The 260,194-nt window shown below is 40.6% G+C and overlaps 4 protein-coding genes, 2 long non-coding RNA genes and 3 other non-coding genes across 15 annotated transcripts; 5 read left to right on the top strand and 4 right to left on the bottom strand.

Annotated features, from left to right (window-relative positions):
* Positions 1-11,215: 11,215 nt before the first annotated feature.
* LOC129058823 (uncharacterized) lies at positions 11,216-14,482 on the bottom strand. The gene is made up of 3 exons (XR_008524234.1): positions 14,251-14,482; positions 13,317-13,460; positions 11,216-11,555 (listed from the first exon to the last, which is right to left on the bottom strand). It is a non-coding gene; the product is annotated as an uncharacterized LOC129058823 (long non-coding RNA).
* Positions 14,483-30,006: 15,524 nt separating this feature from the next.
* RAB33B (RAB33B, member RAS oncogene family) lies at positions 30,007-53,599 on the bottom strand (the record flags this gene model as incomplete). Its single annotated transcript, NM_001133162.1, is given in 2 exon segments — positions 30,007-33,231; positions 53,332-53,599. Coding segments are annotated over 2 exon segments (690 nt in total). The 3' UTR covers positions 30,007-32,790.
* Positions 53,600-56,398: 2,799 nt separating this feature from the next.
* Positions 56,399-72,369, top strand: LOC129058822 (uncharacterized). The gene is made up of 2 exons (XR_008524233.2): positions 56,399-68,574; positions 69,026-72,369. It is a non-coding gene; the product is annotated as an uncharacterized LOC129058822 (long non-coding RNA).
* Positions 70,898-71,023, top strand: LOC112133315 (small nucleolar RNA ACA64). Its single transcript, XR_002914979.2, has one exon. It is a non-coding gene; the product is annotated as a small nucleolar RNA ACA64 (small nucleolar RNA).
* A 45,949-nt stretch (positions 72,370-118,318) lies between the features above and the next one.
* NAA15 (N-alpha-acetyltransferase 15, NatA auxiliary subunit) lies at positions 118,319-203,673 on the bottom strand. 2 transcript variants are annotated; one of them, XM_054553310.2, is made up of 20 exons: positions 203,352-203,491; positions 174,192-174,276; positions 171,495-171,599; positions 167,396-167,553; positions 165,500-165,634; positions 164,126-164,279; positions 159,216-159,335; positions 157,500-157,595; positions 157,175-157,281; positions 154,701-154,773; positions 151,242-151,411; positions 148,890-149,042; positions 148,224-148,352; positions 146,912-147,125; positions 138,480-138,673; positions 132,445-132,553; positions 129,750-129,848; positions 123,628-123,771; positions 122,390-122,487; positions 118,319-120,733 (listed from the first exon to the last, which is right to left on the bottom strand). In XM_054553310.2, the coding sequence occupies exons 1-20, from the start codon at positions 203,403-203,405 to the stop codon at positions 120,533-120,535; spliced, it is 2,598 nt and encodes an 865-aa protein (XP_054409285.1). In that variant the 5' UTR covers positions 203,406-203,491; the 3' UTR covers positions 118,319-120,532.
* On the bottom strand, positions 186,500-186,605 carry LOC112133176 (U6 spliceosomal RNA). The gene has a single exon (XR_002914863.1). It is a non-coding gene; the product is annotated as a U6 spliceosomal RNA (small nuclear RNA).
* NDUFC1 (NADH:ubiquinone oxidoreductase subunit C1) lies at positions 202,633-215,235 on the top strand. Of its 6 annotated transcripts, none has more exons than XM_009240326.4 (5): positions 202,633-202,767; positions 209,234-209,465; positions 210,052-210,155; positions 212,568-212,647; positions 215,076-215,235. In XM_009240326.4, exons 2-4 carry the CDS (start codon positions 209,396-209,398, stop codon positions 212,625-212,627), a joined length of 234 nt encoding a protein of 77 aa, XP_009238601.1. In that variant the 5' UTR covers positions 202,633-202,767; positions 209,234-209,395; the 3' UTR covers positions 212,628-212,647; positions 215,076-215,235.
* An 11,335-nt stretch (positions 215,236-226,570) lies between these two features.
* Positions 226,571-240,888, top strand: MGARP (mitochondria localized glutamic acid rich protein). Its single transcript, XM_002815155.6, has 4 exons — positions 226,571-226,959; positions 231,633-231,736; positions 238,275-238,368; positions 240,004-240,888. Exons 1-4 carry the CDS (start codon positions 226,878-226,880, stop codon positions 240,444-240,446), a joined length of 723 nt encoding a protein of 240 aa, XP_002815201.2. The 5' UTR covers positions 226,571-226,877; the 3' UTR covers positions 240,447-240,888.
* Positions 240,889-250,202: 9,314 nt separating this feature from the next.
* On the top strand, positions 250,203-250,307 carry LOC112133201 (U6 spliceosomal RNA). Its single transcript, XR_002914887.2, has one exon. It is a non-coding gene; the product is annotated as a U6 spliceosomal RNA (small nuclear RNA).
* Positions 250,308-260,194: the final 9,887 nt, after the last annotated feature.

Here is a 260,194-nt window from a genome sequence, read left to right as displayed (position 1 = left end):
TGGAATGCAAATGAGATGATCAGGGCAAATAGCTGAAAGACAGGAAACTTCAATTCACGATTTAAAGAAAATATAGAAATTTTGTTAGACGTTGTGGTAGATTTTGGCAGTCTGAGGATGAGTCTGAGCTGAGAACCCTGGCAATCCCTTATTCTTGCCCTAATCACAGTCAACATTTCCTTTTTTTTTTTTTTTTTTCTTGATCTGAGATGAAGTCTCACTCTGTCACCCAGGCTGGAGTGCAGTGGTGTAATCTTGGCTTACTGCAACCTCCACCTCCGGGATTCAAGCGATTCTCCTGCCTCAGCCTCCCAAGTAGCTGGGATTACAGGCGCTTACCACCACACTCAGCTCATTTTTGTATTTTTAGTAAAGACGGGGTTTCACCATGTTGGCCAGGCTGGTCTTGAACTCCTGACCTCAAGTTATCTGCCTGCCTTGCCCTCCCAAAGTGCTGGGATTACAGGCATGAGTCACCGTGCCCAGCCAGTCAACATTTCTAAAGCACAAAAGCCAGTGACAAAGGGAGTCAACATAGTACCTCATTATTAGCTGGGCCTTTTGCCCAGGATCCCAAAGAAATGAATTCTAGGAAGTTTGGTAGGGCTACACGAGGCACAGTTAGGCCTCAAACTGAAGCAGGCCATGAGATCTCCTGCTTTATTTTACCTCCCTCAGTTGCCCAATCCTTGATTTTATCACACGTCCTTCCACGGAAGGAAGGAAACAGAAACGAGTGAGATGACTGGGTCCAAACTGATGTTGGATCAGCTTTTCCACCTGCACCGACACATTCACATGCTAGATCTTTCAGGCAGGGCTTCACCCTCCAACACACATGGGTCAAATCACAATACTAATATTCTTCCTCCTTGTGGGAAAGGGGAATACAGGATTAAAAATTTAATACAAACTGAGGTAAGCTTAAGAAGCTAACCTTGAAAGTGAAAGATTGGGCAACTTTCATGGGTTAAGATGATTGATTTGGGCCCAAGTGTTGTAGAAGGAGGTAATGTGAAAATTAAGACAAAATTATGTTAGACCAAATTAGTAACCATCCCAGCTATACTAATGGGATGGTTACCAATATCTGCCTTTGGGTTTAAATGTTTGGAATCATTCAGACTGCTAGTTTATATTAAATGCGAAATTATTTCAGCAGTCATCTCTAGAACTAGGTAACAGCTATCGAAGGACTTTATGCTGTAGTTTCATTTAGTTTCAATTCAGCATCTCACTGATTTGGGATTGTTCAATAAGAAGGCTCTAGCTGAAAAATAAGAGGAAGAAGAAGAAATTCTGTTCCTCTTCTTGAAGCTGAAAAGAAAAGAAAAAACAGAAAAGGGGTTTCTGCTCCAAAAGTATTTCAGAAAATGACTGTTACCTTGCAGATAGACAGATGATAGATGATAGATAGATAGATAGATAGATAGATCGATAGATTGATAGATCATGGTAATTCCCTCACAACATAGTGGTATGCTGGGTAAATGTGTTTTTCCTTAAGTTTTGTTTACTTACAAAAACCAAAAGCCAGGGTTTTGAATTTAGAGCTTCACTTCTTATAATGTACACAGAAAAAGATTAATGGATCCATCTAGATTGCTACCAAATTTTTACTTCTGTAAGTATCAGAATGCTTCCAGCTTCAAGAAACATCAAAGCCCAACTCAATATGGCCTAAGTAATAAAGAAGGTTTACTATCTCACATAACAAGAAGTCCTGAGTGGCCCTACAGTTAATTCAGCAGCTCCACCAAGTTCTTCCCATCTTTCCACTCTGCCATTCTCAGCTTGTCTGCTTTGCCTTCAGGGGCTAGCTCACCTCACAGCCACAACATGGCTGCCCGGGTTCCAGCCATCACAGCCAATTTGGCCCCATCCAATAGATGAAAAGGAAAGTCTCTTCTATGGCCTCTATCACTGGGGAAACCTAAGCCAATCACTGGCAATGGCTACAGGGGCACTATGATTATCTGAGTGAAGCATGTGGCTGTGTGGCCTGAACCAGTCTGGGGCTCTCCCAGCAAGTAAGAAAGGGAAATGATAATTGGGTTGACCACTCACAGTGTCTGCCTCATCTGCATCATGAGTTTTGTTTTCTTATTTTCCTCAGAGAAGAAGGGAGGTTAGTCTCTTCAAATAAATTAAATAAATGGATTTTTAAAAATAATTCAAATCAATTTAGAGAATTTATCAGGGGGTCTGTAGAGGGGTGTTTACAAAGATATATTTATCTAGAGTTTATCAGGCAGTTTTAAGTGTTTTAGATTATTCATTTAATCTTTTCAACAGCCATATGATATAGGTACTGTTACCACACCATTTTACAGAAAGAAAAACTGAGGCATAGAGAGGTTAAGGTACATGGTCACGGAACTAGAAAGCCGTAGAGGCAGAGTCTGAAGCCGGGCAGCTGGGCTCCTGGCTGCTCTCCTAACCATACTTATGGGAGCTCTCTCTCCTGCCGTTCTCTCCGCTTGCTCTCCATGGGTTAAGGCCAACCTTTAGTATCCCGTGTCTTCCTTTCCCTTGATCATCATCCACTTAGCCTACCAATCAACTGATCTCTCTGACTTGGTCCCTCTTTGATCCAATCCATGCAACACACAGACCAGTTTCTTTTTTTTTTTTTTTTTTTTCTGAGACAGAGTCTCACTCTGTCGCCCAGACTGGAGTGCAGTGGCACAATCTCAGCTCACTGCAACGTCCACCTCCCAGGTTCAAGCAATTCTCCTGCCTCAGGCTCCCAAGTAGCTGGGACTACAGGAGCATGCCGCCACGCCCAGCTAATTTTTTGTATTTTGGTAGAGACGGGGTTTCACCACAGTGCCCAGGCTGGTCTCGAACTCCTGAGCTCAGGCAATCCGCCCGCCTCAGTCTCCCAAAATGTTAGGATTACAGGCGTGAGCCACCACCCCCGGCAAGACCAGCTTCTTATAATTTTATTCTCAGCCAATTTCTATCCTGATCCCTAACTTCTACCTCCTCTGCCTGGGTTTCCAGCATAGCTTCTCCATCCCATCTTATTTCTCATTCTTTGCCTCCACCATGTGAAGCATCCTCCATGATGGGGTTTCCCTCTTCCCACCTCTGCTTCTCTCTTCCTGCCTCTCTGCTGTGGCAGAGGGAGGGTTGTGTGGTGGAAAGGACTTGGGATCTGGAGTCAGACTGGTTTCACCCGGCTTTGCCACTGTCTATGTGACCCTGGGCTTTCGACTACTCTCTGGCAAATAAGGATTTGCTGTGGGGTTCAGAAGACTGTTTACATGTCCTCTCTCCCTCTTCCTTTCTGCGCTCCACCCACATCCACCCCCTTGCAGTCCAGGAGAGCCAGGCTTGCCCCGCTCTTGGGCATGTCTTTCTCCCAGAGAGCCACAGCCTCTGCCCTTGTGCCTTTCAAGTCTTTGCTGCATGAGGACTTCATTGACCACCCCACTTAAACTGCAACATTCTCCTCCCGCAGCATTCTGAGGCCACTTTACCCTCCTTTATTTTTCACCATGCTTCTCATTACCTTCCAGCATACCGTAGAACTTAGTTATATTCTGTTGATTGTTTATTGTCTTTCTCCTCCCTCTAGAATAGACAAGCATTTTAGTTTGTTTTATTCACTAACATATCCTTAACATTTGATACACAGTAGGCACTCAATAAATACTTGTAGAGTGAATGCATGAATGAGATTGTAATGATTAGGAGAATTGGGTAATCGTCTTAGGTTGAAATCCCAGCCTTGCAATTTCTAGCTATGTGACATAACTTCTTTGTGCCTCAGTTTTTTCTATTTGTAAAATTAAACTATAATGATAACTGGGGGAAAAAAGATTGAGTTTTGACCCATGGATTGAGCTCACTAGCTTTGCTCTGCCTGCTCTGGGATGCCACCTTTCCAGGCGTAGCCACAGCCTGCCTCCTTCCAAGCAGTCCCCCCGCCGTGAAGAGCCCCCTGCCTCAGGAAGCCTGGCCTGAATCTTCGGGACCTGCCCTGTCTCTGCTGCCCTGCCACACGTGGATGGACACTGCCAGACCATTATTGTGTGTTCTCGATTGTTTAATGAGTGAAGCACCTAGCTGGCCTCTCCCTTAGATGACAGGCTTTGTGGGGATCACTAGGCATATCTTCCTGGGTGTGCACAAAGCACTTTCTAGGCATGTGATGTGGGAATGACTGAGCTAGAGTACTTTTATTTATTTATTTATTTATTTGGGTTTTTTTTTTTTTGAGTACCTTTTTAAAAAAATATTTCAATAGCTTTTGGGGTACAAGTGGTTTTTTGTTACATGGAGGAATTATCCAGTGGTGAATTCTGAAATTTTAGTGCACCTATCACCTGAGTAATGTACATTGTACCTAATATGTAGATTTTTATCCCTAGCTCCCTCCTACCCTCCCCCTTCTGAGTCTCTGAAGTCCATTATGTCACTCTGAATGCTTCTGTGTACTCACAGCTTAGCTCCCACTTACAAGTGAAAACATAACGGGTTTTGGTTTTTCATTCCTTGGTTACTTCACTTAGAATAATGGCCTCCAGCTTTACCCAAGTTCAGCATGAATTTCTTAAGCTTTACCACATAGCAGTCCTCTTCTGGGCCATTAGCAAATCAGCAGTGAATAAAAACAAAATCCTTGCCTTTGTGGAGCTTGCATTTTAGTGAGGGAAACTGATAAGAAGCAAGTAAATGACTGTGTGTGCCTGGGTAAGTGGTATGGGACAAAGAGAGGAGAATAAAGAGGGTAAGGAGGTGTGCAGGGCCAAGAGGGGTGCCATTTTTTTGTGGGGGAAGGTCAGGGAAGACCTCATTTCCTGAGGGAGAGAACAAATTATGGAGATTCCAGGGGAAACATTTCAGGCTGAGGGGGCCGCAGAGAGCCACGACCTGAGGTGGGAATGCTCAGGGAAGCTCAGGAGGCCAGGGGACCGGCCAGTGGGGAGAGAAGAGAATCAAATTCTACAGGGGCCCCGAAAACTATTTCAAGGACTTTGTTTTAAACTCAGAGTGTGAGGTGCAGTGGTGCAGCCAGGCACGGTGGCTCATGCCTGTAATCCCAGCACTTTGGGAGGCTGAGGTGGGCAGATCACCTGAGGTCAGGAGTTTGAGACCAGCCTTGCCAACATGGCGAAACCGCGTCTCTACTGAAAATACAAAAATTAGCCGGGCGTGGTGGTGCGTGCCTGTAATCCCATCTACTCAGGAGGCTGAGGCCGGAGAATCGCTTGAACCCGGGAGGCGGAGGTTGCAGTGAGCCGAGATGGCACCACGGCACTCCAGCCTGGACAACAGAGCAAGACTCCGTCTCAACAAAACAAAACAAACAAACAAAAACCACCAGCTTTCTTAAACTTAGTTTACTACAGGTTCTGAAAATGCTTTTGAAATTGTAATTGCTGTTAGCCCTTTCATTGGAGGGATCTCAACAGAAGAATGACAAGATCTTCCTCCCACGTGTAAAAGGATCACTCAGGCTGTTGTACTGAGAATAGGCTGGAGTGGCAGTAGGGACCAGTGGAGTAGGGACCAGGGAGTAGTGGAGTGGGAGCTGGAACTAGGGGGTTCATGATGATGATGGGCAGGACAGAGGGGCCATGGTGAGGAGAAGCGGTTGAATTGGGGTGCATCATAGGAAGAAACAGTAGAATGTGCTGAGATATGGCATTAGGCATTTCACTGATTACTCAGGAATGGTGAGGCCAACAGAACAGGAGACAAACGCTGCTCTCAAAAATTTGCTGAAAAATCAACTCAAAATCAAAAGGCAGATTAACTGGAGAAAAAGCACATACATTTATTTAATGTGTATACACAAGAGCTTTTAGAATGATGATCCAAAGATATAGGGGAAATTGACCATTTTTATACTTAGGTTCAATGAAGTATGAAATATGTTTGGACAAAAAGGGCATGATCTAATGCTAACAGGCTGAGTGGGAAAACCTAGCAAAACCTCTCTGTCTAGATTCTTCCTGGCCTCTCTGAGCATGCATTCTTTTCTTCTGGGTATGGGGCAGGGTTGTCAGAACCCAGTGGATTCTTCTTGCCCACTGCCCTGAAAAAAAAGAAAAACAAAACAGTGCACTGAGAGCAGCAGATGTCGCAGCGAAGAAAGAATTTAATGATCACAGGGCCAGCCAAGCAGGAGGACAAGAGAAATTTCTCAAATCTGCCTTCCCAAGAATTTAGAGGCTGGGGTTTTTAAGGGTACTTTGGTGGGAAGAGGGCTGGGAAACTGAAAGGATTGATTGGCTGTGGATAAAATCACAGGAGTGTCTAAACTGTCTTCATGCAGCTGAATCAGTTCCTGAGAGGGGGGGTCTTGGGACCAGGTGGCATCTCTGGGTCTGCTGAAATGCTAAATCTAAAAAATATCTCAAAGACTGATTCTTCAGGTTTCACAGTAGTAATGTTATCTACAGGAGTAGTTGGGGAAGTTATAAATCTTGTGACTCTGGGGCAGTAAGCAACTTACAGAAAAACAAGCTCGGCAATGGCAGGTCATTGTTTAACTCAGCCTATTCTTTAGCAAAGTTCAAGCCTCTACCATAATTCTAACCTCGTGTCCTCTTGTTAGTCTTTACAAATTCGATTTCCATTTTTGAACAAGGAGGGGACCAGTTCAAGGAAAGGACTATTATGGCCTCCACACAAGAATGAGGAAAAGCAAGTTAGCCTGGTAGAAGCAAGATAGTCAGTTATGTCAGATTTCCCTGACTATAATTTTGCAAAGGCACCTTTAGGGCCCTTTCTGGAATGGGGGTCTTCTGACTATAGTCAAATAAGGTAGGTCAGAAAATTTCTTTTTCTTTTTGAGACAGAGTCTTGCTTTGTTGCTCAGGCGGGAGTGCAGTGGTGCAATCTCGGCTCACTGCAACCTCTGCCTCCTGGGTTCAAGCAATTCTCATGCCTAATTTTTCTATTTGTAGTAGAGACAGGATTTCACCATGTTGGCCAGGCTGGTCTCCAACTCCTGGCCTCAAGAGATCCACCCACCTTGGCCTCCCAAAGTGCTGGGATTACAGGCATGAGATAATTTCTTTATGGTCAGTTTTTACACAGAAAGGCAGAGGGAAAGTTAGAATGATATTTTTAGGTTTTATGGCTAGCTTTAGGGAAAAATGGTTCTGGTTGCCAGGATCTGCCTTGGGGTCTATAGGCAGCCTCTGGGAAGGATGGGACTCAGAGACAGAAGGGCAGGAGAAAGTCAGAGAAAAATCTTTGCTCCTGAAGCTGTCTCTGAGGCCTTCATTTTCGGATATTGTTTTCTGAACCCCAACAATAGTTTGTTATTCACAGTTCCCAAGAGGAGGGGGCACACCATGTTACAGGGGCCACATGGGGAAGCACCAGGATCAAGTAGGAGGTAGACGGAGTGAAGAGAAAATGTGGGCAAGAGCCTGTATTGTGGTGTCTGCGGGAAGAAATGGAGAGGCAATCAGCAGGCCTGGGATTGGCTAGCTTGAATAACTTCAGTAGATTCTGGGGTGTACCGGCTGTCTTTAGTTGTCTGGTACCTGACCCTGGGGTGATGGTGGCTTGGAGTGGAAGAGGCCTAGGAAGAAAGTAGTTGCAGGCACAGAGGCTAATTTGGTTGGGTTGCATGTGAAAGGTGCCAGGCCTTTGCTATCTCTAGGAATCAGCTAGCCCTGGGAGGGGCAGTCCCTCCAGAGCCTGCAAGGCCCTAGATGTCAAAGCATCAGCATTAAAAGACATGCTTTAATATAATAGGAAGTAAGGAATCAGGGATGAACTCCGCAGTTTTTTATCTGAGCAACTGAAAGAATGAAGTAATCACTTAGTGCAAATAACGGTCACCACTGATGATACTGATGGTCTTACTGTAAGTCTCCTGCACTTTCCCAGTTTTTATTTCTATTTCCAAAACAACCCATTAATTTCTTCATGGTCCAGCTCCCTCTTGTGGTGAGGATTTATTCTCATACTGTTTCTGACATGCTGTAAAACAAGCATCTCTAGGGAAAGGATGATTTAACACATTTTAAAAATCCCAGCACTTTGAGGGGCCGAGGCGGGTGGGTCACCTGAGCTCAGCAGTTCAAGACCAGCCTGGCCAACATGCTGAAACCCCGTCTTTACTAAAAATACAAAAATTAGCCGAGTGTGGTGGCAGGTTCCGCCTGTAATCCCAGCTACTCGGGAGGCTGAGGCAGGAGAATCGCTTGAACCCGGGAGGCGGTTGCAGTGAGCCAAGATTGCGCCACTGCACTCCAGCCTGGGGGACAAGAGAGAAACTTCTTCTAAAAAAAAACATAACATGAAAACTCAGTTGATGTTCTTTCCTATCATCAGGTTGATCAGGTTGAACTTTGATTAGCTAAATTAAGACACCACTTCCAGGGCTTCTTAAATTTTTTTATTTTTTATTTTTTATTTTATTTTTTTTGAGATGGAGTTTCGCTCTTGTTGCCCAGGCTGGAGTTTAGTAATGGCGCAGTCTCGGCTCACTGCAACCTCCGCCTCCGGTGTTTAAGCGATTCTCCTACCTCAGCCTCCCGAGTAGCTGGGATTACAGGTGCCTGCCACCATGCCCGTCTAATTTTTGTATTTTTAGTAGAGACAGGGTTTCACCATGTTAGTCAGGCTGGTCTGGAACTCCCAACCTTGGGCGATTCGCCCACCTCGGCCTCCCAAAGTGCTGGGATTAGAGGCATGAGCCACCACACCCGGACTTTATTTTTAAATGAGCCCAAATTTCAAGAGGGCTAATAGCACTTCTGGCGCCTACAGTAAACAAAGTTGAACAAAACTGGTTTATCTTTTAAAACAAACAGAAGCATTTCTGTGTCATACAGCTATTTAAAATCTCTCTCTGCCTAGAGCACAGTTATCTGTAAAACATGGGTTATAAGATCATAAGTACTGGCTGGGCATTATAGGCGTAAGCCACTGTGCTTGGCCTCTGAAATTTCTTTACGTATCAGAATTAGCATAGCACTTGGACTCTGTGTGTGTGTGTGTGTGTGTGTGTGTACAGGAACACAACTTATCTAGGTAAGATTTACAGAACCTACAGCTATGTGGAACACAGCCAGAAACCTGAGACTGAGTGACTTCTGAGCAGTCAATAGCTATTTCAGTTCATGCACTTTACTCTGTAGAAGAACAACCATAACACAGTCCCCGTGGAACATCAGGTTCCAGCCTTAGAGCCTCTGACCCAGTGAAAAGTCAGAGCCAGAAAAAGAGAGAGGATGGAGAAGATTTAGAAAAATGCAGCTGGGTTTCTAAAAGTCTCCTTTCTGGCTTTTCAACACCATGGCTTGAGATCTATGTACCTTAATAATCTCTGAAAACGTTCTCAGACAGTTGCTTCTCCAATTTCAGTGGCCAGAAGAATCACCTGGGAATGTGTAAAAGATGCAGATTTGGGGCTCCACTCCCAAAGATCCCACATCTGGATCAAGCTCCCTGGGTAGAACACGGAAAAGCTGGCATTCCTCTTTACAGTGCAGCCCAAGGGCTGATGCTCATAATGATGTTCCTGAGTAATTAAGAAAAGATAAAAGCGAATGGAATGTACTCTGCCTAATGATAATGGCAATTGTCAAAACATAGGCTTCCCTCAAGAACTCAAAATCGCACTCTGGGAGCCATTTTAAGATCTGAAAAGAGATACCTAATAAGTTGCATCAGAGAAATCAATAAATAAAGTCACCAGAGAGGGGAAAAAGACCCTCAAACCAGCAGGACTTGATTAGATAAAATATCTTTTAAAACAATCAGGATATTTGGAATTTTCTTCAGGCTAATATGGGAGATAAGGGAAGTGAAGTGTGGGTGTAGATAAAACCAGACTGGCCACATGTGGATAAGGATTTCAGCTGGGTAATGAGTACGAGTTCACGATCTTATATGTGTGTTTTTATATGTTTTTGAAATCTCCACAATAAAAAATTACAAAAAAATTTTAAACCCATGTTATTAGGTATAAATGTACCAAAAAAACAGTGTCACAGAGACAAACATTACCTAACTCTGCCCAAGCAATCACCCTCCTTGAATTTTCTGGCCCCACTGGCAACTAATCCCTATTATAAAGTGAATATATCAGAGATCGTTAAAAATTACATTTATGTAACTGAAAACTCCCTGATATGGTTTGGATCTGTGTCCCCACCCAAATCTCATTTTGAATTGTAATCCCCATATGTGGTGGGAGGGATCTGATGGGAGGTAACTGGATGATGGGGGCGTTTTCCCCCATGCTGTTCTCATGATACTGAGAGAGTTCTCATGAGACCTGATAGTTTAAAAGTGGCAGTTTCCCCTGCTCTCTTTCTCCTGTCGCCTTGTGAAGAAGGTGCCTGCTTCATCTTTGCCTTTTGCCATGATTGTAAGTTTCCTGAGGCCTCCCCAGCCATGCAGAACTGTGAGTTAATTAAGCCTCTTTCCTTTATAAATTACCCAGTCTCTGGTAGTATCTTTAAGGCAGTGTGGAAATGGACTAACATACTGCCCCTGGTTCTGATTTCCTACTTACTAAGCAATCCTCTGATTGCTGAGGAAAATTTTCCAAGGTAATGAATGTGTCCTGATATAACCTCTAAAAGGAGACAGCCAGGTGAATAAACACCCCATCAGCTTGTGGTTGTCTTCCTTGAATTTCTGGAGAAACAATAGCTGTAATTTACTGAATGACTTACTCTGCAGCAAGCACTGAACTGGGTACTTTTCATTAGTTAATTCATTTAATTTTCACAGTAGAAATGATATTACTTGGAGAGATTTCCATCCAAACTAGTTAAAGGAAAAACATACAAAAGAATGAACAACAGAGATTGTGCATTAATCTGGAAAAATATGTCCATTTTAAATACTTACTGCTTATAATCTATAATGTCATATTCTGGCTATAGTGCCATTATATATAACATTTACATATATATCTCACACAATTAAACATTGTTTTTCTAAGTAGAATTTCATGTGCATTCCCCAGCTCATTAAAAAGAATTATAGTTTCCCATTTAAGATAATATTATAGTAAATCCACTTAACCAAGCCCTTTATAAACTCATATTGTCATAATCCATGAAAGTGAGTGAACTGCGAGGATGCTGCTGTTAACCACTCCATGCTATAGAATCAGAATTCCTGAATTCCATAGGCATAAGGCATGTGCCTGTCCAACATCCAATATCAATTTAGGTATGAGACATTAATAATACTGAACTTCTGTGTCTGTGTTGATATCATCTCTAGCCTTACAAACACAGAATTCTAATACTTTTCCCATACTCCACTGGAATGTCTTTCATATCCCCTGGGGTACATACTCTACAATTTATCATTCTGCTTGGTGGAACAATATTTCCTAGTGTAACAAAAGACACTGTTTATTGATTTATTTTTTCTTCCCATATTTTAGAAGGCTCCTGTCCATTCTAAAGTTAGGTTCAATAACCTAGCATCCTCCCAGTGCCTGTTTAGTCATAATAATTGCTCAGGTATGCTGGATATTGAAGACGGAGTTGAAAGAATGGTTCACTAGTAGACACAGCAGGACATGTATGACCAGGATCAGTTCATTGCAGGGCCTAGAGTAATGAAAGGTAGTGAGAGAGTACTTTCAATTTGAGATGAAAAGATCTGGACTCAAGCCCTTGCTCTGTTACCTATGATCTTTGTGCTCTTTAACCATCTTCCCCCTTTATAGATTAATCAAATAAGAATGCCTCATCTATTTCACAGGCTTGTTTCAGATACAGTGCACATGACCCTAGTGACAGATACTATGGATTGCCTACCCAAAAGACATTCACAAGCCATTTTCCCCTTGTCTTCCTGTGCCTAAACTAGTTACATTCCAAGGATCTCTTGCAGCTAAGACTGGCCACCAGATTGAGTTTTGGTCAACAAGAGGTCAGGCAAGGGAGGCAGGCAGTCACTGAGTGAGCCTCCAGAAAAGGTATGTACAAGAAATAGAGTCCATTGGCATGCTGCCTTCATTGCTTACCCTCCAACCCACTTTTCACAAAGCAACCAAAGTAATGTAAAACAGTAAAGCAGCCAACCGCAGTGGCTACACCTGTAATTTCAGCACTCTGGGAGGCCAAGGTGGGGGGATCACTTGAGCCCAGGAGTTCGAGACCAGCCTGGGCAACATAGCAAAACCCCATCTCTACAAAAAATACAAAAAGTAGCCAGGCCTGGTGGCGCATTCCCGTAGTCCCAGCTACTCAAGAGGCTAAGGTGAGAGGATCACTTAAGCACAGGAAGGCAAGGCTGCAGTGAGCCGTGATTGTGCCACTGCACTCCAGCCTTAGGCAACAGAGTGAGACCCTGTCTCAAAAAAAAAAAAAAAATAGTAAAGCACATCTTGCCATCACCCTGCTGAAACACTTCAATGGCTTTCCATTGCAGCTAGAATAAAATCCAAGCTATTTACAATGGACTGGCTCCTGCTCCCTCTCCAGTATCATTCAGTCCATTCTCCTCCACCCACTGTACTCCAGCCAGACCTTCTGTTCCTCAAACTTGCCAAGCATTTTCCTGGCTCCAGGCCTTTATACCTGCTGATTACTCTGCCTGTTTGCCTCTAGCTCTTTGCATAGCTTCTCTCTGTCACCCTTCAGCCCTTGACTCACACCACCCTCATCAGTGGTGCCCTCCTCAACCCTCATGTCTCAGAAGGCCTCCTCAACTTACCCGCTGTCTTACCACCCAGATTGTTTCATTGTTATCCCTAATCCACAGTTATTTTGTGTATTTGTTATTCGTCTGTCTTCTAGCACTGTAATATAAGTATCACTGGGGAACAGCCTTTGCCTGTCTTGTTTATTGCTACATCCTTAGTCCCTTACACAGTGCCTGAAACATAAGGGATGCTTGTTTAATATTTATAAAATAAAAGAATGAACTTTCCCTATGAATCTCCATCTCCTATTTATTCCTCTTCATCAAAGGAAATGCAAGGCTAAACACGAGTGCATAATGGGAATAACAAGTGTTAACACAGGATTTGCGTGATGGGTGGATGACTTCCAAGAAAAAGCAATCAGAGGAGCCAATTTGGTGGTAAAAAAGGAAAGAAAGAAAAAGAAAGGAAGGAAGAAAGGAAGGAAAAGAAAGAAAGAGAGAAAAAGAAAAGAAGGAAAGAAAGAAAGGAAAGAGAGAGGGAGAGAAGGAGGGAGGGAGAGAAGGGGGCAATTGTGATTGGATGAGAGCAGAAAGTAGCGGAAAATGCTGTGTCTGCATTATCAACCAATAGCAATTTGGATTGCCACAGCTACAGACACCTCAGGAGGTCTTGGAATAAGGCATTTGGAGGAGAAGGCGGCCTAGTCAAGGTGACTTACCTGCTTCCTGCAAATTCAAAATAACATGCCGGGGCGAGGTGGCTCTCACTGTCCATATGAATTTCCATTTCTTTTCACTTCCTTTCTTTACCCACCTTCTCTATCCTACCTCCGCCTGCTATGATTCATCTCCTTTAAGGTTCCCTGTATTGGATAAATTTTAACCCAAGCATTAGGCGGCAAAGATTTCTGAGAGGAGCAGAGGCTGCAGAATCAGACAAGCCTGGCTTTAAATTCTTGCTGTATTCCATTGCTCTATTCCTTCTAGCAATATTATTTTAGTAAAGTTAACTTCTCTAAGAGAAGCAATAATACCTGTCTCATAAGGTTATTGTGAAGATTAAATGAGATACTATATTAAGCACCTGCCCCAGTATGGAGCAGAGTAATAAAGTTATATAACTTCAAAACAAGCAGGGTGAGGCTGGGGAGGAGATGGGTGGTTAATAAGAAAAAGAAAAAAAAAACAGTATTTGTTAAAAATCTACAGGAGACATCATATTTAATGGTGAAATGTCAAAAGCATTCTACTTTAGATAAAGAACAAGACATGGATGTCAGCTGTCACCTCTCCTGTTTAATAACATGCTGGACATCTTGCCCAGTGCAATAAAACAAGAGAAATGTAAAAAATTTATAGGAGGTGGAAAGAATGAAAAAAACCATTTTTATTTGAAGGTGATATAATTTTTGTAGAACACCAAAAAGAATCTCCAACAATTAGGATTAATAAATGTTTCACTTGGTTCTTCAATACAAAATTAATATATAAAAATTGGCCATGCACAGTGGCTCACACCTGTAATCCCAGCACTTTGGGAAGACAAGACAAGAGAATTGCTTGAGGCCAGGAGTTCCAGACCAGCCTGGCCAACATGGTGAAACCCTGTCTCTACTAAAAACACAAAAATTAGCCGGGCATGGTGGCACACACCTGTAATCTCAGCTACTCAGGAGGCTGAAGCACAAGAATCGCTTGAACACTGCAGAGGTTGTAGTGAGACGAGGTAAGATCACACCACTGTACTCCAGCCTGGGCGACAGAGCGAGACTGTCTCAAAAAAGAAAGAATTCAATCAATCAAACCCTTTAAGAAGAAAATTATAAAACTTCACTGAAAGACATTAAAGAGGCAGGGGATGGTGGCTCACACCTCTAACCCCAACACTTTGGGAGGCAGAGGTGGGAGGATTGTTTGAGCCCAGGAGTTTGCAACCAGCCTGGGCAATATAGCAAGACCCTGTTTCTACAAAAAGTAAAAAAAAAAATTAGCCAGTCATGGTGGGGTGCACCGATAGTCCCAGCTACTTGGAATGCTAAGCCAGGAAGATTACTTGAGCCCAGGAGTTCAAGTCTGCAATAAGCTATGATTAGGCCACTGCACTCGACAGAGTGAGACCCTGTCTCAAAAAGAAAGACTTAAAGAAAACCTAAATAAATGGAAAGATTTACCATATTCTTGGCCAGGAAAACTCAACATTGTTAAGATATTGATTCTCCTAAGTGGACTGATAAATTAAAGGCATTCCAATCAAAATCCCAACATTGTTTTTTATTTGATGAGTTAAATCCAAAATTTAGGTAAAAAACAAAGGCCCAAGAATTACCAAAACTGTGGATGAAGAGCAAGATGTGGGACTTGACCTACCAAATATCAAGATAGAAAGCTTTAGGAATTAAGGACATGTAGTACTGGCCCAGAAACAGATAAATAGGCCAATTAAATGAAATAGCCCAGAAACAGACCCAGGCATATATGGAGCCTTCGTTGATGACAGAGTGGTCACTATCGTTCAATAGGGAAAGAGTGGGTGACTTAATAAATGGTGTCAGGGCAATTAGACATTCATGTAAAAAAATACAAAATTAGATCCTCAATTCATACTATATAAAAATCAATTATAGGTGGATTAAAGTCTTCATTTTTTTAATGTAAAAAATACAGCCAGAGAACATTTAGAATAATGTATAGATGGAACAGTTTTTTTACTTCAGAGTAAGAAAAATGTTATTAAACAAGACACAAAAGCACACACCATAAATAAAATTATCAACAAATTCAGTTGTATTAAAATTAAGAACATCTGTTCTGGCCAGTTGTGGTGGCTCACACCTGTAATCCCAGCACTTTGGGAGGCCGAGGCAGGTGGATCACCTGAGGTCAGAAGTTCGACACCAGCCTGGCCAACATGGAGAAACCCCATCTCTCTAAAAATACAAAAACTATCTAGGTATGGTGGCAGGCATCTGTAATCCCAGCTACTTGGGAGGCTGAGGCAGGAGAATCGCTTGAATCCAGGAGGCGGAGGTTGCAGTGAGCCAAGATCGCACCACTGCACTCCAGCCTGAGCAACAGAGTGAGACTCCATCTCAAAAAAAAAAAAAAAAAAAAAAAATCTGTTCTTTGAAAGACACTGTAAAAAGAGTGAAGAGACAATCTATAAACAGAGAGAAGATATTTGCCTCACATGTGATCGGCAAAGGAATCATATCCAGAACATATAGAACTTTTACAAATCAGTAAGAAAAAGACAAAGAACCCAACAGAAAAATAAAAGACCTGACAAGAAATTCAAGAAAACAAAGACATTACCAGAATTTAACAAATAAATGAAAAGTTGCTCATTAGTAAACAGAAAAATACAAACTAAAATCATTAGAATCCATTTTACTCTCACCAGATTAACAAAACATCATTTAGTTGGATAATATCAAGTGTTGTGAAGTCCTGCCTCGGGACTTTTGCACATGCTCCCTCCCTGAGCTGGAATACTCTACCTTTAAATCTTAGTGGGGCTTGTTCCTTCACTTCATTCAGATCTGGTTCAGCTGTTACCCTACTAACAGGCTTTTTCTGACCATAATATCCAAATAATGCCCTTCAGCCTCCAACATTCTGTAGCCTGTTACCTGCTTTATTATTGTTTTCAAAGCACTTGTTAACATTTTGCTACATTTATTCTCTGTGTGTGTGTGTGTGTGTGTGTAGTATAGTATATGTACACATAAGGATTCACACACATTTGTTATTATTATTTTGCAGAACCTTTTGAAAGTAGGTAGCTGACATACTAAGTGATTTTCAGATGGTGAACTCTTTGGGGAAAAGGATGATTATGTAGAAAACAAATAACATTCAAATAGAGCATACTGACTGTGAAGAGGTGGAGATTATTATAAATATTCAAGGCTACTGTAAGCAGAATTAAGGAAATTAGTTCCCCCTCACTGTATAGTTATTGTTATTTTGCAGAACATTCTAAAAGCAGATTGTTGACATCAGGACACTTCACCCCTAAATACTTCCATATGTATCTCCTAAGATTCTCCCACTTAGCCTCAATACTATTATCACAAGTAAGACAATTGACAATCATTCCCTAATACCATCTAACATGCAGCCAGTATTCAAATTTCCAAGTACTCCTTCTTTTAGAGGTCATAATCATATCAATTATATTGAAATGCACCCATGGTACCCTAAGGTTTTTCTGAAAATTTTTTAAAAGATAATTTTGCTTCTGAAATGATTTAGCTACAATCAAACCACTTAATTTGCAATCAGTTATAGTTTCTTAGCAAGCATAGTACATGCTTTGGAACTCTTTTGAAGGAAAATAATCTAATCCACTAATTGTTTTCAAATATAATTACAGTATATTTTTATGAATACTAACATTTTATCAACTACTAATGTCAGCATTAATTTTTAGTTTGCAGACATTTAATTAAATGCTCTTTAATTGTTTTATTCATTTTTATTTTCGTATTTTGGGGTCAATTCTTTTTTTTTTTCAGGTCTCAAAAATTTTTATAGGCCATCTGAAAGCTCCTTGGTCCTAGGCATGGTACAGAAACTGCCTGTAGAGGCCTTGCCGAGGACAGGAGATAGCTTTCAGTGCATGGCGTCTGAAATAGAAACTGACTTAAGCCCAGCAGTTTCCCCCCACTAAGGCAGCTTCTGTGGTTCAAGTTCTAAAAACTGGACGGCGATGAGAAGTCCTGAGGCTCAGACGGGAAGAAAGAGAGAAAGCTGAAAGCGGTTTCTGGGAGACATCGCTTTTCTGCCTGTGTAGCTTTTTAATGTGTCACTCATGGTGGAAATCGTCTTTGAGAAGGTAACAGGACATCTTCTGAGCAAAACTGGTCAGAAACTCCAGATTGAGGCACATCGTTTGGAGAATCTGCTGACTTTTGTTTTGTTTTGTTTTGTTTTGTTTCTGCTAAGGAGTATATCTGAAATTGAGGGTATTTAATTAGAAATCATTCAAGGCCATATAAGGTTCTGGCTGCAGTAAATTGGGGATAATGAGAGATAATACAAAATACAATAGGAAGTATAGAAGTTTGTATTAGAAACTAGTTTCTCAGCTGCAGAATGAAGTCCTCCTTATGTTTCTAAAAGGATTTAATTGGTATAAGTCAATCTGACAATGAGTAAGTGTCTTAAGGCTTAAAAGGGAGCAGGTATTGTTACCATCCCCACTTTGCAGGTGAAAAACTGAGGCTGAGAGTTTCAGCTGTTTGTAGGAGTCTTGGCTGAGATGCAGCTGGCAGAACTGGATCTTGTTTGCTATCATGATACAAGAGAAGAGATGAGGAATTCAGTATTTTAAGTTCATTGTATTTTTAAAATTCAGAAATGCAGATTTGTTTTCTTTTTCTTTCTTTCTTTTTTTTTTTTTTTTTTTTTTGAGACAGAGTCTCGCTCTCTCACCCAGGCTGGAATGCAGAGGCACGATCTTGGCTCACTGCAACCTCTGACTCCCTGGTTCAAGCTATTCTCCTGCCTCAGCCTCCCGAGCAGCTGGGATTACAGGCACGCACCACCACACCCAGCTAATTTTTGTATTTTTAGTAGAGATGAGGTTTCACCATGTTTGCCAGGATGGTCTCAATCTCTTGACCTCGTGATCCGTCTGCCTCAGCCTCCCAAATGCAGCTTTGTTTTCTTAAGCATAGCAGAGACATTACAAGCAAAGTGACTTTTAATTTTTTACTATCATGTAACAAAACTCTCAGAAGACATATATTCTAGGCAAAGTCTTAGTGCAATTTGGCCATAGCACCATGCTAGGCATAAATTGCTCATTTTCACAAACCATGACTCACCCATCATGTCAGGAACATTTTCCTCTTGTAAAGCTCTTGGAGCCAAATTGTTAAAGAATCAAGAGGAACACTTCAGGATATGAGTGATTTTCAAATGGCAAACACTTTGGGGAAGAGAATTATTTTGTAGGAAACAAGTGACATTCGGTTGCAAGATACTGACCACAAAGATGTGGAGACTATTCAACCTAATGAAGGCTACTATAAGCAGAATTAACAAGGCTAGGTGCTCCTTTTCCCCACAAGAATACTCTAGGGGGACTGGAGCAAAGGGAAGATGCTTAGTTTAATATAAATCTTCAAGCAGTGGCTCCTGTCTCTGCCTCTTCCCACGCAGCAAAGAGACCATGAAGCCATGGAGCCACAAAGCTGAAGAAGACACAACTGTCCCTCTGTACAGGGCTGTTGTACAGACCACTGACCCTCTTTAGATCACACCCTTGTCAGAAAAAGTGTTTCAGCAAGCACTTCCAATGCAAGTTCATTGGTTCACCTAAAATTATCATCACAAACCGTACTAGCTAGTAGATTAAGAAACATTTACAAACTAGAAATTTAAAAGGATGAGGATGAAATAAATAATTTTTAAAATAATTTGTATTTCTTTTCACTTACCAGTCAAAAAAAAAAAAAAAACTGGTTTATTCACAGATACACCAGCCTATTTTGTTGATAATATTTTCTTTTTCTTTTCCTTTTTTTTTTTGAGTGTTGCCCAGGCTGGAGTGCAGTGGCACTATCTCAGCTCACTGCAACCTCTGCTTCCCGGGTTCAAGCGATTCTCCTGCCTCAGCCTCCCGAGTAGCTGGGATTACAGGTGTGCGCCATCATGCCTGGCTAATTTTTGTATTTTTAGTAGAGACAGGGTTTCACCATGTTGGCCAGGCTGGTCTTGAACTCCAGACCTCAGGTGATCCTCCCACCTCAGCCTCCCAAAGTGCTGGGATGACAGGCGTGAGCCACTGCACCCCTGCATCCATCCAATAATATTTTTCAAAGTCATTTTTTGAAATTAAATATGCTTCATTATTTTGAAAGTTTTGATTTACTACTTCATGATGAAGCAAGATGAAGGTTGTTTCTAAATGCAGTTTATGTTGCTGCTTGCATTTAAAAACTATCAATGGTGAAAACAAATGACCTTACAAAGATCCTCAGATCCAAAACGAACAAAAGCATCATCAGCCAGACTTGTTAAACCCTGATCTAGAGTTTTCAATTCCACCTACCAGCTATGCAGAAGGTGGTATGTTTATACTGAAGTTTAACTTCAGTATAAAGTTACGCAGAAGTTTATACTGGAATTCATTTGCGAGATTGCCATCTCCCCAAATTGCTCTTGCAAACCAATTAAGTATTATATTTATATTTTTAACAAAAAGATCCAAAGCCTAGTCTTAGTTTGGAAGAATTTTAAACAGGATGGAAAATTCTAACTCTTAAAATGCTTGAGTAGGAGAATTTTTATAGGTGTCACAGACTAGAAAAAAAACACACATCAGATGGAAACATTTCCAAACATCCACTAGGAAGAGATAGATTGTTTATCTAAAATAACTATTAAGGTAGCATATTCCTTAGCATGAAATATATTTCAAACACTAGCCATCCTGGCTTACACGGTGAAACCCCGTCTCTACTAAAAATACAAAAAAAATTAGCCGGGCGTGGTGGTGGGCGCCTGTAGTCCCAGCTGCTCGGGAGGCTGAGGCAGGAGAATGGTGTGAACCCGGGATGCAGAGCTTGCAGTGAGCAGAGATTGCGCCACTGCACTCCAGCCTGGGCGACAGAGCGAGACTCTGCCTCAAAAAAGAAAGAAAGAAAGAAAGAAAGAAAGAAAGAAAGAAAGAAAGAAAGAAAGAAAGAAAGAAAGAAAGAAATGGTCAACAATTTGGATCGGTTATCTGTGGGAAAAAAAAAATGTGTAGCACATTTTTTCAGTTTAATAAGTCTTTTAATTACTCCGTCATGAGATAAAGAGTGGACCATCCAAATAGTACAAAACATCTTCATGGTCACCTCTGATAGTTTGTAGAAAGGTCCACAGGTTTTCTGACGGGCTTCTCATTCACAGAATTTACATCTCCTCCCCTTAAAACCAAGCAAGATTTTGCTATTGCTGTTCTACATGGAGACAGAGTGATCTTCGAGCTAAGTTAGAAAACGCCCCAGGGCTTTTGCAGGTCTATCTTGGGCCACTTACTCTGGATCCTTGCAGCCACCATGTAAGAAGTCCTGCTACCTTGAGGCTGCCATACGGAGCAGCACAGAGAAAGAGAGAGAGAGAGAGATGCCCGAGGAGTGCCCGCTGCTCTGCCCCAGCTGCTGCATCTTCACCTGGCCTTCAGATGACTGCAGCCTCGGGAAAGACCTCCAGCCTGCACTGCCTGCACACTCCCGCCTTGCCACAGCGGCGAGACAACCAATAATTGTGGTCTTATCTACTCAGTTTTGGGGAAGCTTGTTACACAACACTAGATACTACACATATATTATTTCATTCTCACAATAACCCGTGGGTTAGTGTCAGCCCTTTTTAAAAATGAGGAAATTGAAGCATGGAGAGGTTTGACTGTTAGAACATCTAGGATTCAGGCTGGGCACAGTGATTCATGCCTGTAATCCCAGCACTTTGGGAGGCTGAGACAGGCGGATCACATCAAATCAGTAGTTCGAGACCAACCTGGCCAACATGGCAAAAACCCATCTCTACTAAAAATACAAAAATCAGCCGGGTGTGGTGGTACACTCCTGTAATCCCAGCTACTGGGGAGGCTGAGGCAGAATTGCTTGAACCCGGGAGGCAGAGGTTGCAGCGAGCCGATATCATGCCACTGCATTCAAGCCTGGGCAACAGAGCAAGACTGTCTCTTAAAAAATAAAAAATAAAATAATTTGTTTAAAAAAGAACATCTGGGCCAGGCACAGTGGCTCACGCCTGTAATCCCTGCACTTTGGGAGGCCAAGGAGGGCGGATCACCTAAGGTCAGGAGTTCAAGACCAGCCTGGCCAACATGATGAAACCCCCGTCTCTACTAAAAATACAAAAAATTAGCTGGACGTGTTGGCACACGCCTGTAATCCCAGCTACTCAGGAGGCTGAGGCAGGAGAATCACTTGAACCCAGGAGGTGGAGGTTGCAGTGACCCAAGATCGCACCACTGCACTCCAGCCTGGGCAAAATTCCGTTTCAAAAAAAAAAAAAAAGAACATCTGGGATTCAGCTTCTTGGTGGTCTCACTCCACAGTTTAAGCGCGGCGTCCTCTGCCTCTCAGCAAGAGAGGACAGAAGCAAGGGTCAAAGGCAGCAGAAGTGATAGATCCAGGTAGGAGACTAGATGTGGGCGTTGGGGGAAGGGAAGCCTCAACAGAAGCTGGAGGTTTTGAGGAAACATAGGAAGAAAAATAAATTTAAGGAGGAAGATTGAGTTTATACATTTTATTTTATTTTTTATTTTTATTTTTTGAGACTGAGTCTCACTGTTGCCCAGGCTGGATTACAGTGGTATGATCATGGCTCACTGCAGCCTCAATCTCCTGGGCTTAAGTGTTCCTCCCACCTCAGCCTCCTGAGTAGCTGGGACCACAGGTACAGACCACCACAGTCAGCTAATTTTTAAATTTTTTGTAGAGATGGTGTCTCTCTTTATTGCCTGGGCTGGTCTCAAACTCCTGCGCTCAAGTGATCCTCCCACCTCAGCCTCCCAAAGTGCTGGGATTACAGGTGTGAGCCACTGTGCCCCACCGTTTATACATGTTAAATTACATGTTTGAGTGGTCCACAGATACTGCAAAAGAAAGATGGCCCACATGCAGCAGCCAATTCAGGAATTCAGAGGTAAAGTTGAGGCTCTAAACATGGGTTCAGGAATCAAGTGCCTCTGAAGGTGAGATCGTAAAGGAAAGGGTGTTCAGCCAGAAGAGGATGGAAGAAAAAGGCTCAGGGAGTGCCTGCCTGTCTAGCTGGTCATACACCTTATCCTACGTGATTAAGTTCCCAATGTTTTCAGAATTAAAAAATGTGTGCTCCATAGCGCCTTTGGATGTACAATGGAAGAATACACTCTCAGAAGCAGGCAACATTTACTAATCTTACATTTGCATAAGGAGTGTATGAAAATATAACAAATCACCAAATTAGCAAGGATTTTTTAGTTCACACTTTAGAAGTACTTCAGAAATGCATGAAAATAGCAGTATGCTGTGTTTCCCAGGGAAGAGCTTCAGAGGCGTAGTATCACTTTCTGCAGCAGATGCTGACTGGCTTACTCGACGCCTCTCCATCCTCTTCTAGTGTGCTTTCCTGCTGCAGAGCCTGGGATGATAAAACCTGTCATTCCCAAGATATATTTGCAGCTTGAGTTCTAGGAAGTGAGTAGGGAGAGGGTCACAGGGAGAATGGCCTTTCTTTCCAGTGTGATGTTGGAAGATTTCAGTACTTCTGGGACAGCTTTGGGGACATTTTGTGGCCAGTCCTGAGTGTCATAAGTGCTGAGGAGAGATAGTGGTGACAGTGAACTTTCTACTACAACATCTGGGCATTTATCTTGGCTATTATTGTTCCTGTCTTTGTAGCATCCATATTTTGGGCCCAGGTCCTCCTAAAGATAACACAAGCTACCCCAAATTCTCTAAGTCCCTTTCTTCTTCTCTTTTTTTTTTGAGACAGTCTCGCTCTGTCACCCAGGCTGGAGTACAGTGGTGGGGTCTTGGCTCACTGCAACCTCCACCTCCCAGGTTCAAGTGATTCTTCTGCCTCAGCCTCCCGAGTAGCTAAGACTACGGGTGTGCACCACCACTAATTAGCCCAGCTAATTTTTGTATTTTTAGTAGAGACGGAGTTTCACCATATTGGCCAGGCTGGTCTCGAACTCCTGACCTCGTGATCCGCCCGCCTCAGCCTCCCAAAGTGCTGGAATTACAGGCGTGAGCCACTGCGCCCGGCCAGTCCCTTTCTTCTTAAATGAGCTAGACGAGATCCCTAACGTATACCAGTTCCATAATAGACTTTACACATATATTTTCATACAGTAGTAAAATTGCATACCATCAATTTTATCACAGACTGACAAATTTTAACAATTTGAAGCTAGATGCACTTTTCTAGGATAACTTAGATGAGGTATTAGTTAAGCCCAAATAACATTGGCTCAAACAAGATGGAAGTCTTCTACTTGACTCTCACTTACTGGTCCAAGCATAACTGTCTGGGGCTGTGATGGTAGCAGCACAGCATACCCCGGTTCCTTCTCTTTGGTTGCTCTGCCACTCCTAGGGTGTTGCCTAGGAATGACATCTGCATGGCGCACCCATTTTTCACTAAGTCCCTAAAAGGGTGTTTTCCCCTGGCGCAGGTTTAAAGGCTGGTAGAAAGGCACTAACTCAGGCTTTCCCAGCAAGTTCCTCTCCTTGAAGGACTGATGCGCCAGGGCAGTGAGTGGGCCTCAAATTGCTCCCTGACCACACGGGCAGTCCCTAAACAGGGATAGTGCAATCGTTGTCCAAAAGTTTTAGTCCCAATGTCCCCAGGTCTCTTCCACATTTCACCTCAAGTGTTCTTCCAGTTAGAATTGCATTCATCTACAGGTACCCAAATCCCCTGAACAGTGGGGATTATTTTTCTCAGCAAAGTCATGAGGTAAGTAGCCTGAGCTGGTGTGGTAGCTGCAGGACACTGTTCTCCAGAGCATTTTGTAATGCCAAGGCATCCATGACAGTGCTATAGCCTCCCTCCCACGTGCCAGTCATGGACAGAGGAGGAGGAAGCAACCAGAGGAAAGGGCAGGCCTCTTTACAAGAAAGCAGTTTCCCTGGAAATCCCTGGCAAGCACCTGTTCATATCTCTTCGGCCAGAACTGTGACATGTGGCCATACCTAGCTGCAAAGGAGGCTGGGAACTGGTTATCTAGTGGGCTATGTGGCCAGGCCAAAAGAAACCAGGGTTCTGTTAGTAAGAAAAGAGGGAGATGTGTTATGAGCTGAATTGTGCCCCTGCCCCCCCGCCAAAAGATATTGCAGTTCTAATCCCTGGTACCTCAGAATGTGACTTTGTTTGGAGATAGGGCCCTTAACAGAGGTAATCAAGTTAAAGTGAGGTCATCAGGATGGGCCCTAATCCAGTATGACTGGCGTCCCTATGAGAAGAGGAAATCTGGGCTGGGTGGTGTGGTTCATGTCTATAATCCCAGCACCTTGGGAGGCTGAGGCCGGCGGATCACCTGAGGTCAGGAGTTTGAGAACAGCATGGCCAACATGGTGAAAACTTGTGTCTACTTAAAATACAAAAATTAGCCAGGCGTGGTGGTGCACGCCTTTATTCCCAGCTACTCAGGAGGCTGAGGCAGGAGAATCACTGGAACCCAGGAGGCAGAGGTTGAAGTGAGCCGAGATCACACCACTGCACTGCAGCCTGGGCAACAGAGCGAGACTCCATCACGCACACACAAAAAAGAGGAAAAAATCTGGCCAGGCATGGTGGCTCACGCCTGTAATCACAGCACTTTGGGAGGCTGAGGCTGGAGGATCACTTGAGCCCAGGAGTTTGGGATGAGCCTGGGCAACCTAGGGAGACCTCATCTCTACCAAAAAAAAATTTAAAAATTGGCCAGGCGCAGTGGCTCACGCCTGTAACCCCAGCACTTTGGGAGGCCGAGGTGGGCGGATCACGAGGTCAGGAGATCGAGACCATCCTGGCTAACATGGTGAAACCCCGTCTCTACTAAAAAAAATACAAAAAAATTAGCCGGGCATGGTGGCAGGTGCCTGTAGTCCCAGCTACTCGGGAGGCTGAGGCAGGAGAATGGCGTGAACCTGGGAGGCGGAGTGAGCTGAGATGGCGCCACTGCACACCACTGCACTCAGTGAGCTGAGATGGTGCCACTGTACTCCAGCCTGGGCGACAGAGCAAGACTCCGTCTCAAAAAAAAAAAAAAAAAAAAAAAAAAAATTTAAATTAGCTGGGCATGGTGGTATGCACCTGTGTTCCCAGCTGCTCAGGGGGCTGAGCTTGGCAGATCGCTTGAGCCCAGGAGGTCGAGGCTGCAGTGAGCCAGGAGAGAAATGGAACATATTCTCTCTCACAGGCCTCACAAGAAATCAACACTGCTGATACTTCCAGCCTCCAGAACTGTGAGACAATACATTTCTGTTTTTTATGCCACCCAATTTATGGTACTTTGTTCCTGTAGCCTAGGAAATTAATACAAGAGGGAAGACAAAAATTGGGTAGGCAACCTGCAGTCTCTGACACATCTATTTAAAAAAAATAGGGTTTATAATCATTCTGAGCAAACTATCGCAAGGACAGAAAACCAAACACCGCATGTTCTCACTCATAGGTGGGAATTGAGCAATGAGAACACTTGGACACAGGGTGGGGAACACCACACACCGGGGCCTGTCGTGGGGTGGGGAGAGGGGGGAGGGATAGCATTAGGAGATACACCTAATGTAAATGACGAGTTAATGGGTGCAGCACACCAACATGGCACATGTATACATATGCAACAAACCTGAACATTGTGCATGTGTACCCTAGAACTTAAAGTATAATAAAAAATAATAATGTTTATATTTAGAACAGATTTAGGGTCACAGAAAAACGGAACAGAAACCATCGAGTTCCCACAGAGCCCCTGCCCATCCACACACACACACGGCCTCCCTCACTATGTACATTTATTACATTTGATAAACCTACATTGAGACATCATAATTATCCAGTCCATAGCTAACATTCACTTGTGTGTGTGTGTGTGTGTGAGAGAGAGAGAGAGAGGGAGAGATTGACAGGGTCTCACTATGTCCCACAGGCCGGAGTGCAGTGGAACAATCTCAGCTCACTGCAACCTCTGCCTCCCGGGTTCAAGTGATTTTGCTGCCTCAGCCACCCAAGTAGCTGGGATTACAGGTGCCTGCCACCACGCCCGGCTATTTTTGTATTTTTAGCAGAGACGGGGTTTCACCACGTAGGCCAGGCTGGTCTCAAACTCCCAACCTCAAGTGATCTGCCCGCCTGGGCCTCCCAAAGTGCTGGGATTACAGGCGTGAGCCACCGCATCTGGCCGAGAATTCTTATCTCAGGCAAGGTTAGTCTAATTATGACACAAAATGAGAGTCATGGAAAAGACTGCTAAGTTTCACTACATTAAAATTATTTTCATGCCAAAAACCATTAGGAGCAATGCCATTTGGCAAAAAACAAACTAGGAAAAAAAAATAAAACTCTTATCACTAACTTACCCAAAATATTCAGTATCCCTACAAAAGGCAAAAAACAAAACCTGACAGAATATGAACAGACAATTCAACAGAAAATGAAATGTAAACATTAAATATAAAAAGATGCTCAACCCTACTCATAAGATAAATGCCAGTTAAAACCACAGTGAGATATCATTTTTCACCTATTAATGTTCCAAATGTCAAAACCTTTGATAATAGACTGTGTTGTGAGTGTGTGAGGAATCAGGCATGCTTTTTATTACTAGTGCAACCTCTGAGGAGGGTGATTAGAAATCCAAATTGCAAACGCAGATACCTTTCATCTAGCAATGTCACTTCTAGGAATTTTCCCTTTGTATATACTCACACATTTGAGAAATGACTTATGTAAAATGACATCCATTTCGGTAATGCTTGTAATAGCAAGATTGGAAACAACCTAAATGTTCTTCAACACAGGGCTATCTAAATAATGGCCAACTAAAGGAATTCCATGAGGCCTAAAAGAGAATGATGAAGTTTACATATTTTAACATGAATTCATCTCCAGGGTATACTGTTATGTGAAGAAACAGCAAATTCAGGGGCCAGGTGTGGTGGCTCGCACCTATAATCCCAGCGTGGGAACTGGGGTGGGAGGCCAAGGTGAATGGATCACTTGAGCCCAGGAGTTCCAGAACAGCCTGGGTAAGATGGCAAAACCGTGGCTCAACAAAAAGTACAAAAAATCAGCTGGGTGTTGTGGCGTGCAACTGTAGTCCCAGCTACTTGGTAGGCTAAGGTAGGAAGATTGCTTTAGCACAGGAGGTGGAGGTTGCAGTGAGCTGAGATCACACCACTGCACTCCAGCCTAGGTAACAGATTGAGACCCTGTCTCAAAACAAAAACAAAAACAAAAAAAATTCATGGTACTGGTTCCTTGTGATAAGAACTGAGGACCTGGGAGAAAGAGTGGGAAGGAGAATTCACCATTTACTCTTTTGTGAATGGTCGAAGTATTGAACCATGTGAATGTATTTCCTATACAAAAATTTAACTTAAAAAAAGAAGTCCCATTACTGATCACATTTTATTGAAACATGGAACTCTCCATTTCTAGCAAGAAAAGATTAATAATGAGGAGCTGAGAAGTAATAAAATGGCTCCATATACTCTGTTAAGTTTACGGAATGAATAACCAAAACAAAAGGTGAATTGTTTTTGTAATTTAAAGAATGTTCTGGGACTCAAAGAAAAATATACAGAATCTTCTATAATTAAACTACTCAGAACAAGAAAAATACCAAAAAGCATTAGGATATACAACTTAAATTATTTTAAATGACAAGTTTCATCTGACTCAAAACACTTTGAAAAACATATATGTAAATAAATCACAAGAATCAAACTTTTGATAAAGGCAAATTAAAGCAATGTAATAATCTAAAAAATAAAACCAAAGCCTGACATTTTAAAAAAACATTTGGCCACATACATGAGTGCAACTAGCAGCCCTAGAAAAGAATACTGACAGGTTCATGCAATGAAATTCCTGACCTTGGTCTTTAACTCCTGGGGATTTTAGTTCTGAAATATCTCAAATGTGTATTTTTCTGCCAGTGCACCAGTTAAAGCTGTTTCTTCTAGGCTATTTCAGTAAGCTGACTGTTACCATGACTTCATCCCCTCCTCACCCTTCCCATTGCCGTTGGAATTTATGGCATAAATCTAATGGTCTCACTACCTTGCAAAATGCTTTCATTAGTTACCCATTGCCTAAATAGTAAAGTTCAAATGTTTTTGTGTGGCTATCTTCTTTTTTTTGCTCCCCTTCCCCCAAAATACCTTCTCCCCTAAATGTAGAAATTGCTTATTTTATCTTTTTTAGCTATTGGTCTTGGGTGGACACCTGGCTCTTGCCAGGCCAATTAACAGTCTATGCTGGAAATTTCAACTTGAGACTGAGAGTTCATTTCTCTTTGAATGACTGCAGCATCCAAAAGTTCAGAAGTACTCAGTGGCCATGTTTTCTGCTAATTAAACCTAAAAAATGGAAAAATCTAGTTATAAAAGAAAGAGAAAATGAAGATGTACAGAGAAGCTGGACCCAGAGTTAGGAAATTGTGTGCTCAATCCCAGCTCTTCTTTGAGTCCAGTCACATCCTTGTCTTCAAGTCCAGTGAGATAAGTCAGACTCCTTACGTTAAAATCCCCCTTATAGGCTGGTTCAGACTGAGTTTCAGATACTGCACCCAAGTCAGTCCTAATCCCACTGCATACGGCAACTTGGCAGTTTAACCACAATCTACCTTGCTAGCTTCATTTCCGTGTTCTGACCATACCTCCATTCTATCACATACTCACACTGACCTAGCAGTCATTCCCCCCAAATTCAACTCCACTCTTGAGCCCTGCAGTGCATTCACCTGGGATGACTTTCTTCCCTCTCCTTTACATGGAGAATGCCTCACATTTACCCTGAGATGCTGCATAAATGCTTCCACTCATTGTGAAGCTTTTTGATTGTCTACTACTCCCATATACAAGTCAAAAGACCACTCCATTTTCTGTGCTCATTGTCCTTTGTATATGCTTCTTTGATTACACTAATCACATTATATTGTAGAATTCCTATTTGTTCACATACTATTTTGTAAGTTCTTCAAGGACAGTGTCTATGTAGCTCCACTAACACAAATAGAGAACACAAGACCCATACTTGATAAATGTTTGATAAATCAGGTTATTCCAACAAACCAAGTGCATTCGCCCTTGCCACACAGGCTGTAGCAAATGTGCTCCCAAAATACATGACCAACTTCTTGTCTTAATATCTGATTAAGAAAGCAGTCTTTCATGAATAATGTCAATTTTGTGTTTGAACACAACAAGGGTAACTTATACGTAAAATAAACTGACCAGGGGAAGCAGAACCAATATCAGAGGCCCCCACATCCCTAATCCTATGGGGTCTAAATCAGTAACTGCAATCTTATACCTGAGACGTAGTTCGTTCTCTTTTCTCATACTTTCTATAGTTATTCATTCTGTTGAATGCTTTTACGTCTAAATACACATCAACCCCTCTTGCACCATTTGCTTTTTGCACTGAAGTATTCTAAAACAAGTTGGATTATTAAACCACACAAATACAAAAGCTATGCTATCAGCTAATTTTAATACTTTGTTGAGTTTTTTTCCTGAAGTGTTCTTTAACCTCAAATGTATACAAGAAAATAAATTTCCAATGGGTTGGGGGATTTTGTTGTTTTTAAAAGTGTATCATATATATAATATTATCTGGAAACCAGGAGGAGAAAAAGATTGTTTTATTTTATACTCTACCCAGTAACCAAACAAAGAAAATAAAACACAATTTCTTTGTGGCTAAGCTGGTTTATTGAACTTCATGGGGGAAATGTACCAGTGACACTATTCCACAACAAAATTATTTAGATTTCATGAGGAAACATGTATTTGCAATATACTTCCAATAATGCATTGTTATTAATAGCTAACTACATTAGATTCTGGGGTAGTTTCCTTTGATGTTCTCAAATTAAGACTTTTCCAAAACATGTCTGATATTTTAATTATTTATTTTCAATTAAATGTCATAGTTAAAATAAATTCTACAGATTTTTAAAATGTGTGATTTGTTCTTTAAAAATTAGTAATTAGTTGTTAGGTAGCTATCATTTTGGAAGTGATTTTGCAACAGTGAAAATGTTTTATAAATATTTTAAGATATTGAAAGCTTTAACCCCATTCAACTGGTATGTTTTTTAAAAATAAAAACATACATATAAAAAATTAAAACAAATTGTTACAAATGAGATACAAATATTTTAAAACTAATAAATATTAAAGTTAAAAAATAAGTCCTTTCACAGAACTGTAAATGATACTACTAATTCCTTACAAAAAGAAATAAAGTTACTCTTTTTAAAACCATAATAACAGTAATAAAAAACCATAAATGTGCTTGGAAAGTCTATAAACTTTCTTCCCCCACTTTAGAAAATATTTTGAAAAGCGATAAACAGATTCCCTTCTTTAAAAAAAAGTTGTTACACCCATCATAGTTACTACAGCTGTCATTGTTTTATTACAAAAATAGTTATAAATCAAGGTTAATTTCGATACAAGTAAAACAATTTTTAGTTTTTAATTCCAGCATGATTAAGAAAAATGATCTCCCTAAATGCAAATAAAGCCAATTTGAGCTCTAATACTTAAAATGGAATAATCACTTCCTATAATTATTATTTTCAGTTAGTTCATTTAATAGAATTACTTTGTCTTTAAATTATCCAGTTAGGACCACCATGATGATTAAACAAAAATCTTAAACTAGATTAGATTACATTTTTAATTGATTTCCCACATTCTGAAAATATTGTAAGTACAATAATCATTTGGCTTAATTTCCTCCAAAATTAATAAGGACAGCAATCTATCAAAATTAGTGAATGTGAACACTTCAGTTAAAGTCATGGCTTACATTCCATTTACGTAAATAGTTTAATATGTAAGCTTGCTATATTTTATGTGCAAAGACTTAAATTCAAAATAAAAGTATTTAGGTTAAAAAACTTCTTGAAATATTCTTTCCATCACTGAAGGATAGACATTTTTCAATATCTAATTTATTTTTCATACTGAGGAGGGATAACTTGTTGTGACCATAAAATTTAGACATCTTAAAAACTGATACGACACAATACTATTATAGAAATACATGTGGACTAATAGCAATTAGAGTTGTGCCTTCACAGCTACAATCCAAATGGAAGTTGATTTGTTAACTTGGCATTTAGTCATTAAATTTATTGGAGTTGAAGGGAGAGCAAGAGATACCATACCAGATACACTGCTTGAAATTAGTAAAGGCTAAGAATAGGTCTCCTGTGTTAGCTAGAAGCTATGTTTACCTATTTTCCCCCAAGTTACAACTCTTCATATGCTTTCAGTTAGTTTTTCACTGTTTAAATACACTAAAATAAAAATAAAGCACCTTATGTCACTTTATTTGCCTTAAAATCTGACTTATTTGTGCATATTTTAATAGGATTTAGTAAGAAAGCAACTCTGCTGGGTGCAGTGGCTCACACCCGTAATCCCAGCACTTTGGGAAGCTGAGGTGGGTGGATCATGAGGTCAAGAGATCGAGACCATCCTGGCCAACATGGTGAAACCCCATCTATACTAAAAATACAAAAATCAGCTGGGCGTGGTAGTGCACGCCTGTAATCCCAGCTACTCGGGAGGCTGAGGCAGGACAATCACTTCAACCTGAGAGGCGGAGGTTGCAGTGAGCCAAGATCGTGCCACTGCACTCCAGCCTGGAGACAGAGCGAGACTCCATCTCAAAAAAAAAAAAAAAGAAAGAAACTCAAATAACTCTTTTAAAAATAATAATGATTTTTGTAGATCTGATAAGTATTAAGTAGAAAATCAAACATCTAGAACTCTTGGAAAAGTCATTCTTTATGGACTGGGAACCAGAAAACATTCTATGCCTTCTTATCCCACTGGAACTAAAGTCTTGGCTCTAAAACATACCAATAATAACAAAACTAAATATGTTAATAAAACAAAGAAAGGCCAGATGCAGTGGTGAGTACCTAGAGTCCCGGTACTGGGGAGGCTGAGGTGGGAGGATTGCTTGAGTCCAGGAGCTCAAGGCCAGCCTGGGCAACATAGCAAGACCCCGTCTCTACCAAAAAACAAAGTACTCTGGGGAGAGGCAAATACCAGTTTTTATCCTATTAAGAACACTTCCCATTGAAAGGACATACTATTAGGTGTGTCCTAAACCTTTAACATTTTTTTTCCAATCCTAGGACAAAAGATTGAATGGTTACTGATTCTTTTAATTCCATCATGTTCTCACTTGAAGCTTCCTTCATTGGGCTCTAGATGGAGAGATGTTCAGATTCATCCTATCTTTGCTTCATTTTCAATCTCACCTGAAAACCAACTTTTCCTGTGTTGTCACAGTGACAAACTTAAGTAGATACAAAATACAAAAGCGTGACAATGACAAACAGCAAAGTGTCAAGATGACCCATTATAGTTGAGATTAAATCTTATTACTTATTACTGTCATACTTCAAAAGTATTTCTTTAGTCAAAATTAGATAATATAGACTGTTATTTAGCACCAGCAAGTCATTGCAGGCTTTGGTTCAGGCTTCAGGATAATTCCATTATCAGGGGGTTGACTAAGCATTAATGGTTTGTGGCTCTTAAGCTTATGAGCCAAGGTCATAAATATAGCTTCCACGTGGTCATTATCATTGGGGTTTTTAGCAGACGTTTCAAACAAAGGCATACTGTGTGTGTCAGCAAATTTTTGTGCCAAGTCTGTGGGTACCTGAATGGCACTTCTCAAGTCACATTTATTTCCAACAAGAATCCGTGGTATATCACTGGCTAACAAATGTTGTTTGCATTCTTCTATCCAAGATGGTAGGCTATGAAAACTAGCCATGTTGGTCATATCATACACGAAGACAACAGCATGTACATTTCTGTAGTAGTGCTGAACCATGCTCTTTCTGAATCGTTCTTGTCCTGCTGTGTCCCACAGCTGGATCTAAAAATGGGAAGAAAAAGAGGAAAACTGAAAATCTCATTCCAATTATACATATCGAGAAATGTAATCATCTTGCATTGTCTTTATTATCTCTTCTCTTAAAATATTTTTATTTCTCCCTTCCATAATGTCTTTTCAGTGTTACCTATAGGATCCAGACTTCATGATACCAGTTACCTCACAATTAAATTATAATACAAGTGTTGGAACAAATATTTCATACAGGATTTTCTAAATTTCAGTAAATCCAATTTGTTTAAATAAAATTTACCTCAAAAATTTATTTTAAAATGTTAAGAAAAAAATATATCAGGTGTTAACATGTTAAGCATTTAATTCCTGTAAATTTGGTTACTATACACCCCTCTTTACCTTTCACTAGTCTAATTTAAAATATTAAACCTAGGAAAGATGTTGTTAAGAAATCCAGCCTCCAAACAAACATATACATGTATGTGTATGTCTATGAAATCCAGGCCCCCTTGAAAACTTAAGAAGGCTAGAAAAAAAGCATGAATAAAAACACTCAACATACAATTAAAATGCTTAAAACTATAGATGTCAAAACTTACTACAAAGCTACAGTAATCAAGACTGTGTGAAACTGGCCTAAGATCAGACACAGAAATCAATGGAACAGAACTGTGGATCCAGAAATGAACCCATGTATCTATGGTCAACTGATTTTTAACAAGATTACCAAGACAATTCAACAGCAGGAAAGATTAGTCATTTCAATAAATGGGCTGGACAACATGCAAAAAATGAGGCTGGATCCCTACCTCACACCATATATAAAAACTTACTCAAAATGGATCAAAGACCTAAATTTAAGAGCCAAAATTTTAACTCTTTGTAACCTTGGATTAGGCAATGGTTTCTTAGATATGATACCTAAAGCAAAAGCAATCAAAGAAAAAAATAAACTGAACTTCATCAAAATTAAAAATATTTGTGCAGCCAGATGCAGTAGCTCAGCACTCTGGGAGTCCAAGGCATCAGGGTCACTTGAACCCAGGAGTTTAAGACCAGCCTGAACAAATAAAATTGGAGGGTGGAGCAAGATGGCAGAATAGAAAGCTCCACCTATCATGCCCCCAACTGCCCTGCAAGGACACCAAGTTAATAACTATCTACACAGAAAAAAAAAAAAAAAAAAAAAAACTTCATAAGAACCAAAAATCAGGTGAGCACTCATAGTACCTAGTTTTAACTTCATATTACTGAAAGAGAAACTGAAGAGATAGAAAAAACAGTCCTGAATTGCCAACACCCACCCCCCGCACCCCCAGCAGCAGCAGTGTGGTACAGAGAGCTTCTCTGGGCACTGGGAAAAGGAGAACACAGCAATTGAGAGGCACTGAACTCAGTTCTGCCCTGTTAGAGCAAAAAGGAAAACCAGACCAAACTCAGCTGATGTCTACCCACAGAGGGAACACTTAACCCAGCCCCAGCCAGAGGGGAACCACCAATCCCAGCAGTCCAAACATGAGTTCCCACAAACCTTGCCCTCTGTGTCTCCAAGTAAACTTGAAAGGCAGTCTAGGCCACAAGCATTGCAACTCTGAGGCAACTCCGAGTGCTAAACTAGGCCCAGAGACAGTGGGCTGGGGCAGACAGGAGACATACTAAGACTCCAGCTGGGGCAGCCAAGGGAGTGCTGCCATCACCCCTCCCCTAACCCCAGGCTGCACAGCTCACAGCTCCAAAAAAGACCACTTCCTTCCATTTGAGGAGAGGAGAGGACAGGAGAGGGAATAGTGGGGAGGACACTGTCCTGATCTTAGATACCAGCTCAGCCACAGCAGGATAGGACACTGGTCAGAGTTGTGAGGCCCTCATTCCAGGACTTACCTCCCAGATGACATTTCTAGATATACCTTGGGAAGAAGGGAACCTGCTGCCTTGAAGGAAAAAACCCAGTCCTGGCAGCATTCATCACTGCTAACTGAAGAGCCCTTGGGCCCTGAAAAACCAGCTGGCATACCCAGGCACTACACTGACAGCCTTGGGTGAACCTCTGAGACTTGCTGACTGCAAATGAGACTCAGCACATAATTAGCTGTGGCGGCTATAGGGCAAAACTCCTGCTTGAGAAAAGCAGAGGCAAAAGTAAAGGGGACTTTGTCTTGTACCTTAGGTACCAGCATGGCCACAGGGGGGCCCTTGGGGGTCCCAGATTTCAGGACTTGACTTTTGGACAGCATTTTTGGACCTGCCCTGGGCCAGAGGGTACCCCACTACTCTGAAGGGTGAAGCCCAGGCCTGGCAGCATTCATGACAAGGGGACTTAAGAGCCCTTGGGCCTTAAGGGAACATTGGTGGTAGTCTGGTAGTACTCCTCATGGCCTGGAGTGGCAGTGGCTATAAGTGGGAAGCTCCTCTGTCTTTGGAAAGGGGAGGGAAGAGTGGGAAGGACTGTGTCATGCAGTTTGAGTGCCAGCTCAGCCACAGTACAACAGAACACCAAGTAGACTTCTAAGATTTTTAACTCTAGTCCCTGACTCCTGGAAGGCACTTCTGGACCAACCCAAGGCTTAGGGAAACTTGCCACCCTGAAGAGAAGGACACAGGCCTGGCTGGCTTTGCCACCTGCTGATTGTAGAGTCCTAGGGCCTTGAGTGAACATAGGCAGTAGCCAGGGAGTGGTTACAGCAGGCCTTGGGTGAGAAACAGTGCTATGCTGGCTTCAGGTCTAATGCAGTCTAGACCTAGTGCAGAGGCAAAAGTAAAGGGGACTTTGACCTAGTGAGTCATAGTGGTAGTGGTCACAGGGGTGCTTGTGTCACTCCACTCTCAGTATTAGGTGGCTCAGAACAGAGAGAGAGAAAGAGAGACTCTGTATGTTTGGAAGACAGTAAGGGAAGGAAGCACGCATCTCTGCCTGGTAATACAGAGAATTCTCCTGGATCTTGTCTAAGACCATCAAGGTGGTACCTCTACAAGTCTGCAAGAACCACAGTGTTACTGGGCTTAGGGTAATCCCTAAGGCAGATACAGCTTAGATCACAACACTCAAGTCCTTTCAAATGTCTGAAAAGCCTTCCCAAGAAGGACAGCTACAAATAAGCCCAGACAGTGAAGACCACAATAAACACCTAATCCTTCAATGTCCATACACAGAAGAATATCTACTAACATCAGCACCATCCAGGAAAACATGACCTCACCAAATGAATGAACTAAATAAGGCAACAGGGACCAATCCTGGAGAAACACATATGTGACCTTTCAGAAGAGAATTCAAAATAGCTGTTTTAAAGAAACTCAAGATAACACAGAGAAGGAATTCAGAATACTACCAGATAAATTCAACAAAGAGATTCTTGAAGAATGCATCAGAGTCCTTTAACAGCAGAATTGATCAAGCAGAAGAAAGAATACGCAAGCTTGAAGACAGGCTAACTGAAAATACACAGAGGAGATAAAAGAAAAAAGAATAAAAAACAAGGAAGCATGCCTACAGGATCTAGAAAATAGCCTCAAAAGGACAAATCTAAGAGCTACTGGCTTTAAAGAGAAGGTAGAGAAAGAGACAGAGATAGAAAGTTTATTTAAAGGGATAATACAGAAAACTTCCCAAACCTAGAAGAAGGTATCAATATTCAAGTATAAGAAAGTTATAGAACACCAAACAGATTTAACCCAAAGAAGACTACCTGAAGGCATTTAATAATCAAACTCCCAAAGGTCAAGAATAAAGAAAGGATTCTAAAAGCAGCAAGAGAAAAGAAACAAATAACATACAATGGAGCTCCAACAGGTCTGGCAGCAGATGTTTCAGTGGAAACCTTACAGGCCAGGAGAGAGTGGCATGATATATTTCCAAGTGCTGAAGAAAAAAACCTTTTATCCTAGAATGGTATATCTGGCAAAAATATCATTCAAACATGAAGGAGAAATAAAGACTTTCCCAAACAAAAGCTGAAGGGTTTGATCAATACCATACTTCTGCTACAAGAAATGCTAAAGGCAGCACTTCAATCAGAAAGAAAAGGACATTAACGAGCAATACATAATCACCCAAAGATACAAAATTCACTGGTAATAATAAGTACACAGAAAAATACAGAATATTATAACACTGCAACTGTGGTGTATAAACTACTCTTATTCTAAGTAGAAAGACTAAATGATGAACCAATCAAAAATAATAACTACGATGACTTTTCAAGACATAATCAATACAATAAGATATAAATAGAAACAAGAAAAAGTTAAAAAGTGGGGAGAATGAAGTTAAGGCATACAGTTTCTATTAGTTTTTTGTTTGTTTATGTAAAGAGTGTTAACTTGTTATCAGGTGATATGGTTTGGCTATGTCCCCACCCAAATCTCATCTTGAATTCCCACGAGTTGTGGGAGGGACCCTGTGAGAGGTAACTGAATCATGGGGGCAGGTATTTCCCATGCTGTTCTCATGACAGTAAGTCTCAAGAGATCTGACGGTTTTAAAAAGGGGAGTTTCCCTGCACAAGCTCTCTTCTCTTGTCTGCTGCCATGTGAGACATGCCTTTCACCTTCTGCCTTGATTGTAAGGCCTCCCCAGCCACATGGAACTGTAAGTCCAGTAAACTTCTTTCTTTTTTAAATTGCCCAGTCTCAGGTCTAATATAATGTGTATTATATAGTGTATTATATAGTGTATTATAGTGTATTTATAGTGCATTATATAATACACTATATTATATATGTATTATATAAAATATAGTGTATTATATAGTGTATATTACACATTATAGTGTAATATAATGTGTAATATATAGTGTAAAAATGGACTAATATATCAGGTTAAAATAATGGGTTACAAGATAGTATTTGCAAGCATCATGGTAACCTCAAGCCAAAAAAATATACAATGGACACACAAACAATAAAAAGCAAGAAACTAAATCATATCACAGGAGAAAATTACCTTCACTCGAAGAAGACAGGAAGGAAAGAAAGAAGAGAAGACCACAAACAACCAGAAAACAAATAACAAAATAACAGAAGTAAAATTAAATATCTAGGGATTAACCAAAGAAGTTAAAGATCTCTACAATGAAAACTATAAAACACCGATGAAAGAAATTAAAACGTACACAAACAAAAATGGAAAAATATTCCATGTCAATGACTGCAAAAATCAATATTGCTAAAAAATGTCCATAGTACAAAATTAATTTACAGATTCAATGCAATCTCTATTAAAATACCAGTGACATTCTTCACAGAAAGAGAAAAAACAATCCCAAAATTTATATGGAACCACAAAAGACCCAGAATAACTCAAGCTCTCCTAAGCAAAAGGAACAAAACTGTAGGAATCACATTACCTAACTTCAAATTGTATTTCAGATCTGTAGTAACCAAAACAGCATGGTACTGGCATAAAAACAGACATACAGACCAATGCAACAGAATAGAGAATGCACACACAAATCCACACACCTACAGTGAACTCATTTTTGACAAAGCTGCCAAGAACATACACTGGGGAAAAGACAGTCTCTTCAATAAACAGTGCTGGCAAACTGGGTATCCACATGTAAAAGAATGAAACTAGACCCCCATCTCTTGCCATATACAAAAATCAAATCAAAATGCATTAAAGGCTTAAATCTAAGACCTCAAACTATGAACTACAAGAAAATATTGGGGAAAATCTTCAGGACACTGGTCTGGGCAAAGAGTTCTTAAGCATTACCCCCCAAGTACAGACAACCAAAGCAAACATGGACAATGGAATCACATCAAGTTAAAAAGCTGCTGCGCAGCAAAGGAAACAAAAAAGTGAAGAGACAACCCACAGAATGGAAGAAAATATTTGCAAACTACCCCTCTGATAAGGGATTAATAACCAGAATATAGTAGAAGCTCAAATACTACAGCAAAAAATCTAATAATCTAATAAAAAATGGGCAAAAGATTTGAATAGACATTTCTCAAAAGAAGACATACAAATGGCAAACAAGTATATGAGAAGGTGCTCAACATCAACAATCATCAGAGAGATGCAAATCAAAACTATCATGAGATATCATCTCATCCCAGTCACAATGGCTTGTATCTAAAAGACAGGCAATGACAAATGCTGGGGAGGATGTAGAGAAAAGGGAACCCTCATACACTGTTGGTGGGAATGTAAATTAGTACAACCACCATGAAGAACAGTTTGGAGGTTCCTCAAAAAATTCAAAATGGAGCTACCATATGATCCAGCAATCCCACTGCTGGGTAGATACCCCAAAGAAAGGAAATTAGTATATCAAAGAGATATCTGGACTCTTATGTTTTTTGCAGCACTATTTATAATAGCTAAGATCTGGAAGCAACCTAAATGTCCATCAACAGATGAATGTATAAAGAAAATGTGGTACATATGCACAATGGAGTACTATTCATTCATAACAAACAACGAGATCCAGTCATTTCCAACAACATAGATGGAACTGGAGATCATTATGTTAAATGAAATAAGCCAGACACAGAGAGACAAACATCACATGTTCTCACTTATTTGTGGGATCCAAAAATCAAATCAATTGACCTCATGGACAGAGAGAGTTGAAGGATGGTTACCAGAGGCTGGGGAAGGGTAGTGGGGCTTCGGGGTAGGGGAGATGGGGATGGTTAGCGGGTACAAAAAAAACCAGAAAGAATGAATAAGACCTACTATTTGATAGGCAATAGGGTGACTATAGTCAATAATAATTGTATATTTTTAAATAACTTAAATAATGTAATTGGCTTTTTTTTTTTGAGACAGGACATTGCTCTGTTGCCCAGGCTGGAGTGCAGCAGCACGATCTCAGCTCACTGCTGCCTCAACCTCCTGGGCTCAAGGAATCCTCCTGCCTCAGCCACCTGAGTAGCTGGGACTACAGGTGCAAGCCAACATACCCGGCTAATTTTTTTATTTTTTTGTAGAGATGGGTTTTCGCCGTGTTGGCCAGGCTGCTCTGAACTCCTCAGCTCAAGGGACCTGCCTGCTTCAGCCTCCCAAAGTGCTGAGATTACAGGCATGACCCACTGCACCTGGCCTGAATTGTTTGTAACTCAAAGGATAAATAGTTGAGGGGATGAATACCCCATTCTCCATGACGTGCTTATTTCACATTGCATGCCTGCATCAAAACATATAATGTACCCCATAAATATATACACCTACTATGTATCCACAAAAACTTCTAAAAATTAAAAAAAAAAGAAATCAAAATTTTGTTCCATTAAAAAAAAAAAAAAAAAAAAAGACCAGTCGGAACAACATAGGAAGACCCTGTCTCTTAAAAAAAAAAAAAAAAAAAAAAGCGCCGGTTGGGGGAAGAGGCGTGCGGCAGAGGGCCAGGCACAGTGGCTCATCCCTGTAATTCCAGAACTTTGGGAGGCCAAAGCAGGTGGATCACGTGAGTCCAGGAGTTCATGACCAGCCTGGCCAACATGGTGAAACCGCATCTCTACTAATAATACAAAAATTAGCCAGGTGTGGTGGCAGGTGCCCATAGTCCCAGCTACTTGGGGGGGTTGAGGTGGGAGGATCATTTGAGCCTGGGAGACTGAGGCTGCAGTGAGCTGAGATCATGCCACTGCACTCCAGTCTGGGTGACAGATCAAGACCCTGCCTCAAAAAAAAAAAAAAAGAAAAAAGTTTGTGCTTCTAAGGACACTATCAAAGTGAAGAGACAACTCACAGAATGGGAGAAAATATCTGCAAATAAAATATATCTGAGGCCAGGCATGGTGGCTCACGCCTGTAATCCCAGCACTTTGGGAGGCCGAGGTGGGCAGATTATCTGAGCTCAGGAGTTCAAGACCAGCCTGGCCAACAGGGCAAAACCCCGTCTCTACCAAAAATACAAAAAATTAGCAGGGCATGGTGGCATGCACCTGTAGTCCCAGCTACTTGGGAGTCTGAGGCATGAGAATCGCTTGAACCCAGGAGGCAGAGGTTGCAGTGAGCTGAGATCGCGCCACTGCACTCCAGCCTGGGTGACAGAACAAGACTATGTCTCAAAAAAAAGAAAGGAAAAGACCCTTGAAATTCTATCTTTAGCATTTAGAAAGATATTTTGGTAATAAATTGGATGACCTATATAAAAGCTATCCAAGGGAACTAGAGCTGATTTTTTTCTTCTAATAACATTTTCTGTAACTTAGATGTTCAAGCATCACTTCATCAGTGAAAAATGACTTATAATGTTTTAAGCAAATTATATTCACAAGATAAAAAATAAAAAGCACACAAAAAGGAAATATACTAAAATATTAACAATGGTTGTCTCCAAGGTAATTTCTCCCTTTATTTCTACTTTTCTATTTTCCTTAACAAACATGTATGTCATTTATAAAAACAAACTAAAAAAAAAACGATTACGCAGAATTTAGACCTGCCTCAAAGAACTGTGGATGTCCTCAACAAATGTAAGCGGTAATGATAAATGTTAACCCCAGGCCGGGTGCAATGACTCACACCTGTAATCCCAACACTTAGGGAGCCTGAGGTGGGAGGATTACTTGAGCTCAGGAGTTTGAAACCAGCTTGGGCAACACAGTGAGACCCTGTCTCTACCAGCTTGGGCAACACAATGAGACCTTGTCTCTACCTTGTTTCTACCAGTGAGACCTTGCCTCCTAAAAAAAAAAAAAAAAAGTGAGCTGGGAGTGGTGGCATGCACCTGTGCTTCCAGTTACTTGGGAGGCTGAGGCGGGAGGATTGCTTGAGCTCAGGAGATCAAGGCTGCAGTGAGCCATAATCATGCCACTGCACTCCAGCCTGGGCAACAGAGTGAATCCTTGTCTCCAAAAAAAAAAAAAAAAAGAAGAAGTTTAATCCTAAGAAAACCCTTTGTTTTTAGATGAGACTGACTAAACAATATTCCTCTTCCCATTCCCTATTTAATAAATGGTGCTGGGAAAACTGGCTAGCCATATGTAGAAAGCTGAAACTGGATCCCTTCCTTACACCTTATACAAAAATTAATTCAAGATGGATTAAAGACTTAAATGTTAGACCTAAAACCATAAAAACGCTAGAAGAAAACCTAGGCAATACCATTCAGGACATAGGCATGGGCAAGGACTTCATGTCTAAAACACCAAAAGCAATGGCAACAAAAGCCAAAATAGACAAATGGGATCTAATTAAACTAAAGAGCTTCTGCACAGCAAAAGAAACTACCATCAGAGTGAACAGGCAACTTACAAAATGAGGGAAAATTTTTGCAATCTACCCATCTGGCAAAGGGCTAATATCCAGAATCTACAAAGAACTTAAACAAATTTACAAGAAAAAATCAAACAACCCCATCAAAAAGTGGGCAAAGGATATGAACAGACACTTTTCAAAAGAAGATATTTATGCAGCCAACAGACACATGAAAAAATGCTCATCATCACTGGCCATCAGAGAAATGCAAATCAAAACCACAATGAGATACCATCTCACACCAGTTAGAATGGTGATCACTAAAAAGTCAGGAAACAACAGGTGCTGGAGAAGATGTGGAGAAATAGAACACTTTTATACCGTTGGTGGGACTGTAAACTACTTCAACCATTGTAGAAGACAGTGTGGCAATTCCTCAAGGATCTAGAACTAGAAATACCATTTGACCCAGTGATCTCATTACTGGGTATATACCCAAAGGATTATAAATCATGCTACTATAAAGACACATGCACACATATGTTTATTGCAGCACTATTCACAATAGCAAAGACTTGGAACCAACCCGAATGTACACCAATGGTAGACTGGATTAAGAAAATGTGGCACATATACACCATGGAATACTATGCAGCCATAAAAAAGGATGAGTTCATGTCCTTTGTAGGGACACAGATGAAGCTGGAAACCATCATTCTGAGCAAACTATCACAAGGACAGAAAACCAAACACCGCATGTTCTCACTCATAGGTGGGAATTGAACAATGAGAACACTTGGACACAGGGCGGAGAACATCACACACCAGGGCCTGTCATGGGGTTGGGGGAGGAGGGAGGGACAGCATTAGAAGAAATACCTAATGTAAATGACGAGTTAATGGGTGCAGCACACCAACATGGCACATGTATACATATGTAACAAACCTGCACATTGAGTACCCTAGAACTTAAAGTATAATAAAAAAAACAAAAAACAAAAAACAGTATTCCTCTTCCCATCAATCCTGTTCAAAATTTTATGCTTTCTAATCATATCAAGTCTTCCAGAACACAGGGGTACGAAATTACTCCTTTTTTATTTTTATTTTTTGAGACGGGGTCTCACTCAGCCCCTCCAGGCTGGAATGCAGTGGCACAATCATGGATCATTGCAGCCTCCACCTACCAGGCTCAATCTTCCTGCCTCAGCCTCCTGAGTAGCTGGGACCACAGGCACGTGTCACCAGACCCAGCTAAGTTTTTAATATTTTGTAGAGATGGTGTGTGTGTGGGGGGGGGGGGGGGGGGTCACACTATGTTGCCCAGGCTGGTCTCAAACTCCTGGGCTCAAGTGATCCTCCCACCTTGGCCTTCCAAAGCTTTGGGATTATAGGCATGAGCCATCAGGCCCAGCCTGAAATAACTCTACACTTTACTGTAAAGCCACAAACGTAACTAATAATTAATGAGGCATTTACAAAGGAATATTTAAAAAGAAGCTTCAAAATTTCTCTCATGGAATAACTAAATGATGGGAAGGCTTAGAGCTACTGCTGCCTGCTGCCTTCCAGGCCTGCACACTGAGATGAGAAGGCAAGGAGACAGGAAAGGAGCAGCGAGAGACCCAGCCAATACACGACAAGACAACTGATTAAAAACTGTTGGCCATAAAAGGCTACAGAAAACTTTGAAGGAGACAGACAGACACACACTAGGTGAAAAGCAAAGCCTAGAAAACTCTTGAGGCTTAGCTATGAGTGGAATGGTTCATGATGTTTAAAAAAGAAGAGAAAATGACACTTTTGGACCCAAGGAAGTGAGATGCTTTCATCTGGTAAATGTTAAATTAGGAAATATTTTCAGATAAATTTTTCCCAATTTAATACTCAAATATCTTAGGAAAAATGGCTAATATGTGCTCACATCAATCTTATTGCCATTTTAAACATTATAAAGATAACATAATATATACTTGGCCAGGCGTGGTGGCTCACTTTGGGAGGCCACCACTTTGGGAGGCCAGCACTTTGGGAGGCCAAGGTGGGTGGATCCCAGCACTTTGGGAGGCCAAGGTGGGTGGATCACTTGAGGTCAGGAGTTCAAGACCAGCCTGGCCAACATGGTGAAACCCCGTCTCTACTAAGAATACAAAAAAATTAGCCAGGCGTGGTGGCACACGCCTTTAATAGGCTTGAACCTGGGAGGCAGAGGTTGCGGTGAACTGACATTGCACCACTGCACTCCAGCCTGGGCGACAGAGACTCCATCTCAAAAAAAATTATTATTATTTTTTATGACAGGTCTCACTCTCGCCAGGCTGGAGTACAGTGGCACAATCTTGGCTCACTGCAACCTCCATCTCCCATGCTCAAGTAATCCTCCCACTTCAGCCTCCTGAGTAGCTGCGACTACAGGAGTGTGTCATCATACCCAGTTAATTTTTGTGTTTTTTGCAGAGATGGGATTTCTCCATGTTACCCAGGCTGGTCTTGAATTCCTTGACTCAACTGATCAGCCTCCCAAAGTGCTGAGATTACATGCATGAGCCATGGTGCCCGGCCCAAATTCTTCATTTTAAAGGCAGTATTCCTTTCAAATAGTCACAAAAATTTGTTACTTGTCTTCTTAGGAAGCTAAAATTTATTTATTTTAAAATTTTAACAGGGTTTAAGTGAACACAGACCAATATATGAATTGGCAGCACTCAAAAGCAGTAGAGGTTGAGAGAGACTCCAGAAAGCTAAAATTTATTTCGAAGATTTGCCATTTGATTGTGTACACCAGACGCACACATTTCTACTCCACATACAAAAAGCAAAGAGTTCTCTTGAGATGTTACTAATACCAGTTATGACGTTGTTTTACAACTTAAATTGTTAACAGAAGCTCTTATGTAGTTCTTATATAGATGGTCTTTTACATGAAATAATAAAAATGTGTTCTTTGAAAGAATAGGGGAAAAGGAAATTTGATAGCTAATCAGGGATGGAAAATTTGGATTAAAACCTTTAACATTTTAGGTCAAGCAAAAAGAGTATTAAATCAATTTAAAGTCAGATCATTTCTCATTTTGGATAATAAAACTACCAAAAGAGCTGTCATGGCCGGGTGCGGTGGCTCACGCCTGTAATTCCACAACTTTGGGAGGCCGAGGCAGGCAGATCATGAGGTCAGGAGATCGAGACCATCCTGGCTAACACAGTGAAACCCCGTCTCTACTAAAAATACAAAAAGTTAGCCGGGCGTGGTGGCAGGCACCTGTAGTCCCAGCTACTCGGTAGGCTGAGGCAGGAGAATGGCGTGAACCCGGGAGGCGGAGCTTGCAGTGAGCCCAGATTGCACCACTGCACTCCAGCCTGGGCGACAGAGTAAGACTCCGTCAAAAAAAAAAAAAAAAAAAAAAAGAGCTGTCATCAACAACAAGAATCTACTATTAGTATTTAGCAGTAGCTAGGTTGCCATTTTTGTTAAAACTTGATATTGGAATTTAAAGTAGAGATTCATGAAGTATTATATAAAGGAATTATACGTATATATGAAATTATTTTGTTTGAGATGGAGTCTTGCTCTGTCACCCAGGCTGGAGTGCAGTGGCACGATGTCAGCTCATTGCAACCTCTGCCTCCCAGGTTCAAGCGATGACAGGCGTGAGCCACCATGCCTGGTCAAAATTTTTTTTAAAGAAAGGATTTAATTACAGAATAATAATGGTGATAAGGAAGAGAGCAAGCAGTGAGAGAAAGCATTAGTTATCACCTTAGAGGAAAAAATACACACAATTTGGAACGGTAATCTTAGTTATCCATCCTCTCTCCCTATTCTTTCACTGCCTTTTTTTCCTCCCATTACCATCTCTCTCCTGAAGGAATAAGCATTTACTCTTAAACTATTAATATTGATTTGGGGCTTAGCACATTCCACGTACACTCCAGGAACTCTGCTAAGTCCTTTACATGCCCTTATTTAATATATGCAACCCTATGTAATAATTACCCAATCTTCAGATGAGGAACCTGAGGTTTAAGTAATTCACCCAAGGCCACAAAACGAGTAAGTCTGAAGGCCAGAATTTAAACCCGGACTACCTGATTCTGTAGAGAATGCATGTTGTTTTCTCCAGCCTAACCCTCATTCTCCCTTCTATTAATAGCACCCTATTTTCCTTGGGAATTGGCCCTCCCCTGCTTTCCATTCACATGAACCATTGGCTCCCAGGGAGGGCGTGTGACCTACGTCTGACCAATCAGAGCATCGCACCCCCACACTCCGTTTCCTACCATAGTTTAGGAATGGGCATGTAGGGCTGTAGTTGGAACTGGCAGAGAAATTTACTTCTAGGCTTTTTAGTTATATGAAACAATAAATTCCCTTTCTGCTTAAACTAATTTTCTTAGAGTCCTCACACAGTCTCCAAAGCAAGAGATCTTGACCACTGATTACAGAGAAGTAAGTAATTCTCTTCTCACCACCTCTGAATATACACACCAATGCTGCCATCTTCGTAAGAAGTGACAGAAGAGAATCATAGGCTTCTGAAATCAGACTGGAAGAACAACAGGAATTCTGACCTGGTTCCTGGGATCCTTCAGATAGTAGGAAAGCTTGGGTCTGTGAAAATGTATATTACTTACACCATGCCAGCCTCAGGACCAAACCCCAGCAATTCAAAGTCTTTTTCAGACCAGAAACTGCCCAAAAGTTTCTGAGCTAAGGGATCACAAGATTCTTGAGCATTCTTAGGATACCTTAACTGCGCATATTCTCATTCACTGAATTTCAATGCAAATCAAATCAAATCAAGAGAACCAGTTTGGTATCTCTCCAACCACCAACACCACATTTTAAGAAATAAAGTATCAATTTGATTCTGTTTTAAGGTAGGGTATAAGGTGACTTCATATAAAATATTTTTTGACTTATAAACATTAATTTACTTTTAATGAAGATCAACACAGAACAATAATTAGTAACCCAATTTATATTTTATATTTATACAGCATTCACTGAATGTCATCTTCATCATGCTATAAAAAAATTTAACAAAATTTCTACTATTCTCTCTAGGCACGTTAGCTACATTTTGTTCTATCTGTGCTTCCAAACTTCAACTTCATGTGCATAATTATTTCTCCTGTGTGCCAATCCGGTATTTGTAGCTGCCAATCAGATATTTCCATTTGAATATAGGATCATCTCAATAAACACATGACTAAATCATAATGTTACAGAGCCTGTCCAAATTCAATCTTCCATGTAGTCTCCCTTAGCTCCACTACCTACCTCCTGTCACCCAGACTCACAGCCTCACTCATCTAGTCCTCTTCTTTCTCATCACCAAAAGCCAGTTATTGAAGCCTTTGGCTTTATCTTCAAAATACCTCTTTTATCACCCCTTTATTTTCCCTTATCACCTCAATTCTGGATTTCCAGAGCACCCTACCAACTGATCTCTCTGCCTCTATATATTCAACACTTTTCCCTGAGTACTTACTATGTGGTTTAAGAACTAGGCCGGACGCGGTGGCTTACGCCTGTAATCCCAGTGCTTTGGGAGGCCGAGGCAGGCAGATCACAAGGTCAGGAGTTCGAGACCACCCTGGCCAACATGGTGAAACCCCGTCTCTACTAAAATACAAAAAATTAGCTGGGTGTGGTGGCAGGCGCCTGTAATCCCAGCTACTTGGGAGGCTGAGGCAGGAGAATTGCTTGAAACCTGAAGGCGGAGGTTGCAGTGAGCTGAGACCATGCCACTGCACTCCAGCCTGGGCAACAGAGCAACACTTTGTCTCAAAAGAAAAAAAAAAAGAACCGAACTAGACACTGGAAGAAGTCTATGGAATTACCAGACATGGATCCTGCCCTGAATAAAACTTAGTAAGGGAGGTAAGACAGGTATGTATGCAATGAGATAGACATCATCTAAAGGTTCAGGTAAGGCGCTAAAAGAGTTCATAGAAGGAAGCTGACTGAAGGTGTGAGGAGACTCTTTTTTTGTTTTTAAGAGACAGGGTCTCATTCTCTTGCCCAGGCTGGAGAGCAATGGTGTGATCATGGCTTACTACAACCTCCAACTCCTGGGCTCAAGCAATCCTCCTGCCTCACCTCCTGAGCAGCGGGGACTACAGGTACATGCCACCGTACTTGGCTAATTGTTTTAAATTTTTGGTAAAGATGGGGCTTCACTATGTTGCCCAGGCTGGTCTTGAATTCCTGGGCTCAAGTGATCTTTGGCCTCCCAAAGTGCTGGGATTACAGGTGTGAGTCACTGGAATCTGGCTGGCTGGAAGTTTTTTTTTTTTTTTCTTTTTTTTTTGAGATGGGATTTGTTCCTAATAGAAACAACCCCATTAAGAAGAGGGCAAAGGACATTAATATGCACATTTCAAAAGAAGACATATCTGTGGCCAAAAAGTATATGAAAAAATGCTCAACATCACTAATCATTAGAGAAATGTAAATCAAAAATCACAATGAGATACTATCTCACACCAGTCAGAAGGGCTATTATTAAAAAGTCAAAAAATAACATATGCTGGCAAAGTTGCAGAGAAAAGACAACACTTATACACTGCTGGTGGGAGTGTAAATTAGTTCATCCCTTGTGGAAAGTGGTGTGATTCCTCAAAGAGCTAAAAACAGAATTATCATTTGCTCCAGCAATCCCATTATTGGGTATACACTCGAAGGAACATAAATCATTCTGTCATAAAGACATCTACACATATATGTTCACTACAGCACTATTTACCATAGCAAAGACATGGAATCAGCTTAAATGCCCATCAATGGTAGACAGGATAAAGACAATGTGGTATACACATACCATGGAACACTATGCAGCCATAAAAAGAACAAGATCATGTCCTTTGCAGGAACATGGAGCCGGAGGCTATTATCCTAAGCAAACTAATGCAGGAACAGAAAACCAAATACCACACGGACACAAAGACAGGAACACACACTGGAGCCTCCTGAAGGGTGGAAGGTGGGAGGAGGAAGATCAGAAAAAATACCTATTGGGTACTATGCTTAATACGTGGGTTACAAAATATGTGGGTGACTAAATAATCTGTACACTAAACCCCTGTGACACGTTTAACTATACAACAAACCTGCACATGTACCCCCAAACCTAAAATAAACGCGTTTAAAAAAAAGAGAGAGACAGAGACAGGGTCTGGCTCTGCTGGAGTGGCTCGATCATTACCCTTGAGCTCCTGGCCTCAAGCAATGCTCCCACCTCAGCCTCAGGAGTAGCTGGGACTACAGGCACAAGCCACAACACCCAGGTGGAACTTTATAATATAATGGAGAACCACCCAGGGCACTTGAGTTAGGGGAGATAAATCTTTAAGTACAACATTAACCTGGCATTTTGGCAACAATGTACAAAATAGATTAATTGAGGACTGGGAGATTAGTTGAGCTGCTGTAACTGTTAAGCTGCTGCAACAGTTCAAAGAGAGGTTAAAAAAAGGACTTGAACTAGAATTTTGAAGACAAGACAGTTAACAGAATGTGTGCAGGTGGAAAACCAATTGGACTCAGAGAGCAAAGGAGAGGGGTGAGAGTAAGAAGGATTAAAGTAGTACAACCTAGGTGAATTTTGAATTTCATATGATTTTCATGTGTCATGAAATCTTGATATTTTCCCTAAACATTAAAAAATGTAAAAAATCATTCTTAGATTGTGGCCATGTAAAAACAGGCAAAAGACCATTTTTGGCCCTCAAGCATAGTTTGCTGACCCTTGTGCCGTATCATAATTCTCTGTGCTTATCAAAATGTCTTCTTTCCAGCAATTACTCATTAAATATTTGTTTTACCAGTGTGGGGAGAGGTCCTGATTATTTCCTTTAGTTAATATTAACATTTTGCACTTAACATGGGAACATTTCATTTCTACCGCTACAAAAAAGTAAGCTACTAAAATGTTCAAGTAGGAACTGCTGACCTCTAATGGGAGGCCGGATTAAATACAACACCAAGCTTTAATGGGTTGGTGTGTCTGCCACTGGAAAATGACTGTGCTAAAGGAATACAATTAGTCATGAAGGGAACACACACACGAGGAAGGAGCATAAGGATTAGAGTTAGGAGTCTCAATTTAAAAGCCGAATGTATTTTTATTTAAGGAATTTAATTTTATAATTTTATTCGACTTCCAAAATTTTGCAAACAAGATTTTCCTCTTTCAATTACCTGCACATACTGCTTAGGAATGGATTAGCAGACACAGGCTTTCTTATATTTCATAAAACATTTTAACGGATTCTGAAAGGGCACTGTTGTTAAGTCATGCTTTCTGAAAATTTTCTAGTCCACAATTATCAAAACATTTAACACAATATCTCATTTTTATCAAAGAAATAATGTCTAGAATGGCATTTTACTAGTAAAGTAACATAGAGCTTTCCAGCTTTAAGATGAAAAATTAGGAAAAATGTCACTTTAGATCAGGCTACAATTTTCCAAAGACATAATATGAACATTTCAGCAGCACTCAAGATGTATTACAGGTTAACCAAAAAGCAGCAGAAGCAGCACATAGAATAAAGCTCTTTATATCACTTTTCAGTTTTAGAAAAAAAGGGCACTTTTTTTTTTAAGCTCTGTGGTTTTAAAAAAATGCCCAACATAGCTATATCTTTTCCCACTATAGAAACCTCTGAACACGTCTGTAGTCATTTCAACCACAATAAAAATCTCTCTCAAGTCTCACCATTGGTGGCACAAATCAACGGCTAGGGCCTTAGAAGAAAAATATTCTCAATATCCAAGTCCACATCAATATAACAAGTTAGGCTAAAGTTCAGTAGCAATAATCTCCCCAAAAAATATTTTCTCCTTGCTCTTCCCAACCAGAATTATCAACTCTGTGCTCCCAGATTGGTCATACCTGTGGTTCTGTCTTATTTATCACTGCCAGCACTCACCTCAGTAGTTAGGTAATTGACTTTATACGCTGCATATGCTTTATATTTTTTCAATACTATTATCTCTTAAATTTGCACCTGATTCATGTTATCTTTAAGTATAAACGGCAACCCAGGAAGAGATAAAGGGCCCTCAAATCCCAACTCCTCCTCCACACTCATTCTCTCCACTTTTGAAAGAATTTCCTACTTCGTTTTTGTTTTTGTTTTGTTTTTTAAATTTCTCTCCCCTTAGCCCTATGCCCTCCACTATCTCTGCTTTCAACTTTGGGTGTACAACTGCAGAACTAATGGTGGCAAACAGGAAAAATAATGTTAAGCCACCAGGAAAAACAAAGAATCTTTTTAAAGGCACCAACTATGAACCAGGTGCTTCATATATGTCCTCATCTGATCCTCACAGCAGCCTGATAAGGTATTATGATCCCAGTTTTTCGGAAGAAAAAAACAGACTCTGAGAGGTTAAAGAATCTGCCTAAGGTCCAGGGTGACCAACTATTTTGGTGTGCCCAAAACAGGGGGTCCCCGGGATGTGAGACCCAGTTTTAAAACCTGGACAGTCTTGGGCAAAGTTGGTCACCCTAGTAAGGACACACAGCCTATCCCTATCCTTTCGTAGGTTCAGATTTGAATCCAGGTTAGTTGGGCTCCAAACCCCACGTACTTCCCAGATTCCTGCTTCTCCCAAACTTAACTCCCTTGGAACTTCAGAAGCTCCATTATTTTTCACCCCAAAGGCTTCTGGGCCAAACCTAACTCTGGTGGAAAATGTTTAGTCTTTTATTCTATCTTTTCTTCTGCAAGTATACGAATCTTTCTAAACTCCCTAATACAAAGCACCCCCAAAACCACCACTGAGAGCTCATATGGGACATGAAATACTAATGTGAAAAATTAAAAGACAAAAGCACCAAAGAAAGGTTAATTTCTTTTAACCCAGCTTACTTCACCTCTACCATCACTAGCAGTATAACCCGTTGGGGTAGGGGGCGATGATTAGGGAACTGAAAAATAAATTGTTCTTGCCTCTAAGATACGAGGGTAGGAATGTCTGAAGCAAACCTGTTCTCCCACCACTCCCCATCCCCACCAAGAGACTGAGATAAAGACGACCGCTGATTTAAAGCAGTAGTATAAGGCAAGGTAGTTCCACCTATGTTTTAAGGAGTGGCATCAACAGGTGGCATTTAGTGGTGACTTGCTATGAAGGTGTGTCTAAGGTTTATACCATCAAGAGGCCTAAGCCTTGTCATTGATCCTCATTCCACTGTTAGATTGCAACCCCTCAGAATCTCAAACCTGCCCTGGGGCCTATACTACCTTCTCCACTATTACTGTCACTCAGCGTCCCCAGTCCCAGGGACCAAAAATAACGACTTAAAGGGAATAAAGAATTGGGAGTGTGTCTGAGGTGGCATCATGAGAAATGCTTTTGGCAACCTGAGTAGGAACTATCACATATAGAATGTTTCTGCAGGAAAATAGATTTTTCTAAAATCAGTATCATACAGAAACCACTACAGCAAAACTGTATGCAAGAGAATACCTAAGTGCTTCCTCAAAGGCAATGGGCTTTACTTCCACAAACACCTAAGGCACTGCTCGAATGAATGTTTCATAACTATTACTGATTAAATGAATTTTCCATTCTCGCGCAATTTCACTGTTTTTCCTCCGTTCATATTTGACTGACTCCCAGCACACGACACACGGTCAATGGGTCGGTAGATAAGTCCTACACTCCTGAACTCAAAGTGTGGTCCACGGACTAGCTGCACCTGCATCAGCGAGATTATTAAATCATAACCTGCATTTTCAAAAACAAGATCCCCAGGTAAATCGCATGCACACCATTTCTGAGAAACAGTGCCTTAGAAGTTTGCAGTATATGAATCCTTCCAATCCCCAACTCCAATCTCATCAGCGTAAGAAAAAAATGGAGCGCACACACACCGTGCACAGGGCCAGCGACCAGCCCAAGGTGGGGTTGGGACACCTGTCATCCTGTCCTCCCCAACAGTCCCCCATCCGCTCACCTTGATGCGCTCCCCATCAATCTCCACCGCTCGTTCTCGGAAATCCACCCCTATCGTGGCCTCGGTGCGGTCGGGGAAGCGGCCAGCGCAGAAGCGGTAGGTCAGGCATGTCTTGCCCACATTGGAGTCGCCGATCACGATTATCTTGAAGATGCGGGAGCGGGCAGGAGGCAAAAACCCTGAGGCCCCTGACACTGCCCCGCTGGACGAAAAGCTTGCCTCGAGCGACGACTCCATCTCCTCAGCCATTCCCCCGACCCGCCCCAAACTGAAGCGGAGGAAAGCAGACACAGAAAGGCTGAGAGATTACGCCACCGCAAGCGCGCGCGCCTAGCCGGCCAGTTCGGTTGCGCAACTTCCCAGGAGCCACCGCCCACCAGCCCCGAGCGCGCCTGCGCACCTTCCCGCCCCGCCCCCGCCCGCACAGGTGTGGCACCCGCCCGCCCCGCCGCACTGAGCCGCCTACCCGCGGCCACACGCCAGGCGTCACTCGGGCTGGCGCCGGTGTACCTGGGCAGGCGTGGGGCCTGTCGGGGGCTTCACTGCAGCGCGGAAGGCCAGCCTGCAGAGAGGCTGAGCCGAGCGTCCCAGGCCCAGCGCCCTGGCTGACCCAGCCCCGCCACGTCCAAGGTTCCCGCCCTCTGGAGGAAGCCGCGCAATCACTCCGGAGGCGGGGAGAGACAGACAACTGAGAGGAAGGAGGTACCACGGGCGCTCTCTCGCGAGAGGGCCGCAGAGCCGCCTTTGACGGGGGCGTGTACCTGGAGAGCGACGGTAAGGACGTCGCCGGGCTCCGGCGTCGGGTCGGTTCCGGCATCGACGTATCGTTTGGTCGCCCCAGAGAGGAGACAGGTTCCCTCAGCTTGCCGCTGGGGATGTGGCATCGGCTGCGCTCACCGCCGCCGCCTCTGTGAACTGCGGGAGTTGGGACAGCGGGCAGGGCTAGATGGGTGGGACGCGAGTCATCGCCAAAAGCCTGCCCTGTGCGCGGCGCACTTGGAGGCGAGCTCTGGGCCGCGCTGAGTTTTGCAGCCTAAGGTCTTGGCAGGCGCATTGCTGTGGGCTGCCGGAGAGCAGGCTGGAGTTCGAGGCTGCCCACCGGAGAGCAGGGGAGAGTTCGAGGCCTAGGCACAGCTCATTTCGCTGGGCATCCCCAAGTCCCCAAGAATATCCGCGTGATCCTTGTGGCCAGAGTTTGTTGGGCTAATATCCCCAGCCCAAACAGTAGAGCACAACACATGTCGGCCACCTGGGAGCGTGGAACCTGGTAGTTACTAGGCGCGTCTGGTGGAAATAAAACTCATTATGCCCTAGTTATGTCTTAGTGCCTGGGTGACGATGATGTAGTGGTTAAAGATTAACGGAGCGCGCTTAGAGGTTGTCTTTGTCTACCTAAGGAAAATATCAATAGATTAAACCCCCAACCTTAAAGAATCTCCGTGAATTCTTCTGAGGAAACGTGCAATATTGTCATACAAAAAGCCCCAAATATGCAAACATTGCTTTTTGTTAAAAGCTTGTTTTGTTTTGCAGTGACATCTGTTTGAGCAGATGAATATGCCATTGGGAAAGTCAAGGACTGTCGGAGAGGAGGACATGGCAGACCTTAACTAAAGTGAGGGGGACAGTAGAGCACTAAAAGTTCTAGGAAAGGAGATGAACTGCTTATTCCATCAGATGAAATGAAAATGTAGTCAGAACAGATGAGTAGTAGAACTTAAACATTCCCGGAGTTGCCAGGAATTTGCAAAAGCCTTGATATAATTCCTGCTGCTGTAGAAAGACTTTCTACAGTCACTAATATACCAAGTTATGTTCACTAGAAAAAAAGTTTACTTACCTAGTTTATAGAAATGGGCTGAAAAATCGTAATTACTTATCTGTGAGGTTATTTTCATGAAGGGTAATCATCCAGAAACTATTAGAGAGCCTCGGAATATATTTCTTCCAATCTACTCTACCTATCCCATTCAAAGGAGGGAATCTGAAGATTTAAGGACAAAGAGCAGTTGAAAACTCAAAGCTGTGGTTAATGGGAGAATTTCAAGGATGGTGAAAAAAACCAACATCATTGCATCCCTGTTTTTTGTATTCTGGACTTTTTAGTTTAGCTCTTGGTAAACTACATCAGAAATTCTTTATGCTAACTCTAACACACATTTTGGGGTATTGCTAATTTAATCTTTGAATACTGTTTTTGCTGTTTCATGATTATATGTTATGTCCTACCAGCTAGATTGCCAACTCTTGACTACTGACTGGAAGTTTATTGTTTATTCAGCAAATAATGAACTAAGTCAGTGAAGTTAGAGATTTCGTGTGTAAGGATTGTTAACTTGAACATTTCACCAGTTACACACAGTTCAGCCCTACTTAAATTTTAAAAATCATTGTTGGCACTTGACATTGTTATGAGGAGTTTTGTATTTTCAGCTTGTATTTTGAGAGTGTCCTCATCTGACTGAAGTATGCGCTACTCTTCTTAACTGAATAACCCCAGAATCTCCAGAACTGATGATTGGAGGAGATTCTACTGTTGGAAAGAATGAATGGATTATACAGCCCTGTTTTTTGACAGTTCATTTTGTCCTTGGAGTCACTACCACTTGGCCTCAAAGTGTGAACATGTAACCCTTTCATTAATACTTTGCTACACAGCTGAGCAGAAACTGTAAATTTGGATCCTTTATCAGTACAACTTAAAATGGAACAATTTCAATGGCTTAGGGTAAGATAAGTATATAAAGATACTTTTGTAATAGAAGAAAAAACATTGGATATTAAAATCACACAGTAGTACCTGGGTGTGGTGGCCCATGCCTATAATCCCAACGCTTTGGGAGGCCAAGGCAGGAGCACTGCTTGAGGCCAGTAATTTGAGACCAGCCTGGCCAACATGGTGAAACCTCGTCTCTACCAAAAAATACAAAAATCAGCCAGGTGTGGTGGCACACGCCTGTAATCCCAGATACTCGGGAGGCTGAGGTGGGAGAATCGCTTGAACCAGGGAGGTGGAGGTTGCAGTGAGCCAAAATCGCAAAACTGCACTCCAACCTGGGCAACAGAGTGTCTCCAAAAAAAAAAAAAAAAAAAAGTGGGTGTGGTTGTGTACACCTCTACTTCCTGCTACTCAGGAGGCTGAGGCTGGAGGATCTCTTGAGCCCAGGAGTTCAAGTCTCCAGTGAGCTATAGTTGCACCGCTGCACTACAGCCTGGGTAGCACAGCGAGACCCCCATCTCTAAAACATAAAAGTAAACAGACTGGGTGCAGTGGCTTACGCCTGTAATCCCAGCACTTTGGGAGGCCGAGGAGGGTGGATCATGAGGTCAAGAGTTCGAGACCAGCCTGGCCAACATGGCGAAACCCCATCTGTACTAAAAATACAAAAATTAGCCAGGCGTGGTGCCGGGTGCCTTTAATCCCAGCTACTCAGGAGGCTGAGACAGGAGAATCGCTTGAACCTGGGAGACAGAGGTTGCAGTGAGCCAAGATCGTGCCATTGCACTTCAGCCTGGGCGACAGGAGCAAGACTCTGTCTCAAAAAAAAAAAAAAAAAAACAGAATAGCATAAGGATATATACAAAATAAGACTACTCAATTTCTGAATTTTTTTTTAACTAGAGATGCCACCTCCTGATGGCAGTGCCCATTTTGTAACTTGTCTTACTCAGAAACAGCTCTTAGATAATTTTACTCTTTTAAGTTCAGGTCTGAGCACAGAGGACAAAGAATTCCCTTGATTGCCTACGAAAGAAAAGGTTCTCATCCTTGGCACTATTGACATTTTAAGTCAGATAATTCTTTGTTGTGGAAGGTTGTCCTGTGCATTGTAGGATGTTTATTTTATCAGCATCCCTGGCTTCTACCCAGTAAATCCCAGTAGCACCCCACCACCAACCAAAACTGTCTCAAAATGTTGCTAGATGCCCCTTGGGGACAAAAATCCTCTCTCCCTCCCTCCTCCTTGAATGCCACTGGCACTCCTTGAGCCTACAAAAGGGCTCTTCTCACAAGTCTGATACCCTGTGCATCCCAGTTGATAGTGGGAATTACCTCTCCTTTGAAGACACAATTCCAGTTACCCTGAGAAGTAATGGCATTGGCCTTGCTGGCCTCCACCAAATTACCATATCACTGTGTTTAGTAACCCCAGACATCATACTAGGGCTTTAATTTCAGTATATAAATAGTAAATTAGTATCCTTGTATAGGTTAGCTTAGTGAGTTTCAGAATTCTTCAAGTCATATCTTCATAGGTAGGATCATTGTGGAGTTAATGGCATTTGAACTATGTACTCAGTACTATGCTAGTGGTTGGTGCAAGGGGAAGATACAAAATAAGGTGTGATTTTAGCCCATGAAGAATTTATACTTTATCTGCAGAAACAAGTTAGTATGGAACCGTTAGTGAACACCTGGATAAAATAGAATGCTAAATTTTACCCTAGAGGTGCTTGGCCTGGACTTCAAGAATTCTAAGTGAATTGAAGTATGTTCATGGTAAGAAAGGTTAAAAATGGCTCTGTCCACTTGTAGGCAGATGGGAAGCTAGGATGGCAGACTTACCAATATTTTATATATGTAAAAAGTGCAGTCATGGCCTCTGTTGTTTCCTCCTCTATCTCGTTCTCTTTATTAGTCCGGGTTCTCTAGAGGGACAGAACTAATAGGAGATATATATGGAGTTTATTAAGTAGTATTAACTCACATGATCACAAGGTCCCAGAATAGGCCATATGCAAGCTGAGGAGAAAGGAAGCCAGTCGAGTTTCAAAGCTGAAGAACTTGGAGTCCAATGTTTAAGGACAGGAAGCATCCAACATGGGAGAAAGCTGTAGGCTGGGAGGCTAAGCCAGTCTAGTCTTTTCACGTTTTTCTGCCTGCTTTATATTCTGGTCATGATGGCAGCTGATTAGATGGTGCCCACCCAGATTAAGGGTGGGTCTGCTTTTCCCAGCCCACTGACTCAAATGTTAATCTCCTTTGGTAACACTCTTACAGACACACTCAGGATCAATACTTTGCATCCTTTAATCCAATCAAGTTGACTGTATTAACCATCACAAGTCCACCACTTGTCAACTTGAACACATACATATCTCCTGAGATCATTCATAATCTTCAAATAAAGACAATTATGAGGTCATAATTACACCTAATACAACTATCCTTTGTACAACTGGAAACACACCAATCCCCAACCCAAATGGTATTACATAAAGTTAACAATACTTAAATGCTGATATGAAGTAAATCTTACGTCACATGATAAAAGGCTGGGCGCAGTGGCTCACGCCTGTAATCCCAGCACTTTGGGAGGCCGAGGTGAGTAATGGCTTTTGACAGTAGTAGAGGGTCTCAACCTGAGTTTTCTTAAGTTTGCATAAGGCTTAGGAGAGGATGAAATAAAGCAGGATATAGAGATTGGTGAGGAGAAATGGAAGTCTTCATTCTTGACAGCTCTCAGCACATGCAGCCCTCCCCACACACACAGTCACACTCAGACACACTCACAACCAGATTCACATTCCTACACACGCGCACACACACACTCGTACACTTAAACTCATGCACTTACACATTCACATTCATATACTCACATGCACACATTCAAAACACACACATACTCTACAAACACTAAGGGGATTTGTAAGCTGAATGTTTAGACCTCAGAACACATATTTTCACAAAAATATTATGGCCGGGCGCTGTGGCTTACGCCTGTAATCCTAGCACTTTGGGAGGCCCAGCTGGGCGGATCACTTGAGATCAGGAGTTCAGGACCAGCCTGGCCAACATGGTAAAACCCCGTCTCTACTAAAAATACAAAAATTAGCCAGGCATGGTGGCGCATGCCTGTAATCCCAGCTACTCGGGAGGCTGAGGCAGGAGAATCGCTTGAACCCAGGAGGCAGAGGTTGCAGCGAGCCGAGATCCTGCTACTGCACTCCAGACTGGGCAACAAGAGCGAGGCTCCATCTCAAAAAAAAAGGAAATAAAATGAAGATATTTTCTTAGTACAAGTGTATATATGCACAAACATGTTTTTAACAAAAGAAGGAGGAAATACTCAGGACAATTACAATCCTCATTTCTGCAACTGTTCACTTGGTTGTAGCTGGTATGGAAGACTAGCCTTCTACTACCCATTCTGTATTCCCTTTGCATTCAGCAAGCACCTCAGCAGGTCGTGGTTTTTTTTCCTGGTAGAGTGACCCAAACCTTCATTCCTGAAGGGTCTGGACCATTTGTAGTCCTGTCTGGACTGGGCTTTTATAGTTTCCCATTGACTTCAACCACAGGGCATGGTAATACTAAGAGACACCGTAATAGATCTCTGTATTCCATACATACTCTTCCTTACCTCCGTTGTGGAATAGTAGACTGATTTCATCTTGATGGTCCGGGTCAATCACCCCAGCCAACACTGTAACTCCCTTCTTAGACTGTTGACTTAAAGGTAGGAGGAGTCTCAAGTGTCCAGGTGACAATCTTAACTTCCTGTTTAATGGAATCGCTGTTGTGTCTCCTGGTGGCAGCATTCCTCCCTTTGAAACTAAGACCTCTAAGCCAGCAGAACATGATGTCATGGGAACAGGAAGCAAAAATTTTGCTAATGACTCTCTAAGGGTGATGAAGAGTGGTGCCACTTCCACCCCTTGATTCCTGGACCTGTGAATCCTGGCTATGAGAGAAATAGTATCATATATTGGATGCTGATTCAGGGCATACATGGCCTTCTGGAGAACTTTGCCCCAGCCCTGCAAAGTGTTGTCACCTGGTTGATGTTGTAATTGTGACTTCAGAAGGCCATTCCGTTCTATCAGTCCAGCTGCTTCAGGATGATGGGGAACATGGTAAGACCAGTGAATTCCATGAGCATGAGCCCACTGTCACACTTCTTTAGCTGTAAAGTGAGTGCCTTGGTCAGAGTCAATGCTGTGTGGAATACCATGACAGTGGATAAGACATTCTGTGAGTCCACAGATAGTATTGGCAGAAACATTGCATGCAGGATAGGCAAACCCATATCTGGAATAAGTGTTTATTCCAGTGAGGACAAACCTCTACCCTTTCCATGATAAAAGAGATCCAGTATCATCAACATGCCATCGGGTAGCTGGTTGGTTACCCCAAGGAATGGTGCCATTTCAAGGGCTCAGTGTTGGTCTCTGCTACTGGCAAATTGGGCACTCTGCAGTGGAAGTAGCCAGGTCAGCCTTGGTGAGTGGAAGTCCATGTTCCCGAGCCCATATGTAACCTCCATCCCTGCCACCATGGCCACTTTGTTCATGGGCCCATTGGGCAATGACAGGGGTAACTGGGGAAAGAGGCTGAGTATGCACAGAAGGGCTCATTCTATTCACTTGATTATTAAAATCCTTCTCTGCTGAGATCACCCATTGGTAAGCACTCACATGGGATACAAATATCTTCACAGTTTTTGACCACTCAGAGAGATAATCCACGTACCTGTTTCCCAGATTTCTTTGTCACCAATTTTCGAATTATGCTTCTTCCATTTCCCTGACCATCCAGCCAAACCATTAGCTACAGCCCATGAATAAGTATATAATCGCACATCTGGCCATATCTCCTTCCGTGCAAAGTGCACAACTAAGTGTACTGCTTAAAGTTCTGCCCACTGGGAAGATTTCCTTTCACTGCTGTCCTTCAGGGATGTCCTAGAAAGGGGCTGTAGTGCTGCAGCTGTCCACTTTTGGGTAGTGCCTACATATCGTGCAGAACCATCCATGAACCAGGCCCTAGTCTTTTCTTCCTCTGTCAGCTGATCACAGGGAACTCCCATGAGGCCATCGGTGCAGGCTCGGGAGAGAAGGCAGGGTGGCAGGAGTGGAGACCATGGGCATTTGAGCCACTTCCTCATGTAACTTATTTGTGCCTTCAGGACCTGCTCGAGCCCGATCATGTATATACCACTTCCATTTGGTGATGGAATGCTGCTGTGCATGACCCACTTTATGGCTAGATGGGTCAGAAAGCACCCAGTTCATGATAATCAGTTCGGGTTGCATGGTGACTTGATGACACATAGTCAAACGTTCCGTTTCCGCCAAAGCCCAGTAACAGGCCAAGAGCTGTCTCTCAAAAGGAGAATAGTTATCTGAAGAAGATGGCAGGGCCTTGCTCCAAAATCCTAGAGGCCTCTACTGCGATTCATCTATGGGGGACTGCCAAAGGCTCCAAACAGCATCCCTTGAGGTGTCACTGACACCTCAAGCACCATTGGATCTGCTGGGTCATATGGCCCAAGTGGCAGAGCAGCTTGCACAGCAGTCTGGACATGTTGTAGAGCCTTCTCCTGGACCCCAGTCAAAACTGGCAGCCTTTTGGGTCACTCAGTAAATGGGCCAGAGTAACACACCGAAATGAGGAATATGTTGCCTCCAAAATCCAAATGGGCCCAGTAGGTGTTGTTCCTCTTTCTTGGTATAGGAGAGGCCAAATGCAGCAACTTATCCTTCACTTTATAAGGAACATCTCGACAGGACCCACACTACTGGACCCCTAAAAATTTTACTGAGGTAGAAGGTCCCTGAATTTTAGTCAGATTTATTTTCCATCTTCTGTGTCACCAGTAAGTCCAGTGTGTTTGCTACTACTTGCTCACTGCATCCGATCAGCATAATGTCATCAATGTAATGGACCAGTGTGATATCTTGTGGAAGCAAAAAGAGATCAAGGTCTCTCCACATAAGATTATGACACAGCCAGAGAGTTGATATACCACAGAGGTAGTACAGTAAAGGTATATTGCTGGCCTGCCAGCTGAAGGCAGGTTGCTTCTGGTGGGCCTTATGGACAGGAATGGAGAAAATGGGATTTGCCAAGTCAATGGCTGCATACCACATACCAGGAGATGTGTTAATTTGCTCAAGCAGTGAAACCACATCTGATACAGCAGCCACAATTGGAGTCACCACTTGGTTAAGCTTACATAATTGACTGTCATTCTCCAAGATCCATCTGTCTTTTGCACAGGCCAAATGGGAGAGTTGAACAGGGATGTGGTGGGAATCACCACCCCTGTGTCTTTCAAGTCCTTGATGGTGGCACTAATGTCCGCAACCCCTCCAGGGATGTGATACTGTTTTTTATTTACTATTTTTCTAGGTAGAAGCAGCTCTAATGGCTTCCACTTGGCCTTTTCCACCATAATAGCCCTTACTCTACCAGTCAGGGAGCCAATGTGGGGGTTCTGCCAGCTGCTAAGAATGCCTGTGCCAATTACGCATTCTGGCACTGGGAACATGACCACAGGATGAGTCCGGGGACCCACCGGACACACTGTCAGTTGGACCTGGGCTAAAACTTCATTAATTACCTGAACTTTATAAGCTCCTATGTTAACTAGCGGACCACAATGACATTTTGGGTCCCCTAGAATCAACGTCAGCTCAGAGCCAGTGTCCAGTAGACCCTGAAATGTCAGATCATTTCCCTTTCCCCAATGCACAGTTTTACCCTAGTAAAAGGCTAGAGGTCTCCTTGGGGGATAATGGGAGAAAGATTAACAGCATAAATTGTCGGTAATGTAGTGGGGTCCTTCCTCAATGGGACTGGCCTCCCCTTCATTCAAGGGGTCCTGGGTCCATCTTCTGGACCCTCCAAGCTGGGATGAGTAGGTCTAAAGTGGCTAATCCACTCCACCATCCCAATATCCTTAAGCCTTTGGATCCCTTCCTCTACATTAAACTGAGAGAGATCAGGCATTTCCAGCTCGCTCATAGTGGGCCATTTTTTAATCCATATTTCAGCTAACCAAGCAAATAAACTATTAGAACCTTTTTTAACTCTCTGAGCTGCAACATGAAATGCAGAATCCCCACTTAGTGGGCCCAAATCAATAAATTCAGCCTGATCCAACTCTGTGTTCCTTCCACCATTATCCCACACCCTTAATATCCATTCCCATGCCTGTTCTCCAGATTTCTGATTATATAAATTAGAAAACTCAAGCAGTTATTTTCGAGTATAGTGCACCTCCTCACGGGTCACACTCTGAACCTCACCTCTAGGGGCCTGCCAGGACTTTAGTCTTGTTATAGATCTGGAAGCAAACAAGGGTGTTGGGGGTGGCTCCTGAGGAGAATCAGCGTTATCTTGCCTGGCAACTGCCTCAGGGGAGGCCATCACTGTTGCCTCAGGCAGCGTAGGGTTTATCTCCTCCTACAAAGGTAGAAAGGCTGATGATAGTGTGGGTCAGGGAGGGGGATGTTGCCGCTACTTGCTACCCGGGATGGGGAAGCTGTTTCTTTTGGCAAAAAAAGTTCATCAGCGTTTACAAGCTCAGTGTCCCCATTCCAACTTACAGTGTCCCATTCTTTTCCAATCAATGCCCTCACTTTAACAGTAGACACCTGGCAAGGCTGTGCATGCACCTTTTGTTGCAGGTCAGTCACTTGCCTAATAAGAGCTTGTGTTTGTTTTTCCACAATTTCAGTTCTTTCTCTGCAGGAGATAAGACTGTCATTTAGGACAATCTTAGCAGATTTGAGGCTCAGTATCTGCTTCTGAAGCGAGGAGTTAGAATCCCTTTGGATTCACTTTGTTCAGTGAACTTAGGAACAACCAACCAACTTAATTATGTTCCTTGGTTCTCCACGTAGAGTCAAAGGTATTATGTATAGAGTCACTAAACTCCTTGCCTCTCACAAGTGGTGAATCAGGAGTGTCAAATGCATTTATTTTTCATAACTCTCTAAAAAGTTCATGCCAGGCCGGGCGTGGTGGCTCAAGCCTATAATCCCAGCACTTTGGGAGGCCGAGGCGAGCGGATCACGAGGTCAGGAGATCGAGACCATCCTGGCTAACACGGTGAAACCCCGTCTCTACTAAAAATACTAAAAATACAAAAAATTAGCCGGGCGTGGTGGTGGGCGCCTGTGGTCCCAGCTACTCGGGAGGCTGAGGCAGGAGAATGGCGTGAACCCGGGAGGCAGAGCTTGTGGTGAGCCGAGACCGCGCCACTGCACTCCAGCCTGGGCGACAGAGCGAGACTCCGCCTCAAAAAAAAAAAAAAAAAAGTTCATGCCAACGACTATCAGTGTTCTCCATACTATTAGAGTCCTTAGCATTTTGGGGTCTAATCATATTAAGCAGCCAACTCCAGAAACCCCAAAACCAACAAGAGAACTCCATCCTTAATATTCTGTTCCTCTAGAATCACTCCTGGTACCAAAATCTGTATTAGGGTTCTCTAGAGGGAAAGAACTAATGGAATAGATACATATATTTATATATAAAGGAGAGTTTATTAAATAGTTTTAACTCACACCATCACAAGGTCCCACAATAGGCCATTTGCAAGCTGCAAGAAAGGAAGCCAGTCCGAGTTCCTGAAGAACTTGGAGTCTGATGTTTGAGGACAGGAAGCATCCAGCACAGGAGAAAGGTATAGGCTGGGAGGCTAAGCCAGTCTAATCTTTTCACGTTTTTTCTGCCTGCTTTATATTCTGGTCGTGCTGGCAGCTGATTAGATGGTGCCCACCCAGATTAAGGGTGGGTCTGCCTTTCCCAGCCCACTGACTCAAATGTTAAACTCCTTTGGCAACACCCTCGCAGATACACACAGGATCAATACTTTGCATCCTTCAATCCAATCAAGTTGACACTCAGTATTAACCATCACATTCTCTTTCTCCTCACCTTTAGATTGTTTGATTATATACCATTCTTTGTATTTGAAACCTCAGCAGGGAAGTAGTAGACAATAATTTTTAAAAGAACCTAAGTAGCAATACAAGATTTAATAGCTATATTAAACTTTATAACTTACAGATAGAGAAGTTGCCTTTAATGACCAGGAAACATTTATAAAAATTGATTTTTAAAACTAAATTACACCAAAAAAAATCTCAATTTTAAGTTACACACTCTGTTAACAGAGAGCACTAAAAATAATTTTTTAGACAAAAAGATAAAAGGAAATTCATCTAACTGGAAGCTAAAGGGAAAAATGCCTTAAATCTGGGTCAAGGAGAAAATTGCAACCGGGATTGCAGATTTATAAACTGTTTAGAAATTAATCACAATGAGAACAAAAAAATAGAAACATGAGAGTTCAGCCAAAGTAGTATATAAAGTCACAATATTAGATGTTTAATATTAATCAATATAGAATGAATGAAAATGAAACAAATAGGAGAGGATTCTAGAAAAATGGCAGAATGGGAAGCACCAGAAATCTGTCTCCTCACCTACACAGAAATTACACTGGCAGAGTCTGTCTTATGTACAGACAATCCCTGATTTACGATGGTTTCACTTATGATTTTTCAACTTTACAATAGTCCAAAAATGATATACATTTTAGTATGCTTCTCGACTTACAGTGAGGTTGTGTCCCAGATAAACCCGTTGTAAGTTAAAAATAATATGTCAAAAGTGTGTTTTTGACTTAAGATATTTTCAACTTGTGATGGATTTATCTGGGATATAATTCCATCATAAGTCAAGGAACCATCTGTATTTTAGAACTGTAGAATTTATTGAAACTTGCAGCTTCCAGAGGAAGACTTGGACAGTACATTGTGGTTAAATTTTGTCAATTTCTTTAAAAAAATATTAGTGTAATAGACACTGTCATAACCTGAATCCCTTAGAAAATAAAGCCTAAGGCAAAATATATATGCTAATGCTTTGAAGAGGATTGCAGAAATGTCTCCAGTTCTCTGTTCCTCCCTATATTCATTCATTTGCAATGTGTCTCTGTAACTCCCCTCATTAAGGAGTGGAATCTATTTCCTCAACCCTGGAGTCTGAGCTAGCTGCGTTACGAAGTTCTGCCCAATGGAATGTGGTGAAAGTGATCATGTGGTTGTTTTAAGCGTAACCTTTAAGAAGCCTTGCTTGCTTCCACTTGCTTTTTTGGGATCCTGCTCAGCTGCTATAGAACAAACCTGGGCTAGCCTACTGGGGGATGAGATTATGTGGAGCAGCAGTGAGCCATCTGTCTTAGAATAGCCGACACTTAGCCAGCCTAGCAACTGGGGGAAAAATGCGGGAGTGAGTCCAGCAGAGACCAGAAGAATTGCCCAGCGGAGCCCAGCCCAAGTAGCCAATCTATAGCATTGTGACCCAAATAAATGCATGTTGTTTTAAGACCAAAAAAAAAAAAAAAAGAAAAGAAAAAGAGGTGGGGTGCAGTGGCTCATGCCTGTAATCCTAGCACTTTGGGAGGTTGAGGTGGGTGGGTCACCTGAGGTCAGGAGTTCAAGACCAGCATGGCCAACATGGCAAAATCCGTCTCTACAAAAAATATAAAATTAGCCAGGCGTGGTGGTCAATGCCTGTAGTCCCAGCTACTCTGGAGGCTGAGGCAGGAGAACCACTTGAATCTGGCAGACGGAGGTTGCAGTGAGTCAAGATCACCTCACTGCACTCCAGCCTAGGTGACAGAGCGAGACTCTGTCTCAAAAAAAAAAAAAAAAAATTGGTCAATTTCCAGTCTTAGCACAGTAGCAGCTAACCATCTCCTACCACTGAATCTCATGGCAGGCAGCTGTGCACATGTTCCTAGAGTGGTTTGCACACAGCTTGTAAGAGCTGGGGGGCAAAAAGGACATTGTCCTCAAAACATTAGATCTGTGCTCTGATTCCTAACTGCTACTCATGATCACAGAGGTGCAGAGAGTCATTAGCCATTGTTGCACTTCCATTGTTGCAAGCCCCTCACCTTCTGGTTGAAGTAACTTCCGGGAGAATTAAAGAGCTGGTGCTTCCCTCCCCACTCCCATTCATTTTTCTCATTTTCCCCTTTTGGGAGCCAGACATAAACACAATTGCATATGTGAGAGAAATCAGAAAGTCATGGCACATGCCTAGGGGACGGTGCAGGCTCAGAAAAGACCTAAGAAGACCTTAGATTTATACTTCAGACTCATCCTAGGCAAAGAGGGCTTACAACAATCAAAAAACAAAAATAATAAAAACAGTAACAAAAACAGCAAACCCTGGAGAAGAGGAAGGATCTGATTTCCAGAGTTAACACATTAGTAAATTCTAATGTCTGGTTTTCACAAAAATATCACAAAGGATACAAAGAAACAGGAAAGTGTAACCCATTCAAATGAAACCTAAAGAGACTCAAAAAACAAAAAGAATTTAAAGTCAAGAAAATTATTTATGAACAAAATGGAAATATCAAAAACAGATAGAAAACCTAAAAGAAACCAAAAAGAAATTCTGGAGCTAAAAAGTACAATAACTGAAATGAAAAATTCACAAGAGGGATTCAAAGGCACATTGAACAGTTAGAAGAAAGAGTCAGAAAACTTGAAGAGAGGATAATGGAAATTATTGAGTCTGAGAAACAGATAGAAAAGAGATTGAAGAAATGTGAAAGGAGTCTAAGGAACCTGTGCGATACCTCAAGCAGATCAGCATACACATTGTGATAATTACAGAAGGAGAAGAGAGAGAAAAGGCTGGTGAGAATATTTGGAGAAATGATGACCAACAGCTTCCCATATTTGATGAAAAACATGAATATAAATATCTAAGAAGTTCAATAAACCAAGTAGGATGAACTGAAAGAAATACATACTGAGATACATTATAATCAAACTGTCAAAAGAGAATTTTGAAAGCGGCAAAAGAGAAATGACTCTTCACATACAAATGGTCCTCAATAAGATTATCAGCAGATTTCTTATCAAAAACTTTGGAAGCCAGAAGACAATAAGCTAATATAGTCAAAGTGGTAAAAGAAAAAAATTAGTTTGTCCATCAAGAATTCCATATCTGGCCAGGCGCAGTGGCTCACGCCTGTAATCCCAGCACTTTGGGAGGCTGAGGCTGGTGGATCACGAGGTCAGGAGATCCAAACCGTCCTGGTTAACACAGTGAAACCCCATCTCTACTAAAAATACAAAAAATTAGCCAGGCGTGGTAGCAGGTGCCTGTAGTCCCAGCTACTCCAGGAGAATGGCGTGAATCCAGGAGGCGGAGCTTGCAGTGAGCTAAGATCGCGCCACTGCCCCCCAGCCAGGGCAACAGGGCGAGACTCTGTGTCAAAAAAAAAAAAGAAAAGAATCCCATATCTGGCAAAAACTGTCCTTCGAAATTGAAGTAGAAGATAAGACTTTCCAGATAAACAAAAGTTGAGGGAGTTCATTACCACTAGACCTGCCCTACAAGAAATGCTAAATGAAGTCCTGCAAGTTGAAAGGACACTAGACAGTAACTGAACCTGTATAAAGATATAAAGATAAGTAAAGGTAAATACATGGGAAATTATAAAAGCTAGTATTATTGTAACAATGGTATGTAACTCCACTTTTTGTTTACAACATGACTTGAGACCAATACATTAACAAAAACCAATGATTAGGCCAAAAGCTAGTGTTATTGTAACTTTGCTTTTGTTGGGAAAACTCCCTGCCAGGACTGAGAATTGCCCTCTACAAGTGGAGGCGAATTACTGATTTGCCATCAGACCAAAAAAAAAGGCAGATGATTCCGGGTTGGCAGGTAGTCAAAGATTTATCCAGGGGAAATTTACAAGGTAGCCTTGGGCAGCAGCAAGACAAGGTAGATTTCAGTGCTTATAGTGCATGCCTATCTAGTCTTTTTATATAATGAAGAGGGAATGGAAGGGGCGGGGGAAGTCACTGATGGTGTGTTAAGCCGTCTGGTTGTTTTCTTAATCTGTTTGCTCTTTGCTTACAGGAACTGTTTGGGTTTTGTAGAGTCTGGTCAACATTCCTAAGGAGAGGAGGGATGTTGCAGACAGCAGCAGTTATTTTAGCACTGGTATGCATTTTTAGGTCACTGCATCCTACAATGCACTTTGTGGTCACATACCCAGAAAACATTTTCATGACAGGTAACTCCACATTTTGTTTTCTACTTAATTTAAGGAATAATAGATTTAGTTTGTTTTGGACACATGTTATATAGAGATGTAATTATGTGATATCAACGGCTGAAAGGGGTGGGGGACAGGGCAGTTAAGGAGCAGTTTTTGTATGGTTTTCAAATTAAGCTGCTATAAATTTATGTTAGAAGCTTCCTTATTTAGGATGTTAAATGTAATCCCATGATAACACAAAGAAAATAGCTAAAAGAAGATAAGAAAGGAAGTTAAAAGTTTCATTACAAAAATCAACTAAACACAAAAGAAGACAGATAAGAAATGAGGAACCAAAAAAAGCTGCAATATATAGAAAATAGCAAAATGACAGAATTCCCTCATCAGTAATTATTTTAAATGTAAATGGGTTAAACTTCAATGAAAAGACAGAGATTAGAAGAATGGGTTTTAAAAAACCATGATTCAAGACTCCTGTGCCACATAACATTTCAGTCAATGATGAAATGCACATAGGATGGTAATATAATGGTAAGATTATAATAACATATTTTTATATTTTCTATGTTTAGATATACAAACACCATTGGGTTATAGTTGCCTACAGTATTTAGTATGGTAACATGCCGTAACAGCTTTGTAGCCTAGGAGCAGTAGGCTATACCATACCATCTAGGTTTGTGTAAGTACCTTCTGTGATATTTACATGATGATGAAATTGCATAACAATGCATTTCTAAGAACATATACCCATACATAAAGGATACATGACTGTATATGCTGTCTGTAAGAGACTTAAGATCCAAAGACAAAAACAGGTTAAAAGTGAAAGAATGGGAAAGGATATTCCATGAAACTAATGACCAAATATTAAGGATGGTGATACTAGTATACAACAAAATACACTTCAAAGCAAAAAAGGTTACTAAAGACAAAGAAGGACATTATATACTAAAAAACAGTTCAGGACGAGCATGTTGGCTCAGGCATGTAATTGCAGCACTTTGGGAGACCAAGGTATGAGGGTGCCTTGATACCAGGAGTTGGAGACAGTCTGGGCAACACAGTGAAATGCTGTCTCTACAGAAAATTTAAAAATTAGCTGAGCATGGTAGCATGTGCCTGTAGTCTCAGCTACTCAGGAGGCTGAGGCAGAAGGATAGCTTGAGCCAAAGCATTGGAGGCTGCAGTGAGCTATGATCACACCACTGCACTTCAGCCTGGGTGACAGAGCATGATCCTGTCTTAAAAAAATAAAAAATATAAAAGGTTTAATACAGCAAGAAGGTATAATAGTTGTAAACATTTATGCTCCTAATGACAAACCATCAACATATATGAAACAAAAATTGACATAATTGAAGGGAGAAGTACAATTCTACATTAATAGTTGGAGACTTTAATATCCCAATCTCAATAGTGGATAGAATCATAAAATCTAAGCAAGGAAATAGAGGACTTTCACAACACAATAAACCAACTAGATCTAACAACCATATACAGAACACTCTACCCAACAATGAAATACACATTCTTCTCAAGTATACATAGGATAAATTCCAAGATAAGTCATCAATTAAGTCTGAATTGATTTTCAAAGACAGCAAAATATCTTCTCTGGCCACAATGGGATGAATTTAGAATCAAAAACAAAAAGAAAACTGGAAAATTTAAAAATCATGGAAATTGACACACTCTTAACCATTAGATCAAAAAAGAAACCACCCGGCGTTGGTTGAAAATCACCCCCGGCTTTGGCCATGGCAGCGGGTGAGATTCGGTGCCCAGAGCCTCCAGGGGCCTCAGCTCACCGTGCACTGCCACATGTGCCGTGGTGAAACCCAGCCCCGACAGGCCCCGCGGCCTCTCCCTGGGTGCGGCCGCTCGCGTGGTCTGGCCCCTGACTCCTGACCCAGGCTGCCAACCCCTAACCCTGTTTTCTCTCCACAGGACACTGGTCCTCCCACACCTGAGACCGACGTCACCAGGACCGCAGGGTCGGGGGGACTTGGCTGTCCTCCGTCTTTCAAATAAAGCTGTTTGTCTAAAAAAAAAAAAAAAAAAAGAAACCACAAGACAAATAATAAAATACTTATAAAGACAAGTGAAAATGAAAATACAGCATACCAAAACTTATGAGACACAACAAAAGCAGTGCCAAGGGGAAGTTTCTAGCTATAAATTCTTACATTAAAAAATAAGAGTCTGGTCTGAAGAAAGCAAAATTAAAAATTATTTTAAAAATAAGAAAAATATCAAATCACCAACCTCACTTTCCAATTTAAGGAACTAAAAAGGAAGAGCAAACTAAACCCAGAGCTAGCGGTAGAAAGGAAGTAGTAAAGATTAGAATAGATATAAATGAAATAGAGACTAGAAAAATAATACAGAAAAATCAAATTGAAACCAAAAGTTGGTTATTCAGAAATCAAAAAACTTTGCAAATCTCTAGCTAGATCTACTCATAACAAAGGAGACAAATCAGAAATGAAAATGAAGACATTACTACCATTTCTACAGAAATGAAAAGGGTTATAGGGGAATACTATCAGCAATTGTGTGCCAAGAAATTGGATAACCCAAGTGAAATGGAGAAATTCCTAGAAACACTAAACCTACCAGGCTAAACCATGAAGAAATAAAAAATATGAGTAGATTTGTAACTACTAAAGAGATTCAATCAGTAATCAAACATCTCCTGTTAAAGAAAAGCCCTAAACCTGATGGCTTCACTGATGAATTCTACCAAGCATTTAAAGAAGAACTGTATCAATCATTTCAGACTTCCCAAAAATCGAAGATGAGGGCATACCCTTAACACATTCCATGAGGCCAGCATTAACCTAATACCAAGGCCAGTAAAGGTACTACAGGAAAACTACAGACCAGTATCCCTTATGAAGACTGATGCAAAAATCCTCAGAAAGGTACTTGGAAACAGAATTCAGCGGTATAGTTAAAGGATTATACAGTTTAAGTCATCACTTAATGTTGATAGGTACTTGGAAACTGTGACTTTAAGCAAAATGATATATCAGGAAGCCAGTTTTGCCATAGGCTTGCCAGGCACACTGCCTCACACCTGTAATCCCAGCACTTTGGGAGGCTGAGGTGGGAGGTTCACTTGAGCTTAGGAGTTCAAGACCAGCCTGGGCAACAGAGTGAGCCTCGTCTCTCCCAAAAAAAAAAAAAAAGCCTGTAGTCCTAGCTACTTGGGAGGCTGAGGTGGAAGGATCATTTGAGTCCAGGAGGTAGAGATTGCGGTGAGCTGAGGTTGAGCCATTGTGCTCTAGCCTAGCCAACAGAGGAAGACTCTGTCTCAAAAAAAAAAAAAAAAAAAAGGCTTATTTATATAAACAATTAAGTTCCTACAGCATGTTTTTGGTCACAAAAACATCATCAGAGTTCTAAAGAAAGACCCAAAACATCTCCAGTTTTAAACATTGAAATAAATGCAAGCTACATGTACATTTAAGAAAGATGAATAAAAACAAGTAAAATATTTACCTAATTTCTGGCAAATCTATGAGTGACAAGTGGTTGTAGTAATGGTGGGTTAAATCAAAGAGTAAATGCTTGTAAAGAGAAAATTGTAAAGAGCACACAGTTCACAAACAATAACAAGTCATGCCTGTAATCCCAGTACTTTTGGGAGGCTGAGGCCAGAGGATCCCTTGAGCTCAGGACATTGAGATCAGCTTGGGCAACATAGTAAGACATCATCTCTACAAAAAAATTAAAAACACAAATGAGCTGAGCACGATGGTGCACGCATGTAGTCCCAGCTACTCAGGAGGCTGCGGTGGGAGGATCACTTGAGTCCCAGAGGTTGAGGCTGCAGTGAGCCATTTTTGTGTCACTGCACTCCAAGCGGGGTGAGAGTCTGTCTAAAAAAACAACAACAACAACAAAAATGGAGGAGGCAGAGCAAGACAGCTAAATAGAAGCCTCCACCAGTTGTAGAGGTGTCTCCTGACAGGGACACCAAATTTAACCACTATCTATATTAAAAACCACCTTCATAAGAACCAAAAATCAGGTGAACACTCATAGTACCTGGTTTTAACTTCATATGACTGAAAGAGACACTGAGGAGGGTAGGAAAGACAGTCTTGAATTGCTAACACCTCCCCTTCCCCAGCTCCTAGCAGTGGCCACGTGGCACACAGAGAGACTCTACACTTGAAGGAGGGAGAGCACAGTGATTGTGGGACTGTGTTGGAATTTAGTGCTCCCCTGTTGCAGTTGAGAGCAACACTGGGCAGAACTCAGCCAGCACCCTCAGAGGTAGCATTTAGACCAGCCCTAGCCAGAGGGAATTTGCCCATCCCAGAGGTCAGAACATGAGTTTCAGCAAGCTTTGCCACCATGGGCTAACATGCCCTACAGTCCTAAATAAACCTGAAAGACGGTCTAGGCCACAAGGACTGCACCTCCTAGAAAGTTCTTTTTTTTTTTTTTTTTTTTTTTTTGGAGACAGAGTCTGGCTTTGTCACCCAGGCTGGAGTGCAGTGGCACAATCTTGGCTCACTGCAGCCTCCGCTTCCCAGGTTCAAGCAGTTCTCTGCCTCAGCCTCCCGAGTAGCTGGAATTACAAGTGCCCACCACCACGCCCAGCTAATTTTTGTATTTTTAGTAGAGATGGGGTTTCACCATCTTGGCCAGACTGGTCTTGAACTCCTGACCTCATGATCCACCTGCCTTGGCCTCCCAAAGTTCTGGGATTACAGGCATGAGCTGAGCCACCGCACCTGGCCTAGAAAGTTCTAATGCTGTGCTGGGCTTGGAACCAGTGGACTTGGGGGACACGTGAGCTAGTGAGACATCAGCCCAAACTTAAAAAACATATCAATATTCAGGCCAGGCACGGTGGCTCATGCGTGTAATCCCAGCACTTTGGGAGGCCAAGGCGGGCAGATTGCCTGAGCTCAGGAGTTCAAGACCAACCTGGCCAACATGGTGAAACCTCGTCTCTACTAAAAATACAAAAATTAGCCAGGTGTGGTGGTGCGCACCTGTAATCCCAGCTATTCGGGAGGCTGAGGCAGGAGAATCGCTTAAACCCGGGAGGCAGAGGTTGCAGTGAGCCGAGACTGCGCCACTGCACTCCAGCCTGGGTGACAGAGTGAGACTCTGTCTCAAAAAAAAAAAAAAATCAATATTCAAGTACAAGATGGTTATAGAACACTAAGCCCATTTAACCCAAAGAAGACTACCTCAAGACATTTAATAATCAAACTCCCAAAGGTCAAGAATAAAAAAGGGATCCTAAAAGCAGCAAGAGAAAAGAAACAACATACAATGGAGGCCAGGCATGGTGGCTCACCCCTGTAATTGAGCACTTTGGGAGGCTGAGACCAAGTGGATCTCTTGAGGTCAGGAGTTCAAGACCAGCCTGGCCAACATGGCAAAACCCTGTCTCTACTAAAAATACAAAAATTAGCCGGGCATGGTGGTGTATGCCTGTAATTCCAGCTACTCAGGAGGCTGAGGCATGAGAATCATTTGAACATGGGAGACAAAGGTTGCCGTGAGCCAAGATCGTGCCACTCCACCACAGTCTGGGTGACAGAGTGAGACTCTGTCTCAAAGAAAAACAAACAAACAAAAAAACCACATACAATGGAACTCCAATAGGTCTGGCAACAGACTTTTCAGTGGAAACCTTATAGGCCAGGAGAGAATGGCATGACATATTTTAAGTGCTGAAGGAAAAAAACTTTTACCTTCAAATAGTATATCCAGCAAAAATGTCCTTCAAACATGAAGGAGAAATACTTTCCCAGACAGACAAAAGCTGAGGGATTTCATCAACACCAGACCTGTCTTACAAGAAATGCCAAAAGGAGTTCAATCTGAAAGAAAACGATGTTAATGAGCAGTAAGAAATCATCTGAAGGTACAAAACCCACTAGTAACAGTAAATAGAAAAATACAGAATATTGTAACTGTAATTGTGGTGTGTAAATGACTCATATCTTAAGTAGAACAATAAAAATGAATCGATCAGGCTGCGTGCAGTGGCTCATGCCTGTAATCCCAACACTTTAGGAGGTGGAGGTGGGTGGATCACCTGAGGTCAGGAGTTCCAGACCAGCCTGGCCAACATGGTGAAACCCGTCTCTACTAAAAATACAAAAAATTAGCCAGATGTGGTGGCAGGCACCTGTAATCCCAGCTACTTGGGAGGCTGAGGCAGGAGAACTGCTTGAACCCAGGAGGCAGAGGTTGCAGTGAGCTGACATCATGCCCTGAACTCCAGCCTGGGCGACAGAGTGAGACTTTGCCTCAGAAAAAAATAAAAAATAAAATAAGCCTGGGACCTGATGGCTTCACTGCCGAATTTTACCAAACATTTAAAGAAGAGCTATTACCAATCCTGCTCAAACTATTCCAAAAAATAGAGGAGGAGAGAATACTTCCAAACTCATTCTATGAGGCAAAATCAGACGAAGATGAATCAAAAGAAGAAAACAACAGGCCAAGATCCCTGATGAACACTGATGGAAAAGTCCTCAATAAAATACTAGCAAACCATATTCAGGAATGCATTAAAAAAATCATTCATCATGAACAAGTGGGATTTATCCCTGGGATGCAAGGGTGTTTCAACAAATGCAAATCAGTCAGTGTGATAATGTGATAACATCATATCAACAGAATGAAGGACAAAAACCATATGGTCATTTCAATTGATGCTGAAAAATCTTTTTATAAAATTCAACATCCCTTCATGATAAAAACCCTCAAATAACTGGGTATAGATAGAACATAACATAATAAATGCCATATATGACAGACCCATAGCTAGTGTCGAATGGGGAAAAACTGAAAGCCTTCTAAGATCTCGAACACAACATGGATGCCCACTGTGACCACCGTTATTCAACACAGTACTGTATATCTTAGATAGAGCAATCACACAAGAGAAAGAAAAGGCATCCAAATTGGAAAAGAAGAAGTCAAATTATTGTTGTTTGCTGATGATTTTGGAAAAACCTAAAGACTCCACAAGAAAAGTATTAGAACTGATAAACAAATTCCGTAAAGTTGCAGGATACAAATAAACCTACAAAAATAAGTAGCACCCTTTCCACAGCTTCCCATTCTTTAGAAACCAGGCTGCATATTCCCGAAGGTGGCACACTGGATTCCGGGCTCTCGCATCCCCACCAGCCTCCCTGAAGGCAGAGGGGTGGCCATGGAGACCCATCCAGACTCATGGTCTTCAGTGCAATATAGGGTGGGTGATGCCAGGGTGCCAGACGCCATGTTTGACCAGAACATTGGGAAGGTCATAGCCATGCTGGAGGTTCTTGTGAGGAGATGAATTGGTGAAGAGAGAGGCCAGGATGAAGATGCCTCCAGGAGTGGGCTGGTTTGGGACTGGCAGCTCCACCTGGGTTCTGCTCTCGCTGCTGAGGGCAGAAGGGTTCACTGGTGAGACCCTTTGGGGGAAGACTGAGGAGGAGGCAAAGCAGCTTGCTGCTTCTATGTCAGCTAGACTGATGATATCTTGCTGCATCAGGATGTGGATCTGGTGGACATCACCATCTCCCCTCCACTCACCCAGCAGATACATGTCAAGGCTCTAGATTTGTTGTCTGTGTCTATGATTGTTTCTGCTGCAAGCTGGCCAGATGAGTTCCCCTCCTGCGCCTGTGTGAACAGAATCCATCTTGGTCTGATATGGTTTGGGTCTCTGTCCCCACCCACATCTCACCTTGAATGGTAATTCCCATAATCCACACGTGTTGAAGGAGAGACCCAATAGGAGGTGATTGGATCATGGGGGCTGTTTCTCCCATGCTGCTCTCATGATAGTGAGTGAATTCTCATGAGATCCGATGGTTTTATAAGCGTCTGGCATTTCCTCTGCTTGCACTTCTCTCTCCTGCCACCATGTAAAGAAGGTCCTTGCTTCCCCTTCACCTTCTGGCCATGATTGTAAATTTCCTGAGCCCTCTTCAGCCACGTGGAACTGTGAATCAATTAAACTCTTTCCTTTATAAATTACCCAGTCTCGGCCAGGTGTGGTGGCTCACACCTGTAACCAGCACTTTGGGAGGCTGAGGCGGGTGGATCACGAGGTCAGGTGTTCAAGACCAGCCTGACCAATATGGTGAAACCCCATCTCTACTAAAAATACAAAAATTAGCCAGGTATGGTGGTACACGCCTGTAGTCCCAGCTACTTGGGAGGCTAAGGCAGGTGAATTGCTTGAACTCGGAAGGCAGAGGTTGCAGTGAGCCAAGATCGCACCACTGCACCAGCCTGGGTGACAGAGAGAGACTCCATCTTGAAAAAATAAATAAATTACCCAGTCTCGGGTATTTCTTTATAGCAGTGTGAGAATAGACTAATACACAGTCCATCAGGGTATTGGGAAGAATGTGGTTTGCAAGAACACAGCAACATCAGTGGATGCCTTTTGGATAGTGATGGCCTTGTGCTACTGCCTGCAGCTGATAAGCCTGGTGGGGAATGTGCTGCGTTTCCTACCTGCCTTTGTGTGCATGTGAAGCAACCAATCTGGAAGCACTACGCAGGAGTGATGATGATCTGCGACACCTGCATCTACTCAGGCAGCCTGCTGAGGGCCAGCCATAGCTGGATCTGTGACTAGCTCACGGGCAGCAGGGGTCTGACACAATGGGGACCTACATCATGGACCTGCTGACCCACCCGACCTTCTGGAGAGATGAGAAGGTACACACACTGTCAAGACATACATGAGGCAGAGTGCCACCATCTGTGGCATCCGGCATGTCACCATTGATGACTTCTGTTTCAAAAAAAAAAGAACTACCTGCCGAAACAGGATTCAACACTGTGTAAAAGAAGGAAACAACTTCACAACATCAAGATACTAAGCAATGTAACAGTTACCGCTATACAATAAAAAATTACTAGACACATGAAGATTCAACAAAATATGATCCATACCAGAAGAAAAATCAGTCAATAGAATCAGAAATGACAGAGATCATGGAATTAGCGGAAAAAAAAAAACCATTAAAACAGCTATTACTAATATAATTAAGAATTTACAAGAAAATATGAACATAAGAAAAATTGAAGATATGAAAAACAATGAAATGCAGCTTTTAGACTTATGTAATGCAATATCTGAAAAAGATTTAAATCACTGTAGGAGTTTAAAGCAAATTTAATGTAGAAGAAAAGATTGATGACCTTGAAGACATAGCAATAGAAGCTATTCAAGCTGTAGCACACAGAGAAAAATACACCAAAAAGCCAAACTGCTATGAGGGTCTGCAGAAATAAACTTCAGTAGATGTGTAACTCCAAGGACTGTAGGTAGTGGAATTGACAGATATGAAAAGTATAGAATTTCTGTGTTTTGAATATTTTAAAAGGTAAAGGATGTTATAAAGATGAGCAAGAGATTACCAGGAATGGACAGACAGGTTGGAAGGTAGGTGGGAGATGGGGAGATGCTCTAGAAATATAAAATATAATTGTTAGAATAACAAAACTCAATGGAAAGGTTAAAGAGCAAATTTGATACAGATGAAGAGAGAATTAATAAATGAAACCACTGAGGTGGCTCATGCCTATAATCCCAGCACTTTGGGAGGCCGAGGTGAGACGATCACTTGAGGCTAGGAGTTCGAGACCAACCTGGACAACATGGTGAGACCCTGTCTCTACAAAATTTAAAAATTAGCTGGGCATGGTAGTGTATGCCTGTAGTCCCAGCTACTCAAAAGGCTAAAGCAGAGCATGACTTGAGCCCAGGAGTTTGAGGCTTCAGAGTGCTATGATTATGCCACTGTGCTCCAGCTTGGGCGACTGAGTGAGACCTTGTCTCTTAAAAAATAGAAGATATCTTTAAAAATTACCCAGAGTATACTAAGGAGAGACAAGGAAGTAAAAATATGAAAACAATATTAAGAGATGGAAGCTTGGATAAGAAAGTCACACATACGGCTAATTGAAATCTCAGAAAGAAAAGAAGGAAAAAAGTAGAGGCAGTACTCCCTGCCCCCTAATATTTTGTGAAATTGTCAAACATACAGAAAAGTTGAAAGAATTATTATACAGTGAACTTTTACATTTACCAATTAATTCTAGAACATTTTGTTATATTTACTGTATCATATAGCTATCCACTTAACCATCCATCAATCCTATTTTTTATGCATTTCAGAGTAAGTTGTAGACATCACCACTAAACATTTTAGTATGTTCGTCATTAGTATTCAGTATTGTTTTATAGTTTTTTTGTATTTAAAATGTACATACAATACAATGCACAAATCTTAAGTACAATATTTGGTAAATTTTTACAAGTGCATACACCTGTGTAACACAAACTATCAAAAAAAAACATATACTGCTCTTCAGAAAGTTCCCTTATGCCCCTTGCTAGTCAATCCCTGCCCTTTACCTCCCACTGGTAAGAAGTGTTCTAATGAGAGGTATCATTTAGATAAATAGTGCTGTGATTTTTGCAGAAATGATGAAAAAATGAATTAACAGATCTAGGAGTCACAACATAATGAAAGCAGGATACATAAACAGAAATGTATAATGACATATTGTATAAAGAAACTGCAGAATTTGTAAGATCTTACAAGCAGCTAGAAAGGGCAGATCACTTGCAAAAGAACAGCAGTGAAAATGACAGTGGATTTATTATCAGCATCAATGGAAACCAGAAGTTAATGGAATAATACCTTTCGAGTGCCAAAAGATAATGGTCAACTAAAATTATGTACTTGCCCAGACTACCTTTTAAGAACAAGAGTGAAATAGAGACATTTAAAGATAAGTGATAATTGAGAGTTTAGCTCAGAGATATACACGAAACTCCTAAATGACATATAGTCATGCACTACATGACAAAGTTTTGGTCAATAACAGACCACGTATACAATGGTGGTCCCATAAGATTATATTGGCTGAGTATTGCTAATCCAAAAATCCAAAATCCAAAATACTCCAAAATTCGAAACTTTTTGAGTGCCAACATGATACTCAAAGGAAATGTTCCTTGGAACATTTCTTTGGATTTTCAGGTTAGGGATGCTCAACACTAAGTATCATGCAAATATTCCAAAATAAAAAAAAAATTCAAAACCAAAATTTTCTTGTCCTAAGGATTTAGGATTAGGGATACTCAACCTGTAACACTGTATTTTTATTGGAGCTTTTCTATGTTTAGATGTACAGGTACGTACTCTTGTATTACAGTTGCCTATTCAGTACAGTAATATGCTATACAGGTTTTTAGCCTAGGAGCAAAAGGCTATGCCATATAGTCTAAGTATGTAGTAGGCTATACCATCTAGGTTTGTGTAAGTACAGTCTGTGGTTTGCACAATGATGAAATCACTTAAGGACACATTTCACCTTTCTCAGAATGTATCCCATCATTAAGTGATGTGTGACTGTAGTTGAGAGATAGTATTTCACAGGAGTTAAGAATATGCGCTTTGGAGACTCCATAGGTGTGAATCCCTATTCCACCATTTACTAGCTGTGGAACACTGGACAAGTGAGTTAACACCTCTGTGCTTCAGTTTTTTTTCTCACTTGTAAAATTTTGACAATAATTGTATTTACTTCATGGAATTGTTATGAGGATTAAATGAACTAATATAAAATAAAGCACTTAGAACCAAACCTGGAATATAAGTGCTTTGTTAAGTCAGAGCTTAAAAAAAGGAAATTATCATAGAAGAATGAAGTACAAAATAGAATGGTGAGTGAATAAAATGGTGAACAAGCTTGTCAGTCCAAACAAACATTATCAGTCTAGAAAAATAAGGTCTGATTTGTGAAGTTTTAAACTAATGCCTCCAATAACAATAGCAAGTAGGCATTTGGGGAGGGGTCAATGTAATTAAAATTATTCTAAGATGATTGCTTTGTTTCAAAGGAAGGTTAAGATATGTTTGCCTTTACATTTTGTTAAGTTAGACACATAAAGTGCAGGGACAGTTGTTAAAAAAAAAAAGGAATAAATACAGAGCTATGAATTCCAACTCAGTGGAGGAAAAATGGAATTTAAAAAATCTAACCATAAAATCAGTTTTTTAAAAATGTAGAAACAGCCAGCGCCATGGCTCACACCTGTAATCCCAGCACTTTGGGAGGCCGAGATGGGCAGATCACGAGGTCAGGAGATTGAGACCATCCTGGCTAACATGGTGAAACCCTGTCTCTACTAAAAATACAAAAAATTAGCCGGACATGGTGGCGGGCGCCTGTAGTCCCAGCTACTCGAGAGGCTAAGGCAGGAGAATGGCATGAACCCGGGAGGCAGAGCTTGCAGTGAGCTGAGATCATGCCACTGCACTCCAGCCTGGGCGACAGAGCGAGACTCCGTCTCAAAAAAAAAAAAAAATGCAAAAACATTGGGGCTATAAAAATAGTAGCTCAGAAAAAGCAAGGCAAATATAAACAAAAAAGTAAGATATAGAAACAAATCCAACTATATCAAGAATCACAATAAACATCAATGTATGACATTTACCAATTAAAAGAGTTTGTCAGACTGAAATGAAAAATCTAGCTGTATGACATATACAAGAATCTGAAAACATACAGGCAAAACAGTAGAAGATAAGAGGTAGAAAAACATATGCCAGGCAGATCTTAATACAAAGAATTCACATACATTAATTTCAGAAAAAAGATTTTAAGACAAAAAAGATTGTTAGAATAAAAAGGTCATTACCTACTGATAAAAGGTTGAATTCACCAGAAAAAAACAGAAAAATTCTAATCCTGTTTGTAACTAATAAAATGGACTTTTATTGCTATATACAGCAAAAAATGTTAGAACTACAGGAGGTGGCAAATTTCTATGCAACTCTCTCAGTTCTTGATAGGTTAAACAAACAAAAACCAGTGCATTGGTCTAGGCCCTGGGAATACAGAAGTGAACAGGCAGACCATCCCCTGCATGCTAGTGGGAAGATAAATTAACAAAAATACCAAATTTTGGATAATGATAAATAAATGAAGAAAATAAAATCAAATATAAAGGTAGAATCTAATGGGAAGAGGTGGTTATTTTATGAGGATGGTTAAGGGAAGGCCTCCTTGAGGAAGTGGCATTTATGCGGACACGTGAATTAGTTGAGGGAGCAAATGATGTGTATATATAGGGGAATATTTTTTCAGACAAAAGGAAAAGCAACTGGAAAGACCTTGAGGCAAACATGAGTTTCACATAATGCAAATATACATATTTAGCTTTTTGAATCTGCTTAGAATGTCGTTTCCCCCCATTTTAAGTAGAATGTAGAAACCTTACACATAGGTCTACTTAACCTGTACCCCTTACATTAGAGTTGTCATGAATTACATCTACATATGTTTAAAACCCCATCAGACAATGGTACAGTTTTTATTTTCAACCATCAAATATATTTTTAAAGAACTTAGTGCCTGTCAATGATAGACTGGATGTGGCACATATACACCATGGAACACTATGCAGCCATAAAAAAGGACGAGTTAATGTCCTTTGCAGGGACATGGATGAAGCTGGAAACCATCATTCTCAGCAAACTAACGCAGGAACAGAAAATCAAACACCGCATGTTCTCACTCATAAGTGGGAGTTGAACAATGAAAACTTATGGACACAGGGAGGGGAACATCACACACCGGGGCCTGTTGGGGGATGGGGGACTAGGGGAGGGATAGCATTAGGACAGATACCTAATGTAGATGATGGGTTGATGGGTGCAGCAAGCCACCATGGCACATGTACACCTATGTAACCACATTCTGCACGTGTATCCCAGAGCTTAAAGTATAATTAAAAAAACGAACAAACAAAACTTAAGAGGAGAATAGGAGAATGGACTACTATTTTTACGCAGATATTTACCATTTCTGGTGCTCTTCCTTCATTCCTGATGTTTTCAGGTTTCCTTCCGGTATCATTTCCCTCTGTCTGAAGAATTTTCTTTAGCAATTATTTTAGAACAGCTCTGCTAGAAATGAATTCTTTTAGTTTGTCTTCATATGAGAATGCCATTATTTCACCTGAATTCCTGATGGATATTTTCACTAGATGTAGTATTCTGTGTTGACACTTTCAGTGCTTTAAAATTATTGTGCCACTTCTGGCCGGGCGCAGTGGCTCATGCCTGTAATCCCAGCACTTTGGGAGGCCAAGGCGGGTGGATCATGAGGTCAGGAGATTGAGACCATCTTGGCTAACACGGTGAAACCCCATCTCTACTAAAAATACAAAAAAATTAACCAGGCGTGGTGGCGGGTGCCTGTAGTTCCAGCTAGTTGGGAGGCTGAGGCAGAAGAATGGCGTGAACCCAGGAGGCACAGCTTGCAGTGAGCTGAGATCACACCACTGCACTCCAGTCTGGGCGACGGAGCAAGACTCCGTCTCAAAAAAAAAAAAAAAAAAAAATTATTGTGCCACTTCTGTGGTTTGCATGGATCCTGCTGAGAGATTTGCTATGATTCAGATTGTTTGTGTGTAGGTAGTACTTTGAATTTCTCTAGCTACTTCCAAGATTTTTTTCTTTGTCTTCATTTTTCAGCATTTTGATTGTGATGTGTTTGGGTATAAATTTATGTGTTAAACCTGTTTGGGGTTTGTTGAACTTCTTAAATCTGTAGATTTGTCTTTTGCCAAATTTGAGACCTTTTCTTCCATTATTCTAAATTTTTCAGCACCTTTTGTCATTATCCGAGAAGTCTCTGAGATTCTACTCATTGTTTTTTCAAATCTTTTTCCTCTCTGCTGTTCAGATTGGTTAATTTTTATTGATCTATTTACAAGTTCATTGACTCTGTTATGTTTACCTTGCTATTGAAACCATCCAGTGAATTTTTTTTAAATGTTGGCTATTGTATTTTTCAGTTCTAAAATATCCGTTTGATTCTTCTTTATGTCTTCTATTTCTTTGCTGATACTTTCTATTTTTTTTTTTTATTGGCTTCAAAAGTGCTTGTGATTGCTTGTAGGAGAATTGTTATAACAAAGTCAAGAACTTTGGAGGGTCTGAGATTTTACCTTAATTGCAAGTTAACAAGTTAGGCTGCCACAATTTCATGAATAGTGACAGAAGACACAAGACTCCTGGGTCAGAGACAAAGGACAGATTATTACTGACACGAATAGCAGGAGGCAGATTATCAACATTTAACCCAGTTTTCTGAGCCTCAGTTCCCACACAGTGATGCTGTGAGGGCCTGGTGTTACCTGTATATGTAGTGGGATATATGAATGCTGTGGGAAACACCAGTCTTTAATAAAGGGCCAGAAAACCTGCCCAGCCTTGCCCTGGAGAGAGACATTATCTTTTTTTTTTTAAATCCTGGAAGGAAAAAAATCTGTCCTTGGTCCAAAAGGAAGACATTCTATCTTCCAAGGATGTTTGCTATACAAACAGCTAAAAAAGATAGTTCAGAGAAAAAGCTGTTAATGCCTTTACCTAGAACACCTGTAGAAATGCAAGAGACCAATGAAGAATAGTCTCCTAACAAATATTAGTAGTTGCTTTAAAGCCTTCATCAGACAATTTTATCATCTGTGTTATCTCAGCATTGTCCTTTTTTTCCCTATATGAATTGAGATTTTCTTCTTGTTTTTTGTTTGCTTTGTAATTTTGGACCATATCATGGATATTTTGAATATTCTGTTTTGAGATGCCGGATCTTATTTAAATCCTATTAAGAATGTTGATATTTTTGTTTTAGCAGGCAATCAAGCTGGCTAGGTTCCTGCCACAAGTTCAGACTAGTCTTCTGTAGGTGAAAAAGCGCATAATGATATTAATATCCACCTCCCAAACCCCAGTGTATATTACATTCCAGGGTAATAAACCTAGAGGGGCCTTCTTCCTCTTCCCAGAGGAAATTCACTTATATTTCAAGATAATGAATAATTTCTCTCCTGAATGGGAGGAATGGGTAGGTCACCAGCAGGTTTGATAAAAGCTTGGAGTCTTCTGAATTTAAGATTCTTCTCCTGTGATGCAACCCACTGCACAGGAAACATCTGTTGCCTTATGGGAAATGGGGCATGGGGAAATGACACAAGGTGTTGTAAATGCTTTGTGCTTTCAGTAGCAAATCTGTTACGGCACCAGCCCAGCAGTCTGGTGTCTTCTGGCAGTATATGTATATGAAACTGTGGCAAGCTAACTTATTAGCTTGCAAGAAGGACAAAATCTAAGACACTTCACAGTTTCTGACTTAACGGGGGAGAGTGGCAGGATGTGAAGGTGAAGGAGCAGGCAGGGCAAATTACGTAGCACCATCCATAGCTAAGGTAATAGATGAATTGTTAATGTTAAAAATAGTGACAGCTGGCCAGTCACGGTGGCTCACGCCTGTAATCCCAGCACTTCAGGAGGCCAAGGTGGGTGGATCACGAGGTCAGGAGATCTAGACCACCTTGGCTAAAATGGTGAAACTCCGTCTCCACTAAAAATACAAAAAATTACCCGGGCGTCGTGGCGGGCGCCTGTAGTCTTAGCTACTCGGGAGGCTGAGGCAGGAGAATTGCTTGAACCCAGGAGGCAGAGCTTGCAGTGAGCCAAGATCACGACACTGCACTCCAGCCTGGCCAACAGAGCGAGACTCCGTCTAAAAATAATAATAATAATAATGACAGCAGTAGCAGTGGAAAGGAAAACAAGACACTGCATGCTAAGCTCTTCTGCGATGAGGGTGAGAGACCAGGAGGACAGTAGATGACTGTAAAAAAAAAAAAAAGGAGAAAGGATGATATGGTCAAGGGAACTAGAATTTTCAAAGGAGAAAAAAGGTCTGGAATTGGCAGTGGGGAATAAGCAGGACACCTACCTCATCTCTAGGCTCCTTTAGTAAGTGGGTTGAATAATTTTTAAAAGCAGACACAATTTGAGAGTATTGCAGGGAAAGCAATATTATTAGGAGATGGTTAGGTTTTGGTTAGAGTAAGAAAATGAAAGGAATGTTTAGAAAAGGTGTTAAGGATTAGGGGATTTGACTGATGACAATACAGTGGAAGGGTCAACACAGATTAAGAGGAGTGGGAGGCTGGGCACAAGGGCTCATGCTTGTAATCCCAGCACTTTGGGAGGTCGAGCCAGGCAGATCACCTGAGGTGAGGAGTTCGAGACCAGTCTGGCCAACATGGTGAAACCCTGTCTCTACTAAAATACAAAAATTAGCTGGGTGTGGTGGCTCATGCCTGTAATCCCAGCTACTTGGGAGGCTGAGGCAGGAGAATTGCTTGAATTTGGGAGGCAGAGGTTGCAGTGAGACAAGATTGCACCACTGCACTCCAGCGTGGGTGACAGAGCAAGACTCCGTCTCAAAAAAAAAAAAAAGGAATGGGAAATTAGGCTATGTTAGAGCAAAGCATGATGGTGTTACAATTCTATACAATGGACTTTAAAAGATGCAAATAAGCAAATGAAGTATGATGGGGTTATTTCTTTTTTTTTTTTTTTTAAAAAAAAGGTCTCATTATAGCCTCTTGGGATTGTTCTTTTAAGCAGTTTGTAGTGTTATTATAATCTCTTGGAATTGTTCTCTTAGGCAGTTTATAAAGCAGGTGGATATTGTGATGGGTTGGGGGTAGATTTACCAGGATCACATTCAGCTCTTTGTGCCTCTAAAATCCAGCTGGACTTGTGACTGGGAAGAACTCTGGATGTGTTATTTAAATCCAGGAACACTGGGAATTTTAGAGGCTTTCTTTACAGTCGAAGTCTTTGGTGTTACTGCCACCGGACAGGCAATCTCCAGGAGCTTGGAAATCCTGCTGTGACTGGGAAAGAGCATAGTGATATAAATAAATATCTACCAGGAAAACCCAAGAAAAGCAACATCACTTTAGGTGTCTCCTCAAACTTCAGCTCATCAGAGGGGGCTTATTTTAATACGTTATCTGAAAGAATATCTTTCCTGGTCACTTTACATCCTCCTTTCTATGCTTTTCCCCACCACCACCTCCTTAGCACTTATCACCACCTGTCTTATGTTTCTCTGTTTAGTATTTCCTCTCGGTAGGATATAAAGACCTGGAGAACAGATTTATTACTGCTATTTCCAGGACCCAGAATAGCATTTGGCACATTGTACACACTCAATAAATATTTGTAGAGTGGATAAATAAACTGAAGAATATTAGAACCATTAAGCAAGTCTAGTAATGTGACCAATTAAAAAATCAGTAATTCTGCTGGATGTGGTGGCTCATGCCTGTAATCCCAGCACTTTGGGAGGCCGAGGCAGGCAGAACATCTGAGGTCGGGAGTTCAAGGCCAGCCTGGCAATCAAGGTGAAACCCCGTCTCTACTAAAAATACAAAAATTGATGTGGTGGCATGTGCCTGTAATCCCAGCTACTTGGGAGGCTGAGGCAGGAGAATCGCTTGAACTTGGGTGGCAAAGGTTGCAGGGAGCTGACATTGTACCACTGCACTCCAGCCTGGGTGACAGAGTGAGACCCTGTCTCAAAAAACAAAACAAAACGAAACAAAAAAAACAAGAACAACAACAAAAAAAAACCCAGTAATGGTAATAAAAAATATAAAATATTCAGAAGTAAACTAAATGGTAAATAATACTCAAATTTACCGACAGAGGAAATGGATGAATGGAGGAGAGTACCATGCTGCTGGATGGAAAGACATAATATTGTAATAATGCAAACTCTCTTCAAGTTAATCTATAAAATGGACACAATATCAGTCAAAATTCCAGTGGAATTTTTGGAGGAAAGGAAGGGGCAAATTTGACAAAATGATTGTAAATTTCACCATGAAGAATAAATGCTTCAGAATAGCCAATTCATATTTTGAAGAAAGGCATTGATAAGGGACCTTGCTCTATTAGACATAAAAACCTATATAGGAAAACACAAATGGGTGGTATATATTTAAAGTTTTTTCTTAAGTACATACCCTTTGCCCAGACATTCCACTTCTGGAAAATTTCCCTGAGAAATAACTAGATAGTATATGGCAAAGATGTTTATTGAAACATTGTCTATAATGTTATAATGCCAATCCAATTAAAAACATTGATTGTTTGACAAGTAGAGGATGGTTTTAACAAAGTATGGTTTAAATAAATTCCTTTGGAATATCACGGAGCTCTTAAGCGTGATGTTGTAGAACTACATTAATTGATATGGAAGGTGATCGCCATATATTGTTATGTTTTTTAAAAAGCTGATTACAAAACAGATGTCTAATACTATCCACGTTTTTGTAAAATAAAAATTGGCATATACCTGTGAAGAAAAAAACCTAGATGGAAGATTATATATCAAAATGTTAACAATAGTTCTGCATCTGTACACTGAAAAATGGTAAGCTTTCCCCAAAATGGGATGGTACTTAAATTCCTCACTACTGCCACCTGGTGGCAACCAAGGGAGATTTCTAATTTCTTTTCTAGCACCTTGAGTACAATGCACGTAACATCATAATTACATAAAGTTATAAAGAAATCTTCAGTATCACCTGGTTCTATCCATCATTTTGTAGCTGAAGAAATAAAGGGCAAAGACTTTAAGCCGCTTGTCTAAAGTTGCACGGTTAGTGAAATTTAATAATAGTAGCAAACCTTTGTTGAGCCATTTTGCTAAGTACTTCAAATGGATTATATCATTTTATTGTCACAGGAGCCTATGAGGTTGGTCCTATTTTTACTCTCACTTATCCCTACTTGCCAGATGAGGATCCTGAGGCTCAGAGAAAGTAAGCAGCTTACCCAAGGCTGTATAGTTGGGATACAGCCAGTGATTCTGAGTTTTACCTCCCTCTCCTGAACCTTCTGTACTGTACCTTCTTAGCCCATCAATTGCCCCTGCCCCTTCCACTAAGTGCCCTTGCCTTTCCTTGTCCCTTCCTTCAGTGTTTTGGTGACAACTCTTAGCATATGCCCAGTCTTTGTGTTATGTTTCTCATGGATGAAAAGACAGTATAGGCCAGGTGTGGTGGCTTATGCCTGTAATCCCAGCACTTCGGGAGGCTGAGGTGGGTGGATCACCTGAGGTCAGGAGTTCGAGGCCAGCCTGGTGAAACCCCATCTTTACTAAAGTAATCCCAGCTACTTGGGAGGCTAAGGCATGAGAATCGCTTGAACCTGGGAGGTGGAGGTTGCAGTGAGCCGAGATCACGCCACTGCACTCCAGCCAGGGGATAGAGTGAGACTCTGTCTCAAAAAAAAAAAAAAAAGGAAGGATTGATTGATTTATTGAGAGAAGTATAAGGAAACAAAATGCCCCAAGATCCTTGTCCGGACTCTGTCTCAAAAAAAAAAAAAAAAAAGGGAAGGATTGATTGATTTACTGAGAGAAGTATAAAGAAACAAAATGCCCCAAGACCCTTGTCTGGAAGGAAGGGAGGGAGGGAGGGAAAGGAAAGGAAAGGAAAAGGAAGGAAAGGAGGGAGGGAGAGAAAAGACAGTAAAGACAGTATAAACATTTACTGAGAGAAGTATAATTATCAGGGGAACCCGCCCCCAATATTTCAACGTAGGTTCTATTTTCCATAAGTGTTGGCCGGCTGAGAAATAAAGAGTACGAAGAGAGGAATTTTACAGCTAGACCACCAGGGGTGACATCACATATCGGTAGGACCATGATGCCCACCCAGACCTCAAAACCAGCAAGTTTTTATTAAGGATTTCAAAAGGGGAGGGGGTGTGTGAACAGGGAGTAGGTACAAAGATCACATGCTTCAAAGGGCAAAAAGCAGAACAAAGATCACATGCTTCTGAGGAAATAGGACAAGGGCAAAGCAGAACTCCTGATAAGGGTCTGTGTTTAGCAGTGCACGTATTGTCTTGATAAACATCTTAAACAGCAAAAAACAGGTTCGAGAGCAGAGAACCGGTCTGACCAAAAATTTACCAGGATGGAGTTTCCCAATCCTAATAAGCCTGAGGGTACTGCAGGAGACCAGGGCGTATTTCAGTCATTATCTCAACCGCATAAGACAGACACTCCCAGAGCAGCCATTTATAGACCTCCCCCCAGGAATGCATTCTTTTCCCAGGGTCTTAATATTAATATTCCTTCCTAGGAAAAGAATTTAGTGATATCTCTCCTACTTACATGTCTGTTTATAGGCTCTCTGCAAGAAGAAAAATATGGCTCTTTTTGCCTGACCCTGCAGGCAGTCAGACCTTATGGTTATCTTCCCTTCTTCCCTAAAAATCGCTGTTATTCTATTCTTTTTCAAGGTGCACTGATTTCATATTGTTCAAACACACATGTTTTACAATCAATTTGTACAGTTAACACAGTTATCACAGTGGTCCTGAGGTGACGTACATCCTCAGCTTACGAAGATAACAGAATTAAGAGATTAAAGTAAGACAGGCATAAGAAATTATAAAAGTATTATTTGGGAACTGATAAATGTCCATGAAATCTTCACAATTTATGTTCCTCTGCCGCAGCTCCAGCCGGTCCCTCCATTTGGGGTCCCTGACTTCCCACAACATATAAGGAAGCAAAATACCCCCAGCTCCTTACCCCAAGACCCTTGTCCAGATAGAAACTTAGACTTATTAATATATTGAATTGTTCAAGTGTCCATATACTAAGAATCTTACATCAGCGATGTGGAACTATGGATAGGCTTCCTTGGGTTCCCAGCTCCACACTATAACCCCCGCCCATTAAGTTTCTGTATAGCAGAGTTAAGAGTGAATATCACCATATGCAGTTGTTCATGTACTTCTTCCCCTTTCTCTTCTAGCTCTTGACAAAAATTCTCAGAGAAAACTCTTCAGCTCTGGATGTCTCCCTTTTTGTGGATCAAACACAAAGGGCATCATTCTAAAATATATACGGAACCATAAAAGCCCCAAATAGCCAAAGCAACCCTGAGCAAAAAGAACAAGGCTGGAAGCATCACACTACCAGACTTCAAAATTTACTGCAAAGCTCTAATACCTAAAACAACATGGTACTGGCATAAAAAAAAAAAATAGGCACATAGACCAATGAAACAGTATAAAGAATCCGGATATACCAACTCATCTTTAACAAAGGTGCCAAGAACGTACAATGAGGAAAGGATGGTCTTTTCAATAAATGGTGTGAGGGAAAGCTAGATAACTATATGCGGAAGAATGAAACAAGATTCCTCTCTCTTACTATACACAAAAATCAAATCAAAATGGATTAAAGGCTTAAATCTAAGATCTGAAACTACAAAACTAGAAGAACACACTGGGGAAGTGCTCCAGGACCTTGGTCTGGGAAAAGATTTTTTTGTTTAAGACCTCAAAAGCACAGACAACAAAGCAAAAACAGACAAATGAGATTACATTAAGCTAAAAAGTTTCTGCACAGCGAAGGAAACACTTAACAGAGTGGGGGAGACAACCCACAGAATGAGAGAAAACATTTTCAAACTATCCATCCGACAAGGGATTAATGACCAGAATAAAGAGACTAAACAATTTAAGCCAAAAACAAAACAAAGAAACACACACACAAAAAAAGTCAAATAATCTAAAAAGTGGGCAGGCTGGGTGGGGTGGCTAACACCTATAATCCCAGCACTTTGGGAGGCCAAGGCAGGCAGGTCAAGAGATCGACACCATCCTGGCCAACATGGTGAAACCCCATCTCTACTAAAAATAAAAAAAAATTAGCCGGGTGTGGTGGCATGCGCCTGTAGTCCCAGCTACTTGGGAAGCTGAGGCAGGAGAATCGCTTGAACCTGGGAGGAAGAGCTTGCAGTGAACCGAGATTGCGCCACTGCACTCCGGCCTGGTGACAGAGTGAGACTCCATCTTAAAAAAAAAAAAAAAAAAAAAAGTGGGCAAAAGATCCAAACAGACATTTCTCAAAGGAAGACATAAAAATGGCCAACAGGTATATGAAAAAATGCTCAACATTACTAATCATTAGAGAAATGCAAATTAAAACAACATGTTATTTCACCCCAGTTAAAATGGCTTGTATTAAAAGAACAGATAATAACAGATGCTAGTGAGGATGTGGAGAAAAGAGAACCCTTGTACACTGTTGGTAGAAATGTAAACTAGTACAACCACTATGAAGAACAGTATGGAGGTTCTTCAAAAAACTAAAAATAGAATTACCATATGATCCAGAAGTTCCACTACTGAATATGTATCCAAAAGAAAGGAAATCCGTATATCAAAAAGATATCTGCACTCCCATGTTTATTGCAGCATTGTTCACAATAGCCAAGATATGGAATTAACCTAAGTGCCCATCAATGGATGAATGGATAAAGTGTGGTATATATGCACAATGAAATATTAATCGGCCATAAAAAATAATGAAACCCTCTCATTTGCAGCAACATGGATGATACTGGAGATCACTATGTTAAATAAGCCAAATACTTAAAGACAAATATTGCATGTTGTCAGTCATACATGGGAGCTAAAAATGTGGATTTCATGATGACACAGAGTACATTGGTGGTTACCAGAAGCCAGAAAGGAGGGGATGGAGTAGGGGATGAAGGGGGAAAAAGGATATAAGTATATTTATTACCACTGAACTGTACACTTAAAATGGTAAAGATGATATGTTATATATTACCTCAGTTTACAAAAGAAAAAACAAATGGCATCAATGTTAGCAAGTGTAAAAGTTGTACTAGGGATAAATCCGCCATTTAAAAGGGAAATTAGAAATCTGAAATAACGAGTGCAGTTAGTCTCTGAAACCCTTGAAGTCCCCAAAATTCTCATTCAGAACTGGTCCCAAAATGAATACATACTTTTGTAACATTGTCTAATTAAAGCTGCTTTTTTCAAGTATTGGTTTGCTTCAAAATTAATCTTTTTATTTGTACTATTATTATAAGAGTGTTATTTCCTATTCTTCAGCTATATTTTTTGGAGAACAGTGTTAGTGAAAAGAGCTTGACTGTTAGTCTTGAGTTAAAATTCACATGTTAGCTGCGATGAGTAAACTTACATTAAATTTTAATTACTTAATTTTATTATCTACAATTAAGGATAATAATATCACCAAAGGTCGTGGAGAGTATTTAACGGGATGACACATGAAACTAGGACATAGAGACATCTAGCAAATACACACTTCCTTCCCTTCTCCCTTGTTATATACTTATCCACATGGGCTAGGATTTCTTTGAAGGAACCATTTTTATCTTAGCCAGTGTTCTATCTGAGGTATTTGAGGCTCTCTGCTTTTTTCTTTCACACCCCACTTTCAATCTCTCAACATGTACTGTGAGCTCTGCTTTCAGACTAGATTCGTAACTCAGTGATTTCCCACTCCTCCACAACCACCACCCTGGCCCAGGCCATCATCATTTTCCATCTGGACTACTGTAGTCACTTCCTAACTGGACTCCCAACTTCCACTCTTGCTGCTTGCCATTTATTGTTCACATAGCAGCCAAAGTTATTCTTTCATAAATTAGATCATGTCACTTTTCTGCTCAAAACCTTCCAAGAGCTCTCCACCACTTTTAGACTAAATATCTGAAGTCCTTACCAAATCCTACTAGATCTATGTGATTTGACCCCAGCCTATCATTCGGACTTCAGACCTCTCTCCTGCTAACTTACTGTGCTCCAGCAGCACTGGCCTCCTTGCTGTTGTTTTCTTTCTTTCTTTTTTTTTTTTTTTTTTTTGAGATGGAGTTTTGCTTTTGTTGCCCAGGCTGGGGTGCAATGGTGTGATCTTGGCTCACTGCAACCTCCGCCTTCCGGGTTCAAGCAATTCTCCTGCCTCAGCCACTCAAGTAACTGGGATTACAGGCGCCTGCCACCACACCCGGCTAATTTTTTGTATTTTTAGCAGAGATGAGGTTTCACCATGTTGGTCAGGCTGGTCTCGAACTCTTGACCTCAGGTGATCCTCCTGCCTTGGCCTCCCAAAGTGTTGGGATTACAGGTGTGAGCCACCGCTCCCAGCCCTCCTTCCTGCTCTTTGATGGTGCCAAGCGTACTCCTGCCTCAGGGCCTTTACATCTGTTGTTCCCTCTGCCTGGAATGCTCTTTCTAGATTTTTAATGCCTTGCTTTCTCATTTTCTAACTCAGAGAGGCTGAACCTAGGTACCTCATTTTAAACAGATACCCCTGCAAGGCTTTCTTCCTCTCCTTATGCTTATTTTCCTCATAGCACTTACCCCACATTGATATTGAGATTTTCTTTCTTTCTTTTCATTTTTTCTTTTCTTTCTTTCTCTCTTTCTCCCTTTCTTTTCTTTCTTTCCTTCTTTCTTTTTCTTTCTCTTTCCTTCCTTCCTTCCTTTCATTCTTTTCTTTTTCCTCCCTTCCTTCCATTCTTTTCTCTCTCCTTCCTTCCTTCTCCCTTCCCTCCCCTCCCCTCCCCTCATATAGGGGTCTCACAATGTTGCCCAGGCTCCTGGACTCAAGTGATCCTCCCACCTTAGCTTCCCAAGTAGCTGGGATTATAGGCACACACCACCACACCTGACTCTATATGTAATCCCACCTGAAATGTAAGTTTCCCACTGAAATACAGGTTCAATACTTTGTTTTGTTCACTTTGTATCATCAGCATTTACATCTGCCAGGCATTCAAAAATATTCGTTGAATAAGTAAGTGAGCAAACTTACCTGCTTCCACACCCATCCTTTCCCCCTCTCCCTAGAGATGTTTTTCTCCCTATCTGAGATTATAATGTCTCCACTGTGTCCTGCCTCCTCAGCATTCCTTAATATTGCCTATCTTCCACATTCAATTCTCCCCGGCTACATTTTTTGTTTTCTGGCAAGCACACATCTCTCCCATCTTAAATTAAAACAAAAAAAGAGAAAGAAAATTCTCTCTGGGCATCCCCTGTCAGCTGCCAGTCTCTGTCTCTCCTGCTCTTAACAAACTTTTGAAATATTTATTTATACTCTTTGCATTGCCTCAATTCGCTTTCATTCAAGTTTCTCCAAACCCATAGAAACTGTTCACTCCTGCTTTAAACTTTCTTTCCTGAGCTCTTCCAAGATATTACTCTCTTATTGTTTTTTTAATCTTACTTCCCTGCTTGCTACTTTTCCTGTCCCTCCCTCAAATTTTGTGTATCACAGCATTCTGATACAAGTTCTTCATGTTCTCCAGATTCTTCCTTGGCAATCTTACCACATCCATTGCTTTAGTTACCACCTAAACCTGGAAGCCCAGCTCACATTTCTCTGTACTAAGCTCATGACTTATTTGACCTAGTGTCTACTTGATATCCACCTTGATTTCCACAAGCACCTCAAAATAAAGATGCCCTCTTCCATCTCCAAACTTGATTCTCCTCCAGTGTTACTTATTTTATGTGAGTGGTAGCATCATCCAGTTGCTCAAGCAGAAAACATGGATATTGTCCTTGATTTATCCTTCGCCTTCAGCCCCCTTCCCCCATCTAGCTAACCATTGGCTTCCATTAATTCTATTACAATGAGAGAAATTGCATCCCCCCAGAAAGATATGTCAAAGTCCCAGCCCCCACTGCTTATGAATGTGATCTTACTTAGGGTTTTTGTAGATGTAATTCAGGATCTTGAGAGGGAGGGCCCTAAATCCAGTGACTGGTGTCCTTAAACATGAAAGGAGAGGGAGATGTGAGACGCAGACACAGGGGAGAATGTCATGTGAAGATCCCTATAAGGCTGGAGAGACTGGAGTGACACTGCTACAGGCCAAAGAACACCAAGAATTGCCAACCCCACTGACACCCTGATTTCAGACTTCTGGCCTCCAAAACTGTAAGAGAATAAATTCTGCTTTTTTAAGTCCTGAAGTTTGTAGTAATCTGTTATGGTAGTCCCAGGAAACTAATTTTCTACCTTCTAAATATCTCTGAAATCCATCTATGTTTCTCTACCATTACTGCCTTTAACTAGTTCAGATCATGATTACAGTAATCTGCCTCATCTCCCTGCTACTAGTCTCAGCCCATCTTTCTAAAATGCATGAAATTAATTCCACTATTTAAAATCTGTTGAGTAGTTTGCCAGTGACTTGGATTAAGTCTAAATGCCTAGTATCATGGTTTATGGGACTTTATAATTTGACTTCTGCCTACTTGTGTAGCCTTCTTTTCCCACTCACCCTCAATTCTGTTTTTTGTTTTGTTTTGTTTTGTTTTGTTTGTTTGTTTTTGAGACAGAGTTTCGCTTTTGTTGCCCAGGCTGGAGTGCAATGGTGCGATCTCGGCTCACCAGATCGAGGTTCAAGCGCTTCTCCTGCCTCAGCCTCCCAAATAGCTGGGATTACAGGCGCACACCACCACACCCAGCTAATTTTGTATTTTTAGTAGAGACAGGGCTTCTCCATGTTGGTCAGGCTGGTCTCAAACTCCTGACCTCAGGTGATCCGCCCACCTCAGCCTCCCAAAGTGTTGGGATTACAGGTGTTAGCCACCGTGCCCGGCCCCCACTTACCCTCAATTCTATGCTCCAGGCATAGTAATAATTTCTGATATTTCTCAGCATTTATTCTGTGCCAGCCACTATTCTAGGGGCTAAATTGCACAACAACCCTGTAAGATAGAAAACAGGTTTCTTTCAATGTCTCAGCCTTTCTTACTCTCGCTTCCAGGATTTTGTGCACGCTGTTCACACTGCTCTCTGCCTGAAACACTCTACTTTCTTTTCCCTTGCTCTTTGACCCTCTCTCAACTGGCAAATTCATACTAACACTTTAGGCCCCAGTTTATTCAACACTTCCTCCAAGAAGCATTCCTCACTCTTCCTAAATCTGGGTATATGTGCCACCCTCACTGCCCATATTCCCATTACACCCTGAATTCCCCCATCAGAATACTGTTTACTGGTCTATACCTCACACTGTATTTTATGTTTCCCTTGGGGAAGGGCTTTATCTCTATTACCATTGTAACTCCATTCCCAGAATCGAGCACAATGCCTGGCATAGAAGAGATGCTCAATCACTATACGTTGAGTAAATGAAAAAACCTTAAATAAAGGTTGCTAATAGTATTATGTCTCTAATACCAGCTAGGGCAGAAAGAAATGCATCCCAGACCTACTTGCCAACTGTCCTCTTCCTCACAATTCTGATGCCTCTGCCTGGACCAGTCCTGAAACATCTTTTCATAGGAATTCCATGAGATCTCTAAGGCCAGTTAATCTTCAGTTCCCTATCATATTCAGCACTCCAAATACAAGCCTCTCCAGGTGGCTCTCCTTTCCCAGAGAGCTTTGCAAGCTCTCCCAAACCCTTCTGCTTACTGCTCTCCTTTTTCCTGAGCTTTCTGGAACTCCAGCCTATTCAAAACAAACTCACCTGTGTTTTCATCCTTTTTTTTTTTTTTGGAGACAGAGTCCCACTCTGTTGCCCAAACTGGAGTGCAGTGGCACCATCTCGGCTCACTGCAACTTCTGCCTCCCAGGTTCAAGCGATTCTCAGCTTCCCAAGTAGCTGGGACGACAGGTGTGCACCACCACACCTGGCTAATTTTTGTATTTTCAGTAGAGACAGGGTTTTGCCATGTTAGCCAGGCTGGTCTCGAACTCAAGCAATCCACCTGCCTCAGCCTCCCAAAGTGCTGGGATTATAGGCATGAGCCACTGTGCCTAGCCATATTTTCACCCTTTTAACAGAATATTCTTTCCATCTCTGGCCTGAAATAGAAACCTGTTTTCCATTAGAAAAACTATCTTCTTACTGCTATCTTGGGTGGAAGTTGTTAATTTGTCTCACCCTTGTAGAAAACCCTCTCCTTTCGAGCTTTTATTTTTTTAATTATTTATTTATTTATTTGAGATGGAGTTTCACTCTTGTCGCCCAGGCTGGAGTGCAATGGCGTGATCTTGGCTCACTGCAACCTCCACCTCCTAGGTTCAAGCTATTCTCCAGCCTCAGCCTCCCGAATAGCTGGGATTACAGACACCTGCCACCACGCCCAGCTAATTTTTGTATTTTTAGTAGAGATGGGGTTTCGCTGTGTTGGCCAGGCTGCTCTCAAACTCCTGACCTCAGATGATCTGCCCACCTCGGCCTCCCAGAGTGCTGGGATTACAGGCGTGAGCCACCACACCCAGCCTCAAGCTTTCATTTTCAACCATCCATCTCTCTACTGCTTCTTACTGTCATCTACTAAGCTACTAGTTATTCTTCTCTCTGGTTTATGGTCCCATCATCATCTGAGATGACCTCACTGTCCATGTGAACAGCCCTAGTCTCCTAGTCTCCAATTCCTTGAATCCTCTCAATTTGATACCCTTTAACACATTCCACTTGGTCTATTCTATGGCTGTACCTAAGTTTGCCACCATTAGGTGGTTTGTCACAACTTTATTCTGTTCTTTAGTCTATTCTATAGCTAAATCTCAGTTTGTTACAAACCAGGTGGTTTATCACCTCTTAAATCCTAAATTTCAATCTTGTCCATTCCTTTAGCTCATCCATTTTCTTGTTAAAAGCCCTCCTCTGCCACTTCCTTATCCTAAATTTCAATCTTGTCCATTCCTTTAGCTCATCCATTTTCTTACTAAAAGCCCTCCTCTGCTACTTCCTTCCTTAAATCAGCCTAGATGCATGATCTAGGTTTCATGATCCAACTTTTCATAAACACCCTCAATCCTTTGTGCTCTTGTTCACCTGGCCCAAATTCGGCCTGGGTTTTACCATGATACTGTGCTCCACTACATTCCAAGTTTGTGGCCTAAGTACTAGAATAGGTACTTTTGGTATGGCAGGGGCATATAAGATGAAAAAAATCATCCAATATAAAATGAATCCAGCCAGTATATAATATAACAATATAATCATTTACTTCCTATCCCTGTACCTAGCCTTGTATAGGTAAAAATTCTCTCATCCTCTTATTTTTAATGTTGGTTAGGGGCTTTATGTAAAGCTCCTGTGGCTCCAAATGTATTGAAGTACTCAATGGATATGCTCCTTTTGAAATTTTATCACTGTTCTCATGTAGGCTAAAGATGGAACTATCTATAACTTTCTTGCTTCTTACTGGTAGGTTTATTTACTCATGCAGCAAATATTTGAGTACCTACTATGTATTTGGCATACACTTTGCCCCTATAGAGCTTGTAACAATATAAAAATAAGACAAATACTCAAAAAAGTTTAAGATAGTACTACATATGACTAAAAGAAAGATGGAATGTGTTATGAAAGATCAGAGAAGAAAGAACTTATATCCAGCTGAGAAAATCCTTAAAGAGTGGGCCGAGTTTGTTCAGTTGATGAGAGGAAATAATATTTCAGCCAGAGTGAGAGGTACAAGAAAAGGCTTTGCATGGGAAAGGATTAGGAATAACCCAGTTCTTGTTTGTTTACAGGTGGATGGAAAGCCGATTTCCAGTCTTTATGATAACGCCGATGTTCCACTTGGGAAAGATAGTATACGACAATGAAAGTAGCCCTTTCTTTTGTCTTTCAAAGAATGTATTTTTAACAAACAGCCTCTGTGTGATCCTTTTGACCACACAATTTGTAGAGTTAACGCTGAAATTTTCATTAGCAACAATGAAAGCACACACAGTCACAATATGAATATAGATTAATATCAGCCTATTTTGGTCAGAAAGGCTCATTTAAATGTTTAAGAGACAGAAGTCCCAAATTGTAGTAATTTCTTCAACTAGCAGGAGGAAGCTCAGAATTAGTTTTTCTACAACACTAGAGGAATACTACTCAAAAATAAAAAGGAATTAACCATTGATACATGCAACAACACAGATGAATCTCAAAGTAATTGTGCTGAAAGAAACCAGACCCAGAAAAAGGTAAATTCTATATGATCTCATTTATATAAGACTCTAGGAAACGCAAAGTAATCTACACATACAGAAAACTGAGGGCAGGTACTGGGAAGGGTAGGAGGGAGGCGTTACAGAGAGGCATGAGGAAACTTTTTGGGGTGATAGATATGTTTACTACTTTGTGAGGATGAGGTCGCAACTCCGTACGTGTCAGTGGTATATTTTAAATATGAACGGCTTATTTTATGTAAATTCTACCCCTATAAAGCTGTTTTAAAAAAAAAAAAAAAAACTTCTCTTTGAGAGACATCACCTTTGTCTTTTAAATCATCTTATGTTGAATCTAAAAGATCAGTGTAAAGTTTTAATAAAATCGGAGTGTGTATGTGTCTTAATTTCCAGGACATATAATGTAATCATGGTGATTAAGCCAAAAGTACTTATATGATTACCTATAAACTATCATAGTTAAATGACTAAATACCCTGCATAAGGTAAAATGATTATTTTATTCCTATAGATTGAAATTGCTCAACTTTTTATTAGAGAATAATAGATTAGAGGGCATGTTGGCTCACACCTGTAAGCCCAACGCTTTGGGAGGCTGAAGCGGGAGGATCCTTTGAGGCCAGGAGTTGAAGATCAGCTTGGGCAACATAGCAAGACCACATCTCTACAAAAAATTTTAAAATAAAATGTTTAGCCAAGCGAAGTGACACTCACTCACCTGTAGTACTAGCTGCTGAGGAAGCTGAGGCCTGGAGTTCGAACTGCAGAACGCTGCACTTCAACCTATGTGACAAAGTGAGATCCTACCTCTAAAATAAATAATTCAATTTTTATAATTAGGGAACATTTAAATTCAGATTATAAGTAAAAAATGGAATAAACAATCCTGTTACCTGATATGGTTTGGATCTCCATCACTACCCAAATCTTATGTTGAAATGTAATCCCCAATGCTGGAGGTGGGGCCTGGTGGGAGATGATTGGATCATGGGGGTGGTTTCTCATGGTTTAACGCCATCACCCCCTGGTGCTGTCATCGTGATGATGAATTCTCATGAGATCTGGTTGCTTTAAAAGTGTGTGGCACCTCCCCCTTCTCTCTTGCTCCTGCTCCTACCATGTGAGATGCCTTGCTCCCCCTTTGCCTTCCGCCATGATTCAGAGTTCTCTGAGGCCTCCCCAGAAGCAGATGCTGCCATGCTTTCTGTACAGCCTGCAGAACCGTAAGCCAATTAAACCTCTTTTCTTATACATTACTCAGTGTCAGCTATTTCTTTATAGCAGTGTGAGAATGGATTAATACACTACCTCATGCAATAATATAAAAACAGGCAACTCACTGAGAGTAAACCTAATCAACTTGTTCATTTAGATATAAACTGTAGAGACGACATTGCCATCTAGTTGTTGAATACTGAGTATATTGTTGAAACATTCTTGACAATGTTCTATTTCTCTTTTTTGTAGACTTACAAGGAACACACAAGCCCCTAACCAATTACATCTCCTTCCTAGGAGTGTGAATGTGACTGCCATAGTGCAGCCCTGGCTGCCCCTGGTAATTACATGCCTCAACCCAAGCAGGTGATTATGTATCCCGTGACTACCTCATGCTCAAGGCTCTTCTATATTACACACACACACACACACACACACACTCACACTCAAAAGCAAAACAACAATAAAACAATCTGCTTGATCCCTGCCCTATAGAGATTAGTCTAGTCAGGGAAACATACAACTAAGCATTTGAATAGTGCAGTGGGTGCTACAAGAGCAGAAGTACAGAAAATATGTAAGCTCCAACAAGCACCAGCAGGAGTTAAAGGTTTAGGGAAAATTAGTGGGAAGTTTATCTAAAATGAAAGCAGTGGATAAGAGAAGATGAGATTCTGCAGTGTCCTGTAAGCTATTTTATTCTAGAAGCAATGGAAAGCTTTGAACTTTTTGAAAGATCTTAAGCAAGGAAAGGAAGTAATTAGATTTGTATGTTAGAAATAATATTCTGGTTTTAGTACAGAGAATGGATTAAAAGGAGATAAGATTAGAGGCAGGGAGAGAGGTTGTTAGAGTAATTTAAGCAAGAGATGATGGTACTAAGCTTCCATGTTTATAATCATGGAAATGGAGAGAAGTTGGAGGGTTTGAAAGATATTCTGCAGATATAATAAATATGACTTGCTAAAAGCCAACTGTGGAGAATTAGGAAGATGGAAACACCAAAGATGACTTCCATGTTTCTGACTTGACAACTGAGTGCATGGTGGTGTCCAAAAAGTGGAGGAGCAGATTTTGAGATAATAAAATTCATTTTTACTCCTATTGAGCTAGAGGCACTCATGGTGTATCTAAAAACAAACATCTATTTGACAACTGAATATATGGTGTGATGCTCACTATAGAGATCTGGACGCTTCAGCACATACATTATCACTGACACACTGGGGTAGACATAAGGCACGCTGAGTCTATTTCAGGAAATGTGCCTAGACTTAAAATAGATATGCACATAGAGTGGAAGGAAGAAGAGTAGACAAAATTGAGAAGGAATAGTTAAGGAGGCTCCCTACCTTCTCACTCCACCTCAGGCCGGCAAGCAGAACTTACTGTTGCCCCCTTGGGCTCCCACTGTTTTCCATCTGTGCATCTACCAAGGCATCTGTTATGTCATTGAATATACTTATCTTTCTTTCTCCTTCTACTAAACTATAAGGATCTTAGGGCAAGGATCATGTCATATTCATATTTGGATTCCCAGGACTTACAACAGTGCTTGGCAGATAGTTTTTCTTCAGACTTTTACTTAATAACTAATGATAGAAAAAAATCATTGAGTACTTTCTGTGTTCTAAGCACTTTATATACAAGGTCTGTTATATTTGGGATATATTAAGACTCAGAAAATTTAAGTGACTTGTCCAAGAAGCTTCTAGGATTCAGACCTGGCTCTGTATGAGTCCATGCCTTTTTTTCTACTATATCATACTGTCTGTGACAGACTGGTGAATGAAATCTATCTTTAACAAAAGAGGAAAAAAGGGATTGCATCTTATATAAGGCACAGATACTGATTCTTATGCTAAACACAGTGAAGTCCGGTAGAGAAAATCCCTGGGTTCTGTCTCCTGGGGTTACATGCCATGTATGCCAGAAAGTATAGCAAGTAAATGGCTGCATGTCCTAAACCATAAGGAAGTTCATACAGACTAAGCAAAATGCAACTAGTTACCATTTTGCACAGCAGCTCTTGCGAGGATCCAGCAATTACCACTACACCATGGATCTAAGACACCCTCACAAAGACAGACCAAACACTGCCTGCGACCTTCACCTTGTCAGTTTTGCTCAAAATAACTTGGCCAAAAGCTGAGAAACTTTAGTACCATCTAAACTTTTCATTCCAATTATGCTTGGTCACTGCTCAGAAGGCAGCTCCCTCTCATCCATCAGCTTCTTCTCATTTCTTGTCTCCAAACTGTGGACTGGATAGCATCCTGCCAACACAGAATGCCCTCCCTCCAACCTTTCAAGTATGGGCTTTGGCAACCTATTCCACTATAAATAAATCCATCTATACCCTCAGCGCTTATAAAAACTTTAATTCCTTTGAAGTTCCTTCCATTCAATTTTGTCACCCTTTACCTTGCTTTGTCCCTAATACCTATATCATGTTATTCCTTTAAACGCCAAATTCATTTAATCATTTCCTAGGAGATTTCAACATTCATGTGGAATGTCGGTTGAATATCCAACCATCACAGTTCCAATGCCAGTTCAACCTCATTCCCTTGGTCACACTACCCACTTTGTTATGGAGCAGTTCTGGTGATTTTCATACCCTTACGCTTCCATTCATATTACCCACAGTGCACCTGATCATTAACCTCATTGAGACCTCCATTCCTATAATGCCACCTCTTCTTCCAGTTTATTCTTGATCCCGCTTCCTTCTGTATCTGGCCTCAATCTCTTAAATTGGTCATATGACCTGCTCTAGTGCTTTTCTTTTTTCTTTTTTTTTGAGACAAGGTCTTGCTGTGTCGTCCAAGCTGGAGTGCAGTGGCCCCATCTTGGCTCACTGCAACCTTCACTTCCGGGGTTTAAGCCATCCTCCCATCTCAGCCTCCTGAGTAGCTGGGACTACAGGAGCTCACCACCACACTTGGCTAGTTTTTGTGTTTTTTGTAGACATGGAGTTTCCCCATGTTGTCCAGGCTGGTCTCAAACTCTTGAGCTCAAGCAATCCTCTTGCCTCAGCCTTCCAAAGTGTTGGGATTACAGGCATAAGCCACCAAGCCTGGCCTCGTCAGTGCTTTCAATTACCCTCCACATTTTTCCATCCCTGGTATATCTCTTCCAACTCACATTTCTATATCCTGCCTGGCACAAATGCTCTCAATTCTCTTCTATCCTTGTCTTTCTCCTATATCCATTATCTAAATCACAATTCTGGATCAGTCCTATAATCTACCTGGCCCTGTAAGCCATTCAGATGAGATGCTAGAAACAATCACAAAATCACCATACTTTCATGATTTCCAAATTCACTTCCATGGTTAACCTTGTTCATTAATGTTTTTGTCTTTCATCAGCTCTATTCCAAACCATCTCTATTTTCTTCAAGCCTCCAAACTAACCTTTTGCCCCCTCCTACTTCATAAATAATATCACCTATCACTTCCTACTTCACAAAAAATTTGGAGAACATCTAATATAAATCTCTCCTTTCACATCTACAAACTTATAACTATTCCCTTCCTTCTAGTTTTGAGAAAAGGTGTGAAGGTGTGTTTTCTTTTTTTTTTTGAGATAGAGTCTCATTGTAGTGCAGTGGCACGATCTCGGCTCACTCCAGCCTCCACCTTCCAGGCTCAAGCAATTCTCCTGCTTCAGCCTCCTGAGTAGATGGGATTACAGGCGCCTGCCACCATGCCCGGCTAATTTGTGTGTGTGTGGTTTCATTTGTTTTTTTGAGATGGAGTTTTGCTCTTGTTGCCCAGGCTGGAGTGCAATGGTGTGATCTTGGCTCACTGCAACCTCCGCCTCCTGGGTTCAAGCGATTCTCCTGCCTCAGTCTCCCAAGTGACTGGGATTTCAGGCAAGCACCACCACGCCCGGCTAATTTTGTATTTTTAGTAGAGATGGGGTTTCTCTATGTTGGTCAGACTGGTCTCAAACTCCTGACCACAGGTGATGTGCCCGCCTCAGCCTCCCAAAGTGCTGGGATTACAGGCGTGAGCCACTGTGCCCGGCCTAAGGTGTGTTTTTCAAGGACCACCTTTCCGGTCTCCTTTGGGACCTGACTCCATCAATTTTCTCTCTCCTTCTGTACTAGTTTCTTTCATTCAAATACAATCATCCTCAAACCTCTCAAATATCATGACCCCTCTTTTTATGATATCTCCTTCTGGTTTCTCCCCTCCACCTCTCCTTACCATCTTATTTAAAGCTTTTTGAAAAAGTGGTATTCTCTTGCTGTGTCTGTCTTCACCTCTCATTTACTGTTCAACTCATATGCCTGGCTTCTGTTCTCACTACTCTGTGGAAACTATGCTAACTTGACAAAGGACTTGCTAATTGCAAAATTGAATAAACATTAAAATTTGTGAGTTTATAATAGTTTGCAACAATGTTTTCCCTCATTTTACTGAGTTGATCTTTGGCCTGAGTATAACATTGTAGTTGGGGTAAAGGTAAGTGCAGATAGATCCTACTTTCTTGGTTTCTAATTATACTTTAACAAGACAACCCAGCAATCTCTAATAATGAATACATCTGTAACAGACAGCTCTTAGTTACTTACCTACTGGCATATTATTCACTGGAATAGTTTATTTTGCAGGACACTGTACTTCACTTAAGAGATACAGGGATTGTAATTTCTAATTCATAGATTTGGTAAATGATCTTAGGCACTTATATTCACCATCTTAAAGAACTACCTCATGCCTGGCCCAGCGCGGTGGCTCACGCCTATAATCCCAGCACTTTGGGAGGCCGAGGCGGGCAGATCACGAGGTCAGGAGATCGAGACCATCCTGGCTAACACGGTAAAACCCTGTCTCTACTAAAAATACAAAAAATGAGCCGGGTGTGGTGGCGGGCGCCTGTAGTCCCAGCTACTCGTGAGGCTGAGGCAAGAGAATGGCGTGAACCCGGGAGGCGGAGCTTGCAGTGAGCCGAGATCGCGCCACTGCACTCCAGCCTGGGCGACAGAGCGAGACTGTCTAAAAAAAAAAAAAAAAAAAAAAAAGGTGCAAGAACTACCTCCCTAATGTAAGAGGAAATCTAAATGCCAGCCTAACGGGGGTTATGAAGAAAAGTTAAGTTTGAAACACAAAGCAGTGCCAACATATGTCAAAGTGGATAAACACTGTGTAATACATAATTTTTAAAATACTGATATTTAAAATCTCAACATTCTTTTCTTCTAAGGAAGTCCTAAATAGCATAAGCACATTTAACTTCACTTATAATTCCCTAGGCAAAATAATAGGATCCAGGAACATAGTGCAGTTTACTTTGCCTTGAAACTAAAAACCTGGCTTCAAGTTCCTGCTCTAACATCTACAGTTCAGTGACCTTGAACCAGCTGATAACAGGAGGAGCAACAGGGAAAAACGTGTGTGTGTGTGTGTGTGTGTGTGTATATATACACCTATATGTATATGGATCCTTTGACCTGGCTCTCTTTACTGCTATCTGCACACCCTTTAACAAGTTATTGAACATTTCGGAGACAGTTGTCTATAAGGAAAGGATAATAATACCTACATACGACCACCTTGGAAATTACAAAGGGCAGTAACGTTTTAGGTATTATTTGAGCCTCTTTTCCTCCTGACAAATTACATTACACATCCTAGTAATCCTTCCCCATGCTTTTTAAAATTCTTTTTTCATTTTCTGGCCATTCTTGATAAATGAGTAAAAGTACCCTTGACCTTTTGGGAATGTATAGAAACCAAGTAATCATTTGGTTCAATTATAGATAGTTTCCCTGCTGAGTGAATTCGCATTATCCATTATTGTCCACCCACACTGTCATTGGGGAATGCAAAATTTAAGTTAAAAAAAAAAATCCCAAATAGAGCCCAAATTAACAGAGAACAAATCTTAAAATTTTGCCACACTTGCCTCAAATGTTTAAGAAATAAGATTATAGGGGTAAAGCCACTAATGTGTCTCTCCCTCCTTTAAAGAGAACCATTGCTCTGAATTTTGTTTATAATTCCCAAGCCTGTTTTTAAAGTTTTACTTTTGGTGAATATATTTATAAACCATACTTAGTATTGTTTTGCATTTTAAAAAATTTATATAAAGGATATATAATATAATGCCATTTTACTTGCCTTTGGGCAGAACCATTGTTTTGGAAGGTAATCCTTGCTTCACTTAATGCTAACTTATTTAACTGCACATTAGATGAACATAGCACAATGTATCCATTCTTATGTTGACATTTTATTTCCAGATTTTATTATGAACAATGCTGCACTGAACATTCTTGCACACGTCATTCTGGCAAATGTGTGGAATGTTTAAACAGAGCATATACCTGAGTGGAATTACCGGTTCACAGGATATGCATGTTTCATTTTACTAAATGAATATTGCCAATAGCCCTCATAACAATTATACCAATGTATACTCCTGAAGACAGTGCCTGAGAATTGCTGTGTTGTTTTACAACATCCTCATCAATATTTGATATTCAGACTTTTAAAATGTTAACAACTTCATGGGTGTTAATTATCTCATCTTAATTTTGAACGCTTGAAACACTTCAGTTGCTCAACACCGTTATCTTCTACTTCTCTTAGCCTTTTGACTACAATCTCTTGATCTCTTGCTAGCTTCTTCCTCTAGCCACTTCTGTTGGTATTTGCCAGAGTCACCTCTTTGTTTCTTCTGAGTAGTCTTGTTCAGGCCATAGTACACACAACTCATTCTTCACCCATACCTAGCTGCCTACTAGACATCTTCACTTAGAGATCTTATTTGCTCCTAAAATTCATGTCTGAAATGGATCTCTTTTCTTCCCTCAATTTCTTCTACCCAATTCTTATTCTGTTTAAAAACAAAACATTTTAAGTCAGAACCTGGACATCATTGTTAACTGTTCCTTCTCCATTCACCACCCTCTTTCCCCCAGAGTCAGCTGATCAGTCCCACCTTAACATCCCTCGTATTCTTGCTTTTCTCTCCATATTTACTATTGTTATCTTTACCATTTCTTGCCTGAGGCTACCTAGATTGTCCAGTTTTTAGAAGCAAGCAGTTTTGGAGTTAGACACACCTAGGTTTGAATCCAGATTTTGTCACTTATAACCTGTATGACCTTTGGCAGTTACAAACCTAACTTCTTTGACCCTCAGTTTTCCTTTAAAGGGCAACAATACCTACCTCATGTGGTTTTTTTCAAGGATTAAATGTGCTAACAAATGTAGAATGTTTGCCTGGCACATAGTAAGAGCTCAGCGAATGATACTGATAGTTATTATTTATTAGCTCAACTATTAAGTCTTGATTAGTCTTGATGCCTCCAATCTTGCTCCCCTTCCCCCACCATCACATTACTAGCAGAATTATTTCAAACACGTATAGTCTTTTTTTGTTTGTTTTTGGTTGGCAGGGTCTGATTTCTGTCACCCAGGCTGGAGTGCAGGGGCACAATCACAGCTCACTGCAGCCTCAATTTCCTGGGCTCAGGTGATCCTCCAACCTCAGCCTCTTGAATAGCTGGGACTACAGGCATGCACCACTAAAGCTGGCTAATTTTTTGTCCTTTTAGTAGAGATGGGAGATGGAGTTTCACCATGTTGCCCAGACTGTTCCTGAACTCCTGGGCTTAAGTGACCAACTTGCCTCGGCCTCCCAAAGTGCTGGGATTACAGGCATGAGCCATTGTGCCCAGCCCCTAAATCACCTAATTCTTTAATCTGAGCCCCAGTCTCATTTCTCAGATTCTGTTTACACTAGGCTACATAAAGCCCCTGAATACACTATTGTTTCACATACCTAAATTCAACATTCTCTGAAGCTCTTCCTAGCCTATCCAAACAGAAATGAGTGCTGACTCCCAGGAGTTTAGATATTGCTGTTGCATTCACTTCTTGTCCATCTCCTTTAGGAGCTTGTGAAAAATGTGAGACCAAGGACAATGTCATGTAGCCCCAGTGTGAAGCATAGCACCTGGAGATAGCAGGCATTCAATAACTACTGGATGGATGGAGGCATTATGAAGTTTGCCAAGTTTGTTAACACTACTAAAGGTTTCAATGAATGTCAAAACAGTGGCAGATAGGTGGTTTTCTCGACTGTGGGAAAGGTAAAATAGTATAAAGTACTAGCAAGTATAAACACAGGCATACCTCATCTTATTGCATTTTGCTTTACTGTACTTTGCAGATACTGCATTTTTTACAAATTAAAAGTTTATGGCAACCCTCCATCAAACAAGTCTGTTAATGCCACCCCAAAGTCATGTGCTCATTTTGTGACTCTGTGTCACATTTTGGTAATTCCTGCAATATTTCAAACTTTTTATTATTATTATTTCTGTTACAGTGATCTGTGGTCAGTGATCTTTGATGTTACTATTTTGACCGTTTGTGGGCACCACAAACTGTGCCCATATAACATCAGCAAACTTAATAAATGGTGTGTGTGTTCGGACTGCTCTACCAACCGGCCATCCACCCATCTTTCTCTCTCTCCTCAAACCTCCCTATTCCCTGAGACACAATACTGAAATCAGGCCAATTAATCACCCTGCAATGGCCTCCCAGTGTTCAAGTTAAAAGAAGACTTGCACATCTCTCATTGTAAATCAAAAGCTAGACATGGTTAAGCTTAATGAAGAGGCATGTCGAAAGCCAAGACAGGCTAAAAAAGCTGGGGTCTTGTGCCAAGCCATTAATTCTTGAAGGAAATTAGAAGTGTTGCTCCAGTGAACACCTAAGAAAACCTTATTGCTGATACGGAGAAAGTTTTAGTGGTCTGGATAGAAAATCAAACCAGTCGCAACATTCCCTTAGGCCAAAGCCTAATCTAGAGCAAGGTTCTAAATTCAATTCTATGAAGACTGAGAGGTAAGGAAGCTACAGAAGTTTGAAGCTAGTAGAGGTTGGTTTATGAGGTTTAAAGAAAGAAGTCATCTGCATAAATAAAAGTGCAACGTGAAGCAGAAAGTGCTGATGTAGAAGCTGCAGGAGTTTATCCAGATCTGGCTAAGACCATTGTTAAAGGTGGCTATACTCAGTAACAGATTTTCAATGTAGATGTAAGAAGCCTTTTATTGGAAGAAGCCACCTTAGACTTTCACTGCTACAGAGAAGTCAGTGCCTGGCTTCAAAGCTTCCAAGAACAGGCTGACTTGTTAGAAGCTAATGTTGCTAAGCCAATGTTCATTTGCCATTCTGAAAATCCTAGGGCCCTTAACAATTATGCTAAATCTACTCTGCCTGTACTCTATAAATGAGACAAAGCCTGGAAGACAGCACATCTGTTTACAGCATGATTTACAGAATATATTTTAAGCCCACCATTGAGATCTACTGTGCAAAAAGATTCCTTTCAAAATATTGCTGCTCATTAACAATCATCTCGTATCCCAAGAGCTCTGACGGAGATGTACAAGGAGATTCATACTGTTTTCAAGCCTGCTAACACAATGTCCATTCTATAGCCCATAGACCATGGAGCAATTTCAACTTTCAAGTCTTAGGATTTAAGAAATACATGTTGTAAGGCTATTGCTGCCATAAATAGTGATTTCTCTGATGGATCTGTGCAAAGTAAATTGAAAACTTTCTGGAAAGTATTCACTATTCTAGATATCATTAAGAACATTCATGATTCATGGGATGAGGGCAAAATATCATTTACTGGAGTTTAGAAGTTGTTTCCTATCCTCAGAGATGACTTTTAAGGGTTCAAGATTTCAATGGAGGAAGTAACCGCAGATGTGGTAGAAATTGCAAGATAACTAGAATTAGGCCGGGTGTAGTGGCTCAAGCCTATAATCCCAGCACTTTGGGAGGCTAAAGTAGGCAGATCGCTTGAGGCCAGGAGTTTGAGACCCGCCTGGAGTGAAACCCTGTCTCTACAAAAAATGCAAAAAATTAGCCAGGCATGGTGGTGTGTACCTGTAGTCCCAGCTACCTGAGAGGCTAAAGTGGGAGGATCACTTGAGCCCAAGAGGTAGAGGCTGCAGTGAGCTGTGATGGTGCCACTGCACTCCAGCCCGGGGGCAGAGCAAGACCCTATCTCAAAAAGAAAAAAGAAAGGCCAGATGTGGTGGCTCATGCCTGTAACTCCAGCACTTTGGGAGGCCAAGGTGGGAGGATCATTTGAGCTCAGAAGTTCAAGACTAACCTGGGCAACATGGCAAAATCCTGTCTCTACTAAAAATAGAAAAATTAGCCAGGCGTAGTGGCACGCGCCTGTAGTCTTAGGTCTTGGGAGGGTGAGGTGGGAGAATCACTTGAGCCCAGAAGGCGGAGGTTGCACCGAGCCAAGATCGTGCCACTCACTCCAGCCTGGGCAACAGAGCGAGACCCTGTCTCATTTAAAAAAACGAGAGTGAGAGAGAGAGAGAGAGAGAGAGAGAAAACGAGAATTAGAAGTGGAGCATGGACGATCCTGGTGGCTCACGCCTGTAGTCCCAGCACTTTGGGAGGCCGAGGTGGACGGATCACTTTGAAGCCAGAAGTTTGAGACTAGCTTGGCCAACATGGCAAAACCCTATCTCTACTAAAAATACAAAAATTAACCAGGCATAGTGGCACATGCCTGTAATCCCAGCTACTTGGGAGGCTGAGGCACGAGAATCGCTTGAACCTGGGAGGTGGAGGGTTGCAGTGAGCCAGCCAAGATCGCACCACTACACTCCAGCACTCTGTCTCCAAAAAAAAAAAGAAGTGGAGCATAAAGATACGACTGAATTGCTGCAATCTCATGATGAAACTTTAGTAAAGAGTTACTTCTTACGATCAACAAAGAAAGTGGTTTCTTGAGATGAAATTTACTCTTGGTGAAGATGCTGTGAACACTGTTGAAATAAGAGGATTTAGAATATTACATAAACTTAGTTGATAAAGCAGTGGCAGCGTTTGGGAGGACTGACTCTAATTTTCAAAGTTCTACTGCAGGTAAAAAGCTATCAAACAGCATCACATGCTAGAGATTCTTTCATAAAAGGAGGAGTCAATTAATGCAGCAAACTTTGTTGTTTTATATTAATTGCTACAGCCACCCCAACCTTTAGCAACCACCACCCTGATCAGTCAGCAGCCATTAACATAGAAACAAGACCCTCCACCAGCAAAAAGGTGACTTGCTGAAGGCTCACACTGTCATCAGCATTTCTTAGCAATAAAATATTTTTAAGGCCGGGCACGGTGGCTCATGCCTGTAATCCCAGCACTTTGTGAGGCTGAGGCGGGTGGATCACCTGAGGTCGGGAGTTCGAGACTAGCCTGACCAACATGGAGAAACCCCGTCTCCACTAAAAATACAAAATTAGCCAGGCGTGTAATCCCAGCTACTCGGGAGGCTGAGGCGGAAGAATCGCTTGAACCTGGAAGGCAGAGGTTGCGTCGAGCCGAGATCACGCCATTGCACTCTAACTTGGGCAACAAGAGCAAAACTCCGTCTCCAAAAAAAAAAAAAAAAAAAAAAAAAAGTTATGTACAATGTTTTATTAGACATAATATGATCACACAATTAACAGACTATAAGTATAACCATAACTTTTATATGCATTGGGAAATCAAAAAAATTGTATGACTTGCTTTAATGTGATATTCACTTTATTGCAACATTCACTTTATTGTAGTGGTCTGGAACTGAGCCTACAATATCTCCCAAGGTATGACTACTAAAGAATAAAAAAGGCAAATTTGACCTGTTAGTATCTAGGAAAGAATTATAAAGTATTCCTGGCTGGGCATGGTGGCTCACACCCATAATCTCAGCACTTTGGGATGCCAAGGCAGGTGGATCACCTGATGTCAGGAGTTTGAGACCAGCCTGGCCAACATGGTGAAACCCCGTCTCTACTAAAAATACAAAAATTAGCCGGGCGTGGTGGCAGGCACCTGTAGTCCCAACTACTTGGAAGACTGAGGTAGGAGAATCACTTGAACCTGGGAGGCGGACAATCACCTGAACCCAGGAGGCGGAGGTTGCAGTGAACGGAGATCGCACCACTTGCATTCCAGCCTGGGTGAAAGAGCAAGACTCCATCTTAAAAAAACAAACAAACAAACAAACAAACAAAAAACTTCCTGAAACAATGGCCAAATGTGCTGCAGTAGACAAATAAGAATAATCAAGTATAACACTGACAAACAGAAAGGAACCTTTTATAAACATAATGACATTGTGCAGATGTTGTGGTAATTACTTTCTATACAGTATATTACTTATCCTTCCAACAGCTGTATGACCTATAAATTCTTAGTATCTTATCTAAGGGACCTGAGCCAGGATTTAAACCTAGTTCTGTCTGACTTAAAAGCTTTAAGTACATTATACTACTGTTGTACCAAAGCACCAAGTATTTATACCAGATATTTAGCAGCTAAGTCACAAGGATCAAAGAAAAGTAACTAAAGCATAAGGCAAGGCACCTATGTGAAGACAGACTAAAAAATGCAGACCTCCCAGTATGTAAAATTAGAGAAAACCATCAATGTCTATAAACTCAAGAATGGCAATCAACAGTATCAACATAGCCTAACTCATTATCAAATATTCTTTAACCGGTTAAGAAACAAACAAGATTGGACAGATTTGGGAGTTCTATCCAGAATGTTATTTCAACAAATCTAATAAGGTAAATTTTAGCTTGACATATGATTCTGTAGCAAATAAATCTCCTTTCCAGGTTCTACCCTATCAGGCCAACATGTTCAGCTTGAATTCTGTCTGTCCCAGAATTATGGATCCTTTCACATGTAAGCTTTGTAATAGTAATTCATTCATTTATGGAAAATGCAGTCTTGTAGGGATAACAAGAGAATATGTGTTTGAGGGTTAGGTATGTCTGTATTTTCAGAGAGTAGTATCTACTGCTGATCCTTATTTAAGCGCCTGCTGACTCGTTGCCTTGCCCTGATACTCACTTAAAAACTCAAGCATCTATCTATGGCAATTATTATTATTTTTTGAGACAGAGTTTCATTCCTGTTGCCCAGGCTGGAGTGCATTGGCACGATCTCGGCTCACTGCAACCTCCACCTCCCGGGTTCAAGCAATTGTCCTGCCTCAGCCTCCCCAGTAGCTGGGATTACAGGCATGCGCCACCATGCCTGGCTAATTTTGTATTTTTAGTAGAGACGGGGTTTCTCCATTTTGGTCAGGCTGGTCTCGAACTCCCGACCTCAGGTGATCAGCCCGCCTCGGCCTCCCAAAGTGTTGGGATTACAGGCGTGAGCCACCGCGCCTGGCCCCTCTGTCCTCTGATCTTTTTGAGGAGAAAAACCAGTAGTATGAAGTATTTTTTAACAACTTCATCATCAGACAATAGCTCTCAATTTTAGATGTACCTTAGAATCACTGGGGAAGGGAGGAAAGGAAGTAGAGGAGGGGAGGAAAAGAGTGGACAGAAAATAAAGAAGGAGGACCAATGCCTAGCCCTGATTGCAGATAATTTAAATCAGACATCTTTGCTGGTGAGCCTGGGCATTAAGGTTTATTTTCTACAGTTCACCTCAGATTCTAATACACAACCAATGTTAAATTTATGACTTAAAGGATTCAATTGCCTAGCCTCAGTAGAGATTAACTGTGGGCCACAGCTATTCGTTGTGATGGACACTGTGAGCCAAGTGTCTAGAAAGAACTATAGCATATCCCTACCTTTTGTCTTCTTGTAATAATTAAAAGTGGAGATACTGGGCTATGAAAAACAGAGCCTTCTAGTAGGTGTGTATGTTACCAGTATCCTTATATTGTCTGAAAGATGAAAAACTGAGTGACAATCCTTGTAGTAACTTAATTCCAATGGCATGATGTTACCTGGGTGGCTGGTTGCTAAAGACATAAAGGATGAGTAGATTCACTGCCAACCAATGCCACAATGAACAGGCAACTGAGAAAATTAGAGGATGGTCCTTCCAGGCATCCATTCACAGCCATTCCTCTGACAAACTACAGGAAAAAAGCAAAATTTAGATGTGAGCAATATATTCTTAGCATAAATAGACTAAAATGGATCGACAGTATTTTGAAGGAATTCCTTAAGAACAGCAGAGAAGGACAAGAGAAGATGAATGGGAATATTCTACATCAACAGATAAAGGATAAAAAATTGTGGCCTTGGCAGGTGACCTGAAAGTTAAGTCTTTTATAGCTATTATACAATCTGTATATACTGTTGTAGTCACTATACCTTTATACCACAATGTACCCAGTGGAAACGCTTAAGATATCATACATCACATTAAAAATAGATGAGTCTGAAACATTTAATTTCATATCGTAAATGGACATTTCTCTCAAATAAAAAGCATCCTGGCAGATGAATGAGAAATGCGACATGAAATGGAATACTTGAAATACCAAGTACGCTTTTTAACTAAAACTGTTTAAGTTATAAAAAGGTGTAAGTGAAGCAATTGGCTTATTCATAGGTCCTTTTCTATGAACTCCCAAACAAATGTTAGTTGTACAATAATGCTAGTTAAATACATGTTTCTAAATAGTTTTATTGTTAATGCACAGTAAATGTATTAAGTCACTGAAGGAATGAATCAGTATTTAGTACTCCAGAGTTCAGAACTTGAAAGGAAAGGGAAGAATCTAAGAGACAGGTTTGTTATTATCTACTTCTTTAAATGGTTCCCTTTTCATTTTTAAAGATACCAAGTGACAGCATGATTACTTGAAGGCAAATAAGTAGTTCAAAAAGAGATGAGAAGTGGCAGCCAATTTAATTTTTCACTACTGATAAAGAAGTATCAGATAGCTTTGGAAGACCACTTTAGAAAGAAACCAGTTCCTATCCCATTTGTGATGAGGCATTAATCACTGGACAATGAACCTGGTAAATCTGCAGCTCAAAGTAAACAAGCAGTACTCATAAATGCCCAACAAAGCTGGGAAACCATGGTAGATTGGGACGGCAGCCACAGAAGAAGAAGAAAGGCTTGTTTTTGTTAGACAATGCACGGTAACTAAATTAGAAGATAAATGTATTAGCAGAAAGCAAGCCTTGGGGTCCAGAACATACTCCAAAAATCCCTTCACTTCCTACCTTGTTTCTAATTGAGAGGGTAATTTGTACTTACTGAGACCTAGTTGAAGATTTAGCAACAGCAGAAACCTTTATATCACAGAGAAAATTTTCCATCACATCTTCACCACCAGCAACTTTTTTTCAGTTAGGAAGAATTATACCACTTTTATTAGATAATGCAGACCCTTAAACTAGGGACAAAGGCCTAATTTTTAAAATGTAAGAACCACAGTATAGTTTTGTTAGATTGCCAAGTATCAACTTTACTTTTGGCACAAGCACCCTTGAATCAAAGTCTGCATTTTGGTTTTGGCACATAGAATTTAAGACTATGAGTTAGTAAAGTTCTAATTTACATAGTACCAGTTTTTTCTTTCTTATGGTTACAATCCCGAGAGCACTGTTTCAAAGGCAACTGGATAAACTGAGGCACTACAGACTTTTAGATCTTCTTTCCTATAATATGCTGCTCCCTCTCCCTACTTTTAATATATCTTCATAAAAGGGGGTGTGTCCTAAGCTGGGCATGGTAGCTTGTTCCTATAATCGCAGCTGTTCGGGAGCCTGAGGTGGGAGGATTCCTTGAAGCCAGGAGTTCACAATCAGCCTGGACAACATAGTGAGATCCCATCTCTATAACAAAACAGCAACAAAAGAGGAGGTGTGTCCTGATGGAGGCAGCAGGTTTGAATATAGTATATAACCAAGACAGTACATAAAAGATACTCTTCTGATTTATTAAAACAGCATTATTGGCTGGGTGCGGTGGCTCACACCTGTAATTCCAGCATCTTGGGAGGCCGAGGTGGGCGGATCACCTCAGGTCGGGAGTTAGAGACCAGCCTGACCAACATGGAGAAACCTCATCTCAACTAAAAATACAAAATTAGCCGGACGTGGTGACGCATGCCTGTAGCCCCAGCTACCCGGGAGGCTGAGGTTGCGGTGAGCCGAGATCACGCCATTGCACTCCAGCCTGGGCAGCAAGAGTGAAACTCTGTCTCAAAAACAAAACAAAACAAAAAACACCAGCATTATTTTCTCCAGAACCTCCTGTACATTACCAATATTTTAATTTCAACAACGATCTGAGATTGCATACTGAAAGGTAAAAGTGCAATTCAGTAATCTTTTCCAAAAATGTTTTATTGCTACAGGTTGAAATTTTTCAACCATCAAAATTAGAACCAAATTTAAGTTTCTGCTCACTATGGTGTAACACGGCCATTTCGTGGGACTTTGTTTTTAATGTAGGTTGGCAGTAGAGTTCAGCAAAGTTTAGATGATAGCAGAATGGTATCATGAAACTTTGTCTATAACTTAAAGAAGTGGGGCATGGGCTAGAATAGAAAGACTGCCTTCTATTTGAAAGGTCAGTCTTTCTTTGAAATCTCAAAGATTCATTTCAAAATTTAAGGCTTTAATTATCTGACACAAGTATATACCTATCTTGCAACAAAGTCCAATATTTTACGTTACAGCTTTTCCCAAATACTATACATGGTAACTGAAATATTCTTAGAAATCATACAAAAGACTTCCCTGAACTTATCACAACCTACCTGAATCTGGACCACACTTTTTCTGATCTCTTCATAAAGTCACAGCTTTCATTTCACAGCTCTAATAGCAATACACCATGGAGTACAAACAACACTGTGAAAAACAAGGCCTGATAAAGCCCACAGCAAAGCTATTCACTAATATTGGCATTACCTTTAGCCATGCTATTAGAGATCACACTTTATTTTTGTGCATAATAAATAAGACACAGAAAAATGTTGAAAATATATGACTCAACTATCTAATTAAAGCTGAGTAAACTAACCTAGTCAGATTTTAGTTTTTCAACGAGAAATGACAAGAGTAGCTGAATATAAAGAAAAACAAAAAGAATTTTACTTTCCTATGTTAATACAGGTCAAGAGACCCTTTCTTCTCAAAAGGGTTGGTAACACCAGTTCTTAGCAATAAACATAAGGCACTTGTTTAGATTACAACATCACTCCATTTTTTTCCACTTGTTTTTCTAACCCTGTTTTTCCCCCACAGTATCATCTGAAATTAATAGGATGAATGAGGCAAATATGAGACGATCCAGTTGATACTACTCAGAGCAAGATTGTACAGTACAGTGTTTCAGGGGTGATGTCTGGACATAAAATGAACCCAGTCAAGGTCCTCTGACACCAATGTATCCACTATCAAGTAAACCTGAAAGAAAATAAAAGATTTATTCAATAGTTCCAGTAAAATTGGGTTGGAATACAATACACATTAGGAATTTAGCTCCTCACAGGTGGCATCTGCATCTTAAGAGTTCTGAGTACTTATGAATATTCATTCTAAGACAATCTACATCATTTGAACATTGTCAAGACAAATAAATGAATTTCATTTCAATATACAGTAGAGTTTAAACAAAATTCACACATACACCCCCTATTATATGGCTGGTACCTCCTCCAAACACCTCATTAGTGGCAGAGGTAGGACTAGTGTTCTCTCCCAACAATAAGAACTTCAGTTGCCACTCATAGGAGTTGAAAAAAAGTTTTTGTTTTTTTGCCATCTGTTAAGATGTTCCTGAGACAGGGCCAGTTAATAAAACATAACAAAGCACTGGAGTTCGGTTTGTTCTTCTCTTTATATCACTACTAAACTGTTAGACTGGGATGTGGAATGCAGGTCATGTACTATGAAAGGTTGATTGTAGCACAACTGTTCAATCAGTAAAAGGTCTTCGGCAAATTCCCTTTAGAGTATACTTTCTATAAACTACATGTTCCACAAAAAGGTCAATTATATATACAATTGATTTGTTTTACTTAATCTCATTTGCTCAGATCTTGCAAATGCAATGAGAATATTAAGCCTGAGGCTAGTTCTCAGTGTATAGGTTTAACAAATTAAGGCTCATTTTCCCAATCAAAATAGTTTTTAGTTTTCCTTTTAAATTATGAATTACATTCATAGTACCTGCCACCAGCCTTGCCCTCAATGAAATCTTAATGCAGGAGCAGCATTCTACTTCATTATGGAATTTCCCTGACACCAGCACTTAGCCCCTTCTAAAAAGCTCCCATCTGCACTAGCCTTACAGCATATTACATTGCCTCTGGCTTGCACCTCTGTTTCCACCTGTGTATTTCACAGAAGCCCAACACAGATTAGTTGAAATATTCACACAACTGTTTTTCAAAACAATTTATTGCATCATATTTGGTACCTTATGTTTGACAACAAAAAGGAAATTACATCTGTAACTGCAAGAAAAAGAAGCTGGTCTGTTATTTGAAAAAAAAAAAAAAATCTTGGGCCCTTTAAAAATTACAAAGTCTTGGGCTTGCCTGAAACAACTGAGCAAGAAATATATTCTTAGAAATGTAGGGCTTCAAGTATTACAAACCTGTGACACTGTGGAAAAATTCCAGAGGTATCTAAACTGCAGCACTTTTTTTTCTGCATATCGTGAACAAGGCCTGCTGAGGTTTTTAACTATTAGTCTTTTGATCTGTCATAGAATGGTAGTCAGGAGTTCTGCTCTTTAACTTCAAGCCATGGTAGATTTTCCTTTTTTCACTCTTGGGTGAAAAATTCATGCTTGCTAATTAGTTGGTGCCACATCACAGTGCATTTGGTTCTTGCATTACAGTTTTAACAAGTTTGGCCAAACAATGCTGAAAGGTTTGCATTGTTGTTTTAGTTCTTCAAGTTTTAGTTAAAATTGAGACTGTTACAACTGGTTCCTTCAGTTAAAAACTGTGGTACAAGAACACCAAACTGATCATGTACAGTGAATTTTGGAAACACAAGCGTATTGAACACCTTATAGGTTTCTTATAATTTTGCTTGGTATCTATATGTCCCAGTTTCTACAACATCAAGCATCTGTTGTAGGTTTCTCTGTAAATAGTGATTCACATTGCATACTTCCTATGGTCAGAATCAACCCCGTAACAAAATCAGTCAGATGCTAAAGCCCCAACAACTCTTTGTGCTCAGTGAAAGAATCCAGTGCTAAAACAGCATTTATGCTGTCTGAGATATAGTAAAATCTCACAAGACAAATTTAAAGTAATATTTCTGCCACACACCTGCTTTGTTAGCTGTAACAGCCTCCAGATTTTATATAAATTAGTTTAAAAACATGGGTGGGTGGGTAGGAATAGGATAAGGTATCTTTTTTAACCACTCAATTTTAGCAGCTTTAATTTTTTAAGAAACTGAACCTCTATCCTGTAATGTTAGATATTTTATATATACTTTTTCAGCAGGATAAAAAACGTAAAACACTATTTGAAGGCAAGAACATTTACTCCTCTCATTCTGTGTTAAGTTAGAGCAATGCAGCAGGTGCGTGACAAAAATATTATATACTAGATATGGTCCAAAGTCATTCCATTTGCTTGTTTAGTGATGTTCAAATTTCATTGGCCAGTTCTTCAGCTTCTGCAGAACTATCTCCATTAACTGTGATCTTCATATCCTCTTCATATCCAGGAGGCATGAAAGCCAAAGCATAAGGGAAAAGCTTATGACAATTTGCTCTATAAATTTCAGCAGCTTCTTTACAGTCTCCTAGGCTACCATCATACAAGGTTTCCAATACCTCCATACATGTCTAAGGAAAGAAAAAAAGTCATGTTATAACTGGTCAAAAAAAGGTTCTTACTGTGAATTTATTAGACATTTCAACAGCAAGAGATTTCTAAAATAAGAAATAAATATACATATTTAGCTATTTACTCCTGCATATACATTCTATTAGAATGTTCTTCAAGGCCTAATTTAACCATTTCTCCAGAACTGCAGGATTTATACAAAAGGCTAAACAGGGATGACTGTAGAAACAGGAATGGGACTATGGTGAGGCAAGCAAGTGATACGGAGTGCTATATTTAAAAAGCCACTCACTCTCAGCAAGTGTATGACCTTAGACAGCAATGTTACCTCAGCCTAGCCTGGCCCTGGGTATAAACATCTAGATTTACAATGCCAATATCAATTACTGCACATATGCCTTTTAATATTTTTGAAAGCTTAGAGCCAGCCAGCAAACTCAAACACTGTATTCAACCTTGTGTTCAAATTAAAGAGCATCCTAAGGCACATCCAATAACTAAGCAGAAAAGAGCGTCTCAAACATGAAGTGACTATTTGCAAGAAAAATTAGTTCATGAAAATGAATAATTCTTTCAACCAAACCCCTAAGTAAGTCTGCTTCTTATCTTTTTTGTTGATTCATGTTGATTTGCATTTCTCATGTTTGCTTTCTTAATATTTTCACTTAGAAAAGCTACTTAGTTTCTAGATACAAAAATCCCTACAAACTTTGCCAGGTTACAAAGCAACTTAAATCCAGGTTACAAAGGACATACATTAGAACTTTAAATCCAGGTTCTAATCTAAATGGTACAACTAACAAGTCTAATTTTTCTTTCTTAAAGATACTGCCTTCATTTGCTATTAAATGAATATATTTATTAATAACTGTCTTTCAGCATTACATGTTTATCTGGCAAATTATAAGATGAAGTAGCTATCCATTTGTTTCTAGTTTAAACTACGGTATTTTACAATACACCCATATTAACTTTTATTTAACTTAATCTCATATTGTATTACAAGTTACAAAATAAGTATTTTTATTTAGCCCCTAGTAAATACATCTTTCTTTATTTTGAGACACGGTCTTGCCCTGTTGTCCATACTGGAGTACAGCGACACAATCACAGCTCACTGCAGCTCCAACCTTTCAGGCTCAAGTGATCCTCAAATCTCAGTCCCCCAAGTAGCTGGGAATACAGTGCCACCACATCTGACTGATTTTTTTTTTCTTTTAAGAGATGGGGTCTCACTATGTTGCCCTGGCTTGTCTCGAACTCATGAGCTCAAGTGATCTGCCCACTTTGGCCTACCAAAGTGCTGGGATTACAGGCCATGAACCAAAATGCCTAGCCGAAATACATTTTAGACATGTTACAATCTTCACTGAGACCACTGCTTGCTCAGAAATGCAGAGATATGAGGTGAAATCCAAAAATGACGATGGAATGTATATGATTTTATTAAAACATATTTCTTAAAAAGTTATTCCAAGCTACAGATGTGAAACTAGTTACTGAATGCCAAGCAGCCTAAATAAATTTTAAGATAAGTTGTTTCTGACCCAGATTCATAATGATTTAAAAAACAGTGTGTATAAATACCCAATTATTTCTCTTGGTGAAAAAAGTAGTTCAGTATTCTTACAGAGAGATTATGAAAAACTCTTTACCTGGAGGTTTCTGTTAGTGAGAGATTCATCAAGTGTTGTTGCCAACTCTATAGCTCGCTTCTGACTAGAAGGATCTAAATAATATACCATTTTGGCAGCTAAATGAGAGGGAAATGGGAAATTTATTTCAAGGTAAAACCAACATCTTATCCTCTACTTATTTAAATATAAAAGGCAAACAAGATATATGTGCACAGAGGGTGTGGCACTTTATTAGAAGAATGGGAACAGCTACTTGAGACACTGTTATTCAAAAAATAATAATTCTAAGGGGATTAGCTTAAACATCCAAAGAAAGAGAACGATAGAGGTATACCATGTATATCTACCCAATAGAATGTATATGCAACACATGCACAGTAAAGGAGACTATGAAGAAACACAAGCATTCTAATAATACTTGTATTTTTGTGGTAGGACCATGACAGTCTTCTTTCTGAAATAAGCAGAATAATTTGGAGGTTGAGGAACTATCCTATCTCGACAGTGTGAGCCAAAATGCTGAATTCAGGATTCCACAAAGGTATACAAAGCTGCTGGGCTTAAGCCAAGTATTTGAAAAGTACTACCCACATGGTCCCATAAAGGTCAGATTTTGGCTCATTGGCACAGACCCTTGACTTAGATTTCTCACAAACTGTGAAGATAATTTCAGGTGTTTAGCATTGTCAACTCTGATACCTACATAAGAATGAGAAATGGAAGAGGATGGTCCTATCTGAGTGAATTTTAAGAGCCCAATGATGAAAAAAGAAATAAAAGAAAGCTCTACCTTCATCTTATGATATACATTTAAGTTCAGTTACACCTGCTTCTTTGTAATGCCAATGCTGAACCAGAAGAGACCACTGACCTTGATTTGTAGTGATTATTTTGCCGTAAGAAATTAAAAAATGTATAGGAAGTGCATATATATATATATATATATACATATATATATATATATGTTTGTTTTTGTTTTGATTTGAAACAGGGTATCATTATGTTGCCCAGCCTGGTCTCAAACTCCTGGGCTCAAGTGATCCTTCTGCCTCAGCCTCCTGAGTAGCTGGGACTACCGGTATGTGCCACTGTGCCCAGCTTAGGAAGCTTATTTAAGCTGCCTGTTTTCATAGGATCACAATGTAACATATACACACTGCCTCTTCCATTCTAAAAACGTGTACCTTATATTATTGTTGATTCATTAAAATTACTGAAGTTGTTTTAGAAGGCTAAGGATAAAATAAAGTGATTACCTGATAATCTGTGTGGCAATGAATCAGAATTCCTTTTCAGAAAAGTTTCATTAAAATTCTTTGGATTCGTTGCTCCAAAAAGACGATGCATTTCTTGTTTTAATACTGTTCTAACTGTATCAGATAAATCTTTACTTTCACACACTGCTGAATAAATTAAAAATAAAATCTTAGCAGTTGAATACTCTGATAAAGTTTATAAAAGTTTATTTTTGTTTGTGTTTGAGACAGGGTCTTGCTCTATCACCCAGGCTGGAGTACAGTGGCACAACCATGGCTCACTGTAGCCTCAACCTTCCAGGCTCATGCAATCCTCCCACTTCAGCCCCCCAGGTAGCTGGGACTTCAGGTGTGCACCACCACACCCGGCCTATAGGAGTTAAATTACCTAATAATGAGGCCAATGAAACACGGCAATTATATACAAAGACAAGATAAAACCTACTGATAATTTAACATTTGCAAGAAGAGCTTACCTATATAAATTGACTGATTGATTGAGACAGACAAAGTTTTACTGCCACCCAAGCTGGAGTGCAGTGGCGCAATCATGGCTCACTGCAGCCTCAACCTCCCAGGCTTCAGTGATCCGCCCACCTCAGCCTCCTGAGAAGCTGGGACCACAGGTGCAAGCTACCACGTCCAGCTAATTTTTCTATTTTTTTGTAGAGACAGGGTTTCGCCATGTTGCCCAGGCTGGTCTCCAACTCCTGGGCTCAAGAGATCTGTTTGCCTTGGCCTCCCAAAGTGTTGGGATTACAGGCACGAGCCATCATGCCCAGCAATACACATTTAAAAGAATGTATGTCAGCAGAACAATCTAATGTTCTAAAGGCATTCAAATAGTTTTATTAACACAAGATTCATTTCCAGAAAGGAACTGTAAGCAAAGGAGATGACAAAACATGTAGTTTCACAGCCTTCTAAACCCCTAGAGCTGCCCCCCTCAACCTTAAGGTCTGCAAAGCAGCAACTTGAGAGTACCCACCTGATAAATAGTATCACAGCAACTATGTAGTGCTGAAGACAAGAAATTTTCCTCACCCTCCCTATCTTCCTCTATACCCAAGTAAAGCACATGTTTCAATTAAAAACAAAACAAAACATGGTTGATGTCATTGACCTTTATTTCAGAAACTATGTAAATTGAGCTATCACTGTATAATAAACTCCCAAGGACCACCAAAGCATTTTCCTATTAATAAATAGGCTGGGCACGGTGGCTCACGCCTGTAATCCCAGCACTTTGGGAGGCCAAGGCGGGTGGATCACTTGAGGTCAGGAGTTCGAGACCAACCTGGCCAACATGGCGAAACCCCGTCTCTACTAAAAATAAAAAAATTAGCCTGGCATGGTGGTGTGTGCCTGTGGTCCCAGCTACTCAGGAGGCTGAGGCAGGAGAACAGCTTGAACCTGGGAGGCGGAGGTTGCAGTGAGCCAAGATCATGCCACTGCATTCCAGCCTGGGTGACAGAGTGAGACTCTGTCTCAAAATAAATAAATGAATGAATGAATGCACTGTTGTCATCATATTCCCAGGCCTTGGGATTTAGAGATGATTCTTCTGGATTGAATCCAAGTTACACTTTGTTTCATTATCATTTTGGTATAAAGAGAGTCTGGAGCTTTGAAGCCAGTTAGACTTGGGTATGGATCCCAGCTTGGATAAGTCATAACCTCTCTGAACCTATTTCTTGATCTATAAAACTGGGGTGATATCTAATCTAAAAGATTTACAGTAAGGAAAAGCTACCGTGTAAAAGTGCTAATTGTGTAATAGGGAGTCAATAAATCATAGTTACTATTTTTATCATAGTGTGAAAACATTAAGTAGATTTTCCTTATGGCTGGGAACTATGGTGATGGCTTTCAAATTTTCACTTTAATCAGGTATTTGTACTGCGACAAATACATATTCCATATCCATAACTTATGTGAAGCAAAAGTTTCACAGAACACTTACTGTGTGCAACATATGCTGATCTTTTCTACACTATTCTATTTTTATTTTGGGTTTTTGAGTGCTGGTAATGACCCACTATCCTGCTAATGGATCATTAATCTAAGTTTAAAAAACATAATGAACTCAGTAGGAAACATTTTCTAAGTGAAATATTCTATACATAATTATTAGCTGAATAATTCACTGACATGCTCTTTGTTGGTTAAATAGCATTTCTTCTATTATTCTATAAAACGGGGTGGTTCAAGTAAATGAGCTATAGTGAAATACTTTAGCTTAACCTCTATTATGGCTGTACTTTCAACTTGGTTTTGGCAATTTATCAATACTTGTTTTTCAGTGGAGAAGCAGGAATAGAGAGGGAACAGGAAAAAAGTTATTAAAATAAGTTACAGCCAACTGCAATGAACATTAATTATCTCAAAAAGAATGTATCTTCTGTACAATAAAAATTATTTACATAGGCCTTGCTGGTTTGCCTGAAATGCTTTCAGGATACTTTATGTGTAGAAAGTATGTGCATAGTTTGTATCATAGTTGATGAAGAGAGGGGTAGGCAAGGGGTTTTTATGGTTTTCATTATCTTTTTTAACTTGTTTTAATCAGATTAAACAATCTCCCAGAAAAATTAAAACTGCTAAAAACAACTCTACCAAAATTGAAGCAAATAACTTCACTAATAGCTGATTCCAAAAAGTTTGAGGCCTACTAGTTTTCTCCTAAACTTTTCTGGATATTTTCCTGGAAATTACAGTTCCAGAAAACTAGAATTGTTAACTTCCAGGAAAATATCAATTACAAAAAGGATAAAAAAATTCTACTGCAGTAAAACCCAGAATGTCCTATGGAATTCTGTGTAATGAAATTTTATGTGTACCCTTAAGAAAAGGAGCAATGTCAAATGTCACAGATTATCAGATGTCCATTGCTAAAGACTAGTGGGCAGGGGAGAAAAACTCTAAAAAGCCTTTGAATGTGATAAAACTGACAAAAAACATCAAGGCCTCAGGAAAGTAGCAAATCCCCTACTAACTCAATTACCTTCCACGAAAGAGTAATAAGTCTTGAGAATCAAGGAAAAGTAATAACTGATGAGCGAGAAGGGGAATAAAACCTTTTCTAAGGGGCTTTTGATTTGGGTCCTTTGACATCTTAAACTGGAATGTTTGGTTCATGCTATTAGCTTATTAACAGAATGAATAAATTAAGCAAGCACCAATGGTTAAAACACACAATGAAAAGGTGGCTGATTCTTAGCAAAAGGGATTGCGCAGGGTTCTCAGGCTAGCTGGCATTGTTAATAATTCGGGTAGAAAATGTTCTTATTTTGTGTGAGGTAATGACTGTTCACTACTAGGTTATAGTACAACCTAGTCAGTGATTACAACTCAAAACGGCAAAATAAATGAGAAAATTAAACAAAGCTTAAAAAAATAAAAAATTTAGTAATTCAGTAAGTATTAAACAAGGTTTAATAAACAATAAATTAGATTATTAAAGAAGATTGGAGGAGACATACATAAGTATAAAAAACATCTCTGCAGATAAAAGAAAAATGAGTTTGTGCAAATGGGAGAGGAAAAAGACCTAAGTTTCACTGTAGATCAAGGCAGCCAAATAGTGCTAATTTTAAAAGCAGTTAGGAGAATATAAACATTTAAGAAAATAATAAGACAAATAGAATATATAAGCACCTATCTTTTACTTAGCACTGACCAGAAATGTAATTGTTTTAAGTCCTACAACTTTAAAATTTAAAATCATAAAAAACTTTAAAAGGGTATTAAATATATCATCCTCATAATAAGAAAAAGACAGTGCTCCTATATGGTAAATAACAGCATGCAGCATTTAGTAATAACATTGTTAGTGTAACAACATATTCTAGAGATTTGGAGGGTGCCAGTAACCATGCTAAAATCCACATTCACTCAGCAAAGCTTCCTCAACTGATGAAATAGGTATGGAGGCACTGTTTTCCTCCATACTCTCCAGAAAGGTGTCTGTAAGGGTTTCTTTGTAAAGAAGCAGTTACAACAGTGTATCTTAACATGACAAACGTATTCCTGAAAAATTACTTCTAAATTAAATATTTTTTTAAGTACCAAATATTTTAGTTAAAGAAACCATTGGGGTATAACAAAGATGCCACTATTTGGATATCTGTATTTTCACATATGCCTTTATAGTACACCTGTTTTCAATAAAGGCAATGAAGCAGTCTACCCAACTTCTTAAAGGCTTTTTAAGAGACAGATCTTTACCAATGCAAATAATCACAACCTAATTTCATTGCCTAAAGTCAGTCAAAATTAGATCACTTTGTAAAGTGATGACGATTTCAGCTGAACACAAAAAGCAATGGGTATAGCCAGTATAGATACTCAGTAATTCTAACTAATTATTAATCATTCTAAGCCCATGTGTATTTTAATTTTCTGAAACCAACTGCTGAAAGAAAACACTCATGTTAATCAATCTACATACTGATTATAAGCAAATACATTTAAATATGTCACTTTTAATTTGCATTTCAAAAGGAATTATCCAACTCAAAAGTATTTAGGTTATTTTACTACCTTTCAGGAAAATATGTATAAAGTATATAACAGTGTGTGTTATTTTTGAAAATACTTCATTTTGAAAATACTTTACATATACTCCATCTTAACTGAGAATAAATTAAAATTATTATTTCTATCCTTAATTTTCTGACCCATGATTGCAAAGTTATTTTTCATACTCACCCCCCCCCAAAAAAAACTAAAGAGAAACAAACTACTAAATACAGCAATTCTCTCCTTTACTTTCTATAATATGGTTATATTATTTTCATAATTTTTAAAAATTGAGGAAAAACACTTCTACAATTCAGTTTTTGTAACACAAATTATTTTTTGGACAAGCATAAGTATAATTTAAGTCTAATCTTTCTTGAAAGTCAAAACGATGTTGTTGTTTTTTTTTTTGAGACGGAGTCTCACTCTGTTGCCCAGGCTGGAGTGCTGTGGCGTGATTTTGGCTCACTGCAACCTCCACCTCGCAGGTTCAAGCAATTCTCCTGCCTCATCCTCCTGAATAGCTGGGACTACAGGCGTGTGCCACCATGGCCGGCTAATTTTTGTATTTTTTGGTAGAGACGGGGGTTCGCTATGTTAGCCAGGCTGGTCTCGAACTCCTGACCTCAAGTGATCCGCCCGCCTCGGCCTCCCGAAATGCTGGGATTACAGGTGTGAGCCACTGCACCCGGCCAAAATGATGTTCTCAATTGGGACAATTTAGCATTTTTTTGGTGATTGGGATGCCTGATTTAATTTCCTCAGTTTTAAATGTATGGAGTTGGCAATGAGATAGTTAATATTATTTCCAAATTCTATAGATTATTCTGTTAAAGGTTCTATTTCTCCCCCACCAGTCACTTAAAAATCCAAACAACAATACAACCTGACTACAGGAGTACTTTATTATAAATTTACAGTTCTTACAGTAGAAAGAACAATATGAAGATGTGGGCTCTAGTCACTGTTGCATTACTAAGTTTCTATCTATGTTACCTAGAATAAGTCATCTTTTAAGGTCTCAGATTTTTCCCACTATGAAATGAGACAATTACTGTAACATTCTACCTTTCAGGGTCTAAAATTCTGTAGTTCTACTTTACATTAAAACTAATACGAAACTGATCTGATTGTCAAAATATTTGAAGACACAGATAATTGTTTTAAAGTAACAAAAAATTTTATGACTCGAATTGTGCTAAGAAAACGTAACTCATGCAAATTCAGATCTACAATACAGATAAATAAGGAGAAAACAGTCAATTTCAAAGAGATTCTTCAATTTTAAAACAATTTACTAAGAAGTTTTACATAACAAAATATGGTTCAAAATTTCAACTTACATGTAACTTTTTAGAAACAGAAACAAAGATGATTCTCAAATATCTGGACTGAATAATTCTATGTCAAAATCAGGTAATACTTGTATCCTTAAAATAAAAACCTTCATCATAAAGAAAAAAGCCCTGCTTTTTCCTTAGCTAATTTAATATGTGACAGCTTTAAAATCATTTGGTTTATGATAAACTTGTACAGACCACTTATACCGTCACCATCAACCACTGTATCAAATACTTAAGTAATGGAAAACAAAAACATACCAGTATTAAAGAGACGGATCATACACTCATGAAGCCAGGGATGACTAGAATCAATAGCAAATGCCCTCTTTACTGATTGTAGCATCAAAAGAAACTTTTCTATAAAAAGAGAAAGTAAGATATATTTTGGTCATTGGGTAAGAGATCTCCTTTGGAGGGCCAAGACTTCACAAATAGAAAAAGTAAATTTAGAGTCGATCACATCAGAACCACAAACATATGATTGAGGCAAATGATTTTCCTCAAATTTAGCAACATTAGTTGATATTTTTCACATAACATTAAGAAAAAACGTTTTGTGAAATGTAGAAAATTTAGGTGGCATTTAGCAATATTTAAACTAATGACATATAAGCAAAGAAAATTTGAAGTGGCTTCATTTCCTAACCTCCTTTATTTCAAAATAAAGCAACCTTTCCCACTACTTAGAAAATTTCATTGTGTATATTTGAAGGTATTCTTTTAGTTTGTGACATGTGAAACAGCTTCCCTTCTGTTTGACTGTTCTTCTCCTGTCAATCTGTGACTCCTTTCTCCTCTAAAGGTAGAATAGTTACCAAGGTTATCTTTTCAGTCATTCTCTGATCTTTCCCTATGCTATCCCCACTCCCATTCCCTGTATTTCCCAATATTCAGTAGTATCTCCACCTGTTAAATGGAAATTTGCACTTGAATACTCAGTCCACTTCCAAGTTTTATCTATAACCACCTCTTTGATAAGACTTTCCTAATTTGTTACCATTTCCCCAATATCAAAGTTCAAAACCCCAGTCTCTTCTCCTAATGCTCTTTCCCTTGTCCCCAATACTAAAAAAGCCAAAAATACTGCTATGCCTTTGTCATTACCAATTTCGCACAGCTGCAGTGGATTCCAAATGCTGAGGTCCTTTAGAGGTTAGGACACAGCCAAGAAGCCAACTGAATGGAGCTTTAGATTGCCCTTCCCTACTTTAAGCAGAGCAGCTTTTGAATTTTATACTTTGGGGTTCCATTTAAGAATTTTTTAAAAGTGGGAGTTGTTTTAACTGTTAAGGTTGAAAATTATTGGACTATTTATTAAACTTATTTTCCACGTTATAATGATTGTGGGAAGTAGAAAATACAGTAAATATTTTAATCACTCAAAATCTATCAAGAGACAATCTGTTATCTTTTGATCTATTTCTTTCCAGCCACTTCTATATTATATACCTATGTAAATATATTAATAAAATTTCAATTTATAGGTAGTTCTGTATCCTATTTTGGAATAATATAATACAGCAACTTTTCCCCAACATCATTTACTTTTGATAAACATGACCTTTTTTTTTTTAAAATTATTATTATACTTTAAGTTTTAGGGTACATGTACACAATGTGCAGGTTAGTTACATATGTATACATGTGCCATGCTGGTGTGCTGCACCCATTAACTCGTCATTTAGCATTAGGTATATCTCCTAATGCTATCCCTTCCCCCTCCCCTCACCCCACAACAGTCCCCAGAGTGTGATGTTCCCCTTCCTGTGTCCATGTGTTCTCACTGTTCAATTCCCATCTATGAGTGAGAATATGCGGTGTTTGGTTTTTTGTCCTTGCGATAGTTTACTGAGAATGATGATTTCCAATTTCATCCATGTCCCTACAAAGGACAGGAGTTTCATTCTTGTTGCCCAGGCTGGAGTGCAATGGCGTGATCTAGGCTCACCACAACCTCTGCCTCCCAGGTTCAAGCAATTCTCCTGCCTCAGCCTCCCAAGTAGCTGGGATTACAGGCATGCACCACCACACCCAGCTGATTTTTTGTTTTAGTAGAGACGGGGTTTCTCCATGTTGGTCAGGCTGGTGTCAAACTCCCGACCTCAGGTGATCCGCCTGCCTCGGCCTCCCAAAGTGCTGGGATTACAGGCATGAGCCACTGTGCCCGGCCAAACATGACTTTTTAAATGGATACTCATATAGAGAAGTACCATGTTATTCAATTTCCTTTAGTAGGTATACTGTTTAGAGCAACAACCTTCTCTTTGATTTTATTAAACAGTTTCTCTTTCCTTTAATATGCATCACCTTTGTGACGAACTCTTTTTTCAATTAACCACTTGGAAAATATTAACTCAGTACTCTAAAGTCTTATTATCTACTACATATATATTCTAAGCATTCTAAACCTGGAAACCAAGACCCTTCGTTCATCTTTTATCTGCTCCAGGCAATTCAGACAACCTCAACATTATTTACACACTCCTGTGCTTTCTTAACAGATACTCTTGCCTTCTATGTATCTTTTCCTTTAGAAATATAATCTAACCTTCAAGATCCAGGCCCAAAATTTTATCTTCTATTTATAACAACAGCTAATCATAGCTAACATTTATTTAATGCTTACTATATACCAGGTACTAGGTCTAAGCTCTGTGTATTAACTAATTTTATCCACATGATCATCAATTCTTTGAACCATATACATGGTAATTACATCTGACCTGAATCCTAGTTATGTATGTACATCTATCATTGATTCTAATATCCTAAAAGAAGTGATCGTATCATTATATCTCCCTACACATTCTGTTCATAGCAGGCATTTCTGTGAGAAAGCTGCGTTGGCATTTGCTAAATAATCGTACAGTGGTAAGGCTATCAGAGTTGGGTGACTATACCTAAGAAATACAGTGATCAGTTTTATCAAGGCCACTGTACCCTAATTGCCTACCTTTCCTAAAGTAAATCTCAAAGGCAAAAAGATGAGTCTCTATCTTGTTCTTCACCAAGTTCTTCAACGGTGTTAAAAATTTAATAGCTTCTTCCAATGGAGTTTCAACCTAACAAAAATAAAAGATATTATACAAATGAAAGTAAGGTTCTTGGGGAATGTGATTTTATTCTACTAAAAATTTTTATTTTTAAAAAATAAAATCACTTACCAGTCACCCAGAAAAACACTGTCATATTTTAACCTCCTATAACCTAAACAAAGGGGATTTTGAATTCTAGAATTCTTAACTGATTTTTAACCCTAGATACTTTATTATTGCTGGATAGAAACTATCCAAAAAGAAGGAAGTAGATAAAATAGAACGAGAGAAAGAAAGACAGAAAGAGAAACAGGTCAGATAGCCAAGGGAAGAAAGAAGAGATGTGAACTAGGACAGGAGAAGTACAAAGGAGACTACAGAGACCATGACAGAATGAGTGAATGTTCTTTCTAATTCAAACAAAGTGAAGTATAATCAAGCTATTCAAAATACTACACTATCCATTGTGTCTTGCTTTGTTCTATAAATTCTACAGGAATTCATATTTATTCAAATGACATATTAATGGCGAGGTGGCATTTTAAAATATTAATATTTATAGAACTGTGTTCCTACTGATTTTTATTAATTACATAAATGTCATAGTAATTATATACTCGCAATCATTACTAGGCAGGTATAATGCAATTGTGCTACTATTCTACTCCTGGACTGAATATTAAGACAAGACTATTCCCTGTCTTATCTCAGGTAGGGATGGAGACCACCACCATATTTATCAGAAAGGCACTAAACATCTGGATTCTATATTTGCTTTCTCTCATCACACAGGCAGTAACAATTTACCCTAATGGAAAATGAATTTGCCACATCTGGTCAACGTGCCTCTGTTAGTATAAGTAATTGTGATTTCACCAAAACAGCTTCTGGGCAAGAAAATTGTTTCACTGCATTAAAAAAAAAAAAAAAAAAAAAGAAAAGCAGTGAAGTGAATTCTATGGGATTCACCATGTCCTAGTGTACAAAGCAGAAGGCCTTACATGACAACAAAATAACCCATTAAAAGCCCAGCTCCAGTGCCAGAATGTTTTCTTTTGAAGGATACATGTTCTAAACCAGAACCAGAAATTAATATATGGCTCTGCCACTCTAATAACTGTGGATTCAGGAACCAAGAGATAGAGGAGAAAATAAAGGCCCTCATAGGTACGACTTCCCCACATATTTGTACATATTTTACTTCTTGCTCCCATGACTCCATATTCTACTATATAGGAATTTCTGGTACAGTGGGAGAAATATTTGTATCAGAGAAAGGCAGAGAACTGGAAACCAAACCTGCCGCCTAGCTGTATCATGCCTTTCATGCCTCTAGGGTACAGACTGAAATGAGGGTCAGTGTACTGACCAGGGTAATTTACTATCAGAGAGATATGGCTGCTATTACAAAGGGAAACAAGGACTATAGGGCAGGTGAATCAATACAAGTATTTATATTTAGTTAAATCAAGTACTTGAACTTGGAGAGAGGTAATTCTGTCTCCAACTTTAATAAACAAGAACATATTCCCCCAAAGGAGATCTGGGTTGGGTTTGATATTCCGATATGTAGTCTCAGTCTCTGTTTACTTCTCATAGGTAAGACTTTGTCAGGGTAAATCTAAGTGTTTAAATATACGTAGATAACCACAAGAAATCTAACTACACTCTATATTTACTCATACATCGTGCAGAACAAGGTTTTATATATACATGGAAGCATGTAATCAGAAATGCAAGTCTAAAATCAGTATTTCAGGAAAAAAAATCAAAATATCCCTTGAAAATCCTTTAAGCTGAAGACAGGCAGATATAAAAATATAAATACTTTGTATTACGTGTATGAAAACCATGTTTTCAATACCAAATTGACAATCACCACAGCAAGATGTTCACACCAAGATAAGCAAACAAGAACCAAAATGGACTGTGACAGTCATGCCTCCCATCTCATACTCAGTTGGGGTCCAGTGTTCACTGAGGGAAATACTGGATAGAATTAACCATCATTATGCATATTATTCTTTGTCTCCCTTAAAGAAAAAAGTACATCCAGTCATGAAAAGTTGAATTCACTTAGGTGAGACTGCACTGCACTTAATGGGCAATTTAAGACACTTCCAAGGGCAATTTTAATCATATGCAATTTTTAAATTTATAAACTGACTTGAAATCTAATCCTCATATTAAGATATGTTGTAAAGGAGTATATCTCTCTAGCATAGCAACTCCCAGCACAGCAACAAAAAGTTTAAAATGATTCAACTTTTTAAAGAAAGACTACCGTACTAAGGAATCATAGCCTTTGGAAGGAAAAGTATATATACAACAGGAAAAAAAATGCTAAGCTGGGCGCGGTCGCTCACACCTGTAATCCCAGCACTTTGGGAGGCTGAGGTAGGCATATCACTTCAAGTCAGGAGTTCAAGACCAGCCTGGCCAACATGGTGAAATGCCATCTCTACTAAAAATACCAAACAAAACAAATAGTGGGTGTGGTGGTATGTGCCTGTAATCCCAGCTACTGGGGAAGCTGAGGCAGGAGAATCGCTTGAACCTGGGAGGCGGAGTGTTGCAGTGAGCTGAGATCACGCTACTGCACTCCAGCCTGGGTGACAGAGTGAGATTCCGTCTCAAAAAAAAAAGCAAACAAACAAAATGCTGAGTGAAGGCAAGGAGGAAGATAGGATGAGTGGTACAAAAGGGAATTCATAAATACCAACTAATGCCTCATGGTAAGTTGGAGAAACAAGTGATACAGCTTCTGCCAAGACCTGAGATTTATACTCAAGTTGACTGAATACTAACCTTACTAATTCCCATTTTCCTTTTCTCCTTCTTTACTGGAATTACTGCTAATTTAATAATGTTTTGATTTTATTTTATATAGTCATGTGCTACATAACGATGTTCTGGTCAACAATGAACTGCGTAAGTGGTCCCATGAGATTATAATGCCCTATTTTTAGGGCATTTTAGAAACACAACTACTTACCATGTATCACAATTGCCTATAGTATTCAGTATAGTAACATGCTATACAGGTTTGTAGCCTAGAAGCAATCAGCTATACCATATAGCCTAAGTGTGTAGTAGACTTTACCATCTAGGTTTATGTACATACACTCTATGATGTTTGCACAACAATAAAATCACCCAAGCCAGGTGTGGTAGCTCACACCTGTAATCCCAGCACTTTGGGAGGCTGAGGTGGGTGGATCCCTTGAGCCCAAGAGTTTGAAACCAGCCTGGGCAACATGGTAGAATCCCATTGCCATAAAAATAAAAATAAATTAGCCAGGCGTGGTGGTGGGCACCTGTAGTGCCAGCTACTCTGGAGGCTGAGGTGAGAGGATCACTTGAGGCCAGGAGGCAGAGGCTGCAGTGAGCCAAGATCATGCCACTGCACTCTAGCCTGGGTGACAGAGCAAGACCCTGTCTCAAAAGAAAACAAAACAAAAAGCGACAAAATCACCCAAGCATGCATTTGTCAGAATGTATCCCTGTTAAATGACACATGACTGAATATTATCCTGAACTGGTGACACTAAATTTGCCATTTACCACATACCACATAGAAGAAAGCTGAAATACAGGATCACCAAAAAAAGGGGGGGTTGAGGGGCGGGGGAGATACTATATACTGAAGAACCAGACTTGGCAGGCGGGTTTTAAAATAACCTACAAAGCTACTCCTAATTATGATGGCTTGGTATAATTTGATGTTGTCACCACATTTGGAGATCTTGGTAAGTATAAATGCTTTTAGACAGGGGCATCTTGGAGGAAGTTAGCTGAGGAAGAAAAAGGTCTTATGTACCTAACAGGTAAGAATAATATGTACTGAGGAGCAGCCCATGAAAAAGGGTACCTTGCACTAAGCTTCTTCCAAACAAAGCAGTCAGAAGCACCATTTGTAGCCATTACTTTGTTCTCAGACTCTACAATCCTGGCTACAAATAATTAGACCACAGGTTGTTACCTGGCTTGAGGGCAATTATGACACCCTGGGCACAAGGAAAACCTAACAGTCTTTAAGGAAACCTAGTACAAGAATTCTGCTCTATAGGTGTACTCTTTATTAAACAGTAACTAAATAATCAAGAGATCCTCTCCTTAAGAAATACATGGGCCAGGCGCAGTGGCTCACGCCCATAATCCCAGCACTTTGGGAGGCCGAGGCGGGAGGATCACGAGGTCAGGAGATAGAGACCATCCTGGCTAACACAGTGAAACTCCGTCTTTACTAAAAATACAAAAAAATTAGCCAGGCGTGGTGGCGGGCGCCTGCAGTCCCAGCTACTTGGGAGGCTGAGGCAGGAGAATGGCGTGAACCTGGGAGGCGGAGCGTGCAGTGAGCCGAGATCACACCACTGCACCCCAGCCTGGGCGACAGAGTGAGACACCGCCTCAAACAAAAAAAAAAGAAATACATGAAAACATGAAGAGTTATAATGAAAAATGTCATTAAGGAAAGTCATGGGATAAAGAGAAAAATAAGTAGACAAAGTGATGATGGCAGCAGGCAGGCAGTGAAGGTGGTAAAAGTAGTAGTAATAAAGAAAGTGGGGGCATAAAGATGGAAGGTCTAAAGTTTAAGTTCTATGCCCTGAATGACTGAAATTCTCTGAGGCCTGAAAGGTCCATTTTCTGTGCTTTCTTGCTTCCCTGTGTAGTCTTCCAATAAATTCCCAACAATAAAAAGGTATTGGGTTTGTTCCTAGCAGGTATACAATTATTTGTAAGAAGATGTCAATAAATCCTGTAGAATCCAACTGGATTTTTCTATATTTCGTGTGTGTGTGTGTGTGTGTGCTATTTTTCTTTTTTTAAGAGACAGAGTCTTGCTATGTGTGTGTGTGTGTGTGTGTGTGTGTGTGTGTGTGCTATTTTTCTTTTTTTAAGAGACAGAGTCTTGTATGTCTCCCAGGCTGGAGTACAATGGCTATTCACAAGCATGATCACAGTGTACTACAGCCTCGAACTCCTAGATTCAAGTGATCCTCCACCTCAGCCTCCTACGCAGTTGGAACTATAGTCACATGGCTATATTTCTCATAGCAATATTACTATGTCTATGTGATATTACTGTCCACCTGCTCTGGTGGACAGAATTCTAAACATATTCTCCAACTCTATTTGTTTGGCATTATAATTTTCCTTGGTTATAAAGCAGTCAGGGAAATGATTTTGAGCTTTTCCTTACTAGTGAGGCTAAAATTAAAGTCTGGGGCGATTGCTTACTATATTGCTTTAACATTACAAATTATGCAATTATTTTCATACAAAGCAGGAAGATGTCTAGGGTCAAAAGAAAGGACAAAGGAATGTTATTAATCAAAATGGTTCATGTGACAATGAGTATCTTGGTTTCAGCTTAATGGTTAAAACCAGCAGGTCAGATTTTGGCCTAGAGAAAATATTTACAGCCTTAGGCTAGAAAAGAAATAATGTAAACTGACAACAGAGGTAAGTGGGAGATACACGTATAGTCCTCAGTTTATAACAAACTCAATTTAGCCTAGACATAAAAACTTGCATGTTACCACTGTAACAGACACTAGATGCTTTACATATGTATTTTCTCCAGTCCTAAATAAGGATTTTCTTAGTTCCATTTTATAGATGAGAAAACCATCAGAGAGGTTAGACAAAGTGTCCAAGGGCACACAGTGAAAATATAAGAGCTAATATCTGGACCCAGATCAAAATGACTCAAAAGTCAAATTTTTTTCCACCATACTATACTACATGACTTTGGAACAGGATCGTTATTTCAAGTTTTAAACATGAAACACGATCAGAAACAAAATATTGAAGAAAGAATACTAAAAAATAAAATAATTTTTGGCTCTAAAACCTATAATCACATTGGTCAAATAAGACAGTATAAAAATGACAACAGCTGGTCATAAAATGTCACTCAATTGTGCTAAACACTATTATTAAGTACCTTGGCCAGTTTCTCCGGAATAAGTTCTTCTTTTGGACCTCCAATCTCCTCATCATCATCATCCTTCTTCTTTTTCTGATTTCTCTGCTGCTTTTCTTTTTCTGCATTTTTTTTCTCTTCTTCTATCTGGGCTTTCTTTTGAGCTCTTCTTTGTTTATTACGTAGCTTCTTTAGCTCTTTGTCAGACATGTTTGCTGCAGGCAATAAGTTAATTAATAACAAGCATGTTAATCAGATTAGTAATTTTAAGTATTATTTGATACTACCAAACTCCCATTAAAAAATATTGCACGAGGCTGGGCATGGTGTCTCATGCCTGTAATCCCAGCACTTTGGGAGGCTGAGGTGGGCAGATGACCTGAGGTCAGGAGTTCGAGACCAGCCTGGTCAAAATGGTGAAACCCTGTCTCTACTAAAAATACAAAAATTAGTTGGGCGTGGTGGTGCACACCTGTAATCCCTGCTACTCAGGAGGCTGAGGTAGCATAATTGCTTGAACCCAGGAGGCAGAGGTTGCAGTGAACCAAGATCACACCACGGCACTCCAGCCTAGGAAACAAGAGCGAAACTCTGTCTCAAAAAACAAATTTAAAAAAATGTTGCATGGTATGGATGTAAATATCCCTATATGTACGCAGCCTTTTTTTTTGAGACGGAGTCTCACTCTGTCACCCATGCTGGAGTGCAGTGGCACGATCTCGGCTTACTGCAACCTCTGCCTCCCAGGTTCAAGCAATTCTCCTGCCTCAGCCTCCCAAGTAGCTGGGACCACAGGCATGCGCCACCACGCCCAGCTGATTTTTGTATTTTTAGTAGAGATGGGGTTTCACCATGTTGGTCAGGCTGGTCTCAAACTCCTGACCGCCTGATCCGCCTGCCGCGGCCTCCCAAAGTGCTGGGATTACAGGCGCGAGTCACCGCGCCCAGCAGTACGTAGCCTTTTAATGGTTCAATATCAGATAGCAAACAATGGAACCACTTCAGAAAACTTTCTTGAAACCATATGGGATATGCATGTAAACAAATGATCACAGCAAAACATACAAGTTAAACAGCAATATTAAACTATTTGCAATCTATGAATATAACAAGCTGTTGCATATCTCTATGGCTTCAGAGGACTATGCTCGCTTAGTTATGCCTTCTCTATCCTGGCCAAAAAATTATTCATTCTGTCTGTGCTGCCACTATGGCTAATATATTTTGCTTGTCACAATAGTTTGTTTATACAGCTGTCTCTCTTTTAAGCTATGAGCTCTTTGGTAAAGGAGATCCTGTCTAATCTGTAACCTTTTTATTTTCAGGGCCTAGCAGCATGCCGAAACATACAGACAACACTCAAATATTTGTTAACAGAATAAATGAATAACTCTATAGTAAATTAAAAATTTATTATTGAAAATTAACAGTATCCCTAGAAGTATAAACTATTGACTGTCTCAAAAGACTGGAAATCACTGACAAATATGCTACAATATAGTGAAATATTTATATTGTTTTGATTTCAAGGAACAAATTTGAAAGCTAAAGGCTCATCCAGTATTTATTTGGATAACATCTGTTAATATAGAGAAATGAAAAAAGTCATTCCAAAATACACTACCACTGTGGTGATTTCAAAATATGCCCACAAATTCTTCCTTTAAAAAGGCAGACCCCCTCCCCACCTTAAACGTGGGCTATATTTAGTGACTCATGTGTAAGGAGTAACATGTACTATACACCAAGGTATGTAACATTAATATTAGGACATAAATGGACTATAGGTTCCTCCTTGCTTTCTCTTGGATCATTCAGAGGAAGCCAGCTCCTATATTATGAGGAAACTCAATCAATCTTGTGGAAAGACCAATGTGTGGCCAAGAACTGATGCCTCTGGCCATGAGAGTAAGCCATCATGGAAGGAGATCCTCCAAGCCAAGTCGATCCTTCAGATGCTCCAGCTGGCAACTTTCTTTTTTAATTTTAAAATATAAATAGAGACAAGGTCTCACTATGTTGACGAAGCTGGTCTCGAATTCCTAGACTCAAGCAACCCACCCACCTCAGTTTCCCAAAGCATTAGGATTACAGGCACGAACCACCGTGCCTAGCCAACATCTTGACTTCAGCTGCCTGAGAGACCCAGAGTCTTCAGAAACATACAGCTAAGTGACTTCTGAATTCTTGACACATAGTAACCGTCAGATAATAAATGGTTGCTATTTAAAGCTGCTATGTTTTTAAGTAATTTGTTTTGCAGCAATAGATAAACAACATAGATTTTGATACCTGGACATGAGATACTGCTGTAACAAAAACCTAAAATGTGGGAGTAACTTTGGAGCCAGGGAGTTGCAAAAGGTGGACATACTTTGAGTAGGGCTTTAGTGGAAGTCTGAAGAGCCTTGGACTATATTCATAGAAGTCTAGACTTTGAGGAGGCTGCAGGTGAGCCCTTAAAATGAAGTGAAGGATATGTTATAGCCACAGAGTAGCAGAAAGTTTAGCAACAGTGTTATAAAATGTGTCAAATGAACTCAGTGAGCTAACTAACTGAAGGGATTTTCAGGCAAAGTGCCCATGAAAAATGCAAGAGGACAAAGAAACTAAAGAAAAGAGACAGGGGCTTGATGGTTTTGAAAACTCTCAGTCTCTCCAGAAATGGCTTGCTGGGCAAAGATCAAAAAATATGTCAAGAGGGAAGGCAAAGGGCTTGGCATTACAATCTTTAGTTACTCAGAATATGGTGGTGCCTCACTATTTAGTCTGAAGAAAGGCTCTCTAAAAAATTTAAGAGTATGACTCACAGATTCTCTCAAACAATAAAACTTCTAAGAATTTGAGGGTGTTCTCCCCTCCATAGAAGCTCAAGGTATATGTGGATTCCAATAAGACTCACAAAAGATTCATGATGTTTATTTTATGGGCAGAAATAGTAAATCTGGAAGGAAAAGAACGACAGCACAAAATGAAAAGAGGTCTTTAGACTCTCAACATTTTACTGGCCAGAATACTGAAAAACTACTCAGTTGCAAACAACCGTTAACTTCCAAAAGAAAAAAAGGATAATTCAGAAAGTGGAACCAGGAACTCAGAGGGCAGGGCCAACAGCCACAGAAAATTATTCCAGTCTTGGGTCCTCATCAAAGAACTACTAAGCCATGCCCCACTGGACTTGAGGATGGATGTGGTAACTCCTGTGTGTCTCCTAATAATGTCTACAGTGGTCGTCCTATGCCTGTCTCATTTTATATTGGGTGTGTAGTTGACAAATAACTTGTAATTTTAGTTAACAGGATTTCATATTAAAAGAACTATAATTGAAAAGCCACACTTAAGGTTAAAAATAAAAAACTATACTCAAGGAGCTGCTCCAGCACCTGTACCTGATTTACATGACAAGATTCTGAACTTTAAGCTAATGTTACAATGGGATAGACTTCTGAAGGCCTTGAAATGGTTAACTATATTTTGCATATAAGAATAATGTAAGCTGAGCATGATGGCTCATGCCTGTAACAGCACTTTGGGAGGCCGAGGCAAGAGGATCACTTCAGCTCAGGACTTTGAAAACAGCCTGGGCAACACAGCAAGACCCCACCTCTACAAAGAATTTTTAAATTAGTTGGGCATGGTGGCATGTGCCTGTAGTCCTACCTACATGGCAGGCTGAGGTTGGGGGACTGGCTGAGCCCAGGAGTTTGAGGCTGCAATGAGCTATGACTGAGTCTCTGCACTCCAGCCTGGAAGACAGAGTGAGACCCTGTCTCAAAAATTAAAAAAAAAAAAAAACCCAAAAATGATAATGTAAATAATTTGTAACCAAAATGCAGACCACGACAGTTAAAATCATGTCTACAAATTCTTCAATTCTCCTCCCCTCAAATGTAGGTTGTGCTTGGTGACTCTTTTCTGACCAATTAGAATGTGAAGGAAGTAATGGTGTGATGTCAGGAGAACAGAACATTAAAAAGGTGTTGCAGCTTCTTCCTTTCTCTGTCATCATTAGCTACCATGTCTTCAGAAACTTTAGAAACTCTACGGAGAGACTAAGAACTAAGGTCTCATGCCAACAGCCAGGTTGAGTAAGCCATCTAGGAAATGGATCCCTTCAGTCCTAGCCAAGCCTTCCAATGATGGCAGGCCCATCCAAAATCTCAACTACAACTTCCTAAGAGACCTTGAGTCAGAGTCACTTAGACACTTCTGAATTCCTGACCCAAAAAAAGGGTTATTTTAAGCTGCTAAATTTAGGGATTAATTTATGATGCAGCAATAGATAACATAAAGCCAACGAAAACAAATGCATTGTTTATCTTTTTCCTAGTGAAGAATCCCTTAATACTAAAAACAAAACGCAAAAAAAAAAAAATTCTAATAGAGACCAAAAAATTACATTCTGGAAACACAAAACTATAAATGGATGGCAACATAAGCACTGACCTTTTTAACAACTGGTAAAATAAATGCTACCACTTGTAGCCTTGCTGCATGACAGATATAATGCATACCTTGTATTTTTTCTCTCTTTCTTTTTTTCTTTGAAACACGGTCTCACTCTGTCGTCCAGGCTGGAGTGTAGTGGCGAACATGGTTCACTGCAGCTCTGACTTCCAGGGTTCAAATGATCCTTCCACTCCTGCCTCCTGAGTAGCTAGAACTACAGGTGCTCACCACCATGCCTGTTTTGTTTGGTTGGTTGGGGTTTTTTTTGTATTTGTAGAGACAGAGTTTCACCATGTTGCCCAGGCTGGTCTCGGACTCCTGGACTCAAATGATCCACCTGCCTTGGCCTCCAAAAGTGCTGGGATTACAGGTGTGTGCCACTGCACCCAGCCCATACCCCATACATTGTATTTCATTTGATATCCTCAACAACCTCATGAATTAGAGTATAATATTATTTTATCTATGAGAAAACTGAGGTTTCAGAGGAAAATAACTCAGAGTCATGGTAACAGGCAGAGCAAGGATGTAAACCTACTTCACTTGGACTCCAAAGTCTAGGCTTCTTCTATGCTATACTAAACTCCAGATGATTAAAAAGACAAATGTAGGCCGCACGTGGTGGCTCACACCTGTAATCCCAGCACTTTGGGAGGCCAAGGCAGGTGGATCACCTGAGGTCAGGAGTTCGAGACCAGCCCGACCAACATGGGGAAACCCCATCTCTACTAAAAATACAAAAATTAGCCAGAAGTGGTGGCGGGTGCCTGTAATCCCAGCTACTCAGGAGGCTGAGGCAGGACAATTGCTTGAAACCAGGAGGCAGAGGTTGCAGTGAGCCAAGATTGTACCATTGCACTCTAGCCTGGGTGAAAAGAGCGAAACTCCATCTCAAAAATAAATAAATAAATATTAAACTTTATCATGCAGCATTATTAGTACTACCTCTATAGAAAAAAAGGCAGCAAGTACACTTTCGTTCCTACTAATCACTACTGTTTTAGCAACTCTAACCATACCAGAAGACATAAGGGGGAAAGGTATAAATATTGAAAGAAATAAAACTACTGCCATTTACAGATTAACATAATGGCCTACATAGAAAATTTTCAAAAATCAACTGAAAAATGATTTAACCTAGTATCAGAAACTTTCCAGAAGACAAGCTAATTCTACCATGTATGCATAAGCAAAAATCTGCAAAAACACGAAAACCCTAAAGACACAGTATTAGATTGAGAAAAACGGATCATAACAACAGAAACCTATCTGTGTACTGATGTCAATACTATGTAGTTTTAATCATACTTTAATATAGTTAGACCAAGAAACCATGCCTATGACCTACTACATTATTTTTTTCAGAATTTATTATGATAAAGGTAGCATTTGAAATCAGTGAGGAATACAAAAACCTATTCAATAAATATTACTGAGGAAATAGCAGTCTATTTTGGGGAGGAAGGGAGGTGGAAAGCCACCCTCCACCTGACAACGTATATAAAAATTAACTCTGAATGTTTAAAGAGCCAAATCTAAAAAATTGCAAAGCAGAAGTATTAGAAGAAAAACACAGAAGATATTCATAAATACATTTTAAATTTTTAAGTAGAAAAAGCCTTTCTAAGCAAGACCTAGAAGCCACAAAAAGACTAAATATTAAAAATTAAAACTTGTATATAATGAAAGATACTCATCTTAAAGGATAAAACCCAAGTGAAAAAAAGAAAACATATAATCCACTCCATTAAAAATCTAGAAATTGGCCAAACATAGTGGCTTATGCCTGTAATCCCAACAACTTGGGAGGCCAAGGCAGGAGAATCACTTGAGCCAAGGGGTCAAGACAAGCCTGGGCAACACAACAAGACCATGTCTCTACAAAAATAAATTAGCTGGGTGCAGTGGCATGCACCTGTAGTCCCAACTACTCAGGAGGCTGAGTTGAGAGGACTGCCTGAGCCCAGGAGCTCAAGGCTGCAGTGAGCTATGATCCCTTTAGTGGACTCCAGACTGGGAAAAGTATGAGATCCTGTCTCAAACAAAACAAAACAAACAAACAAAATATAGAAATTGTAAACTAGATATTTTGCCCAACATACAAAAATATAAAGGAACGATAACATTCAGAGCTGGCAATAATGTAAAATAAAAGAAAACCTCAATACCCATGTTGGTGGTAATAAAAACTGATAAACCTTTTATCCCAAATTCTCATACCCTTCAACCCACCGATTTCCACTTCGAATAACCCATGCTAAATAAATATGCACATAATTGTGTACAAGGACATTTACTATAGTACTATAATGGTGAAAAAATTCACATAGATTCCTACATAGTTATTAAAATGTTAACAGTTAAAATAATAATTATGATAGGCAGACATGCAGCAATACTATTAAATGGGGTAAAAAGTCTAAGTTGCAGAACACTGAGTATGATATAAACCCAATTATGGACTAAAGAAAAATAAATCAAACAAGAAACCCTGCAAAGAACCATCCTGAAATGCATGTGTATATGTACACATAGAACTCTGGAAACTGTAGTTGTGCATAAAGGGAATTGATCCTTTCACAGGGATAATTGCTGGAATGCAGAATGGGTGGGAGAAAAGTGAAAGGGGATCTTCATATTTGCTAAGTATACTTCTGTCTTAATAGTCTCAGCTTTGAAAAGTTAACTGTGTATTATTTGTATAATTTGAAGAAGAGAAGGAGGGAGGCAGAAGAATAAAAAGAAAGAAAAACAAAAGAAGCCAGAGGGTCATAGCTCTCAACTTTAACAGTAAATTGTCCAACAGATTCTTCTTACTGGTGTTTTCTTCTAAGTTGAAGCAACACCAACAGGTAGAAAGAGATTCAAGTGATATCTGTACAAAGGCTTCAGTATGTGACCTTAGAAATTTCTAAACTGTCCTTAGGCAACAGGAAGTAAAAATTAACGACAAATTAGCAAAATAATTCAAAAGCTGTTTAGCAGGAAGAAGGATATAGAAAGTAGCCAATCATATCCTCCAAAAAGGAATAGGCTCAAAAGAAAAAAAAAATCTAACACGCTTTTTATGCCCCAATTCCTACCACATTTTTGCCACGAATAAGTCACAAAATTTGTATTTTTCTACGTATGAGATCACTCATTCTCAGGTTCTTCCCCAAATAACTGTCTAAGGAAGACTTCTCTCTAGTCATTCTGATACCCTGCTATAAAAATAGTACATTAAAAATGAGTCAAATGATAAGTCACTGTGCAATTTTCCTAGCTTTATCCCAAGCTGGTTTTTAATGTTCAAGCAATATTCATTCTTAGTAGGTAAATTATAAATTACTATTAAAAAGAGGAATAGGCTGGAATAGTGGCTCATGCCTGTAATCCCAGCACTTTAGGAGGCCAATCCCAGCACTCTGGGAGGCTGAGGTGGGCAGATCACTTGAGGTCAGGGGTTCGAGGCCAGCCTGGACAACATGGTGAAACCCCGTCTCCACTAAAAACACAAAATTAGCCAGGCGTGGTGGTGGGCACCTGTAATCCCAGCTACTCAGAAGGCTGCGGCAGGAGAATCGCTTGAACCTGGGAGGTTGCAGTGAGCCGAGATCGTGCACTGCATTCCAGCATGGGAAACAGAGTGAGGCTCCATCTCAAAAAAATAACTAGTAATACTAATAGCCAACACTAATGTAGAATTATAATACTAATTATACAATTAGCAATCTAGTACTTGTAAAACAGTTAGCAATTTATAATTTTGGGTAAACCAGATATTAAATGTAAAACTCATAACATGCAAACTTCTTAAATGCCAATGAATAACTGCAAATTAAATTCTTGTTTAACTTTGGAAGCACAAAAGTAAACATTTTTCTTTTGTTGTTTAGAGAACCTTGTATAATATCTTCCCTCATGGTGCTCAAGACATGGAGCAATACTATTAAATGAAAAACATAATACACATAAATACACATAAACACATCAGAGCACAACAAGAACTCTGAATATTATACCTGTATCAGCTTCGTGTTCCTTATTCTCATCCGTAAGGGGGTTGTCATGAAGCTTCAAATAGATCTCTATAGCAATTCTTGCTGCCTTGAAGTAAAATGGATGCTGTCGAAGTACATCTTCTAGTTTTAATAAGTCCACATATGATCTAAGGGTAATCTTCCTCATACAGTATGTATGAAAGTCAAACTGGTCATCAGTGATTTCTATAAAATGCTAACAAAATTATCTTTTTATTATTATACCGAAGTACAGCAATGGCTAAGAAAACTATAAAATCAAAGCCTTGGAACACTTTTACTTTGGCATGAAAAAAACTAGTAAAATTTTAAAAAAACAATTACAAATTATTCAACAGGAATATTTTGCATTTCAAATAAGCAAATACAGTTAGCCATTGTCTAGCACAGGATATGGCATACTGCAGGCACAGAATCATTTGTTGAAAAAGGAAGCCTCAAAAATGTTTATTCATTATCCCTTCCTTAATTATACTTAAAGCTATTGTGACAACATCAAACATAATTTATTAACATACATAGTAGTGCAAGTAGATTCACATGTTAAACATTGAGTTTTTATATTTAGAATCATTTGCAAAGGATTATAAGATGTATTTGGTGATTTTTTTTGAGGATACAAATCTGAATCCTATGCAATGTGATGCTGGTATGTGGAAAAGAAATCAATTAGCAAGTAAGTCAAGCAAACGGGAACTTGACGCATTTCAACTAAGCTTTGGGATTCTATACTTGACAATACTGCAAATGTGAAATTAGTTATATAAACTGTTTATCTGTGTAAAACACAAAAAAGAAAAACCAACCACTAGTCATAGAAATGAGTCAAACGTGAAGAGGATTAAGAAAACAATTTTATCAAAAAGCATGAAATTAGATAAGCTACAGCAGAAATATTGTGAAAAGTCTTCCAACATTTATATCTTACCAAGGGTATATGGCATCATCAATAAATTCTACAACGAACAGGGTCCTAGGAGTACTTTAATCAGCTGTGTATGTATTACTAAAGCGGCAGCAGCAATTTGAAAGGTTCAAAAATCAATAAAAACATAACCAAGATACAAAATTTCCATAAAGTTTTTTTAAAAAAGAGTTCTTATTGAAAGACAATAGAGACCCTGGCTGAAAATGTAGTCTATATTTCCATTATGAAAACTGAAAAAAAGTGAATACTGATTTTAAAAAGCACCTACTATGAATTATAAAGAGATAGAAGAGAAAAAAACTATGAAATTTGTCCAAAACCATCGACAGAATAAAACAAGAAAACTTTTATGTAGAAGGTACTTACTCTCTCAATCTCATGACATTTCTTAAGTGCTTCACCAAATTTATTCATTGCTTTATAAGCCTGGGCACATTCTGTTTGGAACCACATGCACTGCATTTCATTCAAATTCTCTACCGCTGATGTTCCTTCCTATACAGAAATCAAATATTTTCAAGATCATTTTTTATCAAAGACATCATTCTACCACAGAATTTTAAAAAACAAAGATGTTAAGCTGATTTGGACTCTTTCAAAAAAATTTTTAAAACATTCTTAAAGAATAGTTAACATGGGAAAGCAATTGAAATTCTCTACTAAAAATAATTTGTAGTTTCACAATGATTAAACGAAAGGTCTACATAATTGAGGGTAGGGATTAATACAAGAAAAAGAACACCACCACATAGCAGATATTCAATAAATATTAGTTCCCTTGACCCCTAAAAAATTTATCTGAACATACATCAATATAAACCAGTTTAAAAGTCCATTGTACAACCCTCTAAAAGGAAAATCCTTTATACCAATGTTGACTCCAGTATCTTCTGATACAGTGATTTAATTAAAATCTTGGCTATTTTGGTGTCAAAAACATTAAAGACAAACTTTGAAAAATAAGCATGGTATACAAGTATGAACTGGCTCATGTCTTCTTTATTCATAATTAAGAACACTAGCTGTACAAACCCTTGTAAACTTTGAGCACATTTCTTCAGCTTCTTTAATCAGGTTGGCTTTTAGCATGTATTTTGCACATTTGGAGTTGATAAATCTGTCTGCTGTGTCCAAGGCCTGGGCCTCATCCATCCACCTTGCAGCTTCTTTAATATTTCCAGCATGCTTATAAGGTACAAAAGCAAAATAAACCGGTTAGTATGCTAAGTTTACTGTGCAGGTAATTCATTATCTGTTGATAAATAATTTAAAAACAAATGAAAGTAAAGGCATTCTTGTGATTCTTAGATGCTAATCAATATAAAATAATGCATTCTTCCACAATATAAGTTCCCTTTTTCCAGCCTTTTAGAATGTAAGCTGTCTGACAGTAAAGACTTATTTTAATAGTTTTGTCTACTGTTAATATCGCCATTGCCTAAAACTGCCTGGCACATAGTAAAAATACTCAAAAATAATTGTTAAAGAATAAATAAGGCCAGGCGCTGTAGCTCATGCCTGTAATCCCAGCACTTTGGGAGGCCGAGCCGGGTGGATCACTGAGATCAGGAATTCAAGTCCAACTTGGCCAACATGGTGAAACCCCATCTCTACTAAAAACACAAAAGTAAACCAAGGGTGGTGGCGCATGCCTGTAATCCCAGCTACTTGGAAGGCTGAGGCAGGAGAATCACTTTAACCCAGGAGGTGCAGGTTGCAGTGAGTTGAGATCGTGCCACTGCACTCTAGCCTGGGTGACAGTAAGACTCCACGTCAATAAAAAAGAATAAATAATAACAGAAGTCTTTTTTTTTTTTTTTGAGATGGGAGTCTCATTCTGTCACCCAGACTAGAGTACAGTGGCACAATCTTGGCTCACTGCAACCTCCGCCTCCCGGGTTCAAGCAATTCTCCTGCCTCAGGCTCCCAAGTAGCTGGGCCTGCCACCACGCTTGGCTAATTTTTGTATTTTTAGTAGAGATGGGGTTTCACCATATTGGCCAAGCTAGTCTTGAACTCCTGACCTTGTGATCCGCCCACTTTGGCCTCCAAAAGTGCTGGGATTACAGCCATGAGCCACAGCTCCCGGCCAATACTAGAAATCTTTAAGTCAAAACATAATTAAATGTGAAAGTCATAAAAGGCATGGCCAAATCTCTACGCTAAAGGAACCATGGAAACATTACTGATTAGGACCATTAGTAGACATTCCCCAATGTTCCTCATTCTAAGTTACCTAACTAGTCCATTTGGCAAAGTTTCAAAACTAATGAGCCATAATCTAGTTTTAAAAAGTGCTTCTTGGCACATGTATACCTATGTAACAAACCTGCACGTTGTGCACATGTACCCTAGAACTTAAAGTATAATTTAAAAAAAAAATCTAAAAATAAAAAAAAATAATAAATAAATAAATAATAAAAAGTGTTTCTTTAGCTGGGTGCAGAGGCTCATGCCCATAATCTCAGCACTTTGGGAGGCTAAAACAGGTGGATCACTTTAGGCCAGGAGTTCGAGACCAGCCTAGCCAACATGGCGAAACTCCATCTCTACAAATAATACAAAAATTAGCTGGGTATGGTGGTGCATGCCTATAATCCCAGCTACCACTCCGGAGGCTGAGGCATGAGAACTGCTTCAACCCAGGAGGCAGACATTGCAGGGAGCTGAGATCGCGCCACTGTACTCCAGCCTGGGTGACGCAGTGATACTCTTTCTCTCTCTCTCAAAAAACAAAACAAAACAAAACAAAACCAAAAAAACAAAAAAAAACTTCTTAAATATTACTTAATTTCATTATTTTCTTGCTAAATAAATTACTGGTTTATTATCAGTCCCTCAAGAGCTTTCATTACTAAATTTTATTTGCAATAAGACAGAGAAAAGCCAACTTTATTTTAAGATGATACTAAAATATATGACTAAAAATTCTCAAGCAAGGCCCAGGAGTTGAGAAGTCAAAAGAGATAACCTGTAGAATTCATAATAGAATCTTCACAGTTTCATCTCATTAACATTGCCAGATACTGGTATGTTATCATATTCAAATTTTAATAGAAATACACATTTCACAGCAAATAAAATTTCTTTTGGATTACCTATAACTCTCCAAACCCAAGAGAATTACCAGATACGTGTGAATGCATATACATTAATATATGTATGTAAGTATGTGTGTGTATACGGATATAGATAAATGACCAAATTAGCATGACCACAACAAGTCTCAAAGTAATTGGACTGAGAAATGTACTATACTTGTTATTTCATGTTTTTTGAGTTATCAAATGTCACTTTTCCTATATTTAGAATCTATAAAATACAGAGAAAAAGTTCAAGACAAGCCTCATTACCTTATAAGAAAATAGAAAAAAAGATTTTTACCTTATAGATTTTAGCTTTCACGAGAAAGAGTTCTATTAATGTAGGTGTACTTTCAATAGCAGTATTTATGTACTCCAAAGCAATAGATGGCTGACCAATTTTGTCATAATGTTGTGCCAAGTAGTACTGGACCCAAAGTAATGTGGTTGGTGGTTCCTCCTTTCCATCATCTTAGGAGAAGAGGGAGAAGAAACCAAGATGAGGCATTACATATATTAAGAGCACCCCCCAAAATGGTCCCTATGTTTATTAACAAGGGAGGTACTATGAAAGGAGTTTATTTATGTATCTAGCTATAAAACTCCTCCTAAGTTTATAAGTTCTTTGGAAAGGTCCATATTTTCTTTTCTGCATCCTTATAACCCCTAGCACATCCCTTTCATATAATAACTTTATGAAACAAACATGCGAGATAAATAAGGTCTAACTACCTAGAAAGAAAACTGAAACAGGTAGGGGGGAGACAAGCTATACTAGAACTATGAGAGCATACCGATCAGGATGTTATTTATAAAGGGGGAAGAAATTAAATGTTCTCTGTTCATGTGAGGTTAAAAAAAAAAAAAAGCCCTGGCTGCTTAATTGAGTTTCTAGCTAATGCACCAAACTGTTTATAAATATACTTGTAATGTGGTTATTTTGAATTTGGTGATTATATTCTTAATATATTTTAATATGCTGAATATGCAAAGATGCATAATTTAAGTCAAATAAAAACTATACCCCAAAAATGAGATGACAAGTAAAAAAATTTTTATATTTTAGTTCATGATTTAATTTTAATATACTGACAAGAAAATGTGTAAGTTAAATATACAACCCACACATTAAAAAATTCTTTTTTAATACAAATTTCTAAAATCTGAGAACTGATATGTGCTTTCAAAGAAAGCAACAGATTGCTTTTTTTAAAATTTTTCCTAGTAAAAGCAGGATGGCTCAGTGGACAAATAATAGGAGTGGAACTCACCAACTCCCCATCTGATAGATCTGCAACAAAAGTGCTGCATATTCTTGGGCATGTCATTGAACCTCTTCCACATTTGTAAAATATGTAGGAAAATGCTGATAATCAAAGGAATATTATGATGATTAACCAATGAAATCATGGAAAAAAGTAGTACTATTAAATTAATCTGAGACCTAGAAACAATGACCAACCCAATAGCAATATGCACCCAGGGTCCCATACCGGGCTTTCCCACTACAGGAACCAGAAATCCTAGGAAAAACAATTGATTCCAGATCTGCAGTGGCAGCAATAAACTGGAATATCTTGTCTTATTAACACCCAAGAAGTTATCAACTACTACTATGGTATGTAAAGAATGGGACCATTTGAGATTTGTAATGTGGTTATTTTGAATTTGGTGATTATATTCTTAATATATTTTAATACCTTGCTGAATATGCAACATCAAATATTTGATATAAAACATCAAATATGCTTAAATCCATGAATTCATAATACTTTTAAAAAACGTATTTGCTGTCTTTGAAGGATGCTATTGAACCAACAATTCATTATTTTGAAAACTGGTAAAGAAATTTTAAAAAGCAGGAAGTGGGGAGAAAAAATCCATTTATCATGCTTTTCCTATGCAAACTGAAACATTGTGTAAACAGATAATAGAGGAAGAAAATTTTCTCTTTTAAAATAATAAAGAATAATAGAGTATCACCAGTTGGTAATCCTTAACAATTGCTAACATATAAAACAAACACTGTATGCCTACTAATAGAAGAATATGCCACCACCTGTAAGAATCTCACTCACTCCTCTGTTTAAAAAACAAAAGCAAAACCATCAAAACAATATTGAATCTCATCAAATCTCTAGTTGGATCTGTCCATTAGAAGATCCTGTCATGACAGAAGTGTCCTGTATTTTCCCTTTCCAACATGGTAGGCATTAACTATATATAGCTATTGAGCAGCACTTAAAATGTGGCTACTGCAACCGAGGAATGGAATTTATTTTATTTAATTTTTTAAAATTTTAATTAGCCACTGGGCTATTGGCTATCATACTAGCAACAAACTTCTACATCGAACTACCAGTTTATAGGAAATTCAGAGAGCAAGGAATAATGTGTTAAGCAACACATGGGGTACAGTCAGCAAACTCTAGACTGGGAAAACTGAAAAAAAAAAAAAAAAATTTCTTCAACAAATAAATTGCAGGAAAAGGGATAGGAAACCCAAAAGATAAAAAGAGTTTAAGAGACACATCAACCAAATTCAAAGTACACATCTTATCTGAATCTTCATTCCAACAAACTTCAAAAAAGGTAAGGCAAAAAAAAAAAAAAGACATTTATAACATAACTGGAAATGTAAACATGGACTGAATAGTTATTATTAAGAAAATATTAATTTTTTGTCAGGCATGGTGGCTCATGCCTATAATCCCAGGACCTTGGGAGGCCGAAGCAGGTGGATCACTTGAGGTCAGGAGTTCGAGACCAGCCTGGCCTGGCCAATATGGTGAGACCCCGTCTCTACCAAAAATACAAAAATTAGCCAGGCATGGTGGCGGGCACCTGTCCCAGCTACTCGGGAGGCTGAGGCAGGAGAATCACTTGCACCTGGGAGGTGGAGGTTGCAGTGAACTGAGATCATGCCACTGTACACCAGCCTGGATGACAGAGCAAGACTCCATCTCAAAAATATATATATTAATTTTCAGGTATGAGAATGGTATTAGGTTATGTTTTAGGTTAAGTCCTTCTCTTTAGACATACTGAAATATCCATGGATAAAGTGATGTGATGTTTGGATCTGCTTCAGAATAATATGGGAGTAGAGAAAAGTAGGAGAGGCTATAAATAAATTCAATGATGAATTAAAAATTATTGCAGATGAGTGCTGGGTAAAGACAGGATTATTATACTGTTGCATTTAGTTTTCTAGATGTTTTTAAAATTTTACATAACATTCTTTTCAATAAACTAATGTGAGGCGGGACACAGTGGCCCATACCTATAATCTCAACACTTTAAGAGGCCAATGCAAGAGGATCACTTGAGCCCAGGAGTTTGAGACCAGCCTGGGCAACAAAGTGAGACCCTAAGTCTACAAAAAATTTAAAAATTAGCCTGGCATGATGGTGCATGCCTGTGGTCCCAGCTATACAGAGGATAGAGGCAGGAGGATCGCTTGAGCCCAGGAGGTCGAGGCTGCAGTGAGCTGTGTTCACACCACTGCACTCCAGCCTGGGGAACAGAGCAAGACCATGTCTCAAAAAAACCCAAAACACAAAAAACAAAGATAATGTAATTCTCTTCTAACCAAATATCATCACACAATGTGCAAATTAATGGATCTCCCTCTTAAAGAGAAAAAAATTTAATGCACTATGCTTACTGCCTAAGTAATAATACTGACGTTCTGATTAAGAATTTCACAACGTATTAAAATTTTCAAGATGTTTTTAAAACATAAAACTTGAGGACTTACCATTGGGGTTAAATAACCGGCAGCTTTTTAGAGAGGTTTCATAACCTACTACTAACTCTTCTATGATTGCCACCTAGAGTACAAACACACAAACACACTTTAATAGAAAAAACACACATTTACTTTTCTTATGCAAAATGTGTTATTTTCTACTAAAACACTAAATAAACACTCCCACACACACACCCTCCTTTATTAAAAATATCTTAACCTCTAGATACAAATTTTAAAATACATCATACTTTTGCACAGGTGTGCATTAAGATGTAATTTTATAAAAACTTATTGGTTACTCCTTTTCAGCTGAACCAGAGATCAGGAAAGAGTTGGACAAAGACAGGCAATATTGTGGATGATTTATATCCTGATTCTTTTATCAAAGTTTGTATAAATGAACACCTACAGTAAACATTTGCACTTAAGAATTAAATGCTATGTGAAAAGAGAAATTCTCTAAGTAGATGACAGTAATCAACTTTCAATTTCACAATCCAGGGTAAAACATTAGTAAAACTCAAAGAATACTTTGAGAGTTAGGTCCAGGAGAATGAGTGGCCATCCAGGTTCTGGTTTCTCTTGAGTCTTGACTATACTACTCGCTCCTGGCTTCCTGAGAGCTCTTTGAGCATTTTTTATTTACTACTTCTGTTCTTTGTTTAATCCATGTTTAAGGGATTTCTATTACTATTATGGCTTTATTGAATGACCTCAACCTAACTGACTCAACAGACTAATATCAGCTCTCTCCAAAACCTCAATAAATTGTGAGGACTAAAGATTGCAGCTAGGTTATTCTGGTGCACCCATGTTCCCTCCTACAAGTTGAGCTACAAGCCTACTAAGACTGTTTTGTTTTCTCAAACATCTTTGAATCAGTTGCATTTATTAATTCTAATGGTAGAATTCAGTATTGTGTAAACTTAAGATGTGAGAATGAAAATGACTGTTCCAAAAGTTGAATAACAAGGAAAGACTAAAAAGACAAAATTAGGTATTTTTAACCAGTTTAGATCTAAATCAAAATATCTTAAGTAGAAGAAAATCATAAAAATATAGTATTCTATACATAAGACCACTTCATAAGCATCAAAGTCTGACTCTTTCAAAACTGGAAACAAAAGATCCTACTTGGCCAGGCATGGTGGCTCACATCTGTAATCCCAGCACTTTGGGAGGCCGAGACGGGTGGATTGCCTGAGGTCAGGAGTTCAAGACCAGCCTGGCTAACATGGTCAAACCCCATCTCTACTGAAAATACAAAAATTAGCCTGGTATGGTGGCACGTGCCTGTAATCGCAGCTACTTGGGAGGCTGAGGCAGGAGAATCGCTTGAACCCGGGAGGCAGAGGTTGCAGTGAGCTGAGATCACGCCATTGCACTCCAGCCTGGGCGACAAGAGTGAAACTCCGTCTCAAAAAAAAAGACATTTTACGGATGTGATTTATGCAAGAAAAAACAAGTGAAACAGCAATCAAAAAAGCCCATACATTGGGTCTCCAACAAAGACCAGCAAATAAATGCACATTATGTAATTCTGGTTAAAGTGTTTCATATGTCTCATTTGCTCCATCTTTGACTCTTCAATGTAACTGATTTTTTAGAATCCAACCAATATGTCTTGATGACACTGTACTTACAAGCAAAATAATCTAAATTAAAATTAAAATACCCTTGGCCAGGCACTGTGGCTCACGCTTGTAATCCCAGCACTTTGGGAGGCCGAGGTGGGCAGATCATTTGAGGTCAGGAGTTCGAGAACAGCCTGGCCAACATGGTGAAACCTTCCCTCTATTAAAAATACAAAAATTAGCCAGGCACGGTAGTACACGCCTGTAATCCCAGCTAGTTGGGAGGCTGAGGCACAAGAATTGCTTGAACCCAGGAGCCAGAGGTTGCAGTGAGCCGAGATCGCGCCACTACACTCCAGCTTGAGTGACAGAGCAAGACTCAGTCTCAAAAAAAAAAAAAAAAAAAAAATTAAAATAACCTCTAAAGAAGCATTCTGAATATTATTAACATGTAGCTGAAAGAGTAAGCTGACTTATTAGAATATCAAAAAAACTCTTCTGACATAACTTTTTATCTACCAAATTTAAAAAGGAGAAAGACGACTAAGCTAAAACTTAAGTTTTAAAAAAACAAACAAACAACACACTCTGGCTTCTGACCATGAATAAGATTAAAGAAAACGGTGAAGAAATTATTACCTTACCAACTTTTTATAACCTACAGTGACTCATTAAAAGTTTACAGCAGAAAGGAAACAGAAAACAAGCAGTAAGTTACTGGGCTAAAGAAAAAAAAGAGGATGAAATGGAAAAAAGAGGAATCAGAAGCATTTAAATTGCAAACTGGGAAGACTGACATGAGATTCACAAAACATGTACTACTGTGCAGAGATAATCAAGAATCAATAATTCCAAATACTGAGCAAAGAAATGGTAGCCAAAAGAAAGTATCATATTTCACTTTACCTTTTCTTTGTCTTTGTATAATGATCTTAAAGTATTGAAGACTGGTGGGCAACCCTTGCTGAAATTCATCCTTAGGAACTTATCCAAACATTCTTTAAACTTCTCACCTTGGAAGAGAAAAATCCTTTTCGCTTACATTTATCAAGTATTTACTTACATTTACCAAAGTATTTACTTATATTTACCAACTTACATTTAGTAGAGTTGTTAGACAACTCTAACAATGTATAGCTTAAACTTAATATGCATACTCATACTTAAAACCAAGAAAAGAAACTTTAAATCATAAAAGCATTTTTATTCCTTTGCAATTATTCTCACTTACCAGATAAAAAGTTTAACGGCAGCCTTCTTGGCACCAGTCCCCTGGGATATTTAGTCCAGGCTTCCTCATAAATTTTTAGCCGTTCTAACATATTAGCTGCAGACAAAGAAAAATTCTTTGTTATATGTAATCATAAATTGTATTTTTTTTCTGGAAAATTAAGAACTTCTCAAAGTATATTAAAATTCTAATATTTAAAAGAAAATTGGAATTATTTGTAGTCTTACACCTACTATTTCAACAATTATTTTAGACTATTTCTTTTCAATTTTTTTTATCGTAAGAACATAATTATCTTTATCCTGTTCTGCTTTAGGAAGGCTTTTAAAACCTGAGAACTTCTTTAGTTCTGAAAAAGCCTTGGTTATCATGTTTCCATATATTGCTTCTCCTACTATTCTCCTTAGCTTTTCCCCTCTAACTCCTCTCCTCTGATTTTGGCCATGGCCTCTCTTCCATTCAATTAAAATTTTTATTTTAGTAAGTAGGTTTTTCATTTCAGATTCCTAATTGGTACTTCTCCTAACTATTCATGTTTCATGGCAGCAATTACCTCTATCTTAGATTATTCCTCCATCATCTCTACTCTTCCTTTTGCAGACAGTGGTGATTACCATTCCTTGCTGGTGTTCCTAAAACAGTCTGAGAATCTTTGTTACAAAGTAATCTGCAACAAGGTTTCTCTTGTATATTTCAATGGCTCACAACTAGCCTTGAAGGAAACAAATCAGATCACCTCTGCTGAGGATCCTGCCTATTTGTTTCTGGACCTGTTCCCACAAGTGGACCCCATTTATGGGAGAGGGTGACTGGGGGAGCACAGTCTGAATCCAAGTTTGAGTGACAGAAATTTAACCCCTCTTCCCACAAAGGAACAGTCATGCTCATTCAGCCTGGCTACATTTACAAGACCCTGGCAAGTCACTTCGATGCAGCCACAGCTTACCACAGAGCTTATTCTTGCTTTTAAGAATATATCTCCGTTTCTGTTGATGGAAATTTCCTTTTATTTAAGAGACAGTGTCTCACCATGTTGCCCATGCTAAGCTCAAAATCCGGGGCTCAAGTAATCCTCCTGCCTCAGCCTCTCAAAGTGCTGGGATCACAAGTGTGAGCCCCTACACCTGGCTTCCTTTCATGTTTTTGATGCTACTATGCATTTGTGAATTTTTTTCTAAAGTTGTTTCTAAAATTATTTTCTCAACCATTGTATAAATCTATAAAAGAGAGGTTTCAGAACATGCTCAATCTGTCATATTAAATAGAAGTTTGCAAATGTACTTTTGTATTCAGATTTTTTTTTTTTTTTTTTTTGAGACAGTCTCGCTCTGTTGCCCAGGCTGGAACGCAGTGGCACTATGTTGGCTCACTGCAACCTCCGCCTCCTGGGTTCAAGCAATTCTCGTGCCTCAGCCTCCCGAGTAGCTGAGACTACAAGGCACACATCACCGTGCCAGGCTAATTTTTTCTATTTTAGTAGAGACAGGGTTTCACCATGTTGTCCAGGCTGGTCTCAAACTTCTGAGCTCAGGCAATCCATCCACCTCGGCCTCCCAAAGTGCTGGGATTACAGGCATGAGCCACTGCGCTTGGCCTGTATTCAGATTTTGAACCAATTCTTAACCACTATTATTCTAGTTGTGCTTTTCAATGAGTAAATAAAATATATATTAACAAAAGAAACAATATAACTTAGTAAGTTTTAAACAATACTACCTGGCTTGAGTGCTTTTTCCAAGCCCTTGTAATAGGCCCAGTTTTCAGGATTTCTCTCTTGCAATCCTCTATAAACATCTGCAGCATCTTCCAAACGACATAGTTGCAACAGAAGTTCCCCTGATTAAAAACAGAAAAAAAATTAAATATCTGAGAAAACCTTCTAATTAGAATTTTAACTTTTCCTCAAAATTTCTCTTAAAATCTCATTATAATCAGTGCTGCTAAGTGGATGGACCTGGTATCCTCCTGAATTCTCAGTTCCCTTAAGATCATTTATCAAGTTATTTTATGGTCTCCTTCCTTTTTTGAAGTTCACATTATTTAGAAATGCCATCCTCTTCACATCCTCAATTTATTCAGAAAATCTGTCCAATGCCAGGCCAGTTTCTCACATTCACTCAACACACTGTCACCAAGCCATCTTCTACTCCTCAATTTCTCCTGATATCATATGGAACAACTTCAGCATCAAAATTAATGACTCAATCCAATATCCTAACCTTATGATCCCTTAATCAGCTACAAAACAATTCTGCCATAGCAGCCCTTAATCTGGCTACATTAAAAACTATCTAGACTTTACCTTTTAATGTCTTCCAAGAAGCAAATAAGCACCCTATTTTAAGCTTAACTGTCTTTTATTTCTGTCTCACTAATCTTACTATTCAACTTCAGAGAAAAAACTATCAGCCTATCAGCAACTTGTCGACTCACTGTTGCCTTCCCTGGACTGCATGACCAATCACATCATCCCTGAATGATATTAGCAGCCCCAATTACCAAAAATCAATCTTAAAACCTGGGCTCTTTTGTTTACTAATTTTAAAGCCCAGATCACCCCAACTGTTTATTTGTTCCACACTTTCTCATGGAAGGAAACAAGCCAGACGAACAGTGAGAGACAGTGGTTTCACTATTATATATGAGCTCCAAAGCCATATAAGCTTCAAATATTCAGGATTCCTTTTCTCTATCCTTAATGTGCTTCCCTTCATCCAAGGTATTATTTTTAAGCCACTACTTCACCCTTGCATCCTTCACTCTCTGTTGTATCTTTCACTCTCATTTGATAATAAAAATGGACACTTATTGAGTACTTACCATGTGCCAGTGACTTTTTTTTTTTTTTGGTGATACAGTCTTGCTCTGTCACCCCAGCTGGAGTGCAGTGGTGCGATCGATCATGGCTCACTGCAGCCTCGACCTCCTAAAGCGATCCTACCACCTCAGCCTCCCTAGTAGCTGGAACTACAGGCACGTGCCACCATGCCTGGATAATTTTTGTGTTTTGTAGAGATGGGTTTTCACCATTTTGCCCAGCCTAGTCTTGAGCTCCTAGACTCAAGTGATCACCCACCTCGGCCTCCCAAAGTGCTGGGATTACAGTCGTGAGTCACTGTGCCCGGCCACCAGTGACTTTTAAACGCTTCACATGCATTAACTAAATCAATTCTCAGAAGTCTATGAAACAGATTACTATTACTTTCATCACTTTAAAACTGAGAGGACTTAAGTAAACTTCCTAAGAGTCTTGCAGATAGTGATGGAGTTAGGATTTGAATCCAAGCAATTTATCTGAAAGAGCACATATTCATTCATTCATTCTTTCTTTTTGAAGACAGGATCTCATTGTGTCACCCAGGCTGGAATGCAGTGGTGCAATCCTGGCTCACTGCAGCCTCAACCACTTGGGTGTAAACAATCCTTCCACCTACGGCAGCCTCCTGAATAGCTGGGACTACAGATGTATGCCAGCACACCCAGCTACTTTTTTATTTTTAATTTTTGTAGAGATGGGGTTTCCTTATGTTGCCCAGGCTGGTCTTGAACTCCTGGGCTCAAGTGATCCTCTGGTCTCAGCCTCCCAAAGTGCTGGGATTACAGACATGAGCCACCATGCCTTACAAGCCCACATTCTTAGTATCTGTACCAGCGGTTCTCAACCAGGGGCAGTTTTACCAACATTTAGCAATGTCTGAAGACATTTTACTTGTCTAGCGCTACTGAACATCCTACAATGCACAGAAGAGATCTCCACCCTCAACAACTCAGGCCCAAAATGTCAACAGCGCCAAGGTTAACAAAGCCTCGCTATACTAACCAAAAGCCAACTTCATCAAAAACACTAACAATAACCCATAGCTGAGTATGATGGTTCGCACCTGTAGTGGGAGGCTGGGGGTGGGGTTTGGGGGGAGGATCATTTGAGCCTTGTTCAAGTACAGCCTAGGCAACACAGCAAGACCTCACCTCTAAAATAAAAAATAAAAATAACCTGCACCTTTACTCCCCTCTACACTACACCCATCTGCGTTTCCTTTCCTCTATTTCTACCTTTTCTGAGCAGGAGGAACTGGTGGTATAAGAATAAACAATAAAAAATTTTGCCTAGGCCGGGTGCAGTGGCTCACGCCTGTAATCTCAGCACTTTGGGAGGCTGAGGTGGACGGGTCACCTGAGGTCAGAAGATCAAGACCAGCCTGACCAATATGGAGAAAGCCCGTGTCTACTGAAAATACAAAATTAGCCAGGCATGGTGGTGCATGCCTATAATCCCAGCTACTCGGGAGGCTGAGGCAGAATTGCTTGAACCCGGGAAGTGGAGGTTGCAGTGAGCCAAGATTGCGCCACTGCACTCCAGCCTGGGAAACAAGAGTGAAACTCCACCTCAAAAAAAAAAATTTTTTTTTATTTTTTTTTTTGCCTAACTGTGCCCATTGATCCACTCTAAGAAGTTCCTGAGTAATCTTGACCATCTTATCTTCTCCCACCAACTATCCCCACCAGCAACACTGCCTTGAATTTCTAAAGATTGCTAGAATTTCCAAAGATTGATTCTACCCTCACTTCCCTTCTATTCTCTTTATACACCCTGTCCCATTACCTAACTCAAAGTAGGTATTCAATACATATTTTGTGGAATGAGCTGATAGCCTTATTTCTTATCTCATGTAGAAAATGGAAGCAATTAGAGGAAACTCCAAAATACGCATTACATCTACACATTTACCTGCCTGCCACTTATACACCACCACTACTTGTTGATGTGAACTATTCATGTTCTTACCTAAATTAATCCTTCACATGACATCAATCTACCACATGACATCCTCTCTACTGTATCAAATATTCTATCTCTATTGGATCACTCCCCAGTCAGCACAAATACACACTATGAAAAACAAACAAACAAAAACTTCTTTTGAGCCTGCATCCCATTTCATCTACCAGCACCCCATCTGTTTCATTTACAGCAAAACTCCTCCACTGAGTCATGTATGCTTCCTATCTTCAGTTCCTCTACTCCCACTCTCTTTTTTTTTTAGACGGAGTCTTGCTCTGTCGCCCAGGCTGGAGTGCAGTGGCACGTCTCGGCTCACTGCAAGCTCCACCTCCCAGGTTCACACCATTCTCCTGCCTCAACCTCCCGAGTAGCTGGGACAACAGGCGCCTGCCACCATACCCGGCTAATTTTTTTTGTATTTTTAGTAGAGACGAGGTTTCACCGGATTAGCCAGGATGGTCTCAATCTCCTGACCTCATGATCCACCTGCCTCGGCCTCCCAAAGTGCTAGGATTACAGGCTTGAGCCACTGCGCCCAGTCTCAGTCTCTTTTAAATAGACTTCATGTTTGGGCTTTTACCATCCTTCTTCCAGAGGCTCAGAAAGTGCTTTTGTTAAGATCATCCATGACTTCTAAATTGCTAAAAATCCACTGGTCAGCTCTGAGTCCTTTATCTAACTTTACCTATCTGCCATTCTTCCTCATTAATAAAGTTATCAAAGGGATCAAATGAAATAATTTGTCATTTATTTCCATAAAGAAACTTGAGGCCCAAGCCTTGACCCTGGTCATAGAGCTACTTAGTGGCCAATGAGACAAGTTTTTTCCAGACTTGTCATCTTTCCAATAAGTCAGAAATTTCCTTCCTTTATGATTAACAGACTACTAAAGAATGACTACTTCAAATGAAAGAAGGTTGTCTTGGATCTGCAGTTCACAAGAGAGCTCCCTCCAGAAGCCTTAGACTTCCAGTTTTTCTTATCAGTACCATCATCCTCCGACAAAAGTTTATCTGGCAAACAATGGCTATAACTATTATGCACATGGATGTATATTATACTTTTCGTGTTCAACCTCAAGGTGAGCCAAGGGAATTTGAAACCAGCAAACTTAAGTTCCCTAGACTAGCAAGGACAAAGCAGCATTTCAGAAGGTAATTTTTTAAAAAATCACTTGTCCTTTCATTACTTGTTATTCTTCTTTTATTTTCTATAATCACGCCCTCAACTTCTAAAACTGTTAAGACTCGTTTTTCTCAGCCCTCTGCTGAGTGGGATCTACCCCTCCTATCACAATCTACACATTATGAACCCAAATCTCTGGTCTCCCTTTCTTCCAGAACTCATATTCTTTCTGTGTCATCGAAGACATTCAGATTAACCATAAAGACTCTCAGAAATATCCTATACGTATTTTAGTAAAGACTGATTCATCAATATATATTATGAGCAATAAATCTGGCACATACTACATACACTATAGTTTATTAATAAACTGTTTCTAAGAAATGTAATCCTCTGTCTTATAAAACTAATTGTCTCTTGTGTTTTGATCAAATTCCATAATATTTTTAATACAGATACTTTATTTAAAGAAAGAATGTTATATGAGTCATTTCATTCAACTACTTTTTATTGTTCACAATCAACTTTCTCCTCTATCTACAATATTGTTTAAATGTACATTTTCCCACATCATAAATTATTAAAAGTACATGAGTAAGAAATAGATTTTCTATCACCAAAAAGCTGAATTATATGAAACTGCCAGCAGCAACTAGATTTTTCAGCCTTGCTCTGTCATATTTCAATATTAGAATAAATGACATTCTTTTAAAAATACCTTTGGTTTCTTCTACAGCAAGTTTATCACAAATCTGCTTTTCATAGGTACAAAGATGTTCCAAAGCTTCTCTATAGAGACCCGCTTCCCGAAGAACTTGATTCTGATATAAGAGTAGTTCACTATATTCATAATCCACCTTATCAGGGGATGTCTGTATATGGATATAAGGAATACTGACAGTAAGAATTTTATTTTCATATCAGAAAATTGTTCACAATACTCAAAAACATGTAAGAAGTCAAAGGTAACATCCGGTTGATAAAACTAATTTTTAAAAAATTCTTAAGTATCTATGGAGCAACTAAGTAAATAATGACAATATTAGGATATAACAGGTTGAATAAAATAATAATCCATATGTCCTTACACACAATAAATATGGGGAAGAAGGGAAAGCTCTTACTCAGCAGAATGCCAAATAATAAACCTACAAGGAATGACAAGAGTTAAGAGAATCGCCATTTTTGCAACTATCATAGTAATATTGATTCAGGCAAGAATCATAATCAATGCATGCTAAAACTAGATGGTGAAAGTTAGATGAGCAATAGGCTATTCAGTCTCAAACTGCATATTAAACACAAAGAGAGAAAAACAAGTTTCCAATTGCAAATACAACTTTCACCATGTAATCAAATGGAACGAACTGATGGCATGTGCCTCTTGAAGTAATGAACGGAGAAGGACCCAACATCATTTATATGGTTTCCTGCCAAAATTACAAAACTCTATCTAACAATGAGGAACCATCAGAAAAATCCAAATTGAGGGACATCCTACAAAAGCACAACCTTCTTCAGAAATGTCTATGTCATAAAATACAAAGGAAGTTTTCAAAACTTTCAGATTAAAAGAGGCTGAAGAGAAATGATAACTAAATGTAAGGTATGATTCTTAATTGGATCCTGCAATGAAATCAGATCGCTAGAAAGACTATAACTAGGTCAATTAGTAAATTCTGAATATGGGCTGGGGATTAATTAGACAACAGTCTATCAGTGTTAAATTTCCTAATTTTTATAATCTATCCCTATAATACTATCTAGAGAACTGACAACTACAGTTATTTTTAGAAAATACACACTAAAGCATTTAGGGGTAAAGGAGCATAATGTCTTGCAATTACTCTCAAACATTTAAGGAAGAAAATTAAAATAGATAAATAGATACACAGATTTTTAAAGTAAATGCACCAAATATTAACAATTAGTTTAGTATGAATGAACCCCTATGTAGAGTTCTTTGTGCTATTCCTGCAACTTTTCTATAAGTTTGAAACTATTTCAAAATTAAAAGTAAGCCAGACTATGCACATTTTTTTTTTTAGTTATACTTAGGATCAGACTTAGTAAAATGGCTTCTAGTTATTACCTGTTGTGTTTTCCTAAATTCTTCTAAAATCTTTGCTGCCATTTCATAATCTTCTAATAAATGGTAAGCAATAGCATAACCAATCCATGATGCTCTCTGCGCAGGTCGAAGCTGAAGTAACTGATATCTCGTTTCCTTTAAAAGGAAAAAAATAAACACTTTTTCTTAGGCTTTCAGTAACAGCAAGTGCTCCTTTAAAAGATCTCCATATTAGGCCGGGTGCAGTGGCTCATGCCTGTAATCCCAGCACTTTGGGAGGCTAAGGCGGGTGGATCACGAGGTCAAGAGATCGAGACCATCCTGGCCAACATGGTGAAACCCCGTCTCTATCAAAAATACAAAAATCAGCTGGGCATGGTGGTGCACGCCTGTAGTCCCAGCTACTCAGGAGGCTGAGGCAGGAGAATCACTTGAACCCGGGAGGCAGAGGTTGCAGCCTGGCAACAGAGCAAGACACCGTCTCAAAAAAAACAAACAAACGAACAAACAAAACACACATATTAATTTATCCCACAACCCTAAGCATTTTACAACACAATGATGGCAACAATAATAGAAAATACTTCAAACATCCATATTGTGTAGCTTTATGGAGGCAAATAAATATTTGTTAAGAACATAATGAAGCCTCCAAGCTAATCTTAGAATTTTTTTAAAACTTAAGACCAAACTTAAGACCCTTTTTTATTTCTTGATCTACTTAGTCCAAGAAAAGAGGCAGGATGGAAAGAACAGCACAAAGGAAAAATACTCAAAAATATTTTTAAAAATTAAGTGTCCAACTACAGAGTTAACATACATTTGGAGAACAATTCAGCAGGTACTATCATATAAAGAGGAAAGAATATGAAAGAGGAACTAAATAGATCTAACACTAATTTAAGGGTTAAAAGTGAAGCTACAAAAATATATTAGAGTCAGTGGAGGTAGAAAGAAGAAACAAAACATTTGTTTTTGCCAGGTGCAATGGCTCATGCCCGTAATCCTAGCACTTTGGGAGAATGAGGTGGGGTGGACTGCCTGAGCTCAGGAGTTCGAGACCAGCCTGAGCAACATGGTGAAACCTCATCTCTACTAGAATATAAAAAATGAGCTGGGCATGGTGGCACATGCCTGTAGCCCCAGTTACTCAGGAGGCTGGGGCATGAGAACTGCTTAAACCCAGGAGGTAGAAGCTGCAGTGAGCCAAGATCATGCCACTGCACTCCAGCCTGGGCAACAGAGTGAAACTCTAATGTTTCCAAGAAAAAAAAAAATTTTTTTTTGTTTTGCTTTCCAGAAAAATGTGGGAAGTAAATGTTAGAGTTACATGTCAATACTAGACAAAGGCATTGTTTATTTGAGGAGTGCTGATTTTCTTTTTTTTTTTTTGAGACAGAGTTTCGCTCTGTTACCCAGGCTGGAGTGCAGTGGTGTGATCTCAGCTCACTGCAAGCTCCACCACCTCCTGGGTTCACGCCATTCTCCTGCCTCAGCCTCCCGAGTAGCTAGACTACAGGCGACTGCCACCATGCCCAGCTAATTTTTTGTATTTTTAGTAGAGACGGGGTTTCACTGTGTTAGGCAGGATGGTCTTGATCTCCTGACCTCATGATTCGCCCATCTGGGCCTCCCAAAGTGCTGGGATTACAGGCGTGAGCCACCGCACCTGGCCTGATGTTAATTTTTATCAAATTAAGTCAACCCTACACAGTAGGCCAAATCTGCCTCACCATAAAATAATTTATTTTTAAAGATCTGATTATTCCAATCATAAACACAATCACTATGGTAGGAGGAAAAGAAATTCAATTAAATTATCTTCAAAATGAAATAAAAAATTTCTGTATCTGAAAGTACTCAAAGTTGTACATATTTTCCCCTTAGAATTAAAAAAAAAGTCTCTATTTTACTTACCCTGTAACCCTCAAGATCTCGCATTTGAATCTGTAGTAAGGAAAGGTCCCTTAAGATTTGAAGATTGTCTTTATCCCATTTTAGTGCATTTCTGTAACACTTAATGGCTTCATCATACTTCTTGTCTGACCTCTGAAGAAGGCCATAAACGTGCCAACCTAAAGAATTTAGTTAAGGATACAACCTACAAGTCAAAAATTACTATTCCAAATGACCTCCCAAGAAACTTGGAGAACTACAGCCATTTATAAAATTACAAGCTTAAAAAGAAAGGGAAGGGGAGGGGGAGATTGATCTCAAAGATATAAAGCAGTTTAATACAGCGGAAAAGAGCACAGCTTTTGGAGCCAGAGAAAATTAGGTCTAGCCTGCCTTATCAGCTCTGTAACCTTGGACAAATCAGTCTCATTAAGTTTCCTCATTACTAAAATGTCATGCAGCAAATCATACTACTGACAACTAAATGGGATAACATATATAAAGTGCTCACTGGCTGGCACAAAGTCAATATATATATGTAAACAGTTACTATATTATTAACAGTAAAAGGAAAAAGAAGGAATGGGTCTTCATGGAATCCAGTTATGTAAAGTCATGAAGATTTTATTTTCTTGAACTAACAAGATCCTTAGGACAACCCTTAGTGTAATATAAAGTTTCTAAAACTCAGCCACATATAAAATAAAAACATTCATTAATTTAATCGTAATTATTAAAACTTCTTTCCTTTTTTTTGAGACAGGTCTTGCTCTGTCACCCAGTCTAGAGTGTCGTGGTGTGGTCTTTGCTCACTGCAAACCTCCACTCCCTGCACTCAAGTGATACTCCCACCTCAGCCTCCTGAGTAGCTGCGACTACAAGCACACACCAGCATGCCAGCTATTTTTTTCTATTTTTGGTAGAGATGGGATCTCGCCATGTTGTCCAAGATGGTCTCAAACTCCTGAGCTCAAGCAATATACCTGCCTTGGCCTCCCAAAGTGTGGGGATTACAGGCATGAGCCCCCGCACCCAGCCTAAAACTTCTTAATAACTAAGATGTAGGTCATCAAAATAGCCTCCTATATTAAAAGATCTTAAACTCTAGTAAAGGACAGATAAATAAGCAAAATTAAAGTAGGTTGTAAAAACTGCATCAAGGAGGAGAATATTCCACTTCCCAAATACAGCCCTTTTTCACTTTAGGTCTTGATTACTGTACCAGCTACCCAACCCACCTATCTTCAGTCTGTCTTCTTTTATTCTCCTACCAAAGTAATTGGGTTTTGTTGTGTTTTTTTGCTGTTGTTTTTTGTTTGTTTTTGAGATGGAGTCTCGCTCTGTCACCAGGCTGGAGTGCAGTGGCATGATCTCAGCTCACTGCAACCTCTGCCTCCTGGGTTCAAGCAATTCTCCTGCCTCCGCCTCCCAAGTAGCTGGGATTACAAGCGTCTGCCACCACGCCCAGCTATAATTTTTGTATTTTTAGTAGAGACAGGGTTTCACCATGTTGGCCAGGATGGTCTCGATCTCCTGATCTCGTGATCTGCCCGCCTCCTAATTATTGTGTTTTTTAAAAGAGATGGTCTCGCTCTATCACCTAGGCTGGAGTACAGTGGCATGCTCATAGCTCACTGTAGCCTCAAACTCCTGGGCTCAAACAATCCTTCTACCCCAGCCTCCAGAGCAGCTAGGACCACAGGCACATGCCACCACCACATGCAGTTAATTTTTTATTTTCTATAGAGACGAGGTCTCACTATGATGCCCAGGCTAGTCTTGAACTCCTAGCCTCAAGTGATCCCTGCCTTAGCCTCCCAAAGTGCTGGGATTACGGGCATGAGTCACTGTGGCTGGCCCAAAATAATCTTTCTAAAACACACTCAAAAGAAAAAAGGAAGTCCACTTCCCTTTCCAGAAACTTATAATGTTTCTTTCTGAGATCAAGCTCAAACTTCAATCTGGCTAGGTGCAATGGCTCACACCTGTAATCCTAGCACTTTGGGAGGCAGTGGTAGGCGGATCACTTCAAGTCACGAGTTTGAGACCAGCCTGGCCAACACTGCAAAATCTCGTCTATACTAAAAATACAAAAAACACCCAGGCATGGTGGCATGCACCTGTATTCCCAGCTACTCGGGAGGCTGAGACGGGAGTATTACCTGAACCCGGGAGGTGGAGGTTGCAGTGAGCCAAGATCACACCACTGCACTCCAGCCTGGGTGACAGAGTGAAACTCCATCTCAAAAACAAACAAACAACAACCTTCAATCTAACAACTTTTAGGCCAGAGGTCCTCAACAGAGTCAATAAAATACAGAATGCTGGCCGGGCATGGTAGCTCAAACCTGTAATACCAGCACTTTGGAAGGCCAAGATGGGTGGATGGCTTGAGATCAGGAGTTTGACACCAGCCTGGCAACATGATGAAACCCTGTCTCTACTAAAAATACAAAAATTAGCCAGGCTTGGTGGTGTGCACCTGTAATGCCAGCTACTTGGGAGGCCGAGGCAGGAGAATCACTTGAAGCAGGGAGGCGGAGGTTGCAGTGAGCTGAGATCGTGCCACTGCACTCCAGCCTGGGCAACAAGATCAAAACTCCATCTTAAAAAAAAAGCACAAACAAACAAACAAAAAAACCCCAGAATGTTTAGGATGGCATGCATGAACTAAAAACACATATTTAATATTACACATTTTTAAAGCAAGTCAAAATATTACAAATTTTATTTGAAAAAAAATCTTGATTTCCGTAATACAAATGACAAAGTACAACTGGATCAAATCCTCTCAGCTGTTTGGATCATGGTTTTATAAACTAGGAAACACTACCCATTAAAATCTAGCTCCCATTACCTATCTTTCCACTCCCTCCCATTTCTATCACTAATACCCTGTATTTCAGGACTTTACCTCTCTTAAATATTACAACAGCCACATAACTGACTCTCATCTTCACCTCCTAAAAATCCTATCCTCAAAGAGTTTAACATTGTCAAAAACTTAAAATTATGTCCATCAAGAGGAACTCAAATAAATCATAATAAAAACATTGGCAGAACACTATACAATCATTAAAAATGATGGAAAGACATCTATCTACGACAGTCTTAATAGTTAAGCCTTTGCTTATCTTTCTAGTCCTCTAGTCACTCTCAATTCACATACTTCTGCTTTACTGGATTAGTGACAATTATTTGAATAAACCATAACATCTTATGTAATACTCCTAAATGTTCTGTAAATGTTTCTAATCAGTATCTTCCTTCACCAGACTGTAAGTTCTTTGAGAGCAAAATCTGTTATCTTTTCTTTGTCTGTACTAAGCCAAGGGCCTGGTAAACATCTGAAAAATTGCTAATTATTTCAGCACTTAAAATTGTATCAGCCCACAAAGTTGGTATAGAAATATTTGCTAAAGTCTGTCTTAAAAATAGCAACCCACAATTTTTTCTCTATCCTCCCTCAGATATTTCTATTTGCTCTTACTCTTCCTTAATAAAATATCCAATATGGTACTTAGCATTATCAGGGGCTATGTTATATATCTCATCATTAAATCTTTAAACCAACACAGTGAGGTGGGTATGATTATCCCCATTTTACACATGAAGAAACTGAGCCCTAAGATCACACAGAAAGAAGCTGAAATGGGTTTTGAACCTAAGTGAGGCACATTCTAAGCCTATACTCCAAAAGCTTGTGCTCTAAACCAGGGTATTATAATGCCGCTCTAATATTCCTTATTTTATATCCTTTTTCTTTTTGAGACCCACCACCTACCACTATCACATTGGTGATTAGTTTTCAACAAATGGGGTAGGGGAGTGCCACACAAATATTCAGACCCTAGCAACGCCCCCTTTTTAAGAGTGAGAAAAGCTTTCACAGGTATTTTTAAAGGCAAGTTCCATTTATCTGTGAAATAAGAGAATGTTAAAACATGGTTAGGTATATAAAAATGTTCCCTGAATGAAGGCAGTTGCTGTTACCCTATTTAAAAAAGAATAATTTCCTCTGTAATAGCACAATAAGAGAGATCTAAAACTTTGACTCTCAAATTGCTGCCTTAGCTCAAAACACCCCACTCAAACCTTAAATATATCTCAAAAAGGATACACACATGACTCTTCAAGTCATTTCTCAAACCTCTACGAACCAATTCATAAGCTTCTTCCTTTTTCCCCAAACAGTTCAATGTTAATCCTTTCATAGCCAGGGTTTCTATTTTCAAAAACAAAGAAAGGAACATTTTAAAAAATTAAATATTAAAAATAAATAACAACAAAACCATACTCTCAAAAACAAATGCTACACTGCCTTAAGAATTAAAAATGTCAAGGAGATTACTAAGATACTTTCCACTTTCTTGCAGATTTAAAACATTTTTAAAATTGGCAATCCAAGTAAACACAGATTTCCAGACTCTATTATTGGAAAGAGACTCTCCTTTTTTTTTAAGATAAAAGATACAAAATGCATGCTATTTGACTAGAAAGATAATCTAGTAATTCATTCTTCAGGGGAATTCCATGTGATAACCTTACATATCTACTTCATTAAAATATAAAAACTTTATCTTGAAAATATACTTTATTTCTGTGAACCTAGGTTATACACGGGTTAAATTCATCAGTGATTAAAAAAATACACATAAATTTCCTACATTTTTTATTTTCCTAAAAAATGATTCTTTGAGATTACTATTAAATATACAAGAAAAAGATGTCAGAAATCTATCATTAGCAATCAAAAGATTAAAAGACAGTTAAAAGAAATATTAAGTTTTCAGAAAACAGGAAAACTAAATTCTAATTTTATATGTATCCTATGAAGCCTAAAGGAAGTGAAAATATTATTTGCCTAACTTTTTAATTTATTCGATTGATTTCCCTTTTAGTCTAAAATTTAGACTTTAGAGAGAAATTAATTAGGCACAAATGATAAGGATTAAAGATATAATCCTGAGGAAGAAACAACATGTACCGTTTAAAAATACTTTCGGCCAGGCGCGGTGCCTCATACCTGTAATCTCCAGACTTTGGGAGGCCAAGGCGGGCAGATCACTTGAGGTCAGGAGTTCCAGACCAGCCTGGCCAACATGGTGAACCCCCGTCTCTACTAAAAATACAAAAATAGCCAGGTGTGGTGGCAGGCACCTGTAATCCCAGCTAGTTGGGAGGCTGAGGCACAAGAATTGCTTGAACCCAGGAGGCAGAGGTTGCAGTGAGCCAAAATTGCCCCATTGCACTCCAGCCTGGGCAACAGAGTGAGACTTCGTCTCAAAAAAAAAAAAAAACAAACTTTCAATGAAATTATGGCAATTTATATGCAACCTGATTTCAGGTATGTCACAGTGGCAGGGTAAGGAGTTGGAGAATCACATTTTAGAAACAGTGAAATAGGCTGGGTGCAGTGGCTCGCTGTAATTCCAGCACTTTGGGAGGCCGAGGTGGGTGGATCACCTGAGGTCAGGAGTTTGAGACCAGCCTGGCCAACATGGTGAGACCTCATCTCTACTAAAAATACAAAAATTAGCCCGGCATGGTGGCACACGCCTGTAATCCCAGCGACTTGAGAGGCTGAGGTAGGGGAGTCGCTTGAACCCAGGAGGTGGAGGCTGTAGTAAGCTGAGATTGCACCACTGCACTCCAGCCTGGACGACAGAATGAAACTCTATCTCAAAAAACAAGAAGAAAAAAACAGTGAAATAATGTAGGGAAAACTGCATTTCAGAAATAATGAAATCTGATACTTTTCTGTATTGAACACATTATCAGTATGCCTACTTTAGAAATGAATATCAAACAACATAATGCTCAGCTGGTCAGCAAAAATAATTTTTAATATGGAAAAAGAGAGAGATAAATTTATTTCTGTTTACTTGTTTTTTTAAATATATGTTTTGTCATAATAAAGACAAGGTCCCGCTATGTTGCCCAGGCTGATCTTGAATTTCTGGCCTCAAGCAATCCTCCTGCCTCAGTCTCCCAAAGGGTTGGGATCATAGGAGTGAGCCACAGCACCCAGCGGAGAGATAAATTTAGATACTTTTATCTCCATTGTTTTCCATCTCCAAACAATTACAGTAAAAGAAAGTATAAAGTGAAACACAGTGAAAGAAAGTGAGAATTATTATGAAGATAGGCCAAAAAAAAGGCAAGCAATCTAATGGAGAATTATTACTCTCCCCCTTCTCTTCAATACTAAGAGTATATTATCAACAGTTACTGAAAAGCCATGTTTCTTAACTGTACAAATCAGACCTGCAAAAACTTACTTTTCCTTTGCCTCCTCTCAAGTTTAGCCACACACTCTCCCCTTGCTCTACAAATATCTCACCATCCAATAATCTACCTTCGCACAAGCAAAAGCCTATAAACTTTCAGAACGTTACAATATACAAATCATGTCTTAAACATGACTTGGTCTTGAGAAACTGAGAAACATAAATGAAAAATATGATAGTTTATGAGCAAAGGACCAAATGGTCACTTTCTGAATAAGATTATAAAGCATACAATTTATACAGCTCAACCAAAGTTCTAAAGTAAATTTTAGCATTCTACCCTATTAAGTTATTTCTCTTTTCCTACACAGGTAATATTCAAACTAAGAATAAATTAGAAATCAAGTAAAATGTGTTATTTTCTTGATATTAAATTCAAAATTCAGTATTAAATTTCACTTTCTCACAGAAGTCAAAGATGAGAGGGTCTGTTCTCTCTGGAAAACAGTTAAGGCAGCTGGGAAGAATACAATCCAGGAAGAGAGGCCAGACAGGTATGTAGTAAAGCCTTATCTACTTGCACTTACCTCCATGCTCTGCAAATTTGGGATTAGAAAGTATTTGTTTACAGAATTTCAATCCATTTCTATACTGTTTATGTTCGTAACACCTCTGTCAAAAACAAAAAAGAAAAATTTAAGTTTAGCAAGGAATGCAAACAACTTTAAATTCAATGCTAAATTTCTCTACTCTGTTAAATACAACAGAATGCTATTTCCATATGCTTCTAAATCTCGGTAAAATGCCAATAAAAAATACAAAAGGTTCAAATACGGGAAGTAAAAGAAAGACAAAGGAACAAAATATAGATTAGTAAAGTCCAACAACTGAGTGATGCAGAAAGAGAACAGAAAAATAAATGGTATAGAATTTCTTTTATTTTTTTTTTTAAGACTGAGACTCACTCTGTCACCCAGGCGGGGCACAGTGGCGTGATCATAGCTCACAGCAACCTTATCCACCTGGGCCCAAGGAATACTTCTATCTCAGCCTCCCAAGTAGCTGGGACTACAGGCACACGCCACCATACCTTGCTAATATTTTTATTTTTTGTAGAGACAGGGACTCACTATGTTGCCTAGGCTGGTCTCAAACTCCAAGATTCTCAAGCGATCTCAGGACTCACTTAAGCAATCCTCCCGCCTCGGCCTCCCCAGGGGCTGGGATAACAGGCACGAGCCACTATGCCCAGCTAGTTTTCTAAAGAACATTTTCTTTTTACTGAAGAATGTTTTCTTTTTACTGAAGCTTTCAAGCTGAAAGGACCAAAAAAAGTCCATGCAAAATACATGGAAAAAATACCCAGACTGTAACATATCATAGTGAAATCTCAAAGCCTGAAAATAAAAAAAAAAGGTCCTTAAAAACTTCCAGAGAGGGGAAAAAAACAAGTCACATAAAAAGATCTATAATCAGAATAGCAGTGCACTCTTATTTCAAAGTAAAAATGAAATACTGTTGAAATCTAGAAGACAAATATACAGCCTTCAAAAGTCAGAGTGAAAATTAAGTTTCAACTTATAATTCTATACCCAGCCGAGTCATCAATCAAGTACAGTCAGTCCCCATATCCATGGGTTCTACATCTGTAGATTCTGCTAACTACAGATAGAAAGTATCGGGGGAAAAAAAAAAAACTGCATCTATACAAACGTACACTTTTTTCTTGTAATTAATGTCTAAGCAATACAGTATAACAACTATTTATTTACACAGTATTTACATTGTATTAGGTATTATAAATAACCTAGAGATAATTTACAGTATACAAGAGGATGTGCATGGGTTATATGCAAATACTATGCCATTGTATATAAAGGACTTGAGCATCCCTGGATTTTGGTACCCAAGGGAGATCCTGGAACCAATCTCACAAAATGTCATTTTGCTCCCATACATTAAGACTATATAAGAGGCCAGGCACGGTGGCTCATCCTTGTAATCCCAGCACTTTGGTAGGCCGAGGTGGGTGGATCATCTGAGGTCAGCAGTTTGAGACCAGCCTGGCCAACATGGTGAAACCCTGTCTCTACTAAAAATACAAAAATTAGCCAGGTCTGCTGGCGCCACCTGTAATCCCAGCTACTCAGGAGACTGAGGCAGGAGAATCATTTGAACCCAGCAGGCAGAGGCTGCAGTGAACAGAGATCGCACCACCACACTCCAGCCTGGGCAACAGAGTGAGACTCCGTCTCAAAAAAAAAAAAAAACGAAACAAACCAAAATACCAAGACTGTATAAGAGCAAAATGACATTTTAAAGCTTTGCAAAAAGCTAAACTTTTGTGTCCATGTATTCTTCCTTAGAAAGCCATTAAAAGAAATTAAGATAAATGTTTAAAAAGGCACTATCGAGGGCCGGGCGTGGTGGCTCACATCTGTAATCCCAGCACTTTTGGAGGCCGAGGCAGGCAGATCACAAGGTCAGAAGTTCGAGACCAGCCAGGACAACATGGTGAAACCCCATTTCTACTAAAAATACAAAAATTAGCTGGGCATGGTGGCGGGCGCCTGTAATCCTAGCTGCTCGGGAGGCTGAGGCAGGAGAATCGTTTGAACCCGGGAGGCAGAGGTTGTAGTGAGCTGAGATCACACTACTGCACTCCAGCCTGGGTGACAATGTGAGACTGTATCTCAAAAAAAAAAAAAAGCACTATAGGACTTAGTAAGTAAGGAATCTAATACAGAAAAAAGAACTAGAGAACAGCCACTCCAGAGTGGAGCAGAGTCAAAAGCTACTATGGAATAGGTTTCCAGCAAGAGCACAAATCGAACTAGTGTGCTTGCTAACATGGAAAATGTTCATCATAAACTCATGACAGAAATACAGGCACATTTGCAGGAAACGAGCAATAGGTCTACAGAAAACCAGGCCAACTGCCTAAATAATAGGTATTAACTCCAGAAAAAACAAAAGCTTGTATAAGACTTGGATTTAATACAAATTTGGCTCAATACGGAACGATATATGCATAGTTTTAAAAATGTAAACATTCTGTACTAGTTTATAAAAAACTTGTGATATGGCCAGGCATGGTAGCTCATGCTTGTAATCCCAGCACTTTAGGAGGCCGAGGCAAGCGGATCACTTAAGGTCAAGAGTTCGAGACCAGCCTGGCCAACATGGTGAAACTCTTTCTCTACTAAAAATACAAAAAAAAAAAAAAAAAAAAAATTAGCTGGGCATGATGGCATGCAGGCGGCGCCTGTAATCCCAGCTACTTGGGAGGCTGAGGCAGGAGAATCACTGGAACCTGGGAGGCAGAGGCTGCAGTGAGCCAAGATCATGCCACTGCACTCCAGCCTGGGCAACAGGGCCAGACATAGCAACAGAAACCACCTCAATGAAAGAGAGAGAAAAGATAATGTAGAAAAATATAATTAGTGGAACTACAGTGACCTTTCTTCATAATAAAAAAAATCTAAAAACATTGCAGATCTAAATGTGTAAGTTAAAATGAAAAAGCTTCTAGAACACCTGTAATCCTGGAACTTTGGGAGGCTGAGACGGGTGGATCACCTGAGGTCAGGAGTTCAAGACCAGCCTGGCCAACATGGCGAAACCCTGTCTCTACTAAAAATATAAAATTAGCGGGGTGTGGTGGTGCATGCCTGTAATTCTAGCTACTAGGGAGGCTGAGGCAGGAGAATCGCTTAAATCCAGAAGGCAGAGGTTACAGTGAGCTGAGATTGTGCCACTGCACTCCAGCCTGGGCAACAGAGTGAGACTCTGTCTCAAACAAAACAAAACAAAACAAAAACAAATACACATACACATACTATCTGATCCAATCCTTCCAACCTAGGTGTACACCCAACAGAAACAGAAACATATATTCGCCATAAGATAGGAAAAAGAATGAGAATAAGATTTACTGGTCAGGCCGGGCGCAGTGGCTCACGCCTGTAATTCCAGCACTTTGGGAGGCCAAGGTGGGCAGATCACCTGAGGTCAAGAGTTCGAGACCAACCTGGCCAACATGGCCAGTAGACGGGGTTCCGTCTCTACTAAAAATATTTTAAAAATTAGCTGGGTGTGGTGGCACACGCCTGTAGTCCCAGCTACTTGGGAGGCTGAGGCATGAGAATCACTTGAACCCGGGAGGCAGAGGTTGTGGTGAGCAGAAATTGCACCACTGTACTCCAGCCTGGATGACAGAGCGAGACTCTGTCTCAAACAAACAAAGATTTACTGGCCTGGCACGGTGGCTCATGTCTATAATCCCAACACTTTGGAAGGCCAAGGCAGGAGGACTGCTTGAGCCCAGGAGTTCAAGACCAGCCTGCATAACATAGTGAGACCTTGTCTCTACGAAAAAATCAAAAAATTAGCCAGGCATGGTGGTGTGTGCCTTTAGGCCCAACTACTCAGGAGGCTGAGGCAGGAGGATTCCTTGAGCCTAGGAGGTTGAGGCTGCAGTGAACTATGGTCACACCACTGCACCCCAGCCTGGGCAAGACAGAGAGAGACTCTGTCTCAAAAAAAGGAAAAAATATTTATTAGTAACTGGTTAAAAAAAGTTAAAACGAAAAAAAGGACACCCAAAATTAATGACATACCTCAACTAAAAGTACTAACTTATAGTCTCTTTTAACTAAATAAGACTAAGTAAAAATCTCTTTTAATTGACTTTGTATTAATGGCCTTTATGCCAAAGGCTTAAATTACCAAAACTAATACAGTAAATATGATATAAAACGAAATCTAGGTCTCATCTGTTAAAAGTACAGAATTGATAAAGTATCATCACTGTGTAATAATCCTAGCATTACATTCCAAGGTAATTTTTATATAACAGAAACACTATGAACGGAAAAATTTACTTTGAGGAATTAATGAAGTAGTGAAAAGGGCCGCCTTTGGAATTAAAGGCTCTGGTTTCAAACAGTGACTCTAGACTTTAATTCTATAATCTTATGTAGTACTTTGCTGAGTATCAAAAAGAATCCTTAAATCATGGAGAGCAATCATGAGAAAAAGACACGTAAAACACTTAGCAATAATAACAGCTAATATTTAATGAGCATTTACTAAGTCCCAGACACTGTGCTAAGTGCTTTACAGGGAAAATTTATTTAATCTTAATGATACAAAGCAGGTAGTCTTACTATCTTCATTTTACACGAGATAACTGAGGTCCAGGAGGTTATATAATTTGGCCAAGGTCACACTGCTATTAAGTGATGGAAAAAGAATCTGAACCCAGACAATCCAGATACAGAACCATAACACCTAACCATTGTAACTACTTCCCTAATCTAGTGCCTAGAGCATTTTACAAAAAAAACATAAAACTGCTATCACAAGTAACAGCCATTGTAGAAAGCTTTAAAAAAATGAAAAAAGAAAATCAACCCATAATCTCATTGCAGACACAACTGCTATTAAACATTCTGATTTTAACAAGAAAGTTTTCACCCAAAACTTATGGAATAGTTTACTATTCTACAATACTAATGTGAACCTATACAAATATAATTCAAACTAGCATATAAAAACAGACAACGGCTGGGCATGGTGGCTCACACCTGTAATCCCAATACTTTGGGAGGCTGAGGTGAGAGGATCGCTTGAGGCAGGAGTTTGAGACCCACTGTCTCTACAAAAAAATTAAAAATTAGCTGGGCAAGGTGGCATGCCTGTACTCCCTGCTACTCATGAAGCTGAGGTGGGAGGACGGCTTGAGCCCAGGAGTCCAAGGCTGCAGTGAGCCGTGATGGTGACACTGCACTCCAACCTGAGCGACAGAACAAAACACTGTCTCTTAAAAAATAAATAAAATTGATATTCTTACTTGACATGCACAATGTAACTTTATTTTACATAGCTGATTTTTTAAATATTCAGGATTCCAATTGGTATTTTTGGTGCTGTGACTGGAAATATCTTTATTTGTTTATGGTATGTTTTTCAAAGAGACTCCTCAGTAACATTTAATCAGCATGATAATCCTATAAGCACAAAAGGTTTAATCCTTATTGTAGAGGTAAAATTTAGAAAACAAGTAACTTACCCCAGATTACATACCTAACTAGTGGCAAAATTTAAGACTATAATTTAGGCTCTCTGACTCCTGGTTGAAAGCTCTTTCCATCACATACAGAAATTTTATTAAATGTTAAAGGTTATTAAAGCCAAAATTTTTATCTTTTAAAAGATCTTCTAATCAACAAATTCAACTGTTACATTGCTTACCCAGTCTTATAATCAAATGGACAACAAAAATGCCCAAAATAAAGTGAGAAGTGAACACACAAAATTAAACTAGATAATCCCCTCCAAATAACTGACAGGAAAATTAAAAACTAAATCTCCTCTCTTTGAATATGTTTATATTACAGCACTTAGCTTTTTACTTTATCATACTTAGAATAGTAACTAAATTTTAGATCCTAATGATTATGTTCTCAATTAATCAAATTCAGCTATGTCCTTATTGAAATTATATTCGATGCCATTAATTCAATTATTTCCTGTCAATGTGAGCTGTAAAAATAATACAGAATGGCAGGCCCCTCCAAATAACTACTACTAATTCATTTCTCCTCAACAAGAACCAACATGCATTTAAGTAAATAGATCTCAATTTTTTTCACGAAAAGCACTACTTCTCTAATAGGTCACTTATTACAAACGAGAATAGAGTGCGCCACTGCACCCGGCCCTAAACTAACTTTTTAGGGAACGTACTTTACTTTTATTTAGGGAAAGTGAAATGCAAAATACTACATACGGTATACTTTCAACATATGTTTTACATTCAATTCACTTAAAACAGGTTTTATAAAATGACACAGTAGACAGACATTTTCAGTTCTCCACAGAAGAATCATTGCATTAAACAGAAATACAGGTCTACATTCCCTCATCTGAAACTCTTGTGTTTGGGGAGTTCTTGAAATTTCAAAACTGTGAATAAGGATTTCCCTTGCTATGGAAGGAATGCCAGAGTATCTATCTGTCCTCCTACCTATAACACCTGCATATGTTAGTTCAAAATCTAACATAATAGTTTCAAAAATACTAGAAGAATAATACAGGCTATTGTTTTTCAACAGGAATTAACATTTAAAATTTTAACACTCTGCTATAGAAACAATGAAGCAAAGAAACAAACCAGGATATAATTAAAACAAACTGGGCTGGACTCATGCCTGTAATTGCAGCACTTTGGGAGGTGAAGGTGGGCAGATTGCTTGAGCAGGAGTTCCAGACAACCCTGGGAAACATGGTGAAACCCTGTCTCCACAAAAAGTACAAAAATTAGTTGGGCCTGGTGGTGCATACTTGTAGTCTTAGCTACTGGGGAGGCTGAGGTGGGAGGATTGCTTGAATCTGGGAGGACAAGGCTGCTGCACTATAGCCTGGGCAACAGCAAGACCTGTCTCAAAAAATAAGAGACTGAATTGTTCTAATAGATAATAAAGTCGCATGTGCTAAATTCTGGCACCATACACTCTGAGACTTCTGCTCCCAAATGTGTAAGAATAACTGACACTAGATGAGGTTCCTGCCAACTATAAAACTGGAAAGTAAACATAAAATAGCTGTTTTCAGCTGTTGGACAAAAGCCAATACAGGACTATGGTTTCAGAAGAGAAGCAGGGTAAATCCCAAGAAAAATCCCTATTTCTGTCTAGAAACATCTTCCAGACTGCAGAATAGGTGTAAGAGGTGTAGGGGTGTGGGTGGGGGACCTAAACAGAGCTTAGCAGTCTCACTGACCTGAGTAGATATGAGAATTAGAAACTGCTAGGACACCTGGAATTTATGGGGCAGGGTGCTAGAGAGAACTATATATAGAAGAGGCTTCAGAAATCTGCCACAGGAGTTGGACACGGTAGCTCACGCCTGTAATCCCAGCACTTTGGGAGGCTGAGGCGGGCAGATCACTTGAAGTCACGAGTTCAAAACCAGTCTGGCCAACATGGCAAAAACCCGTCTCTACTAAAAATACAAAAATTAGCCAGACACAGTGGCACGTGCCTGTAATCCTAGACCTTTGGGAGGCCAAGGCCAAGGTGCATCACCTGAGGTCAGGAGTTCGAGACCAGCCTGGCCAACATGGTGAAATCACACCTCTACTAAAAATACAACAATTAGCTGGGCATGGTGGCAGGCGCCTGTAATTCCAGCTCCTCAGGAGGCTGAGGCAGGAGAATTGCTTGAACCCAGGAGGTGGAGGTGACAGTGAGCCAAGATCACACCACTGCACTCCAGCCTGGGTGACAAGAGCAAAACTCTATCTCAAAAAAAAAAAAAACAAAACAAAACAAAAAGAAATCTGCCACAGGAATCCTCCATCCTCCATCAAATACTAAGCTGAGGCTGGGAGCGGTGGCTCATGCCTGCAATCCCAGCTCTTTGGGAGGACAAGGTGGGCGGGTCACTTGAGGTCAGGAGTTTGAGACCAACCTGGCCAACATGGTGAAACCCATCTCTACTAAAAATATGAAAATTAGCTAGGCATGGTGGTGCATGCCTGTAATCCCAGCTACTCGGGAGGCTAAGGCACAAGAATCGCTTGAACCCAGGAGGTGGAGGTTGCGGTGAGCCAAAATTGCCCCATTGCACTCCAGCCAGGGCAACAGAGCAAGACTCTGTCTCAAAAAATAAAAATAAAAAATACACATACACACACACTGTAAGCTGAACAGGTACACAGCAAAGGTCTATGAAAGCTGGGCAAAGAACAATTACCAAGTAGCATGAGCCTAACAACTATTGGTGCTCATGCATGGCTGGCAGACATTTGAATTTCAAGTATCAAGTTAAGAGACTACGTTAAAGACTGCAGAATTCAGCAGAGATCCAGAAAGCTCACACCTTAGGAATAAGATTAATCTAGACCCATGTATTAGTCCATTTTCGTGCTGCTGATAAAGACATACCTGAGACTGGGCAATTTACAAACAAAGAGGTTTATTGGACTTACAGTTCCATAAGGCTGGAGAAGCCTCACAATCATGGCAGAAGGTGAAAGGCATGCCTTATATGGCAGCAGACAAGAGAAGAGAGCTTGTGCAGGGAAACTCCCCTTTTTAAAACTATCAGATCTCATGAGACTCATTCACTATCATGTGAACAGCACAGGAAAGACCCACCCCCATAATTCGATTACCTCCTACCAGGTCTCTCCCACAACACGTGGGAATTCAAGATAAGATTTGGGTGGGGACACAGCCAAACCATATCAACCCATCTTTATTAAAACATAAAAACAAGCCTCAAAAAGAACAAGCTGATAAACAAGCAAATTGTCTGCCAAAACAAAACTCTATTAAGAAAGGCAAGAGGATCCAGACATTAAATATCCTAGGATCCATACTATACGAAATTATGGGAGGAAAATTACTATAAATTCCAAGCAGGAAACTAACCCATGACCTACAGGAGAAAGAAATCAATAAAAAAAAGGAGTCCGAAATATTAATAACAATGACGTAAGTAGCTGAGACTTGAAAACAAGTTACTATTATGTAACACTAAAGGATTTAAAGCAAAACACAAACGCAACAAAAAAACAAATGAGGGGGCCAGGCACGGTGGCTCACACCTGCAATCCCAGCACTTTGGGAGGCTGAGGCAGGCAGATCATGAGGTCAGGAGATTGAGACCATCCTGGCTAACTCAGTGAAACCCCATCTCTACTAAAAATACAAAAAAAAAAAAAAAAAAATTAGCCAGGCATGGTGGCGGATACCTGTAGTCCCAGCTCCTCGGGAGGCTGAGGCAGGAGAATGGCATGAACCCGGGAGGCGGAGCTTGCAATGAGCAGAGATTTCGCCACTGCACTCCAGCCTGGGCAACAAAGCGAGACTCCATTTCAAAAAAAAACCAAAAAAACAACAAATAAGGGCCAGGCACTGTGGCTCCAGTTTGTAATCCCAGTGCTTCTGGAGTCTGAGGCAGGAGGATCACTTGAGGACAGGAGTTTGAAACTAGTATGGGAAACACAGTGAGACCCATCTCTACAAAAAAATAAGTAAAAGGCTACAAATTTTTTTTTAAGAAGAAACGGAAAATCTCAATGAAGAAATGGAAACTATTTTTAAAATGGAAATGTTTAATAGAAGTCACCTTAAGAAATTAGAAAAAATAAGAGCAAATTTAACCCAACATAAGCAGAAGCAAATAAAAACAGAATCGATTAAACAGAAAAAATTTAAAAATATTTGGCTTTGGCAAAAAGAAAAAATACGAAAAAATAAGAAAAACAGAAGAAATTTGTGAAATCAAAAGCTGGTTCTTTCAGAAGATCAAAAAAATGAATAAATCTCTAGTCAGACACAGTCACAAAAGTGCACAGCACAGAATAGCTTATTAAAGGCCCAGCTTTCTAGCCAGAGGATAAAAAGAGGTGGCTGGGCGAGGTGACTCCCACAAGTAACCTCAACACTTTGGGAGGCCCAGGCAGGAGGACTGCTTGAAGCTAGGAGTTCAAGATCAGCCTGGGCAACATGATGAGTCTCAGTCTCAAAAAACACCAGGGAGGCCAGACGCAGTGGCTCACACCTGTAATCCCAACACCTTGGGTGGCCGAGGCGGGCGGATCACCTGAGGTCAGGAGTTCGAGACCAGCCTGCTCAACATGGTGAAACCCCGTCTCTATTAAAAATACAAAAATTAGCCAGGCGTGGTGGCATGCGCCTGTAGTCCCAGCGACTCAGGAGGCAGAGGCAGAAGAATCGCTTGAACCCAGGAAGTGGAGGTTGCACTGAGCCGAGATCGTGCCACTGCACTCCAGCCTGGGTGACAGAGTGAGACTCCGTGTCAAAACATAAATAAATAAGTAAATAAAAAACCCGGGGGAACATTCAGGAAGATCACAGAGAAAGAACTCGGAAAAGCAACACCACGAAGTTGTTTATGAGTCCCTAGGTTTGCCCCCTAACCTATACATGCAAGAATATGACCCTACTCACAATATTAAAGACTTTGAAAACCGAACTAACAGATACTCTGTCCAGGCATCAGACTGGCTATGAAGCGGCACATACATGGAATAGACACAAATAGGACTGCAAAGATGTTGAAAAATAAACTGACATTAGAACAACATCCCAAAGAGGAGTTGGGACTTGAAGCTTGAACCTAACCAAATCACTAAAACAAAATTATCAACATTTTCCACAGGATTTAAGGGAGATCCAGAGTCTAATAAAATAGTATGCAAAGAGGAAAATCTCAACTTGCCTGGGAAAAGAAACAGATACCAATGCAAAGATGAAAGAGATATCTAAGACTTTCTATTCAGTGCCATAAAAATGCTCAAGGAAGCAATAGTGAACACTTTGAAACAATTTTTTTAAGGAGACAATACCTCACTGTATGGACTCAAGAGCAGAAAGAAGATAACAGATAACAGGAAAGTAGCAGTGTGCAAAAAAATTTATCCAATCTGAAAAAAACAGAGAAAGATGTTTAAAGAAACAGAGCTTTAGGAATCTGTTGGTAAGAGGAATCCCAGAAAGAGACATTCTCAGTGGCCAGGCACAGTGCATCAGCACCACAGCTGAGCTGAAACACCATGTCATGAGATCATGGCATCTGAAACCCACAATATTAAGAAATAGAACTTGGCTGGGTGTGGTGGCTCACACCTGCAATCTCAGCACTTTGGGAGGCCAAGATGGGCAGATTGCTTGAGCCCAGGAGTTCAAGACCAGCCTGGCAACACGGCAAAACCCATCTCTACTAAAAACACACAATTCTCCAGGCACGGTAGTGTACACCTGTTATCCCAGCCGCCCACGAGGCTGAGGTGGGAGGATCACTTGAGCCTGGGAGGCTGAAGCTACAGTGAGCCATGACCATGTCACTACACTGCAGTGTTGGCAACAGCAAGTGCCTGTCTCAAAATAAATAAATAAATAAATAAAGCAAAAATAAAATAAAAGAAATACAACTTTTGGCCAGGCGCGGTGGCTCACGCCTGTAATCCTAGCACTTTGGGAGGCTAAGGTGGGTGGATCACAAGGTCAGGAGTTCGAGACCAGCCTGGCCAACGTGTTGAAACCCCATCTCTACTAGAAATACAAAATTTAGCCAGGCTGGAGTGCAGTAGCATGATCTCGGCTCACTGCAACCCCCGCCTCATGGGTTTAAACGATTGTCCTGCCTCAGCCTCCTGAATAGCTGGGATTACAGGCGTGCACCACCATGCCTGGTTAATTTTTGTATTTTCAGTAGAGATGGGGTTTCACCATGTTGGCAGCCTGGTCTCCAACTCCTGACCTCAGCTGATCCACCAGCTTTGGCCTCCCAAAGTGCTGGGATGACAGGCGTGAGCCACAGCACCCCGCCTACAAAAATGTTTTTAGATATACTGATCCAAACTATCACCCTCTAACTGGATAAGGGATTATAGCTCTGTAAGAATTCTGTTTTCTTTTATTCAAGCTAAACAGCTTTGTTCTTTTAGCTGTTCCTTATATGAAAGTTTTAAGTTCCTTTTTTTTTTTTTTTTTTTTTGAGATGGGGTCTGTCGCCTAGGCTGGAGTACAGTGGCGTGATCTTGGCTCACTGCAATCTCCACTTTCCGGGTTTAAGTGATTCTCTTGCCTCAGCCTCCCAAGTAGCTGGGATTACAGGCACATGCCACCACACCAGGCTAATTTTTGTATTTTTCGTAGAGACGGAGTTTTGCTGTGTTGGCCAGGCTGGTCTTGAACTCCTGACCTCAGGCGATCAGCACACCTCAGCCTCCGAAAGTGCTGGGATTACAGGTGTGAGCCACCATGCCCAGCCTCCTTTGACATTTTAGACCACTCTATAAAGTTGATATAATATTATTCCCATGTTTCTATGTTTTACTTAATTTTTTTATATTTAAGAAAACATGGAATATTTCATGAATTTACATGTCATCCTTGTGCAGGGGCCATGCTAATAATCTCTGTATTGTTCCAATTGTAGTATATGTGCTGCCAAAGAAGCACCCTATATTAAAAAAACTAATATAACAGGGTTTCAAAAAAACAAACGGGGGAACTGAAATGGAATTGCTAAATTTTTATTTTTCCAAATAAGCCATTAAAAAAATTTTGGTGTTAGTATTTCACACACACACACACAAAAAGCATCTTAATATTATAAAGGTAATAAATACTCAGTCTCAGAATAAAAAAGACAAGAAAGATCTGTAAGGAATTTTACACCAATATTTTTGTGGACTACAAGCATTAGGGTGTCATTGGTCTGTATCTTTGGAAGTTTTGGACCCAGAAGTGAAAATTACATATATGGTCTTACTAGCAAGCAAAATTGAGTGTTAACAATCACCATCCACTTTCTGAATATTATACTCTTGTTAATGTATCATAAAATGTGCCAGATTTTATATTTCATTTATTTTGTAGCATGAAATTATGTCACTTGAAGAAAGAACATTAAAGGGGCATTTCGGATTCCTGCTTGATAAGAGTAGAAATCTGCAAAACAAGGATTATACATATAATTGACAGACAGCTATAAAATATAACCTCATAGTTATTTCCATGACAAATGCTTCCAAGAGAGTTTGAAGAGAGAACAATGGGGTAAAACAGAAGTATAACCAATTATCCAATTATATAAAACCTGAATTGCAAATTATTTTAAAGCAAACACAAATATTTTCAAGTACAGCACATAAAAAACATGGATTAAGTCCCCTATAGGTTAATGGCCATCCTCTAATCTGCGTTTGTTTTGTTTTTTTTTCAAGACAGTGTCTTGCTCTGTCACCCAGGCTAGAGTGCAGTGGCATGATCTGGACTCACTCCAACCTCCGCCTCCCAGATTCAAGAGATTCTCCTGCCTCAGCCTTCCGAGTAGCTGGGATTGCAGGCATGTGCCACCATGCCCAGCTAATTTTTGTATTCTTAGTAGAGACAGATTTCACCATGTTGGCCAGGCTGGTCTCGAACTCTTGACCTTGTGATCTACCCGCCTCGGCCTCCGGAAGTGCTGGGATTACAGGCGTGAGCCACTGCGCCCGGCCCACCATCCTCTAATTTCTACACACTCCACAAATCCTCATAAAAACCATATAGGCCAAGAAAAAGAGCAAATAAAATCATCCATAGCTGACCCCACAGCATTATAAGGAGATGAAATGACTAAAAACTCCAATTTACGTATAAGAGCATAAACACTGAAGACCAGAAGCTTCAATGGGAACTGTCCAGAAGAGCAATATAGCAGAGTCCTAGTGGTAACTGAATTACATGTAATATGACTGAGGATTTACCATCAGGAGAGGGCCCCATCTGAGAGAAAGTACTGGCACATCTGAGACATAACAGTGAGAGCAATGGCTATTGGGAAGTCAAAAATAATACACTTAGAAAGTATGTAAGATCAAAGGCAACAGTTTTAGCAAGGCACAGTTTCTGGGAGAGAAGGAAGTGTCATTTGGAGGGTTGGTGATAAAGGGAAAAAAGGAAGTGACCAGAGCATAAATGGCCTACTAAAACAAGACAGAACTATGGCAGGGGGGTGGGGGGAGGTGTTAATTTATTTTTAAAACTACATTTCACTGTGGCAACAAATCAGAGTGCTCTTGAACTAAGAGACTGAGAAGGCCACCCTAACCCCATCACCAAAATAAGACAAAATAAGATAACAATATTGTTGGTACAGTAAAATCTAGCACAAACAACCTGAACAGAAAAAAGGACTCAGCATTCGTACCAAATTACTTATAAGGAATAAAAAGTAAAATACTTGGGCAGACGAAAATACACCAAAAACCCTTACAGAGAAAAGATGTAATATCACCATATCCATCGCAAATTTAAAGTAATTAAATAACAAATGCAGACATAAAAGAACACCTCAAATTAGAAACTCAAAATTTTAAAGAGTAGACAAATAACAGGAACTTGTAAAACATGAACAAACTGAACTTAAATGAAGACTAAATTACAAAAGATGCCCTAGAGAGAACAGATATGATATGAAGAGACAGAAAATAGGAATGCTTTCACATAAATGAAAAAGAAATAGATGTGAAAAGAATCAAAGAAAACTCATACATATAGAAGAGAGAGAACAGGTATGGTAGCTCACACCTGTAATCCCAACACTCTGGGAGGCCAAGGCAGGTGGATCACTTGAGGTCAGGAGTTCGAGACCAGTCTGACCAACATGGTGAAACCCTGTCTCTACTAAAAATACAAAAATTGGCAGGGCATGGGGGTGCATGCTTGTAATCCCAGCTACTTGGGAGGCTGAGGCAGGAGAATCGCTTGAACCTGGGAGGTGGAGGTTGCAGTATGCTGAGATGGCACCACTCCCCTCTAACCTGGGCAACAGAGCCAGACTCTGTTGAAAAAAAAAAAAGAGAGAGAGGCAAATAAGATTCAACAGTCAAAGATTACTGAAGAATAAAATAGAACAGAACTAACAATACTCAAAGCTATAACTCAAGAAAATTTCTTGGATGTCTAAGAAAAAAATCAAGTCACATACTAAGAAATAAAATCAGGTGGGCATTAGCAACACAAGCAAGATACAAGCAGGGTAGTATTTCCAAGAAATATTTCAAGAATCAAAGAAAAGTCATACATATAGAAAAGAGAGAACAGGTGGTAGATGTGAATCAAATATTTTATATCCAGCCAAGCTGTCCTTCAAATATCAAGGATATAGGAAACAATTTAAACATGTAAAAATTTAAGAAATTGTTCCACAAGCATTCCTGAGGAATCTACTAGATGATGAGCTTTATCCAACCAAGAAGTGATTGAGAACTTCAAGAAAAGATCTGTAAATCTTTAACGATATTGTAGTACTAAATTTAAAACAAAGGTATTGATGAAGAAGAATAGTATGTAAAATGACATACTCTCACAAAGTAAATATAACTTCAAAAAATCACAGGAAAAGAGACAGAAAAAAAAAGAAACTGGAATAACACTTCACACGTAAGAAAATGAAACTAAATGGCTCTAATTTAAAGCTGACAAACCAAATAGAAGAAACCTAAATTTTTTTTTAAAAAAAGAGAGACTAAGAGAATTTTTAAAGGTATAATATAAAGGTAACTAATGAAAATATAAACTCTCTTAAGTAAAAAATAAAAATAAAAAATAAGCAAATAAAAACATCAAACAGAATATAAAACCCAGAGTAAGTATAACATAAACCAAAGATGAGATCAATTCAGTGAAAAAGCTAAGGTTTAAAATAGACTACATCTACAAAAGAGCAAGTACTCATAATACACGCGCTTTACCATTTGGCATGCACTTGTATACGTTATCTCACTACCTAATTTGGGAGGTAGTTTAGAAAAGTACTGCTTTTCTCTTTTACTCAGATTTGCCGAGTCTTTGCTGTTGTTGTTGTTGTTGTTGTTGTTGTTGTTCTTGAGACGCGGTCTCACTCTGTCACTCAGGCTGGAGTGCAGTGGCATGAACACTGCTCACTGAAGCCTGGACCTGCCAGGCTCAAGCAATCCCCCACCTCAGCCTGCCAAGTAGCTGGGATTACAGGCACGCACCACCACGCCTGGCTAATTTTTGTATTTTTGTACAGACAGGGTTTTGCCATGTTGCCCAGGCTGGCCTGGAACTCTTGGGCTCAAGTGATCCTCCCACCTCTGCCTCTCAAAGCACTGAGATTACAGGCGTGAGCCATCGTCCCTGGCCTATTTCCTGGGTTTTAAAATGTCACTTGGTCTCCCCACAGAATCTTTAAAATGAATTAGCCTCTATCAAAAGCTTCCCTAGGCCGAGGCAGAGCTTGCAGTGAGCCGAGATCGCACCACTGCACTCCAGCCTGGGCGAAAGAGCAAGACTCCGTCTCAAAAAATAAAATAAAATAAAATCTTCCCTAGGCTGGGTGCGGTTGCTCATGCCTGTATTCCCAGCACTTTGGGAGGCTGAGGTAGGCGGATCACAAGGTCAAGAGATCGAGACCATTGTGGCCAACATGGTGAAATCCCGTTTCTACTAAAAATACAAAAATTTGCTGGGCATGGTGGCACACGCCTGTAATCCCAGCTATTCAGGAGCCTGAGGCAGGAGAATTGTTTGAACCCAGGAGGCAGAGGTTGAGGTAAGCCAAGATCATGCGACTGCACTCCAGCCTGGTGACAGAGTGAGACTCCATCTCAACAAAAAAGCTTCCCTAACAAAGAAAAAGTTGGAAGACGCTTAAGTCTCCTTGGTTTTCATTTAGTGGCAGTGGCAACCTAAGATGGCAAAGAATGTGGCACTATCTCAGGTATTAGATGCAAGACCAGGGCTCTTAGTAAACAGCCATATTTCAGAGTTAAGAACTACTCAAACACAGGATATATGATCTCTACAACTCTAAGTTAAATCATGTACAGTTAAATTCTGTTACAATGCTTGTTTTGAAAACACACATTGGCTCCAACACAATTGATGGGGGAGCATTTTGAGCATTTTAAATTTCATGTTTGCGTCTGTGAATTTCATCTGTTAGAAACTCTAGATGAACACAGAAAACAGCATCTAGCCAAAACAAGTCTCATAGGCATGCACAGCAGCACCCAGACACACACCTCAAACAACTACCTCAGTTTCCCTTGTATGTTGTGAGCCACAATGAACCACACCCATCTACATCTGATGTTACAACTTTCCATCAGATTTCAGATAACCTGCCTTTCTCCACTTCACAATAATTTACAAACTGTAATCCTTCAGATGCCCACTTCTGCAAGCAAGCACTGTCTTTTTCAAGGTAAAGTGCAATATTTACATCATAGTATTATGTATTTGTTAACCATTTAACATATGTAAAACAGTACTACCATTTTAAGTTCTTATCTTTGTTTTTAATCTGTCACTAATAATGTTTTTTAATGTTGTGGTCAAACTCATTTTTCCCATAAGCCCTGTGGTTGTTATTGCCTGATTTTGCAAAGCGCAGCGATTTTAAGGAATCTCTATGTCCCGATATAGTGGAATTACCTGTATATAAAGCATTTAGAAATATACTGTAACAGGCCAGGCGCAGTGGCTCACACCTGTAATGCCAGCACTTTGGTAGGCCGAGGCAGGCAGATCACCTGAGGTCGGGAGTTAGAGGCCAGCCAATGGAGAAACCCTGTCTTTACTAAAAATACAAAATTAGCCGAGCATGGTGGCAAATGCCTGTAACCCCAGCTACTTGGGAGGCTGAGGCAGGCGAATCACTTGAACCAGGGAGGTGGAGGTTGCAGTGAGCCAAGATCGCGCTGTCATTGCACTCCAGCTTGGGCAACAAGAGTGAAACTCCATCACAAAAAAAAAAAAAAATATACTGTAACAATGTAGTCATTAAGTATTGGCTATACTTACAATTTCCTTAAGGGAGTGTCACAAAGTTTATATCAGCTAACATGTAAAAAGTCTAGCATAAAATCTGGGTCAAAATAGATACTAAATAAATACTGCTTTGCTTAATGTTCCCCTTCTTAAAAATTCTAACTTGGTCCTCAAACATTTATAATTAAAGGTACTCTTGTACTACCCAACAAGTTCTCTTTGAAAAATAGAGTAACATTTTAAGTGTAAGCCATGTTATTGTGAGAGGAAAAAAAAGTTTTTGAATTTGAACAGCAACCATGTGTAAAAGCAGACAACCAACCAAGGCCAGGCTTTTTTTCCCTAGGTCTATTGTTTTTAAAAGCAAACTTTCACTTCTCCTTTTATGTAATCAGATAAAACAACTCTGACAGACGCCACTCAGGAATGTTTACACAATCTCCTCTGTAATAAAATCAAATGGAATCTTTAAGATTAAAAATATTACTGGCTTCAAATAATATTCTTTCCCCAAGGTGTTTCAGTAGAAACTTCATATTATTTCAACTGAAGATTTGTTCATATTATACTAACCAAAGAAAGTGCAGTAGAGCCCATCAGATAACAAAAACATCAACATGTCCATCATTTAATTCTCACACTGCAATTTTTATTTTACTTATTTTTCCCCCCCGAGACAAGGTCTCATTCTGTCATCCAGGCTGGAGTGCAGTGGCATGATGATAGCTCATTGCAGTCTTGAACTCCTAGGCTCAAGCGGTCCTCCACCTCAGCCTCCCAAGTAGCTAGGACTACAGGTTTGCACCACCACCACATCCAGGTAACTTTTTCATTTTTTACAGAGACAGAGCCTTGCTATGTTGCCCAGGCTGGTCTCAAACTCCTGACTTCAAGAGATTTTCCACACTGGCCTCCCAAAGCGATGGGATTACAAGCTATTTTACTGCTAAATAACAAGGAAAGAAAAGATTGCTTTAATTAAATTAAAAGTGTAAGGGATTATTTTAATGCCATATTAAGTAGTGAACAATATAATTTCCTATCTTACCTAGGAGGAAAAAAACCACATGCAACAAGTTAGACTAGTGTTCTTAAAGTTGCAACTTTAATACAAGTTTGTACAGCATGTATCATAAAACAACTTAGATGTTTAAGCCTACAACTGGCATTTCAGGGAAATTTCCAAAAGTCAAGAATACAACCACAGCATAAAATTCCTTCCACACCCTAACATTTACATTTACACTGAGAACTATCACTGAATTTAAGCCTCTTCACTCACCCTTCTTACTATCAGAATTGGCAATTGACATTCTTTTCAGAACTATTTTTCACTAAGAATCTTAAGTTTGTCTCCTCAACAGGATATTGCCTGTAAATAGAGAGCAAAGTTGTATTTAGATATGAATGCTGATTGCTGGCTAAGCTCACTGTTAAGTGACTTGTTCTCTCTTCCACATCAGCTTCCCAGCATACCAAGAATTAAACTTGATTTTTAAATTTTCTGAAAAACACAAAGCAACTCTAACACAACAATTATTTTCCTTCTAATTTTTTTTTTAAAGAGATGGAGTCTCGCTATGGTGCCCAGGCTGGAGTGCAGTAGCAATTCACAGGCGCAATAATCACAAACTATAGCCTTGAACTCCTGGGCTCAACCAATCTTGCTGCCTCAGACTCCTGAGTAACTGGCATGCACCCCTGCGCCCAGCTCTTCTAACATTTTATATTTTAAATTTTATAACAGGTCTATTTCTTAATATAATATACAGTGGTTGCCAACTCTGACTTCGGGTCAGAATCGGCTGTAAAGCTTTATGAAATGACGTATGACTGAGACCTACTATCTGAAGATTCTAATACAGCAGCAGGCTCCTCACAACAAACTCATTTAATCCTGATACCATTTCTCCTCCAATGCCAAAACCAAAGAAACAATAATAAAATTTTCCTCTTATTATGCTTTTGTGATGAAAGAAAGGCTATATAAACAAATACTATAATTCATTTATAAATTAAACTTCAAAGTCTTACCATAATATAGGCTCTGCCCAATATCCTACAATTACTTCATACACTAATGTACTCTGTAATGCTAAAGCCCAGCTTAATTCCCTTCTACAAAAATTTATGCAAGCACACAATCCAAAGATCTTTCTCTCTTGCCCTGTAATCACTGTTTTCACACTCACTTCACATAACAAATATTTATTAAACATCTACTATGGTACATCATTTTAACCAATGCGAATAGAGCCATCAACAGACGTCCTTATCTTCATAAAACCTACATTTTAATTGTGGAAAATATGTGATAAACATAAAAGTAAATGTATGTCAGAAGCTGATAAATGAGAATAAAGTAAGAAATAAGAAAATAAGGTGAGAAGGACTGACTGCTAGCCAAGGAAGGCCTCTAAATAACATTTAAAGGATACCTGTTTAGCTGGGCATGGTGGCACGTGCCTGTAGTCCCAGCTACCCAGAAGGCTAAGGTGGGAGAATCGCTTGAACCCAGGAGACAGAGGTTGCAGTGAGCCGAGATCACACTACTGCACTCCAGCCCTCCAGCCTGGGCAACAGAGTAAGACCCTGTCTCAAAAAAAATTTTTTTAAATAGGCGAGGCATGATGGCTCACACCTGTAATTCCAGCATTTTGGGAGGCCAAGGCAGGTGGATCACTTGAGGTGTGGAGTTCGAGACCAGCCTGGCCAACATGGTAAAACCCCGCCTGTACTAAAAATACAAAAATTAGCCAGGCGTGGTAGCAGGCACCTGGAATCCCAGCTACTCGGGAAGCTGAGGCGGGAGAATCACTTGAACCCGGGAGGCGGAGCCTGAAGTAAACTAAAATTGTGCCACTGCATGCCAGGTTGAGTGACAAAGCAAAACCCTGTCTCAAAAAATAATAATAAAAATAAGTTTAAAATTAAAAATAAATAAAGGACACCTGAGCAGAAGTCCTAAAACAAATAAGAAAAATGAGTCACACAGGTTATCTGGGGGAGAAAATTCTGAACAGTCCTTTGCATATGATCCTTTATATGACCTAGCTTTTTATGTCCAAAAATGCTTTTATGAAGAAAGAAGATATATTTGAATCAATGCTCTGTCAGAACTGCATTGTCAGAAGCAGAAATATTAAAAGATATAAGACTGCACACTAAGGAGAGAGATCCCTTCAGTTGAGGCCAGCTGGACAGTATCTCTCCAGTCCCCCAATCACACCGAGCACTATGCCTGCCTCTCTGGAAACTGTTCATTAACCAGTGCTTCAATAGTTTGGATGGCAATTCTATTATCATCAAATAACTAGTTTGAGCCCCAATAATGACCCAGGACTGCAAGACTTTGACACATCTAAAAAATGGAACATTAAATTCAGTTCCCTTTTAAGCTTTAGTCTGCTTTTCTGAAAATATAGTGTTGTCCATCTACTACTATTAAAAACTGAACTGTGGTCACTCTGCACAAACAAGTATTTTTAACCCACTCTCTTGATGCAAAAGAATTATTTTTTAAAACATTTCAGGTTTCTAACACAATACAGAATTTTAAAAATATATGCTGTCAGTTTAAAACAAAAACATGTATTTGTTCATTCATACTGCATCTCACTCCAGAAAGACAAAAATTAAAGTAAGCCAACAGGCCAGGCGCAGTAGCATGTACCATAATCTCAGCTACTTGGGAGGCTGAAGCAGGAGGATCACTTGAGCTCAGGACTAGCCTGGGCAACACAGTGAAATCCTGGTCTCACACATACACACACACACACACACACACACACATTTAAAAAGCAAGCAAAGAATAAATTTACCACATTATTAAAAGATTTTCACTTCTCATTAGATTTTTTTTTTTTTTTTTTGAGACGAAGTTTCACTCTTGTCCTCCAGGCTGGAGAGCAATGGCACGATCTCGGCTCACTGCAACCTCCATCTCCTGAGTTCAAATGATTCTCCCACCTCAGCCTCCCGAGTAGCTGGGATTACAGGCGCCTACAACCACGCCCAGCTAAGTTTTGTATTTTTAGTAGAGACGGGGTTTCACCACATTGGCCAGGCTGGTCTCGAACTCCTGACCTCAGGTGATCCACCCGCCTCAGCCTCTCAAAGTGCTGGGATTACAGGCGTGAGCCACCGCACCCGGCCCTCATTCGATTTTTACAGAAAAATCATTTTGTAATTTTTATAATAATTATATACACATTATATACACATATATAAAATAGCAAAACAGCATTTTGTTTTCTGGTATACTTTTAAGGAATAATTTATCCGAGTTTAAACTTACGATTATCGGCAGGGCGCAGTGAGTGGCTCACACCTGTAATCCCAGCACTTGGGAGGCTGAGGTGGGTGGATCACCCGAGGTAAGCAGTCTGAGACCAGCCTGGCCAACATGACGAAACCCTGTCTCTACTAAAAATACAAAACTTAGCTGGGTGTGGTGGTGGGCACCTGTAATCCCAGCTACTGGGGACGCTAGGCAGGAGAATCACTTGAACCTGGGAGGCGGAGGTTGCAGTGAGCCGGAGAGTGCAGTGAGCCGAGATCACGCCACTGTACTCCAGCCTGGACAACAAAAGCGAGACTCCATCTCAAAAAAAATAAACTTATGATTAACTACTATGTACAGAATGGGATTTCAGAACAGACCAAACTTTGTTTCCATTTTTTGATTTTTTTGTTATATTCTAAATATATAAAGTACAAGCAAACGTATATTAAAACCAATTTCAAAGTTACTGTCTACTCTTAGTTGCAAAACTGGAATTCTGTCACAAAGAAATTTAATCAGTTAAACTTTCATGTGCATATGGACACCTACTTGCTAACAATTCCTAATCTAAATTTCATCAGCAACTAAAGCTAAACTAAGTATCATTAACTAGCAGAAATATTAACTTTCCCAAAGAAAATAAATCACATAAAATAATTTACCTATTATACAATGGGCCGGGCGCGGTGGCTCAAGCCTGTAATCCTAACACTTTGGGAGGCCAAGGCGGGCGGATCAGGAGGTCAGGAGATCGAGACCATCCTGGCTAACACGGTGAAACCCCGTCTCTACTAAAAATACAAAAAATTAGCCAGGCATGGTGGCGGGCGCCTGTAGTCTCAGCTACTCAGGAGGCTGAGGCAGGAGAATGGCGTGAACCAGGGAGACAGAGCATGCAATGAGCCGAGATTGTACCACTGCACTCCAGCTTGGGCAACAGAGCGAGACTCCATCTCAAAAAAATAATAAAAATAATAATAATAATAATTTACTTATTATACAATGTATACAGCCACCTAATAAGTATTACTACTCCTTTGCCTAACAAAGAATTCCCTCACCCTCCTCCTACACCCCTCCCCTAAATAGTTAAACACTAGGCAGGTGTGATGTTAAGTGCCCTGAAAAGAAAAAAAAGTTTTATTCCAGACTGTAACTAACACTAGCTGTTGACCTTAATCTCAGTCTGTTTGCTTAATAAAAATGTCCCCACCTTGAAAAGTTTTGAGAATTAAGAAAGGACTCTAAATAAAGCATGCTGTGTCCAAAACGGTAACCATTCACCACATGTGACTATTTGAATTTAAATTAAGATTAATTAAAAATTCATTTCCTCAGTTGCACTAGCCATATTCCAAGTGTGCAATAATTACATGTGGCCAGGCCAGGCACAGTAGCTCACACCTGTAATCCCAGAACTTTGGGAGGCCAAGGCAGGAGGACTGCTTGATCCCAGGAGTTCAAGACTAGCCTGGCCAACATGGCGAAACCCTGTCTCTACCAAAAATACAAAAATTAGCGAGGCGTGGTGGCACGCCTGTAGTCGCAGCTACTCGGGAGACTGAGCTAGGAGGATAGCTTGAGCCCGGGAGGTGGAGGCTGCAGTGACCCGTGATCAAACCACTGCACTCCAGCCTGTGTGATAGAGTTAGACCCTGTCTTAACAACAACAACAAAAAACAAACCTACACATGGCCAATGGCTATCATATTAGAGCAGATAACAAATATTTCCATCATCACAGAAAATTCTACTGTACAGTGCTATTCTAAAGCACCTAGAGCGGAGCCTGGCAAATGGTAGATTTCTCATTTTACCTGGCAAATAGTGACAAATCACAAACATAATCATCATGCTATTTTAACTTCTCTCACCACTTTTCTAGGAAAGAAAAATTCTGTCCTTTAACACTTACAACTAACAATATAAATCATTCAGGCTAAAGTCCAAAACTACATTTATTGATGTACAATATTTTAACTATTCCCAACTTAGATTTTTCTTATAACTGACATTAACATTTGAAGAGCAAAAAAGAGAGAAGGAAGCAGCAGTGACAGCAACCAACCTACCAACACTTGATTGAAAGGCATTAGGGTATGTCCACCTTTTCCAAGCAGGTTAAAATCTAAGGTGTGGATTTTGTTCTACTCTGGCAACCTCATTTTTCCCACCCTTAACCTAGATCCTAACAAAGTGGTATAAATATCTGGTAACTCCCTCAAACTTTTAGATAAACAAATAGCATCAACAGTAGGCAAAGGCCACAATTTTCTAATGACTTAATTTTCCAAATAAGTTAAAACAGTTTGTAATTACAAAAAAAAAAACAAAACCCAGCTTCTGGCAAACACAAGTCTTCCTTAAACTGTTACATAGGACCAGGCGCAGTGGCTCATGCCTGTAATTCCAGCACTTTGGGAGGCCGAGGCAAGCAGAACACTTGAGGTCACTAGTTCAAGACCAGCCTGGCCAACATAGTGAAACATCGTCTCTACTAAAAATACAAAAAAAAACTAGCCGAGTGTGGTGGCAGGCGCCTGTAATCCCAGCTACTTGGGAGGCTGAGGCATGAACCCAGGAGGTGGAGGTTGCAGTGAGCCAAGATCACACCACTGCACTCCAGCCTGGGCGACAGAGCAAAACTGTCTCAAAAAACAAACAAAATAAAATAAACTCTTACATAGTATATGTCACATTAAATTCATCCCGTCCTTTTTCTAGACAAATTATCAGCAATAAACATTATGCAAGCATTTTGACTAACTTAGGACAATGCTTTAATCAGAAAACAGAAGAGTAATATTGGAAAAAAGAGAAAAATATACAACAAAACTGAATTATAGAGATCAACTAGACTAGATCGAGCCAGGCAAATCCGCTGCAGAAACTCTAAAATTTTTGCAAACTTATGTGTAAAGCAGGTTTCCATTAAAAATTTAAGGAAAAAAAATGTTTATTTTGAAATACAAACTAACTGTATTTCAAAATGTTTATTTTGAAATACAAACTAACTAATATGAACCAGATATTCCTACTTAAGTTTATCATAACAAGTATAGTACAACTAACAAAGTAGCAGCTCAAAAGTTGAATGCTGCAGGAATGATTTAACAAGTTACCAAGCAGCCAGGAGCAGTGGCTCAGGCCTGTAATCCCAGCATTTTGGGAGGCCAAGGCGGGTGGATCACTTGAGGCTGGGAGTTTGAGATGAGCCTGAACATGGAGAAACCCCATCTCTACTAAAAATACAAAATTAGCCAGGTGTGGTGGCACACGCCTGTAATCCCAGCTACTCGGGAGGCTGAGGCAGAATTGCTTGAACCCGGGAGGCAGAGGTTTCGGTGAGCCGAGATCATGCCATTGCCCTCCAGCCTGGGCAACAAGAGCGAAACTCTGTCTCAAAAACAAAAAAAAACAACAAGTTACCAACCCAGCAACACTTGATTACATACAGCACACACATCACATTATGTCCAACATTTCCTTTATCAGACAGGGCAAAAAAAAAAATATTAAAATCAAAAGCACTAACTTACTATGGAATCTCAAGAAACAGAAGCAATTTCAAAAAATCAATACTATCCTTTTGGTCAGTAATACTTTCTTCATTCCTAATGTATGAGAACAATAAGGACATTTTAGCTCCTTTACTTTTCTTTCATTTAGTGACTTCCACATTTCTCTCACATATAACTTATCAATAGATCTTCAGCACTGTGATTTTGGCAATAAACTTACAGGTTTTTGCCCCACTAACACTACCACAAAAAAATTAAGATGTTTAATCAAAAATTGCTATCATATGGATGGTTAAACACACTGTGGTACATCCATATCATGGAATACTACTCGGCAACAAAAAGGAATAAACTATTAGCTGGATGTAGTAGTCCTGTAGTGATCCCCGCTACTCCGGAGGCTGAAGCGGGAGGACTGCTTGAGTCCAGTAGTTTGAGGTTACAGTGCCCTATTGATAGAGCCTATAAATAGCCACTACACTCCAGCCTGGGCAACAGAGGAAGACTCTATCTCTAAACCCAAAAGAATGGCAAAATTATACAAATAGAGGACATGTACTGGTTGCTGGAGCCTGCAGCGAGAGGGGATGGGAGGGGGGTGGGAGAGATAATGGATGTGGTTCTAACAGGGCACACAGAGGGGGGTACTTTGGACTGAAGGAACTGTTCTGTAGCCTAATTGTAGTGGTGCAACCTATACATGGAATAACACTGCACAGAAGTAAATACAGTCAGCTCTCATTATCCTTGGTGTCTGCATCCATAGGTAAAAACTATTTTTAAAAATACAATAAAAAATACAAATTTTAAAAATATAGTATAACTATATAACAGTAATATTGCATTAGGTATTATAAGTAATCTAGAGATATTTAAAGTATACATTTCCATAGGTTATATTCAAATACTACACCACTTTACATAAGGGACTCAAACACCCGCAAATTTTGGAATCTCGCGGAATCCTGAAATCAACCCCCGACAGACACCAAGGGATGACTGCACCCGCGTGCGCGAGCACTCACATGTGCGTACAAGTAAACTGGGGAAATCTGAATAAGATTGGTGAATTGTATCAATGTTATAATAATGAACCATGGTTTTGCAAGGTATTAGTGTTGGGAAAACTGAGTAAAGTGCACTGTATTATTCTTTAAACTACGTGATTATTACAGTCTTCTCAAAATTAAAAGTTTGATTTATTTAAAAATGCTAACACTTGGCCGGGCGCGATGGCTCACGCCTGTAATCGCAGCACTTTGGGAGGCCAAGGCGGGCGGATCACGAGGTCAGGAGATCGAGACCATCCTGGCTAACATGGTAAAACCCCGTCTCTACAAAAAATACAAAAAATTAGCCGGGCGTGGTAGCGGGCACCTGTAGTCCCAGCTACTCAGGAGGCTGAGGCAGGAGAATGGCATCAACCCAGAAGGCGGAGCTTGCAGTGAGCCGAGATCGCGCCACTGCACTCCAGCCTGGGCGACAGAGCAAGACTCCGTCTCAAAAAAAAAAAAAAAGTGCTAACACTTGAGAAAATCTCAATATGAACCAGATATTAGACAATATTAGAGAATGATTGTTAGAAGTATACAAGACGATATCCTTATTCTTAGGAGATGCTCGCTTAAGTATTTAGAGATGAAGTTTTTTGTTTTTGTTTTGAGGCAGTCTTCCTCTGTTGCCAAGGCTGGAACTGCAACCTCCGCCTCCCGGGTTCAAGCGATTCTTGTGCCTCAGCCTCCCTAGTAGCTGGGACTACAGGCGCACACCACCACGCCTGACTAATTTTTGTATTTTCAGTAGAGACAGGATTTCACTACGTTGGCCAGCCTGGTCTCGAACTCCTAACCTCAAGTGATCCATCTGCCTCAGCTTCCCAAAGTGCTCGGATTACAGGCATGAGACACCGTGCCCAGCCTAGAGATAAGTTTTACGTCTACAACTTACTTTTATACAAATGTATATATACATATACATAGGGAGAGAGAAAGCATATATGGCAAAATATCAAGTGTTAAATTTAAGTAAAGGTTTATGAGTGTTCCTTGTTCTCTCAACTTTTCAGTTTCATTTTTTTTCCAAAATAAAGAATTGTGAAGAAGAGATTAAAGATAAATTGCTATTCTAAACTTATGTTATAGTTCTACCTGCACACCAATTAGTCTTTTTAAGGGTTTAAAAGTAACTTTTTTCCTAAAACTATTTTACAGCTCCACCTACACTCTTAGTCTTAAAAGAAAACAAAACAAAATTCCAGTAAGAATTTCAGGGTACCAGTTTTGCGACACTGGATGTGACTTTCTAATGTTTTTCAAAATGAATTCACTAAATCTGTAGGGCATATGGACACTTTTGTAAAATCAAAGTTAGTTCAAATGGATGATTATTTCTAGAAAAACTGAATCCCCAGAGTTGTTCTACTTTTCAAACAGGTGAAATAAATTATAACTGCGGGGGAAAAGACTAACACTTTCACACACACATCCCAAATTTTAAGTCTTAAATTTGGCAAATACAGTTAATTCTACCATAAGGAAACGTTTGCGTGAAAGGGGGAACCCACATACTAAATGCCAAACAAAAAATGTGCTACAATGTGTTAATTATAGCTCCAAGGCTACAGGACGTATTTTACAATGTAAACAGTCCCTGCAAACATCAATGCATTTATGGTTTAAAAAAATGCAAACTGCACACATCTGAAATGTAGGGAATAAGTCTGAGCTAGCGTCGACAAAATTCATCTCAAAAGTTCTTATATTCTCTTTCCTCTGGTAAGTTTTTGCATGTGTTAATATACTTCAGTGTATAAGAAAAGTCTAGGTCTGGAACGTTTCAACTAAAGACTCAACTTTTTACTTCCTACCGAACCGCCCCCTCGCAATGGGCCCCACCTCCCGAGAAGAGTGACGGGGTGGGGCTGTTTCCCGCTCGGAAACTAAGAAAGAAATGCCTCATCCCTACTCCAGAAACCAGAGAACAACGGAGGCAGAGGAGCTGAAGACTCCAGTATACAACTGACTACAAGGAGGTAGTCGTTTGAAAAGCTTTCTTTCCTTCTCTGAACTCCTTCTTTCCCTCCTCTCAGGTCATTCGGTGACCCCGGGCCGGGCGGAGACAGGTGAATCCCAAGAGAGGAGGAAGAGGGAGGGACAGATGATGGAGGGAGAACCGCGTTTAGGCAATGAATGAGCCTGCTGCATCCGCACCACCTGTTCCTTCCAAGGGTGCCACCCCGGCCTGCCGGCAGGGTTCCCACACCAACCGGGCCGCGACTCCTGCCGGTGTCGCCCACTTGCCGGCCAAAGGCCGGGCCTCTTCTCCCCCAGATCGGGGAGAATGAGAACCGGCAGTCTAGAACCCGAGAGGTCGGGGCCTACTCCGGAACCAGGGCCTCAAGCGCGGGGATGGAAGGAAGAAGCCTGTGGTCCCTGGCGCGCGGGCCATAGTAGGAACCACAGAGAGGGAGCAAAGCAATGCATTCCGCCTGACGAGGACTATGAAGGCGGGGTCCCGGGCGGGAGTGGCTCAGTGCCCGCCGGGCCGAGGTTAGGGGTGACAGGCCCGGTTACCGGCTAAATCCTCCCCACTGCTTGCCCGGAGCCTCACACTTACCAAGATCCGCTTGAAGAGCGCATTCTCCTTGGGCGGGAGGCTCACGGCCGGCATCGTTCCGGCTGCTCCCGCTGCTCCCGCCACCACCCGGCTCGGTCAGTCAGTTTGTCCGACCGCCGCCGCTGCCGTTCCGTAGCTGCTTCAGCCTTGAATATCTCGATCCGCCGCCACCACCAGGCCTCGGGTGTCGCCGCGTTGCCCTACCCGGACACCTCCTTTTTCCTCGTTGTCTTTTTTCCTTTCTCACTTAACGCTGCCGCCGCCTCCCCCACTACGGGTCTCCGTCGGTGGTTCACGTGGTAACTGAACAGACCGACAGAGGCAGCCAAAATGGCGGACGCGGAGGGCTTTCCCACCCGGGTCACGCTTCCTAACACGCAGGCGCGGTGACCTCCTTTCCCCACCTCCTCTGGGTTTCGGAGCTTGCCGGGAAACCTGGAGGCTGGCCCGCCTGTGGAGGCCGGGAGGGTCGGGGCAGGCCCCGCCCATCATTTCAGTGCGTGGTGCCCTCGAAGCGCCCGCGGAGCTACGGGAGGCTAGGCTAGTACGGTTCAGACCGCCTCCTCATCAAAAACAGCGTCTCTGGCGCCTTCCTGCTAGATTGACCTTTCATTCCTTGGAAAGAGTCTCGCACACTGTGTGATCATCATTTGAGCCCAAAGTGCTAAAATACAGGTGTAGGTGTTTGAGAAGCGCTGTAGTTGATTATGGACGAAATGCCTAATTTAAGGAGCAGAGGCGGAGTGGAAAATGAAAAAAGCTTCACCGCAGTGGAGACTTGTTAACAGCCCTGGGGAGGAAGGGGCTTTATAGAGTCTGAAACTCGTGAAAGAGCTTGACCGATGAAATGGGCCTGGCTGTCGTATCGGTAATTTGGTGAATGTTGCTTAAGATCAGCCTGGAAAGGTAGTTAGCCAGATCTGAAGTGACATATTTGCACTGCCAAAGGAGCCTCTGGAGGTTAAAGTATGTGTTTTAATTTCGTTGTTGAGGCCATATAATGCAGAGTTGACGGACCGACCTTATGAGTCACCTTGGAGTGGAGTAGTGGAGACTTAAAGACAGACTACCCTGAAGCTGGCTTCAAACTAGTGCTTAATGTTGTGACTCGAACTCCCCATCCCCAGAAATTCTCAGACCTTAGAAGCCAAAGACTGGCAAGGATACTAGAGGGAACTACTCGAGTAGGCGAGGTCAGACTACATACCGAATAGGACTCCTTCCAAAAATGTAAGTCATTTCATTAACAGCTGACAGTAAAACTTTTTCAAAGTGGCATTCCATTGATCTAAAAATTTTCAAGTTATATGAGCCACTTTTAACCTTTGGTTTTTGATTACCTCTTTCCAAATCCTGATTTCACTCTGTAGCATTCTTTGCATCATGAATTATTAAACAATATGTTATGTGCGTGTTTTTTACTCTTTTAAATTTATTTACAAAGATATTTTAATTTTCAAACTTCTCTTAACTGCCCCTGAAAGGTGTGAGTTGAGAAATATGTTTCCCAATATAAACTTGGGTTTTCTAGCTGCTATATTGATTGTCCTCTCCCTTCACCGGGGTCATAAATAAGGTTTTTAACAGTCAAATCCTGGAGTTTCCTTAAATTCTGTGATCCCTCTTCAGAAGTTTGAGAAAATCATATATACAGGAAACTATGTTTCAGTTTGAAATATGGCCAGTATTTTAACCTTAACTTTATAAAACTAAGAGCAAGCTTATAATTCATTTTTAAGCTGTTATTTAGTAATAACCTGCAAAATTCACTGCCCCAAGAGGTCTTTCAACTGTCTGAACTGTTGAAAGACAGAAAAATAGTCTAAATGCAGTTGATAATTTTAGCTTGTATTTCCAAATCTCTGGCTTCATATCCAAATCTCTGGCTTCGTATCCAAAAATCCCTACAGCAATACTATTTGCTATAGTTCTCTAAGTTTCTCCTGTAAAGAATATTCTATTTTCCTTCAGAAGAAGAAAATTTCTGGTCTTTGAAACAATCAGTAGCTTCCACCAGAACCTGAGTACCTCATTAGATGAGCCAGAAATAGAGTTTGGCAAATGTTACATTCTTTTTGGGTGATGACAAAGAAATGGCAATTTTAAAGGCTCGGCAAATACTAATCTGATTCAACATTTAACTGATTCATTTGCTAGTTAAAATGCACTTACAGATAACAGTCTGACCACACAGTAGCCTGAATTGAATTAAAAAATATGTATTTACTCTGATCACCACAATTTCACAAATAGAGATCCCATTTGAGTTATACTGTAAGTAACAGCTATGCTTTCAGAAAGTTAACATATCCAAGGCTATATGCCGCCGCTGCTGCTGCTGATGATAATTAATTCATCTTACCCATGTGCTTGCATGTCACTATGTTCCAAATGCCAACTCTAAAAAATATTAACCAAAAAGAAAGAAATAAAATCATTTACCTTGCGAACTTTAATTCTACAAAAGGGATATGTTGAGTGAAATTTCTCCATATATGTAAGATGTTCTCTATTGAGACTGTTACATCTTATTAAGTATTTGGATCTTATTTAAAAAAAAAAAAAGGGCTGAGCTTGGTGGCTCACGCCTGTAATCCCAGCACTTTGAGAGGCTGAGGCGGGCAGATCACAAGGTCAGGAATTCAGCCTGATCAACATGGTGAAACCCCATCTCTACTAAAAATACAAAAATTAGTCGGGTGTGGTGGTGCGCGCCTGTAACCCCAGCTACTCAGGAGGCTGAGGCAGGACAATCGCTTGAACCTGGGAGGTGGAGGTTGCAGTGAGCCAAGATCGCACCACTGCACTCCAGCCTGGACAACAGAGTGAGACTCCATCTCAAAAAAAAAAAAAAAAAACACAGGCCAGGCATAATGCCTCATACCTATAATCCCGACACTTTGGGAGGCTGAGGCAGGAAGATCGCTTGAGCCCAGAAGTTTGAGACCAACCTGGGCAACATAGTGAGACCCTGTCTCTACAAAAGAATTTTAAAATTTGCCAGGTGTGGTGCTATGAGCCTGTAGCCCCAGCTACTTTGTGGGCTTAAGTGGGAAGATTCCTTCGGCCCCAGAGGTCGAGACTGCAGTGAGCTGTGATGACACCTCTGCTCTCCAGCCTGGGCAACAGAGCTGAGACCTTGTTCCAAAAAAAAAAAAAAAAAAGAAACAATATAAAAGAAATTCGTGTATTTGTCACCTAGATTTAACAAATGTTAACAATTTGCTATTGCTTCTGGGGTTTTTTGTGTGTGTGTATAGACAGGATTTCTCAATGTTGCCCAGGCTACTCTTGAACTCCTGGGCTTAGACAATCCACCCACCTCAGCCTCCCAAAGTGCTGGGATTATAGGTGTGAGCCCCAATGCCCGGCCTGCTGCTGAATCTTTTTTTTTTTTGAGACAGAGTTTCGCTCTTGTTGCCCAGGCTGGAGTGCAATGGCACAATCTCAGCTCACCACAACTCTGCCTCCTGGGTTCAAGCGATTTTCCTGCCTCAGCCTCCCGAGTAGCTGGGATTACAGGCATGCACCACCATGCCCGGCTAATTTTGTATTTTTAGTAGAGACAGGGTTTCTCCATGTTGGTCAGGCTGGTCTTGAACTCCCGACTTCAGGTGATCTGCCCACCTCAGCCTCCCAAAGTGCTGGGATTACAGGCGTGAGCCAGGGCGCCCAGCTGCTGAATCTTAAAAAATAAAAATTTATAGATACATCTTGGTGTGTGGGGAGGTGGGAGGTTGTTGGTTTTTTTCTTTTGTTTTGTTTTGTTTTTGTGACAGGGTCTCACTATGTCACCGAAGCTGGAGTGCAGTGGCAGAGTCTTGGCTTACTGTAGCCTCACCTCCCAGGTCCAAGCGATCTTCCTACCTCAGCCTCCCGAGTAGCTGGAACCACAGACATGCACCACCACACCCAGCTAATTTTTTAAAAAATCATTTGTAGAGATAGTTATCTACTTACATTGCACAGGCCAGTCTTGACCTCCTGGACTCAAGCAATCCATTTACCTTGTTCTCACAAAGTGCTAGGATTAGAGGCCTGAGCCACTGTGACTGGCCCAAGTCCTAAGTTTGATTCATAGTATTCTCATGCATGCTATATCAACAAAAATACAGGTTTTTTTGTTTTGTTTTGTTTTTTGCATTTTATACTGTTTTTCAATTCTTGCTCTTTTTTTACCTTCCTTGGGAGATGTGATTTTTTCCCAGTGGAAGAATCTTGGACTGAAACTTTGCTTTTCTGGCTGCTAACTCAAATCCTCTCTCTTTTCACCTGGATCATAAATAAGATTTTAGTGTTCAAATTCTGAAGATGCTTACATGAATGTTACGAAGCAACTTCTAACAAAATATTATAGATATTAGTTCCTAGCTGGAATTACTTAATCAGGATTCTTTTCTAGATGGAGTTTGACATACAGCTGGGTACTCCAAGTGTACAGTTCCCATCAGCTCTAATATGCTGAGAAAAATGTGCTTATACGTCATTACTTTCCCAAAATACACACTAGTAAAATGATACAAGGGCCAAAGCTCTGAAAAACAACAAAGCAGTCTTTCTCAATAGCAGTATGAAATTAGTAATTTGCTTACTGGTTCTGTATACTCTGACTAAAGGTAGCATCTGTTTCAACTTGTTGGATACTAGCAAAAGCTTCGTCAGGACAAGCTTCCAACGGATGGTGTAGAAAGGATATACAACTGACAGGTTGCTGAGTGGACAATAAGTGGAGAACCAACAACTGGCTCAGCACATTCGTTGGGTAGTTTACTTACTTGAGCATGAGTCCAGGAGGCTCAAACTAGGTTACAAACTAAAGTGACTCACAATTTAGCAATCCCTTTAGCCACCATTTGCATGTTAAAATGAGCCAGAAAACACAGTGCAATTAATTGACTTTTTGGTCAATAATTTTTGGTTAAAAAAAGATCTTAAAATAACATTGCGAAAGAGAATATAGGAGATTTGCTAACGTTTATTTTGGTTTTAAAATTAATGACAAAGTTTAAAGGATTAGTTTTAAAGGGTCAAAATGTATTGTCTGTTACCTATAAATATTTTTACTGGTCTTTAGACATCAGATTGAACTGAATTTAATGTACAAAGATCTGGCTCAACTGTGCAAGATAAAACCTATTCCTCAGAACAATGTCTTTAATAGGCAAAACCAAATAAATTGTTTACTACTACCAGACACTTGTTTAAGCTTCTCAACAACCCTATAGGTTTTATGTTACAGATGTAAAACTTAGGTATAGAGAGGTTAAGTAATTTGCCTAGAAATCATAGAGCTAAAAAGTGGTGAGCAGAATGGCTTTGAATGCTGATTCTACAGCTTATGGTCTAGGGTGGTCCAAGTCTGTTAGGTGGGCTAACGAGGATCACTAGATCTGGAGTCAGAAGACCTCAAACTGTATCCCACCTCTGCCATCTATGTGATCTTAAGCCTACCTAAGGCACTAATTCTGCTTCACAGGTTTGTGAGGCTTCAGTATGATCGTGAATGTAAATGGTAAGTGTTAAGAGATCTTTTCAACTATAAAATATAATATGTCACCTTGGATGAGTAGCTGTCTTCTTTAAGCTTTATCTGTAAATTGAGGCTTATAACCACAGCACGATATGTGCTCGTTTTGAAGATGAAATAAGACAATGAATGTAAACCATATGATACATTAATGCACCGTGCCTGGACCACAGAATTCAATCCAAATGCTAGTTATTATTCAACACGACACTTTTCTTTTTTCTGGCTCATGTAGAAAATTTTAATAAACCTCTTGATGAATAGCCGTAGAGATGGGGTGAAAAACCCCCAGAGGACAGAGAATAGGTGAACTCTTTTTTCTTTTAATTATTTTCTTCCTAATTCCACTGTATAGACAGAAGGCTGAGGCCGGGGTGCTAGAGAACCTTGCCGTGCTGGAATTCACGTTGATGCCCCCACGGAGCTCTGCTGCAGAGCCCGCGAGTCCCGCACTTCCGGCCGCCAGGTGGCGCTGGTTCTGTTGCCAACTCGGAGAGACTGAGCTGGGCCACGCAAGATGGCGCCGTCCGCCTTGCTGCGTCCCGTCTCCCGGCTGCTGGCCCCCGCCAGGCTCCCGAGTGGCCGTGGTGAGTATCCTCCTCGTGCAGGCCGACTTGACCCCCAGATTACCTCTCCTAAGGCGGACCTAGCCCACGGGTGCAAAAGGCGGCAGCGGCCCGGGTTCGTCCTGCAGTGACCTTCGCCGGCCGACGACCCAACGCCCAGCCCACGCCTGTCCCCTACGCAGGGCTCTCTGCTCCCCATCACCCGCCTCTAGCACTTATCCAAGTTCAACCTGACCACTCTTGGCCTTTGTAAATGGACTTTGGGTCCTTGCCTTCCCCACCTCTGTATGTTAGGTCCCCTAAACCGGGAGAGGAGACACCCTCCCTGGGGCGCCTCCTACATGACCACTCCCGAGTCGTCTGAGGGTTCGCAAGCCCTTAAACGAGGCTTTGAAAGTCTCGGGCAGGACAGGTGCGTCCTGTCTAACTCGCCAGTGGCCCTGGGCGAGGTACTTGATCTCTCTGAATCTCTATTTCCTTGGCTGTTTAAGTGGGAGATGGGGGAGTCGAAGGGAGAATTAAATGCGATAATACGCACGTAAATGTTAGGATTTTTTCCCTGCAAGGCAGTTAGGTTACAAATTTACAGACCCTCTTCCCCTTTCAGCTTCAGCGCGATCAAAGTTCTACGTGCGAGAGCCGCTGAATGCCAAACCTGACTGGCTGAAAGTTGGGTTCACCTTGGGCACCACCGTCTTCTTGTGGGTCTATGTAAGTACTTTACTCCCGGATGTCGTGAGACTACGCCAGCGTGGTAAGGGAATGACATAACATTGCGAGATTGAATGGTGCTGTTATGTTGTATGGCAGTGAAACTCTCATAACAGTAGGATATTTATATAATCGCTGATACATATTTTTCCATGAGAGAAATCCCAAGGACTAAAAAGAAATTAAGATTTCAGCAACATTGAAAAAGTATGATAGGACTAAAATTTCTGTTATTGTTCCTTAACATGGTTTTGTAAGGAATGGCAGTTTTACTAAATAGTAATTATTCTTTATTTCTTTTTTTTTTTTTTTTGAGATGGAGTCTTGCTCTGTCTCCCAGGCTGGAGTGCAGTGGCGTCATCTCGGTTCACTGAAAGCTCCGCCTCGCGGGTTCGCGCCATTCTCCTGCCTCAGCCTCCCAAGTAGCTGGGGCTACAGGCGCCCGCCACCACGCCCGGCTAATTTTTGTATTTTTAGTAGAGACGGGGTTTCACCGTATTAGCCAGGATGGTCTCGATCTCCTGACCTAGTGATCCGCCCGCCTCGGCCTCCCAAAGTGTTGGGATTACAGGCGTGAGCCACCACGCCCGGCAATAGTAATTATACTTTATTTCTTAATGAGAATTGTGGCTAATTGGAGTTTTATGAAGGTACCTTTTTCAGATGCTGTAAGGACAAACCAGCAGTGTGCAAGTTGTACAAATTGAATCCCAGTAGACTTCCATTAGGTTTTAATCAATGTTTGTATAAATACATTGTTGGAAATTGTACATAGTGTGTAGCGACCTTTTTAAAAAAATTTTCAGGCCGGACGTGGTGGCTCACACCTATAATCCCAGCACTTTGGGAGGCCAAGGTGGGCGGATCACGAGGTCAAGAGATCCAGACCACCCTGGCTAACACAGTGAAACCCTGTCTCTACCAAAAATACAAAAAAAAATTAGCCAGGTGTGGTGAAGGGCGCCTGTAGTCCCAGCTATTCAGGAGGCTGAGACAGCAGAATGGCGTGAACCCGGGAGGCGGAGCTTGCAGTGAGCCGAGGTCGTGCTACCGCATTCCAGCCTGGGAGACACAGCGAGACTCTGTCACAAAAAAAAAAAATTCACACCACATGCTTTACACATAAACTTGCGTTTAATCATTTCAACAGCACTACGTGGTACCTACTATTGTTGACCCGTTACAGATAAGAAACACACTTGGAGAAACTAGTTTGCTGAACCCAGTTCTCCTGACTTCAGGGGCCACGCTATCCTATAAAACACTGTGAAACACTGCCTCTGTGGAGCTAAAATTTCTTTTTAAAGTTAAAGTATCTGCTATATTAATATTTAAAATTTTGTTTTTTATCTAATGGGTTTGGGACTTCCTCCACTGACCCCCAGCTCTTAGATAGTTTAAATTTTCTTGTTAAAGTGGTTCAGATTTTTGACTTGGAAAGGAGTGAGATTTCGAGTCACTTACAACTTAATAGTAACTCATCTTTTTGAATATTGCTTATAATGAATTTTATACATTCTTAATTTAAGGTTTTCTCTAACAAGAAGCTTAATTACTGCTGAGAGCACTAATGATTGAACTTGGATCTTTGATTGCCATGAATGTCATCGTATATAAGCCGTTTTTCCAGTTGCATATTCTGTCAGACAGTTGTTCTAAAAATGTGACTGTCCTCCATGACATCTAATTAATACACATACAGTTTCGTGGTGGGGTTGGTCATTCAATCAAGGTATCCCACTTCTAAGATTAGAAGCATAACATGCACCCACCAACCAGCCTGGATCCCATTTAATAACCAAGTTCTGCTGTATCATATTGATTTATCCCTTCATGATAAGCCATTTCATTACATTTATTACCCACCAAATGAGGTAAAATTTTTTGGCAGTAGTTTAATTTAAATTTTTGGCCAGGTGCAGTGGCTCACGCCTGTAATCCCAACACTTTGGGAGGCCGAGGCGGGTGGATCACCCGAGCTCAGAGTTCGAGACCAGCCTGGCAAACATGGTGAAACCCCATCTCTACTAAAGATACAAAAATTAGCCAAGCGTGGTGGCGGGCACCTGTAATCCCAGCTATTCGGGAGGTTGAGGCAGGAGAATCGCTTGAACCCAGGAGAAGGAGGTTGCAGTGAGCCAAGATCACGCCATTCCACTCCAGCCTGGGCTGGAGCAAAACTCTGTCTCTAAATAAATAAATAAATAAATATTTACGGGCTCCCTTCTCAAATTTAGTATGTCACATTGTGGTAAGCAAGTTTATACCATTCCTGGTTTTTGAACTTTTGGATCTCTTAGCCTTTTATTTCTAACTAGAATAGTTGTTTATTTTTTCTATCCTTATTCCTTTACAAAATATAAGTATCCAGGAAGATTGCATTTCTAATTTTAACTGTTTAACTCTTTGTAGCTCATCAAACAACACAATGAAGATATTTTAGAGTACAAAAGAAGAAATGGGCTGGAATAAACTTTTGAAATACTAATGTAGTAAGTATACAAGTTTATTGGCTGAATAGATTATGCAAATTAACTTGACCTCTTTTTTAAATACTTAAAAACAAGCTTGTTGTTTGTTTTGTATTAGGTTTATACATTTTAGCACCCATATTTCTGTCTGTGACAAATTTATAAATTTATAATACCTTGCCTCAAGCAGTTGGTTTTGTTTTGCGGGGGTTGGGGTTTTTTTTGTTTGTTGTTTTTGTTTGTAGACCTGTTGGCCAGGCTGGTCTCAAACTCCTCGCCTCAGCTTCTGAAAATGTTGGAATTATAGGTGTGAGCCACTTTGCTAGCCTCAAGAATCTTTTAGCATAATCATTTTTAATCATTAGTCTTTGACTCTGTTCAAAGAAAGGTATGTTTAAGAATGAAACCAAAATCTGCCAGGCACGGTGGCTCACACCTGTAATCCCAGCACTTTGGGAGGCCGAGGCTGGTGGATCACAAGGTCAGGAGATTGAGACCATCCTGGCTAACACAGTGAAACACCGTCTCTACCAAAAATACAAAAAAATTAGCCGGTTGTTGTGGCGGGCGCCTGTAGTCTCAGCTACTCGGGAGGCTGAGGCAGGAGAATGGCGTGAACCCGGGAGGCAGAGTTTGCAGTGAGCCAAGATCGCGCCACTACACTCCAGCCTGGGTGACAGAGTGAGACTCCCTCTCAAAAAAAAAAAAAAAAAAATGAAACCAAAATCATATTATTTTCTTAAATCTGATAGTGCTTTACACTTTGCTTTCATAGCACTTAGGACAAATTATTATTCTTTGTGTGTGTATTTCTTAATGTCTGTTTGGTATCTTGTACACTTGAGTGTGAATTCCATGAGAACAGAAACCTATTTTATTAATTATCATTTATTCAGCAACTTGCTCATCTGGTCCATTTAGGAGTTTAATATTTGTAGAAGTGATGAATGTATAAGGGCAATCAATTCTCTTTATTTTATTTTATTTTTTTGAGACGGAGCCACCAGGCTGGAGTGCAGTGGCACAATCTTGGTTCACTGAAACCTCTGCCTCCCAGGTTCAAGCAATTCTCCTGCCTCAGCCTCTCGAGTAGCTGGGACTACAGGTGCGCGCTACCACACCTAGCTAATTTTTGTATTTTTAGTAGAGATGAGCTTTTCCCATGTTGGCCAGGATGGTCTCCATCTCTTGACCTCGTGATCTGCCCGCCTCGGCCTCCCAAAGTGCTGGGATTACAGGCATGAGCCACTGCGCCTGGCCAGAGCAATCAATTTTTAAATTTTTTTCTGCATCACTATTTCATTATGATTGTCAACTCAACTAATATCCTATTGGACAGTTCCTGGTAAAAACCTAGTTATGAACAAGATAGTGTATTGTGCATGGTCTGTGATTTAAAAGAGAAAGTTTATTATATATATATAAAATATATACATCTGGCTGGGCGCAGTGGCTCACGCCTGTAATCCTAACACTTTGAGAGGCCGAGGCGAGTGGATCACTTGAGGCAAGGAGTTAGAGACCAGCCTGGCCAACGTGGCGAAACCCCATCAGTGCTAAAAATACACAAAAAATAGCTAGGCACGGTGGTGCGCGCCTGTAGTCCCAGCTACTTGGGAGGCTGAGGCACGATAATTGCTTTAACCCAAGAGGCGGAGGCTGGGAGGTTGCATTGAGCCAATATTGGGCTACTGCACTCCAGCCAGCCTGTGCAACAGAACAAGACTCTGTCTCAAAAATAAATGAATGAATAAATGAAATATACATCTATTGATATGTATCAAATATATATAAGTATACCATATACAGTATACATATATATATATAAAAGGTGTATTTCTGAAAACCTTTTAAAAAAATCCTATATTAATCCTTTTATAAGTGAAAAGTCACTTAAAAATCTCAGCTTTCATAATTGGGTTGATTAAGTAACTTATATCTGCTGTATAATAAACATAGCAATCACAGACTATCCTTTGTTTTCCATATTTTATAACTCTGAAACTGAGCTCTTTACTGTTGATTATCCAGATCTTTTGCCTTTTTTCTATTAGCACCCTGCCCATTTCACTACTCTAATCAGCCAATCAAGAGATAAAATGAGTCTGGGCTTGGTGGCTCATGCCTGTAATCTCAGTACTTTGGGAGGCCAAGGTAGTGGGATAGCATATGGCCAGGAGTTTGGGCAACATAGTGACTTTGTCTCTACCAAAAAAAAAAAAAGAGGTAAAAATGAAAAGGCATTTAAATACAAACCAGATGGCTTTTGCTATTCTTTCATAGTTAAGACAAAATATTTTTTTGTTAAAATTAAATAAAATAAGGTATTGGTACTCTTTGTGGGTCTTTTCTAGACTTTTTCTGATGTTCTAAGGTGAATTCAGAGTAGTTTAATTTTAATATTATTTCTGCTGGTTAATGCTACAGTTTTTTTTTTTCTTCATTATAGGTATGCTCCGTATAGTGATGGTAGCTGTTCCTCTGGATTCACCATCTGTTGAGTTGTAAATGTGAGAGAAAAAGTTATATGTGAATATATATTGTCAGCATTTGCATTTTGCATCATTAAATAAAAAGAAATAAAAATACTTCTGTATTCTTCAGATAAAGCATATTGTGACAACTTGTAGAAAATGTTAATTCTAAGGTACATTAATAGAAGTATTTCAATATGGAAGGTACCACCTGATAACAAGGTCAGTGGTAATTAAGGACACATTGGTAAGAAAAGTTGTTGTGAACATAGATTCAAAAATCAGGGCTGGCTGGGCACGGTGGCTCAACGCCTGTAATCCCAGCACTTTGGGAGGCCGAGGCAGGCAGATCACCTGAGGTTGGGAGTTCAAGATCAGCCTGATCAACATGGAGAAACCCCATCTCTACTAAAAATAAAAAAATTAGCCAGGCATGGTGGCACATGCCTGTAATCCCAGCTACTCAGGAGGCTGAGGCAGGAGAATCACTTGAACCTGGGAGGCGGAGGTTGTGGTGAGCCAAGATCGTGCCATTGCACTCCAGCCTGGGCAACAAGAGTGAAACTCTGTCTAAAAAAAAAAATCAGGGCTGAAGGATTTACTCTTGTTATCACCTCTTAATTTCTGATAAGAACATTTATTTAGTATATCAGGAAGGCAGAACTACCTTGTTATTCAAAAAACATAGGATCACAAAGATTGTTTTCTCTAGAGGAGTCATTTTGGTAAGTTAGAAAGGAAGGATGAATCCTGTTACCAGAGTGTTTTCTGACTTCTTTAATTTGAATGATTTTCATTTGGGTGACTACTTTTCCACACTGTTATGGCAACACAAAATTTGTTGTCTTTTTTTTGCTAATATGACTTTAAGCCTATGATTTAGCAAACTCTAGCTCTTTTTTTTTTTTTTTTTTTTTTGAGACGGAGTCTTGCTCTGTCCCCCAGACTGGAATGCAGTGGTGCGATCTCAGCTCACTGCAAGCTCCGCCTCCCGGGTTCATGCCATTCTCCTGCCTCAGCCTCTCCGAGTAGCTGGGACTACAGGCACCAACCACCACGCCCTGCTAATTTTTTGTATTTTTAGTAGAGACGGGGTTTCACCATGGTCTCAATCTCCTGACCTTGTGATCCACCCGCCTCGGCCTCCCAAAGTGCTGGGATTACAAGCGTGAGCCACCGTGCCTGGCCTAGAAAACTCTAACTCTTGATTGTTTTTTTTTGGAGGGTTTTGTTTGTTTGGGGCGTCTTTTTGAGATGGGCTTACTCCCAGAGTCAAGTGATTCTCTCACCTCAGCCTCCGGAGTAACTGGGACTACAGGTGTGTGCCACCATGCCCAGCTAATTTTTTTTTTGTTTTTAGTAGAGAGGAGGTCTATATTGTCCACGCTGGTCTCCAACTCTCAAACTCAAGTGATCCTTCCACCTCAGCCTCCCAAAGTGCTGGGATTACAGGCGTGAGCCACCGCGCCCGGCGACTATTGATTTTTTAAAAAAAGGATGGAGGGTTAGTAGACAAATATACATTTGACTTCCTCAATAGGAGCACCATAACTTTCAACTCCCCAAAATCTTAACTATTACCAGGTACAGTGGTATGAGCCTGTAGTCCCAGCTACTCGGGAACCTGAGGCAGGAGGATCTCTTGAGCTCAGGATATAGTGCACTATGCTGATCGGATGTCCTCACTAATTTTGACATCCATATGGTGACCTCCCAGGAACGGGGGACACCAGGTTGCCTAAAGAGGGGTGAACCGGCCCAGGTCAGAAACGGAGCAGGTCAAAACTCCCGTGCTAATCAGTAGAGGGATCACACCTGTGAATAGTCACTGCACTTCAGCCTTAGCAACATAGCAAGACCTCATCTCTTTAAAAAAAAAAAGAAAAGAAAACTATTGATAGCCTATTGTTCACTGGAAACCTTACCAATAACATGAACAGTCGATTAACACATATTTTGTATGTATATGTATTATATATTGTATTCTTTTTTATTTTTTGAGATGGAGTCTTGCTCTGTCACCCAGACGAGTACAGTAGCACGATCTTGGCTCACTGCAACCTCCGCCTCCTAGGTTCAAGCCATTCTCCCACCAGCCTCCCCAGTAGCTGGGATTACAGGCATGCACCACCATGCCCAGCTAATTTTTGTATTTTCAGTAGAGATGGGGTTTCACCATGTTCACCAGTCTGGTCTAGAACTCCTGACCTTGTGATCCGCCCGCCTTGGCCTCCCAAAGTACTGGAATTACAGGCATTAGCCACCACGCCCAGCCTATATACTGTATTCTTACAAAAAATCGAGTTAGAGAAAACAATGTTTTTTAAAAAAACCTTAAAGGGCCAGGCGTGGTGACTGAAGCCTGTAATCGTAGCACTTTGGGACACCAAGGTGGGCAGATTGCTTGAGCTCAGTTCGAGACCAGCCTGGCAACATGGCAAAATCCCATCTCTACAAAAAAATAAATACAAAAATTAGCCAGGCATGGCTGTCGTCCCAGCTACTTGTGGGGCTGCGACAAGAGAATCTCTTGAGTCTGGGAAGCAGAGGTTGCACTGAGCCAAGAAAACACTGCATTCCTTAAGGAAGAGAACATATAATTCATTAAGTGGAAGTAGATCATCATAAAGGTCTTCATCCTCATTGTCTTCACACTGAGTAGGCCGAGGAGGAAGAGGAAGAGTTGGTCTTTCTGTCTTGGGTAGAAGAGGGAGAAGAAAATTCTGTATAAGAGGATTCATGCATAAAGACCTGTGTAGTTCAAAGTCATATTGTTAAGGGCGAACTGTACTTCATTTGACCATCAGAAAAGCCCTTTTCTTTTTTTTTTTTTTTTTGAGACTGGATCTCCTCTTGCCCAGGCTGGAGTGTAGTGATACGATCACAGCTCACTGCCTCCTCGATCTCCTGGACTCAAGTGATCCTCTCATCTCAGCCTCCCAAGTAGCTGAGACTACAGGCCCGTCCAGATCTGGCTAATTTTGTTTTGTTGTTGTTGTTCAAACGGAGTCTTGCCCTGTTGCCCAAGCTGGAGTGCAGTGGTGCAGTCTTGGCCCACTGCAACCTCCGCCTCCAGGGTTCAAGTGATTCTCCTGCTTCAGCCTCATGAGTAGCTGGGACTACAGGTGTGTGCCACCACACCCATCTAATTTTTTTTATTTTTAGTAGAGACGAGGTTTTACCATGTTGGTCAGGCTGGTCTCGAACTCCTGACCTCATGATCTGCCCGCCTCAGCCTCCCAAAGTGCGGGGATTACAGGAGTGAGCCGCTATGCACGGCAATTTTTAAAAGTTTTTGTACATGTGGGGTCTTGCTATAATGCCTAGGCTGGTCTCAAACTCCTGGGCTCAAGCAATCTGCCTGCCTCTGCCTCCCAGAGTTCTGGGGTTATAGGTGTGAGCCACCATTCCGGCAAAGCCCTTTCTTGTGAATCACTTAAAACTTGTTTCAGTTGCCACTTCATTAATTTGTAATTTAAACATTTATCTTGAATTATGTATTGGGCCCAATGTAATCACAAGGTCCCTATAAGTGGGAGAGGGAAGCACAAGAATGTGTCAGAGTGATGTGATGTGAGTGAGAAAGAGTCTTCTTTGCCATTGCTTCTTTGAAGATGAAGCTAACAGCCAAGGTATGTCAAGAAAACGAATTCCCCCCTAGAGCCTGCAAAAAGGAACACAGCCCTGCTAACACCTTGATTTTAGCCCACCTTTGTCAGATTTCTCACCTACAAAACTGTTAAGATAATACATTTGTGTTGTTACAATAAATAGGTTTGTTATAGCAACAATATTAAGCTAATATGATTTGTCACATAGTAACAGAATAAGAGTTCAAGTATCAACTACCAATTCAGGGCACTTTTCACTAAAACACTTAAAAATTCACATCTCTAAAGGGAACAGAAAACTAAGACACTTGAAATTTTGGAAACTTACAGCCTTAGTAGGTGGAAATAAAGTACACCTTTAATAAACAGAACTTAGTGTACATTGGGCTTTGAGAATATAGCTACTTTGTGTTGTGTGGACCTTCCTCTATTTTTTTTTCGAGACAGTGTCTCGCTGTGTCACCCAGGCTGGAGTGCAGTGGCGCAGTCTCGGCTCACTGCAACCTCTGCCTCCCGGGTCCGCACCATTCTCCTGCCTCAGCCTCCCGAGTAGCTGGGACTACAGGTGCCCGCCACCACACCCGGCTAATTTTTTGTATTTTCAGTAGAGACGGGGTTTCACTGTGTTAGCCAGGACGGTCTCAATCTCCTGACCTCGTGATCCACCCGCCTCGGCCTCCCAAAGTGCTGGGATTACAGGCATGAGCCACCACGCCCGGCCTTTTTTTTTTTCTCTTTTCCTTGTCTTCGCACAACTGATGATGGACCTTCCTCTTGATTATGCCCCTTTAACTCCAGGGAGCCATTCATGGAGGACCAGGGCTGTCCAAAAGAACTTTCCAACGATGGGAATGTTCTGTCTGTGCTGTCCAGTACAGTAGCCACTAGCCTCTTGTGGCTATTATGCATTTGGAATGTGATTAGTGTGACTGAATGTTTAGTATTATTTAATTTTAATTAATTTTTTTTTTCCTGGAGACAGAGTCTTGCTCTGTCACCCAGGCTAGAGTGCAGTGGCATGATCTCAGCTCATTGCAACCTCCGTCTCCTGGCTTCAAGCAATTCTACCTCAGCCTCCCGAGTAGCTAGGATTACAAGCACCCACCACCATGCCCAACTAATTTTTGCATTTTTATTAGAGACAGGGTTCCACCACGTTGGCCAGGCTAGTCTCGAACTCCTTACCTCAGGTGATCTGCCTGCCTCAGCCTCCCAAAGTGCTGGGATTACAGGCGTGAGCCACCATGTCTGGCCTTAATTAATTTTAAATATATATTTGTTAATACATTTAAGAAAAAATGTTTTGTACAGACAAGGTCTCACTATCTTGCCCAGGCTGGTTCTCGCACTCCTGGGCTCAAGCAGTCCTCCCGCCTCGGCCTCTGAAAGTGCTGGGATGGACAGACCTGAACCACTGCTCCAGCCTAACTTTAATTAATTTAACCAGCTAGATGGGGCTGGTGGCTGCTGTACTGAACAGCACCATTTAGAATTGTGCCACATAGTGGCGCTGGTAAAAATACTTCCTAAATTAAATAATTGAAACCTAACTCAAACTATGTTTTTTTAAAAAAAAATTGTGAAGATAGGCCGGGCGCAGTGGCTTACACCTGTAATCCCAGCACTTTGGGAAACTGAAGCGTGTGGATCACCTGAGGTCAGGAGTTCGAGGCCAACCTGACCAACATGACAAAACCCCGTCTCTACTAAAAATACAAAAATTAGCTGGGCGTGGTGGCCGGCACCTGTAATGCCAGCTACTTGGGAGGCTGAGACATAAAAATAGCTTGAACCTGGGAGGTGGAGGTTGCAGTGAGCCGAGATCAAGCCATTGCACTCCACCCTGGGCGATAGAGCGAGACTCCATTTAAAAAAAAAAAAAAAAGTGAGGATAGAGTGACTCACAGACCCCAAGAATAGGAGTGGACCTGAGCCCAGGAACAATTGAAGCCTGGGACCGAAATGTCATTAAGATTCTTGCTCTTGACTCAGCTATCTGTGAGTCTGCCTTATCTTCTGGGCACGTGGACCTTCTCTTCCTCAATCCACATTGTAAAGAGAAATCCACAGCAAATGGTTCCTGAGTTACTTCTCAATTCAAGAGAGTAGCTGGACTGAGCAAGAATCATTCTGATTCTTCCCCAAAGGAATTTAGAGTTGCCTGTCGTCAAGGGATGATTCTTTCAGTAATAAAAGAGTTTCCAGGCCAGGCGCAGTGGCGCACACTGGTAATCCCAGCACTTTGGGAGGCCGAGACAGGTGGATCACAAGGTCGGGAGATCAAGACCGTCCTGGCTAACATGGTGAATACTAAAAATATTATACTAAAAATATTATATATGAATACTAAGAATACTAAAAATACACGGTCTATACTAAAAATACAAAAATTTAGCCAGGCATGGTGGTACTCACCTGTAATCCCAGCTATTCAGGAGGCTGAGGCAGAAGAATTGCTTGAACCCAGGAGGCGGAGGTTGCAGTGAGCCAAGATTACACCACCGCACTCCAGCCTGGGCGACATAGCAAGACTCCATCTCAAAAAAAAAAGTTCCCATATAAAGGAAGATGCAGACAAAATCATATGTCAAGTATAGTCAAATAGTTTAATAATCAAAATCGGGTAGACCTTTCTTCAAGATTTAGGTAGTCACACTTGAAATTATTAAGTTGCCTTGGAAAAACAGGCTGTATAAACTAAGTTTCTGATATAAGAAGTTGTGGGTTGAATTGTTGCCCCAAAAAAGATATGTTAAGATCCCTACCCGTAGTACCTCAAAAAGTGGACTTAATTGAAAGTAGGGTCATTGCAGATGTAATTAGTTAAGATGAGTTCATACTGGAGTAGAGTGGACCCTTAATCCAGTATGACTAGTATATTTAAGAGAAGAGACACATAGGAGAAGATGGTCATGTGATGACAGAGGCAGAGACTGGATGAACGTACAGCCAGGGATTGCCGGCAAATAACAGAAGCTAGAAAAGGCAAAGAAGGATTCTCCATTAACTTAAAAATCACAAGATCTACAAGTTTGGAAATGGAAACTTTATTTCTTGTAAAGGGTTACAGCCTACAAGATGGCTATCCTACAGACTGGAAAGTATAGCCTCCAGCAGAGCCCAGAGACAGGCACTTTGGAGGAGAAGGGATTGGGGTAGGAGCTTTATGCTGAACAGTTGGCTAAGCATTCACTTTCAACAGGTTACAGGAGGAGCTATGAATATTCACAAAGTTCCTTGTTTTAGCCTGTTCTCACATTGCTATAAAGAGCTACCTGTTGGTGAGGCATGGTGGCTCACACCTATAATCCCAGCACTTTGGGAGGCTGAGGCAGGTGGATCACCTGAGGTTGGGAGTTCAAGACCAGCCTGACCAACATGGAAAAACCGTGTCTCTACGAAAAATACGGAATTAGCCGGACATGGTGAAGCATGCCTGTAATCCCAACTACTTGGGAGGCTGAGGCAGGAGAATCACTTGAACCTGGGAGGCGGAGGTTGCAGTGAGCCAAGATCGTGCCATTGCACTTCAGCCTGGGCAATAAGAGTGAAATTCCATCTTAAAAAAAAAAAAAAGAGCTACCTATCACTGGGTGATTTATAAAGAAAAGAGGTTTAATCTGCTCATGGTTTTGCTGGCTGTACAGGCTTCTGCTTCAGAGAAGCCTCAGGAAACTTAACAATTATGGTGGAAGGCAAAGGGGAAGAAAGCACTTCTTCACATGGCCAGCAGGAAAGAGAGAGGGTGAGCAAAGGGAAAAGTTCTACACACTTTCAAACATACAGATCTTGTGAGAACTCACTATCATGAGAACAGCAAGGGGGGAACCCACCCCCATGATCCAATCACCTCCCACCAGGTCCCTTCCCCAACATTGGAAGTTACAATTCAACATGAGATTTGGGTGGGAACACAGAGCCAAATGATATTAGTCCTGATGCATGCATATTGACCAAACATGCATGTAACATACAACTTACGTTTGCTTTGGAGTGGAGACTTAACATTTAAATGTATTATAATTAGGCCCTATATGTCAAAAGATCTTTTTAGGATATGAAGGACTCAAGTGTTCAGCATTTGTAAACAGGCCAGAGCCAGTCCCTGGTAGGTGGTCTTTTTTTTTTCCTCCCCAAAGAAACATGGCCTTGCAGTGCAGTGGCACAATCAGGTCATTGCATCCTTGAACTCCTGGGCTGAAGTGATACAGGTGGGTGCTACAACAACCAGCCAATTTTCTTTTCTTTTTTTTTTTTTTTTTAATAGAGATGGAGTCTCAACATCTTGCCCAGGCTGGGCTTGAACTCTTGGGCTCAAGTGATCCTCCTGCCTTGGCCTCCCAAAGTTCTGGGATTACAGGCATGAGCCACCACACCAGCCCAGTGGTCTTATCAGGAGAAAGTTACTGAAATCAGTCTCTCGTCCAATCAAAGCTGTAGCTATAGCTTGTGGAACAGGGTCAGTTTGTGTCTAGTGATGAGCGACAATTGTTTTAATATTCCTTATCTGGAGGCCAGTGCTTGTTTAGCTGCTAGAGAAAAAGAAAAACCTGTGGCAGTTAGAAATAGTTTATTCTTTAAGTGTAGGAGTAAGTGACTTAACCCTTGCCTAGCATGGCCTTAAACTTCCATTTATAATTTGGTATCTTATTGCCACAAAGTCTATTCCGTCAGTTTTAGGATCTCTATTTTAACATTTATGCTGGCCAGTTATTGTATCTAAAGTGCAAAAGGGAGGGGGTGTAACAAGAGTTGTCTGACCTCCCATCCCATCATGACCAGGAACTCGGTTTTTAAGATTTTTCTGGGGTCCCCTTGGCCAAGAGGAGGTCTATTCAGTTGGCAGGGAGCTCAGGATTTTATTTTTAGTTTACATCCCCTATAGGTTTCAGAGAGGGAATGGCTCTGCCAACATCTTCATTTGAGACTTCTATCCTCCAGAAAACTGTTAAAGAATAAATTGTTTTAAACCATCCAAATTTCTATCCTTAGGAAAATAATACAGAAGTGTTAGGAAATCTGATGTTTATTTTGTTACAGAAGAGACAGTTAATAGATGGGGATAGTACTGAATGACTTTCAAGAATAGTCAGGCTGGACACAGTGGCTCACGCCTGTAATCCCAGCACTTTGGGAGGCCAAGGTGGGCAGATCACAAGGTCAGGAGTTTGAGACCAATCTGGCCAACGTGGTGAAACCCGTCTCTACTAAAAACACAAAAATTAGCCAGGTGTGGTGGCACACACCTGTAGTCCCAGTTACTAGGGAGGCCGAGACAGGAACATCACTTGAACCAGGAGGCAGAGGTTGCAGTGAGCCGAGATCGCACCACTGCACTCCAGCCTGGGCGACAGAGCGAGACTCCACCTCAAAAAAAAAAAAAAAAAAAAAGTTGAGAATTGACCATCTTGATTATCTTTTCTCCCTCACTTTAAATAGTTTAAACCATGAAAAATATGCTTATCAGGACTTTCTTAACTGCTTGCCAATTTGTCCTCCTAGTTGCTCCTCTAAATTGTTTAAGTGTGTGTCAGTATTTATCTCTCAAAACATATAGGCAATAGCCTAAGAATTGAGTGCTCAGAAAAACTTAGCTGATATTTCTGTGAAATCCAGGAAACCACTCAGACTTTGAAAATTTCTTTTATTTATATAGTTCTTAAGCCTTGAAAGTATAATTAATATTGCCAGTAGAGGACCTTTATAATAATGTTTTCAAGATAATATAATCTTTGTCAATAATCACAGTTAGATGGAGGTCATCTAAGGTAAGCCGAGTTATCTCTGACCCTAAATTCTTGTTTTTCCAACCAAACGAAGAAAAATTTCAAGGATGTGCTCAACGGCAGCATTATGAACAGTATGATTAATAGTTAGGAAACTACCGGCTGAGCCTTACAGAGTCTTCCCTAGCAAAGATACGTTAAATTTATCTGGGGTTTGGAAGAAACAGTCTGCTATGGAGTGAATTTGACAACTCGAGGGCATGTCCTCTCTTGGAAAATGTTTCATCAAGATTTGAAAAGAATTTGCCATCAAAACGGAAAGCCACAGGAGCAGCTGAGTAGGTAGAAATTCCCTTCAACTTGAAAGCCATGAGCTTTTAACTAAGGAAAATAATCTGGAGAAATGGCACTATTTATCTCACAGTTCTTTTATATCCCAGCTGGTATGGCCACATTCAACCTAGAGAGCATGATAAGCTCCCCCTGGACCTTACTATCTAATAAGAGATGGTGGGATACAATGAATCCTGCCATGTGCCACACTGAAAGGCAGCAGAGTGTAGCAGGAGAGCCTTGAGTTTCACCTTAGGCTGGAAGTCAGAATCTAGCACTGCCTCTTCCAACTAGCTGGACTTGAACTTCCTAGCACAAGCAATCCTTCTGCCTCTGCCTCCCAAAGTGCTGTGAGCCACTGTGTGTGACTTTTTTTTTCTTTTTTTTTTTTTTTTGAGACAGGGTCTCACTCTGTCACCCAGGCTGGAGTGCAGTGGCAAGATCTCAGCTCACTGCAGTCTTGACTTCCGGGGCTCAAGCAGTTCTCCCACCTCAGCCTCCGGAGTAGCTGGGACTACAGGCATGTACCACCACACCCATCTATGTTGTAAACTTTTTTTTTTTTGAGACTGAGTCTCGCTCTGTCACCCTAGTGATTAAACTAGTTAACTCTCTTTCTGAGTATCAAAAAACCAATCTGATCATTGGCTTGTACTCTTCTTATGAGAATATGTTAAATATAATTATAATTGGGTTCAGGACGATAACTTCTGAGAAACGTCTATTTACATAGCAAATGGACAAATATTGTGCCTGTTACATGTCAACAGAACTTTAAGCTAGAAGTATTATGTTCATGTCCTTTTTGTTTTTTTAATTCATGACCACCAGTAAATCCCTGGACATTCCCACCCACCACCTGGTGGTGGAATTTGCTAAACGGAATAATTGCCACCTCCCTCAGAGGGTTGCAGTGAAAATTAAAAGAGATAACAGATGTGAAAGTGCTTTATAATCTTTCAAGTGCCAAACACACATAAGGGATTATTATAGTAGGAAATGGTGTCTTCCAAAGAGTAATCATTTGGACAATGTTATAAATGTAATAAATTATTGGTTTCCATACTCAAACCATCACAAGTTCTTGTGGCCACGATGAGATGGAAGAAACTAATAATTTAGTATTTTTAGTTGATGTGTTTTTTGTTTTGTTTGTTTTGTTTTGTTTTGTGGGTTTTTGTTTTGTTTTGCTTTTGAGACGGTCTTGCTCTGTCACCCAGGCTTGAATGTAGTGGCATGATCTCGGCTCACTGTGACCTCCGCCTCCCGGGTTCAAGCGATTCTCCTGCCTCAGCGTCCCGAGTAGCTGGGATTACAGGCCCGCGCCACCACTCCCGGCTAATTTTTTGTATTTTTAGTAGAAATGGGGTTTCACCATGTTGCCCAGGCTGGTCTCCAACTCCTGACCTCAAGTGATCCGCCTGCCTCGGCCTTCCAAAGTGCTGGGATTATAAATGTGAGCCACTGCGCCCGGCCGCTGATGTGGAAATATTAATTTCACATCCCATAGAGGAATATATAGTGTTTTTAATATTTTAAAGTCGTTGTAACAGTGAGCTGTCTAGAAATTCAACCACTGTCTGCAGATTTTCTTACGATTCTGAGCATCACCCAGTGCGCTAACGGAAGGCTGAGGCTACCCCTTCACTCTTCGCATTTTTAAGAAACTTCCAGCTATCCTTCCCTCTCCTAGGAAAGCTAACGGAATGCAGGAGATAAAGTGGGTTCAGATTACATCCAGCGTGATAAACTGTGTCCTTGTCTTATCTCGTCCAATTCCCAAATCATTTCCAGCTTGCTGTGAGGAGTTACATTCAGTGGTACAGAACGAGTCAGGCAGGCGACGGCGACTTATAGGTTCCCCATCCCTTTTCTGAGATGCCGTGATCAGCTCTAGAGACAGGGAAAGCAACAGAGCTGGAGATGGGTTAGGGGAGGATGATGAGGACTACAAAGGTCTCCCCACCTCCCAGGGGCCGCGGAGGCGGGGCTGGATGAAGGTCGACGTGCCTCCTCCGGGCGGGGCGCTGCCAGGCTCTCAGCCTCTCTGTGGAAGGGCAGCCTGCGCCTGGGTATCGAGGCTGCTGCGCTGCGGACAGCGGGCGCGATGTATCTCCGCAGGGCGGTCTGCAAGACCCTGGCGCTGCCGCTGAGGGCGCCCCCCAACCCCGCGCCGCTCGGAAAGGACGGTGAGTAAGGAGGTCTAGCCCGGAGAGGAGGACGGGCGCCTCGGGTGCAGATTTCGCCCGCGCCCGGGTACCGGCCGGCACCCAGTTGGCCAAACCCGACCCAGAGCAGCAGAAGCCCGGATTGGAGGTCGAGGAGATTGGGGGAGACTCCCGGGAAGATGTCCCGAAGCTCCTGCAGACTTTGGAAGTAGGGAACTTTTCCAGGGTGCCTCTGAGTACAGATTATCTGGGTTCACATCCTGATCTTGGATAAATGGCTTAACCTGTTTCCTCATCTATAAAATGGGGGCGATGATGGTTTTGCTTTTTAATGAGTTAATGTATGGTTAAAAGCACTTAAAAACGTGCCTGGCTGACAAAGTCGCAGCTTACCACTTTTGTTGTTAGAGGCACCATTCGCTCTCCAACCTCCTGAGGAAGCAGAGGTACGGTGGGAAGGTGGACGCCGATCAGCGAGCCGGCCCGGCAAGCGCTGGGAGGCAGTGAGGCAGGGCCCGCTCAGTGGACGCCGGGCGAATGTTCGTGGGGTGAATAAACCTAACCCTTGGCAGGGTCTCAGCAGCCTGAACCCCGCGAGCGCCTGGCTCTGAGATCCACAACCCCCAAAAAGGAAGCGGCCTTCGGAGCACTTTCCCTTGAGGTTGCAGGTCGTCCTGCAACTGCTTGCCTCTGTAGTCCAAATATCGACACTTTTGGTTCTGAGGATACGCGAGAAAAAGCAGAATACTCAGAAATTAACTAAAGGGGGAGTTGCAGTGTGAACTGGAAGCTTATTAAATAAAAACGGACGTATAGGAAAGCGCTTCGTATAGTGCTGGGAACATAGGTGCTTAATAGGTGTGAGCAAGGAAGATTGTTTTTCTTCTGGGACCAGGCTTGCGCTCCAGGGCGGTTCTGCCCCAGCCGCTTTTCCCTAGTCCCCTTCCGTCACCCCTCTCTCTTCTACTCCCGATTGGGGGACGGCTCTTAGACAACATCGTGAAGCGTTCTTAATGCTCTCTTCACTTAGCCTCACTTTCTGAGGCTTCCGAGGTAATTTTAGCCCAGAGGGTGGATTCCAGCCGGAGAGAAAGACGTGCGCGGAGAATTCCATGGCCCGATTTTTTTTCACGTTGATTAGGCCTCTGTTGGTGGTGGTGGGAGGGAAGGACGGGGGTCTAACTAACTCGCTTTATTTTTCTTGTAAAATGCTGATGGAAGGAAGTTACCCCTCAAGTATCAGAAATAAGACGTCTTCGTTTTCCTAGATCTTTATTGCCTTTATTTTTCTAGACCTTTATACCAAATGATATAGACTTTTAAATATATATATACACTGATGAAGTAGGGAGAAGCCATTTATTTTAAACTTCGGAAGATAACGGGACTGTTCTGTTGGGAATGGGAAGAAAGATTAGTCCTCTGACCGTGGCCTTTCGTTTTATCTGTCTGCGTTCCCCACCGACATCATGCGCGCTTGCACGCACACACAAACACACACACACGCACCTTTTTTTTTTGTAGCTGCAGAAATTCCAAATAATTTTCTTCCCAATTTGCGGCAAAATAGAAGTAGTTTTAAAATTTTAAATACGTATCTAGCAATGCTGCTTGTAAAGGTACTGGTCTTTCTCTGATTTTCATCTAACTACTATTTTTGCAGCACTTAAAATGTATTTAAGAACTATTATTGATTGGAAACAAATTTGTCTTCAGTCGTGGACATTAACCTTTTGTTGATACTTTCTACTTTGATGAAAAATAATTTTTTTCGGTTTTATTGAAGGAAAAATTTTTAACTGTGTCTCATCACATTTTGTTCCCTCCTTTTTGCTTTTAAAAGGGTAATTTTTTTTTGAGACAGAGTTTCATTCTTGTTGCCCAGGCTGGAGTGCAATGGCGTGATCTCGGCTCACCACAACCTCCGCCTCCTGGATCCAAGTGATTCTCCTGCCTCAGCCTCCCGAGTAGCTGGGATTACAGGCACGGGCCACCACACCCAGCTAATTTTGTATCTTTAGTAGAGATGGGGTTTCTCCATGTTGGTCAGGCTGGTCTTGAACTCCTGACCTAAGGTGATCCACCTACCTCGGCCTCCCAAATTGCTGGGATTACAGGTGTGAGCCACCGAGCCCAGCCTTAAAAGGGTAACTTTTTAATGAATAAATAGTTTAGGTTTATAATAGATAATTGGGGAAAAACAGGTAAAATAGAAAATGGAATTCACCTGTAATCCTACCACTTAGTGAACACAATTAATTACATTTTAGTATATTTAGTTTTCCACATCTTTTTTTTTTCCTCATTCCTTCTTTGTGCACATTATTTCCATAAATCTGGGATAGTCCCAGAGTATTTTGCTATGACTTTTCACCTAATACATTGTAAATATTTTCTCATGTAAGTAAATATTGTTCTGCAAAAGTTATGTCTATTTGTTTCACATTGTATGAATGTGCTAAAATTTGTCTAATTAATCCTTACTGAAAAATTTCTCATTTCACTGCCTTTTTAAGTAACTTGTCCATCATTGTATTTGTATTTAAGTCTACTTAAATCTCTGGTAATTTTAGTTCTATTTAAAAAATATTTCTGATATTTTTGTTTGTTTGAGAAATATGAAGGCTATATATTCCCTATTTGATCACAGATGTACTTTTAAGCCATCAGAAGTCCCACCACAAGTCAAAGCAATAACCTCTTCTCATAGCCTTTGGGGCACATTTGAAGGAAAAAAAAAATTTCCAAAAAACAGCCATTTATATCCAAACTAAGAACATAAACAGGAAATCGTTGTGATTTTGCTACTATGAAGGTTTGTAAGCATGTCTTAAGATTTGCCCTGTGCAAATCATAGCCTTCCACTAGTCCCTGCACCCCTATACTTTATGTTAGGCCACATCAGATTGCAGGTTGGACATGCTTAATCCAAAAATCTAAAACACAAAATGCTCCAAAATTAGAAACTTTCTGAGCACTGGCATGATGCCACAAGTAGAAAATTTCACATGTAGGTACTTAACACAAACTTTGTTTCATGCACAAAATTATTCAAAATATTGTATGAAATTACCTTCAGGCTATGTGTGTAAGGTGTATATGAAACATAAATGAATTTTGTGTTTAGACTTCAGTCCCATCCCCAAGATATCTCATTATGTGTATGCATATATTCCAAAATAAAGAATATCCAAAACCCAAAACACTTCTGGTCCCAAGCATTTTATTTTATTTTAGTTATTTTTTTGGGACAGAACCTTTCTCTGTTGCCCCGGCTGGAGAGCAGTGGTACAATCACAGCTCACTGCAGGACTCAAGTGATCCTCCTGCCTCAGCCTCCCAAAGTAGCTGGGACTACAGGCACATACCACCAGTCTCAGCTAATATTATAAAATTTTTTTGTAGAGATGGGGTTCACCACATTGCCCAGGCTGGTCTTGAAATCCTGGGCTCAAGTGATCCTCCCACCTCTGCCTCCCAAAATGTTGGGATTACAGGCATAAGCCACTGCACCCACTGCTAGCATTTTAGATAAGGGATATTCATCCTGTACTTTGTACCTTCTGGGTCACAAATCTCTCATGCTTTTATACGTTACACCTTCTGCCTCCAGTGCCATTCCTGTTTCCCTTATTTTCCTTCAAAACCCAGGTCTCTTCTATTATGACAACTACCTTGGCCAGCTAGCTGAGTTTTACTCTGCATGTAGCTTGGCTTAACACTTATTACATTTGTCATACTGCATCACAATTATTTGTCTGTATGTTCATACCCTCCTTTTAGACTGTGAATGGCTTGAGACTAGGGACCTTGTCTGTCTTGTTCACGATTATATTCTTAATGCTTCTAACAATTCCAAATACATAGTAGATGCTCAGCTGTGTTAGTTGAAAGAATGCATAAATGTCATTATGTCTTTATATTTAAAATAAAGAATTTGAGTTGTATATACTTTAAGCTCCTTCCAACTTTAAGTTTATTGTAAAAATTTCAATTCCAGGGCATTATAGGATATGCAAATGTTAGTACTACAAAATAAATGTTTAAATATAATAATACAGTACTTTTATCTGTTTCTATTAGTTTACACAGAATTGTACTTCTATTTCAGATACAACCTTTTTGCAACATTTGGCTTAAAAACGTTTTATCTGCCCATCTTTGCTTTATAAGAGAAAAATTGAGATTTCTTTCTATACCTACATGTGTATTATAGATATATAGAAATATGATGGATTTCAACATAAATGCTTGATTTAACATATAAATACAAATTGTATTACATTTTAGGTATAAACATACTGAATTCATTTTTTAAAAAATAATATTTTCACTGAATCCTGTAGTGGAGTATATATAGTACATGGCTTTCTCTTGCTAATGTGCACTTCATTTGGCTGTTAAAATTTTTTAGTGCTTTTGTCATTTCTCCTTACCCACACCTGCACCCCTTCCAAGAAGGCATGATGCTCAGCATCAAGATGACAGGTTTCATGAGTGTTTATCAAATTAGATTGGGAGACTGTCAAGTGGAATTATTACCCAGCCTTGTAATACTGTATTCCCTTAAGCTAAAATCACTTGATGTTAATAGATTCTAGGTTCACTGAGTAGAAAAATTTTAAAAGATGTGATTATTTAAAATAGTTTTGCTCAAGTAGTGAAGCTAACTGTGTTTAAACGTTTTTTCCTAGCATCTCTGCGCCGGATGTCATCTAACAGATTCCCTGGATCATCTGGATCAAATATGATTTATTATCTGGTTGTAGGCGTCACAGTCAGTGCTGGTGGATATTATGTAAGTTATTATATAACCGCAGGGCTCAAGAATTCATGTATTTTACAACTCATGGTAAAGCTCAAAGCAACGTCAAGATCAGGACATGGGATTAATTAAATATACAACATAGCAATAGATTTAAGTGTAATTAAGCATACATATCTGAATAATCGCTGGCAATCATTAGAAATACAGGGTTTTCATGAGAATATATTAACTAGACTATTATGAAGATTTTTCTTTTTTAGTTTATTTTTAAGTTTTATTTTGTTTGAACCTCAGCTTTCTAAATTATGAAGACTTTTGTATGTGTAAAGTCAGCATTTCTTAATACCATTAATATGGATGATTTTCAGTAAAAATAATTTTATCATAAATGCTAATAGTGATAGCTGATACTTGAGTGTTTATCATATGCCATACTCCTGGATCATTTAATAATTACAACAATTCTACAAGGTAGGCACTATTATTAACATTTTAAAAGAATTATTTTGAAAGATTAACTTAAAAATTAATATAGGAGCTGGGTGCAGTGTCTCACGCCTATAATCCCAGCACTTTGGGAGGCTGAGGCAGGTGGATCACCTGAGGTCAGGAGTTTGAGGCCTGCCTGGCCAACATGATGAAACCCCATCTCTACTAAAAATACAAAAATTAGCCAGCATGATGGTGCGTGCCTGTAATCCCAGCTACTCAGGAGGCTGAAGCAGGAGAATCTCTTGAACCTAGGAGGCTGAAGTTGCAGTGAGCCAAGATCACATCATGGCACTCCAGTGTGGGTGACAGAGTGAGACTCTGTTTCCAAAAAAAAAAAAAAAAATTAATATAACTATTTTAAAAATTAATATACCTTTTTTTAGAGTAGTTTTAGGTTTACAAAATAATGAGCAGAAAGTACAGAAACTTCCATATACCCCCTCACACCCCCTCCTCCTTTCCCCTATTAAAATCTTGCACTGATGTGGAACATTTGTTAAACTGACAAGCCAATATTGATATATTATTATTAACTAAAGTCCAGGGTTTACATTAGGATCCACTCTTTGCGTTGTATGTTCTGTTTTTACAAATATATTACAATATCATACAGAATAAATTACAGTATCATACAGAGTCGTTTCATCACCCTAAAAATCCCTCTACTCCACCTACTCATTTCTACCTCTCTCCTCCCAATCTTTTTACTGTCTCCATAATTTTTGTTAGTTTTAAATTTTCACACAGTTTTATTATTTGAAAAATTCGTATTTGCTCATAAGTTTTTAAAAAATGCAACACAGACATATATAAAATTAAAAGCATATTTTCCTTCCCAGTCCCCATGTCCATTCCCTCCAGGTAAACACTGTAAGACAAAGGTTTTAATAGTGAGATTTTGGGACTAAAATAACAGACAGTTTTTAGTTAAGTAAGATAAGACTGTTGAGTCATTCACCATTTTGTCATAAACTTTCTAAATCAAAATATAATCTTTATTAAGAATAAAAGTAGGCCAGTCATGGTGTCTCACGCCTGTAATCTCAGCACTTTGGGAGGTCAAGGTGGGCAGATCACCTGAGGTCAGGAGTTCAAGACTAGCCTGGCCAACATGGTGAAACCTCATCTATGCTAAAATACAAAAATTAGCCAGGCATGGTGGCAGGCGCCTGTAATCGCAGCTACTCAGGATGCTGAGTCAGGAGAATCGCTTGAACCCAGGAGGTGGAGGTCGCAGTGAGCCGAGATTGTGCCACTGCACTCCAGCCTGGGCGAGAGAGCCAGACTCCGTCTCAAAAAAAAAATAAAAAGAATGAAAGTAGTGCAGTGGCTCATGCCTGTAATCCCAGCACTTTGGAAGGCTTGAGTCCGGGAGTTTGAGACCAGCCTGGGGAACAGAGTGAGACCTCATTTCTACAAAAAAATTAAAAAATTAGCCCAGCGTGGTGGTGTGTGCCTTTGGTCCTAGGTACTTGGGAGGCTGTGATGGGAGGATCGCTTGAGCCTGGGAAGTTAAGGCTGCAGTGAGCTGAGATTGCACCAATGCACTCAAGCCTGGGCAACAGAACAAGACCCTGTCTCAAAAAAATAAATAAATAAAAAAGAATAAAAGTAGAGCCTGTAGTGGTGGCTTACGCCTATAATCCCAGCACTTTGGAGGCCAAGGCAGGAGAATTGCTTGCAGGAGTTTGAGACCAGCCTGGCCAACATAGCGGGACCCCATCTCTACAAAAAATGTAAAGAATAAAGGTAGAATAAGCAGAAATTCTTTGTAAACTATAAGAGTACACAGTCACTATATTTTGGTTTGGACCTACAGAAATATGAATAAAGCCGAGCCAGTGGCTCACACCTGTAAACCCAGTACTTCGGGAGGCCAAGGCGGGTGGATCACGAGTTCAGGGGTTCAAGACCAGCCTGGCCAAGAAATGGTGAAACCCCATTTCTACTAAAAATACAAAAATTAGCCGGGCGTGGTGGCGGGCACCTGTAATTCCAGCTACTCTGGAGGCTGAGGCAGAGAATTGCTTGAACCTGGGAGGCGGAGGTTGCAGTGAGCCAAGATTGCACCACTGCACTCCAGCCTGGGTGACAGAGTGAGACTCTGTCTCAAAAAAAAAAAAAAGAAAGAAAGAAATATGAATAAAGGGATGTTTAGTCATAACTAGAAGCAGTTTCATAGGACTGTGTAAGATGGCCAAACCAAACCAAAATACATATTCTAATCCTCAGAATTTTTTTTTTTTTTTTTTTTTTTTTTGAGACAGAGTCTCACTCTCGTCCAAGCTGGAGTGCAGTGGCGCGATCTCAGCTCACTGCAAGCTCCACCTTCCGGGTTCACGCCATTCTCCTGCCTCAGCCTCCTGAGCAGCTGGAACTACAGGTGCCCGCCACCACGCCCGGCTAATTTTTTTGTATTTTTAGTAGAGATGGGGTTTCACCGTGTTAGCCAGGACGGTCTTGATCTCCTGACCTCGTGATCTTCCTGCCTCAGCCTCCCAAAGTGCTGGCATTACAGGCATAAGCCACCAAGCCCAGCCTAGAAATTTTTTTAAGGCTAGTCATAATCTTCAGAATTTTGAGAGTCTCAAGAAGTCAGGAAACTGCAAACTTGTCGCTTATATTGTTGTCCTCTACTAACCTGCCAGCTTTCACTCATGCCCAGATTCCTTTGTTTTTGTCATCTTTCTACTGTTTAATGCTGAATTCATTGCTCAAACCCACTCTAGTTGAGGTGTAGGCCACCAAAAAAAACAGAGATTGGGACTAGGCCATGTGATAGGCTGGGAAGCTAGAAGGATGAATTTCATTTGGACATCACCATACCCCTGATTATATTAATATTTACCAGTGCCAAAAACAAACCTTTCCAGACTGCTAACTCATTGGTTGAAAAAGGAATCTTAAACTAAAAGGTTATACACTTAGAAACCAGCCATCCCTGAGAACCCTTTCTGGCCTTGTTCTCTCACAGTAGGGATGGAAGTTGTTCCCTTCCATTTCTAAGATTATGTGATTTTAATCTCAAGTGTTGGAAGCCTTAATTGCCAGGAATCTTAGGCTACTTTCAGGAGGAAATACTGAATGTGAGGCACTCCAAAACCTGTATACTCGTTCTCCCCTTCCATTTCATGTCCTGTACTAAAATAATCTCTGTATTAGATTTTTATGAATTGACCCCACAGATGCTTAGTAGCCAAAAGCAGTTTTCCATTTGCAATCAAAGTCCTCGACTATTAAGGGTCATTGGAATCTGAAAGAGGCCCAGATCACTTCAGTTTTTTTGAGGGTCTGGGTATATTTTATTTTATTTATTATTATTATGATTTTTTGAAACGAAGTCTCACTCTTGTCCCCCAGGCTGGAGTGCGATGGCGCGATCTCATCTCACTGCAACCTCCGCCTCCCGGGTTCAAGTGATTCTCCTGCCTTGGCCCCCTGAGTACCTGGGATTACAGGCGCCTGCCACCACGCCTGGCTAATTTTTGTATTTTTAGTAGAGATGAGGTTTCACCATGTTGGCCAGGCTGGTCTCGAACTCCTGACCTCAGGTGATCCACCCGCCTCGGCCTCCCAAAGTGCTGAGATTACAGGTGTGAGCCACCATGCCTGGCCTGGTCTGGTATATCTTAAAAAGTAGTACCAGACTGGCTTATAAAAATTGTAGTATATTTTAAATGCTTATACTTAATAAATACTTAATATCATTTGTAAATAACTGCCAAAGTCTAAATTTGAGACCCTCTCTTTTAATAGACCTTTATTCTATTCTGTGCTCGACTGTGCTGGATTTGGAAAACCTAGATTCTTTGGGCCACACATTAGGATGAATTATTCTAGTATTGTATCTCTTCAATTCTCTCTAAAGTTAGTCTTTTTTCTTGCCTTGTGTTTCAGCCCCTTGAGCAATGAGACTAATGTCCCTTGGAATGTTGTTCCTGGAATGATCATTTCAGGGATGTGAACTTGTGTACTGGTTCGGTTTTAGTGTACTGAGAACTGCGGATACTGACTTATCATATTGGTCCTATAAGGTGTCGGGAACATACACCTTACTCGGAAAATATTCCTTGCTTTTATACAGAAAATGTCGATTATCATTCCTGTTGATCATATTTGCTCTGTATATTTCAAAGCCAAATGATTCAAGTCTGAGTTCACTAAACCCTGGGAAGTTTGCTATAAAAGGGTCACTTTACATCACTTCTACCCGACATTACAGATTTTCTTTTCTTTTCTTTTCTTTTTTTTTTTTTTCAGATGGGGTCTTGCTCTGTTGCCCAGGCTGGAGTGCAGTGGCACGATCTCTGCTCACTGCAAGCTCCGCCTCCTGGGTTCACGCCATTCTCCTGCCTCAGCCTCCCGAGTAGCTGGGACTACAGGCGCCCACCACCATGCCTGGCTAATTTTTTGTACTTTTAGTAGAGACGGGGTTTCACCGTGTTAGCCAAGATGGTCCCGATCTCCTGACCTCATGATCTGCCTGCCTCGGCCTCCCAAAGTGCTGCGATTACAGGCTTGACCCAGATTTTCTTTTGTTTTCTTTCCTTTTTTTTTTTTTTGAGACGGAGTTTCCCTCCTTTCCCAGGCTGGAATGCAATGGTGCAATCTAGGCTCACCGCAACCTCTGCCTACAGGGTTCCAGTGATTCTCCTGCCTCAGCCTCCCGAGTAGCTGGGATTACAGGCATGCGCCACCACGCCCAGCTAATTTTGTATTTTTAGTAGAGACCAGATTTCTCTATGTTGGTCAGGCTGGTCTCAAACTCCCAACCTCAGGTGATCCGCCGGCCTCAGCCTCCCAAAGTGCTGGGATTACAGGTGTGGGCCACTGCACCCGGCCCCGACATTACAGACTTTCTATTTTCACAGCATAATTTTTATACTGTAAAATTGTTTGTAATTAAGTAGTACAATTTTTAAATAAGGTACTTGGTTTCTGATGATTAAAAATTTAGAAGGCACTATATATAAATAAATTTTAGAAATCTATCATCTTACCATTAAAAGTTAAACCACTACCAACATTTTCTTAAAAGCTAAATTAATGCAAACAATAGTAACTGAATAATGAGATTTTCATTTTTTATATCATTTTCTAATATGAATACAGACCAAAGAAGACTATTTAAATATAAAATGACAGGAAGCCTGCACATTTCGTCTATGATTAAAATAGCTTTCTTCCCAATACTGTTTCTTTCTTTTTTTTTGAGGTGGAGTCTTGCTCTGTCGCCCAGGCTGGAGTGCAATGGCGTGATCTCGGCTCACTGCAACCTCCACCTCCTGGGTTCAAGCAATTCTCCCACCTTAGCCTTCTGAGTAGCTAGGGCTACAGGCTAGCACCACCACCATGCCTGGCTGTTTTTGTATTTTTAGTAGAGATGGGGTTTCACCATTTTGGCCAGACTGGTCTCAAACTCCTGACTTCAGGTGATCCACCTGCCTCGACCTCCCAAAGTGCTGGGATTACAGGCATGAGCCACCGCGCCTGGCCTGATTCCAGTTTTTGACTATTACAAATGAAGGTACCATGAACATTTGTGTACAGGTTTTCATGTGAACCTAGATTTCCATTTCTCAAGGATAAATGCTAGAGAATATTTGTATATGCCTGCCAGGATATTCTGGTTGTAGCATAATTCATTTTTTTCTTCCTTGTTTTTAGTTATCTTTGGCTAAGATAGTGCATCTATTTCCTTCCCTGTTTAACAAATTTTATTTTAGGTTAAGGTGTACATGTGCAGGTTTGTTAATAGGTAAATTGTGAGTCATGGGGGTTTGATGTATAGATTGATTTGTCACCCAGGTAATAAGTATGGTACTCAATAGGTAGTTTTTCTCTCCTCATCCCCGTCTCACCTTTCTTCCTTTTTAAAGCATTCTATTTAATAACAAAGGTTTCCAAAAGGGAAGTAAAAGAGTAAGTGGTGTGCACTGATTTCTCTTCTTTGCTACACTGGGATTATGGTTTAAACTTCTAATGGTGATTACAGGGAGACTTGAGTGTACCTTTGGATGTGGCGTGACAAATCTTAAAGCTCAAGAAATAAACCTAAGCATACATTTACTTTCAGGCTTACAAGACAGTTACGTCAGACCAAGCCAAACACACAGAACATAAAACAAATTTGAAAGAAAAAACAAAAGCAGAGATACAGCCATTTCAAGGTAAATGAATTTCTTAATTTTTTATTTTTATTTATTTTTTGAGGCACTAATTTCCATCCACTTAGTCTAGCAATGAACACTATTTGCTTTTGGCTTCTTTCCTAGCTTAATCCAGAATAACTCCAGATATAAGTTCATTTAGAAAGGAAAAGTTCAACTGAAACCTGAAGAACACTGTCACATCTTTTGGATGAATGCATTTGACAAATGAACATTTTACATTTATATTGCTGACCAGTGACTTTTGACTGCTTTGTGTGGTAATATTATTTTACCCTGCTCAGGCATCCACCCGTGCAGGCATGAGCTTTCATTTTCCTCATTATTTAAAAATAATAATATAACTAATTATCTTTCAGTTTTGGCTAAGACCACCTGTGTGCCTTTGTGCAAACAAGGTACATTTGACATAATAGAATCAGTTGTGTATATTGAGTTCTTCAGTTGATAAAATGGTGACCATGGGAACAGAATTATATTTTCACTCTTTCTTTCCTTCCTTCCTACACTTCTTTTTCCCTCCCTCTCTTCCTTTCCTGCCTTCCCTGCCCCCTTCCCTTCCCCCTTCCCTCCACGTGCTCTCCCTCTGTCTACCAGGCTGGAGTGCATTGGTGCAATCATAGCCTACTGCAGCCTTGAACTCCTGGGCTCCAGCAATCTTCCCATCACAGCCTCTCAAGCAACTAGGACTACAAGCATGCACCGCTACGCCCAGCAAATTTATTTTTTATGTTTTGCAGAGACAGGGTCTCACTATGTTGCCCAGGCTGGTCTTGATTTCCTGGCCTCATATGATCCCTCCTGCCTCAGCCTCCCAAAGTGCTGGGATTACAGGCATAAGCCACTATGCCTAGCCACTTCTTGCTTTAAACCATACTTTTTTCCAAGCTATTATTGTCAATTGATCACTAGGGATAGAGATATTAGGGGCTTATGAATCAGTTTTAACCTGTCATGACAATAATAAGAAACAGAATATCATCAATATCTATTACTGAATATAATCATGCGGTTGTTTATAATACTAATAAGCATTTGCATAGAACTTTTTATTTTAATCCCCTTTTCATATACAGCATTTTAATTAATCTTTACAATAGCCCTGTGCAGTAGATATTATCAATACTCTATTTTACAGATGACAAAAATGAGGTTGAGAGAGGATTAGTGATTTCTGATTCACCTGCTAGGAACTTGGCTACTCTTCCATGCTATCTCATATGAAAGGTGAATAGGATAGCTACTTATTTTTGTATTTTCATATTTGCCTAAGTAATATATTCAAGTGTGTTTTTTTTTAAGTTCAAAGAGTTTACAGAAAAGCAGATCCCCCATTTTCCCTCCAAGACGCAACCAATAGAACCAGTTTCTTTGAAGCCTCCTGGAGAGTTTTTGCAAATACAATTATCTAGGCATACAACTTACCTCCCTCCTGCTCCAACCTCATTTTGCCCTAACAATAGTAGCAGACTGTATACATTGTTCTTTTTTTGCTGTTTCACTTGAGAGTCTACCTTGAAGACTGTTACACATCAGTGCATGTAGCTCTGTCTTACGTGTTTAAATGACCTCAGTGTTTCATTGTCTTCCCACGATCTTTAAATTAATACCTTGCTTAATGACTAATTCTTAAAGGTGAAAAGGAGAATGTTGCGGAAACTGAGAAAGCAAGTTCAGAAGCCCCAGAAGAACTTGTAGTGGAAGCTGAGGTGGTAGATGCTGAAGAAATTCCCAGTGCTACAGTTGTGGTCATAAAAGAGGCATCTGCCTGTCCAGGTCACGTGGAGGCTGCTCCGGAGACCACAGCAGTCAGTGCTGAAACTGGGCCAGAGGTCACAGATGCAGCGGAGAGGGAAACCGCGGAAGTAAACCCTGAAACAACCCCAGAGGTTACAAATGCTGCCCTGGATGAAGCTGTCGCCATCGATAATGATAAAGATACAACAGAGAACGAAAGCTCTGATGAATATGCTGAACTAGAAGAAGAAAATTCTCCAGCTGAGTCAGAGTCCTCTGCTGGAAATGATTTGCAGGAGGAAGCCAGTGTTGGCTCTGAGACTGCTTCGGCTCAAGGCTAATCTCCAGCTGGGAGACATTTCAGCAACAAATGCCGTAGAGTGTCTGATAAGTGCTTTTGTGTTTTTAGTACACTTAGTTTAAAAAAAAAAAAAAAAGACTTATTTTCTAGAAAACGTTAATGGGTCTTGAAGATTTTTGGCATCCACTGATAGATTTTAGGACTGAGAGACTTGAGATTGTACGTTTTTTACTACTCTTCTACTGTCTGAGATCAGAATATGACATTGCAATAAAGAGCTTACATAGTTTCATCTTTGGTTTTTTTTTTCTAGACATTTTTCTTTTATCACAGTCATCTCTGAATTTACATTTTATATTAAAGAAATTGAGCTATCCATACAACCTGTATTTACTTTAATTTCACTATGCTTTCAGCTTACTTTATTGTACGGTATGTAGGTCTAAAATATAGTTTGAGTCAAATAAAATTAGAAAAGCTTTGGTGCTTCTACTTTTTTCATTAATATTTGCATGTACAAATAATACATATTAACATACAGATATATAACATCACATGAGAAATGTAAGCTTTTGTAATATTATGGAAGAAAGAGCATATAATCTATGGAGAACCCTGTATATCACAATAAGTATGCCCTCTCCCATCTATAGTACTTACATAGGGGACTATGTAGATATTTTCTGTTTCAGTTCAGTTCAAACAATATTTATTGAGGATTAGCACTTTGTGCCAGGAATCATTCATTCATTCACGTGTTCAACAAATATTAGCTGAGCACTTACAACATAATAGGTATTGTTTTAAGTGCTCCCGGTTTATATTCTAGAGTGGAGCCAGGTAAGAAGACAAATGACAAATGAGAAAATGATATAGTGTGTTAGGTACTGATAAGTGCTAAGGATACAAGTAATGAAAATAAAAGGATTGTAAGTGTTAGTTCAAGGTGGAAGTTGTAATTTTAGATAGGATGGCCAAAAGAGGCTTTACTAGGAAGGTGTCTTTTGCGTAGAAACCTGAAAGATATATAAGGGACCATCTAATGGTAGGAGTTAGGGGAATCAGCCAGGTAAGGGAACAGAAAAGGGCAAAGGATCTAAAACAGGATCCTGCTGGGAATTTGAGGAATTGCGAGGTGGCCATTGTGGCTAAAGTGGAATGAAAAAGAGAGAGAGTAGCCAGAGATGGTCTCAGAGAGAAAGGGAGTGGGTAGGTGGGGTGGGCTAGATCATGCAGGGTCATGTACAGTTTTGGCTACGGAGTAAGTTGGGAAATTGTAGTGGACACTGCTGATGCTCTGCCTAGATCCCCTTAATTGGGCCCCCTAACTGGGTACATTTATCCCCAGCTGCTATGAGTGTTACACCCCACACCCCACCCTCACCATAGGCAGTTCACAACCAATGACTGACTGCCATAGTATTACAAAAGGTGGCACCAACTCTGCAGTACAATTGAATAGTTCATGCTCCAGCCCACCCCAAGGAGCAGATTGAAGCTGGTCTCCAGCCAAGATGACTTCCCTGCTTAGTTCTTCCCCCTGCCTTTTCCTGCTTTCCTCCCTCCACTCTCCGGGGAATACTCCTCTCGTAAAAGACTGGCCAAAGAATCCCTGTTTCTAGGGAACGTCACTTTAGATCATTGGTACTGGATGTGATCCTGGGAAGCAGACTCTAAAAATAGGATTCTGGAGTTCTATCATTCTTCAGCTAGAGGGCAATGAGACCTTGCACACACATACAAATGCATTTTCCTCCATTTTCTACTAAAAATAACAGAAACATACTCAAAAGGGATTAAATGACAAAGATTGTTATTATATAACTAGATAGATTGTTATTATATAACTAGATATCCAGGGTTGGCTTATTTTGTGGCTCAGTCATCAAGACCTTGGTTGTATCTGTTGTCCTGCTCTATCAAGAATGTTTTGGGCAAGGCACAGTGGCTCACACCTGTTTTCCCAGCACTTTGAGAGGCCAAGGCGGGAGGATCACTTGAACCCAGGAGTTTGAGACCAGCCTGGGCAGCCTGGTCTCTACAAAAAAATTAAAAAATTAGCCAAGTGTGGTGGCAAATGCCTGTGGTCCCAGCTACATGGGAAGCTGAGGCAGGAGGATCACTTGAGCCCAGGAAGTCGAGGCTGCAGTGAGTCACGTTCATGCCACTGCACTCCAGCCTAGGCGACAGAGCAAGACCCTGTGTCAATAAAAAAAGAATGTTTTGGCTTTATCCTTCTCATAATCATAGGATGAATCGCCACAATTCTAGGTATTTTATAGAGTCTACTAGGAGTGTTTCAAAAATAAAATAAAATAAATAAAAAACACAGGCCAGGCAAGGTGGCTCACGCCTGTAATCCCAGCATTTTGGGAGGCAAAGATGGGCAGATCACCTAAGGTCAGGAGATCGAGACCATCCTGGCCAACATGGTGAAACCCCGTCTCTAGTAAAATACAAAAAATTAACCAGGCGTGGTGGTGCGCACCTGTAGTCCCAGCCACTCGGGAGGCTGAGGCAGGGGAATCGCTTGAACCCATGAGGTAGAGATTGCAGTGAGCCGAGATTGTGCCACTGCACTCCAGCCTGGCAACAGAGTGAGCCTCCATCTCAAAAAATAAAATAAAATAAATAAATAAATAAATAAAGAGTTTCCTCATCTGAAAAAAACTTCATACTTTTTTATTTTAATGTTTTATTGTATAAAATTTCAAACACAAGGAGCGAGAATAGTATAATGAATCCTCATGTGCACTACACCCGGATTTACCAATTATCAACTCATGGCAAATCTTGTATTCATATTCCTATCCATTACCTTTGACCACCACAACTGAGGGCCCACCTACAGCTAACACTAATTTGAGACATGTGAGTAAGGTTATAAAGTCAAATCTATGATACTGGATATATGTCTGTAAAATAATAATAATTGTTTACTATTGTTAATTATCCAGTCAATGATCAAATTTTCCTCAACTGTTTCATAAAGGATTTCCCTCTTCTTTCAGTTTGTTTCTTAAGTCAGAATCCAATTAAAGTCCACAAATAGGTGGCCAGGCATGGTGGCTCACTCCTGTAATCTCAACACTTTAGGAAGCTGAGGCAGGCAGATCACCTGAAGTCAGGAGTTCAAGACCAGCCTGGCCAACATGGAGAAACCTTATCTCTACAAAAATACAAAAATTAGCCAGACATGATGGCGGGTGCCTGTAATCCCAGCTACTTGGGAGGCTGAGGCGGGAGAATTGCTTGAACCTGGGAGGCGGAAGTTGCAGTGAGCCGAAATCACGCCATTGCACTCCAGCCTGGGCGACAGAGTGAGACTCCATCTCAAAAAAGAAAAAAAAGTCCACAAATGGTAAATACATCTTTAAGTCTCTTTTTCTATAGGTCGCTCCTCCATCTCCTACTTTTCTTTGCAATTTATGGTTTCAATAAAGTGACTCATTTGATCTGTAGAATTTTTCAATCTGGACTTTGCTTATTGCAACCACATGTGTTTGTCTTGTTTTAACATGTTCCTCTCCCCCATACTGCCTATAAATTGGTATTTAGATTTAGAGGTTTGATCAAAATCCTATTTATTTATTTATTTTAGGGACAAGATCTTGTTCTGTTGCCCAGGCCAGAGTGCAGTGGCACTATCATAGCTCACTGCAGCCTCCAACTCCTGGGCTCAAGCAATCCTCCAACCTCAGCCTCCCAAGTGGCTGGGACTACAAGCACATGCTAATTTTTAAAATTTTTTTATAGAGACAAGGTCTCTCTATGTTGCCCAGGCTGATCTTGAATTCCTGGTCTCAAATGATCCTCCCACCTCAGCCTCTCAAAGTGCTGGGATTACAGGGGTGAGCTACTGTGCCTGGCTTTAGCAGGAATTATTTGTAGTTCATGTTCATACATCCATCAGCAGGTGCATAATATTTGGTGCTTTTCTCTTCATTATGTTAGAAGCCATTGATTCATTATTTTATTAGGAGTTGTTAAATAGTGATACCCTTTCTCTATATTCTTTCCATCTGTTCCTTCCACTTTCCAATACAGAATCATTTTGGCTTATCGTTCTTTCTGTTTTTTTATATAAACTATATATATATGTATTTATATATACCATAGAGCATATATAATATATATAAGTTATATATAGCATATATATAGCTTATACAAAGAAAAAATGGAGAGAACGATAGGCCAAAATCCTTCTTTCTTAGCTATATATATAGACAGAGAGCTTATATATATATATATAGGAATACATATATTATAAGAATTTCTTATATATATAAGAATACATATAAGAATTTCTTATATATATAAGAATACATATATTATAAGAATTTCTTATATATATATAAGAATTTAGTCAAAAATTCTTCCCATCCTTTATATATATAATATATATAAACTGTATCTATTACATATATTATTATTTTTTCTTAAATAAGCAGTAATTTACTATACACATACATTTTTCTACCTTGCTTTTTGCATTCAAGTATATGCCTGGAGATTACTCTAAATTGTAGATAGTAATATTTCTCATTGCTTTTCATGGTTGCATAGAACTATGTTGTGTGGGTACCATGGATTGTTTATTCAAGCAGTCTCCTAATGATGGACATTTGACTTGTTTCTAGTATGTGCTATTACAAATAGTGCTGCAATGTATAGCTTCATGCATATGTATTTTTGCCACTGTATCATTGGGATAGATTTCTGAAACAGGGATTACTAGGTCAAATACATATGTAATTTTGCTGCTATTACCAAAGTCCTTTCATAGGAGGGCTACCATTTTACATTCCCAAAACAACAATGTGTGTGAGTGCCCTAACATTTGGGTTTTTGCTCATGTGACAGACGAAAAATATCTCAGTGCAGTTTAAATCTGCATTTCCCTTATTAAGAGTGAGGTTGGGGCTGGGCGCGGTGGCTCACGCCTGTAATCACAGCACTTTGGGAGGCTGAGGCAGGCGGATCACAAGGTCAGGAGATCGAGACCATCCTGGCTAACATGGTGAAACCCCATCTCTACTAAAAAATACAAAAAATTAGCTGGGCTTGGTGGCGGGCGCCTGTAATCCCAGTTACTGGGGAGGCTGAGGCAGGAGCATGGCGTGATCCCAGGGGGCGGAGCTTGCAGTGAGCCAAGATCGCGCCACTGCACTCCAGCCTGGGCGACAGAGAGAGACTACGTCTCAAAAAAAAAAAAAAAAAAAAAAAAGAAAGAGTGAGGTCGGGCCGGACCCGGTGGCTCACTCCTGTAATCCCAGAACTCTGGGAGGCTGAGGTTGCAAATCACTTGAGCCCAGGAGTTGGAGACCAGCCTGGGCAACATGGTGAAACCCTGTCTCTACAAAAAATACAAAACATTAGCAGGGTATGATGGTGTGCGCCTGTAGTCCCAGCTACTCAGGAGGCTGAGGTGGGAGGATTGCTTAAGCCTGGGAGGTCAAGGCTTCAGTGAGTCATGATTACACCACTGTACTCCAGCCTGAGTGACAGAGTGAGTCCTTGTTTCACACACACACAAAAAAGTGAGGTTGGACATTTAAAAAAATTGTCTTTTTTTTTTTTTTTTTTGAGATGGAGTCTCGCTCCATCACCCAGGCTGGAGTGCAGTAGCGTGATCTTGGTTCAGTGCAACCTCCTCCCGCCAGGTTCAAGGGATTCTCCTGCCTCAGCCTGAGTAGCTGAGACTACAGGCACCCGCCACCACACTCAGCTAATTTTTTGTATTTTTAGTAGAGGCTGGGTTTCACCATGTTACCCAGAATGGTCTCAATCTCCTGACCTTGTGATCCACCTGCCTCGGCCTCCCAAAGTGCTGGGATTACAGGTGTGAGCCACCGCGCCTGGCCAAAAAAATTTTTTTAGTATACTTTTTTTTGTAGCTACAGGGTGTGACTATGTTCCCTAGGCTGGTCTCGAAATGCTGGCTTCAAGAGATCCTCCCGCCTCAGCCTCCCAGAGTGCTGGGATTACAGGCATGAGCTACCACACCTGGACTTTTTTTTATGGTTAGGGACCATAAAAACATTTTTTTTAATGGTTAAGGACTCTATGCATTTCTTTTTCTACAATCGGTCTGTTTACATCTCCAGTGCATTTTCCTGTAGCGTGTCAGTCCTTCCTTCTTCTGTTTTTTAGAAGCTCTTTATATGCTAGGGACATTAAACTTTAGTCTGTGATATAAATTACAAATATTCTTCCAAGTTTGTGATTTATCTTTTTACTTTACTTATGGTATGTTTATAGTATAAGATTTTTTTATTTCAGTGTAATCAAATTGGTCAATCTTTTTATGTATTGTTTCTGAATTTTGAGCCATTGTTAACATAGTAGATTGAAAAAAAATAGTCACTAATTCTTCCCACCTTTTTGTATACACTCCTGTTAACTGTGACTTTAGGCCAGGCATGGCGGCTCACACCTGTAGTTACAGCACTTTGGGAGGCCAAGGCAGGAGGATCACTTGAGCCCAGGATCTTGAGACCAGGCTGGGCAATATAGCAACACCCTGTCTCTACTTAAAATTTTTTTTTTACTTAAAAAAAAATTTCACGAGGTCAGAAGATCGAGACCACGGTGAAACCCCATCTCTACTAAAAATATAAAAAATTAGCCGGGCGTGGTGGCGGGCGCCTGTAATCCCAGCTACTCCGAGAGGCTGAGGCAGGAGAATGGCGTGAACCCGGGAGGCGGAGCTTGCAGTGAGCCGAGATCGCGCCACTGCACTCCAGCACTCCAGCCTGGGTGACAGAGCGAGACTCCGTCTCAAAAAAAAAAAAAAAAAATTTAAAAAATAAAAAAGAAATCTGGCTTTACATCTTTTCCCATCAAAAGATAGAGACTGTTTCTTCATTCCCTTGAATTTGGGCTGGTCTTGTACTTTGTTTTGACCAACAGAATGCTATGGAAGTGACTTTCTGAGCTCTCACCCTCTTGAAATCCTGAGACTAACATGTGAAGAAGTCTGAGCTACCCTCCATGAGAATGAGAGATTATATGGAGAGAGGTGCCCCATCTACAGCTAACACTAACCCCAGATGTGTAAGTGAGGCCATCCCAGACCATTGAGCTCCAGCCACGATGCCACATGACTGCAGTTACATGAATGACCCCAGGGGAGACCAGAAAAGAACTACCCAGCTGAACACAGACCAAACTGATGACCCGCTAAATTGTAAGCAAATAAGATGGTTGTGTTCTAAGCCATGAAGTTGGGGTAGTTTGTTAAGTAGCAATATGTAGTTAAAATACTTAGGAAATAGGGCAGGCTCAGTGGCTCATGCCTGTAATCCCAGCACTTTGGGAGGCCAAGGCAGGTGGATCACCTGAGGTCAGGAGTTGGAGACCAGCCTGGCCAACATGGCGAAACCCTGTCTCTACTAAAAATACAAAAATTAGCTGAGTGTGGTGGCGGGTGCCTGTAATCCCAGCTACTCAGGAGGCTGAGGCAGGAGAATCGCTTGAACCTGAGAGGTGGAGGTTGCAGTGAGCCCAGATCATGCCATCACATTCCAGCCTGGGTGACAAAAGCGAAATTCTGTCTCGAAAAAAAAAAGAAAGAAAAGAAAAAGAAAAAATACTTAGGAAATAAAACAATTTTGAATATGACGCACTTTTTTTTTTTTAGATTTAGTATGATTGCTTTTCACATTCCTCAATGGGAATGAAAAAAGAACTAGCTGTGCCTAGCAGAAACAGATTTGTCTGGCTTAGCCTTGTGGCCAATTGGTACCTTTTCTAAATTCTTTTCAGAGCTGCTAAATGCTGAAATGTGACTGCATATAGAAGATTTTTTTTTTTCATTTTAAAATTCAGTATTATTTAAAATGCTGAGGCAGGAGGATCACTCAAGTCCAGGAGTTCAAGACCAGCCTGGGCAACATAGAAAGACCTCATCTCTACAAAAAATTTAAAAATTAGCTAGGCATGATGGCATATGCCTGTAGTTCCAGCTACTCAGGGGGCTGAGGTGGGAGAATCACTTGAGCCCAGAAGTTCGAGGCTGCAGTGACCTATGGTAGCGCCAATGCACTCCAGCCTGGGCAATAGAGCAAGACCCTGTCTCAAAATAAAATAAGATAAAATAAAATGATGCTTTGAAACAGTAGCTATCAAATCCAAAAGCAGCCTATGTTTTATTGATCTTTTTTGAGTTTAACAACCAGAATAATGAAGGTTTAACAACAGTATTCCATAAAAAGCATTTTTACTGTTATACCACTGACTGATCTTATTTTTTTTTTTTGAGATGGAGTCTGGTTCTGTCAGCCAGGTTAGAGTGCAGCGGCATGATCTTGGCTCACTGCAGCTTCCGCCTCTTGGACTTACGTGATTCTCTTGCCTCAGCCTCCCAAAGTGCTGGGATTAGAGGCATGAGCCACAGCACACGGCCTGACTGATCTTAATATAATAAAAATGTACTATATATTGAAGAAGTCAAAGTGAGATAGAGTGTGAGGTATAGAATATGAAATGATTGCAAAAGATAAAAATTGGCATAGAAGGCTGGGTGCAGTGGCTCACGCCTGTAATCCCAGCATTTTGAGAGGCCAAGGCAGGTGGATCACTTGAGGTCAGGAGTTCGAGACCAGCCTGGCCAACATGGTGAAACCCCGTCTCTACTAAAAATTCAAAAATTAGCCCAGTGTGGTGGTGCACGCCTCTAATCCCAGCTACTCGGGAGGCTGAGACAGGAGAATTGCTTGAACCCAGGAGGCGGAGGTTGCAGTGAGCCGGGATTGTGCCACTGCACGGCAGCCTAGGCAACAGAGTGAGACTCCATCTCAAAAAAATAAAGAAATAAAAAATTAATTAATTGATTAAAAAAAAGGCACAGAATCAAATAATTCAGTTACTTCTCTTTGATGTAGACAAGAGATATAAAGGAAGCCTAAATTAGAAAATCTAACACATTTTCCAAACACTGACATGACCATAAAATTTAAATATTAATGTATTAATGGCTGGGCATGGTGGTTAATGCCTGTAATACCAGTGGCTTTGGAAGGCTGAGGTGGGAGGATTGCTTGAGGCCAGGAGTTCAAGACCAGCTTGGGCAACAAAGAAAGATCCTATCTTTACAAAAAAAAATTGTCGAGTGTGGTGGCACACGCCTGTAGTCCCAGCTACTCAGGAGGCTGAGTCAGGAGGATCACTTGAGTCTGAGGATTCAAGTCTCCAGAGAGTCGATCACACCACTTTACTCTGGCCTGGGCAACAGAGCAAGATCCTGTCTCAAGTAAATAAATAAATAAATAAATATTACCTTAATTGTGAAAAAAATGTATGGAGCAGTCTTTAATAATGGAGCTGAGATAACTATTTTTGTCCATTTTTTAAAGTGTGTATTTTCTATTACAAAGTACAGTATACTCCACAGCCAGTTTTTGAGAGTTCAAGCTGGATTCAGGGGAGATTAGGTTCTGAATGTGTTAGTGGTTTTGGTGCCAACTATTTGTCCTGTCAGATAGCATTCATTGATTAGAAACGACACTGTCTAGTATAATAAAACGTATTATATAATGTTTTTCCCCAGTGAATAGAATCACTAAAAAAATTTCTAGAAAAAAATTATTTTATTTAGCTTTTAAGGTAAGATTTTAGTGAACAAGTTGGAAGAATTATGAAAGTTAAATATTATTTGAATTTCACACATGGATATATAATTTCAAATAATCATTGCTCAATTTAATAATTAAACTAATAAAAAACTCATTTTCTGACATTATTTCTTATGGATAGTGATTTCCAGGGGAAAAAATGGATTAAGAGTATATTAGCAGCTCACTTCGGCAGCACATACACTAAAATTGGAATAATTCAAAGAAGATTAGCATGGTCCCTGCAGGAGGATGACATGCAAATTCGTGAAGTGTTCTATGTTTCTAAAAACAAACTAAAAATAATTAAATTAGCTTTTCCCTTCATCAAGTGGCATGACGATGAGAAGATTGTGGGCATTACCACTTCCCCTTTAGCAATGAGAATTCTTCACATATCAGAAATGCTTTCATTCAGAACTAGGAAAAGGGATGTTCCTTTGCAGTAGAAGATTCTATGAAGATTGTGGTTATATCTATAATGTCTCAAATAGAAAATAAATAGAATGAAAAATTAACCCAAGTTTTAAAATTCATTTTAAGATTAGATGGTAATTAATTAAATTCACAATGCAGTGATTTTATTGTTATTAAGATGTCCAGGATAACAGTTGTTATAAAGTCACAATGCAGATATTTTAGTCATATAGAACTTTCAATAAAGAAAATATGTCACATTATTCAAAAGAACTAAAGGACCAGCGAAGTACACTGAGCATTTTCAATTTTACTTCTACCACATCTCTCACTCCTTCCCATTCTCTGCATCTCCACACTGTTACCTTAGTTCACTTCTTCATACCTGTAAACTCTAAGTGAATCTCCCTACTGTTAAGTTCACAGAATTACTTACCTTGTAAAATGGTAAGTTGATCGTGTTAACTCCCAGCTAAAACTTCACTAGCCTACCATAATCTGATTGAAGACATGTAATTTGTTATATCCTGCCGGGCACACCTGTAATCACAGCACTTTGGGAGGCCGAGGCAGGCAGATCACCTGAGGTCAGGAGTTTGAGACCAGCCTGGCCAACGTGGTGAAACCCCGTCTCTACTAAAAATACAAAAATTAGCCAGGCATGGTGGTTCATGCTTGTAATATGCTTGAACCTGGGAGGCGGAGGTTGCAGTGAGCCGAGGTTGCGCCATTGTACTCTAGCCTGCGCAACAAGAGCAAAACTCCGTCTCAAAAAAAAAAAACTGTTATGTCTTTACAGTCAAAATTCTTGTAGTATGACATTGAAGGCAGCCTATACTTGTTCATTCCACAATGAATACCTGTTTAACCTCTCTCCACACTTATTTTCTGTCCTTACGCCTATTTTCCTGCAGCTTCCAGCTACCTTCCCTCCCCTATAGATCCAGACATCCTAAATGATTTAACAGCATTATTCCTTGAACTTGCCATCCTGTTTTGTGCCTCAAAGATCTTAAATAGGTAGTTCACTCCATCTAAAAAGACACTGTCCATCCCTCAACCAACCCAACTCCTTTCTAATTACTCAACTAAACATCACCTGCTTTGTAAAGTCTTTCCTTGCCTGACTAAGCTGACCCGATGACACCTTCCTTTGTGCTATCCTGTGCCTTTACTATTGCATTCATCATTCTGATTTGCAATTATTTGTTTATATTTTAGAATCCCTCACTAGAATGAAAGTTGCCTGAAAACAAAGACTACATTTGGGCCTTGAATAAATGTTTGCTGAATGAAATTGTGAGACTTGTGGAACTGTGGCTTGTTTTATAGAGCTGAACCCTATGAATCTGCTGATATTTGGCCATTTCTGACCTACCAAAACAGCCATTTCATAGGGTTCAACCTAACTATATTCCAAAAGATAAATCTTGGCCGGGTGCAGTGACTCACGCTTGTAATCCCAGCACTTTGGGAAGCCAAGGTGGGTGGATTACCTGAGGTCAGGAGTTCGAGACCAGCCTGGCCAACATGGTGAAGCCCCGTCTCTACTAAAAATACAAGGTGATGGGTACCTGTGATCCCAGCTACTGGGGAAGTTGAGGCAGGAGAATTGCTTGAACTGGATAGGCAGAGGTTGCAGTGAGCTGGGATCACACCACTGCACTCCAGCCTGGGTGACAGAGCAAGATATATGTATAGATATATGTGTGTGTGTGTATATATATATATATATACACACACACACACATATATATGCCTATTGTTTGTTTCTCAGTACAAAGCCCAATTTTTATGCTGAATGGAATGTTCATTCCATTTGTACTTTTTTTTTTTTTTGCTGGGGGTACTGGTGGGGAGGTGAGGAAGGAGCATTCTATTTATTGATATCTTGCTCAGGTTTCCATCTAGACTGCTGTCCTTCAAATCTTTGTTAACAAACTAGAGAGGCCAAATGTAGGACTGGGGTTCAGCAGCGCTCTGGGAAGCCTTTTCAGCTTTGGAACAAGCATCATCACATTAATCAGTTTACATGAGAACTGTAGCTGCAGGCAGATTCCAGTGCAATTACATGTGCCACCTCACATTATTTTAGCTTCACTGTTCATGAAGAGATTGTTTCCCAAGTATTCAAACCTGACTCTTCATATAAGAGTGACTAACTTTCTCCTAAGCTGAAAGTTGACAAATACTCAATATCCTTATATTATTCCTTTAAACCTGCTCAGGAATCAAGTCAGTATAATAAAGTTGATATGAGAGCTCCTAAAACCACTGTCCTTAAATATACTGCTTGTGAGCTTGTGAGCTGAGGAGGGGAGGCAGATTTGAGCCCATCTTCTGTCTCCTTGCTCAGCCATCTTGTAATAAACCTTTCTCTCTAAAATAATTAAAATAAAATACATGAATAGAGTTTATATGAGAGCTTATATAAGTTCTTGCAAAGAATTTTCTTATCCAATCATATCTCATTTCAAAAGACTTATTCAGGAAAACAACGGTAATGAAGCAGGGTCCCAGGACCATCTTAACTCCCTTTTACCTGTTGGCTATTTGGTTGCAGTAATATTTCCTGCTTCTCCCTACAGTTCAATTTCCTGTTTCCTCACAACTCAGTATTAATTGGAGGCAGAGGTTCTCATATTTTTGTCAGCACACACAGTTGGCCTTCATCTGGACTGTCTGCAATGTCTTCGCATGAATGAATTTTTTGTCTAGTCAAGTTCTCATAGTTTGAAGTCTAATATAAATATAGGGCTAAAATATATACCATTAAAAACCGAAGAAGCCAGGGATGGTGGCTCATGCCTGTAATCCCAGAACTTTGGGAAGCCGAGGTGGGCGGATCACCCGAGGTCAGGAGTTCAAGACCAGCCTGACCAACATGGAGAAAGCTGGTCTCTACTAAAAATACAAAATTAGCCGGGCATGGTGGCAGGCACCTGTAATCCCAGCTACTCGAGAGGCTGAGGCAGGAGAATCACTTGAACCTGGGAGGCGGAGATTGCGGTGAGCTGAGTTCGCAACATTCCACTCCAACATGGGTGACAAGATCGAAACTCCATCTCAAAAGAAAAAAGAAAAAAAAACAAAAAACAAATAAAACTGAAGGAAAGAGTGTGTGTGTAGGGGGGTGACTTACCCTACTAAATATAAAGACTTATAAGGCTATTAAGAATTAAGATCGTTGGTAGAGAAAAAATAGCTAATAGAAAAGAATATGGAACTGAGATAAATGCTCATACATATATGTAAATTAGTATATGACTGGTTACAAACCAGAGAGGAAATGATGGGCTCTTCAGCAAGTGATGTGGAAACTACTGGGTACCCATATGGAAAAATAAAACAAAGTTAGCGTCTTACCTCATAATATAAGCAGAAACAATCGCAAATGAATTAACAATTAAAAAATGAAAAGAAAAATTCCAAAATTTTTTAAAGAAAATACTTTTGTGACTTCAGATAAGAAGGGATATCTCAAGGCACAAAATTACAAAATGGAAGGAACCAATTGATAAATTGGAGTATACTAATATGAACAATCTTTTTTTTTTTTTTTTTTTTGAGATGGAGTTTCACTCTTGTTGCCCAGGCTGGAGTGCGATGGCGCGATCTCTGCTCACCGCAACCTCCACTTCCCAGGTTCAAGCAATTCTCCTGCCTCAGCCTCCCGAGTAGCTGGGATTATAGGCACGCCCAGCTAATTTTGTATTTTTAGTAGAGACGGGGTTTCTCTGTGTTGGTCAGGCTGGTCTCGAACTCCCAATCTCAGGTGATCCGCTCACCTCGGCCTCCCAAAGTGGTGGGAATACAGGTAAACAACTTTTATACAACAAAAGTCACCATAATGAAAGTGAAAAAATAAGCCATAGATAGAAGATATATGCAAGATATAAAACTAGCAAGGACTAGGACTAAGATTCAGAATATTTGAACAATTTCTACCAATGGACAAGAAAAAGAGAAACACTCTAAATAGAAATTCAAGCCTCTCCCTCTCCCTCTCCCTCTCCCTCTCCCTCTCCCTCTCCCTCTCCCTCTCCCTCTCCCTCTCCCCCTCCCCCTCCCCTTCGGTCTCCCTCTCCTTCTTTTTTCGGTCTCCCGCTGTTATCGAAGCTGGACTGTGCTGCCATGATCTCGGCTCGCTGCAACCTCCCTGCCTCGGGCTCCTGTGACTCTCCTGCCTCGGCCTGCCGAGTGCCTGGGATTGCAGGCGCGCGCCGCCACGCCTGGATGGTTTTTGTATTTTTGGTGGAGACGGGGTTTCGCAGTGTTGACCGGGCTGGTCTCCAGCTGCTGGCCTCGAGTGATCTGCCTGCCTCGGCCTCCCGAGGTGCTGGGATTGCAGACGGAGTCTCGCTAACTCAACGCTCAATGGTGCTCAGGCTGGAGTGCAGTGGTGTGATCTCGGCTCGCTGCAACCTCCACCTACCAGCCTCCTGCCTTGGCCTCTTAAAGTGCTGGGATTACAGCCTCTGCCCCGCCGCCACCCCGTCTAGGAAGTGAGGAGCATCTCTGCCTGGCCGCCCATCGTCTGGGATGTGAGGAGCCCCTCTGCCTGGCCGCCCTATCTGGGAAGTGAGGAGCGCCTCTGCCCGGCCGCCCATCCTCTGGGATGTGAGGAGCGCCTCTGCCCGGCTGCCACGCCGTCTGGGAGGAAGTGAGGAGCGCCTCTGCCCGGCTGCCCCGTCTGGGAGATGAGGAGCACCTCTGCCCGGCCGCCCCGTCTGGGAGGTGAGGAGCGCCTCTGCCTGGCCGCCACCCCGTCTGGGAGGAAGTGAGGAGCGCCTCTGCCCGGTTGTCCCATCTGGGAAGTGAGGAGCGCCTCTGCCTGGCCGCCACCCCCTCTGGGAAGTGAGGAGCGCCTCTGCCCAGCCACCCCTTCTGGGAGGTGAGGAGCGCCTCTGCCCAGCCGCCCCGTCTGAGAGGTGAGGAGCGCCTCTGCCTGGCCACCACCCCGTCTGGGAGGAAGTGAGGAGCACCTCTGCCCAGCTGCCCCATCTGGGAAGTGAGGAGCGCCTCTGCCCGGCTGCCACCCCCTATGGGAAGTGAGGAGCGCCTCTGCCCGGCCGCCCACTCTGGGAAGTGAGGAGCGCCTCTGCCCGGCCGCCCACTCTGGGAGGTGAGGAGCGCCTCTGCCTGGCCACTCCGTCTGGGAAGGGAGGAGTGCCTCTGCCCGGCCGCCCCGTCTGGGAGGTGAGGAGCACCTCTGCCCAGCCGCCACCCCGTCTGGGAGGAAGTGAGGAGCACTTCTGCCCGGCCGCCCCGTCTGGGAGGTGAGGAGCGCCTCTGCGCGGCCGCCCCGTCTGGGAAGTGAGGAGCGCCTCTGCCTGGCCGCCACCCCGTCTGGGAGGAAGTGAGGAGCGCCTCTGCCCGGCTGCCCCATCTGGGAAGTGAGGAGCGCCTCTGCCCGGCTGCCACCCCGTATGGGAAGTGAGGAGCGCCTCTGCCCGGCCGCCCCATCTGGGAGGTGAGGAGTGCCTCTGCCTGGCCACCCCGTCTGGGAAGTGAGGAGCGCCTCTGCCCGGCCACCCCGTCTGGGAAGTGAGGAGCGCCTCTGCCTGGCTGCCACCCCGTCTGGGAGGAAGTGAGAAGCGCCTCTGCCCGGCCGCCACCCCATATGGGAAGTGAGGAGCGCCTCTGCCCGGCCGCCCCGTCTGGGAGGTGAGGAGTGCCTCTGCCCGGTTGCCACCCCGTCTGGGAGGAAGTGAGGAGCACCTCTGCCCGGCTGCCCCGTCTGGGAGATGAGGAGCACCTCTGCCCGGCTGCCCCGTCTGGGAGGTGAGGAGTGCCTCTGCCTGGACGCCACCCCGTCTGGGAGGAAGTGAGGAGCGCCTCTGCCCGGCTGCCCCATCTGGGAAGTGAGGAGTGCCTCTGCCCGGCCGCCACCACATATGGGAAGTGAGGAGCACCTCTGCCTGACCACTCCATCTGGGAGGTGAGGAGCGCCTCTGCCCGGCCGCCCCGTCTGGGAGGTGAGGAGTGCCTCTGCCCGGCCGTCACCCCGTCTGGGAGGAAGTGTGGAGCACCTCTGCCCGGCTGCCCCGTCTGGGAGATGAGGAGCACCTCTGCCCGGCCGCCCCGTCTAGGAGATGAGGAGCACCTCTGCCCGGCCGCCCCGTCTGGGAGATGAGGAGCACCTCTGCCCGGCCGCCCCGTCTGGGAGATGAGGAGCACCTCTGCCCGGCCGCCCCGTCTGGGAGGTGAGGAGTGCCTCTGCCCGGCTGCCACCCCGTCTGGGAGGAAGTGAGGAGCACCTCTGCCCGGCCGCCCCCTCTGGGAAGTGAGGAGCGCCTCTGCCTGGCCGCCACCCCGTCTGGGAGGAAGTGAGGAGCGCCTCTGCCTGGCTGCCCCATCTGGGAAGGGAGGAGCGCCTCTGCCCAGCTGCCACACGGTCTGGGAAGTGAGGAGCGCCTCTGCTCGGCCGCCCCGTCTGGGAAGTGAGGAGCGCCTCTGCCCGGCCGCCCCGTCTGGGAGGTGAGGAGCGCCTCTGCCCGGCCGCCCCGTCTGGGAGGTGAGGAGCCCCTCTGCCCGGCTGCCACCCGGTCTGGGAGGAAGTGAGGAGCGCCTCTGCCCGGGCGGCCCCGTCTGGGAAGCGAGGAGCGCCTCTGCCCGGGCGGCCCCGTCTGGGAAGCGAGGAGCGCCTCTGCCCGGGCGGCCCCTTCTGGGAAGCGAGGAGCGCCTCTGCCTGGGCGGCCCCGTCGGGGAAGTGAGGAGCGCCTCTGCCCGGGCCGCCCCGTCTGGGAGGAGAGGAGCGCCTCTGCCCGGGCGGCCCCGTCTGGGAAGCGAGGAGCGCCTCTGCCCGGCCGCCCTGTCTGGGACGTGAGGAGCGCCTCTGCCCGGCTGCCCTGTCTGGGAGGTGTACCCAACAGCTCCAAAGAGACAGCGACCATCGGGAGCGGGCCATGAGGACGATGGCGGTTTTGTTGAAGAGAAGGGGAGGAAGTGTGGGGAAAGGAAGGAGAGATCAGATTGTTGCTGTGTCTGTGTAGAAAGGGGTGGGCATAGGAGACTCCATTTTGTTCTGACTAGGAGAAATTCTTCTGCCTTGGGATGCTGTTGATCTATGGCCTTTCCCCCAGCCCCATGCTCTCTGAAACATATGCTGTGTCAACTCAGGGTTAAATGGATTAAGGGCGGTGCAAGATGTGCTTTGTTAAACAGATGCTTGAAGGCAGCATGCTCTTTAAGAGTCATCACCACTCCCTAATCTCAAGTACCCAGGGGCACAAACACTGCAGAAGGCCGCAGGGACCTCTGCCTAGGAAAACCAGAGACCTTTGTTCATGTGTTTATCTCCTGACCTTCTCTCCACTATTATCCTATGACCCTCCCATATCCCCCTCTCCGAGAAACACCCAAGAACGATCAATAAATACTTCATAAATTAAAAAAAAAAAAAAAAAAAAAAAGGAAAAAAAAAAAAAGTTGTAGACTTTGGCCTCAGACAGATATAAATTCTAATCTCAGATCACTAAAAAAAAAAAAAAAAAAAAAAGAAATTCACAAAGAATAAGAATTCATAGAAGAAGAATGCTGAATAGCTAATACATATATATGAAAAGATCTTCAACTTTACTGGTAACCAGGACAATGCAAACAAAAAATATGTAATACTTAATATTAATAATAATGTAATATGTAATATGTAAACATTTTATACCCATCATCTTTACAAAAATTTCAAAAATCTAACAATGCCAAGCAATGCATTTGTATATATAGTGCTTATTGGTAGAGCTGATTTGAAAAGGAATTTGACAATATCTAGTAAAGATGAAGATACTCATACCCTATGACCTAACATTTCATTTTTAGGTATGTTCCCTACAGAAACTCTGACATGTGCTCAAGATGATAAGCACCAGAACAGTACCAAAAACATTGTAATAGCAAAAAAATTATAAATGACCTAAATTAGTCTGGGCGCCGTGGCTCATGCCTGTAATCCCAGCACTTTGGGAGGCCGAGACGGGTGGATCACCTGAGGTTGGGTGTTCGAGACCAGCCTGTCCAACATGGAGAAACCTCGTCTCTACTGAAAATACAAAGTTAGCCGGGCGTGGTGGTGCATGCCCGTAATCCCAGCTACTCGGGAGGCTGAGGCAGGGGAACTGCTTGAACCTGGGAGGCAGGGTTGCGATGAGCCGAGATCGTGCCATTGCACTCCAGCCGGGGGCAACAAGAGTGAAACTCCGACTCAAAAAAACAAAAAAAGACCTAAATTAATATTAATAGAAAATGGAGAAATAATTTATGGTTTGTTGATACAACTGTGTCCTGGAAAAGTCAGATTCTACATGGATTTTTATGTGTTTAAGTCATTTATTTATTTTTCTAGGAAGGCAACTTACTTAAAAAGAATACTCTTATATATTATATAAGCCTTATATATTAATTTTACATCTAAATTAACAAGAAAAAGTTTAATGTTTTACACTAAACTTTTGGTTTAATTATAACATTACTAAGAAAAATCAACCTCCTAGATCAAACATAGTCTATAATTTTTATTCTATGTTTTTTTTTCTTCTTGTACCCAGGACAGTGCTGACACATAGTTTATAATTTAAACTTAGAGTAAACAAACTTTCTATAGCAATCATTATAACCAATGTAATTACCTGTAATAAAAATTATTCTTGTTGAAGCTACTAAAATAAAACTTTTGAGGTTATAGAAAATTTGTTTTTTGTCGTTTTTAATAAATAGGCTTAGAAAAGCAATTTTCTGTTGCTGAGATAGAAGAACCATATAGATTTCACTTAAATTTTGTGGTAACTGGTATGCAAATATAATATTCTGCCTTGTCTTTTTCTAAACAAAAGATAATTGTTAATCTTGTGTTTGACACTCTAAAAATTTCATTTCAATGGCTTCTTAACATTTTTCATTGTGTCATTGAAATGTAGGACTTACAATTTCAGTTTTGCTTTAGCGTCACTGTTTCTGAAAAATTATTTCCCAGGTATTTTTTTTTCTTTTTTTTTTGAGATGGAGTCTCCCTCTGTGACCCAGGCTGGAGTGCAGTGGCGTGCTCTTGGCTCACTGCAGCCTCCACCTCCTTATTTCCCAGGCATTTAAACCTGACTCTTCATGTCAAAGTGACTTAGTTTTCTACTTACTGATTATAACAATAATGAATCAAAAAATTTGAGGTTTATATATTTTTATTTTTGTAAGCAGAAAATCAGTAGGAAAAAAAGAAAGAATGGGAATACTATATATCAGTGAAAACAGAAGAAATACAACTACATGTATCAACATGGATAAATCTCAAAAGTATAATGTTGAATGGAAAAAGCAAATTCTAAAAGGATGTGTAGAGTATGATGCCATATACTTAAAAATAAGAAAAATGTTATCTGCTGTTTGTAGATACCTATATGTATTATAAAAAGTATAAAAATATGAAGGGAGATGATATGTATTTTAGGATAGCCGTTACCTCTGAGGAGGAAGGGAGAGAGTGGAATGAGATGGGGATACAGGAAACTTTGCCTGTATTTTTATTGTATTATTTGTTTTGAAGGATGTGAAGCAAAAAAATGGCAAAATGTTAGGATATTTTCAAGCAAGGTGGTATGTACATGTGTATTTATTATACTATATCTTTTTCTGTATGTCTGAAATATTTTGAAATAAAAATGTTAGATAAAAGTAAGGTAGGCCAGGAGCGGTGGCTGATGCCTGTAATCCCAGCACTTTGGGAGGCTGAGGCAGGCAGATCACCTGAGGTCAGGAGTTTGAGACC

The sequence above is a fragment of the Pongo abelii genome, chromosome 3 (assembly GCF_028885655.2).
Source record: "Pongo abelii isolate AG06213 chromosome 3, NHGRI_mPonAbe1-v2.0_pri, whole genome shotgun sequence".
Taxonomy (NCBI): domain Eukaryota; kingdom Metazoa; phylum Chordata; class Mammalia; order Primates; family Hominidae; genus Pongo; species Pongo abelii.
Note: the sequence above shows the minus strand (reverse complement) of the source record. Positions and strands in the feature narration are given on the sequence as shown.

Coding starts and splice junctions, on each gene's coding strand:
- MGARP (XM_002815155.6), top strand. CDS start 226,878: ATGTATCTCCGCAGGGCGGTCTGCAAGACCCTGGCGCTGCCGCTGAGG. Junction 226,960..231,632: donor CGCGCCGCTCGGAAAGGACG/GTGAGTAAGGAG, acceptor GTTTTTTCCTAG/CATCTCTGCGCCGGATGTCA. Junction 231,737..238,274: donor TCAGTGCTGGTGGATATTAT/GTAAGTTATTAT, acceptor ATTTACTTTCAG/GCTTACAAGACAGTTACGTC.
- NDUFC1 (XM_009240326.4), top strand. CDS start 209,396: ATGGCGCCGTCCGCCTTGCTGCGTCCCGTCTCCCGGCTGCTGGCCCCC. Junction 209,466..210,051: donor CAGGCTCCCGAGTGGCCGTG/GTGAGTATCCTC, acceptor TTCCCCTTTCAG/CTTCAGCGCGATCAAAGTTC. Junction 210,156..212,567: donor CCGTCTTCTTGTGGGTCTAT/GTAAGTACTTTA, acceptor AACTCTTTGTAG/CTCATCAAACAACACAATGA.
- NAA15 (XM_054553310.2), bottom strand. CDS start 203,405: ATGCCGGCCGTGAGCCTCCCGCCCAAGGAGAATGCGCTCTTCAAGCGG. Junction 154,774..157,174: donor TATACAAAGACAAAGAAAAG/GTAAAGTGAAAT, acceptor TTTGTACTCTAG/GTGGCAATCATAGAAGAGTT. Junction 148,353..148,889: donor TGTGCTCAAAGTTTACAAGG/GTTTGTACAGCT, acceptor ATTTCTGTATAG/GAAGGAACATCAGCGGTAGA.